The following is a 288,358-nucleotide window of genomic DNA, read 5'->3' as shown; positions in this document are numbered from 1 at the left end:
AGAGAAAATTCAAGTGTAAATAATCATAATCCGAAACTCATTTGTATGAGGCTGTGAAAGATCTTACAGGCTCTTTCTTTACATGTCAGCCTTTGCAATTATATTTTGCCTTTGTTGAAATGAAAAATGTTTTCATCTCCTGTACACATACGAAAACCCAATAGAAGAAAGTGGTTGGTAAAAGATACAGCTGAAATTGAAACACTCATCTGTTAGGTGGATAAATTCATAAGAGAAAATGGGAATTGACTGTACTTTTGAAGTACTAAATTTGAAGTCATCTTCCTCCAATTTAAATGTTCTTTTTTTTTTTTTGGATATGTTGGCTTTTAAAGAGTTAAAGAGAGAATCATATATGTCCAGCAGGGTAGATGGGTGAGGAGAAAAGTACATATTTAGGATTTTTCTCTAAAATATCTTTTTCAGGATTATGGAGTATTTTAATATTTCTGCAAACTATTCCAAATGAATGAATTTTATATAGGGCAGCACATACTGGCACCTGATTCTGGTTTATTCGAGTCCATATGTAGGATTTGTTGGGAAGAATTATATGATTGTCTTCTTTTTTTAGAGAAAGGAAATATTTTCCCTTTTTTCTTTTCCATATACGATTCTGAACAGCTTTGCAGATCTCCCTCAGTTCACAGCTTGTAAGTAGTTCATGGTATATAGACATAGCCTTGACTTACAACTGAAAAAAAAAAAATTATGTTACAGAAGTTTTTCTGTGGAACTGTCTTTAAAAACCAAAAATATGACAGATCTTGACATTCAAATGTTCGGTTTCCTGTTACCACATTCTGGATATCTACTTTGTTTGCAAATGAAAAGTATTACTGATGATTAGCAACTTGAGCCTGTTAATAGGAAATTGCAAAGCCTGAATAAACACACATTGCCTTAGCCTATCAGTAGAGTAGAGGACATATGTTAAGAAAATGTGTCTGCTTGTTGCTGTTGTTGGACAAAATTATATGTCTGTGTGTATGATTTTTTTTTCTATTTTCTTCAAAGATGTGAATTAAATGAAAGTGTGGGAACCAGTTAAATTATTTTATGTTGTGGGTGTTCTGGATCCTCTCACTCCATATACCATTTTCTTGTAGGGGCAGCATTTGTAGACTTGCTAATGGACTATAGAGCTGAGCTATATTAATTTTATACTTGACTCAGGGGATCAGCTCTGTGAATGCCATTGCACGAAGAAAGCAAATGTTTGCCTTGATTTTGAATGTATCTTTTTAATGTCTTCTTAAAACATATTTGTTTAATAATGTAGTTTTTTTTCTAGTATCATAGTAAATACTGCTTAGTGCTTCCCTCCCACCCCACTGGGTAGTTTATCTACTACCCTATAGGTCATGCCAAAAACAAATAAAAGTTTAAATGCCAAAATGTTTATGAAACTGCTGTCTAAATACTGATTGATTGCACAATTTAAATAAAAGTTTTCCTTAGTTAAAAAAGACACACCCATGTTTTCTTTGATTCTTTGGTTTTCTTTTGAGGGAATAGAGAATGAAAACTTTCCATTTATAGGAGGATGGCTTTCATATCATGGGTTGGGATGACTATAGAGTTCAGTCCAAGAAGAAGGAATAAAACCTATTTAAGGTGTCTGAGAATTGATTTCATCTGACATTTACTATTTAATAACAACAAGGAAATAAAAATGTTCCCATCCCAGTAGATGGTTGCTCACTTCAGGAATTAAATAGTAGGTAGCCCAAAAGTTATGGACTTGCCCAGATAGTCACAGTTCTACATCAGGATAAATTTTTTTTTAGTATTAAAATTTTAAAATGGTAAGAAAATCCTGAAAATCTTCCCACTGAAAGCATCTATAAATTACAGATAATATGGCCCAAAAAAGTGTCTTTTTCTTTGGGAGGCCAAGATGGGCAGATCATGAGGTCAGGAGATTGAGACCATCCTGGCCAACACAGTGAAACCCCGTCTCTACTAAAAATACAAAATATTCGCTGGGCGTGGTGGCAGGCGCCTGTAGTCCCAGCTTGTAGTCCCAGCTACTCGGGAGGCTGAGGCAGGACAATGGTGTAAACCCGGGAGGTGGAGCTTGTAGTGAGCTGAGATCTGGCCACTGCACTCCAGCCTGGGTGACAGAGTGAGACTCCGTCTCAAAAAAAAAAAAAAAGTTTCTTTTTAACATAGTTGAATTCTTATTTAAAATAAAAAAAAAATCTCTAGAATTGGGAATGAAATGGGGACTGAAAACAGAGCAGTAACATTTTGAAATGATACTCTGATTACTGTGGAGAGCATCAAAGAAGGAATTGAAATATGAGAAGGTAAAAACTACATAAAAAACAAGTTAGAAAAATAAATGAATGGAATTTCCAGAAATAAAAATAAATACAATTTTTGAATCTTTGAAACTCTGTTAAATAATTTATCAAACAGCAAAAGAATTTTCTAAAACTGGAAGATAGCTATAAGGAAATCAGCTAGAATGCAGCACACAGAGAGAAACGTGGAGAATATAAAACAGATAAAGATTTAAGACAGCTGTTTTAAAATGCAAGACTAAAGATAATGAAGAACAAGTCATATTCAAAGGGAAAATTACTACATGATGAAAACCATACATCCTCAAATTCAGGAAGCACAAACCTCAATGTAGAAATACAAAAGTAAGTCTATACTAAGCCACATTATAGTGAAACTGTAGAACAACAAAGACAAGGTAAGAACTTAAGGTAGCTAGAGGGAAAAAAAAGATTATATGGATTGCACTAAGAAAATTTCTTATTGGCAATAAAAGAAGCAAGAAAGTGGGATGGGCGCAGTGGCTCATGCCTGTAATCCCAGCACTTTGGGAGGCCAAGGTGGGCAGATCATGAGGTCAGGAGTTCAAGACCAACCTGGCCATCATGGTAAAACCCCGTCTCTACTGAAAATACAAAAATTAGCTGGGCATGGTGGTGTGCTCCTGCAGTCCCAGCTACTCGGGAGGCTGAGGCAGGAGAATTGCTTGAACCTGGGAGGCAGACGTTGCACTGAGCTGAGATCAAGCCACTGTACTCCAGCCTGGGCAACAGAGCAAGACTCTGTCTCAAAAAAAAAAAAAAAGAAAAAAGAAAATGGTGTGATAATATCTTCAAAACATCACAAGGGAAAAAAGCTACAATGTAGAATTGTATATCAAAATAAATCATTAAGTGTTAGTGTTAAAAAATAATTCTGGATAAAAATCAAGAGAATTTACCACTAATACATATTTGTAAATGAATGATAAAAGATGTACATTAGGAAGAAAGAAATAGAATTCACAAGGAAGATACGAGAAGGAAGAAGCAATGATAAGCCAAAAATATAAAACACAATGAGATAACTACTACACACCCAGTAGGATGGCTATATCAAAAAGTTAGGCCGGGGGCAGTGGCTCACACCTGTAATGCCAGCATTTTGGGAGGCTTAGGTGGGTGGATCACTTGAGGACAGGAGGTTTTTTTTGTTTTTTTTTTTGAGACGGAGTCTCGCTCTGTCGCCCAGGCTGGAGTGCAGTGGCACAATCTCAGCTCACTGCAAGCTCCGCCTCCCGGGTTCCCGCCATTCTCCTGCCTCAGCCTCCCGAGTAGCTGGGACTACAGGCGCCCACCACAGCGCCCGGCTAGTTTTTTGTATATTTTTAGTAGAGACAGGGTTTCACCGTGTTAGCCAGGATGGTCTCGATCTCCTGACCTCGTGATCCACCCTTCTCGGCCTCCCAAAGTGCTGGGATTACAGGCTTGAAGCCACTGCGCCCGGCGAGGACAGGAGTTTAAGACGAGCCTGGCAAACAGCAAAACTCTGTGTCTACTGAAAATACAAAAAATTAGCTGGGCATGGTAGTATATACCCGTAATCCCAGCTACTTGAGAGGCTGAGGCATAAGAATTACTTGAATTCGGGAGGCGGAGGCTGCAGTGAGCCGAGATTGCGCCACTGCACTCCAGGACTCCAGGTTGGGCAATAGAGCAAGACTCTTGTCTCAAAAAAAAAGAGAATTGCTGGTGAGAATGTGGAGAAATTACAACCCTCATACCTTGCTGGTAGGATGTGAAAATGGGGAAGACACTGGAAAGTAACAGTTTCTCAAAAACAAAGTTAACATTTGACCGAGCAATCCCACTCGTAGATATATACCTAAGCAAAATGAAAACATATATTCACACAAAACCTTATCCATAAGTTCATAGAAGCATTATGCATAGTATTGAAAAAATAGGAACAATCCAAATGCCTACTGACTGATAAATGGACAAATGATGTGTGGTATATCCACTCAATGAAATATTATTCAGCCATAAAAAGAAGTAAGGTACCGATGCTATGACATGGATGAATCTTGAAAACATTATGCTAAGTGAAAGGACTCAGTCAATAAAGACCACACATTGTATGATTTCATTTAAAAGAAATGCCCAAGCTGGGCGAAGTGGCTTACACCTGTAATCCCAGCACTTGGGAAGCTGAGGTGGGCAGAACACCTGAGGTCAGGAGTTTGAGACCAGCCTGGCCAACATGGCAAAACCCCATCTCTGCTAAAAAAAAAAAATACAGAAATTAGCAGGGTGTGGTGATGTGCACCTGTAGTCCCAGCTACTCAGGAGGCTGAGGCAGGAGAATCACTTGAACCCAGGAGGCGAAGGTTGCAGTGAGCCAAGATTGTGCTACTGCACTCCAGCCTAGGTGACAGAGCAGGACTCTGTATATTAAAAAAAAAAAAAGAGAAGGCAGGGACGGACATGGTGGCTCACGCCTGTAATCCCAGCACTTTGGGAGGCTGAGGCAGGTGCACCACTTGAGGTCAGGAGTTTGAGACCAGCCTGGCCAACATGGTGAAACCCTGTCTCTACTAAAAATACAAAAATTAGCCAGGCACAGTGGGGAGCACCTGTAATTCCAGCTACTCAGAAGGCTGAGGCAGGAAAATTGCTTGAACCTGAGAGGCGGAGGTTGCAGTGAGCTGAGATTGCACCATTGCACTCCAGCCTGGATGACAGAGTGAGACTCTGCCTCAAATAAAAGTGAAAAAAAAGAAAAGAAAAATAGAAGACAGGAAAGAAGTTAAAAAAGCAAAAATAATCCTGAGAAAAAAGGAAAAAGTAATACGGTAGGAAAAGTATAATTAATATCTGTAGTTACAAACAAAGCAAAATACTGCCACTTTAAAGGTTGGATAAAAAATCTTGCTATAGGTTGTTTACAATACATGCTCTTAAAATATAATGACCAGGAATCGAACAAAGTTGCAGGGAACAAGATCAACACACAAAACTCAGTCTCATTTCTATAAACTTGGAATGAACAATCTGAAAAGGAAATTAAGAAAGCAATCTCATTTACAATAGCATCTAAGAGAATTAAATACCTAAGCATAAATTTAAGCAAGGAGGTGACTTGGTTAAATTGTACACTATGGACTACAAAACATTGCTGGCAGAAATTAAAGACTTAAATAAATGGAAAGATATACTATGTTCATGTATAGGAAAACTTAAGAGTATTGAGATTTCATTGCCGGGCGTCATAGCTGACACCTGTAATCCCAGCACTTTGGGCAGCCGAGGCAGGCTGATCGTGAGGTCAGGAGATCAAGACCATCCTGGCTAACATGGTGAAACCCTGTCTCTACTAAAAATACAAAAAATTATTCAGGTGTGGTGGAGGGCGCTGTAGTCCCAGCTACTTGGGAGGCTGAGGCAGAAGAATGGTGTGAACCAGAAGGCAGAGCTTGCAGTGAGCCAAGATCGCGCCACTGCACTCCAGCCTGGGCAACAGAGCAAGACTCCATCTCAAAAATAAATAAATAAAAGATTTCACTGCAATCTGTATCAAAATTCCAACAGCTTTTTTTGCAGGGAAATAGAAAAGCCAGTCCTCAAATTGATATGGAATTGGAAGGGACCCCAAATAGCCTACACAATCTTGAAAAAGAACAAAGAGAATTCACGCTTCCCAATGTGAAAACTTACTACAGAGCTAAAGTGACCAAAAAATACTTACCACTTAAGTGATTAGTAATGGCATCAGGATAGACATATAGACCAATGGAATAGAATTGAGAGACCAGAAATGAACCCATCTATGACCGATTGATTTTTGTCCCAGCTACTCAGGAGGCTGAGGCAGGAGAATGGTGTGAACCCAGGAGGTGGAGCTTGCAGTGAACCGAGATTGTGTCACTGCACTCCAGACTGGGCGACAGAGCGAGACTCCGTCTCAAAAAAAAAAAAAAAAAAATTAAAACATACGTCAAATGATACCATCAAGAAAATAAGACAATCTACAAAATGGGAGAAATAGCAAATCATATAGGATAATGGTTTAATAAGTATATAAAGAACTTCTAAAACTCAACAACAAAAACACCAACAAGCCAACTGAAAAAAGGGCAAAGGAGTTGAATTAAAATTTTTTTCAAAGAAGATATACAAATGACCAATACACATGAAAAGATGCTCAACATGCTTAATTATTAGGGAAATACACATCAAAACTATAATGAAATACTATTTCATATTCATTAGGGGGACTATAATTATTAAAAAAGAAAAGAAAATTAAGTGTGTTGGTAAAAATGTGCCAACATACATTGCTTATGGAAATGTAAGATGGTGCACCACAGTGGAAAACAGTTTGGGTTCCTCAAAAATGTAAATAAATACTTACCATATGACCCCGCAATTCAACTCTTAGGTATATACACAAATAAGCAAAAGGTAGAAGAAACTCAGGTATTTATCAATCGATTAATGGATAAACAAAATATGGTATATCCATACAATGGAATATTATTCAGCCATAAAAAAGAAATGAAGTTCTGGCCAGGCCTAGTGGCTCACGCCTGTAATCCCAGCACTTTGGGAGGCCAAGGCAGGTGGATCACAAGATCAGGAGATCAAGACCATCCTATCCTGGCTAACAGGGTGAAACCCTATCTCTACTAAAAATACAAAAAATTAGCTGGGCGTGGTGGCGGGCGCCTGTAGTGCCAGCTACTTGGGAGGCTAAGGCAGGAGAATCGCGTGAACCCAGGAGGTGGAGCTTGCAGTGAGCTGAGATCGTGCCACTGCACTCCAGCCTGGGCAACAGAGCAAGACTCCGTTTCAAAAAAAATGAAGTTCTGATACATGCTGCAACATGTATGACCTGAAAAATATTATCCAAATTGAGGCCGGGTGTGGTGGCTCATGCCTGTCATCCCAACACTTTGGGAGGCTGACGCAGGTGGATCACAAAGTCAGGAGATCGAGACCAGCCTGGCCACGATGGTGAAACCCCGTCTCTAGTAAAAATAGAAAAAATTAGCTGTACATGATGGCGGGCACCTATAGTCCCAGCTACTCGGGAGGCTGAAGCAGGAGAATGGCATGAACCCGGGAGGCAGAGCTTGCAATGAGCTGAGATCTTGCCACTGCACTCCAGCCCAGGCGAAAAAGTGAGACTCTGTCTCAAAAAAAAAATAAAAAATAAAAAAAAGTTAATAGGTATTGGCTGTGGGTTTGTCATAAATAGCTCTTATTATTTTGGGATACGTTACATCAATATCTGGTTTTATTGAGAGTTTTTAACATGAAGTGATGTTGAATTTTATCGAAGGCCTTTTCTGCATCTATTGAGATAATCATGTGGTATCTGTTTATATGCTGGATTACGTCTATTGATTTGCATATGTTCAGCCAGCCTTGCATCCCAGGAATGAAGCTGACTTGATCATGGTGGATAAGCTTTTTGATGTGCTGCTGGATTTGGTTTGCCAGTATTTTATTGAGAATTTTCATCAATGTTCATCAGGGATATTGGCCTGAAGTTTTCTTTTCTTGTTGCGTCTCTGCCAGGTTTTGGCTTCAGGATGATACTTGGCTTCATAAAATGAGTTAGTGAGGAGTCCCTCCTTTTCAATAGTTTGGAATAGTTTCAGAAGGAATGGTACCAGCTCCTCTTTGTACCTCTGGTAGAATTCAGCTGTGAATCCACTTGGTCTTGGGCTTTTTTTGGTTGGTAGGCTATTTATTACTGCCTCAATTTCAGAACTTGTTATTGTTAAGGTCTTACTTTTTTTTTTTTTTTTTTTTTTTGAGACGGAGTCTCGCTCTGTCGCCCAGGCTGGAGTGCAGTGGCCAGATCTCAGCTCACTGCAAGCTCCGCCTCCCGGGTTCACGCCATTCTCTTGCCTCAGCCTCCCGAGTAGCTGGGACTACAGGCGCCCGCCACCTCGCCCGGCTAGTTTTTCGTATTTTTTAGTAGAGACGGGGTTTCACCGTCTTAGCCAGGATGGTCTCGATCTCCTGACCTCGTGATCCGCCCGTCTCGGCCTCCCAAAGTGCTGGGATTACAGGCTTGAGCCACCGCGCCCGGCCAAGGTCTTACTTTTTTTAAGAAGAGACTAGCCCAGGCTAGTCGTGAGCTCCTGGCCTCAAGCGATTCTCCCACCTCAGCCTCCCAAAGTGCTGGGATTATAAGCATGAGCCACAGCACGTAACCATTTAACAGCAATTTCTAACAAATCACAAATCTTCAAAACACAAATGTTCTCTATTTTATATAAACTGTTACAAAAAATAGAAAAAGAAAAACTAGACAAATTATTTTAAGATGGTACAGTTAATACCAACAATGGGCAAAGAACAGTAAAGATAAATTATACACTAATTTCACTTATGATCATAAATACAAAAGTCCTAAATATAATATTAGCATGTGGAAATAAAGTATTACCAAGTATTATTTATCCCAGGAAATGAGTGTTTTGACATCAGAAATTTCATTAATGTAATCCAATAAATAAAAACTATATGAATGTTTAAAAAGAAGTAGGGGTTGGGCATGGTGGCTCATGCCTGTAAACCCAGCACTTTGGGAGGCTGAGGGGGGTGGATCATTTGAGGTCAGGAGTTCGAGAGCAGCCTGATCAACATGGCAAAATGCCATCTCAACTTAAAATACAAAAAATTAGCCAGGCGTGGTGGCAGAAGCCTGTAATCCCAGCTACTTGGGAGGCTGAGGCAGAAGAATGGCTTGAACCTGGGAGACAGAGGTTGCAGTGAGCCCGGATTGTGCCATTGCACTCCAGCCTGGGTAACAGAGCAAGACTCTGTCTCAAATAAGTAAATAAATAAATAGAAGTAGGAAAGTATTTGATAGAATTGTACTAGTATCTATTGTTATTATTAGACAAGGTCTTGCTTTGTTGACCAGACTGGAGTGCAACAAGGTCTCGCTTTGTTGCCCAGACTGGAGTACAATGGCACAATGATGGCTCACTGCAACCTCTGCCTCCCAGGCTCAGGTGATCCTCCCACCTCAGCCTCCCAGGTAGTTGGGACTACAGGCATGCACCACCATGTCCAGCTAATTGTTAATTTTTTTTTTTGTAGAGATGGGGTCTCACTTTGTTGCCCAGTCTGGTCTCTGGGTTCAAGCCATCCTCCCACCTTGGGCTCCCAAAATACTGGGATTATAGTCTTGAATCACTGCACCTGGCCAGTATTCATTATTTTAAAAAACAAAAATCTCTGGGCAAACTAATCACATATTTTAACCTGATAAAATATCCATCAAATACCTATAGCAAACGTACTTAGGGTAGCGTCTAAGATGCTTGCTGTTGCATTCCTTTTCAACAATGTACTGGATAAGCCAGAGAGCATCATATGGGTCTGTGGGTAGAACTGCAAGGGAAGAAACAAAATTGCCATTACATGTATGTAGTGTGATTGTCTACATCACAAATCCAAGGAACAGATAAACTATCATTCCAAATAGAGGAGTTAAGAAAGATAGTTCGGTATAAGATCAAAATACAAAGTATAACAGAGTTACTATATATCAGCAACAAACAACCAAAAAGATGTAGTTTACCATACCAACAATAATTAAGAATTAAGAATATATCATACCAAATATGCAAGACTTTTATGGAGAAGAGTATAAATTTTATCAAAGAGTATATTTGAAGAACTATTTAAAGAGGAAGATAGCCCATGTTGACTGACATATCTATTCATACAGGTCAAGTATCCGCTATCCAAAATGCTTGGAACCAGAAGTGTTTCAGATTTGGGATTTTTTTTATGTTTAGAATGTTTGTATATACATAATGAGATATCTTAGAGATGGGACCTGAGTTTTTTGTTTTGTTTTGTTTTGAGATGGAGTCTTGCTCTGTCCCCCAGGCTGGAGTGCAGTGGCACAATCTCTGCTCACTGCAACCTCCACCTCCTGGGTTCAAGTGATTCTCCCGACTCAGTCTCCTGAGTAGCTGGGATTACAGGTGCGCACCACCATGCCCAGCTAATTTTTGTATTTTAGTAGAGATGAGGTTCCACCATGTTGGCCAGGATGGTCTGGCCAACATGATGAAAGTGATCCACCCGCCTTGGCCTCCCAAAGTGCTCGGATTACAGGCGTGAGCTACCGCACCCAGCCCTTATATACAATATTTTCAACACGTTATCTACAGAAATAAACTGTGTTATGTACCTGAATTTTGATTACAACCCATCGCATGAGTTGAGGTGTGAAATTTTCCACCTGTGGTGTCGGCACCCAACAAGTTTCAGATTTTTGAGCATTTTGGATTTCAGATTTTTGGATTAGGGATGTTCAACCTGTATTATGATCAATTTATGCATAGAAGAAAATTTATAACTACAAAAAGTTAACATTTGTACTAGTCAACCCTCCCTAACTTCCTTCAATCCTCACCTCTCTCTGTGTCAACCTTCTTCACCTTCAGTACCCTCCAGCTCAGTCTCACAAAGCTATCTACTAATTCCTTTCAGGTATTAACTGATTATTAAGCTGCTAAAGCTAGGTAATTGACATTTTAATAGATAACTCTTAAACACCAAAGCAATTTTACAATCCAAAAGAATGAAGCTACAATTGTGGAATGACATGGGATGAGGATGATATTTTTGTGTAAGGGGCCTAACTAGTCTATTCACAGAGTTGTGTAAGCATATTGATATTCTGATATTCTAAACATATCAGAATTCATTTAAATGAGTAACCATATACTCTCAAATTGTGCATGCATACACATGCTTATACTTTGCCTCTAATGTTAATATAATTTTGAAATTAGAAATGAGACATGTCCTTTCACATTTCGTTTATAACAAAAGCCATAATAAAAATGGGAACTCTGGGAAGCAGAGTTCTCCCTGTGGGAGAAGAAAGATAAAAACGTGGAAGGATGAAGGTGAGGAAGAACCATGTGAAACTGATTTGAAATTAGAGGCATCCATATATATTGAATAATAGGAATTCATTATATATGCATGTGAATACATGTAAATAAATAAACATATATACTTGAGCCATATGAAACTGTCATTTTTTTTTCCCAGAAGAAGCCTATAATTAGTGACACTGCAGTGGTAATGAGCACACTAAGCACCCAGAATCTGTGTTCTAAATACTAGTCCTCAGGACTCCTTAGGGGAAATTGCTAATTCCAGGGCTGGAGCAGAGAAATGTATTGGAACCTGGAACATTTTGTTGTGTCAGAAAGTAAGGAAGAGCTCAAGACACTGTGGTACATGTTCAAAAGATCACCAACGTCAGCTGAAGGGGCTCCTTCTAGCCAATTCTGGAACGAACTGATTATCAGAATGAATAACAAGTAATAAATTATAACCCACTGAATAAAATAATGAATGCATACGTCCATTCTGATAGAGAAAAAGAGAAAGTAGAATGCCAAATAAGAAATGTAAAAGGAATGCTAGAGTTAGAAATGACCATTTTGCAGCTATAATACTGATAACTAATTCAGGTAGGAATCATCAAAGGATGCAAAAAAAATAGTGGATAAAAGTTTAATGCAGAATGAGATATTTCATAGTTTCAAAGTCTTTTCCCAGAGGGCACTTATTAACTTTATAGTGATGATAACTTTACAGTAGAGAAACCTAGAGGACACCACATTAACCAACTGATCCAAGTTAACATCACCAATAATAAAACAAACGGATTTAATGTGCCTCCTGAGGTGGTGGGCTAGTGGGACAAAGCTTCGTTATTATGCGTTATTCCTGCCTAAAACACATCAACCTTCATCTAATTGTGAGAAAACATCAGAAAAACCCAAGCTGAGTGTCACCCTATAATAACGACAGGCCTGTATTCTAAAAATATCAGTGTCACCAATGACAAGAGAAGATTGAGGGACTATTCCAGATGAAAGAAAGAACATGATAGTTAAATACAATGTGGATATTTGATCGGGGGAGAAAAAACTGACATCCAAGGACATTACTGAAACTATTGATGAATTTAGATATGGTCAGCATGTGAGATAAAAGTATTTTAACTTGTGTTAAATTTCCTTAATTTTGTTATTGTTCTATGACTATGTAAGAGACTATTTCGTCTTTAGGAAATATACACTGAATTATTACAAGTAGAAAGGCATGGATGTTCAGAAAATTGTTCAGAAAATAATAACAATGGCAATAATAATAATGTGTGAGTATGCAGACAGAGAGGAAAACAGAGAAGGCAAACAAATAAGTAATTGAAGCAAAATGTTTACTTATTTATCCAAGTGAAGGATATACTTAAGTTCTTTTTATTTTTCCTGTACCTCTTCTGTGAGTTCGAAAATAAAATTTAAAAATTTAAGAAATTAATGTACTGGTATATCTATCCAACGGAATATTATTGACTCGTAAAAGAAATGAAGTACTAATATATATAGAACATGGAGGCTGGACGCGGTGCTCAAAGCCTGTAATCCCAGCACTTTGGGAGGCCGAGGTGGGCAGATCACGAGGTCAGGAGATCGAGACCATCCTGGCTAACCCGGTGAAACCCCATCTCTACTAAAAATACAAAAAATTAGCCGGACATGGTGGTGGGAGCCTGTAGTCCCAGCTACTTGGGAGGCTGAGGCAGGAGAATGGCGTGAACCCGGGAGGCGGAGCTTGCAGTGAGCCAAGATCGCACCACTGCACTCCATCCTCGGGGACAGAGTGAGACTCTGCCTCAAAAAAAAAAAAAAAAAAAAGAGAACATGGAGGAATCTTGAAAACATTATTCTAAGTGAAAGTAGCCAGTCGCAAAAGGCCATATGTGATTTCATTTATATTAAATGAAATATCCAGAATAGGCAAATTCATAAAGACAGAGAGTAGTAGCCGCCAGGGCCTAGGAAATGAAAAGAGAGGGAGGGACTGCTAACTAGTATAGGGTTTCTTTCTGGGGTGATGAAGATGGTCTGGAATTAGCTAGTGGTAATGCTTACACAACTCTGTGAATATACTAAAGTATACTAAAAAGTGAGAATACTAGATACAAAATGGTACACATTAAAATGGTGAATCTTGTGGTATGAAAATATCTTTATAAAATACACAAGTGTACAAAAAAATGAAAGACTTAAAGGAATATTACAGTACAAAGTTGTCATCATTTTGCCTTCCTGTTCCCACTCTTTCCCTCCAAACACACATACAAACCAAAAAGGCTTAAAATTGGTACATTTTCTGTCTCTTAAAAGAGATTTTATAGGCCGGGCAAGGTAGCTCACGCTTGTAATCCCAGCACTTTGGGAGGCTGAGGTGGACGCATCATCTGTGGTCAGAAGTTCGAGCCCAGCCTGACCAACATGGCGAAACCCCTCTCTACTAAAAGTATAAAGATTAGCCAGGTGTGGTGGTGGGTGCCTGTAATCCCAGCTACTCAGGAGGCTCAAGCAGGAGAATCACTTGAGCCCGGGAGGCGGAAGTTGCAGTGAGCCGAGATCGTGCCACTGCACTCCAGCCTAGGTGATAAGAGCGAGACTCTGTCTCAAAAAAAAAAAAAAAAAAAAAAAAAGATTTTATAAAATGCCAATTGTTTTATATTTACAGTTTGTTATTTTAACACCAAGCACCAAGACTTATCATATTTCTTAGGTAGTCCTGCCTTGCTGTGTTTCATTCACAAATATGCACACATCTTGCTCATTCTCACGTTCTTACAAAAATTTCTCAGGCAACCCACAGTGTTGCAGTCTGCCTACGTTGGCAGTATTCATGTCCTGAAAAAAATCTGCCTTTTTTTCCCATCGCTGTAAAAAACAGAGCAAAACAAGGCAAAAATCCCACATGACTTTGCCATATTGGCTTCATCAGCTATCACATAAGAAGTACATGACTCACTAAGCCTTTAGGATCAAAGATTACAGACAGATGTATCACTAGAGGTATGTCCCTTATAATATGATGTCACAACCATGAATTTTTTAAACCATGCTGTCCAGGAAAAAATACCAGTGACCTTCTTGTGATGGTAATATTAAACTCAAGTCTTTGGTTGTTGGTTGCAGAGAGTTATGTCAAGTCCATATCATATGACAAACAGTAATCAAGATGGAGAGCTACATTTGTCCCTTTCTTGACTTGTAAACATTCTCAGTTTTTATTTGATTTTTATTTATTTTATTTTATTTTATTGAGACAGGGTCTCTCACTCTGTTACCCAGGCTGGGAGTGCAAAGGCACAATCACAGCTCACTACAGACTCGACTTTCTGGGTCCAAGCGGTTCTCCCACCCCAAGCAGCTGGGATTAAAGATGCTCACCACCACGCGCGGCTAATTAAAAAAAAATTTTTTTGGCCAGGCTCAGCGGCTCATGCCTGTAATCCCAGCACTCTGGGAGGCCAAGTTGGGCAGATTGGCTGAGCTCAGGAGTTCGAGACCAGCCTGGGGAACATGGCAAAAGCCTGTATTTACTAAAACTACAAAAAATTAGCCAGGTGTGGTGGCGGGCACCTGTAGTCCCAGCTGCTGGGGGCACTGAGGCAGGAGAATCACTTGAACCTGGGAGGTGGAGATTGCAGTGAGGCGAGATGGCACCACTTCACTCCAGCCTGAGTGACAGAGTGAGACTCTGTCTCCAAAAATAAATAAATAAAACAATTTTTTTTTTCATAGTGACAGGATCTCGCCATGTTGCCCAGGTGAAACTTCCATAATATTTTTAAAGAATTACAAATATCCTATTAATTTTTTTGGGGGGGGAGTGCAGAGTCTCGCTCTGTCGCCCAGGCTGGAGTGCAGTGGTGTGATCTCGGCTCACTGCAAGCTCCGCCTCCTGGGTTCACGCCATTCTCCTGCCTCAGCCTCCCAAGTAGCTGGGACTACAGGCGCCCACCACCGCGCCCAGCTAATTTTTTGTATTTTCAGTAGACATGGGGTTTCACCGTGGTCTCGATCTGCCGACCTTGTGATCTGCCTGCCTCGGCCTCCCAAAGTACTGGGATTACAGGCGTAAGCCACCACGCCTGGCCCACATATTAATTTTTTAGTTTTTCAATATTTATCCAGTAGAACTATTTAGAAAGTCTTCGTTTGAAATAACATGTATTTCAGGATGCATTAATATAAATTTTGTGTGAATCTGAAATTTGTCTATAGTAATCTATTGCTCAGTAAACTACCTTGAACATGATTACTGGTTAATATACATTAAATGAATAATGGATACATAAAATTATAGAATATGAATGCTTTGGCACTGAAATCTTTGCCAGTGTACAATTCATTCATTCATTCACTCAAAAAATATTTTTGAGCATCTGCTACATGCCAGGCATTAACGAGCAAAAATTAACACAATTCTTGCTTACATGGATTTTAATCTGGAGATGAAGACAGGATTTAATCAGATATTCACAGAAATTACTATATAATTTCAAACTGAGAGACGAGATGAAAGAAAGATGAAAAAAGGAACCTGACTTAGACTAGAGAGTTTTCCCTGAGGAAATAATGCTTGAGTTAAGAATGAAAGGTATAGGCCGCGCGCGGTGGCTCAAGCCTATAATCCCAGCACTTTGTGAGGCCGAGACGGGCGGATCACGAGGTTAAGAGATCGAGACCATCCTGGCTAATATGGTGAAATCCTGTCTCTACTAAAAAATACAAAAAACTAGCCGGGCGAGGTGGCGGGCGCCTGTAGTCCCAGCTACGCGGGAGGCTGAGGCAGGAGAATGGTGTAAACCTGGGAGGCGGAGCTTGCAGTGAGCTGAGATCGGGCCACTGCACTCCAGCCTGGGTGACAGAGCGAGACTCCGTCTCAAAAAAACAAAAAAAAGAATGAAAGGTAGAGTTTAAGTTAATTAGACTAAGAACAGGGAGAAGAGCATCCCAGGAAAACCAAACAGCATTTGCAAAGCCACCGTGGCAGGAGACTAATGATGAATTGAGGACATGTTCAAAAGCCCAATGAGCATAAAGAGCAAGGGAAGTGGTACAGAATGAGGCTGGAGAAATCAGTGGAAATTATAGTAAAGTCTTGCAGTATATATTTTAAAAAATCAAACCTTGGCCAGGTGCGGTGGCTCACGCATGTAATCCCAACACTTTGGGAGGCTGAGGCGGGTGGATCACCTGAGGTCAGGAGTTCGAGATCAGCATGACCAACATGGAGAAGCCCTGTCTCTACTAAAAATACAAAAATACAAAATTAGCTGGGCATGGTGGCGCATGCCTGTAATCCCAGTTACTCGGGAGGCAGGAGAATCACTTGAACCCGGGAGGCAGGAGAATCACTTGAACCCAGAAGGCAGAGGTGGCAGTGAGCCGAGATTGTGCCATTATACTCTAGCCTGAGCAACAAGAGCAAAACTCTGTCCAAACAAATAAAATAAAATAAAAACAATAAAAATCAAGCCTTAATTATACCGCAGTGGAAAGGCATTGAAGAGTTTTATGTAAAATAATGACACAATGAGATTTGTGTATTTAAAAAAAGCACTCTTCACTCCACAAAATAGTTTGGAAGTATTGGACTTACCATATGACCCAGCAATTGTATTATTGGTCATTTATCCTAGAAAAAAGCAGACTTGGGCTGAGCGCAGTGGCTCATACCTGTAATCCCAACACTTTGGGAGGCCATGGCAGGAAGACTGGTTGAGCCCAGGAGTTCGAGACCAGCCTGGGCAACATGGCAAGACTCTGTCTCTACAATTTTTTTTGTTTTTAATCAGCAGGGCATGGTGGTGCACACATGTAGTCCCAGCTACTCAGGAAGCTAAAGTGAGAGGAGCCCTTGAGCCAAGGAGGTCAGGGCTGCAGTGAAACGTGTTCGCACCACTGCACTCCAGCCTGGATGCCACTGCACTCTAGCCTAAGCAACAAGGAGGCCCTGTCTCAAAAAAAAAAAAAAAAAAAAAGCAGACTTATTTTCACACAAGAACTTGCATGTGAATGTTTATAACAACTCTGTTTATAATAGCCAAAAAGTAGAAACTACCCAAGTGTTCTTCAAAGAGGGAAGTGTTAAATGGTGATACCTCCATACCTGGAATATTATGAAGTAGTAAAAAGGAACAAAATTTTGACACATACAACTTGGATGAAACTCAAGGAAATTGCATTGTGTGAAAGAAAAAAGTCAGTCTCAAAAATGCATATTCCTGATTTCACTTGTGTAACATTCATCAAATAAAATAATTATAAAAATGCAGAATTGATTAGGGGTTGCTAGGAATTAAGGATGGGGGAGGGGATGAGTGGCTATAAAGGGCTAACACCGTAGTCTTGTCATTAGAGTCTTGTAATGGTGATACAGTTAAGTATCTTGATTGTGTGCTACATAAACACACACAAGTGCATGTAAAACTGGTGAAATTTGAATAGGTTCTATGAATTGCACCAATGTGCATTTCTTGGTTTTGATACTGTGCTATAGTTTTGCATGATGTTAAAATCAAGTGACTGGGGGCGGTGGCTCACGCCTATAATCCTAGCACTTTGGGAGGCCAAGGTGGGTGGATTCCCTGAGCTCAGGAGTTTGAGACCAGGCAGGACAACATGGTGAAACCCCATATCTACTAAAATATGAAAAATTAGCCGGGCATGGCAGTGTGTGCCTGTAGTCGCAGCTTCTCAGGAGGCTGAGGCAGGAGAATTGCTGGAACCCAGCAGGTGGAGGTTGCAGTGAGCCAAGATCGTGCCACTGCACTCCAGCCTGTGCGACAGAGCAAGACTCCATCTCCAGAAAAAAAAAAAAAAAAAAGAAAAGAAAAAAAATTGGGATAAGCTGGGGGAAGGATGCACAGGACTTACCTGTACATTTCTTTATAACCTCCTTTGAAGCCATAATTATTTCAAAATAAAAAGTTAAAAAATAAAAACACAGCAGTCTGGTTACTAAGTGGAAAATGAATTGAATAGAGGACAAGAAATGTGGAGAAAACTTGGGTGATTATTGCATAAGTCCAGAAAATAAACAAATGATTTTAGGCTAGACTTGGATGGTGGTAGTGGGGATAGAGAAGAAAGGACACATCTGAGAATATATAGGTGGTAAAATTTGTGGAATCTGATGACGGATGGGATATAAAAGGCTAAAGAGGGCAAGGCGTGGTGGCTCAAGCCTGTAATCCCAGCAGGCCAAGGCAGTTGGATCACATGAGGTCAGGAATTCAAGACCAGCCTGGCCAATATGGTTAAATCCCATCTCTACTAAAAACACAAAAATTAGCTGGGTGTGGTGGCGGGCACCCGTAATCCCAGCTACTCGGGATGCTGAGGCAGGAGAATCACTTGAACCTGGGAAGCAGAGGTTGCAGTGAGCCAAGATAATGCCATTGCACTCCAGCCTGGGCAACAAGAGTGAAACTCTGTCTCAAAAAAAGAAAGGCTAAAGAGAATAAGATCAAAAGTAATTTGAAGTAAAACTTTGTCCCATATTTCATAATATAGGAAATAAACATGTATTTAGGGCATGACAGCAAATATTTGGGAGTCACCATTTTATGACGTAGTATATTCCAGAACCACAGGTGCTTATTGATATGAGGTCCCTCACAGAGTTTTGCTATGCTAAAGTACACACCATCATTGTGTCAATAATAAATTTATTGCCTCTCAACTCCAAATTTATCCTTCACTGCCTGCTCTGCAAAAATGGAGCTGGACTCTAAATATTAACATTTTGCCTTTACCAGCTGGCATGATGTTAAACTTTGTCAGTAGAGGGTGCTGGAGGGACATTGTAAGAGTATTATAAGACATTATAAGACATATAAGAGTAAGGGGCTTTTGCTTTCCTTCCTGTTTCAATTGTTCCTCTGAATGGGTTTCTGCAGCATGCATAGCCTCCTTCCAGGTCCTGCAGTGCTGGCAACATCAGTGCCGGCTCTGCAATGCTGGCAACACCCAGGGCGTCTTCCTTTGGCACTCCCCTCAGAAGGTAGCACCACAGCAGCTTCTCCGGCATCCAGTGAGCCGCAGCTGTGCACTCTCCAATAAGAGCTGTGCACTCTCTTGGCCTGGAGAGGAAGGGGACCTCTTCTTTAGGTGCTTTATCTTAGTTTTAAGGTTAGTGGCTGCTCCTTACATCTGTTTTTCTCAAATACTTTAGCATTCTCTTTACTTCCTACTATCCCTTACTTCACTTCATACTAATCCCTTACTATTTCAATCCCTTGCTATAGTTAATAATCCTTTATTAACTCCATTCAAACTGTGTGCCCCCTGTGTCCTGATTGAATCCCGATTCATACAAACCATCGTCCAAAGTTTGCTGTTGTTATTGCCCTCAACTTTGAGCTTTTGATAGCACTATATTTGTCAACAAAAGGCTCCTGGATATGATTGCCCGATGGCTAGAGGTTGCTAAACTGGCTGCAATTTCAATTATAACATGAAAGGATTCAAACCAATTTGCAAAACTTCCAAACATCTAGATTGGATTTGATTTTTATTTCTATTCAATGTAACACAAATCTGTGATTTCAAATATTTTAAAATAGAGCTTACAGAATTTTTTTTTTTGAAAAAAAGTGTACATGTCAATCGAACCAACTTAGATTAGAGGTTGAGTGCTTAAACACTCCACCATGAAACCATCCACAATAAAAACACGCAAAATTTGAGATGAAAAATATTAAAAGCAGACTATCAAATCAATACTTTAAAATATAAGAAAACCAAAAAGTTCAGTAGATGCCAGGCCAAGGATGACTGATGATAGAAATGAGTACTTCTTTCCATAGCATGTGACATGGTCGATCATTGCTTCCTTTTCTTGATTGCCCTAACACTTCTGTTTTCTTTTTCATTCTTTCATGATTTACTTTACAGGTTCCTCTATCTTTGTTAACTTTTTAAACTGTCATCATTTCCTTCCATCTGTTCTTGGCTCTTAGTTTTCTTTGGTCCTGGATGAGTTGATCCATTCTTAGATAATGTCTCCTTCATATGTGTCTGCAGCCTAGGCCTGTCATCTGACCTCCAGAGTCCTTTATCTAGTCTACGTTCTAGCCCAGGGGTCAGCAAACTATCACCTGTGGGCCAAATCCAGCTCATTGCCTTTATTTATTTTATTTTATTTTATTTATTTTATTATTTTATTTTTTTGAGACAAGAGTCTCACTCTGTCACTCAGGCTGGAGTTCAGTGGTGTGATCTCGGCTAACTGCAAACTCTGCCTCCTGGGTTCACGCCATTCTCCTGCCTCAGCCTCCCGAGCAGCTGGGACTACAGGCACCCGCCACCATGCCTGGCTAAATTTTTGTATTTTTAGTAGAGACATAGCAGACTCAGGTGTCCAAAACTAAGCTCGTCATTACCCTGCTTCACCAACTATTACTACCATCAAATGTCTCCATGTATTCTATGTCACCTAAAACAAGTCTGGGAGCAAATTCCTGATTTGTCTTTCACCTTCCACATCTAAACAAATACCATGTTGTCAGTTTTTACCACCATTCCTTATGCTTCCTCTCCACTACCCCACTTCAATGTATAAGGCCCTCATCCATCTCTTACCTCATTTTCTCTATAATTTCCTTTTTTATAAGTTCAGGGGTGCAGTTTTGTTATACAGGTAAACCTGTGTCATGGGAGTTTGTTGTACAGATTATTTTATCGCCCAGGCCTTAAGCCTAGTACCCAATAGTTATTATTTCTGATCCTCTCTCTCCTCTCACCCTCCAACCTCTTGGTAGGCCCCAGTGTCTCTTATTCCCATCTATGTGTCTATGTGTTCTCATCATTTAGCTCCCACCCATAAATAAGAACATGTGGTGTTTGTTTTTCTGTTCCTGCATTAGTTTGCTAAGGATAATGGCCTGTGCTCCATCTATGTCCCGGCAAAGGACATGATCTCATTCTTTTTATGGTTGCATACTATTCCATGGTATATATGTACCACATTTTCTTTATCTGGTCTGCCATTGATGGACATTTAGGTTGATTCCATGTCTTTGCTATTGTGAATAGTGCTGCAATGAACATATGTGTGCATGTGTCTGTATGATAGAATGATTTATATTCCTTTGGGTATATACCCAGTAAAGAGATTGCTGGGTCAAATGGTAGTTCTGGGGTTGCAGAGAAAAAGGAATGCTTATACACTGTTGGTGGGACTGTAAATTTGACTTTTTAATAATAGCTGTTCTGACTGGTATGAGATGGTATCTCATTGTGGTTTTGATTTTCATTTCTCTAATGATCAGTGATGTTGGGCTTTTTTTCATATGCTTGTTGGCTACGTTATAATTCCTACCTGGTATGATTTGAATGTGTCCACTCCAAAATTCAGGTGTCAACAATATGATAGTGTTAGGAGGTATTGCCTTTTTTTTTTTTTTTTTCCTTTTTGAGAGGGAGTCTTGCTCTGTCACCCAGGCTGGAGTGCAGCAGGCCAATCTTGGCTTACTGCAAGCTCTACCTCCCGGGTTCACGCCATTCTCCTGCCTCAGCCTCCCGAGTAGCTGGGACCACAGGTGCCCACTACCGCACCTGGCTAATTTTTGGTATTTTTTTTTAGTAGAGATGGGGTTTCACCATGTTAGCCAGGATGGTCTCAATCTCCTGACCTCGTGATCCACCCACCTCGGCCTCCTAAAGTACTGGGATTATAGGCATGAGACGCCCAGCTAATTTTTTTTATTTTTAGTAGAGATGGGGTTGCACCGTGTTAGCCAGGATGATCTTGATCTCCTGACCTCGTGATCTGCCCGCCTCGGCATCCCAAAGTTCTGGGATCACAGGCGTGAGCCAACGTGCCTGGCCAGGAGGCATTGCTTTTAAGAGGTGGTTAGACCATGCGGATTCCTCCCTCATGAACAGGATAGGTGCCCTTCTAAAAGGGCTTGATTACCTTTAATGTGCCCTTTTTTGCTCTTCTAGCTTCTGCCTTGTAAGGACAGTGTTCCTTCCTTCCGGAGGACATAGTGTTCAAAGCACCATCTTGGAAGTGGAGAGTAGCCCTCACCAAATGCCAGCATCTTAATCTTAAGAGTTCTTACCCTCCAGAACCATGAGGAATAAATTTCTGTTCTTTAAAAATTACCCAGTCTTGGCCGGGCGCGGTGGCTCAAGCCTGTAATCCCAGCACTTTGGGAGGCCCAGACGGGCGGATCACGAGGTCAGGAGATCGAGACCATCCTGGCTAACATGGTGAAACCCCGTCTCTACTAAAAAATACAAAAAACTAGCCGGGCGACGTGGCGGGCGCCTGTAGTCCCAGCTACTCGGGAGGCTGAGGCAGGAGAATGGCGTAAACCCGGGAGGCGGAGCTTGCAGTGAGCTGAGATCCGGCCACTGCACTCCAGCCTGGGCGACAGAGCAAGACTCCGTCTCAAAAAAAAAAAAAAAAAAAATTACCCAGTCTTTGATGTTCTGTTATAGCAGCACAAATAGACTAAGATACTAATGTTTTGTGCCTCTCTAATCCATCTTTCACCTAGTAGCCAGAATGATCTTTCTAAAATGCAGACCTAAACATGTCACTCACCTGCTTAAACTCTTCAATGTTTATCCATTGCTTTCAGGATAAAATCAAAAATTCTTGGTGTGGCATGCAATGCCCTTCAGAGGTCTGGCCTCTTGTCTACTTCCTCAGAATCAGCTCCTGCCACTTCTCAAAGGGTACCTTATGCTCCAACTACTTACAGTCTCCAAAAGATTCATATGTTTTCACCTTTCTTGTCCTTTGGAAACTCTGTTCCCTCTGATTACAAGACTCCATTTGCCCTTGCAATCTGTTTTATTTTCTACATGTTCTCACCTCAACCATTTTATGGTAAAATACATGTAACATAAAATTTACCATTTTAGCCACTAGGTACAATTTAGTGGCATTAATTACATTCACATTGTTGTGTAACTATTACCACTGTCCATCTCCAGAAAATGTTCAATATCCCAAACTGAAATACTGTACTCATTAAGCAATAACTCCTCATTACCTAACCTTTACCCTCAACCCCTGGAAACAACTCCTATATGTTTTTGTTTTGTTTTGTTTTGTTTTGAGACAGAGTCTCTCTCTGTTGTCTAGGCTGGAACGCAGTGGCACAATCTTGGCTCACTGCAACCTCTGCCTCCCGGGTTCAAGCAATTCTCTGCCTTAGCCTCCTGAGTAGCTAGGATTACAGGCACCTGCCACCATGCCTGGCTTTTTTGTGTGTTTTTAGTAGAGATGGGGTTTCACCATCTTGGCCAGGCTGGTCTTGACTCCTGACCTCGTGATCCACTCGCCTCGGCCTCCCAAAGTGCCGGGATTATAGGCGTGAGCCACCACACCCAGCCTCCTATATGTTCTTCTTAAGGCTCTCCTAAAAACATCATCAGCTTCCTGCCTCCCAAGCTGAGTTGAGGGTTTCTCTCCTCTGCTGACACGGTAGTCTATTGCAGTGCTTGGCATTTTGCATTGTTCATGTTACCTTAAACCTCTACTTCCTCCCCCAAACTGTGAAATTCTTAAGGACAGGAACCATTGTCTCAATCTCTGTATATCTTTGGGTGACAATGTTTTACACCAAATGGCTGATAAATGCAAGTCATCAAATCAGCTCATTGCTTTTGAATCATCTAGGGAGCCTTTAAAAACAGACGTCTAGAGATTCTGACTTGAGGAAATCTGGGGAGGGACTTAGGAATCTGAAATTTTGGAATGCTCTCCAGGTAATTCTGATTATGTGCAAGCAAGCCATCAAGATTTGGAAGTAAAGTCGATCTAAAAGACTATGCCCAAGTAAGAAGGTCTTTTTATTCTTGATGAATCATGAAAAAGAAGCCAATTCATTTCTCTTGATTTTCCTACTATTTCTGAGTCTCTAGTTTTAGGGAATTACAATAAAGAACTCAAAATCTCTTAGCAATGATTTTTCTGAGCCATTCTCCTTGCACTAAGAGTTATAAAATGAAAACATGTCATTTCCATATTTTTTTTGGAGCGGGGACAGGGTCTTGCTTGCTCTGTTACCCAGGATGAAGTGTAGTGGCGTCATCATGGCTCACTGCCACCTTTAACTCCTGGGCTTAAGGGAGCTTCCTGCCTCAGCTTCCTGAGTAGCTGGGACTACAGGCCCATGCCACCATGCCTGGCTAATTTTTAAAAATTATTTTGTAGAGAAGGGTCTAGCTTTGTTGCCTAGGCTCGTCTCAAATTCCTGGGCTAAAGTGATCCTTCTGCCTCAACCTCCCAAAGTGTTGGGATTTACAGGCCTGAGCCACCATGCCTGGCCTTCATTTCTTTGTTGACTTACCAAAGTGCTTTCAAATTTTCCTCCAACAACCCTATAAGGTAAACTATCAGATCCAATCTGCTTTTTTATGTTTATGTTTATTTACTTATTTTTTTGAGACGGAGTCTTGCTCTGTCTCCCAGGCTGGAGTGCAGTGGCGCCATCTCAGCTCACTGCAAGCTCCGCCTCCCGGGTTCACGCCATTCTCCTGCCCCAGCCCCCCAGTAGCTGGGACTATAGGCGCCCGCCACCACACCCGCCTAACTAAATTTTTGTCTTTTTAGCCATGTTAGCTAGGATGGTCTGGATCTCCTGACCTCGTGATCCGCCCCGCCTTTGCCTCTCAAAGTGCTGGGATTACAGGCGTGAGCCACCGCACCCGGCCCCCAATCTATTATATTACCATTTGCTTCGGCTTTATTACTCTTACCAAAGCCCTGCCATCCCAGTCGTTCCAGGGCCACTTGAAGTCTGTTTATTCATACATCAGTAAACATTTTCTCGAACACTTACTATGTGTTAGTCATTATTAGGTACCAGAGGATACAGCAGCGAAGCAGTCAAAATTCCTGCCTGCATGGAGGTTACATTCTAGTTAGCAGGAACCTTCTCCTCGGGGTGCTTCCTGTAAGAATATTTTCCCTAGCCTGTCCTAGTCTGACTCTTCTAATCAGGAATTCCATCATTCCAGACCACCCTGATTAGATAAAGGGTTACATTTGGCCCGGACCACACTATGTGGCGCTTGTCTGGTATGCAGCTGTTGAGGCTGTACGTTGGCTTCATGTTTACATCTGTTCTCTGGGACACTGTGCAGCTGAATGAGTTGGGTGTCTGTCTCTGGAAGGACGAGACTCCAGTCTGTAGCTATTTCTATGTCCTCCCACGCTTCATGAGTGCTTTTCGGTGATTCTTACATCAAAATAAGCCCAGTGGATAACTAGAAAACCTAGCAGCAACAACAACAACAACAACAACAACAACAAAAAACCAGGGAAAACAATTTCGTAGAACTACGTTAAACAATGTCAGAGCTAGAAGAAACCTTCGAGATGTAGCCCCACTGCCTTTTATAGACCAGAAAACTGAGACCCAGAGAGGTTACCCAAGTCGCCTCCGGTCACACAGCCCAACTGAAGAATGTGGACGGGTGATCACATCTAATTTACAATCACACCGGGGGTGTTCCTCCTAAAATTTAACGTCTAAATGAGATTCAGCCGCGTCACTGCTTCAACACCACCCCCCCACACACACACACCGTCCTGATATTCATTCTACGTCGCTTTTTCTTGAAGAGTCAAGTCGTTAAAATACCAAGTGGAGGCATTCCACAAACAGGTGTCCACACCACGGCCACGCGGACACGGAGTCGGGGAATCTGGATTCCCACATGCCCGCCGAGAACTCTCCAGCTCCGGCTTACAAAGTTTCCTCGCATGGTACGTTCATCTTTGCGATCCCTGGCTGCGAGGCCGAGATACCGGCTGCTGTGGCCTCCGACGAAGTTCGGAGATGCCCTTTCCTTGCGAAAGCTGGGCCCGGTCGCGTCAGCCGCAGGGTCTGGCGTCCTCGGGCCTGGCGGGCTGCGAGGGAGCGCCCGGCGCGGGGCGGGGCGGCCCCTAGGCGCGCGCTGCCCGTCCGGGCTGCAAGAGCCGCGGGCCCGCGAGCCCCGGCGCGGAGCGAGAGGCGCGCGCGGGCCGTGGGGGCTGGGCCGAGGCGGAGCGCGAGGCGGCGGCGGTGGCGGGAGGCGCAGCGGGACGAGGCAGCGGCCCCCGCCCCCCGAAGCCCGTCCCCGCGCGGGGCTGGGGAGCTCAGGGCGGGGAAGCCGCGGGGCCGCGCCACGTCCCTCGCCCGCCCCAGAGCGGGTTTTGCAGGCGGCTCCAGTCTGGGGGCTTTTGTGTCTGCGACTCGGGAGCGGCGAGAGAGCAGACCTCCTCCTCAGAGGGCGCTGTGAGTGTGCCGCCAGGGCCGGGCCGCCAGCCTCTTGCCTCCCCTGTCAGCGGCTCCTGAGGCGGCGGCGGCGGCGGCGGCGGCGAAGAAGAAGGAGTGGGAGGCGGCGGCGGCGGCGGCGGCGGCGGCGCACTCGCCCTCAGCACATGCCGGTCCCGGGTCGGGGGCCGCCCCCAGGCCGCGCTCCCGGCCACCGCCGCTGAGCCCCGCCGGTGCCCGCACGCCGCCCCGCCGCCCCGAGGCCTCGTCCTCCTCCCAAACTTTGCAAAGTCGGCCCGCGTCCCCACCGCCCTCGGCCGTGCCTCGGCTCCGAGGCTTGCCTCGCAGCCGCAGCGGCCCCGCGAGGAGGAGGAGCCGCCGCCGCAGCATCAAAGAGACCGAATTCCCGCGGCCTGGGGGGGAGTCATGCTTTGCGGTCTGTAATGTCAGCAGAACAGGAGAAGGATCCCATTTCGCTGAAGAGAGTTCGAGGTAACCGAGAAGGGTGCCGGATTGGGGGAACCGGGGTGAGTGAGGTGCGCGGGGCCCCGTGCCCGGCCGCCGGGAGGCCATGGGGCTCTGTCCGGGCCTAACTCCGCGCAGCCCGCGTCCCGCCCGCGCCCCGGGGCCGAGGCTGCGATCCGACCGCGCGGCCCGGGCGCCCGCTGGCCCCCGAGACACCCGCGCGGATCCCTCGCCTCCCGACTTTGTGTTCGGAGGCAGTTGGAGCCGCACGCAGCATCCCTTCTTACCCCCTCCTCGCCCACCTCTCCTCGTTCTCAAGACACAGCACAATAGGCACCTCAAAGGGTGAAAAACAGACACCCCCTGGCAGAGACCTCGAACGATGCCCACCCCCTCAAAAAAGTAAGTTGGAGTGCACAAGAGTTGACGCTCTTGAAGAAGGGCTCCTGGGCTTTCACGTCTCTCCTGGCCCCCTTCCAACGCCCCCCCCCACGCGGCAAAGGCAACAGATACTCAGTTTATGTTCCTTAGGTTTAAGAGGAGAAGCTACAAATTCAGAAGGCATTTTCTCTATTGGTTTATGGATAAGAAATTATCTAAAATCAGTGTTATGCATGATTGATTTTCATCTTTCTTGCACATATCTAAGAAAAATCAGAGGGAACCGTGTGTCAAACAAAAGATACTGCATATAAGTTCACGAAAGTCAAATGCCACCCGGAAATTGGGGGATGCCTTTTAGCTCTTAATGGGGTTAAGACTGAAAGTTCTAGAGTTGGAGTAATATTGTTCATTAAGCAAATATTTATTGAACATCTACTATGTGCTAGACCTGTTCTTGTTCCTGGGATACAGCAGTGAACAAAGCAGATAGACGATCTTCATCCAGAAGGAATTCACCCTCTTGTGGGGTAAACAAATGATAAACAGTAGATACAGAATGCCAAATCGTAGGTGATATGGTGGACTACAAAAGAGGAAAAGAGGAGAGGAAATATGTGTGGGGGTGGGAAGTATGGATTGTCCGTAAGGTGATCATGAAAGGGCACACCTGGAAGATGATGTTTGAGCAAAGACCTAAAGGAAATGATAGAGCAGGGCCATATGGATTCACGTGGGAAGAGCACTCTCAGGAAAGCTGCAGCAAATGCAAAGCCTGTGTCTGGAATATGCCCAGTATATGCAATCAACAGCAAAGAAGCTATTGTAACTGCAGCAAAGTGAGTAAGGAAAGAGTCCTGTGACAGGGGCTGAGGGGTAGGATCAAGAATTACTTGATTCTTGAAAAGTGAGCAAAGATGATAGATAACATTAAGAGTACATTTTGTCCATTTTTAAATTACAGCATTTTAATTGTAAAATTACAGTCGTTCAGTAGTCTTAATGCTGTGGGCTGTAGGATGATTGTGTATTACAGGGCCTGGTGTGCCATTTAAAAGACTGGCTTTTACTCTGAGAAAAGGTCTGCAGAGTTTTGAGCGTTAAGAGTGAGTAAGCTGACATTTTAAACAGGGCATCGTAAGCTGCTGTGCGGAGAACAGACTGTAGAGAAAAGGCTGAAGCAGGGGAGACTAGTAGAGAGGCGATTGCAGTAGTCATCCAAACAGGGTAAACAGGGTAAAGTGCTTTATAAATCAGTAAGTAATAAGGTAAATTTCCAGCTGACTTAAGTGATGTAGAGATGAAGGACCACAGTCGTTCATTTTTGTTTTTGTTCAATGTGACCAGAAATTAAACAAGTATAGAACTGGCTTGTGACACACAATCCAAAAGACATCCACTCGAGTATTTTGGTAGAAAATGATTTTCTTAGCCATTTAAGAGAAAACATAATTTAGAGAAGAGTATTGTTTTTAAAGGCTTAATATCAGCACAACCTTTAATTTGGTGAAATATTTTGTCTTTTCTATTTGTGGTTGTGAGTTGCCAAAGCCTTTAAGGAATAGACCTTCCTGAGATACAATTATTCCCCTGATATTTTTGCTGTATAATTTTGCCTACTATTATAAATTGTTTGGGGGTTAAAGGAAAAGAAAGAGGTATCAAGTTTATACCTTTGAACTGAATTATCAGTCCTAATCAAATGTAATTCTAAATAAAATGGATGAGTGTTTTATTGTGGGGCAAGAACACAGATATATCTTCATTTTGTTCAACTGCTGTTAAGTTCTACGGCTTAGCTATTGGGATTGGCTCTGGTGTTAGCTCAAGAATATTCTGAGAGTTAAGTACCAGAATAAAAGACAAAGCACTTTTTAAAATAAAAAGTCAATATTTTGATGTTATGGGGAGGATTTCCTTAATGTCATTTTGTAATCATTAGAACATTCATTTAAAAAATATTTTTGGGCCGGGCGCGGTGGCTCAAGCCTGTAATCCCAGCACTTTGGGAGGCCGAGACGGGCGGATCACGAGGTCAGGAGATCGAGACCATCCTGGCTAATATGGTGAAACCCCGTCTCTACTAAAAATACAAAAAACTAGCCGGGCGAGGTGGCAGGCGCCTGTAGTCCCAGCTACTCGGGAGGCTGAGGCAGGAGAATGGCGTAAACCCGGGAGGCGGAGCTTGCAGTGAGCTGAGATCTGGCCACTGCACTCCAGCCTGGGCGACAAAGTGAGACTCCGTCTCAAAAAAAAAAAAAATATTTTTGGATTATTTTATAATGAGCTCTTCCAAAGCACAATTCTGCTGAACTTCATTGCCCTGGAACTTTTTGTTATTTAATATAATTTATATCATCAGACTGCATGCAGGATGTGATGTTTGCAGGGCATGAACTCTGGAGCAGTGCTTTTCAAACTTTCCCATATGCTGATGTAATAGAGACAGACCTTTTTAATGGTTGTGTATTTATTTTACATGTATTAAAACAAAAAAGTCACCAAATACCTTGCTTAGGATAAGGCTAAGATACCTATGTGTATAAACACACACATACAGCAATTAAATGAATTATTAAGAAAGTAATATTATAGGTAGAACCCAGATATGGCAAAATTAAAACATGAATGACTGAGGACTTTACAGTAGCATGCTCTGCAGACCAAAAGCATCACTTGTGATGCTTATTAAAACATAGATTCGTGGATCTACAGAATCAGGACTTGTGGGATCCACAGAGTCAGGACTTCATCTTTAACAAGATCCCCAGGTGCTCCTTATGCATACTGAAGTTTGAGAACTGCTACTAATAGACCTAGATCACAAAGGTGTGAGTAGACCAGAAGCAGCTGGCTGTGGTCTTCCAAACTGTCCTTATATTTTAACATTAGATTTAGAATTACTCTTTAGTGACGTGGTATCTTACTTCTGTTTTCTACCAGTTCTTAACACTCCACCCCAAACCTTCAGCTTTTGATTATAAGACAGATCTGTGAGGACAGGTACGACGTCTTGATTGTCTTATTTGCCTTGCCCATAGTAAATGTCAGATGAATGAATGCGTGAATACATGAATTATGCTGCTTTCTGATAGTCCATTGCCCCTCATACTGCTTTTACTTGCCCTTTTCCCTTAGAATGTCAACTGTCATCGTTATTTTAACCAACACTCCCATTCTCCAGTATTCCTAGAACTCTTTTAGGCATTGATCTGATGGCAATATTCATTCATGTATTCGACAAATATTTATTGAGCAATCACAGTGCTATATAGTGGGAATACACTGATTAAGATATGACACCTGGCTGGGCGTGGTGGCTCACACTTGTAATCCCAGCACCTTGGAAGGCTGAGGCAGGTGGATTACTTGAGTTCAGAAGTTTAAGACCAGCCTGGGCAACAACCTGTCTCTACTAAAAATACAAAAAATTAGCTGGGCATGGTGGCATGTGCCTGTGGTCTTAGCTACTTGGGAGGCTGAGGTGGGAGAATCACCTGAGCCTAGGGAGGTTGGGGCTGCAGTGAGTTGAGATCGCACGACTGCACTCCTGCCTGGGCAATTGGGGTGAGACCTTATCTCAAAAAAAAAAAAAAAAAAAAAGATACGACACCTGTCTTCAAGAAATTGTTAAGTCTAGTACAGAACAGTGACAAATAAATAGCTACAAATAGCATGGTAAGGGCTGTGATTATTTATAGGAAATAAAAGAGCGCATCTTTTTGGGAATCGAGGAGGGAGAAGAGTTCAGTGAGTGTTCTTTTGTCTTAAGTGATGTGCAGAAAGCATCAGAGGAGATAAAAATGTGAGAAAGGGTCTAGGAGGTCTCTTGTAATTTTGAGAAGGCAGTTTTAGGAGGAAACCACATTTCAAAGTGTTGAACATTAACGTGGGGCCAGGTGTGGTGGCTCATGCCTGTAATCCCAACACTTTGGGAGGCTGAAGCATAGAGCATCGCTTCAGCCCAGGAGTTTGACACCAGCCTGGGCAACATACGGAGAACCCATCTCTACAAAACATTTAAAAATTAATGGTGGTGTGTACCTGTCGTCCCAGCTACTCAGGAGGCTGAGGTAGGAGGATCCCTTGAGCCCAGGAGGTCGAGGCTGCAGTGAGCCATGTTCACACCAATGCACTCCAGCCTAGGTAACAGCAAGACCCTGTCTCAAAACAAAAACAAAAAATGTGGTAAAAGATTAAACGATGAAGATGTGGCTTAAAACTTAAAAGAAGCTTGATGGTAGACGGAAAGACATAGCAAATATCTTAAAAAGAGAGTCAAGAGAAAATATTAGTCTTTTTTCTTCTTCATTGGAAAAAGACTTAAACATATTTGTAGATTTACAGAAGAACCCAAGGTAGAAGGAGAGGGGAAAAACTGGAAAGGCACCAGAGAGAGAGGATAATTCATTTGTAAATAAGGCATTCAATACACGTTTTAAAAATATAGACCATATGCTATACAGTCATTATTCCAGTAGCTGGATATGAGACAGACAAGTTTTCTATTCTCATAAATCAGGTCTTTGCAGCTAAGGGAACAGGATTAGCATCAAGTATACACATGGAAGTTTAGTCTTGGAGAAAAAGAGAATGGAGAAAAAAAAATTTAGAGATGAAGAAGGAAGTTGAGGGCATTTATTTCAGTGCTTTTAACCAGAGTTAGAAATAACATAGAAGGGATAAGGATGTATTTTAGAATGGAATAGTACAGAAATGTCATAAAAGTTACTAAAAATGGACTTTACAAGAAAATATAGACTGTCTCGATGGGATAAATATAGAGGATTTGGATTAAGATTGGAGAAGGAGCATAATTTATGCAGTCGCAAATTGGGGGTTGGGGAAGAGCCTGTGAGAGAAAGTCTGAAGGAAAGGTTTTTTGTTTTTGTTTTTAAAATTGGTCCATATAAGAGCTAGGCAGATTATCAGGAAAGTGAGTTTGGTTTTAGACACATTGAGTGAGTATCCTGGGATATTCCAGTATATACAATGGATATATGTGGTTTGGAACTGGGTTGAGTAGTCCGACCCAGAAGTAGAGATCTGGAAGTCATCAGTAAACAGGTGAATATTAATTAATGCCTTGGGAGTATATGAGCTCACACAAGAGAGAGTGAGCAGTAAAAAGAGAACAGCATTGAGAACATCAACTTTGGAAACACTAACATTTGGGAGACAAGGCAGGGAAAAAGACCCTGAAAAGCAGAATGTGAAGGAGTCAGAGAGGTAGGAGAAAAACCATGATAGAGTGGTGTTACAGATAATGAAGGAAGAATGGATTAATGAGGGGTAGATAAATGAATTTTGTTTTTAATGTGTGGAATAAAATGTTTCTATCCATGAGATGTCCATGATGCTTTTTCTCCCATATTCCCTCTCTTGGGGAACATGGCCATCTTTATCCATCCCCTACTCCCACGCAACACTGTCCCAAAGTCCTAGAATTTCTGTCTCCTTAATTTTTTTTTTTTTTTTTGAGATGGAGTCTTGCTCTGTAGCCCAGGCTGGAGTGCAATGGCATGATCTTGGCTCACTGCAACCTCTGCCTCCCAGGTTCAAGCGATTCTCCTGCCTCAGCCTCCTGAGTAGCTGGGATTATAGGCACATGATGCCACGATGCCCAGCTAATTTTTGTATTTTTAGTAGAGGGGGGAATTCACCATGTTGGCCAGGCTGGTCTCGAACTCCTGACCTCAGGTGATCTGCTCACCTTGGCCTCCCAAAGTGCTGGGATTACAGGTGTGAGCCACCGCGCCTGGCCTCTCCTTAATGTTTTGAACCCATTGGCTTATTGACCTTTCCACAGCTGCTTCTTTATTTTAGGTTTTGCTTTTCCCTTTATTTCAGTAACCCTCTCATTGGTTTCATGGCTTCCCCCTTAGTCCCTCTTAATCCATTTCCACATTGCCACTGATAGTGATGAATAGCTTACCAAATACTTAGTTCTGAGTGTTTTAAATGGATCTTCTTGCTTAATCCTCTCAGTAAATCTGTGAATTAGATGTTATTATTATTGTTGGTTTACAGTTGAGGAATTGACATTCAGAGAGGTTAAGTAGTATGTGCTTAAGTAACATATATAAGTTTATCCAGTGAATAAGCAGCAAAGCCACAACTCAAAATCTAGGGCCCAAGCTCTTAGCTACTATGCTGCATTGCCATAGTGGTCCCCAAACACAATTGAGCCACGTTACTCTCTTTTGTAGAATTATTCAGTGGTTTCCTATTACCTTTCAAGTAAAAATCAAACTTTCTTATGTTGGCTGTTTTTGATTTGGCCCAGGTCTACCACTTAGTCCTCTATTCTTCACACTCCATGAAGTGCTTTCCCTGTTTCTTATGCTCCAGTCCTACAGTATTCACACTTCCTCTCTAAATGTTGTCGTGGTCTCTCTTGCTTTTAAAACTTCCTTTGCATATTCTATCCCTCCTGCTAAACCTGTCCGCCTTTTCTACCACCTTTGGGCGATACTCATCCTCAAAGTTTCAGCTCAGTTGAAATCTCCCAGGATGTTTTCCTGAGCTCCCCACTCAGCCAAGATTCGGTGGGAGTTCCTTATGTTCCCTCAGTATCCTGTGCTCATCTCTATCACAGTGTTTATCACATTAAATTTAAGAGTTTCAAAAGAAAAAGGTTGTTTCCTATAGGTTATAAGATCCTTACAGGGAGAAATTATTACTTTTATTTATTTTATACTTCCACAAGTTCAACAAATGTTTCTGAAATCCAATTTGATGAGCATTAATGAATAGGTTTCAGTAACTTCAAGCCATTAGTCTTCCTGGTTTGCTTTTCCCAGGTGTGTAGAGAAGTTACCTCCTGGGAAGATTATACAGTTTTGTCTTCTGACATTCTTGTTTTAAGCAACCCGAGAGGTCTGAGTCATCTTTAACATCAAAATTAGCCTTAAAGTATGGTCAAGAATGATTTCAGATCTCCTTTTTTATTCCTAATCTCTATTGATGTGCCAACTGCAATAATGAGAAACAGTACAGCATTGTAACTGTGAGCCTGACTGCCAAGGTTTTTATCCCAGCTCTGCCATTTATTAGCTGTATGGTCCTTGGCAAGTTACTTAACATCCCTGCATCAGTTTCCTCAGCTGCAAAATCAGAATAATAATGGTACTTATCTCATGGAGTTGTTTGAAGGATTAAATTGGTTAATATATATAAACCACTTAGAACATTGTCTTCTGCATTCTAAGTGATCTGTTTGCTATTAACATCAGAAATAAGTCTAAAATACACATTCTGTTTAAGTAATGTGATCAACATTCACTTTTAGGTATATTTAATCAGTCAATCAATAAATGTAAATAACCTACAGCAGATTCTTATTTTGATTAGGAGTGGGTGTGAAGAGAACAGAAATGTTTTCTTCCTACAGAAAGAAAAAAAAAATTTTTTTTAAGCAGAAAACTCTTGAGGTTTCACCGTTTTGTTGGAAAAGACAAATAGAAACTGTTTATTGAATAATATTCATGAATATCTGCAGCTTTGTTCCCCATGATTTCTGAGTTTTTTTGGCTAAAAATTTGCCTGACTTTGTTCATGAAAGAAGTTCATTATCAGAGGTATTATTGTATCATTATCTTCACATGTGAATACCATCCACCTATTCTCCTAAGCTTTACCTTTCTAAGCAACCTTAAACCCCATGGATCTCAGTAACACAAAGAGGTAAGTGGGAGACCAGTGGGAATTTGAAGACCTGTTTTACAGAGGGAAATGTTAGATTCTTAAATATAAAATTATTACCATAAAACTCAATGTTCAAAAAAGAATTTTAGGTGGATTGCTTGAAAATGAAAAATTTATTTAAATGATTTCAAGCATCAGGAGTTTTGCTGTATATTAAGTATGAGCAATTATTTGATTCTTGAAAAGTGAGCAAAAATGATAGATACCGTTAAGAATACATTTTGTTCATTTTTAAATTACAGCATTTTAATTGTAAAATTACGGTTGTTCAGTAGTCTTAAGAATGCTGTGGGCTGGGCTGGGCGTGGTGGCTCACGCCTGTAATTGCAGCACTTTGGAGGCCGATGCGGGTCGGATCACGAGGTCAGCAGATCGAGACCATCCTGGCTAACACGGTGAAACCCCGTCTCTACTAAAAATACAAAAAATTAGCCGGGTATGGTGGTGGGCGCCTGTAGTCCCAGCTACTCGGGAGGCTGAGGCAGGAGAATGGCGTGAATCCGGGAGGCAGAGCTTGCAGTGAGCCAAGATTGCGCCACTGCACTCCAGCCTGGGCGATAGAGCAAGACTCCGTCTCAAAAAAAAAAAAAAGAATTACCTTTTTCTATTTATACTTTTGTTAAAATGAAACACTCATGACATGTTAGGGAAGATAGGACTTTGAAGTTTGGCACCTTTGTTTATTTATATAACCACTTTATTATTTGACTTCTAAGACCATTGCTAATTCTTTTTCCATGTCAGGCTCATCACCATCTCAAGGTATTCAGATTCAAGGATATCACATTTCTCTGTTCAATATGTGGGTATATGCTGTTATAGAAAAACTGCATGCAAATTATTAATCTGCAGTCATCAGTTCATTTTATATGGACTACTGAATAATTATAAATTGGTAATAGGTTTATTCAAACCATTAGATTTGAAAAAAAATGAACTTGAGGAGAACACTGGCTCTTACTGTCAATTCTTTATTTACCATATTCCCAGATGGTATTATGACATCAAATTAAAATTAAAATACAGAAGTTCTTTTAATTTGAACCAGAAGTTTCCATTTTTTCTTTCAAAGACTTAGTGTATGGATAAGATTTTAGGGAAGCAATAGTATCTTAGAGGTAGATAAGCCTGGTTTTACTCAATTAAGCAAAGAAGAAATAGATAAATTGGACTTCATCAAAATTTTAAAATTGTGAGTGTCAAGGGATACTGTCAGTAAAAAAAGACAACCCACATGATGGAAGAAAATGTTTGCAAATCTTGTAGCTAAGAGTTTAGTATCCAGAATATATAAATAATTTTTACAATTCAGCAACAAAATGCAACCTAAGAAATGAATGGCCAAAGGATTTGAATAGATATTTCTCCAAAGAAAAGATATAAAATGGTCCGTAAGTACATAAAAGATTGTTTGCATCATTAGTCATTATGGAAATGCAAATCAAAACCACAATGAGATATCACTTTATATTCATTCACTAGGAGGCTATATTAAAACAAAAACAGAAAAATGTTGGTGAGGATGTGGACTGTAACCCTCATACTTTGCAGATGAAAATATGAAATGGTGCAGCCGCTGTGGAAAACAGTTTGGCAGTTTCTCAGAGTTAAACATAAAATTGCTGTATGACCCAGTGATTCCACCTCTAGATAGATACTCAAGAGGATTGAAAACATGCTCACACAAAAACTTGTGGGGAAAAAAAAAAAAAAAAAAAAAACTTGTACAAGTATGTTTATAGAGGTATTATTCATAGTAGCCCCAAAAGTGGAAGTAACTGAAATGTCCATTAGCTAGTGAATGAATAAACAAAATGTGGTATATTTATATATTGGAATGTTAATCAGCCATAAAATGGAGTAAAACTGATACGTGCTACAACATGGATGAACCTTGAAAATGTTATACTAAATGAAAGAAGCCGTATACAAAAAGCTACATATTGTATGATTCCATTTATATGAAAAGTCCAGAATAGGCATATTCATAGATAGAAAGTAGATTAAGATTCAAGTAGGTGGATCACTTGAGGTCAGGTGTTTGAGACCAGCCTGGCCAACATGGTGGAACCCGGTCTCTACTACAGATACAAAAATTTGCCAGGTGTGGTGGCAGCCACCTGTAATCCCAGCTGCTCGGGAGGCTGAGGCAGGGAAATTGCTGAAACCTGAACCTGGGAGGCAGAGGAGTTTGCAGTGAGCCAAGATTGTGCCACAGCACTCCTGCATGGGTGATAGAGTGAGACTCTGTCTCCAAAAAAAAGCGGATTAGTAATTGTCAGGGGGTGGGGAATGAGGAGTGACTGTTGATGGGATAGGGTTTCTTTTGGGGATGATGATAATGTTCAGGAATTAGATGGTGATGATCATTGCATAACCAGGTAAATAAAAATCACCGACTGTACACTTAAAACAAAAATCTAGTTTTAGATTTCATTGCTTCTTTTGATCAATGGTGTGACTGCTTTACGTTTATTTTTCTTAACTTTTTAAAAATTGGGAATGACTTGCTTTGTGAGCTCAAAAGTATCTGAGACAAATCTCAATCAATTTAGAAAGTTTATTTTGCCAAGGTTAAGGACGCACCCATGACACAACCTCAGGGGTTCCTGAGCCCAAGGTGGTGGGGATATAGCTTGCTTTTATACATATTAGGTACACATGAGACATCAGCTAATATTGATACATTGGCTTGGTCCAAAAGAAGTGGCGGGATGAGGGGTGGGCAGGTGTCCAGGTCATAGGCAGATAAGAGACAAAAGTTTGCATTCTTTTGAGTCCTTGATCAGCCTTTCACTGAATACACAATTTAGTTTGACTCAGTGAATCTCCATTTTTTACATAAACAACAGGGCAGAGAAACCGATCAGATATGCATTTGTCTCAGGTAAGCAGAGGGATGAGTGTCTGTCCTGCACGTTTGAAGATAAGCCATCAGTTTACACTGGCAGGGTGAAATTCAACAGAACTCTTCCTTATGGGCAAATTGTGAGGGAGGTACGTAGTTTGTTTTGTTTTTGTTTTTTTTTTTTTAAACTTTTTTGCTGTCTTATTTAGGAATAGAATGGGAGGCAGGTTTGCCTAGCTACGTAGTTCTCAGCTTGACCTTTCCCTTGGCTTAGTGATTTTGGGGTCCCGAGATTTATTTTACTTTCACACCTACCTCATAAGTTTATGAAGATTAAGGAAAAGAACATGGATGTCATATCTAACAGGCTTCTAAGTTAAGATGATGAAACAAGGCTGCTTTACAGAATCTTTTCCTCACTTCTCTCTTTTTTTTGAGAAGGAGTCTTGCTCTGTCGCCCAGGCTGGAGTGCAGTGGCACAATCTCAGTGGATCACTGTAACCTCCTCCTCCTGGGTTCAAGTGATTCTTCTGTCTCAGCCTTCCAAGTAGCTGGGATTACAGGCACCCGCCACCACACTGGGCTAATTTTTGTATTTTTAGTAGAGACAGGGTTTCACCATGTTGGCCAGGCTGGTCTCAAACTCCTGACCTCAGGTGATCTGCCTGCCTCAGCCTCCCAAAGTGCTGGGATTACAGGAATGAGCCACCATGCCTGATGTTTTTCTTTTTTAAATTAACCTTAACAGCTTTATTGATGTTAATAGTAATGATAGTTTCTGGCTCATTGGACTTGAAATGTAAATCAACTAGGATTTGGTCAGGAAACAGAAACCACCCCAGTTATTTTTAACAAAGAATTTAATATAAAGTGTTGTTAACAGAGATTTAAGTAACAAAAATAAGATGCCAAAGTTTTCACAGAGATAACAACTGGGGGAACTAGCTGCCATTCCTAAGGCTGTGGAACAAAGGAATGAGGTGGAAATTATTAAATTGTACAAACTCAGAGGAGGGGCCCTGTGGAGTGCAAACTCAGATCTCTGAGAAAGGAATACTGTTTAAGCTGGTATTAATACCTCTGGACTTGGAAGAGCAGCCCTGTAGGCCTGGGACCCAGACACCTGGTGCACGTGTCTCTGAGGAGCACAGAAGTCTGTTTCTGCAAGTGTTGGAAATACTACAAACTAGATATACTGCAACTGCTATGACTGAAACAAACTGCCAGTGCAGGGAGGAGACGTCAGGCCAGGGGTGCCATGGAGAGGAACAGAAGGAGCATATTCATTTTTCTCCTCCAGCCTTCCAGTCTCCCTCTAGCACACCCTATTGGCATAGCCTGGTAGAGATGAAGCAGAGAGTATAGAATGATGTGAACAGGGTGATTGATTTTTTTTCTTTGTATTTGTATGCATTGCTTATATTTCTTTATAATGAGCATGTCTATTTCCTACAAAAAAAATAGTGATTTTTTAAAAAGTACTAACTACAGTATTTGTCATAAAGCTTAAAAAGCAAAGTAGTGTAGCCTAGGGGAGAGAATTGTACATTGCTACTCAGTGTATGGTTGATGGACCGCCAATATCTATATTACCTGAGGAGGATTGTTAGAAATCCAAGTTCATGGGCTTTGTCCCAGAATTACTCAAACAGAATCTTCAGGAGTGGGACTCAGGAATCTATATTTTAACCAACTTTTGGGGTAATCTTTATGCATACTGAAGTTTGAGAACCACTAATACATACTTTAAAACTTCATATATAGGCTTTTGAGTCAGAAAGACACAACTCTGTGACCTTGGGCAAGTTAGTTAAATCTGAGCCTCTGTTTTCTCATCTATAAAATGGGTATAGCCATAGAATTTTTTGAGGATCAGATGAAATAATGTATATAAAGTGCTTATCCCCGTATCTGACACAGTAAACATTCACTGAATTAATTTTTGTAACAATCTGGTATTGTGGAAATTGTCTTAGTTTTTGTCTTTTAATTGTTACATCAGTTAACTGTTGAAATATACTATAGCAAGTGAAGGAACAAACAAAAACAAAAACACTTGGACTCAATTTAATTCAACAAACATTTATTGCCTATGGATAAGGCCATATACTGTGGGTAGATAAAAAATAAATGACATTAGCTCTCCTTATAAAGATATCTTTATATATCATTTATCTTTAAAGATATCTTTATGTATCTTATGTACATATGCACACACATATACAGTATACCTTTGAACAACATGGGTTTGTACCTGAAATTTTTTGAAGAATTGAAACAAATAGAAAAAAAACTCACAGATGAACCCTGTAGCCTAGAAATACCAACAAATTAAGGAAAAGTTAAGTATGTCTTAAGTGCATAAAATATATGTAGATACTAGTCTGCTTTATCATTTACTACCACAAAACTTACACAAATCTATTATAAAAAGTTAAAATTTATCAGAACTTACATACACAAGCATTTACAGACCCTAAGTGGCACCATTTGCAGTTGAGGGAAATGTAAACAATGATGCAGTATTAAATCATAACTGCATAAAATTAACTGTACTTACTGTACTACTGTAATTTCATAGCCACCTCTTATTGCTATTGTGGTGAGGTCAAATGTTGCAAGTATCTGCTTAAAATACCACACGGTGTTAATCATCTCTATGAAAGCAGTTCATTTCTCCAGTAAATTGCATGTCACAGTAAAAAGCAGTACCTTTTGGTTCTCACATATTTTTCATCATCTTTAGTGCTGTACCGTAAACCTTAAATAACAGCATGGGACCCATACAGAGTGCCACTGGTGATGCTGGAAGTGCTCCCAAGAAACAGAAAAGCCATGACATTACCAGAAAAAGCTGAATTGCTTAATATGTACCGTAGATTGAGGTCTTCAACCTGGTTGCCCACCATTTCAGACAGATGATTCATCTTGTAAATAGACGATGAAAACATACAGTATGATAAATATACTACTATAAATGTATTTTCTTTTATGATTTCTTAATTATATCTTCTTTTCTCTAGCCTACTTTATTGTAAGAACACAGTATGTAATAAAACATATAACATACAATATATTTGTTAATCAAGTCTTTATGTTATCTGTTAAGGCTTCCAGTCAACAGTAGCCTATTTTAGTAGTTAAGTTTTAGGGTAATCAAAAGTTATACATGGACTTTTGACTGCACAGAGGATCAGAGTTTCTAACACTTGCATTATTCAAGAATCAACTATATCACAATGTATATAGTTCAAGGATCAACTATATCCCCATCCATTGTTGGCAGATGCTTATGTTGTTTCTATGTCTTGGCTCTTGTGTATAATGTTGCAACAAACATAGGAGTACACATAACCCTCTGAGATACTGATTTCATTTCCTTTGGATATATATCCAGAAGTTGGATTACTGGATCATAATGTATTTCTATTTTTAATTTCTTGAGGAGCTTCCAAACTTCTCTTTAATGACTGTACCAATTTACATTCCCACCAGCAGTGGATGAGGTTTCCCTTTCCTCCACATCCTCACCAACACTTACTATTTCTTGCCTTTTTTTTTTTCTTTTTTGAGATGGAGTCTTGCTCTGTTGCCCAGGCTGGAGTGCAGTGGCACAGTCTTGGCTCACTGCAACCTCTGCCTCCCAGGCTTGAGTGATTCTCTTGCATCAGCCTCCTGAGTAGCTGGGATTACAGGTGCCTGCCACCATGCCTGGCTAATTTTTTTGTATTTTTAGTAGAGATAGGGTTTCACCATGTTGACCAGGCTGATCTGGAACTGCTGACCTTGTGATACACCTGCTTCAGCCTCCCATAGTGCTGGGATTACAGACATGAGCCTCCGTGCCCAGCCTTTTATTATTATTATTATTATTTTTTATTTAAAGACAGGGTATCACTATGTTGACCTTGGCTGGTCTTGAACTCCTGACTTCAAGTGATCCTCCTACCTTGGCCTCCCAATGTGCTGGGATTACAGACATTAGCTACCACACCTGGCTTTTTTTTTTTTTTCTTTGTCTTTTTGATAATACATCCTAACAAATGTGAAGTTATTTCTCATTGTGGTTTTGATTTGATTTCCCTAATGAGTAGTGATGTTGAACACCTTTTCAGGTACCTGTTGGCCATTTTTATGTATTCTTTGGAAAAATGTATATTTAGATCCTTTCTCCATTGATTAAGCATTGTTTTTGCTTTTGGATGAGTACCTGTATATTTTTGGTATTAACTCCTTAAGAGGTATATGATTTGCAAATATTTTCTCCCATTTTTGTAGGCTGCCTTTTCATTTTGTTTTCTTTTCTGTGCAGAAGCTTTTTAGTTTGAGGTATTCCCACTTGTTTATTTCTGCTTTTGTTGCTTGTGCTTTTGGTCATATCCCAAAAATCATTGCCAAAACCAATGTCAGGGAAGTTTTTTCCTCTGTTTTCTTCCAGGAGTGTTACAATTTCAGGTCTTACATTTAAATCTTTAGTCCATTTCCAGTTAATTTTTGTGAGTAGTTATAAGATAGGCATCTAGTTTCATTCATCTGCATGTGGATGTTCAGTTTTTCCAGCACCATTTGTTGGAGGGACTAGACTATCCTTTCCCCATTTTGTACTCTTGGTACCCTTGCCACATATTAATAATGTATTTGTTGGTTTATTTCTGGACTCTTGATTGTGTTCCATGGTGAATGTGTGTGTTTTTATGCCGATATTACTGCAGCTTTGTAATATAGTATGAAATCAGGAAGTGATTTTTTGTTCACTTATTTTTCAAGATTGCTTAGGCTATTCAGAAACTTTTGTGATTCCATATGAATTTTAGGATTTTTTTTTTTCTTTTTTTGTGGAAAATGCCGTTGGAATTTTGATGGAGATTATATTGAATATATAGATAAAAACTCTTTAAAAACCCTATTGAGGGACACAGAGGAAGACTTCTAATAAATGGAATAGTATTCCCTGTTGTGGCTAGCCATCTGGAACAAAATAATACTGTTTTTTATCTCACGTTATCCCAAAATAAATTCCAAATGGAGTAAACATGTAACATAAAAGTATGGCCATAGTTTGAAAAAAATAGCTTGATGGTTCCTTAAAAAATTGAAAATATGATGTATTAGTCCAGTCACAGAAAGACAAATACTGGATGATTTCACACCGCTGATAAAGACATACCCAAGACTGGATGATTTATAAATAAAAAGAGGTTTAATGGACTTATAGTTCCACATGGCTAGAGAGGCCTCACAATCATGTGGAAAGCAAGGAGGAGCAAGTCACATCTTACGTGGATGGTGGCAAGCAAAGAGAGAGCGTCTGCAGGGAAACCCCGTTTTTAAAACCATCAGATCTCATGAGACTTATTCACTATCATAAAAACAGCATAGGAAAGACCTGCCCTCATGATTCAGTTACCTCTCACCAGATCCCTCCCACAACACATGGGAATTCAAGGTGAGATTTGGGTAGGGACACAGCCACACCATATCATAGGATAAACTATCCAACAATTTCACTTCTGTGTATATATCCGAAAGAGTTGAGAATAGAGTCTCAAAGAGGTATTATAACATGTATGTTATTAACATTAGTCACAGTAGCTAAAAGGTAGAAACAACTGAGGTATCCATCTACAGATAAACGGATAAACTGAATGTAGTATGTACATACTATACGTGGATTATTATTCAGCCACAAAAAGGAAGGAAATTCTGACACATGCTATAGTACCTTGAGGACATTATGCTTAATGATATAAGTTAGTCACAGAAAGACAAGTATTGGATGATTCTACTTGTGTAAAATATCTAGAGTAGTCAAATTCATAAAAGCTGAAAGTAGATGGGAATCCCAGGGCATGGGGAACTTGATGGGGATCATAGGGGTGTAGAAGGGGAAAATGGGGAGTTGTTGCTCGATGGATATAGTTTCAGTTTTACAAGATGAAGACATTCTGGAGGTTGGTTGTGCAGTAATGTGAATATACTTAATACCATTGAACTGTATACTTTAAGATGGTAAACTATATGTGTTTTACTGCAATTAAAAACTAAAAAAAATTAAGCCATAAAAATATTAGGAAAAAAATCTGAGAGAATTATTTTTTATTCTCTAAAAATGAGACATAAGCATAAGACAAAGCCCAGAATTAAAAAAATAAAATATTGATGCATTTTATTACATAAAATTATTTTTTAAAATTCTGGATAGCCTTATAGAGGAAACTGGGTACAGGGTATGTGCAAATTCTCTTTACTATCTTCACATTTTTATAAATGTGAAAATCTAACATTTTAAATATGTTTAAAATTTTATAACAAGAAATCAAAACATAATAACTTGACAAAAGTATTTGCAGTTTAAATATGTTCAGTATTTTTTTTTAGTATATGAAGAGCTTCTATAAATCACTAAGAAGAGGATCAAACACTCAGTAGAAAAATGGCAAGGAATATTAGCTCCCAAGTGATTCTAACATGCAGCGAAGATTGAAAATGGCTAGTTTAGATATTTTTGATAAATCAGAGTAAAATTTTAAAAAAATGTTTCTTAAAAACAAAAGCAGGCTCCTTTTTCCCCGAGATGGCAGATTAGAGGCTTCTGGCATGCCTCAGCCACCTGGAAATAGCAAGATAGTACATAAAGATCAACTCTGTGAGCTTTAATTCAGAAAGGAAAATGAGTATCCAATGGAATTGTGAAGGACACCCTCAATCCCAGAGAGGAGAACGCTGGCAAACAGCTCCCATGATGGCATCCAGTTGATAAAAGTGAGTGAGGCCTAAGTATGTGAGAGAGGTAGAGAGCCCACTTGCTGACTCACCTTTCCACTGGGGATCTGAGCAACCCAGGTGGAGGGAAAGCACTTTGTTTCTCCCAAGCCCTGGAGCTATCTTGGGGAAAATCTTGGAGACATTGTGAGGGAAAAACACTGGGAAGAGCTGCAGACATATTCCTAGACCCTGAGAGCAGCATGCCATTTTAAATCTGGGTGTGTACAAAATCAGGAATTCCTTGGTGACCTGGCAGTGTGGCTATATAGACATTTCAGTCCCAGGCTAGAGATTGGAGTGCCTGCTATGGAGTGGTAGGTATGTCTACAGGACCCCAATGGCAGGCACAGCCACCGTCCATCAACCACAGAATATACATTCTTCTCATCTGCACATGAACTTACTCTAAGATTGACCACATGCTTGGCTGTAAAGCAAGTCTCAGTAAATTCAAAAAAATCGAAATCATACCAGCCGTACTCTTGGACCACAGTGGAATAAATGTAGAAAGAATTACCAAGAAGATCTCTCAAAATCATACAATTGCATGGAAATTGAACAACTTGCTCTTGAATGACTTTTGGGTAGTGAAATGACATTTGGGTAATGAAATCAAGGCGGAAATTTAAAAAATTCTTTGAAATAAATGAAAACAGAGGCACAACATACCAAAATATCTGGGATGCAGTGACAACAGTATTAAAAGGAACGTATGTAGCTCTGAACACCACCTCAAGAGTTAGAAAGATCTCAAATTAATGATCTAACATCACACCTAGAAGAACTACAAAAACAAGAACAAACTAACCTGAAGGCTAGCAGGAGAAATGAAATAACTAAAATCAGTGCTGAATTGAACACATTGAGACACCAAAATCCATACAAAGTATCAATGAAACAAACATACACCCTGGGATCAGATGAATTTATTGCTGAATTCTACCAGAAATTCAAAAAGAGAAGAACTGGTACCAGTTATACTAGTATTCTAAAAAATTGAGGAGGAGGAACTCCTTCCTTACTCATTCTATGAAGCCGGCATCATTCCAGTACCAAAACCTGGCAAGGACACAAGGAAAAAAAGAAAACTACAGGCCAGTATCCCTGATGAACATAGATGTAAACATACTCAGCAAAATACTAGCAAACCAAATTCAATAGCACATCAAAAAGTTAATTCACCGTGATTAAGTAGGTTTCAGTCCTGAGGTGCAAGGTTGGTTCAACATAAATCAATAAGTGTGATTCACCACATAAACAGAATTAAACATAAAAATCATATAATCATCTTAATAAACATGAAAAAAGCTTTTGATAAAATTCAACATCCTATCATGATAAAAACTCTCAGCAAACTAGGCATCGAAGGAACATACCTCCAAATAATAAGAGCCCTCTATGACAAACCCACAGCCAACATCATACTGAATAGGCAGAAACTGGAACCATTCCCCTTGAGAACTGGAACAAGACAAGAATACCCACTCTCATGACTCCTATTCAACACAGTACTGGAAGTGTTAGAGCATTCAGGCAAGAGAAAGAATTAAAAGGCATCCAAATAGGAAAAGAAGCCAAACTATTTCTCTTTGCTGAAATATGATTCTATACTTACAACGTGCTAAGGACTCCACCAAAAGGCTATTAGAATTTATAAACAATTTTAGCAAGGTTTCAGGATACAAAGTCAATGTTCAAAAACCAGTACCATCTCGATATACCAGTAATATACAAGCTGAGAGCCACATCAAGAAAGCAATCCTGTTTACACACAGACATACACACACACACAACCTAGGAAATATGTCTGACCATTGAGGTGAAATATCTCTACAAGGAGAACTAAAAAACACTGATAAAATAAATCATAGATGACACAAACAAATGGAAAAACATTCCATGCTCGTGAATTGAAGGAATCAATATCATTAAAATAGCCACACTGCTCAAAGCAGTCTACACATTCAACACTATTTCTATCAAACTACAATGGAATTTTTCACAGAATTGGAAAAAACTGTGTTAAAATTCATATGGAACTGAAAAAGAGTCAAAATAGCCAAATCAATCCTAAGCAAAAAGAACAAAGTTGGAGGTATCACATTATTTCAAATATAAGGCTGCAGTATCAAAAACAGCATGGTACTTGTACGAAAACAGACATTTAGACCAGTAGAACAGAATAGAGAACCTAGAAATAAAGCCACATACTTGTAGCCATCTGATCTTTGACAAAATTGAGAAAAACGAGCAATGGTGAAAGGCCCAGTAAATGGTGCTGGGATAGCTGGCTAGCCATATGTAGAAGAATGAAAATGGACCCATACTTATCACCATGTACAAAAATTAAGATGGATTATAGATTTAAATCTAAGGCCTCAAACTATAACAATCCTAAAATACCTAGGAAACACCATTCTGGACATCAGTCTTGTGAAAGAATATATGACGAAGTCTTGAAAGCAATTGTAACAAAAACAAAAATTGAGAAGTAGGATCTAATTAAACTAGAGAGCTTCTGCATAGCAAAAGAAACAACAGAGCAAACAGACAACCTACGGAATGGGAGAATATATTCACAAGCTGTGCATCTGACAAAGGTCTAATATCCAGAATTTATAAGGAACTTAAACCATTGAACAAGCCAAAAACAACCCCATTAAAAATGGGCAAAAGGAGTTTGAGACCAGCTTGGGCAACAAAGACCCTGTCTCTATAAAAAATACAGAAATTAGCCTGGTATTGTGGCACATGCTTGTGGTCCCACATACGCAGGCAGCTGAGGTGGGAGAATCTCTTGAGCCCAGGAGTTTGAGGCTGCAGTTAGCTGTCGTCACACCCCTGCACCCAGCCTGGGTGACAGAGCCAGATCCTGTCTCAAAGAAAAAAGGTGGGCCGAAGACATGAACAGATATTTCTCAAAAGAAGCCATGTAAGTGGCCAAGAAACACAAAGCAATGTTCATCATCACTCATCATCAGAGAAATGCAAATCAAAACCACAATAAGATACCATCTCACATCAGTTAGAATGGCTATTTTTAAAAAGTCAAAGAATGGCCGGGCATGGGTGGCTCATGCCTGTGATCCCAGCACTTTGGGAGGCTGAGGTGGGTGGATTGCTTGAGCCCAGGAGTTCGAGATCAGTCTGGACAGCATGGCAAAAACCTGTGTCTACTCAAAATACAAAATATTAGCTGGACATGGCAGCCCACACCTGTAGTCTCAGTTACCTGGTAGGCTGAGGTGGGAGGATCACCTCACCCCAGGAGGGCAAGGCTGTAGCAAGCTGTGATCATGCCACTGCCCTCCATCCTGGGCAATAGAGTGAGACCTTGTCTCAAAAAACAAAACAAAACAAACATCAAAACCAGATGTTGATAAGGCCTGTGGATAAAAGGGAATGCACATAGACTGTTGGTGAGAATATAAATTAGTCACTGTGGAAAGCAGTTTGGAGATTTCTCAAATAAATTAAAACAGAACTACTGTTCAACCCAGCTATGCCATTACTGGATATATACCCCGAAGAAAACAAATTGTTCTACTAAAAAGACACATAATTGTATTTACATAGCACCACTTTTCACAGTCACAACGTGGAATCAACCTAGGTGCCCATCAGTGGTGGACTGGATAAAGACTATGTGGTATATATACACCATGGAATATAAACAACCATAAAAAAGGAATGAAATCATGGTTTTGGTTTTTTTTTTTTTTTTTTTTTTGGTAGCAATATGAATGCAGCTGGAGGCCGTTATCCTAAGCAAATTAACATAGGAAGAGATAATCGAATACTGCATGTTCTCGCTTGTAAGTGGGAGCTAAACATTGGTTACTCATGGACATAAGGATGGTAACAGTAGACCCTGGGGACTACTGAGGGGCAATGCAATTAGGGGCAGGGTTTGAAAAACTGCTCAGCACCTGGGTGATAGGATCATTTCATACCCCAAACCTCAGCATCATACAATATACCCAGGTAGCATACCTGCACAGGTATTCCCTGAATCTAAAATAAAAGTTGAAAATAAAAGCCAGACGTGGTGGCTTACATCTGTAATCCCAGCACTTTGGGAGGCCGAGGCAGGCGGATCACAAGGTCAGGAGTTCGAGACCAGCTTGGCCAACATGGTGGAACCCTGTCTCTACTAAAAATACAAAAATTAGCTGGGCGTGGTGGCACGTGCCTATAATCCTAGCTACTCGGGAGGCTAAAGCAGGAGAATCTCTTGAACCAAGGAGTTGGAGGTTGCAGTGAGCCAAGACATGCCACTGCACTCCAGCTTGGTGACAGAGCGAGACTCCATCTCAAGAAAAAAAAAATGGCAAGGGACATACATGGAAAAGGAAATAAATATGATTTTTTTTTTTTTTTTTTTGAAATGGAGTCTTGCTTTGTCACCCAGGCTGGGGCGCAATGGCGCAATCTCGGCTCACTGCAAGCACCGCCTCCCGGGTTCAAGCGATTCTCATGCCTCACCCTCCCAAGTAGCTGGGACTACAGGTGCCCGCCACCAGCCTGGCTAATTTTATTTTTAGTAGAGACGGGGTTTCAGCATATTGGTCCAGCTAGTCTCGAACTCCTGATCTGCCTGCCTCTGCCTCCCAAAGTGCTAGGATTGCAGGCATGAGCCACTGTGCCTGGCCAAAATACATATGATTTTTGAATATACATTATAGAGAAATGAAAGTTTATACATGGTAAGATGTAGGGAAAAGAGAGATCAGACTGTTACTGTGACTGTGTAGAAAAGGAAGACATAAGAAACTCCTGTATCCTGAACAATTGTTTTGCTCTGAGATGCTGTTAATCTGTAACTTTGCCCCAACCTTGAGCTCACAGAAACATGTATTGTATTGTATGGAAGCAAGGTTTAAGGGATCTAGGGCTGTGCAGGATGTGCCTTGTTAACAGTATGTTTACAGGCAGTATGCTGGGTAAAAGTCTTAGCCATTCTCCATTCTTGAGTAACCAGGGGCACAATGCACTGCGGAAAGCCCCAGGGACCTCTGCCCAGGAAAGCCGGATATTGTCCAAGGTTTCTTCCCACTGAGATATTCGGAGATATGGCCTCGTGGGATGGGAAAGAACTGACCGTCCTCCAGCCCGACACCCGTGAAGGGTCTGTTTTGGAGGACTAGTAAAAGAGGAAGGCCTCTGTCTCCTGCCTGCCCCTGGGAACTGAATGTCTCGGTATAAAACCCGATTGTACATTTGTTCTATTCTAGGATAGGAGAAAATCCGCCCTGTGGCGGGAGGCAAGATGTGTTGGCAGCAATGCTGCTCTGTTACTCTTTACTCCACTGAGATGTTTGGATAGAGAAAAGCATAAATCTGGCCTATGTGCACATCCAGGCATAATACCTTCCCTTGAACTTACTTGTGACACAGATTCCGTTGCTCACATGTTTTCTTCCTGACCTTCTTCCTACTATCACCCTGTTCTCCTGCTGCATTCCCCTTGTTGAGATAGTGAAAACAGTAATCAATAAATACTGAGGGAACTCAGAGACCGGTGCCTGTGTGGGTCTTCCGTATGCTGAGCGCTGGTCCCCTGGGCCCACTGTTCTTTCTCTATACTTTGGCTCTGTGTCTTATTTCTTTTCTCAATCTCTCGTCCCACCTGATGAGCAATACCCACAGATGTGGAGGGGCTGGCCCCCTTCAGTAAGGTAAATGAAAGTGAATGAAAATATGACCATTTTGCATCCTCTGGTGAATCAACGGACCTAGGCTTTGATTATCAGTGGTGGTTTATGTAGGGAAAGAATTCTAAGATGACCACCAAGATGTCCCATCCTGCTAGTGTACCTCCCTGTTTAATGCTCAGTACTGTGAATTTGATGGATTTTAATCCCTTGATTGGGCTATGTCATATGGCACAGTTCACCTTGAGATAGGGAGATTAACTGGGTGGACCTGATCTAATTACATGAACCTTCTAAGAGCAAAGGGTTCTCTACGGCTGGTTCAGGAAGAAGAAATCAGAGACTTGAAGCACAAGGATTTGATACACATTGAAAGCAGAAAGAGTCATGAATCAAGGAATGTGGGTGGTCTCTAGGAGATAAGAGCTGACAGCCAGCAAGGAAAGTAGAATGTTAATCCTACAACCACAGGAAACTGAATTTGGCTACGGACAAGAATGATGAACTTGTAAGCAGATTTCCCTCAGAGCCTCAAGACAAGAACTCACCCTACTGATACCTTGATACCCTGAGCAGAGAACCCAGCCCAATTTCTTATTTGTGAACTACAGACTGAGAGATTATAAATGGTTTTAAAATTTATTTTTAATTCAGATAAAATTCATATGATGTAAAATTCACCATTTAAACTATCTTAGAGTGGACATTTCAGTGGTTTTTAGTAAGGTGCTAAAAAGTCACTACTTTCTTTGTTTCTGTCTTTTGCGACACTTGTGCCTTGCATGGCCCCAGGACAGGCATGGCCACCAGAACCCCTGGGCTGCAGAGCTGCTCCACGTCTCTGTTCTGGCCGCTAGGAGCAGAGGAGCTCTGAGCAGTCAGAGCTTTAGAGGACTTTACCCACCACTTTCTAATTCTGTATTAGTTTCCATTGCCTCAGAAAGATACCATGTAACTCCCAATTCCCTCCTTTTCCTCTTGGGCTGGCAACTACTAATCTGTTTTTTGTCTCTAAAGATTTTCTGATTCTGGACATTTCCTATAAATGGAATCATGCAACATGTGGCTTTTTGTGTCTGGCTTCTTTTACTTAGCATAACATTTTCAAGGTTCATCCATGTTGTAGCATGTATCAATACTTCATTCCTTTTTATAGCTGAGGAATGTTTCATTGTATAGATATACCATTTTGTATATCCATTCACTCATTGATGGACATTTGGGTTGTTCCTACTTTTTTGGCTATTACAAATAATACTGCTAAAAATGTTGTACAAGTTTTTGTGCAAAGAAATTTTCAGTTGTCTTGGATATATACCTAGGCGAGGAATTGCTGGATCATATGGTAACTTTATGTTTTACATTTTTGAGGAACTGCCAAACTGTTTTCCATGGTGGCTGTACCATTTTACATTCCCGCGTGCAAAGTATGAGGGATCCAGTTTCTCCATATCTTTGCCAATGCTTGTTATTATTTGTCTTTTTGATGACAGCCATCCCAGTGTTATCTCATTGTGGTTTTAATTTGTATTTTTTATAATGACTATTGGTGCTGAGCATCTTTTCATGTGTTTCTTCGCCATTTGTATATATTTGGAGAAATGTCTGTTCAAAACCTTTGGCTGGGTGAGGGATAAAAGACTACATATCGGGTACGGTGTACACGGCTCGGGTGATAGGTACACCAAAATCTCAGAAATCTCCATAAAGAATTTATTCGTGGCTGGGCATGGTGGCTCACGTCTGTAATCCTAACACTTTGGGAGGCCAAGGCAGGCAGATCACAAGGTCAGGAGTTCGAGACCAGCCTGACTAATGTGGTGAAACCGCATCTCTACTAAAAATACAAAAATTAGCTGGGCGTGGTGGCACACACCTGTAATCCCAGCTACTCATGAGGCTAGGGCAGGAGAATCGCTTGAATCCGGGAGGCGGAGGTTGCAGTGAACTGAGATTGTGCCACTGCACTCCAGCTTGGGCGACAGAACGAGTCTCTGTCTCAAAAAAAAAAAAAAAAAAAAAAAAATTTATTCATGTAACCAACCAAACACCATCTCCTCCCTAAAAACATATTGAAATAAAAGATACATTTGGAAAAAGAAAAAAGAAAAGAACAAAACAAAAACAAAACCTTTGGCCGTTTTTCAGTTAGGTTGTTTTCTTTGAGTTGTAAGAATTATTTATATATTCTGGATACTAGACTCTTATCAGAGTCTTATTATTTTCTCCCACTGTGTGGGTTGTCTTTTCATTTTTGTGGTAGTGTTCTTTGATGAAAAACTTTCACCAAAAGTTTTTAATTTTGATGAAGTGCAATTTATGTTTTTTTCTTGTTTCTTGTGCTTTGGTGTTATAATTAAGAAACTTGAAGGCCGGGCGCGGTGGCTCAAGCCTGTAATCCCAGCACTTTGGGAGGCCGAGGCGGGCGGATCACAAGGTCAGGAGATCGAGACCACAGTGAAACCCCATCTCTACTAAAAATACAAAAAAAAAAAAAAATTAGCCGGGCGCGGTGGCGGGCGCCTGTAGTCCCAGCTACTCAGGAGGCTGAGGCAGGAGAATGGCGGGAACCCGGGAGGCGGAGCTTGCAGTGAGCCGAGATCAGGCCACTGCACTCCAGCCTGGGCAACAGCGTGAGACTCCGTCTCAAAAAAAAAAAAAAAAAAAGAAACTTGGCTAATCCAAGGTCATGATGCTCTCCCTCCGGCTCCCCCTCTGATAGGCCCCAGTGTGTGTTGTTCCCCGCAATGTATCCATGTGTTCTCATTGTTCAGCTCCCACTTGTAAATGAGAACATGCAGTGTTTTTTTTTGTTTGTTTGTTTTCTTTTTGCATTAGTTTGCTGAGGGTAACAGCTTACAGCTCCATCCATGTCTCCGCCAAGGACATGTTCTCATTCCTTTTATTGACTGTATAGTATTACATGGTGTGTATATACCACATTTTCTTTATCATTGATGAGCATTTGGATTGATTCTATGTCTTTGTTGTTGTGAATAGTGCTGCAGTGAACATAGGCGTGGATTTTTTTTTTTCTTTTGAGATGGAATCTTGCTCTGTCACTGAGGCTGGAGTGCAATGGCACAATCTCAGCTTACTGCAACTTCTGCCTCCCAGGTTCAAGTGATTCTTTCCCCTCAGCCTCCTGAGTAGCCAGGATTACAGGCATGCACCATCATGCCCAGTTAATTTTTGTATTTTTGTAAAGACAGGGTTTCACCATGTTAGCCAGGTTTGTCTTGAACTCCTGACCTCGGGTGATCCACCTGCCTCATCCTCCCAAAGTGCTGGAATTACAGGCATGAGCCACCACACTCAGCCAATGTGGATGTATTTTTATAGCAGAATGATTTATATTCCTTTGGGTCTATATCCAGGAAAGGGATTGCTGGGTCCAATGGTATTTCTGCCTCTAGATCTTTGAGGAATCACCACACTTTCTTCCACAGTGGTTGAACTAATTTATTCTCCCACCAACAGTGTAAAAGCGTTCCTTTTTCTCCGCAACCTCGCCAGCATCTGTTGTTTCTTGACTTTTATAATCGCCATTCTGACTGATGTGAGATGGTATCTCATTGTGGTTTTGATATGCATATCTCTAATGATCAGTGATGTTGAGGTTTTTTTCATGTTTGTTGGCTACATAAATGTAATTTTTTGAGAAGTGTCTGTTCATGTCCTTTGCCCACTTTTTAATGGGGTTGGTCGTTTGTTTCTTGTAAATTTGTTTAAGTTCCTTGTAGACTCTGGATATTAGACTTTTGTCAGAAGGCAAAAATTTTCTCTTATTCTGTAGGTTGTTCACTCTGATGATAGTTTCTTTTGCTGCGTAGAAGCTCTTTAGTTTAGATCCCATTTGTCAATTTTTGCAATTACTTTTGGAGTTTTCACCATGAAATCTTTGCCCTTGCCTATGTCCTGAATGATATTGCCTAGATTTTCTTTTAGGGTTTTTATCATTTTGGGTTTACATTTAAGTCTTAATCATCCTGAGTTAATTTTTGTACAAGGTGTGAGGAAGGTGATATGGTTTAGCTTTGTGTCCCTATGCAAATCTCATCTTGAACTGTAAACCCCAGGTATTAAGGGAGGAAGCTGGTGGGAAGCAATTGGATTATGGGGGTGGTTTCCCCCATGCTATTATTGTGATACAAGTGAGTTCTCAGGAGAGCTGATGGTTTTATAAGTGTTTGGCAAGTTCCTCCTTTGCTCACTCTTCTTTCTCCTGCCACTTTGTGAAGAAGGTGCCTGCTTCCCCTTCTGCCATAATTGTGTTTCCTGAGGCCTCCATGGCCATGTGGAAATGTGAGTCAATTAAACCTGTTTCCTTTATAAATTACCATCTCAAGGAAATTCTTTATAGCAATGTGAGAAGGGACTAATACAGAAGGGGTCCAGTTTCAGTTTTCTGCATATGGCTAGCCAGTTCTACCATCACCACTTATTAAATAATCTATTCCCTATTGCAAGTTTTTGTCAGGTTTGTCAAAGATCAGATGGTTGTAGGTGTGCGGTCTTATTTCTGAGTTCTCTCTTCTGTTCCATTGTTCTGTGTGTCTGTTTTTGTATCAGTACCATGCTGTTTTGGTTACTGTAGCCTAGTAGTATTGTTTGAAGCTAGGTAGTGTGATGCCTCCACCTTTGTTCTTTTGGCTTGGGATTGTCTTGGCTATTTGGGCTATTTTCTGGTTCCATATGAATTTTAAAGTAGTGGGGATTCTTTCTTTCTTTCTTTCTTTGTTTTTGAGATGGAGTCTTGCTCTGTCGCCCAGGCTGGAGTGCAGTGGCATGATCTCAGCTCACTGAAACACAGGTTCAAGCAATTTTCCTGCCTCAGCTTCCTAGGTAGCTGGGTCTGCAGGTGTGTGCCACCATGCCTGGCTAATTTTTGTATTTTTTAGTAGAGACAGGGTTTTACCATGTTGGCCAGGCTGGTCTTGAACTCCTGACCTCACAATCTGCCCAGCTTAGCCTCCCAAAGTGCTGGGATTATAGGTGTGAGCCACCATGCCCAGCTAGTAGTGTTTTCTAATTCTGTGAAGAATGTAAATGGTATTTTGATGGGAATAGCATCAAGTCTATAAATTACTTTGGGCAGTATGGCCATTTTCACAATATTGATTCTTCCTATCCATGAGGATGGAATGTTTTTCTATTTGTTTGTGTCCTCTCTTATTTCCTTGAGCAGTGGTTTGTAGTTCTCCTTGAAGAGGTCCTTTACGTCCCTTGTTAGCTGTATTCCTAGGTAGTTCATTCTCTTTGTAGCAATTGTGAATGGGAGTTCACTCATGATTTCATTCTTTGCTTGGTTGTTGGTGTATAGTAATGCTAGCAATTTTTGCACACTGATTTTATATCCTGAGACTTTGCTGAAGTTGCTTATCAGCTTAAGAAGCTTTTGAGCTGCGATGATGGGGTTTTCTAGATATAGGATCATGTCATCTACTAACAAAGATAATTTGACTTATTCTCATCCTATTTGAATACGCTTTCTTTGTTTCTCTTGCCTGATTGCCCTGACCAGAACTTTCAATACTGTGTTTAATAGGAGTGGTGAGAGAGAGCATCCTTGTCTTGTGCCAGTTTTCAAGCAGAATGCTTCCAGCTTTTGCCCATTCAGTATGATAATTGGCTATGGGTTTGTCATTTATGGTTATTATTATTTTGAGGTATATTTGTTAAATACCTAGTTTATTGAGTCTTCAACATGCAGTGGTGTTAAATTTTATTGAAGGCCTGTTCTGCATCTACTGAGATAATCATGTGCTTTTTGTCTTAGTGCTGTTTATGAATTATATTTATTGATTTGCATCTGTTGAATCAAGCTTGCATTCTCACCGATTAGGCCAAAATGATCGTGGTGGGTAAGCTTTTTGATGTGCTACTGGATTTGGTTTGCCAGTATTTTATTGAGGGTTTTTGCATCAATGTTCATCAGGAATATTGGCCTGAAGTTTTCTCTTTTTGCTGTGTCTCTGCTGGGTTTTGATATCAGGATGGTGCTAGCCTCCTAAAAATGAGTTAGGGAGGAGTCCCTCCTTTTCATTTCTTTGGAACAGTTTCAGTTGTACCTCTGGTAGAATTCAGCTGAAAATCTATCTGTTCCTGGGCTTCTTTGGGTTGGTAGGCTATTTATTACTGCCTTAATTTCAGAACTTGTTACTATTCTTCAATTCACTTTCTTCCTGGTTCAGTCTTGGGAGGGCATATGTGCCTAGGAATTTATTTATTCCAGTTTTTTTTTTTTTAGTATATGTACATAGAGGTGCTTATAATACTCTCTGGTGATTGTATTTCTGTATTGTATTTCTGTGAGGTCAGTGGTGGTATACCCCTTTTCATTTCTGATTGTATCTATTTGATTCTTTTTTCTTCTTTATTAGTCTAGCTAGCAGTCTATTTTATTTTTTCAAATTACCAACCTGGATTTATTTATTTTTTTAAGAGTTTTTTGTGTCTCTGTCTCCTTCAGTTCTGCTCTGATTTTGCTTATTTCTTTTCTTCTGCTAGCTTTGGGGTTTGTTTGCCCTTGGTTCTCTAGTTCTTTTAGTTGTGATATTAGCTTGTTAACTTGAGATATTTCTAGCTTTTTGATGTGGGCATTTAGTGCTATAAATGTCCCTCTTAACACTACTTTAGCTGCATCCCAGAGATTCTGGTACGTTCTCTCTTTGTTCTCATTAGTTTCAAAGAACTTCTTGATTTCTGTGTTAATTTCATTATTTACCCAGGAGTCATTCAGGAGCACATTGTTCAGTTTTCATGTAGTTGTGTGGTTTTCAGTGAATTTCTTTTTTTTTTTTTTTTTTTTTTTGAGACAGAGTCTCGCTCTGTTGCCCAGGCTGGAGTGCAGTGGTGGGATCTCAGCTCACTGCAAGCTCCACCTCCCGGGTTTACACCATTCTCCTGCCTCAGCCTCCCAAGTAGCTGGGACTACAGGCGCCTGCCACCTCGCCCGGCTAGTTTTTTTTGTATTTTTTAGTAGAGACGGGGTTTCACCGGGTTAGCCAGGATGGTCTCGATCTCCTGACCTCGTGATCCGCCCATCTCGGCCTCCCAAAGTGCTGGGATTACAGGCTTGAGCCACTGCGCCTGGCCTTCAGGTGAATTTCTTAGTTTTGAGTTCTAATTTGATTGCGCTGTGGTCTGAGAGACTGTTATGATTTCAGTTCTTTTGCATTTGCTAAGGAGTATTTTCCTTCCGATTGTGATCAATTTTAGAGTAAGTGCCATGTGGCGATGAAAAGAATGTAAATCTTGTTGTTTTTGGGTGGAAAATTCTGTATATATCTATCAGGTCCTCTTGACCCAGAGCTGAGTGCGGGTCCTGAATATCTTTGTTAATTTTCTGTCTTGATGATCTGTCTAATATTGTCAGTAAAATGTTAAAGTCTCCCAGTATTATTTTGTGGGAGTCTGAGTCTCTTTGTGGGTCTCTAAGAACTTGCTGTATGAATCCGGGTGCTCCTGTGTTGGGTGCAGATGTATTTAGGATAGTTAGCCATTCTTGTTGAATTGAACTTTTTACCATTATGTAAGGCCCTTTTTTGATCTCTGTTGGTTTAAAGTCTGTCTTGTCAGAAACTAGTATTGCAACCCCTGCTTTTTTCTGTTTTTCATTTGCTTGATAAATTTTCCTCCATCCTTTTATTTTGAGCCTATGTGTGTCTTTGCACATGAGATGCGTCTCTCAAAGACAGCATAACGATGGATCTTAACTCTTTATCCAGCTTGCCATTCTGTGTCTTAATTGGGGCATTTACTCCATTTATATTTAAGGTTAATATTGTTAATATGTGAATTTGATCCTGTCGTCATGATGTTAGCTGGTTAATTTGCAGGCTTGTTTATATGGTTGCTTCATAGTGTCATTGGTCATGTACCTCAGTGTTTTTGTACTGGCTGGTAACAGTTTTTCCTTTCCATATTTAGTGCTTCCTTCAAGAGCTCTTGCAAGGCACCACCACCCAGTGGTGACGAATTCCCTCAGCATTTGCTTATCTGAAAACGATCTTATTCCTCCTTTGCTTAAAAGCTTAGTTTGGTTGGATATGAAATTCTTGGTTGGGAATTTTTTCTTTAAGAATGTTGAACATTGGCCCCCAATCCCTTGTGGCTTGTAGGGTTTCTGCTGAGAGGTCTACTGTTTGTCTGACTGGTTTCCCTTTGTAGGTGACCTGGCCTTTCGCTCTGGTGGCCCATAACATTTTTTTTTTTCATTTTGACCTCGGAGAATCTGATGATTATGTGTCTTGGTGTTGATCTCTTGTGCAGTATTTTACAGGGGTTCTCTGGATTTCCTGACTTTGAATGTTGGCCTATCTTGCTAGGTTGAGGATGTTCTCCTGGATGATATCCAGAAGTATGTTTTCCAACTTGGTTCCATTCTCCCCATCTTTTTCAGGGACACCAATGAGTTGTAGATTTATTCTCTACGTAATTCCATATTCCTTGGAGGTTTAGTTCATTCCTTTTTCTCTATTCTTGTCTGCCTCTCTTATTTCAGAGTGATTATCTTTGAGCTCTGAGATTCTTTCCTTCACTTGGTCTATTCTGCTGTTGATACTTGTGATTGCATCATGAGGTTGTCATGTTGTGTTTTTCAGCTCCATCAGATCAGTTATATTCCTCTTTAAACTGGCTATTCTGGTTATCAGCACCTGTATTGTTTTATCATGATTCTTACCTTCTTTGCATTGGGTTACAGCATGCTTCTTTAGCTCAGTGAAATTCATTATTACTGACCTTCTGGCATCTACTTCTGTCAATTCAGCCAATCTCAGCCTCAGCCCAGTTCTTTTTTTTTTTTTTTTTTTTTTTTTGAGACGGAGTCTCGCTCTGTCGCCCAGGCTGGAGTGCAGTGGCCAGATCTCAGCTCACTGCAAGCGCCACCTCCTGGGTTCACGCCATTCTCCCGCCTCAGCCTCCCGAGTAACAGGGACTACAGGTGCCTGCCACCACCCCCAGATAATTTTTTTTGTATTTTTAGTAGAGACGGGGTTTCACTGTGTCAGCCAGGATGGACTCGATCTCCTGACCTCGTAATGTGCCCACCTTGGCCTCCCAAAGTGCTGGGATTACAGGCTTGAGCCACCACACCCGGCTGCCTCAGCCCTGTTCGGTGCCCTTGCTGGAGAAGTGTTGTGATCATTAGGAGGAGAAGAGGCAGTTTTTTTGAGTTTTCAGCATTTTTGTGTTGATTCTTTTTCATCTTTTTGGGCTTATCTACCTTTGATCTTTGAGATTGCTGACCTTGAATGGGATTTTTGTGGCGTCTTTTTGTTGATATTGTTGTTGTCATTGCTTCTGTTTGTTTGTTTTTCTTTTAACATTCAGGCCCCTCTTCTGTAGGACTGCTGCAGTTTGCTGGGGGTCTGCTCCTGACCCTAGTTGCCTCAATTTTTCCTGTACCTGGAGATATTACCAGTGAAGGCTGTGTAACAGCAAAGGTGGCAGCCTGCTCCTTCCTCTAGCAGCTCCATCTCAGGGCAGTCCTGACCTGTTGCTGGCTTGAGTGCTCCTGTAGGAGGTGTCTGGAGACTCCTGTTCAGAGGTTTCACCACTGTCTAGGGGCTGGGCACGGTAGCTCACACCTGTAATCCCAGTACTTTGGGAGGCCGAGGTGGGTGGATCACTTGAGGTCAGGAGTTTGAGACCAGCCTGGCCAACATGGCAAAGCCCCATCTGTACTAGAAAAAACAAAACAAAATTAGTGGTGGTGGCAAGTGGTGGTGGTGGCAAGTGCCTGTAATTCCAGCCAGTCAGGAGGCTGAGGGGGGAGGATTGCTTGATCCCAGGAGGCAGAGATTGCAGTGAGCCAAGGCCACGCCACTGCACTCCAGCCTGGGCAATGGAATAAGACTCCTTCTCAGAAAAAAAAAAAAAAAAAAAGAAAAAGAAAAGAAGCAGTCTGGCTGCTTTTTGATAGAGCAGGTGTGCTGCACTGGGGGAATCCTTCTTTGTCCAGAATGCCTAGACTCTTCAGAGCCAGCAGGTAGGAAACACTGAGTTGACTGAACTGCAGAGATAGCGGCTGCCCCTTTTCCCATAGGCTCCATCCTGGGGAGAGATCAGAGTTCTGCCTGTATAACCCTGCCTGGAAATTCTCACAGGGAGGCCCTGCTCTGTGAGAAGGGATGGATCAGGGTCCCACTTAAGGAAGCAGTCTGGCCATGATCTGGCACAGCAGCTGTGCTGCATTGCAGAGGACTCCCCTTTGTCCAGACTGCCTGGACTCCCCAGAGCCAGCAGGCTAGAACAGCTGAGTCAACTGAACTGCAGAGATGGCGGCCACCCCTTCCCCAGGAACTTGTTCTGTCTCAGCCAGTCTCCAGTCTGTTGCTGCTGGCTGGCTGGAATTCCAAGTCAATGGATCTTAACTTGGGAGTGCCATGGAAGTGCGGTCTGCAGAACAATGCTGCTTGGCTCCCTGGATTCAGCCCCCTTCCTAGGCAATGTATGGGTGGATCTCCTGCCTTGCAGGATTCTTTTTCATCTTTGCAAGGATTTCTGGGGCTGGAGTATGTAAAACTCCTGGGTCTGTGTGTGTGTGCCTGAGTGGCTGCTCTCCTGAGACTCTGCATGCGCAGCTCTGTTTATTGGACCCAAGGCCCTGGTGGCATGGGCTCACAAGGGGATCTCCTGATCCATGAGTTGCAAAGATCCGTGGGAGAAGCATTGTTTCCTGGATGGGGTCACACACTCACTGCTTCCCTTGACTGGAGGTGGGGCGTTTTTTCTTTGGCTCTGTGCCGCTCCTGGGTGGGCAGTTGCCCTACCACATTTTTCTTCATTCTCTGTGGGTCAAGTTATTCATTTGGTCAGTCCTAGTGTGAGAACCTGGATATTTCAGTTGAAGGTGCTTTATTCACTCACCATTTTCATTCTTCTCCCTGAGAGCCATGGACCACGTTTTTTTTTTTTTTTTTTTTTTTTAGACAGAGTCTTGCTCTGTTGCCCAGGCTGGAGTGCAGTGGCACGATCTCAGCCTACTGGAACCTCTGCGTTCCAGATTCAGGCAATTCTCCCCGCTTTAGCCTCCCAAGTAGCTGGGATTATAGGTGCCTGCCATTACAGCTGGCTAATTTTTGTATTTTTAGTGGAGACGGGGTTTTGCCGTGTTTGCCAGGCTGGTCTCGAACTCCTGACCTCAAGTGATCTGCCCGCCTCGGCCACCCAAAGTGTTGGGATTACCAGCATGATGAGCCACTGTGCCTGGCCTGCAGCTGCCTCTAATCAGCCGTGTTGGCCCCTTCTCAGTACTAGATTTTTGTCAAATGCTTTTCTGCATCTGTTGAAATGATCATGTGTATTTCTTTTCATTCTATTAATATGGCATATTAAATTGATTTAATATGCTAAATCAACCTTCCATTTCTGGGAAAAATCTCACTTTGTCGTGATGTATTATCCTTTGAATATTCTGCTGCATTTGTTTTGCTAGTATTTTGTTGAGAATTTTTGCATCTGTGTTCTTTTAGATGGGGTCTTGCTTTGTTGCCCAGGCTGGAGTGCACTGGCATGTTCACAGCTCACTGCAGCCTCCAACTCCTGAGCTCAAGAGATCCTCCCACCTCAGCCTCCTTAGTAGCTGGGACCACAGGCATGTGCCACCATACCTGGCTAATTTTTTTTTTTAAATTTTAATTTTAATGTAGAGATGGAATCTCACTGTGTTTTCCAGGCTGGTCTCAAACTCTTGGGCTCAAGCAATCCCCTGCCTCAGCCTCTTAAAGTGTTGGGATTATAGGCATGAGCCACCACACTCGGCCACATCTGTATTCTTAAGAGATGTCAGTTTGTAGTTTTTTTGGGTTTTTTTCCCTTGTAATGTTTTTGGCTTTGGTATCAAAGTAATATTGGCCCAATAGAATGAGTTAGGAAGTGTTCCCTCTGCTTCTGTTTAAGTGGACATTGTTTTAAGTGGCCAACCAAGTATGTGGTAATTTGTTATACAACATAAGAAAATTAATACAACTGCTAAAGAAAATCAACTAGAAATGAGGTGCCTTCTAATGGAAGAACAGACCATCACCTATGGAGCAGCCTTGCAAAAAATAGAAATCTGAATCTGATCAAGTCTAGACCAGGGATCCCCAACCCCTGGGCCATGGACTGGTGCTAGTCCATGCCCTGTTAGGAGCCAGGCCACACAGCAAGAGGTGAGTGACTGGTGAGCGAGCATTACTGCCTGAGCTCCGCCTCCTGACAGATCAGCAGCAGCAGTAGATTCTCATAGGAGGGTGAACCCTATTGTGAACTGTGCATGCGAGGGATCGAGATTGTGCGTTCCTTATGGGAATCTAATGCCTGATGATCTGAGGTGGAACAGTTTCATTCCACAACCATCCCCGCCTCCCATCCCCAACCACTGGTCCTTGGTGTCAAAAAGGTTGGGGATCACTGGTCTAGACCCAATATCAATTTGTAGGAAATAAGGAACATGTTAAACTATGTCAGTCAGCAAATATAATCAGCAAAATCCAGATATATCAAACATTCCAGGCTAGAAAACATAAATCACACCTGCAATTGAATGTAATATAGTTTGTAATATAATTTTATATAAGGAATTAAACAGGTGTTGAAAAACCAAAAAAGCAAAAAGTGAGGTAGCATGGACAGTAACTGCAGGAAGCAACTTCCACATCTGGGACTTAGTGAACAAAGAAAAGAAGTTGGGGTTATGAGAACCTAGAGGATTGGAAGAGAAACCCCTTAGAGCTTGGACTCAGACTTGGAGATTGAGGTGCTGCCCAGCTGGTATTAATACCTCTGAGAGAACATGTTGAAGCTGGTTTGGGGAGTGGGATGAACTACCAGTGCCAGAGAGAAAGCCTGTTGGGATGATAGAGATAAGAACACTAAGCAGACACGAGGAGCAGCAATTCCGTATCACCTCCCCTGGCCTTCAAGTATCCCTCTAGAGCTCCCGTTGGAAGACCCTAGCAAAAGAAAAATGTAGTTTGCAAAGTCCCAGTCCCAGTGTCACTAAGAGGGGTTGGAGCTAAAAGACAATAGCTTAATAATTGGAACAATAATCAATCTGGTTCTTTCACTTAATACATTGCAAGGAAAAAACAGTGATGGAAGGAAGTATATCAATTAAAAGACATGTCAAACCAGTTGTAATCTATTGACCATATTTGGATCCCAATCTAAACAAACCATATAGATATTATGAGATATTTGGATTGGGTATGAGATAATATGAAGGATTATTGTTAATTTCTATAGTGGCTAGAATGGCATTGTACTTTTTTTCAGTTCCTAGTTTTTAGAAATACTTTCTGAAATATTTACCGATAAAATGATGTCTGAAATTTTTTTCAAAGTAGTACTGGATGGAGCAAGGTGAAGGTGGTGTTGAAAACACAAGATTGAACATGAATTGATGGTTATTAGGGCTGGCTGATAGGCATATGGGGTTAATTTTATTCTTCTCTGTATGTTGTATATGTTCAGAATTCTCCATAATAAAATGTTTCTTAAAGCTGAAAAAATTCCTTTCATAAACTTTCTTTAACCTCTTAAATTGATAGTCAAGCTTTTGCTTTCCTTGATCATATACTGTTGAGAAAGCAATATTTGGAAACATTGTTGCATTTTTAACAATATCTTTAAGAATTAAAAGGCATTGCCGGGCGCGGTGGCTCACGCCTGTAATCCCAGCACTTTGGGAGGCCGAGGCGGGCGGATCACAAGGTCAGGAGATCGAGACCACGGTGAAACCCTGTCTCTACTAAAAAATACAAAAAATTAGCCGGGCGCGGTTGTGGGCGCCTGTAGTCCCAGCTACTCGGGAGGCTGAGGCAGGAGAATGGCGTGAACCCGGGAGGCGGAGCTTGCAGTGAGCCGAGATCACGCCACTGCACTCCAGCCTGGGCGACAGAGCGAGACTCTGTCTCAAAAAAAAAAAAAAAAAAGAATTAAAAGGCACATACCTTTGATGCCATAATTCTGGTTCTAGGAACTACTTGTAAATCTCTCTGAAGGCATTTATACATGGATTTTTGTTGGAAACAACTTAAACTCTCATCATTATGGGGGGGACTAGTTTAATGAATCATAGTGTAGTCACGCTGTAGAATACTACTCAGTTATTAGAGAATAAAGAAGTTCTAAATAGAGTGATATGGAATGATCTGCAAGTAAGAAAGCATTTGTGTTCTTTCTGCCAAAAAAGAATATTGTACTTGAATATATCTAGATTATCTTTGGAAAGGTAGACCAGAAACTAATAATAGTGGTGGCCTCTGAGACAGGGAACCAGATTACTAAAGGTTTTAGAGTGAGAGAGAGACTTTGCTTTTTCACTGAAAGAATGATAAATATGGGAGCAGGGATGAATGGCTATATCTGGCTGAAACTATGGGAAAGACTTTTTTTGAAAAATAAAGATAATGAAAGCTTAGTATTTCTCTTGTCTAACAAAAATAGAAAACATTAACAGGTAAATATAATAGATATTACTGTGAGATATAAAATAACTTTACTTACAAGTGGGAAATATTACCTGAATTTTTTTTTAGGTGGTGATAGTGGACTGGATGGGTTAGGAGGACCAGGTGTACAACTAGGAAGCCCAGATAAGAAAAAACGCAAGGCAAATACACAGGTAAACTGATATTTTCTTTAATAACAGTTTTTCTTTCTAGTATGATCAGGCTGATGAGGTAAATTTAAACTTGGTCATAAGTTTTGTTTTCTATTCAAGTGATTGTACTTTCAGTCATTCATTGTACTTTCAATCAATCATTCAAGTGATGGTACTTTCTTTTTTTTGAGGTAGATTCTTGCTCTGTTGCCAGGCTGGAGTGTAGTGGGGTGATCTCGGCTCACTGCAACCTCCGCCTCCCAGGTTGAAGCAATTCTCCTGACTCAGCCTCCCAAGTAGCTGGGATTACTAAAGGCAAGCGCCACCATGCCCAGCTAATTTTTGTATTTTTGGTAGAGACAGAGTCTCACCATGTTGGTCAGGATGGTCTCAATCTCTTCACCTTGTGATCCACCCGCCTCGGCCTCCCAAAGTGCTAGGATTACAAGCATAATTACAACCGTGCCCGGCTGTACTTTTTGTTTGTTTAAGTCTGTAACTAGTGGCTATTGTCGGACTATCGGCATAGAGTAGATATTGCACAAAGGAAGTGTGGGCAAATTAAAATGCTTGTTCTTAAAGAGGCTGGGCGTGGTGGCTCATGCCTATAATCCCAGCACTTTGGGAGGCCAAGGTGGGTGAATTACTTGAGGCCAGGAATTTGAGACCAGACTGGCCAACATGGGGAAAGCCCCTCTTTATTAAAAATATAAAATTAGTCAGGTGTGGTGGCACACTTCTGTAATCCCAGCTATTCGCGAGGCTGAGGCATGCCTTGGTGACAGCGTGAGACTCTGTCTCAAAAAAAATTAAAATTAAAATGCTTGTTCTTAAATCTAATGTAAAAGTTTTTCAAGGGCATGAATGCCTGTAGTTCTATTAAAAGATTTAAAAATATATAGTAACAATTTTAACCTGAAGTAATTGTTCAACTATAATAGTAATTTAGTATTATGTGCATATCACGAAGCAATCATGATGGAGGCCTTTGTTATAATTTTCGATTATAACAAGCAATTATACATACAGGCTCTCATGGTTTTATTCTTTATAAATTTGAATGATAAAGGCTCTTTTTATGATAAAGGCTACTAGTAAGTTTGTGTGTACAGATTACTGATCTTTTGATCATTTTGACCACCATCTGTTAAACTAGCAGTGTGACTAAAACTGGCAGTTTATTTTTTCAGTTTGAGGCCCAGAGCTTAATGTTTTGGGAATACTTTAATTGTATCTCCCTGAAGTTAAGCTAGGGGAAAAACTTAGATTCTGATTGTTGTTATTTAATTTTGTGACTATTTGGTGTATGAAAGGTGTTTTAGGTTAGACTGCTTTAGTATTTAAGTGAAAGATTCCAGAGTTATAGGTAAGCATATTAAATGAAAATTAGGATAATGAAGCTTCTTTTGAAAGTTAAATACTTTTGGGGTTTGAAGTTACAATGGATTTGAGCTCAGAAAATCATACTTTATTTTCTTTCGTAAATGAAATAAACCTAAAATTTTTATCAGCAAGTATAATTAAATGTAACCATTAGTCATAACTGAAAGGTCAAGTGAAGATAATAAATGTTTATAACAACACTGCAAGAGAAATTTGACTAATACTGGGTTCACAGGTATTAAGGTAACAGGACAATTTTAATAACATATTTGATCAAAAACATGTATTTTACTTTACATTTTCATTTCAGGGACCTTCTTTTCCTCCATTGTCTGAGTATGCTCCACCACCGAATCCAAACTCTGACCATCTAGTGGCTGCTAATCCATTTGATGACAACTATAATACTATTTCCTATAAACCACTACCTTCATCAAATCCATATCTTGGCCCTGGTTATCCTGGCTTTGGAGGCTATAGTACATTCAGAATGCCACCTCACGTTCCCCCAAGAATGTCTTCCCCATACTGTGGTCCTTACTCACTCAGGAACCAGCCACACCCATTTCCTCAGAATCCTCTGGGCATGGGTTTTAATCGACCTCATGCTTTTACATTTGGGCCACATGATAATTCAAGTTTCGGTAACCCATCTTATAATAATGCACTAAGTCAGAATGTCAACATGCCTAATCAACATTTTAGACAAAGTCCTGCTGAAAATTTCAGTCAGATTCCTCCACAGAACGCTAGCCAAGTTTCTAACCCTGATTTGGCATCCAATTTTGTTCCTGGAAATAATTCAAATTTTACATCTCCATTAGAATCTAATCATTCTTTTATTCCTCCCCCAAACACTTTTGGTCAAGCAAAAGCACCTCCCCCAAAACAAGACTTTCCTCAAGGAGCAACCAAAAACACTAATCAAAATTCCTCTGCTCATCCACCTCACTTGAATATGGATGACACAGTGAATCAGAGTAATATTGAATTAAAAAATGTTAATCGAAGCAATGCAGTAAATCAAGAGAACAGCCGTTCAAGTAGCACTGAAGCCACAAACAATAACCATGCAAATGGGACGCAGAATAAGCCACGACAACCAAGAGGTGCAGCAGATGCCTGCACCACTGAAAAAAGCAATAAATCTTCTCTTCACCCAAACCGTCATGGCCATTCATCTTCTGACCCAGTGTATCCTTGTGGAATTTGTACAAACGAGGTGAATGATGATCAGGATGCCATCTTATGTGAGGCCTCTTGTCAGAAATGGTTTCATCGGATCTGTACTGGAATGACTGAAACAGCTTATGGCCTCTTAACTGCAGAAGCATCTGCAGTATGGGGCTGTGATACCTGTATGGCTGACAAAGATGTCCAGTTAATGCGTACTAGAGAAACTTTCGGTCCATCTGCAGTGGGCAGTGATGCTTAATCACAGGCATTAACTAAAGTGGGTTTATTTTCCTGTGTATTGCGAAAGTTCATTGACACAGGATTTTAATGTTTTACATTATTTTTTTAAATGCATACACAAAAACATTATTTACTTAGTTTTTATTAATAATTCACTCATACTAGAGCAAATTTTTTATTGTCTTTGCTTGCTGTCTTAAATGAGAATAATGTATATGGGGGTGCTTTAGAAGCATTTATAAATAAATGTTAGTTGTTGTTATTTATCACAAACATAAAAGCCTCTTGAAACTTCAAAATAATATATAATAAATGTAGGCAAGTTTTAACTTTTAAAAGTTAGAATCATTGAAATACGTGTATTTCATTGCTGAACTTTGGTTGTACCATATTAAAGATTTAGTTCAAAAAGTTTATCAAGGATCCACTTAACACGTCTTCACAACATAATATATGTAACTGTAACATGGGGGAAAGCATACATTTTTATGGATTAAAAAAATAATACACCAGATTCCTCCTCCACTAGGGTCTTTGGAATTAATTAGTTTCATATTTTCAAGTGAGTTTTCAGGATATCTGTTTGTACAGATACAAGACAGATCTTAGCATATAGTAAATTCTCAGTAAGTATTGTTGATTAACTTGTGGATGGTACCACATGAAATTGCTAATATTAGATCAGTTGAAAATTGACTGCAATTAGTAAAGTTGGCGTAATGTATGTCCCAGTTGTGCTATTTAGAATTATGATAGTATTATGCTCCTACTTTTCTTTGATATTGAGTTGTTTTGTTATTGTTTATTGTTTTCCAGAGGAATACTATAGTATCCACAGAAGAATTGTGAATACTTTTTGTATAATTTTGAACTGGGACATATTGCAAATGAGGAAGGTAGAAACATCCATTTGGCCTTAGAGGGCTCTGCTAGTAAAAGAACTACTCAGTGGTGGTTTGAAAAATCTTGTTCTAGGGATCTGGATATCAAAAATGAACCTTAGGGGAGATCAAAATCCATTTTAAACAAAGATCAATTAAGAGCCAAAGTGAAATCTAACTCGCAAACAACAATTTGAAGCCTTGCAGAAGACTTAAGGAGCTCCCACTGTGACTGGGGGAAAGTATAAAAATGGACCTGAGAGTACCCTCTTGAGGGATGATCAAGAATGGAGACAGTTGGAGGTGTGCTCATTAAGATTCAAAACAGCAGAAATCCATTTTTGGAGCAGTTTCTAACCTGTGGCCAAAAAAAAAAAAAAAGTATACTGTTTGACAGCTAATGACAATTTATACAATCGTTGGAGGCTGGTAAATCTCCCTAATATGTTGCCACCATTATCATTGCAACCAAAAAAAATTCTGAAGATTGGTGATCTACGAAGGAGATAAATAATTACTATTATTTAAACCCAAGTGAAACAATGATGGCAGCAGCATATTGTCAAGAAATTTAAATTATGCATGAAAAATGTGATTTAAAAACAATGTCCTTTGGGTAACACACAAGAACCTACACTTTTAAGACAAGGACTCGACCTCACATGTCAGAAGCTACTAAAGCAAAAGTTAAGTGACTTGGGCTATGAAATTTTGTCATGTCCATTTTAGTCACTGGACCTTTATTCCATGGACTACTGTCTTTACCATTTGGAGCTTTTTCTAAGAAACAGTGCATTCCCCAATTGAGATGAAGTAACTGGAAGATGTGAACAATTTATACAGCCTAACAAATGATGAATTTTATAAAAGTTAAACCTTTAATATTCTGTTGGAAGAAAACTATTCATGCTCCTGATGCATATTTTGATTGAATAAAACTTATTTTTTTAAATACAGTGTTTTAATTTTGACCTACAAAAACAGCAATTTCATATGGTACAAGGTAATATAAGGTTTTCTCCATTTACCCTTGACTAGTTAGAGATGAGTACAAAATATTTTCAGTAGTTGTAAAATATTTATCTTTACAGTTTTGGGAAACAAAATGATACAAACTATACTTCTAGGTACTCCTTTGTGTGAAAACTTTACCAGTTGAAGCAGGTTAAAATGCAGTATTTTGGGCTGACAGACATTTGATGGTGTTCACTAGCATACTTGAAGATCTCATCTTACTTGGAATTTTTGTTATACATACTTCTCTAAATGTTTAAGAACCTGGTTATGTTGCTCCTGAAAGTTTAATGAGTGCTGATTTTTAATAAATGATGCACTGCATGCTATATGCCTAGTTGTAGCATCAGATCATGATTTGTTATTACCCTGAATAGAGCTAGATATTTTGAGTAGAACTTTCCAGTGTTCTCAGGAGTTAACACTTTACATGGTAGTACTTGAGTTGTGATCATTACTAAAATCGATTATGCAGTTTCTTAAACTCTTTATTTCTTTAAGTTTCAGTAGTTAACTGTTTTTGTGAAAATGAAATAACCTCTCCAAGCTAGTCTAACAGTATTTGTTATGCAATATAATTCATTTTCTATTTCCACATAGTTGTTTTTAAAAACCTACAAACAGGTGAATTTTTATTCAGGTGTTTAGGTCTTCAAAGCACCTTACTTAAATAAGAATCTGTAAATATTCAGAAGAAAAACTCATGGTTCATTCTGACAGTGAATCATAGCCAAGCTGTAATCATGCTGATGAATAGTGTTCATGTGTTTGAAATAATTTTCTTCCTAGTTCTACATTTGTCTCTAAGTAATGCTAAGTCAAAAGTTATATAGATGCTTTTGGATGGAAAAAGTGATGAAATATAAGAATAGCCAGATGATAGTTTGTCTGAAGAAGGCTGTTATACAAACTGAAATGGCTTCTTAGGACAAATGATAAGCTGCCTTCAACTTAAAAAATATGCAGTGATGGAAAAAAACACAAGTGGAATTGTACCTTTTTTATTTCTTTCCTTCACTGAAAGTCCTCATCTTACACACACACACACACACACACACACACACACACACACACACTGTCTCTCTCTCACACTCACACACTCTCTTTCTCTGACATCCTTGAGTTTTGCTGAAGTTCAACCTGGCTAACTATGAGCATCTAGGTTTACTCACCAAAGCCAGGTTATTGACAGAAAGGTGGTTTTTTTGTTTTGTTTTGTTTTGTTTTGTTTTGTTTTTGAGCCATCTTGCTCTGTTGCGCAGGCTGGAGTGCAGTGATGAGATGTCAGCTCACTGCAACATCTGCCTCCCTGGTTCAAGCTATTCTCCTGCCTCAGCCTCCTGAGTAGCTAGGATTACAGTTGCTCACCATCACACCCGGCTAATTTTTATATTTTTAGTAGAGACGGGGTTTACTATGTTGACCAGGCTGGTCTCAAACTCCTGACCTCAAGTGATCTGTCCTCCTCAGCCTCCCAAAGTGCTAGGATTACAGGCGTGAGCCACCACGTCCGGCCAAGACAGAAATATTTTTAAAGCATCAGTTCCTTTCTCAGAACTTGATTTGCTCATGCACTAGAGAATTTCTGGTCCACATGCTTCTAGGTGTTACTCGATTCACTAATACTGAAACAGCTTAGCTTGTGAAAGATAAATTGTTCTTCAGATAGAGTGCTTAGAATTAGATTTGTGATCAGTGTTTTCCTTTTGTGTGAAATACTTTAGAGTACTGCTATTATGATTCTTGTTATTCAAATTAGAAGGTTATATACATAAAACTGAAGATTTTCTAGTACTAGTACTTATTCTTCATAAACACAGTGTGCAGAAATCTAGTTTTTTGGTGGTTTGTTTTAGATTCCAAACTCTGCCTAGTGGCAGAAAAACCTCTTAATAGTATGGGTCATCATGAAATCTGCCAACTTTAATCCAAATAAGTATCAAGAGTCTTCATTCAATATTCTTTCAAACTTGTTTGTCTTGAACAAATTAGAGTTTTAGCACTTATTGTTCAATGTACTATAGTAATTGTATTTAATAGTAAGAAAATATATAAGCAATGATTTTTTAAAAGGGAATTCTCAAGAGTTTTGGATTTCTTTCTGCAGTGCATAGAGGTTTCATATGCATGAACATTCGTGCTGTTTTATATTTTTTTCAATTAAAAAAAATTTAAAAGCATCCAGGCTCCCAAAGTTCATTTGTAAATAGTGGCTTGGAACTCTGCGCAATAGGGAAGCTCCTAAAGGCTCATTTAGACCATAATCTAGTTAATAGTATCATGCTGAGCTCTCAGTTTTCTTTAGAAAACCAATCGATCAATGTAGGAGGGAGAAAGAAGCAGAGGTCTTGTCTTTTTCCTGATGTGATTAGGAGGTTAAGTCCTTTGGTGTGGGTTTCTTTGTATTTGCCCCCTTACCATGCTGAACTCTGGTGAAATGTATAAGCAGGCTTGGCTTTTCCTTTCCTGGATGCTCTGTGCTTCAACATTTTATATCTTTCCTCCCATCAGAAATCCTGTGTCTTTGTGTGACAGTAGTTGGCTAGACTTTAAGAGAAAAGCATTTTCTACTAAGGTATGAACGAAGATAGTGGGAAAAGTGTCATTAAATTTCTTTCTTAAAAAAGGATGTTTATTAAGAATGAATCTTTACTATCTAACATTTCAGACAATATGACCACATTTCAGATACCATGGAAGCAGTATGTTTAGTGAATTAGCTGGTACTGTCTGAAGGTACATCCAATTTCCTTTAGGTTGTTGTGACTTTGCACAGCTTCCTCTCCTCTAATTCTGAATTTAGAGATTTTCTTCTCATTTCTAATTTTTAGTAGCTTATTGTTCTATCCAGTAGAGCATTATAAAAGTCAAATCTGCATCTTCCAACTTGTGGTACAGTGATGGGAATTTGGAAGCACCCCTGGAGCAAAGAGGCTAGGGATAGCATTAGCATCTCCCAAGACAAGTGGTGTAGGGGAAATGAAGGAAAGACCGTGGCCATATATACGCCAGGCGTTAATATATCAGAGGCTGCCTGTATTTAATTTAAAACTTTTGATGAAACTCAATGGATAAGCATCTTTGTCTTATTTGTCAATAATACATTACTTGCAATTATATTAAAACTTATTCTAAATACCTGTACCTTTCTTGTTCTGTAGATGTGTAGATGATGTTGCTTGTTTGTCAAAATATTATCTTTTATAAAAGAAAGTCCTGCTTCTTATCATGATGTATGTGACTTAAATGATTGTTTCATATTAAAACTATTTCTTCCTTATGTACTGTTTACATATACCTCTTTTTGGGATATTAGTTCAGTACTTTTATACAAATCTGAGTGTGTTCCACATTGGTGACATGTATTTTTGCAGTAACTTTTTGTTTTGTTCTTAGAGCATGTCTAAAGTAACACATGCACTAGTGCTGTGGTCTGTGGCAAAATTACTGTAATTCAAATTGGAAAAAAAAATGTTTCCAGACTTTGTCCAACATTTATTCCTATGGCAAAGGAAATTACTATGTAATACTAATTATTTCTTATGCTGGTATGTTTTAAGCTACTCTATGAAGTATGTGAAACATCAATATTTACGGATTAATAGATGGCCTGATGTCTTTCAAATGGGAGAGGAGTAAATTTTAGTGTTACCAACTCATGACACTTGTAATACAATAACTCTTAAAATTTTTATTTTCCACTTACAGGTATAATTTACTAAGTAATTACCTTAAATGGTAGTGCATGTTAGGATTTTTTAGCCCATACTACTAAAATTATATAGTCACTTTGAAATTATGCTGATATTTCCCAGCCAAAAAAGACATCATTCACTCCCTCATAACCAAAATAAGTAGCACTGTAATGTTTATCTTCATTTATTAAGACATGATGAAGATACCATAAGACTCCTCTAATTTACCTGGAATTTTTAACCATTGATTCAAGGACTTGAGTGCTGTTTACTTTGTACTACCTGATGAAAGGATTTGGTAATAAAGGTTATAATCAAGATTTTAAAGAAAAATGTTCAATCTTGAAGGCAAAGTTTTAAGCTTTTTATTTTAGAGGTGTTTACTTAAGAATAGTAATTTAAAAGCATTCTTGTTTTGTCATTAAGACAAGTACCCAAAAGAATTGTAATAAGTAATACTTGGGCAATGCAAATTTGTATATTTGAAATTATACACTTGAAAGAAAAAAATGAATGCTTGTGAGTGCTTAAACTGGGTATCTTTTTAAAAATTCAAATTCTAGACATATCAGTTTAAATTATCCTGAATAAGGTTTTACTATATCAGTGATGTATATTACAAAATGTCTACCTGTGTTATGTTAATGATCTCTCTATGCTGCGTCATATTTGGCATGGTTATGGTATATTTTGTACTTTTGATTGTCGACTATTGATAGGATTGATATAGCAATAAATCTGATTCAGTCCTAATATTTTTTAAAATGCTAGGTACCATACTGTATCATAATCCTATTACATTTGACTTGAATGCCCCAAATTTTCATAGTTCTATATTTTATGTTAAAAATTTAGTATTACATGTTAGGGATTTATTTTTGTCTGCTATTTTCACATACATTCTTTTAGAACTGGATCTGTTTCTATTTAGATCATAGAAGTCTAAAGAAGTATTATTAATTCACGAACTGCTTTGTGGAAACATTTAAATAAAGTATGAAATGACTAGATTACCCCAAATTGTTTATTTTTTTATGTGGTTAATGACCAGGTTACAGTTTTCAGACAAATAAAATTGGCTTGATAACTGATGGAATATAGTAGATAATGGAAAGTTTGACTCTGTAAGGGCCTCCAAGTGTTAAACAAATACATTCTCAGTTCTGAATTACTTCATAGGAACTACTTAAATAACGGTAAGCCAGACTCCTTTTTCTTTTTGAGATACTTAACACAATTTGCCTCTTCTGATCCCAATCCCTTCTTCCCCCAAAACTATGCTAGAATTTAAAATTGGAGGAGTTTAATTTGTCATCTACATTTTAGTTTTTTTATTCTATAGATAAGTAATAAGACAAGTAGATGTTCTGCTGTCAAGACAGTCCATGTTATTGTTGGCCATTCTTTTCAGGGATAATGCTTCATGTCATTTGTGCATTGTATAAAGAATGTTGTTTATCAGTATATAGACCTACTATTAGTAGAAATGATGTATGGCAGGCTTTCTTGAATAATATGTATTGTAAGTTTGTTTCCTATAGTGTTATTATGCTTCCGATTCTTTTAAATAAAGCTAGTTTTTAAAGAGAAAAAGAACTTTTTTAAGCGTTTGACTTTCATCAGGACAAGTAGGTGTAAGAATCTTGGCTTTGGGTGGGAGATGTCCAATATCACATCAAGCAGGGAATAGCCTACAATTTATCAGTGTGATTTTATACTGAAGAGAGAACCAGTATTTTTAATCATATATATTTTTATTTTTGCTGTATATATATATTGCTGTATATATATTTTTTTCTGTGAAGTCTATTCAGAAAACGGAGTCCTGGATTTCCTTCAGAAATTATGAGCATGACATATCTACTTTGATTTTAACAATTTGGGACTTCAGTTCTGTTAGTAAAAATTATCTGGAGAAGAGTTTTACAACTTCAGCAGCTTAATGATCCCTGGGGCAGAGACATCATTGTAGCAAATATTAAGAACAGACTTGCAGCCAGGCGCAGTGGCTCATGCCTGTAATCCCAGCACTTTGGAAGGCCAAAGTGGGTATATCATCTGAGGTCAGGAGTTAGAGACCAGCCTGGCCAAGATGGTGAAACTCTGTCTCTACTAAAAATACAAAAATCAGCCAACCGTGGTGGTACACGCCTGTAATTCCAGCTACTCGGGAGGCTGAGGCACGAGAATCGCTTGAGTCCAGGAGGCAGAGGTTGCAGTGACAGTGAGCTGAGTTTGTGCCACAGCACTCCAGCCTGGGCAACAGAGCGAGACTCGTGAGACTCTGTCTCAAAAAAAAAAAAAAAAAAGCAACTTTCTTGAATGATAAGACCTCTAAAGTTTGCTTGAAACAATCATCAGTTGCCTTGAGTCTATTACACAAAAAGAGGCTGAACAAAATAATGTGTCAACTGATGAAAGCTCGGCATTATAGGTAAGAAGTGATGAGATGAAATTATCTCAAAATTTAAATGCATGACATTTCAAATTTAATAGGAAAAAATATGTGTATCTTGCTGAAGGAGAGAGAAGAAATATATAGAGAGAATTCTTATCAAATAACATTAATTGATGCTCTAAGTTACTCCCTCTATTTTAAACATATAGCAGTGATAAATATGAAAAGATAAAATTGAACTCAAAACCACGCTAAATCCAAGGACAGGTAATATTGTACAGAAAGAAAGTATGAGCCATGGTGAAGCAGCAGCCTGCCTGACTCTGAGTTCACAAGCAGAAACTTGCAGTCAGAAATTCTAATCTGACAAGGTAATGAGGTCTAAACATTTTAAAACATGAGATGCAATAACAGTGCTGAAAGGGAAATATATAGCTTTAGATTATTTTTAAGCTCAAAGTATAATGAGCTAAGTATTGATCTCAAGAGAATACGAAAACAACAATAAAAAACTTGAAAGTAGAAGGAAGGAAATAATAGGAAATGAAATAGGAAAACACTAGAAGGAATAATAAGACCATAAATAGGTTATTTAAAAAATAAAGAGGCCCGGAGCAGTGGCTGACACCTGTAATTCCACGCTTTGAGAGGCCGAGGTGGGAGGATCACTTGAGCCCGGGAGTTCAAGATCAACCTGGGCAACCTAGGGAGACTCTGTCTATACAAAAAAAATTTTTTTAATTGGCTAAGTGTGATAGTGCACACCTGTGGTCTCAGCTACTCAGGAGGCTGAGGTGGGAGTATTGCTTGAGCCCAGGAGTTGAGGCTGCAGTGGGCCTTGATCATGCCGCTGCACTTCAGTCTGGGCAACAGAACAAGACCTTGTCAAAAAAAAAAAAAAAAAATTTGAGCCTCTGACGAGACTGATTTTTTTGAAATGGAATCTTGCTCTGTCACCCAGGCGGGAGTGCAGTGGCACAATCTCGGCTCTCTACAACCTCCATCTCCCAGGGTCAAGCAATTCTCATGCCTCAACCTCCTGAGTAACTGGGATTACAGGCGCATGCCACCATACCTGGCTAATTTTTGTATTTTTAGTAAAGACGGGGTTTCACCATGTTGGCTAGCCTGGTCTCAAATTCCTGACTGCAAGTGATCTGCCCGCCTCAGCCTCCCAAAGTGCTGGCATTACAGGCATGAGCCACTGTGCCTGGCCAAAACTGATTTTTTTTTTTTTTTTTTAATGGTAGGCAGAAATATCAGGAATGAAAGTGGAGGCAAGCATAACACCGTTTGAAGCCAGGGGCTGATTTCTCTCCACTGCTGTACCACTTGTGAAAGGAAGCTAAAAACCGAAACCTACCTTCAACTGATACCCGGGGCTCTAATTTATAGGAAGATGCCAGGCTAAGTGGGTAGAAATACGCAGTTTTAAAACTTTACAGAGTTGGTAACTGGGTTACAATATGAAGAAAGAACTGAAGCAGTGAATTAGCATATAACACCTCGCTGAATTGGGGTCCCTAAGACACAAATTGAAGGCAACCCAAAATTGCTAGAAAGAAAAGGATGAACCCAGAGGAAAGAAAGATAAGAGAAGGGAACAAAAAAGACACTGCAAATCAAAATTTCTGAACACATGAGATCTGAAGACAGGAAAACCAGCTAATCAATACCTTTTGAAATTTCAGTCCACTCAAGATGAAAATAATGGAATAAACCGAAACTTTTTTTTTTTTTTTTTTTTTTGAGACGGAGTCTTGCTCTGTCGCCCAGGCTGGGGTGCAGTGGCCGGATCTCAGCTCACTGCAAGCTCCACCTCCCGGGTTTACGCCATTCTCCTGCCTCAGCCTCCTGAGTAGCTGGGACTACAGGCGCCCGCCACCTCGCCCGGCTAGTTTTTTGTATTTTTTAGTAGAGATGGGGTTTCACCGTGTTAGCCAGGATGGTCTCGATCTCCTGACCTCGTGATCCACCCGTCTCGGCCTCCCAAAGTGCTGGGATTACAGGCTTGAGCCACCGCGCCCGGCCTAAACCGAAACTTTAAATAAGTTTGCATAGGATTCGGAAAGGTAAGCTAAACAATAAGATAGAAATGATGAAACCCAAATAAGTTGACATTAATCCATTCAATATTTACTGTCTTCTATGTTCAGGCACTCTTCTAGATGCTAGAACTATAGCAGTAGATCAAACAGCCAAAAATCACTATTCATGAGGTTTTTATTCTAATGATACAGAGAGTAAAAGGGTAAGTGCGATTAAGAAATGAAAGGGCTGGGTGCAGTGGCTCACACCTGTAATAGGAAAAAAATGTACTAATCAAAGAAATATAGCAGGCTGGGTGCAGTGACTCACGCCTGTAATCCCAGCACTTTGGGAGGTCAATGTGGACGGATCATCTGAGGTCAAGAGTTGAAGACCAGCCTGACCAACATGATGAAACCCCTTCTCTACTAAAAATACAAAAATTAGCTGGGCGTGGTGGCAGGCGCCTGTAATCCCAGCTACTTGGGAGGCTAAGGCAGGAGAATCGCTTGAACCCCGGATGCCAAGTTTGCAGTGAGCCAAGATCTCACCACTGCACTCCAGCCTGGGCAACAGAGCAAGACTCTGTCTCAAAAAAAAAAATAAGTAAAGAGTTACGAAAAACTATACCAGAACAATACTAATCAAAGAAATATAGCAGGCCGGGCACCTTGTACACATGTGCCAGCAGCAGCAGCAGTAGTGGCATAGTGGCAGCATGGTGGGGACACACCCGTTGGCTGCAGCAGAGTGTAGAAGGTGCTGGGGTGCCTGCCTTTGTGCAGATATTCACCACAGTGACGGTGGCAGTACAGCTTCCAGGGGCCCCTGCTGGTGACTGTGTGTGTGGTTGGCTGGTGGTAGTGTTAGAATGGGGTGCGGGCAGGCGTAGTCTGTATGTGTTTTCTGCGCACCACAGGCAGGGGTGATCACTCAAGTCGGGGGAGGTTCTGCTGTTCTCTGTGCCTAGTTTCATTCCCATGGCAGTGTTGGTGCAAGGGCATGCCAGCAAAGCAATGTGGGGGGTTGCTGTGGGCCAGGCAAAGCAGCAGTGTGGGGAGGGAGTGGGTGGCTTGGTGTGTGGCTGTAGGGGCTGTCCTGCTGTAGTTCTCTGATGGTCAGGCATGGTCCACCAGCACAGGAACTATGATGTGGGCCCCCAGGACACCCAAGGCTGTCTGGCAAGCAGGCTCAATCAGGCCTGGGCCCCAGGAGGGGCCAGCAGACCAAGGGATGCTTATGTCAGACCTGCGTGTCTGATGGGCAAGACCACCTAGCAGAGTTCAGGTCCAAAAGTTCCTCTAGGGCTAAAGTCTCTTATGGGAGCAAGTTGAGCCTAGAGAGATGGGCTCTCCTGGCCATGCTTCACTATAGATGCTCCCGCACCAAACCTTCTGGGCTCCTCTTCAGCAGACGTGCTGCCCCTACCACTTCTCTGAGCAGCTATCCCTGCCAACTCAAGGGTCCTTGGTGGTCAGGGGGTCTCCTGCCAAGATTCCAGAGGCACACAGCAAGAGTGGGTTGCTCCTTACCAGTTCAACTTACCTGTTCCCTCAGAGTCTCTGAGGGCCAGGAATGAGTCCTGGTGCACAGTAGCCCCATGCAGGGCTCCCAGCTTCCTCCCCCTTCAGCCTAGCTTCTGTGTCTTCCTTTTGTTCATTCTGGTGCCTTCCCTCTGAAGATCTCTTAGGGGTATAACAGTCATCTCAGTCCCTCCGTGGCAGCTGTTCTATCTGGTTGCATCTAGTTAGCCATCTTGCCCCCATTTACACCCAACAGAACATTTTATAAACATTTTTAAAACCCCACCAAAATGATAAAATAATCGTGGACATGTATGATTGCAACAGAGCCTCAACATATATAAAGCGGGAGATACAATCACAGAGAATTATGGGGAGAAATAAGCAGCAACTGCTTAAGATTTTCAAACAAATTTATTTCAGAAAATGATAGTCCAAGCATCAAATTTTAAACAAATGATTTTTAACATATATTTTTGTCCACTTCGGCTGCTATAACAATACTATTGACTGGGTGGTATGCAGACTGTGTTGTCTGGCCAAAAGATAATGACAAAAAAACCATGTATGTTTAGAAAATGAAAGTAAACTCTTGACCTCGTGTTCCACCCACCTCGGATCAAGACCATCCTGGCAAACGTGGTGAAACCCCGTCTCTACTAAAAATACAAAAGTTAGCTGGGCGTGGTGGCGGGCGCCTGTAGTCCCAGCTACTCAGGAGGCTGAGCTAGGAGAATCACTTGAACCTGGGAGGCAGAGGTTGCAGTGAGCTGAGATCATGCCACTGCACTCCAGCCTGGTGTCAGAATGAGACTCCATCAAAAAAAAAAAAAAAAAGCAAACTCTTTGGTAATTAATTCATCAGAAGGAAAGTTATGTAACATTTATACCTTGAAGACTAAAGGGGTAGGTTTAGGATATAGAAAACTGCAAAGAACCTCATTTCCACTCTAACCATGAGAAAAAGCTGGATAATCTGCAAAACCATAACTTTTTCTAAAACCATCATAGAGCTAATTTCAAAGGCAATCAAGTAATCTGAATAGCAAAGAGAAACAAGATTCTCTAAGGAGAGAAAGCACATTAACTATTCCACATTTAGCAAAGTGGAAGAGAAAGGTGGCCATCATATCAATGGGAAAGAAGAAATCAACTAAATTTTTTTAAAGGCCATACATGGGTTAGTGTGTCAGCTTGTCATAGGTGGGGGCCTCAGACACAAAGTGAATTTGCACTCACTTGTAGGCCTTCACTGGATGTCAAGAAAATGATTGGGGGGAGGAGAGAAGACTGAAGAAATACTCCTCACCCACCACCCACAGCAGTGGTTCAAGTGTTCATGTGATTAGTAGATTCTTGGGGACAGGCATAAAGTGCAATTGTCTAACCACTTCTCTCCTACAAATCAAAAGCCTTAAAACATTGGGAAGGATCATCAAACTCTTTTGTCCCTGGACACAGGCAAAGAATTACTGTTTTTAGGGGAGGGCCAGAAGAAAAACTTGTTTGCTTCTTGGTAGCAGATAGGATACTATCCCAATACCAGAACAAAGGCAAAGATCCCTTAATGCTGGAGGAAGGGTAAAAGAAAAACTCTCTGCCACTGTAGGAAGAACAGGGAATTTCTTGGGCAAAGGATGCTTCATTGATGTCAAGCAGATCATGAGAGGAAGTCCTGGAAAGAAGTAGGAAACTGTGTCCCAAGACCAATCACAAAGATAAAGCAGAGTTTAGTGTCCATGAGGGGAAGGGAAAGAATAATGAGGAAGTCCCATTACCGAGACACAGGTCCTGTGCCTCTCCCCTAAGCACAAAACTTTAGTAGCACATCCGTAGAGGAATTTGAAGTTTGTGTTCCACTAAAGACAGCTCTACCAACAACAAAACCCAAACCCAGCTCAGCCAAGGCAAACAAAAGCTGAGAATTTGTTGCAGCAGACCTGTGCTACCAGAAAGATTAAAGGATGTTCTTCAGGTCGTATGTTCTCATAAGTGGGAGCTAAGCTATGAGGATGCGAAGGCATAATAATGACACATGGACTTTGGGGACTCGGGGAAAGGGTGGTAAGGGGGTGAGGGATAAAAGACTACAAATTTGGGTTCAGTGTATACTGCTCAGATGATGGGCACACCAGAATCTCACAAATCACCACTAAAGAAGTTACTCATGTAACCAAATACTACCTGTTCCCCAAAAACCTGTGGAAATAAAAAATACACACACACACACACACACACACACACAGACACAGGAAAAGAAATAATAAATAATTATTCTTTTGAGAAGTCTGAAAAAAAAGGATGTTCTTCAGGCAGAAGGATTATATTGCAGAGAAACTTGTATCCACACCAAAAAATGAATAGTGTTGGAAGTAGCAAAAATGAAGGTAAATATAAAAGATATTTCTTCTTGTTTGTAATTGCTTTGACCCATATATATATATACACATATATATGTCAATAGACTATGTAGACTATATATATGTCAGTAGATTATATATATGTCAGTAGACTATATATATGTCAATAGACTATATATATGTGTGTGTCAATAGACTATATATAGAGAGAGAGAGTCTATTGATTTCTGAAAACATTGCCAAGATATTTCAATGGAGAAAGGGTACTCTTTTTAAACACATGATATGAAACAATTGGACAACCATGTGTGAAAAAATGAGCCTGGACCTATACATGGTGTCATATAAAAATTTAACTGAAAATGAAACACATCTACATTTAAGACCTAAAACTATAACATTTCTAGAAGAAAATAGAAAAGCTTTGTGTGTTAGGTTAGAAAACTTTTTAGTTAAGACTCAAACAACTATTTTAAAAGTGGTTAAATTAAGCTTTATCACAATTAAAACTTCTGTTATTTAAAAGACATTGTGAAGGATGAAAAGACAAACCATACGATGAAATAAAATATTTGAAAAGCGTATCCAGAATACATAAAACACATTTAACAGATGTATCACTGAAGAGTGGAACAAATAAGCACATGAAAAGATGCTAATGTCACTAGTTACCAGACAAATGCAAATTAAATCTGTAGTGAGGTACAAATAGATAACTATTAGATTTGATAAAATGTTTTAAAGGCCCATAAAACTATTGATACCCAGTCCTGGTGAATATGCAGAGTAATGGAAACGTTTAAACATTGCTGGTAGAAATGTAAAATTTGTACTTTTGAAGTAGTTTAGGAGTTTCTTATAAAATTAGTAAACTTAAACCTATCATATGGCCCCATAATTATATTTTTAAGTATTTACTCCTGAATGTTTATAGCAGTTTTATTCATAATTACCAAAAACTGGAAACAACCAAAATGTCTACCAACTATAGAATAGACAAACAAGTCTGTACATGTATATTATATAATACTTAGCAACAAAAGAATGCATGAAACACAACAGCACAGATGGATCTCAAAAGCATTGTGCTACATAAGAAGAAAACAGAAGGTTCATACTACATGATTTCCTTATATAACATTCTGAAAAAAGACGAAAGAATAGGAAAAGAATTCAGTTCAGTGGTTGCCAGGGTTGGGGGCTGGGAGGATGTAGCTGAGTAGCTTAGGTTCAAAATGCATTTTGAGACTTTTTTTTTTCCTTCCTTTTAGCCTTGAAACATACCTTAATACTCTTTGTTCCCCTGTCTTCCCACCAGACACTCTTGTGCACTGGTAGTTTATCTAATTGTGTGTCTAGAAGTTGCAGGGGCTAATCTTGAGACAAACCAGGCATGGAAACCCAGGTGTGAAATTCCAGAGATTACCTCAGGGCAGTTAGTCAACAGCTAACTGTTGAGATGTTAGCTGTTGAGATGATGCGAGCCTGCACTCCAAGTGGACCATGACTCAGGATAACCAGTGGAACAAGATACACAGACCTCGCACCCAGCACCACTCCTGCATGCCTTCTATTCCAAGTTCCCCTCTTTAAACCCCTGTCCACAGCCTAAAGTTTGAAATAGTCTGTTAAGGGCGTGAGCCTGGACATTCCCCATCTGCTAACGTTTGAATAAAAGCCGTTTCCCTTTTGTCACACCTCATTTCTCATGCTTTGACTTCTAACGGTGAGCACTTGAACTTGAGTCAGTTACAGGAGGAGGAAATTGACTGCAAAGAAATACGAGAAAACTTTGGTGAGATGGAAATATTTAATATCTTGGTTGTGGTTGAGGTTACAGAGCTATATATATTGATCAAAACTCATAGAACAATATATCACAAATGAGTGAATTTTACTGCATGTAAATTATACCTCAGTAAACCTAACTTAAAAATTCTAGGATACAGCTCTCGCAGTATTTGGAAGGTCAGTTTATAGTCTTAAATGAACCTATGAAAAACAAGGAGCTTTTTAAAAAATGAATTCTGATTTAACTTAAGAGGTTGAAGAAAAACAAGTAGAAGAATGGAAACAAATGTAAGAGCAGAAGTTAATGAAATAGAAGAAAAATAGGAGAAGATCAACAAAAATAAAGGTTTTTTCTTCTCTTTCAAAAAACGAATAAACATGTAATAAGAGAGATGGGACAGAAAGAGATTATACAAACAAGCAATATTAGGAATAAAAACATGATTATCTTAGATAAAGTAGAAAATGCTCTAAGTAGCTTTATGTCAGTGGAGGCACTAGTTGCAGGAAGATGAAGGAATAGGATATTGATGTGATTGCAGATTATCTGCCTCCCACAAAACACGAATCCATTACAAAGAGGACAATTATGACTTTACAGTGAAGAAACTTGGCAGACACCAACATGACAGGTGATGACCAATGTTATCATCACCAGAGGTGGGAACAGTCAACGGCATATGCGCCGTACTATGGCTGATACTCTTAGAAGGGCATAGTTTCATTTCCATGATATTCCTGCCGTGAATGAATGACCTGAGTCTGATCATAAGGAAACATCCAGCTCAAGGACCATCCTACAAAAGGTAAGGCCTGTACTCTTCCAAAGATTAAAGAGCTTTTTGAGATTGGAGAAAACTGAAGAGACTTGATAACTATATTAGTCCATTTTCACGCTACTGATAAAGACATATCCACGACTGGGAAGAAAAAGAGGTTTAATTGGACTTACAGTTCCACATGTTTCACTCTGTGCACAAACCAGTCTTGGGTCCACTGAAAAGGATAACAGACAGGTGAGTGTGTGTCCTTTGATTGCTTAGGACCCGTTGCTAATTTGCTACGCTGAAGCTGCAAGAGCCTTGTGTTTTTGAGCATCTAGTGAGAAAAGTCTTTACCTCTGGCTGTGTGAGTTTGGGATATATTCCTACTTCGGGGCAGCGGGGGAACGGGGTGGGAGGGTATAAGTAAAATAAATTAGAATACTCTTTAAAGAGTACCATTATGATTGTTTTGGAGCAATATTACCACTCATCCCTCAGGAATGTTTGGCAATGTCTGGACACATTTTTGGCTGTTACAATTTGGGGGCGCTTTTGGCATCTAATGCGTAGAGGTTTGGTATGCTGCAAACATCTCACAATGCTTAGGATTGCCCTGCATGACAAAACAATTATCTGGCCTAAAATGACAATCCTTTTAGAGAAACTAAAAAGCACTTATAGAAATCTAATATTCTCAACATTTCCTCAATGTAAATTGAATGTCTAATGCTTTAAATGTGATAGCCTGCTTTAAAAAAAAAAAAAAAAAAAAAAAAGATCCTTCTCACAGAAGCTGCTAGCTCAAAAGCACTTAAAAAAGAAAGAAAGAAATCAAGTTCGTGCAATTCAACTAGACTTATTTGATAATTTGGGTTTAAAAAATAACTATATCAGGCTGTGTGCAGTGGCTCATGCCTGTAATCTCAGCACTTTGGGGGACTGAGGTGGGTGGGTCTCTTGAGGCCAGGAGTTCAAGACCAGCCTGGCAAGCATGGCGAAACCCCATCTCTACTAAAAAAAAAGAAAAAAAAACTAGCTGGGTGTGGTGGCACACACCTGTAATCCCAGCTACTACTTGGGAGGCTGAAGCACGAGAAATGCTTGAACCCGGGAGACAGAGGTTGCAGTGAGCCAAGATTGTGCCACTGCACTCCAGCCTGAGAGACAGAGTGAGACTGTCTCCCTCCCACAAAAAAAGTCATATATTTTTCTGATTATATCAGTGTGAAGAAAAAATACAAGTATACAAGTTTCATTCTTTTTAAAACTACGGATTTGTTTATTCATAAAGGTAATTTTTTAAAAACTTTTATTTCAGGTTCAGGAATATGTGCAGGCTTGCTATGAAGGTAAATTTTGTGTCATGGAGGTTTGATGTACTGATTATTTTATCACTCAGGTAATAAGCATAGCGCCAGATAGGTGGTTTGTTGATTCCCACCTTCCTCCCACCCTTCACTCTTAAGCAGGCCTTGGTGTCTGCTGTTTCCTTCATTGCGTCCATATGTACTCAATGCTTAGCTCCCACTTGTAAGTGAGAACATGCAGTATTTGGTTTTCTGTTCCTGTGGTAGTTCACTTAGAATAATGGCCTTCAGCTCCATCTATGTTGCTGCAAAAAACATGATCTCGTTCTTTTTTATGGCTGCATAGTAATCCATGGTATATATGTACTACATTGTCTTTATCCAGTTCACCATTCATGAGCGTCTAGGTTGGTTCTATGTCTTTGCTATTGTGAATATTGCTGTGATGAACGTATGTGTGCATGTGTCATTATGGTAGAATCATTTATATTCCTTTGGGTATATACACAATAATGGTATTGCTGGGTTGAATGGTAATTCTGCTTTGTGTTCTTTGAGAAATCACCAAACTGCTTTCCACAGTGGCTGAACTAAGTTACATTCCCACCAACAGTATATAAGTGATCCCTTTTCTCTGCAACCTTGCCAGCATCTATTATTTTTTGACTTTTTAATAATAGCCATTCTTACTGGGGTGAGATGTTATCTCATTGTGGGTTTGATTTGTATTTCGAAGAGAATTGCTACTTTGAATTTCTGACATTTCTTTCATAGATTTAATCTGATAAGCTAATATTATTCCTACATAATATTTAGGATAAGGAACAGTGAATACTGTGGCTCACACCTGTAGTCCCAGCTACTCGGGAGGCTGAAGCAGGAGAACGGCTTGAACCCGGGAGGCGGAGCTTGCAGTGAGCTGAGATCGCGCCACTGCACTCCAGCATGGGCGACAGAGTGAGACTCCATCACGAACAAACAAACAAACAAACAAACAAACAAAAAAGGCCTATAAACAGATTGCCTGGTGCTCTAGTAATTTCCTTACTGACAAGGTTCTTTTTGTGTGTGCCTTATAAAAAGGAGAGCAACAAGGGGATGGGATTCTTCTCCTATTATGCGAACCCACACCACGTATCCAGCAGAGTACCTCCCCCCAATCATTTTCTTGAGCATCCAGTGAAGGCCTACAAGTGAGTGCAAATTCACTTTGTGTCTGAGGCCCCCACCTATGACAAACTGACACACTAACCCATGTATGGCCTTTAAAAAAATTTAGTTGATTTCTTCTTTCCCATTGATATGATGGCCACCTTTCTCTTCCACTTTGCTAAATGTGGAATAGTGTATAGGAATGCTTGTGATTTATGCACATTGGTTTTGTATCCTGAGATTTTGCTGAAGTTGCTTATCAGCTTAAGGAGATTTGGGGCTGAGACGATGGGGTTTTCTAAATATACATTCATGTCATCTGCAAACAGAGACAATTTGACCCCCTCTTTTCCTATTTGAATACCCTGTATTGCTTTCTCTTGCCTGATTGCCCTGGCCAGAACTTCCAGTACTATGTTGAATAGGAGTGGTGAGAGAGGGCATCCTTGTGCCGGTTTTCAAAGGGAATGCTTCCAGTTTTTGCCCATTCAGTATGATATTGGCTGTGGGTTCGTCATAAATAGCTCATATTATTTTGAGATACATTCCAACAATACCTAGTTTATTGAGAGTTTTTAGCATGAAAGGCTGTTGAATTTTGTCAAAAGCCTTTTCCGCATCTATTGAGATAATTATGTGGTTTTTGTCGTGGGTTCTGTTTATGTGATGGATTACATTTTCTGATTTGCATATGTTGAACCAGCCTTGAATCCCAGGGATGAAGCCAACTTGATTGTGGTGGATAAGCTTTTTGATGTGCTGCTGGATTCGGTTTGCCAGTATTTTATTGAGGATTTCACAATGATGTTCATCGGGGATATTGGCCTAAAATTCTCTTTTTTTGTTGTGTCTCTGCCACGCTTTGGTATCAGGATGATGCTGGCCTCATAAAATGAGTTGGGGAGGATTCCTTCTTTTTCCATTGATTGGAATAGTTTCAGAAGGAATGGTACCAGCTCCTCTTTGTACCTCTGGTAGAACTGGGCTGTGAATCCATCTGGTCCTGGACTTTTTTTGGTTGGTAGGCTATTAATTATTGCCTCAATTTCAGAATGCGTTATTGGTCTATTCAGAGATTCAACTTCTTCCTGGTTTAGTCTTGGTGGGTGTATGTGTCCAGGAATTTATCCATTTCTTCTAGATTTTCTAGTTTATTTGCATAGAGGTGTTTATAGTATTTGCTGATGGTAGTTTGTATTTCTGTGGGATCGGTGGTGATATCCCCTTTATCATTTTTTATTGCATCTATTTGATTGTTCTCTCTTTTCTTTTTTATTAGTCTTGCTAGCGTCCTATCTATTTTGTTGATCGTTTTAAAAAAACAGCTCCTGGATTCATTGATTTTTGAAAGGTTTTTTGTGTCTCTATCTCCTTCAGTTCTGCTCCGATGTTAGTTATTTCTTGCCTTCTGCTAGCTTTTGAATGTGTTTGCTCTTGCTTCTCTAGTTCTTTTAATTGTGATGTTAGGATATCTATTTTAGATCTTTCCTGCTTTCTCTTGTGGGCATTTAGTGCTATAAATTTCCCTCTACACACTGCTTTAAATGTGTCCCAGAGATTCCGGTACGTTGTGTCTTTGTTCTCACTGGTTTCAAAGAACATCTTTATTTTTGCCTTCATTCAGGAGCAACAGCTACTTTTTTTCTTTTTTTCTTTTTTTTTCCAGTCATCATGTAGGGAAGAAAAAATATCATCTCCTTCTACCCTTCTAAGTTCTTGACTGGGGCCTCTGTAAGAAAAGACAGATTAACGAGATAAAAAGCATACAAATTTATTCAATATTAGTTTACATTACATGGGAACCTTCTTAAGGACATGAAGAATGGAAGAAATGATTAAACCTCAGCATTTTTATGCTAGGTTTGACAGAGAATGAAAAGTCATAGGAAATGTAATAATACAAAGGATATGAGCTAAGTGTAGTACAGTCGGGAGAACTTTGCACTCCTTGTTTGTTCAGATTTCTTATTTGGAGATAAGGATGCTTCTTTCATTTGAGTACAGGGAGAACACTTCTCACATGAGGGTCTTATCCTATGACCTGCTTCATGGGAGAAGGGCCAGGGAAGAGAGAGGTGTGATACTCCTTCTCCAATTCCTTCTGCTTAAAATATTTAAATTTTAAAAATTTAATTAAAGTGTCATAATTTGGGGTAGTATGTACTGAACTCCAATCAATAGAATTACCTTTGCTCTCTGAAACACCCAAACTATGGGGAACCAAACCTCATTCCCCTAAATTCTAACACTGTCTTACTGAGACACCTCATGATGTGTGTTCTCTCTTGCTTAGTAAGCAATGAATTTAACTTGTTCAACCACAAATGTCCCTGTGTCTCTGGCTGAAGGGAATATTTCAGAGATCTTAACAGTCTTTATTATGCCTTTTGATGAGGACCACCACTTCTCTTTTTTTTTTTTTTTTTTTTTTTTTTTTTTTGAGACAGAGTCTTGCTCTTGTTGCCCCAGGCTGGAGTGCAGTGGCACGATCTCGGCTCAGTGCAACCTCTGCCTCCCAGGTTCAAGGGATTCGCCTGCCTCAGCCTCCTAAGTAGCTGGGATTACAGGCACCATCACCTTTGGCTAATTTTTGTATTTTTAACAGAGATGGGGTTTCACCATGTTGGCCAGGCTGGTCTCAAACTCCTAACCTCAAGTAATCCACCTCCCTCGGCCTACCACAGCGCTGGGATTACAGGCGTGAACCACCGCGCCCTACCCATGGAGTGCTTATTTTCTTTCTTTTTTCTTTTTTCTTTTTTTTTTTTTTGAGATGGAGTATCGCTGTGTCGCCCAGGCTGGAGTGCAGTGGCCGGATCTCAGCTCACTGCAAGCTCTGCCTCCCAGGTTTTTACGCCATTCTCCTGCCTCAGCCTCCCGAGTAGCCGGGACTACAGGCGCCCGCCACCTCGCCCGGCTAGTTTTTTGTATTTTTTAGTAGAGACGGGGTTTCACCGTGTTAGCCAGGATGGTCTCGAACTCCTGACCTCGTGATCCGCCCGTCTCGGCCTCCCAAAGTGCTGGGATTACAGGCTTGAGCCACCGCGCCCGGCCTTTTTCTTTTTTCTTAATCAGAGGATATGGTCCTACTTCTTTGACCACTCGCTTAGACTGCAAGGTAACTAACAATCCGCAACACACTCCGGTCTGGGGGCCTAGATAGTCACGCATGGAGTCCGCCAGGTGGTGGCGGCGGAGCACGCTGGGAACGCAGGGCTTCCGTCGGCCTGGCCCGGAAGGGCTGGCGCTTGGTAACGCCAGCTTCCCTAGCAACCAAGCAGGCGAAAGCAGCAGCCAGCCGCGCTCCGTTCCGGTTGATCCCGGAATGCCCCTTCAGGTTAGCGATTACAGCTGGCAGCAGACGAAAACTGCGGTCTTTCTGTCTCTGCCCCTCAAAGGCGTGTGCGTCAGAGACACGGACGTGTTCTGCACGGAAAACTATCTGAAGGTGAGAATCCCAAGTCTTGCCTGCCGGTCCCCGGGGGTGTGGTCCGAAGCTTCTACAAGAAAGAGCGCAGCTGGGCACGAGCAACCGGCTCATCTTTACAGATAAACGTCCTAAATTTTTAATCCTGTTAAAAAAATGAATCCCATACAGGTGACACACCATCTATAGACAGATCATCAGATCAGAGACTACTTTTATCCAGGGCTTCCTCATATGCCTTGCTAATCTTTCACTACCTGGAATATAGTGGGCCTTTTAGAAAGTTATTTTACCTTTTTCACGTATTTCTTAATACGCGTGCTTAATTTGTGTAACTAACTTAGTTTCTGTTTTCACCCTTCTGCATAGGTCAACTTTCCTCCATTTTTATTTGAGGCATTTCTTTATGCTCCCATAGACGATGAGAGCAGCAAAGCAAAGATTGGGAATGACACCATTGTCTTCACCTTGTATAAAAAAGAAGCGGCCATGTGGGAGACCCTTTCTGTGACGGGTGGTAAGTTCCTTTATTTATTTTTTTTTTTCTTTGAGACGGAGTGTCGCTCTGTCGCCCAGGATGGAGTGCAATGGCTTGATCTCGGCTTACTGCTACCTCCGCCCCCTCGGGTTCAAGGGATTCTCCTACCTCAGCCTCCCAAGTAGCTGGGATTACAGGTGCCCGCCACCACGCCCGGCTAAGTTTTTTTGTATTTTTAGTGGAGCGTTTCGCCATGTTGGCCAGGCTAATCTCAAACTCCTGACTTAAGTGATCCACCCGCGTCAGCCTCCCAAAGTGCTGGGATTACCGGTGTGAGCCACCACACCCGGCCAGATAGACTTTCCTTTTTTTCTCCAAGGTTCAATAGCTGGGTCTATGAAATAAACTAACAACAGAAGGATTGACAGAAGAAAATGTATAGAAATTTATTAATTTTTAATATTAGTGCTTAGGGGCATCACAGGGAAAAAAGTGAATACCCCCCAAATCAGTGAGATTTGAGAGTTTAGGGACTCTCTTAATAGGGGAAGGGGGAGGGGATGTAGGCCACTTAGAACAGGAAATGATTTTTAGGAAAGATGAATGGATCCTTAGAAGAATAGATAGGAGATGTGATAGTTTTTAACAAAGTTTGTCAGAGCGTGGTGTTGACTTGTAGTTTCCTCTTCTGGGAGAATAGTCAATATTCCGTGGTTAATGAAACTCCAGGAGAAGGGATTTATGACCCTGAGTTCCTTTTGGAAAATCTGTTTTTAGGCAGATAAGAGTTCAGAGAAAACCTCTCCCTGCATTTGCTGCTTTTCAGGTGCCTTTAACTCAAAATGATTGCTATATCAAAGCAGCATAGTTTGGGGTGGCATATCGTGAACTCTTTCAATTGCTCTTTTAGAAAAAAAAAAAAAAGGCTTATGAGCCTAATTTAAGTGATACAGTGCTTCAGCAGCCTTTTAAATAAACCTAAAGGCCAAATTAGTTAAAGTTAGTGCACATTAAGCAGAAGATGTGGGCGCACATCTTAAGGGTAAGCCCTCCTGATGTATAGCCTTTGTGGAATACTTAACTTTGCATTAGGCGTTAACATACCTGTAATTCCCTGAAACAACCTGTCACTTAGGTATTATTACCCTTTTTTTACAGGGGAGGCTACTGACACATGGAAAGTTTGAGTAATTGGCAAAATCACACAGCTAGTGACTGGCAGCCTGGAACTGGAGCCTTAGCAGTTTCACTCTAGAGCAGATGTACCCAACCCTGGCTACATATTTGAATCAGCTATGAAATTTTAAAATAATACCCTAAACCAGTCAAATCAGTTTTTGGGAATAGGATTCAGGTGTTGGTAGTTTTTGACAAGCTTTCCAGGGATTATAATGAGCAGCCAAAGTTGAAATCTCCAGTTGTTGTTTGTTTTGTTTGTTTTGAGAGACGGAGTCTCGCTGTCGTCCAGGCTGGAGTGCAGTGGCGTGATCTCGGCTCACTGCAACCTCCACCTCCTAGGTTTAAGTGATTCTTCAGCCTCAGCCTCCCAAGTAGCTGGGACTCCAGGCACATGCCACCATGTCCAGCTAATTTTTGTATTTTTTAGTAGAGACAGGGTTTCACTATATGTTGGCCAGGCCGGTCTCGAACTCCTGACCTCAAGTGATCCGCCCGCCTCGGCCTCCCAAAGTGCTGGGATTACAGGCCTGAGCCACCGCAACTGGCCTGACATCCCCAGTTTTAAAGTTAGTTCTCTGTAATCTTACTAAATTAGTTGTCAGTACTTTGTACTGATACCAAGATCAGCTTCGATAGTCAGTACATGTCCTCTACTGCTTTAGCCCTGTGCTTCTTCCTTCTTTAGTTGTCATGTTTTCTAATACTTCATGTTTACTGCCTGGAATTTCTTTTTTTTAATTCTGGGTTTTTTAAGAGATAGAATCTCACTCTGTCACCAGTGCTGGAGTGTGATTGGTGTTATAGCTCTTTGTAACCTCAAACTCCTAGGTTCCAGCAATTCTCCTGCCTTGACCTCCTGAGTAGCTGGGACTACAGGTGTGCACCAAAACACCTAGTTAATTATTTTTATTTTTGTAGAGACAGGGTCTCACTATGTTGCCCATAGGTCTTGAACTCCTAGGCTCAAGTGATCCTCCCACTTTGACCTCCCAAATGCTGGGATTTCAGGCGTGAACCAGTACACCCAGCCTACTGCCTGGAATTTCTTTTAAGTCTTTGGCATTAAGCCTTGAATATGGACTCTTGAGGATAGAAAGAGTTGCAACCATTCTTTCTATCAAGGCTTTCTTGGTATCTTATAGTGGAATTTAATTTTTAATTTCCAAGACCAAGGTAGAATTTATTTTTCTAAGATCAGGTATTCAGCTCAGAAAATACTGGTTAAGGTAGGTTAACATAGCCAATTTACTTAAATTTTTTTTTTCTTTTTTTTTTTAGTGAGCCCCAGACTACCTAAAGAGTTTTAAATAATCAGATTCCTGGCCGGGCGCGGTGGCTCAAGCCTGTAATCCCAGCACTTTGGGAGGCCAAGACGGGCGGATCACGAGGTCAGGAGATCGAGACCATCCTGGCTAACACAATGAAACCCCATCTCTACTAAAAATACAAAAAAATTAGCTGGGCGAGGTGGCGGGCGCCTGTAGTCCCAGCTACTCGGGAGGCTGAGGCAGGAGAATGGCGTAAACCCGGGAGGCGGAGCTTGCAGTGAGCCGAGATAGCGCCACTGCACTCCAGCCTGGGCGACAGAGCGAGACTCCGTCTCAAAAAAAAAAAAAAAAAAAAAAAAATCAGATTCCTGTTTTTTGACCTCTGACTTCCTCTGTGACTCAGTAAGTCTATATTGGGGCCTGAGGATGTCGTAAAACACACCCAGGCTGTTTTGACTTCTTACCTAAAATTGAATGTACATTTATTTTGACTCTTATAAATTAACTTTTTCTGCAAAGGACCAGATAGTATTTTAGACTTCGCAGGCACTATGGCCTCTGTCACATCTATTCAACTCTGCCACTGTAGCACAAAAGTAGCCACAGATGATTCGTATTTATGGACATTGAAATTTGAATTTCATCTAATTTTTACATGCCACAAAATATTATTTTGATTTTTTTCATTCGTTTAAAAATGTGAAAATTATTCAAGGCTTGTGGGCTGAGGGGAAACAGGTGGCAGGTTGGATTTGGCCCGGGGTCATAGTTTGACAACCTCTGACTTAAACAAATCAAAACAGTCCTAAAACTAACTAAAGCTGAGCGCAGTGGCTCATGCTTGTAATCCCATCATTTTGGGAGGCCAAGGCAGGTGAATCGCCTGACATCAGGAGTTTGAAACCAGCCTGGCCAACATGGTGAAACCCTGTCTCTACTAGAAATACAAAAATTAGTCGGGTGTGGTAGTGGGTACCTGTAATCCCAGCTACTTGGGAGGCTGATGCAGGAGAATCGCTTGAACCCGGGTGGTGGAGGTTGCAGTGAGCTGAGATCTCATCATAACACTCCAGCCTGGTCAACAGAGCGAGACTCTATCTCAAAAATAAATAAATAAACCGTTAATTTATATCACAATTAACAAACATTGATTCTACTTCAGAAACCAGGTTTAAAATTCTTTGAGAAATCAAACTCAGTTTGCCAGGTGCGGCGGCTCACACCTGTAATCGCAGCACTTTGGGAGGCCGAGGCAGGCTGATCATCTGAGGTTGGGAGTTCGAGACCAGCCTGACCAACATGGAGAAACCCCATCTCTACTAAAAATACAAAATTAGCCAGGCGTGGTGGTGCATGCCTGTAATCCCAGCTACTCTTGAGGCTGAGGCAGGAGAATCACTTTAACCCAGGAAGCGGAGGTTGCAGTAAGCCGAGATTGTGCCACTGCACTCCAACCTGGGCAACAAGAGTGAAACTCGGTCTCAAAAAAAAAAAAAAAAAAAAAAAAAAGAAAGAAAGAAAACTCAGTTTTGCCAGGTACAGTGGCTCATGCCTAAAATAATCTCAGCACTTTAGGAGGCCAAGGTAGGACGATCATTTGAGCCCAAGAATTCAAGACCAGCCTGGGCAACATAGGGAGACTTCACCTCTATTAAAAAAAGAAAAAAATTAGCTGGGGATGGCGGCATGTGCCTTATAGTCCCAGCTACTTGGGAGGCTGAGGTGGGAGGATCACTTGAGCCCAAGAGTTGGAGGCTGCAGTGAGCCATGCTCATACTGCTGCACTCCAACCTGGGTGACAGTATGTGACCCTCTCTTAAAAAAAAGAAATCAAACTCAGATTTACTTGCAATTCGGTGGGATTATTTATTTAACCTTTTTTTCCACATAAAATATCGTGGAACTCCAGTTTATACACCAAGACCCTCTGCCTCATTATTCAAACTCTAATTTTTCTCATTTGTTCTGGAAATTCCTTCTTCATACCCTCTTTAATTTCTATTAGACATGGAGTATTTCATTTGGGAAGTTAATACTCTTCCAGTATGTCTGACCCTGAAGCTGACTCAACTGTCTACCTTCCTGTTTTTAAAAAGGAGGAGAGATGAGAAGAGGCTTCAGACCTAGTTTTAGTCGGATGAATAAAATTACACACTTTTACTTACCTCTAACTGAAATTTAACGTTCTCTTCAATTGTGAAGATAGGCAACAAACGATAGTAGTGTCTTAGTCTGTTTGGGTACTATAACGAAATACCATCAACTGAGAAGCTTATAAACAACAGAAATTTATTTCTCACAGTCCTGTAGGCTGGGAAGTCCAGATCAAGGTACTGGCAGGTTTGGTATGCAGTAAGGGCTCACTCCTATAGCTGGCACCTTACTGTGTCCTCGCATGGTGGAAGGGGCAAATCTGCCTTCTGGGGCCTTCTTTATAAGGATACTACCTCCCAAAAGGCCTCACCTCCAAATACCATCACTTTAAGGGTTTGGATTTTAACATATGAGTTTTAGGGAGACGTATAACATTCAGACCACAGCAAGCAGTATCAACAAAAACAAAAGTATGTTTATATCAGAGATACCTCTTTTATACTCATTACTACTTTGAAATTACAATATTAGACTTGTTGCTATATATTAATGCATTAATTAAAGAAGCACATAATCGTGTATCACAATTTGGCCGGCCACAGTGGCTCTTGCCTGTAATCCCAACACTTTGGGAGGCCGAGGCGGGCGGATCACGAGGTCAGGAGATCAAGACCATCGTGGCCAACACGGTGAAACCCCATCTGTACTAAAAATACAAAAATTAGGTGGGCGTGGTGATGCATGCCCGTAGTCCTAGCTGCTTGGGAGGCTGAGGCAGGAGAATTGCTAATTGCTTGAACCCAGGAGGCGGAGGTTGCAGTGAGCTGAGATCGGGCCACGGCACTCCAGCCTGGTGACAGAGCAAGACTCTGGCTCAAAAAAAAAAAAAAAAAAAAAAAAAGTAGTATATCACTAATGTTTTATGAGTGTTTTTAGTATAACAAAGTTATACATAATATATACAAAGTTTCTTTGTAGACCTGTATATTTTATTTCATACATTTTAAAACATTGTGAAAGGATCTATATTCACTACTCTGCCAAGGTGTCTGCTGCACAAAAAAGGTTAAGAACCCATGCTTGGGATATGATTCATCCCTCTACCCACCCCTTATCTACTCTCCCCAACTTTATCTTCCCCTCAAGTTTTCTCAGCTCCCCTTCTGTTTTTTTTTTCTGCTCAAAGGCTAGATCTTTTCCCTCAGGCACTGATCTTTCCTTCTATAAGATAATTTACCCACTAACGGATCACAGCCTGCATTTTGTGAAACATTGAGCCACACCAAATACAAAAATAACTGAGTTCTTGCGCGGTGGCTCACGCCTGTAATTCCAGCACTTTGGGAGGCCAAGGTAGGAGCACAGCTTGAACCCAGGAGTTCAAGACCAGCCTGGGCAATATAGTGAGACCTCGTCTCTACGTAAAATTTAAAAATTAGCTGGATGTGGTGGCACACACCTGTAGTCCCAGCTACTCAGGAAGCTGAGGTAGGAGGATTGCTTGAGCCTAGGAGGTTAAGGTTGTGGTAAGCTGTGATTGCTCAACTGCACTCCAGCCTGGGTGACAGAGGGAGATCTTGTCTCAGGAAACCAAACAAACAAACAAACAAACAAACCGTGAATGGTAAGGTTTTATATACATACGATATATATAAAATATAAAATATATAATATAAAAATATTTAATATATATCATATCATATACATATATGATATATATTACATATATAAAAAAATTTCATGCTACTTTATAATTTTTCCTAGGGCTGGCCTTGTACTCTCATTAGGTGTAAATTATTGCTTTATATTTTTGAAGGAGATTGATCATTTTAGATGATCTCAACTCATCTTTCCTAGGAGACCTTGGAGTGATGATTTATTGTGATCAGGTTTATATGCAAATAGCCCTAGTTTCCTAACAGAGAAGGAAGAGGATAAATGTGTCCTTGCACCTTCGTCCTCACCTTCTCCCTCTCATTACCTGCCTCTTGTGTCCCTCCCCCACCCCTTCTTCTTCCTCTCCACCCCCTTCATTCTGTGGTCATTCATTATGACTACAGTTAGTTGCTTACCTTTTAGTATTAGCTTCTTGGCCAGTTTAATATTGAAAAATGTTTTCCATGCTCCTTGTGAAGTTGGGTCCAAAGAAATCTCATCCTGGTTCAGCTTATTTAAGTAGTTTTCTCATAAGTAAAGCAAATTTATCATAATTCTAATTTAGCAATATTCTGTACATTTTAGTTGACAAAGAGATGATGCAAAGAATTAGAGAAAAATCTATCTTGCAAGCACAAGAGAGAGCAAAAGAAGCTACAGAAGCAAAAGCTGCAGCAAAGAGGGAAGATCAAAAATATGCACTAAGTGTCATGATGAAGGTAAGTTGCGATTGACAGGCAAGTCCTCTAAAGAGATAATAGTAGACTGTGTGAGGTTAGTGGGTTCCAGCTACTGGACTTCCTCAGCATTTTCTTCATACTTTTTTAATAGGAATTACTGTGTTATATAGGCTGTCTGCTATTTATATGTGTTTTTTATTTTTATTTTTACTTTTCTTGAGATGGAGTCTCATTCTGTCACCCAGGCTGGAGTGCATTGGCACGATCTCCGCTCACTGCAACCTCCATCTCCCAAGTTCAAGCGATTTTCTTGCCTCAGCCTCCTGAGTAGCTGGGATTACAGGCGCCCACCACCATGCCCAGCTAATTTTTTTTTTGTATTTTTAGGAGAGACAGGGTTTCACCATGTTAGCCAGGATGGTCTTGATCTCCTGACCTCGTGATCTGCCTGTCTCGGCCTCCCAAAGTGCTGGGATTACAGGCGTGATCCACCATGCCTGACCTATATATGTTCTTGAAAATCTGAATGAAAATCAAAGGTGTAAAAGTTGGACAATTGTTTCAGGGAGAGGGTTCTATTTCTAGGGGAGAAAAAATAAAGTTGCAGTGGTGCAAGTGTTTTGCTTCTTTATAAACCTTGGAGTAACGGACATGATTTTTAAAACAAGAAAAGCGTATTTAAAACACTATGTCAAATTTTTTTAACTGTTAAGAGTTTTAAGTGAAAGTTTTAATCAGCAATATATTTTTTGAGAAACAATTCACATTCCATATAATTTACCCATTTAAAGTGTACAATTTAATAGTTTTTAGTACATTCAGAGTTGTATAACCATTACTACAGTCAATTTTAGAACATTTTCATCACCCCCCAATAAACACCAATACCCATTAGCAGCCATCCCCCATTTACCGTAACATTTAGTCTTAGGCAAGTGCTTATCTACTTTCTGTCTCAATAGATTTACCTATTTTGACTAATTTTTACAAAAAACTTATTATCTCAGGCCGAGCACGGTGGCTCATGCCTGTAATCCTAGCACTTTGAAAGGTCGAGGTGGGCAGATGACGAGGTCAGGAGTTCAAGACCAGCCTGGACAACATAGTGAAACCCCGTTTCTACTAAAAATACAAAAATCATCCAGGCATGGTGGTGGGCACCTGTAATCCCAGCTACTCGGGAGGCTGAGGCAGGAAAATCGCTTGAACTTGGGAGGTGGAGGTTGCAGTGAGCGGAGATTGCACCACTGCACTCCAGCCTGGGTGACAGAGTGAGACTCTATCTCAAAAAAAAAAAATTTCTTATCTCAGGTTCCCATTTTGAAATCTTGATATGACTAAGGAATCTATGGTATGCATTATTTAAGATTTTTTGTGGACCCATGACTGTTCTTTGGATTTTCATAACTAGCATTGTTTTTTTATCATCAATAGTTCATGATTCCAAAGATTTCTCCACTTCTTTTATCACTTTCACTTAACTTTTATATATAGCGTATGGTTATATATTTTGTCTTTTTTTTTTTGAAATGGAGTCTGGCTCTGTTGCCCAGGCTGGAGCACAGTGGTACGATCTCGGCTCACTGCAACCTCCGCCTCTCAGGTTCAAGCAATTCTCATGCCTCAGTCTCCTGAGTAGCTGGGACTATAGATGTGCACCACCACGCCTGGCTAATTTTTTGTATTTTTAGTAAAGACGGGGTTTCACCATATTGGCCAGGCTGGTCTCGAACTCCTGACCTCAAATGATTCACCCGCCTTGGCCTCCCAAAGTGTTAGGATTACAGGCATGAGTCGCCACACTCAGCCATATAGTTTGTCTTTTACTTAGTAATTGAACTGGTCAGCTGGTCAAAGATTCCTGCCTTTAGTATACTTAATTCCATCTTCTCTTTATTGTATGATCACAGCTGTTGACCTTTTGATTTTATCATTTTCCTGAATTTAAAAAAATATATAAAATTTGTGACAATAGTTAAGTATTCACTGAAATAATAAAACAGTTAAATAATGGCACACATACTGCTATACTGGTATGTCAAAACAGAACAGTTGACCGGCAGGAAGCACCACTATGCTGTACCTTGAAGCTTTTAATCTGCTAATGTATGAAAGCTTGACTTTGGTATTTGGAAAGGTGATTTAGAGGAATTAATATATAAAATACGAAGATATGGGTTATATTAAGAGAACAGAGCCTACAAAAGCCAGTATTCTGTTCCACAAACTGTTTTCTCTCTTCCCTCAGTAGCGTTGAGGGACTATGTTTTGTTTCATCCTTATTATAGACATTATCAAGTAAAGTGGTGCTCAAACATTTGGATGAATTAATATGAATGCATTGCTGTAGTACTATATCCTGTAGCAAACATCTACTTTGGTGAATAGCTGAAGGTATTTTCACTCTGTGCAATCTTAGACACTTCTTAGAAAAGAACTTTGTTGAAGAGCAAATAGTAACAAAAGGCAACCTATTGTTAGCTTAAGTTAGCATAAATTAATTTAAAACTTGAAGGACATCTACCAAAAATTAGTGGTTTTCAAGTAGTAACCTTTTAAAAAATAATTAGCGGGGCTGTGTCAATTCGCTATGCTTTGTGTACAGGTATTATTCTGCTTTAGCTACCATAACAAAATGTTGTTTAACAGAAATTTATTTTCTCGTAGATCAAGGTCTGGTAGGGTCTCTTTCTGGTTAGACTCTCTGTTTTTGGGGACTTCTTGCTGTGTTCTCACATGGTGGAGAGAGAGCACACAAGGAAGCTATTCAGTGTTTCTTATAAGGACACCAATCCTATGAGATCAGGGCCCCACCCTAATAACTTCATTTAACCTTGATTACTTCTATAGAGCCCAGACTATGTACAAATGTAGTCACACTGAGGGTTAGAGCTTCAACAGAGGAATTTTGGAGGGAAACAAGTGTTTAATCTGTAACACTGTGTAACAAACCATCCAAAAGTTAGTGGCTTAAAACAACAAACACTTATTTCTCAAACTTTTTTGTGTTGGTTAGATGATTCTTGTACTCTGAGGCTGGCTCAGTTGTGACTGGACGTTCTAGGGTGGCTTCACTCACATGTCTAGAGCCTTGACTGAGAGAACTGAAGCGTCTCCCCATGTAGTATCTCATCCTTCAGGAGCCTAGCCCAGGTTTCTTTGCTTGGTAGTCTTAAGAATCCTAGCATCAAGAGAGGGAAAGCCCCACTGCACAAGTGCTTTTAAAGCTTCTACTGTGTCATATTTGCTAATGTACCATTAGCCACAGCAAGTCACATAGCCAAGCCCAGATTTAAGGATTGGAAAAATACACTGTACCTCTTCTTGGAAAGAAGGATTAAGTCACATTGCAAAGTAGTATGTATATAGGGATGGGAAGAATTCGTGGCCATTTTATAGTTTACTCTGTTTAAATTTAAAAGATTAGGATTTAATTATAAAGGGGATTTGACTCATCTAGCAAAAAAAGTTCAGAGATAGAACAATGATCAGATGTGGTTAAATCAACGTTTGGACCCCATCTCTCTGCAGCATCTCTAGCACTGCCTTTTCTTTGTGCCTGCTTCATTCTCGGGCTGATGATAGTGAGATGATCCACATCTGTACTTAATAGGGCCCGGAGGAAGATAAACCATCTGCTATTTTGACTCTCTTTGGCTCTCTTTTAAGCTCCATAAAACAATGGTTTCGGATATTGTGTGACAATATTAATAATGGTAATTTTTTTTCTTTGTTTGTTTGTTTGTTTGTTTTGAGACAGGGTCTCATTCTGTTGCCCAAGCTGGAGTACAGTGACTCGATCTTGGCTCACTGCAACCTCCACCTTTCAGGTTCAAGTGATTGTCCTGCCTCAGCCTCCCCAGTAGCTGGGACTACAGGCATGTGCCACCACGCCCGGCTAGTTTTTGCATTTTTTGGTAGAGATGGGGTTTCACTATGTTGGCCAGGCTGGTCTTAAACTTCTGTCCTCAAGTGATCTGCCTGCCTCAGCCTCCCAAAGTGCTGGGATTATAGGCATGAGCCACCGTGCCCAGCTGAGTTTTATGTATGTTTACATGCACCTTTATTTCAAGTCATTATTGTTTCTGATTTGGTTCACTACATCAGCTTCTCTGTATCTTTGTTGCAGATCTATCATTCATTAACTAACAAACATTATTGAACACCGTGAAAGGTGCTGAGACAGAGCTGAACAAGCCAGTCTTCACTTTCACTTTACTCATAGTCTAAAGAGGGTAACAGACAAGAAAAATCAAAGGTTGTACCAAATATTCATAAGTGATCATTGGAGGATAGAAAGAAAACACTGGTTTGCGACCAGCCTGGGCAACATGGCAAAACCCCATCTCTACTAAAAATACAAAAAAATTAGCCAGGCGTGGTGGTGTGCACCTGTAGTTCCAGCTACTTGGGAGGCTGAGGTAGGAGGATCACTTGAATCTGGGAGGTGAAAGTTGCATAAGCCAAGATCATTGCACTGCTGCATTCCAGCCTGGGTGAGAGTAAGACCCTGTCTCAAAGAAAAAAGAAGAAAAAGAAAAAAGAAAGAAAAAGAAAAAAAAACCCACTGGTACAAGATTGGTATTTCGGACGGGCGCGGTGGCTCACGCCTGTAATCCCAGCCCGAGGCGGGTGGATCATGAGGTCTGGAGAGCGAGACCATCCTGGCTAACACGGTGAGACCTCGTCTCTACTAAAAAAATACAAAAAATTAGCCAGGCGTGGTGGCGGGCGCCTGTAGTCCCAGCTACTCAAGAGGCTGAGGAGGAGAATGGCGTGAACCCAGGAGGCGGAGCTTGCAGCGAGCCGAGATCACGCCACTGCACTCCAGCCTGGGCGACAGAGTGAGATTCCGTCTAAAAAAAAAAAAAAAAAAAAAAGATTGGTATTTCCTTCTGAGAGTATGGTCAAGCTGAATCCTGGAGAATGAATCACAGTTAGGTTCCTGGTAGCAAGAGAGGGCAAACCCCATTGCAGAAGTGCTTTTAAAACCCCTGCTGTGTCATATTTCCTAATGTACCATTAGCCAAATCAAGTCTCATACCCAAGTTCAGATTTAAAGATTGGAAAAATAGATTATACTTCTTCTTGGAAAGCGAGGTATAATGGGAAAATGACATCACAGTTTGAATAAGTATATGAAAATAAGGAACACAAGGGAACATGTATTGGTCAGAAATAATATCCTTAGATTTTGAAAAAATTTCTCAAAGGTAATAGAGAACTCTCTTAAGGGATTTTCAACAAAAATGTAACATTAGTTGGGTTTGTCTTTTAGGAAGCTCGTTCTGGCTACTGAGTTTGAAGAGGTTGCAGGGAGGAGGCAGAGTTTTTGTAAAGATGGAGAAATTTTGAGCATACTTATATGTTGAAGAAGGAAGCTAGTAAAGAGGGGAAGGTTGATAATACAAGAGAGAAGATTGATGATGGAGCCATTTTCTGGTGATGTGGGGATATTTTATCTTTTTTGTTAATTAAAAAAAAAATTTTTTTTTGGAGACAGGACCTGTTGTCCAGGTTGGAGTGCAGTTACAACTCACTGCATTGACCTTCCAGGCTCAAGAGATCCTCCCATCTCAGCTTCCCAAGTAGCTGGGACTATAGGCATATGCCACCATGCCCTGCTAATTTTTTTGTAATTTTTTAGAGATGGGATCTCACTATGTTGCCCAGAAGGAACAAAGAATGGATATCTAAGGATCTGGAAAATTCTTAAGCACACAGATAATTAAAGGAATTTTTACTTTGCTTGGTAAAGAAGCAGGGTTGGCCGGGCAGGGTGGCTCATGCCTGTAATTCCAGCACTTTGGAGGGCCGAGGCGGGCAGATCACCTGAGGTCAGGAGTTCGATTTCAGCCTGGTCAATATGGTGAAACCCTGTCTCTACTAAAAATACACAAATTAGCCAGGTGTGGTGGCAGCTACCTGTCATCCCAGCTACTCTGGAGGCTGAGTCAGGAGAATTGCCTGAACCCAGGAAGTGGAGGTTGCAGTCAGCCGAGATCATGCCATTGCACTCCAGCCTGGGTGACAAAGAGTGAAATTTCATCTCAAAAAAAAAAAAACAAAAACAAAAAAACAACCAAACAAACAAAAACACGAGGCAGGGTCATCGGCAGAAAGGGAGAGATTGAGGTGGAGGTATAGGGATGTGAGGTGATTAGTGGAAGCTTGGAATACTGATGCCAGACTAATCTTCCAAAATGCTTTTTTTCCTTTTTGGTAATCTTGGCTGCTACTGCCTGCTTTCCTTCTTCACTATTTTGTTCTGTAGGTTACCAACTTCTATCTTGAATTTTTTTTTTTTTTTTAATCATTTCTTGTTTTTGTTTTGTTTTCCACTTCAGTGGAACTCTTTTTTCCGACTGATCTTTTAAACTGGATAGGTCAAATTTGAAGTGTGTTATTCTGCTGTGGTTTCTTAAAGTTGAAACCCAGAAACCTTAATCTTTGAAAGAACTTTGCCTGATCATGCAGATAAGGTATGAGTTGCTAGTTGTCTAGGTAATGCCATAGGACCTCAAAATGATCCTTATCAGTGAATGCACATGCCGTGTTTATCATGGGCATGTATAACTAATGTACAAAAAGACCGCAATGAACTGCTTTGCCATTTTATTCTATTTTATTTGTTATTTTATTTTATTTTTTATTTTTTTGAGACAGTCTCACTCTTGTCACCTAGGCTGGAGTGCAGTGGCGTGATCTCAGTTCACTGCAACCTCCACCTCCCAGATTCAAGCGATTCTCCTGCCTCAGCCTCCCGAGTAGCTGGAATTACAGGCGTCTGCCACCACGCCGGGCTAATTTTTGTATTTTTGTAGAGACGGGGTTTCACCATGTTGACCAGGCTGGTCTCGAACTCCTGACCTCAGGTGATCCACTCGCCTCAGCCTCCCAAAGTGCTAGGATTACATACATAATACATACATATTTACATATATTTTTAAATATTTTTAAAATTTCTTTTTCTTTTTTTTTATTGTTATACTTTAAGTTCTAGGGTACGTGTGCACAACGTGCAGCTTTGTTACATATGTATACATGTGCCATGTTGGTGTGCTGCACCCATTAACTCGTCATTTACATGAGGTATATCTCCTAATGTTATCCCTTCCCCCTCGCCTCACCCCACAACAGGCCCCAGTGTGTGATGTTCCCTATCCTGTGTCCGAGTGTTCTCATTGTTCAATTCCCACCTGTGAGTGAGAACATGTGGTGTTTGGTTTTATGTCCTTGCGATAGTTTGCTGAGAATGATGGTTTCCAGCTTCATCCATGTCCCTACAAAGGACATGAACTCATCGTTTTTTATGGCTGCATAGTATTCCATGGTGTATATGTGCTACATTTCTTTTTCTTTTTTTTTTTTTTTGAGACGGAGGCTCGCTCTGTCGCCCAGGCTGGAGTGCAATGGCCGGATCTCAGCTCACTGCAAGCTCCGCCTCCCGGGTTCACGCCATTCTCCTGCCCCTCAGTCTCCCAAGTAGCTGGAACTACAGGCGCCCGCCACCTCGCCCGGCTAGTTTTTTGTATTTTTTGGTAGAGACGGGGTTTCACCGTGTTAGCCAGGATGGTCTCGATCTCCTGACCTCGTGATCCACCCGTCTCGGCCTCCCAAAGTGCTGGGATTACAGGCTTGAGCCACCGCGCCCTGCCCACATTTCTTAATCCAATCTATCATTGATGGGCATTTGGGTTGGTTCCAAGTCTTTGCTATTGTGTATAGTACTGCAATAAACATATGTGTGCATGTAAAGATAGCAGCATGATTTATAATCTTTTGGGTATACACCCAGTAATGGGATGGCTGGGTCAAATGGTGTTTCTGGTTCTAGAGCCTTGAGGAATCACCATACTGTCTTCTACAATGGTTGAACTAGTTTACAGTCCCACCAACAGTGTAAAAGCGTTCCTATTTCTCCACATCCTCTCCAGCACCTGTTGTTTCCTGACTTTTTAATGATCGCTATTCTAACTGGTGTGAGATGGTGTCTCATTGTGGTTTTGACTTGCATTTCTCTGATGGCCAGTGATGATGAGCATTTTTTCATGTGTCTGTTGGCTGCATAAATGTCTTCTTTTGAGAAATGTCTGTTCATATCCTTTGCCCACTTTTTGATGGGGTTGTTTGATTTTTTCTTGTAAATTTGTTTAAGTTCTTTGTAGATTTGTAGATTCTGGATATTAGCCCTTTGTCAGATGGGTAGATTGTAAAAATTTTCTCCCATTCTGTAGGTTGCCTGTTCACTCTGATGGTAGTTTCTTTTGCTGTGCAGAAGCTCTTTAGTTTAATTAGATCCCGTTTTTCTATTTTGACTTTTGTTGCTTTTAGTGTTTTAGTCATAAAGTCCTAGCCCATTCCTATGTCATGAATGGTATTGCCTAGGTTTTCTTCTAGGGTTTTTATGGTTTTAGGTCTAACATTTAAGTCTTTAATCCATCTTGAATTAATTTTTGTATAAGGTGTAAGGAAGGGATCCAGTTTCAGCTTTCTACATATGGTTAGCCAGTTTTCCCAGCACCATTTATTAAATAGGGAATCCTTTCCCCTTTTCTTGTTTTTCTCAGGTTTGTCAAAGATCAGATGGCTGTAGATGTGTGGTATTAGTTCTGAGGTCTCTGTTCTGTTCCATTGGTCTATATCTCTGTTTTGGTACCAGTAACATGCTGTTTTGGTTGCTGAAGCCTTGTAGTATAGTTTGAAGTCAGGTAGCGTGATGCCTCCAGCTTTGTTCTTTTTGTTTAGGATTGTCTTGCAATGTGGGCTCCTTTTTGGTTCCATATGAGCTTTAAAGTAGTTTTTTCCAATTCTGTGGAGAAAGTCATTGGCAGCTTGATGGGGATGGCATTGAATCTGTAAATTACCTTGGGCAATATGGCCATTTTCACGATATTGATTCTTCCTATCCATGAGCATGGAATGTTTTTCCATTTGTTTGTGTCCTCTTTTATTTCATTGAGCAGTGGTTTGTAGTTCTCCTTGAAGAGGTCCTTCACATCCCTTGTAAGTTAGATTCCTAGGTATTTTACTCTCTTTGAAGCAATTGTGAATGGGAGTTCACTCATGATTTGGCTCTCTGTCTGTTCTTGATGTATAGAAATGCTTGTGATTTTTGCACATTGATTTTGTATCCTGAGACTTCGCTGAAGTTGCTTATCAACTTAAGGAGATTTTGGGCTGAGACATTGGGTTTTCTAAATATACAATCATGTCATCTGCAAACAGGGACAATTTGACTTCCTCTTTTCCTAATTGAATACCCTTTATTTCTTTCTCCTGCCTGATTGCCCTGGCCAGAACTTCCAACACTATGTTGAGTAGGAGTGGTGAGAGAGGGCATCCCTGTGTTGTGCCAGTTTTCAAAGGGAATGCTTCTAGTTTTTGCCAATTCAGTATGATATCGTCTGTGGATTTGTCATAAATAGCTCTTAGTATTTTGAGATATGTCCCATGAATACCTAGTTTATTGAGAGTTTTTAGCATGAAGGGCTGTTGAATTTTGTTGAATACCTTTTCTGCATCTATTGAGATAATCATGTGGTTTTTGTCTTTGGTTCTGTTTATGTGATGGATTACGTTTTTTGATTTGCGTATGTTGAATCAGCCTTGCATCCCAGGGATGAAGCCAACTTGATTGTGGTGGATAGGCTTTTTGATGTGCTGCTGGATTCAGTTTGCCAGTATTTTATTGAGGAATTTTGCATCGATGTTCATCAGGGATATTGGTCTAAAATTCTCTTTTTTTGTTGTGTCTCTGCCAGGCTTTGGTATCAGGGTGATGCTGACCTCATAAAATGAGTTAGGGAGGATTCCCTCTTTTTCTGTTGATTGGAGTAGTCTCAGAAGGAATGATACCAGCTCTTCTTTGTACCTCTGGCAGAATTTGACTGTGAATCCGTCTGGTCCTGGACTTTTTTTGGTTGGTAGGCTTTTAATTATTGCCTTAATTTCAGAGCCTGCCATTGGTCTATTCAGGGATTCAACTTCTTCCTGGTTTAGTCTTGGCAGGGTGTATTTGTCCAGAAATTTATCCATTTCTTCTAGATTTTCTAGTTTATTTGCATAGAGGTGTTTATAGTATTCTCTGATGGTAGTTTGTATTTCTGTGGGATCAGTGGTGATATCGCCTTTATCATTTTTTGTTGCATCTATTTGATTGTTCTCTCTTTTCTTCTTTATTAGTCTTGCTAGTGGTCTATCAATTTTGTTGATCTTTTCAAAACACCAGCTCCTGGATTCATTGATTTTTTTTTGAAGAGTTTTTTGTGTCTCTATCTCCTTCAGTTTTGCTCTGATCTTAGTTATCTCTTGCCTTCTGCTAGCTTTTGAATGTGTTTGCTCTTGCTTCTCTAGTTCTTTTAATTGTGATCTTAGGGTGTCGATTTTAGATCTTTCCTGCTTTCTCTTGTGGGCATTTAGTGCTATAAATTTCCCTCTACACATTGCTTTAAATGTGTCCCAGAGATTCTAATATGTTGTGTCTTTGTTCTCATTGGTTACAAAGTACATCTTTATTTCTGCGTTCATTTAGTTATGTGCCCAGTAGTCATTGAGGAGCAGGTTGTTCAGTTTCCCTGTAATTGAGCAGTTTTGAGTGAGTTTCTTAATGCTGAGTTCTAGTTTGATTGCACTGTGGTCTGAGAGACAGTTTGTGATAATTTCTGTTGTTTTACATTTGCTGAGGAGTGCTTTACTTCCAACTATGTGGTCAATTTTGGAATAAGTGCAATGTGGTGCTGAAAAGAATGTATTTCTGTTGATTTGTGGTGGAGAGTTCTGTAGATGTCTATTAGGTCCTCTTAGTGCAGAGCCGAGTTCAGTTCCTGGATATCCTTTTAACTTTCTGTCTCGTTGATCTGTCTGATGTTGACAGTGGGGTGTTAAAGTCTCCCATTATTATTGTGTGGGAGTCTAAGTCTCTTTGTAGGTCTCTAAGGACTTGCTTTATGAATCTGGGTGCTCCTGTATTGGGTGAATACATATTTAGGATAGTTAGCTCTTCTTGTTGAATTGATCCCTTTACCATTATGTAATGGCCTTCTTTGTCTCTTTTGATCTTTGTTGGTTTAAAGTCTGTTTTATCAGAGACTAGGATTGCAACCCCTGCTTTTTTTTTGTTTTCCATTTGCATGGTAGATCTTCCTCCATCCCTTTATTTGGAGCTTGTATGTGTCTCTGCACGTGAGATAGGTCTCCTAAATACAGCACACTGATGGGTCTTGAGTCTTTATCCAATGCGCCAGTCTGTGTCTTTTCATTGGAGCATTTAGTCCTTTTACATTTAAGGTTAATATTGTTATTTGTGAATTTGATCCTGTCATTATGATGTTAGCTGGTTATTTTGCACGTTAGTTGATGCAGTTTCTTCTTAGCGTCGATGGTCTTTACATTTTGTAATGTTTTTGCAGTGGCTGGTACCGGTTGTTCTTTTCCATGTTTAGTGCTTCCTTCAGGAGCTCTTGTAAGGCAGGCCTGGTGGTGACAGAATCTCTCAGCATTTGCTTGTCTGTAAGGGGTTTTATTTCTCCTTCACTTATGAAGCTTAGTTTGGCTGGATGTGAAATTCTGGGTTGAAAGTTCTTTTTTTTTTTTTTTTTTTTTTTTTTTTTTTGAGACGGAGTCTTGCTCTGTCACCCAGGCTGGAGTGCAGTGGCCGGATCTCAGCTCACTGCAAGCTCCGCCTCCCGGGTTTACGCCGTTCTCCTGCCTCAGCCTCCCGAGTAGCTGGGACTACAGGCACCCGCCACCTCGCCCGGCTAGTTTTTTTGTATTTTTTTAGTAGAGACGGGGTTTCACCGTGTTAGCCGGGATCGTCTCTCGATCTCCTGGCCTCGTGATCCGCCCGTCTCGGCTTCCCAAAGTGCTGGGATTACAGGCTTGAGCCACCGCGCCCGGCCGAAAGTTCTTTTCTTTAAGAATGTTGAATATTGGCCCCTACTCTCTTCTGGCTTGTAGAATTTCTGCCAAGAGATCTGCTGTTAGTCTGATGGGCTTCCCTTTGTGGGTAACCTGACCTTTCTCTCTGAATGCCCTTAATACTTTTCCTTCATTTCAACTTTGGTGAATCTGACAATTACCTGTCTTGGAGTTGCTCTTCTCGAGGAGTATCTTTGTGGCGTTCTCTGTATTTCCTGAATTTGAATGTTGACCTGCCTTACTAGGTTGGGGAAGTTCTCCTGGATAATATCCTGAAGAGTGTTTTCCACCTTGGTTCCATTCTCCCCGTCACTTTCAGGTACACCAATCAGACGTAGATTTGGTCTTTTCACATAGTCCCATATTTCTTGGAGGCTTTGTTTCTTTTTATTCTTTTCTCTCTAAACTTCTCTTTTCGCTTCATTTCATTAATTTGATCTTCAGTCACTGATACCCTTTCTTCCACTTGATCGAATCGGCTACTGAAGCTTGTGCATGCATCATGTAGTTCTCATGTGGTGGTTTTCAGGTCCATCAGGTTATTTAAGGTCTTTTCTACCCCTTGCTGCCGCCCTGAAGTTCGATCTCAGACTGCTGTGCTAGCAGTGAGCGAGGCTTCATGGGCATGGGACCCTCCGGGCCAGACACGAGATATAATCTCCTGGTGTGCCACTTGTTAAGACCGTTGGAAAAGTGCAATATTAGAGTGGGAGTGTCTCGATTTTCCAGGTACTGTCTGTCACAGCTTCCCTTGGCTAGGAAAGGGAATTTCCCTAACTCCTTGTGCTTCCCGGGTGAGGTGATGCCCCGCCGTGCTTTGGTGCACACTCTGTGGGCTGCACCCACTGTCTGACAAGCCCCAGTGAGATGAGCCTGGTACCTCAGTTGGAAATGCAGAAATCACCCGTCTTCTGCGTTGCTCACGCTGGGAGCTGTAGACTGGAGTTTTTCCTATTCGGCCATCTTGGAACCTCCTAAAATTTATTTTTCAGTTGTTGTCCTATGTTCCTTTAACTGATCACAATCTACTTCAGGTTAATACTGACTCAGTTCCAGTAAAATATAGCAACTTGCTCTAATATAACTCCATTTTCTACTCCTACCTTTGTGCTATTAGTGCCATTCAGGTATATGTATATGCATATATACTTGTAATCCCAACAATATGTGTTATGATTTTACATTAAAAATCATTGTTTCTCAAAAAATCTTAGGTTTTTAAATAAATGAAGAGCAGAAAGCAAAAATATATATATATTGTATTTTTAAAAAGTTTATTTTCTAATTGTGGTAAAATATACCTAACATAAAATTTACTATCTTTAAGTATATAGTTCAGTGGCATTAAGTATGTTGGCAACCATCACTACTGCCATCTCCAGAACTCTTTTCTTTTCTTTTCTTTTGAGTTGGAGTCTCACTGTGTCGCCCAGGCTGGAGTGCAGTGGCACGATCTCAGCTTACTGTAACCTCCGCCTCCCAGGTTCAAGTAATTCTCCTGCCTCAGCCTCCCGAGTAGCTGGGATTACAGGCATGTGCCACTATGCACGGCTAATTTTTTGTATTTTTAGTAGAGAAGGGGTTTCACCAAGTTGGCCAGGTTGGTCTGTTAACTCCTGACCTCAGGTGATCCACCCCCCTCAGCCTCCCAAAGTGCTGGGATTACAGGCGTGAGCCACTGTGCCCAGCCCTCCAGAACTCTTTTCATCTTGCACAATTAAAACTCTGTACCCGTTAAACAATAATTCTCTATTCCCCATCCTCCCAGCCCTTGACAGCCACCATTCTACTTTTTGTTTCTATGAATTTGACTATTTTAGGTACTTCATGTAAGTGGAATTACACAGTGTTTGTCCTTTTGTGACCATTTTATATTTTTTAGCATACTTTGTCTTCAAGGTTCATCCTTATTTTAGCTTGTGTCAAAATTTCCTTCCTTTTTAAGGCTGAATCATGTTCTATTAATATGTATAGACCACATTAAAAAAATCTGTTTGTATTGTCTTTTATGCTTACCCACATATTCACCATTTCCCATACTCTTCATTCTTTGCTGTAGATATGAATTAGTTAATATCTGGTATCATTTTCCTTTTAGCCTGAAGATCTCTTTTTAGTGTACCTTTGTTTTCTTTTCTCTTTTAAGAGATAAGGTCTCACTCTGCTGTCCAGGTTAGAGTGCAGTGGTACAGTCATAGCTCACTGTAGCTTCAAACTTCTGGTCTCAAGCAGTTTTCCTGCCTCAGTCTCCTGAGTAGCTGAGACTACATGCACATGTCACCATGCCTGTGTAGTAAAGATGGAGATCCTCGGCTGGGCGCGGTGGCTCAAGCCTGTAATCCCAGCACTTTGGGAGGCCCAGACGGGCGGATCACGAGGTCAGGAGATCGAGACCATCCTGGCCAACTTGGTGAAACCCTGTCTCTACTAAAAAATACAAAAAAAAAAAAAAAAAAAAAAAAACTAGCTGGGCGAGGTGGCAGGCGCCTGTAGTCCCAGCTACTAGGGAGGCTGAGGAAGGAGAATGGCGTAAACCCGGGAGGCGGAGCTTGCAGTGAGCTGAGATCCGGCCACTGCACCCCAGCCTGGGCTACAGAGCAAGACTCTGTCTCGAAAAAAAAAAAGATGGGGATACTCTGTGTTACCCAGGCGGGTCTTGAACTCCTGGCCTCAAGAGATCCTCCTGCCTTGGCATCCCAAATCACACCTGGGATTGCAGGTGTGAGCCACCTCCCCATGCCTGGCCCTTTTTTAAAAAAGTGTATCTTACAGAGCAGGTCTATTAGCAACATATTCCCTCAGTTTTCATTTGTCTTGGCATGTATTTTGCTTTCACTTGTGAATAATAGTTTTGGTAAATATAAATTTTGTGGTTTATAGTTTTGTTTTTTTCTGTCTGTACTTTGAACATGTCATCTCACTGTCTTCTATCCACTGTTTCATAAGAGAGCCTTAAAAGGTTGTGATAAACTCACCATGCATCCGTAGCTGTCTCATTTACATGATCTTTCCACTAAATTTCTGACTACCTAGGCACTTATCCTAACCAGGACCTCAACCTCAGATCAACTGCACATTTTTCCTCTTTATTCCCAACCAAGCCCACCACTTTTATCCACCAACACTACAGGTTTTCACTGCCCTACCCAGAAATGAGCCCACCCTTTGTAGCAAGAAGCTGCTAGGTTCTTTTTGGTAGTTTCATGTTGGTATGGGTTGAGCATTTATAATAAAAAAATACAGAATCTGAAATGCCCCAAAATCTGTAACTTCTGAGCACCAACACAATGCTCAAAGGAAGCGCTCACTGGAGCATTTTGGGTTTCAGATTTTCGGAGTAAGGATGCTCAACCAGTATGTATTCTGCAATATTCCAAAATCTGAAAAAAATCCAAAATCTGAAACACTTCTAGTTCCAAGCATTTTGGACGAGGGATACTCAGTCTGTAAAATTGCCAGGCTCATCATCCTAGCTGGGAGCGGGTGTTAGGAGCAACCTCAGGCCGAAGGGCACAGCTTCTTACGGTTCATACTTAGAACTTTAGCAGTTTTCTAGACTAAAGACTTCTTTGGAATCTTCTTTTGGTTAATTTCCAGTCCCCCGAAATGGTTGTTTTTGATCATTTTATCCAGTTTTATCCTTAATATTTGTGGAGGAGAATTGCCAGCCTCTTCATGTTGCCACAAAATCTGCACCTTGTCTTTGCAGATGAATTTTATATTTACTTATCCAGTTTCCTAAGAAGTCCTCTTGGTATGTTGATTGAATTTACATTGACTTTGTAAATTTGCAGAGCATCAACATATTTATAATATTGAGATTTCCCTCCAGGAACATGGCATTTATCTCCATTTATTTGGATTTACTTTACATCTCTCAGCAAAATTATTTAATACCCATTTGTGACTTGCTTTTATATTTTTTGTTTGTTTATTTTGTGTTTAAGACAAAGTTTCTCTCTGTAGCCCAGGCTGGAGTGCAGTGGCGCGATCTTGGCCCACTCACTGCAACGTCCACCTCCTGGGTTCAAGCAATTCTCCTTCCTCAGCCTCCAGAGTAGCTGGGATTACAGGCGCGTGCCACTGCACCTGGCTAATTTTTTGTACTTTTGATAGAGACGGGGTTTCACCATGTTGGCCAGGCTGGTCTTAAACTCCCAACTTCAGGTAATCCACCCACCTCAGCCTCCTAAAATGCTAGGATTACAGACGTGAACCACCACGCCTGGCCTTATGACTTGCTTATATTTTGCTAAACTTATTCATTTATGTTTTTCTGGTAATTGCTGATGAAATTAATGTTTCCATTGTAGTTTCTAATTATTTATTGCCAGTTTGTAGGAAAGTAAGTTTGTTTTTGTAAGTTTGTATAAGTTGATCTTTTTTTTTTCTTTTGAGATGGAGCCTCATGCTGTCCCCCAGGCTGGAGTGCAGTGGCGTAATCTTGGCTCACTGCAACCTCCACCTCCTGGGTTCAAGCGATTCTTCTGCCTCAGCCTCCTGAGTTGCTGGGACTACAGGCATGCCCCACCACGGCTACCTAATTTTTATATTTTTAGTAGAGACAGGGTTTCACCATGTTGGCCAGGCCGGTTTCGAACTCCTGACCTTGTGATCCGCCCACCTCGGCCTCCCAAAGCATTGGGATTACAGGCATGAGCCACTGCGCCCGGCTAGTTGATCTTATATGTGACTGCTGTGCTGAATTTTCTTTGGTTTGTCACTTTATTATTTTGGTTATTTTAAGTAGTGTACTATTTGCAAATGGTGGCAATTCTATCTCCTTGTAATCTATATTTGTATTTCTTATTTTTAAAATTTTATCATTTAGGTTCTGACCTCTAGGAAAATAGTAAAACATTAGGTATACTTGCCTTAGTGATTTTGCTGGAAATATTTCTAATATTTCTTTTATTTTTTATTTTTATTTTTTTGAGACAGAGTCTTGCCCTGTCACCCAGGCTGGAGTGCAGTGGCATGATCTCAGCTTACTGCAGCCTCCACCGCCCAGGTTCAAGAGATTCTCCTGCCTGAGCTTCCCGAGTAGCTGGGACTACAGTTGTGTGCCACCATGCCCAGCTAATTTTTGTATTTTTAGTAGAGATGGGAGTTTTGCCATTTTGGCCAGGCTGGTCTCGAACTCCTGACCTCAGGTGATTCGCCTAACTCGGCTTCCCAAAGTGTTGGGATTACAGGCGTGAGCCTCCGCACTGGGCTGAGTTTGCTAATATTTTATTTATAATTTTTGCATGTAATTCACAAGTGGGATTGGCTTAAAAAGAACAATGCCTTATTGACCATTCATTCATTCTAGATTAAAAGAATTATACGTTTCCTGTTTTTCAAAAATTTGGTTTAGGAATTATTCATTATTCTCCTATTAGTTGTATTTGCTGTCTGTATTAAACTAATAGCCTGTAGTAAATGGCATCCTTTTTTGAACAGTACAAACACCTAAAACCCAATTTCTTTATTTTATTTTATTATTATTATTATTTTTCTTTTTGAGAAAGAGTCTCACTGTGTCGCCCAGGCTAGAGTGCAGGGGGCGATCGTGGCTCACTGCAATCTCTGCCTCCGAGGTTCATGTGATTCTCCTGCCTCAGCCTCCCAAGTAGCTGGGATTACAGGTGTGTGCTATCATGCCCGCCTAATTTTTGTATTATTAGTATAGACGGGGTTTCACCATGTTGGCTAGGCTGTTCTTGAACTCCTGACCTCAAGTGATCAACCTGCCTGGGCCTCCCAAAGTGCTGGGATTTCATGCGTGAGCCACTGCCCCCCACCATCCAGTTCCTTTATGTACAATGATTATTATTTTAGCCTTCTGAATTTTTCTGTTACTGCAGTTTCCTCCGTTGTATCTTCCCTGTATTAGATGATTTTTCTTTTTTTTTTGAGACGGAGTCTTGCTCTGTCGCCCAGGCTGGAGTGCAGTGGCGCTATCTCGGCTCACTGCAAGCTCCGCCTCCCAGGTTCACGCCATTCTCCTGCCTCAGCCTCCTTAGTAGCTGGGACTATAGGTGCCCACCACCTCCCCGGCTAATTTTTTGTATTTTTAGTAGAGATGGGGTTTCACCGTGTTAGCCAGGATGGTCTCGATCTCCTGACCTCATGATCTGCCCATCTCGGCCTCCCAAAGTGCTGGGATTACAGGCTTGAGCCACTGTGCCGGACTGTTTTTCTTTAAAAGACCTTCAAGGATTGTTTAATATTTGTCAGTGTCTATGTTAAATTGTGTCTTTCCTATATTAGATGATTTTTATTTTAAATATCTTTAAGGGCTGGGTGCGGTGGCTCACACCTGTAATCCTAGCACTTTGGGAGGTTGAGGCGGGTGGATCATTTGAAGTCAGGAGTTCGACACCAGCCTGGCCAACATGGTGAAACCCCAGCTCTACTAAAAATATAAAAATTAGACGGGTGTGGTGGTACATGCCTGTAATCTCAGCTACTCAGGAGGCTGAGGCAGGAGAATTGTTTGAACCCGAGAGGCAGAGGTTGCAGTGAGTGAAGATCGTGCTACTGCACTCCAACCTGGGTGACAGAGCCAGACTCCATCTCAAAATAAATAAGTAAATAAATAAATAATAAAATATCTTTAAGAATTGTTTGGGCCGGGTGCGGTGGCTCAGACCTGTAATCCCAGCACTTTGGGAGGCCAAGGTGGGCGGATCATGAGGTCAGGAGATTGAGACCATCCTGGCTAACACAGTGAAACCCCAGCTGTACTAAAAATACAAAAATTAGCCAGGCGTGGTGGTGGGCACCTGTAGTCCCAACTGCTCAGGAGGCTGAGGCAGGAGAATGATGTGAACCTGGAAGGCGGAGCGTGCAGTGAGCAGAGATCACGCCATTGCACTCCACTCTGGGCGACAGAGTGAGACTCCGTCTCAAAAAAAAAAAAAAAAAAAAAGAAAGAAACATGGGAGACCTGGATTTATGATTGGCACCTATATGGGGACTGTCTTGTGGAATTGAGCCTGTAACCTGTGGGATCTAATGCTAACTCCAGGTAGATAATGTCAGAACTGAATTAGCTGGTGTTAGAGAATTGGTAAGCATAGGAAAAACCCACAAATTTGGTGACTGCAAGTGAACTATGGAGTGTTGTGAGGGTATATAAGAGGCGTAAACAGTTTTTTTTTCTCTGTACACTCTTGTTTTTCTTTTTCTTTCTTTCTTTTTTTTTTTTTTTTTGAGAGAAGTCTCGCTCTTTTCTCCCCAGGTTTGAGTGCAGTGACTTTATCTCGGCTCACTGCAACCTCCACCTCCCGGGTTCAAACGATTCTTCTGCCTCTGCCCCCCAAGTAGCTGGGATTAAGGCACCTGCCACCATGCCTGGCTAATTTCTGTATTTTTTAGTAGAACAGGGTTTCACAGTGTTGGCCAGGCTGGTCTCGAACTCCTGACCTCAGATGATCTGCCTGCTTCGGCCTCCCAAAGTGCTGGGATTACAGGCATGAGCCACCGTGCCTGGTCATTGTACTCTCTGTTTTTCTTTGGTGCATGTAGTCTCTCTTTTCTGTTTTTCATAAGCTTTGTGTTACTTTCTTCTTCGTGTTTTTCTCTTCATTGTAGTTCCTTTACTTACTCTGTGAAGCCTTTCTTGGTTTCTCCTCTTCATCACTTCTTTCTGAAGAGCTGGACTATTTCTGTCTCTAATATAGCTTATTATAAATTAACATTATGCATATAGTTCCCTTAACTACATCTTGGCTATAATACCAGAACTTTCCTGTTATTTTTCATTGTAAGAACAGTCTCATTTTTGGTAATTAAGACTTAGTCTTATGCATTTTAAAAACTTCATGTAAAATTCATTCTTCTTGCAGAGATTATGATGGGTGAGGGTGTCTGACTCTTCACATATTCTTTCTTTTTCATGTCTTGGGGCAGAGAGTGAAAAAAGGCAGACATGTAATTAGGCTGGGTGAAGTCGTCTTCTTTTAGGTTGTGGCTTCCTCTCTAACACGGAGTGTTCATCATGCCTTATTGTGAGTCATTTAAATTTTGTTTCATTGCCATGTGTAGATTCTTCCTGGTTCAGTCTGTTGGCAGCTCACTGGCAACTCTCTGAACTTAATATGTAGTAATAATTAGCATATTTTGTGCTTAATTTTAAGCCTGAGGTAAAATTGGGACTACAGGAAATTTTCATTCAATGTCCTGTGAAATTTATTTTAAAGTCAGCATCTCACAGGAAAATAATCAGTCTTCTAGAAGAGAGTATTATGTCATGTAGATATTATAGAGCACCTTTGAGTGCACAGGTTTCATACTTGTAATGTTAAATCTCTATTTTAAAGTAATACAACCTTTAGGGACCTTCATCCTAGCATATCCATATTCTAGAACCACTTCAGATGTCCTATTTAAATGTAAATTAATTTAAATGTACATTAATGAAACTTAAATAAAATTTAAAATTCAGTTCCTGAGTCTCAGTAGCCACATTTGAAGTAGTTAATTAACCACCTGTGGCTAGTGGCTACTATATTGGATAGCACAGGCATTTTGATCATTGAAGTAAGTGCTTCTCTCGTGGATAGAGTTAAGAAATCTTTCTTACCATAGGGAAGTCAGATACATGGAGTCACTCATGTACACCAACTAGGTACTCTATTTCACAGGGGTTTTTTTTCTTGCCCATGTGAGGGAAGTTTGTGAAAGGGAGAAAAGTTGCTACACACCTGTACAAGATACTGCTTTCAAATTCACCTGGTATTTAGCTCTTCGAAAGTGTCAGACAACTGTGCAAACATAGGTTTTGCAGCAGGATTAAGACTTCAAATATTTCCACCCACCAGAGACAGACCATCTTGTTCATCCTTCCTATTTCCTTTTCTACTATTCCCTCTTCAGTTGACACAACTTCAGTTGACAGGGTAAGACTTGGGATAAGTTGAAAAGCAAATGTTTGAGTATATGTGTTGGTGTGTGTGTATAGATTTTGAGAGAAGTGGCTTAACTCCTAGAATAATAAATTTATATTATTTTTTCCACCAAGCCCTTAGATACCATCTAATTGAATGCCTGCCCACATTTTACATATAAGTAAACTGAGGTTGGAGAAAGTGATTGCCTAAGATCATATAGCTAATGGTAGATCTGGGACTAAAACCTTTGTTCCATGATGCCAACACCAATGGTTTCTCTCCTGAATCATTTACCTTTCCCATTTTAATTCAAAATTCACTACTATCTGTTGTTACACATACAATGGCAAGAGTTTAGAGGTATGAATAATTAATTATTGTAATGAATTTCTCATTTAAAGAAATGTTGCTTTTATGTATTTTAAAGAATTTGGTAATTGCAATTTTTATAGATTGAAGAAGAAGAGAGGAAAAAAATAGAAGATATGAAAGAAAATGAACGGATAAAAGCCACTAAAGAATTGGAAGCCTGGAAAGAATGTCAAAGAAAAGCTGAAGAGCAAAAAAAAATTCAGAAAGAAGAGAAATTATGTCAAAAAGAAAAGCAAATTAAAGAAGAAAGAAAAAAATTAAAATATAAGACTAGTACTAGAAATTCGGCATCAAGAAATCTTGCTCCAAAAGGTAAAATGATTAAGACTTTCTTGAGTAGTGAGTCCTGTTGGTGACGTATATATGACACTTTTCTTTTTTTGTAAATATATTCACAGCATTAGGTTACTATTTTGGCATATTGAGAATAAGCAATTCAGTACAAAGACTAAAGTAAAAGACATTTCTTCTTTCGGGGGTAATGAAGTTTTCTTTCTGTTTTGTTTTGTTTTGTTTTGTTTTTTGAGATGGAGTCTTGCTCTGCTGCCCAGGCTGGAGTGCAGTGGCACGATCTCGGCTCACTGCAAGCTCCATCTCCCGGGTTCACGCCATTCTCCTGCCTCAGCCTCCTGAGTAGCTGGGACTACAGGCGCCCGCCAACACACCCAGCTAATTTTTTGTATTTTTAGTAGAGACAGGGTTTCACTGTGTTCGCCAGGATGGTCTCTATCTCCTGACCTCGTGATCTGCCCACCTCGGCCTCCCAAAGTGCTGGGATTACAGGCGTGAGCCACCACGCCCGGCCGGTAATGAAGTTTTCTAATAAATGAACAAGGAGGCACCTGTAGTCCCAGCTACTCGGGAGGCTGAGGCAGGAGAATGGCGTGAATCTGGGAGGCGGAGGTTGCAGTGAGATCGTGCCACTGCACTCCAGCCTGGGCAACAGAGTGAGACTCCTCCGTTTAAAAAAAAAAAAAATGAGCAAGGATTCATTCAAGGATTCAAAAAGAAGAGTGTCTTCTTTGCTTGTGTGCTTTCTTTTGAAATTTACAGAGATGTTGTTAAATAAGTGCTTAACTCAGGCTCAGGCCCAAAAAGACTTGGAGTGGACTAGCAGTGTCAGAAGCATTCATTTATTCCATTAGAGATAAGAAACTAGGAATTTCATTAAAAGACCTTTTCCTCACATCACTTAGGAAAATGAGTACTATAAGAAAACTTACTCTACAGCAAATAAAGGTTGCTTCTAGCTTTTAATCTTGATGTGTTCAAAACTAGATAAATTAATGTAATTTTTTTTTCTTTTTTCTTTTTTTTTTTTTGAGAGAAGGTCTGGCTCTGTCGCCCAGGCTGGAATGCAGTGGTGCGATCTCAGCTCACTGTAACCTCTGCCTCCCCAGCTCAAGCCATCCTCCCTTAGCTGGGACTACAGGCCATGTGCCTCAACGTCCAGCTAATGTATTTTGTACTTTTTGTAGAGACGAGGTTTTGTCATGTTGCCCAGGCTGGTCTTGAACTCGTGAGCTCAAGCAATCTGCCTGCCTTGGCCTCCCAAAGTGCTGGGATTGTAGGCATGAGCCACCATGTATGGCTGATACAAATATATTTCTGTTTTTGTGTGTGTATGTGTGTGTGTTTTTAAAATTATTATTTCAGTAGTTTTGGGGGAACAGGTGGTGTTTGGTTACATGTGTGGTGATTTCTGAGATTTTGGTAGACCCATCAACCAAGCAGTGTACACTGCACTCAATGTGTAGTCTTTTTTTTTTTTTTTTTTTTTTTTTTTTTTTTTTTTGAGACGGCGTCTCGCTCTGTAGCCCAGGCTGGAGTGCAGTGGCCGGATCTCAGGTCACTGCAAGCTCCGCCTCCCGGGTTCACGCCATTCTCCGGCCTCAGCCTCCCGAGTAGCTGTGACTACAGGCGCTGCCACCTCGCCCGGTTATTTTTTGTATTTCTTAGTAGAGACGGGGTTTCACCGTGTTAGCCAGGATGGTCTCGATCTCCTGACCTCGTGATCCGCCCATCTCGGCCTCCCAAAGTGCTGGGATTACAGGCTTGAGCCACCGCGCCCGGCCAATGTGTAGTCTTTTATCCCTCACCCCCGCATCCTTCACCCCAAGTCCCCAGGCCCATATCATTCTTATGCCTTGGCATCCTCATAGCTTAGCTCCCATTTATGAGTGAGAACATGGGCCGGGAGCAGTGGCTCACACCTATAATTCCAGCACTTTGGGAGGCCAAGGCGGGCAGATCACCTGAGGTTGGAAGTTTGAGACCAGTCTGACTAATATGGAGAAACCCCATCTTTACTAAAATTACAAAATTAACTGGGTGTAGTGGCACATACCTGTAATCCCAGCTACTCAAGAGGCTGAGGCAGGAGAATTGCTTGAACCTGGAAGGCGGAGGTTGTGGTGAGCTGAGATTGTGCCATTGCACTCCAGCCTGGGCAACAAAAGCAAAACAACGTCTCAAAAAAAAAAAAAAAAAAAAAAGGCGAGAACATATGGTATTTGCGTTTCCATTCCTGAGTTACTTCATATAAAATAATCGTCTCCAACTCCATCCAGGTTGCCAAGAATGCCATTATTTTATTTTATTCCTTTTTATGGCTGAGTAGTATTCCATGATTTTATATATATATACACACACCATATTTTCTTTACTCATTAGTTGATGGGCATTTAGGCTAGTTATATATTTTTGCAATTGCAATTGTGCTGCTATAAACATGAGTGTGCAAGTGTCTAATGAATTCTTTTTCTTTAGGTAGATACCCAGTAGGGGGACTGCTGGATCAAACGGCAGTTTTACTTTTAGTTCTTTAAGGAATCTCCACACTGTCTTTAATAGTAGTTGTGCTAGTTTACATTCCTACCAGCAGTGTAAAAGTGTCCCTTTTCACCATATCTACACCAACCTCTGTTATTTTTTCATTTTTAAATTATGGTCATTCTTAACAGTATCGCATTGTGGTTTTGATTTGCATTTCCCTAATAATTAGCGATGTTGAGCATTTTTTCTTATGTTTGTTGGACATTTGTTTCTTTGTTTATTTATTTATTTTGAGACAGAATTTCGCTCTTGTTGCCCAGGCTGGAGTGCAATGGCACGATCTTGGCTCACCGCAATCTCTGCCTCCCAGATTCAAGCAATTCTCCTGCTTTAACCTCCCAAGTAGCTAGGATTACAGGCACGTACCACCATGCCTGGCTAATTTAGAGATGGGGTTTCTCCATGTTGGTCAGGCTGGTCTCGAACTCCCGACCTCAGGTGATCTGCCTGCTTCAGCCTCCCAAAGTGATGGGATTACAGGCGTGAGCCACTGCACCTGGCTGGACATTTGTATATCTTCTTTTGAGAATTGTCTATTCATGTCCTTAGCCCACTTTTTGATGGGATTGTTTGTTTTGTTCTTACTGATTTGTTTGAGTTCCCTGCAGACTGTGGATATTAGTCCTTTGTCAGATGCATAGTTTGCGAAGATTTTCTTCCACGCTGTGGGTTGTCTATTTACTGTGCTGATTATTTCTTTTGCTGTGCAGAAGCTTTTTAGTTTAATTAAGTCCCATCTATTTATCTTTGTTTTTGTTGCATTTGCTTTTGGATTTTTGGCCATCAAATCTTTGCCTAAGCCAGTGTTAGAAGGGTTTTTCCAGTGTTATCTTCTAGAATTTTTATTGTTTCAGGTCTTAGGCTTAAGTCTTTGATCCATCTTGAGTTAATTTTTGTGTTAGGGGAGAGATGAGGATTCCGTTTCATACCCCTACATGTGGTTTGCCAATTATCCCAGCACTATTTGTTGAATAGGTTGTCCTTTCCCCACTTTATTGTTTGCTTTGTCAAAGATTGGCTGGCTGTATTTGGCTTTACGTCTGGGTTCTCTATTCTGTTCCACTGGCCTATGTGCCTGTTTTTATACCAGTACTATACTGTTTTGGTAATTATGGCCTTGTAGTATAGTTTGGAGTCAGGTAATGTGATCCCTTCAGATTTGTTATTTTTGCTTAGTCTTGCTTTGGCTATATGGGCTCTTTTTTTGTTCTACGTGAATTTTAGGATTGTTTTTTCTAGTTCTGTGAAGAATGATCATGATATTTTGATGGGAATTGCGTTGAATTTGTAGATTGCTTTTGGCAGTATGGTCATTTTCACAATATTGATTCTACCCATCTATGAGCATGGGATGTGCTTCCATTTGTTTGTGTCATCCACGATTTCTTTCAGCAGCGTTTTGTAGTTTTCCTTGTGAGATCTTTCACCTCTTTAGTTAGGTATATTCCTAAGTTTTTTGTTTTTTTGTTTTGTTTTGTTTTTGGGTTTTTCTTGCAGCTACTGTAAAAGGGGTCAAGTTCTTGATGTGATTCTCAGCCTGGCCCTTGTTGGTGTATAGTAGTGCTACTGATTTGTTTACATTGATTTTGTATCCTGAAACTTTGCTTGAATTCATATATCAGATCTAGGAGCTTTTTGGATGAGTCTTTAGGGTTTTCTAGGTATGCGATCATATCATTGGCGAACAGTGACAACTTGACTTCCTCCTTACTGATTTAGATTCTCTTGATTTCTTTCTCTTGTCTGATCGCTCTGGCTAGGGCTTCCAGTAATATGTTAAATAGAGTTAGTGAAAGTGGACATCCTTGTCTTGTTTCAGTTCTCAGGGGAAACGCTTTCAACTTTTCACTGTTCATTATAATATTGGCTGTGGGTTTGTCAAAGATGGCTTTTATTACCTTAAGGTATATCCCTTCTATGCCCATTTTGCTGAGGGTTTTAGTCATAAAGGGATGCTGGATTTTGTCAAATGCTTTTTGTGTGTGTGAGACACAGTCTCACTCTGTTCCTTAGGCTGGAGTGCAGTGGTATGATCTCGGCTCACTGCAACCTCTGCCTCCCAAATTCAAACGATTCTCCTGCCTCAACCTCCCCGATATCTGGGATTACCGGTGTGCACCACCACACCTAGCTAATTTTTTTTATTTTTTAGTAGAGACAGGGTTTTGCCATGTTGGCCAAGCTGGCCTCAAACTCCTGACCTCAAATGATTTGCCTGCCTCGGCTTCCCAAAATGCTGGGATTACAGGTGTGAGCCACCACGCCCAGCCTCAAATGCTTTTTCTGCATTTATTGAGATTATCATAAGATTTTTGTTTTGACTTCTGCTTATGTGGTATATTATATTTATTGATTTGTGTATGTTAAACCAGCTCTGCATTCCTGGTATGAAACCCACTTAACCATGGTGTATTACCTTTTTGATATGCTTTTGCATTTGGTTAGCTAGTATTTGGTTGAGTAGTGTTACATCTGTGTTCATCAGGGATATTTGGTCTGTAGTTTTCTTTTTTTGTTATGTCCTTTCCTGGTTTTGGTATTAGGGTAGTACGGGTTTTATGGAATGATTTAGGGAGGATTTCCTCCTTATCTTTTGGAATAGTTTTAGTAGGATTGGTGTCAGTTCTCTTTGAATGTCTGTTAGAATTCAGCTGTTGGGCCGGGAGCGTGGCTCATACCTGTAATTCCAGCACTTTGGGAGGCCAAGGCAGGCGATCACCTGAGGTCAGGAGTTCGAGACCAGCCTGCCCAACATGGTGAAGCCTCATCTAACTAAAAATACAAAAATTAGCAGTGTATGGTGGCACATGCCTATGACCCCATCTACTCGGGAAGCTGAGGCAGGAGAATCGCTTGAACCTGGAGGTGGAGGTTGCAGTGAGCTGAGATCTCACCACTGCATTCCAGCCTGGGGGCAACAGAGCAAGACCCTGTTTTTAAAAAAAAAAAAAAATTTCAGCTATGAATCCATCTGGTCCTGGACTTTTTTTAGTTGGCAATTTTTAAATTACTGTTTCAATCTCCCTACTTGTTATTGGTCTATTCAGAATTTCTATTTCTTCCTGGCTTAATCTGGGAGGATTAATTCCTTTTAGGTTTAGCAATTTATCCATCTCCTCTAGGTTTTCTAGTTTGTGTGCATAAAGGTATTCATAATAGCTTTGAATGATTTTTTGTATCTCTGTGGTATTGGTTGTAATTTCTCTCATTTCATTTCTAATCGAGCTTATTTGGATATTCTTCTTTTCTGGGTTAATCTTACTAATGGTCTATCAATTTTGTTTGTCTTTTCAAAGAACCAGCTTTTTGTTTAATTTTTCTTTTGTATTTTTTTTCTTTCAGTTTCATTTAGTTCTGCTCTGATCTTTGTTATTTCTTTTCTTGTGCTGGGTTTGGGTTTGATGTGTTCTTGTTTTTCTAGTTTCTTGAGGTGTGAACCTAGATTGTCTGTTTATGCTCTTTCGGACTTTTTGATGTAGGCATTTAGTGCTATGAACTTTCCTCTTAGCACTGCTTTTGCTGTATCCCAGAGGTTTTGATTGGTTGTATCACTCTTATCATTCAGTTCAAAGAATTTTTAAATTTCCATCTTGATTTCATTGTTGACCCAAAGATCATTCAGAGGAAGGTTACGTAATTTTCATATATTTGTATAGTTTTGAGCGTTCGTTTTGAAGTCAATATCCAGTTTTATTCCACTGTGGTCTTAGAGAATACTTGATGTAATTTTGATTTTCTTAAATTTATTGAGATGGGTCAGGCACGGTGGCTCACGCCTGTAATCCCAGCACTTTGGGAGGCCTAGGCGGGCAGATCACGAGGTCAGGAGATCGAGACCATCCTGGCTAACATGGTGAAACCCCATCTCTACTAAAAATACAAAAAATTAGCCAGGCGTGGTGGCGGGCACCTGTAGTCCCAGCTACTCGGGAGGCTGAGGCAGGAGAATGGCGTGAACCCGGGAGGCGGAGCTTGCAGTGAGCTGAGATTGTGCCACTGCACTCCAGCCTGGGCAACAGTGCAAGACTCCGTCTCAAAAAAAAAAAAAAACAAAATTTATTGAGATGGCTGGGCACAGTGGCTCACGCCTGTAATCCCAGCACTTTGGGAGGCCGAGGCGGGTGGATCACCTGAGGTCAGGAGTTTGAGACCAGCCTGGCCAACATGGTGAAACCTCATCTTTACTAAAAATACAAAAATTAGGCTGGTGTGGTGGTGGGGGCCTGTAATCCCAGCTACTTGGGAGGGTGAGGCAGGAGAATCACTTGAACCCAAGAGGTGGAGTTTGCTGTGAGTCGAGATCACGCCACTGCATCCCAGCCTGGGCGACACAGTGAGGCTCTGTATCAAAAACAAAAACAAAAACTTATTGAGACTTGTTTTGTGGTCTATCATTTGGTTGGTTTTGGAGAATGTTCCATGTGCTGATGAAAAGAATGCATATTCTGCAGTTGTTGGGTAGAATGTTCTGTAAATGTCTGTTAAGTCCATTTGTTCTAGGATATAGTTTAAATCCATTATTTCTTCACTGACTTTCTGTCTTGATGACCTGTCTTGTGCTGTCGGTGGAGTACTGAAGTCTCCCACTATTATTGTGGTGCTATCTCATTTCTTAGGTCTAATAGTAATTGTTTTATAAATTTGAGAATTCTGGCTGGGCGCAGTGGCTCACGCATGTAATCCCAGCACTTTGGGAGGCCAAGGCAGGTGGATCACAAGGTGAGGAGTTTGAGACAAGCCTGACCAACATGGTGAAACCCCGTCTATACTAAAAATACAAAAATTAGCCAGGTGTGGTGGCACATGCCTGTAATCCCAGCTACCCAGGAGGCTGAGGCAGGAGAATTGCTTGAATCTGGAGGTGGAGGTTGCAGTGAGCCAAGATTGTGCCACGGCACTCCAGCCTGGGTGACAGAGCGAGACTCTGTCTCAAAAAAAAAAAAACAAAAAAGGAAATAAATAAATTTGAGAGTTCCAGTATTAGGTGCATAAACATTTAGGATTGTGATATTTTCCTGTTGGACTAATCTTTTTATCATTATATAATGTCCTTTTTAATCTTTTTAAACTGTCGTTGCTTTAAAGTCTGCTTTGTTTTGTATAAGAATAGCTACTCTTGGTCAGGCGCATTGGCTCATGCCTATAATCCCAGCACTTTGGGAGGCTGAGGTGGGCGGATTACGAGGTCAGGAGTTGGAGACCAGCCGGGCCAACATGGTGAAACTCTGTCTCAACTAAAAATACAAAAATTAGCCGGGTGTGGTGGTGCGCACCTGTAGTCTCAGCTACTCGGAAGGCTAAGGCAGGATAATCACTTGGACCCAGGAGGCAGAGGTTGCAGTGAGTCAAGACTGTGCCACTGTACTCCAGCCTGGGCAATAGAAAGAGGCTCTGTCTCAAAAAAAAGGGGGGGCGGGGGAAGAATAGCTACTCCTGCTCACTTTGGTATCCATTTGCATGGAATATCTTTTTCCTCCCTGTTACCTTAAGTTTATGAGTCTGTATATGTTAGGCAAGTCTGTTAAAAGACTTACTTGGTTGGTTGACTTTTATCCATTTTGACATTCTGTATCTTTTAAGTGGAGCATTTAGGCCCTTTACATTCAACGTCAGTATTGAGATGTGAGGTACTGTTCCATACATCATGCTAGTTGTTGCCTTATACCATATTTTTTTTCATTGTGCTGTTGTTTTATAGGTCCTGTGAGATTTATGCTTTAAGGAGGTTCTATTTTGGTATATTCTAAGCTTTTGTTTCAATATTTAGAACTCCTTTTAGCATTTCTTGTAGTGCTGGCATGGTGGTGGCACATTCAGCATTTGTTTGTTTGAAAAAGACTTTATCTCGCCTCTGGTTATGAAGCTGAGTTTCACTGGATACAGAATTCTTGGCTGATGATTATTTTGTTTAAGGAGGCTAAAGATAGGACCGCCATCCCTTCTGGCTTGCAGGGTTTCTGCTAGGAAGTCTGCTGTTAATCTGATAGGTTCTTCTTTATAGATTACCTGATGCTTTGGCCTCACAGCTCCTTTTTTTTTTTTTTTTTTTTTTTTAGACAGAGTCTTGCTCTGTCACCCAGGTTAGAGTGCAGTGTCACCACGATCTCAGCTCGCTGCAACCTACAACTCCCGGGTTCAAGCAATTCTCCTGCCTCAGACTCCTGAGTAGCTGGGATTATAGGCACCCGCCACCACGCCTGGCAAATTTTTGTATTTTTAGTAGAGACGGGGTTTCACCGTCTTGGCCAGGCTGGTCTCGAACTCCTGACCTCGTGATCCAGCCTCCTTGGCCTCCCAAAGTGCTGAGATTACAGGTGTGAGCCACCATGCCCGGCCTTGCCTCACAGCTCTTAAGATTCTTTCTTTCATCTTTACTTTAGACAATGTGATGACTATGTGCCTAGGCAGTGATCTTTTTGCAATTAATTCCCTGGGTGTTCTTTGAGCTTCTTGTATTTGGATGTCTCGATCTCTAGCAAGACCAAGGAAGTTTTTCTCGATTATTCCCTCAAGTATGTTTTCCAAACTTTTAGATTTCCCTTCTTCCTCAGGAGCACCAGTTATTCTTATGTTTGCTCGTTTATATAATCCCAGATTTCTTGGAGGCTTTGTTCATTTTTTAAAATTCTTTTTTTCTTTGTCTTTGTTGGATTGGGTTCATTTGAAAGCCTTGTCTTTGAGGTCAGAAGTTATTTCTTCTACTTGTTCCGTTCTATTGTTAAAACTTTCCAGTATATTTTGCATTTCTTTAAGTGTGTCTTTCATTTCCAGAAATTTTGATTATCTTTTCTTTATAATATCTATTTCTCTGGAGACTTTTTCATTCATATCCTCCTGTATTTTTTTTTTTAATTTCTTTAAGTTGACTTTCACCTTTCTCTAGTGCCTCCTTAAGGAGCTTAATAATCAACCTTCTGAATTATTTCTCTGGCAATTCACAGATTTCTTCTTGGTTTGGATCCATTGCTGGAGAGCTAGTGTATTCTTTTGGGGGTGTTACAGAACCTTGTATTGTCATATTACCAGAATTACTTTTCTGGTTCCTTCTTATTAGAGTAGACTGTTTCAGTGGTAAGATCTGGAACTCAAAGGCTACTGTTAGGATTCTTTTGTCCCATGGGCGTTCCCTTGATGTGGTGCCCTCCCCCTGCCACTAGGGATGGGGCTTCCTGAGAGCCATACTGCAGTGATTGTTATTGCCCTTCTGGTTCTAGCCACCCAGTTGGGCCCCAGGCTGGTGCTGGGGAATATCTGCAAAGAGCCTGTGATGGCCGGGCGCGGTGGCTCAAGCCTGTAATCCCAGCACTTTGGGAGGCCGAGACAGGCGGATCACGAGGTCAGGAGATCGAAACCATCCTGGCTAACACGGTGAAACCCCGTCTCTATTAAGAAATACAAAAAACTAGCCGGGCGAGGTGGCAGGCGCCTGTAGTCCCAGCTACTCGGGAGGCTGAGGCCGGAGAATGGCGTGAACCCGGGAGGCGGAGCTTGCAGTGAGCTGAGATCTGGCCACTGCACTCCAGCCTGGGCGACAGAGCGAGACTCCGTCTCAAAGAAAAAAAAAAAAAAAGAGCCTGTGATGTGATCCGCAGGTCTCCCAGCCATGGATACCAGCACCTGTTCTGGTGGTGGCAGGTGAGTGAAGTGGATGCTGTTGGAGTCTTTTGTTGTAATTTCATTTAGTGCACTTCAAGTACTGGTTATGCTAGCAGTGAAGTTGTCACGTGGACAGACTCAGGACCTTTGGCTAGACAGGGTATTGCAGGAAGTGGAATTAGCTGTTGTTTTCTCCTTTGGAGCAGGGTTGTTCTGTTCTGAGTTGCTATAGTGGCTTGAGTTGGTTGGGCTCCAGCCAGGAGGTGGCACTTCCAAGAGGGCACCAGCTGCAGTATAGAAGAGAGATATAATCTTGATGTTGGTCAGGACAAGTACTTGGGTTTCTCAGGTGACGGGCAGAGCCATAGAGCAGGTAGAGAAAAACCATCAGGTGGGGGCAAGGTTAGTTGGGTCTGGGCTCAGACTCACCTTGGGTGGAGCTTGCTGTGGCCACAGTGCGGGTGGAGGGGTGAATCTCAGGCCAATGGAATTATGTTCCCAGGGGCATTATGGCTGCCTCTGCTGTGCCATGCAGGTCACCAGGGAGGTAGGGGAAAGCCGGCAGTGACAGGCCTCACCCAACTCCCAGGCAGCCCACCAAGGCCAGTCTCACTCCGGCCATGACACCCCAACCACACTGAGTTTATATCCAGGCAGTCGGTGAGCAGGGCTGAGATCTTGCCCCAGACTATAAGCCTTGCCACTGAGAAAGCAAGAGGGCTCTTAGGCCTCACCAGTCCCTGCCTGCCCACACTATTGGCTGTGGCTTCCGCACTCGCGTCTGTACTTCCCGTTTGCACCCCCCACCACCAATTTCTGCTTAGGAAAATTCCTGCTCAGTCAAAATTATTGCAAAGTTCAGCTGCAAGCTTCCTTCACCCTGCGGTCCCGCCTCATTTCCACTGGCTGCCTTCCCTTCTCCAAGGACCTCTGTGAGATCAGGCCAGGAATGGCTGCTTTGGACTCCAGCTGGGGATGGAAGTGCCTACAGGGCTCTTCCTATTGCTTCTTCTACTTCTATATTTTGCTCAGCTCCCTAAATCTATTTTGGCTCAGGGTAAAGTTAAATCCTTCCCCTGTGATCTGGATTTTCAGGTTCCCCAGTGGGGATGTATGTTCAGAGACTGACCTTTTCCTCCCTCACACTTTGGGAACTCAGTTTTTCAGCTGTCTTGTGGCATTGGCAGCAGCAAGCCACTTCTTTCAAAGGGTCTGTGAATTCTTTCAGTTTTCCTGCAGTGTTTCTTGCGGTGTTCCTGAAGTGATTCTTAGAGTAAAAGTTCACAATGTGAGTCTCCATATACTGTTCTGCCCATCCAAGTGACAGCTGCATGTTAATCCTGTCTCCTATCTGCCATTTTCCCTCCTATCTCCCAATGAATATAATTCTATAGTGAAAGCTACAAGTTTGGTTTTATCTAATTTTAGAATATTAAACTTTGTTTTGGATGCATTTTCCACCGGGCGCAGTGGCTCGTGCCTGTAATCCCAGAACTTCGGAGGCTGAGGCGGGCAGATCACCTGAAGTCGGGTGTTCAAGACCAGCCTGACCAACATGGAGAAACCCTGTCTCTACTAAAAATACAAAACTAGCCAGGCATGGTGGTGGACGCCTGTAATCCCAGCTACTTGGGAGGTGCTGAGGCAGGAGAATCGCTTGAACCCAGGAGGTGGAGGTTGCAGTGAGGCGAGATCGTGCCATTGCACTCCAGCCTGGGCAACAAGAGTGAAACTCCATCTCAAAAAGAGATAAAAAGAAATATTTAGTATTTTCCTTACATAAGTCATTATTGAATTCCTATAACATTTTAGTATAAAATCACATATATAATAATAATAATTAACATTTATTAAGTGACTACTATGTGCCAGGGGATTTTATTGCTTGGGTCACTCAGTCTTCACAACACTTCAGTCTAAGTGCTCCTGTTCTTATTTTAGAGGAAATAGATGTTCAGGAAAAAAAGATAACTATGAATAAGTAAACTTGCAGAATTTGAACCCAGATCTGTTCTGCATCTGAAACCTGTGCTAATTCCACCAGGTTATATGTCTTTACTACTTTAACAGTGAGGCTTGGCATGTTGAAAAGTCTTTTAGAGGCTGGGCATGGTGGCTCACTCCTGTATTCCCAGCACTTTGGGAGGCGGAGGTGGGTGGATCACCTGAGGTCAGGAGTTCCAGACCACCCTGGGCAACATGGCAAAACCCTGTCTCTACTAAAAATACAAAACTTAGCCAGGCGTGGTGGCGGGCGCCTGTAGTCCCAACTACTCAGGAGGCTGAGGCAGGAGAATCGCTTGAACCCAGGAGACAGAGGCTGCAGTGAGCCAAGATCACGCCACTGCACTCCAGTGTGGGCAACAGAGTGAGACCTTGTCTCAAAAAAACAAAGAAAAGGCCGGGCGCGGTGGCTCAAGCCTGTAATCCCAGCGCTTTGGGAGGCCGAGGCGGGCGGATCACGAGGTCAGGAGATCGAGACCATCCCGGCTAACACAATGAAACCCCGTCTCCACTAAAAATACAAAAAAATTAGCCGGGCGTGGTGGCGGCGCCTGTAGTCCCAGCTACTCGGGAGGCTGAGGCAGGAGAATGGCGTGAACCCGGGAGGCGGAGCTTGCAGTGAGCCGAGATCAGGCCACTGCACTCCAGCCTGGGCGACAGAGCGAGACTCCGCCTCAAAAAAAAAAAAAATAAAAATAAAAAAAAATAAAAAAATAAAAAAAAAAAAACAAAGAAAAAGTCATTTAGATTGAAAAAAAAAAAAATATATATATATATATGCTTTTTAAAAAATTTGCTAATATTTTATAAGCAATTGTCACATTTATCTTCATATTGAGATTTAGTTATGTTTTTCATTCCTCATACTGTTCTTGTCTAGATTTTATACAAAATTATACCAGACCCATATACTATAGAGCATTTTTCTTTTTCTACTATTTGAAACAATATAGTTAGATAAGAGAAATATCTGTTGTTTTAAAGTTTAGTAAAACTTCCCCTACAACTGTCTAGGTCTGGTGTTTTGTTTGTTTGTTTTTAATAGATTTAGTTTCTATAATAGTTATTGATTATTGAAATTTTCCAAAGTCAATTTTGGTAATTTGTCTTCTAAATTGTGCGTTTTATCTTTTCAAATTCATTTCCATAAAGTTTTCATTTGCTTATCCCTACTTTATCTATAGTTATATAATTTACTAATTTCTAATATTGTTCTTTTTTTTGAGACAGGATCTTACCCTGTCACCCAGGATGGAGTGCAGTTGATCTAGCTTGATTCTTAATAAAGTAATCTATCCTTTGTTTCTGGTTGTTTTAAAATTCTTCCCCTTGGTATATTATGGGTTCATTAGTATAAGTTCAATTTTATATTTATTTATTTGTCTCATAATATCATAACTTGGAGCATACTGTCACTCAAAGAACTTTGTCATTCATCAATTCTGGGAATTTCAAAACTATTGTCTTCAAATATTACCTTCTTGGCTGGTAATTTACCTTCTTGGTTCACTCCTGTAATCTCAAGCACTTTGGGAGGCTGAGGTGGGCAAATTACTTGAGGCCAGGAGTTCGAGACCAGCCTGGCCAACATGGTGAAATCCCATCTCTACTAAAAATACAAAAATTAGCTGGCTGTGGTGGCACACAGCTGTAATCCCAGCTACTTGGGAGACTGAGGCATGAGAATTGCTTGAACCCAGGAGGCAGAGGCTGCAGTGAGCCGAGATCGCGCCACTGCACTCTAGCCTGGGTGATAGAGTGAGACTCTGTCTCAAAAACAAAAACAAAAACAAACAAATATTACATTATTGTATTTTCTTGTTTTCAGTATATATTTTTAAATTATACAGATGTTTTTCTTTTTTTTGAGATGGAATCTTGCTCTGTCATCCAGGCTGGTACAATCTCAGCTCACTGTAACCTCTGCCTCCTGGGTTCAAGCAATTCTCCTGCCTCAGCCTCCTTAGTAGCTGGGACTACAGATGTGCACCACCACACCAGGCTAATTTTTGTATTTTTAGTAAACACAGGGTTTCACCATTTTGGCCATGCTGATCTTGAACTCCTGACCTCAAGCGATCCACCTGTCTTAGCCTCCCAAAATGCTGGGATTACAGGCGTGAGTCACCTCACCTGGCCAACTTTCTTGTATTCTCTTTATCTTCCTCAGCTATGTTCTGTCTAATATCCTCAGATCTATCTTCTAGTTTATAAATTTTCTTTAACCATGACTAATTTTATTTTAAACTTGTCCAAGATGTTTTTAATTTCAGTGACAATATTTTTCATTTTGAAAGTTCTGTCTTTTTTCACACCTCTCTGTTCTTTGTCACTAGCTTCTTAGTTTTCATTATTGATGCTAGCCTGTCTTTACTGTCTTTAAGTAGGTATGTTTAAAATGATTCATCTCTTTCAGATTGTTGTGCTATTTCAAAATCTTAGGGAGCCAGTCGTCTGATTTGTTGTGTCTGCTGACTGTTCCTCATACTGGATTGTTTCCTCTTGCGAATTGTGCTTTTTTACCTGACCACTAATCTTCTGCAAAAACTTCTTTGTGTGTATGTTTGAGGAAATATCATATATTCTTTTTTACAAAAGACTTGTTGATGAGGAATACCTGGAGCTTCAATTTCTTACAAGAGACTTTTTTCCAAGCTTTACTTTCTAAGACTAGTGAGCAGAGATCGTATAAGCATCCTTTTCACTAAGAGTGACGCCCACTGGGCACGGTGGCTCACGCCTATAAACCCAGCACTTTGGGAGGCCAAGGTGGGTGGATCATGAGGTCAGGAGTTCGAGACCAGCCTGGCCAACATGGTGAAACCCGTGTCTACTAAAAATACAAAAAAACTAGCCGGGCATGGTGGTGCACATCTGTAATCCCAGCTACTCGAGAGGCTGAGGCAGGAAAATCGCTTGAAGCCGGGAGGTGCCACCCTTCTATGATTCTAGTTTCATTTACACCTTCCTACCTCTGTACCTATATCAGCATTAAATTTCCATTCTCCAGCCATTGATATTAATCTATTTGCATCTAAAATCTTTCCAAACAGGTTTGTGTTCACTTTTGAGATGACCCTGGCTTTAAATTCGGTGATGAGGCCTTTCCTTTACTTACTTTTGAAACTGAACTATATATTGAACCTTTTATTTATTTTTTATTAAGAATTTGTATGTGTTCAGAACAGTTTACCTTTTCATAAAATTGCATGTAAAACTTTGTAGTAAAAGTTTTAACCTGTGTTGCTACAAACAGCAAATTTCTTTTTTGTGTTTTGCAATTTGCAAATAGCAAATAGAAAAGTTTGTAAATTAGATACACGAGTTTGGAAATTATATTTCTTATTTTTACTGTAACTAGTGGTCACTTTAATATTTTTTATAAACGCATAAAGATTTGTTTTTCTGTAGCAAAATAGTTTTTTTAGTTCTTCTCATGGGATAATAGTGATGATTTCCTGCATGTTCTATATCGTATTAATCATTAGTATTATTAGTAATCTGAAGTAAAATGAAGTATACTTCGTTTTCACTTTCTATTCTATTTTTCTTCTTTTTTTTCTTTTCTTTTATCTTTTCCTTTTTTTTTTTTTTTTTTTTTTTTTTTTGGTGAGACTTGCTCTGTTGTCCAGGCTGGAGTGCAGTGGCATAATCTTGGCTCACTGCAGCCTCTGCCTCCCAGGTTCAAGTGATTCTCCTGCCTCAGCTTCCCAAGTAGCTGGGATTACAGGTACCCGTCACTACGCCTGACTAACTTTTTGTATTTTTAGTACAGATGAGGTTTCACCATATTGGCCAAGCTGGTCTCCAACTCCTGACCTCAAGTGATCCACCTGCCTCAGCCTCCCAAAGTGCTAGGATTACAGGTGTGAGCCGCGGCACCAAGACCTATTTTCCTTCTTTTGTATTACTATTTAAAACTATTATTTACAGGCTGGGTGTGGTAGCTCACACCTGTAATCTCAGCACTTTGAGAGGCCAAAATGGGAGGACTGCTTGAGCCCAGGAGTTCAAGACCAGCCTGGGCAACAAAACAAGACCCCATCTCTACAAAAAAGCATACAAACAAAAAATTAGCCATGCATGGTGGTGTACACCTGTAGTCCCAGCTCTTGAGAGGCTGAGATGGGAGGATTGCTTGAGCCAAGGGGTTCAAGGCTGCAGTGTGCTGTGATTGCATCACTGCACTCCAGCCTACGTGAGAGTAATAACCCTGTCTCTTAAAAAAAAAAAAAAAGGATACTATTTACGACATTTTTGGTGTGTTCTCCACTGCTTTAGAAAACCCATTCTTTTTCATTTTGCTCTCAAGTTCCCCACTCCTGGGTTCTTAATGTTATTTCTCTGTGTTCTGGAACATTTCTTTGAGTAATGTATTCAGAAAAGATGACTAGGTAGTGTTGGCTGAGTTCTTACATACCTAGAAATGTCTTTTGCCTTTATGAGTGAGCAGCAGTTAACTTGGATATAAAATTATTGGGACCTTGTATTAGGTAGGTTCAAGCCAAGCATTGTAAAATAAAGCCCCAAATGTGCAGATCAAATAAAGATAAAAATTTAGTTCTCTTTAATGTAATACTTTGTTATGCAACAGTACTCAACAACTGTGTTCCACAAGGCCATCCTGGCAGATGGGATCACCTCTATTACCACATTATTTGGCTTTCATGTTTGAGTCTAAGAGGGCTTTTTCCCTCCTTGCCCCAGTCCTTTGAAATGTCTAGTCAAGACCCTTTCCAAGTTTTTGTTGCTTGTTTGTTGGAGATGGAGTCTCCAACACGCGATCTCGGCTAACTGCAACCTCTGCCTGCTAGGTTCAAGCAAATCTCTTGCCTCAGCCTCCCAGGTAGCTGGGATTACAGGTGCACGCCACAGGCCTGGTTAATTTTTATATTTTTAGTAGAGACAGGGTTTCACTGTGTTGGCCAGGCTGGTCTTGAACTCCTGACCTCAGGTGATTGGCCCGCCTTGGCCTCCCAGAGTGCTGGGATTACAGACATGAGCCGCTGTGCCCATCCTTGCCACCAATTCTCATTCGTTTTCTTTGATGGCTAAAACTTCTTACACTTTTGTAAGAAAGCATATAGGAGATAATGTATATAGGAGATATTGCTATGGAGTGTAAGGAGATAGAGGTGGTATTGGCAGTGGTGGTTTTGCCTATGTGCCCTTCTCTAGAGTTGATGTTGACTTACCTAAAGTATCTTCCCTTAGAGTTGATGTGAATTAAACACTGGTTTTACAAAGAGAACCCCAGAAAAGTAGCTGAGGCCATTGATAAAGAGCAGGTAGGTCATTGGCTGCCGTATTATCAGTGCTAAACTTTGCATTTTTTTCTTGCAGAAAATATATTTGATTTATTTGTTTAGGACTTGGGGGTTAGCTTTGATGTGTAATTAAAAGTCAGTTGATGGTTAACTAGAAAATGAGAAATAAGTGACTTGCTTGCTACCATTGTTTTTGAAGGGAGAAATTCAGAAAATATATTTACTGAGAAGTTAAAGGAAGACAGTATTCCTGCTCCTCGCTCTGTTGGCAGTATTAAAATCAACTTTACCCCTCGAGTATTCCCAACAGCTCTTCGTGAATCACAAGTAGCAGAAGAGGAGGAGGTAGATATACTTACTGTAGTTACCACAAATGAAAATACTTTATTTTTATTTCATCTACTGAAATTAGTACTGGTTCTGCGTTTCTTAAGTATTTATTACACTAAATAAATAATGTCATTAATATATTTTAGAATTTCCTTAAGAGAAAATATATTTTGCAGATTTTTTTTGGCTCCAGAATAGTGATAAGAGAACACTGATTTAATATATGTACAGTAGGCCGGGCACAGTGGCTCACACCTGTAATCCCAGCACTTTGGGAGGCCAAGATGGGTGGATCACTTGAGGTCAGGAGTTCGAGACCAACCTGACTAACATGGGGAAACCCCATCTGTACTAAAAATACAAAAAATTAGCCAGACGTGGTGGTGGTGCATACCTGTAATTCCAGCCACTTGGGAGGCTGAGGCAGAAGAATTGCTTGAACCGGGGAGTCAGGGGTTGCCCTGAACTGAGATCTTGCCACTGCACCCCAGCTTGGGTGATAGAGTGAGACTTCATAACAAAACAATGAAAAACTTACATATATATATAGTACAGTATTATTTATTCCAAGAGATACACTACTGTACTTGCCATTTATTTTATCAAATACATCATTTTCTATAATGTTAATAGACATATAAACTCTGGATCAGTATGTGTTTGGAAAGAAGATACTTGGAAATTATTAATATATCATTACAACTAATTATTTCTAATAACAGGTATTTGTAATGTGACATTTTGGAATTAATATCTTCCATCCATGTATAAATTCCTAAGCCCTGGATTTCAAATGTTGTATATTTAGTTATATTAGCACTAAGAACTACATTGTTTTGGCTGGATGCGGTGGCTCATGCCTGTAATCCCAGCACTTGAGCCACCGCATCCGGCCAAGAATTGCATTTTTTAACTGAAAGTCTGAATTGACACATCTTTCAATTGAAAAATTGTAGATATAAGAAGATCCTTAAGACATAATGACAAGCCGGGCACGGTGGCTCACGCCTGTAATCCTAGCACTTTGGGAGGCCGAGGTGGGTGGATCACCTGAGGTCAGGAGTTTGAGACCAGCCTGGCCAACATGGTGAAACCCCATCGCTACTAAAAATACAAAAATTAGCCTGGTGTGGTGGCAGGCATCTGCCAGCTACTCGGGAGGCTGAGGCAGTAGAATCACTTGAACCCAGGGGGTGGAAGTTGCAATGAGCCAAGATTGCACCATTTCACTCCAGCCTGGGTGACAGAGCGAAACTCCGTCTCAAAAAAAAAAAAAGTCAATGACAATATAAATATTAATTTTTTTGTATTATTAAACAATGTATTTTCTGTATTTATAACATTTCTATAAGTATACAGTTAGAATTATTTTTAAATTGTGTTTATACACATATACACACACACCCCTTTTTATTTTTTTAGAGTTGGGGTCTTGCTCTGCTGCCCAGACTAGAGTACAGTGGGGCAATCATGGCTCACTGTAGCCTTGAACTCTTGGGCTCAAGTGACCTTCTGTATATTTTTCAGTATAGAAGAATGAAAATACTATAACGAAGAAAGGCAAAATAATAATCACATGGGCTGGGCATGGTGGCTCACGCCTGTAATACCAGCACTTTGGGAGGCCGAGGTGGGCAGATCACAAGGGCAAGAGTTCGAGACCAGCCTGGCCAATATGGTGAAACCCCATCTTTACTAAAAATACAAAAATTAGCCAGGCGTGCTGGCACATGCCTGTAATCCTAGCTATTCAGTAGACTGAGACAGGAGAATTGCTTGAATCCAGGAGGCGGAGGTTACGGTGAGCTGAGATCATGCCACTGCACTCCAGCCCTGGAGGACAGAGTGTGACTCCATCTCAGGAAAAATAATAATAATAATAATAATATCACATGAACTCCCAGAAAACAAGAAATTTGGCTAGAAACTTCTATCTATTATATTTCAACCAGCTAATGAGGTTTAAAAAAAGTTTAAGGCCGGTCATGGTGGCTCAAGCCTGTAAGCCCAGCACTTTGGGAGGCCAAGGCGGGTGGATCACAAGGTCAGGAGTTCAAGACCAGCCTGGCCAATATGGTGAAACCCCGTCTCTACTAAAAATACAAAAAATTAGCTGGGCGTGGTGGTGCATGCCTGTAGTCCCAGCTACTCAGGAGGCTGAGGCAGAAGAATCGCTTGCACCCGGGAGGTGGAGGGTACAGTGAACCGAGATCGTGCCACTGTACTCCAGCCTGGGCAACTGAGTGAGACTATGTCTCAAAAAAAAAAAAAAAAAAGTTTAACAATGTATAAATATTGCAAGATTAACATCACCATCGTCGGCCAGGTGGGGTGGCTTATGCCTGTAATCCCAGCACTTTGGGAGGCCGAGGTGGGTGGTCATGAGGTCACGTGTTCAATGCCAGCCTGGCCAAAATAGTGAAATCTCGTCTCTACTAGAAATACAAACATTAGCTGGTCATGGTGGCACACGCCTGTAATCCCAGCTACTTGGGAGGCTAAGGCAGGAGAATCACTTGAACCTGGGAGGTGGAGGTTGCAGTGAGCCAAGATTGTGCCACTTGCACTCCAGCCTGGGTGACAGAGCAAGACAAAAAAAAAAAAAAAAAAGTTACCATTATCAAATAGTATGTTAATCTGCTCTGGCTGCTATAAATAAAATACCATAGACTGGGTGGCTTAAACAATGAAGAGTCATTTCTCATAGTTCTGGAGGCTGGGAAATCTAAGATCAGGGTGCCAGCATGGTTCTTGGTAGGAGCCCTCATCAGAACCTGTAGACAACCACTTTCTCACTGTGTCCTCACAGTGGGTGAGGGAGCTCTGATCTCTTTCTTCTTATAAGGAAAGTAAACTCATTCTGGAGGCTCTCCTCTCATGACCTAAACCTAATTACCTCTCAGAGGCCCCACTTCCAAATACTGATTCACATTGATGGTTAAGGCTTCAGTATATCAATTTGGAGGAGAAGTGGGGAAGACACAAACATTCAGTGCATAACAAATAATATTTCCATCCACTGGAGGAAGATGGAAAATCTAAAAGGAAATGTTAATTTTTAAAAAAGACCTTTTTCTTCTTCATAGGACTTCTTTCTCATTCTAGTGGCTACACAAACAAGCTGAGGCACGAAGAGCAATGAATACTGACATTCCTGAACTTTGCGATTTAAAAGAAGAAGAAAAGAACCCCGAATGGTTGAAAGATAAAGGAAAGTAAGTTGTTTGAACTCTGATCATGAGCTTTATCATGTATGAAGACATTAGTAGTTATCACAGGACGAGTATGGTAGCTCATGCCTATAATCCCAGCCCTTTGGGAGGCCGAGGTGGGATGATCACTTGAAGCCAGAAGTTCGAGACCAGCCTGGGCAACAAAGTGAGATTTTGTCTCTACAAAAAAACAAACAAAATAAAACATTAGCCTGGCGTTATGGTGAGCACCTGTAGTCCCAGCTACTCGGAAGGCTGAGGCGGGAGGATCCCTTAAGCTCAGGAGTTCATGGCGGTAGTGAGCTATGATTGGCCAGTGCACTCCAGTCTGGGCAACAGAGTGAGACCCTGTCTTTGAACAAAAAAAGTAGTTATCACATTCTCTAGATATTTTGTCTGTTTGTGTGTTGTTGCAGAAAGATAATCCAAATAAGCAAATAAGGTAGACAGGGCCTCCATATTTAAAAAGTCAGATAACAAGGCAATGAGGCTCTAATTTTATTTTTTTATTTAAATGTCATAAAAATGAAAAAAAAATTACATCTTTTGGAATGCTTATTAAAATTCCTTTTAAATGCCTTTTACATTTGACATAAGTCCTTCCTGATGTCTCCCATAAAAACAGACTTTTTGCAAAGCTAGAGCTGTTTTGATTATTCTTATCCATTTATTTTATTTATTTATTTATTTTTTTTAGATAGAGTCTCATTCTGTCACCCAAGCTGGAGTGTAGTGGTGCAATCTCAGCTCACTGCAACCTCTACCCCCCAGATTCAAGCAGTTCTTCTGCCTCAGCCTCCCAAGTCTATGGTTTTACTCTTGGATTACAGGCATCCACCACTACACCCAGCTAATATTTTTTGTATTTTTAGTAGAGACGGGATTTCACCATGTTGGTCAAGCTGGTCTCGAACTCCTGACCTCTAGTGATTCGTCCACCTCGATCTCCCAAAGTGCTGGGATTACAGGCATGAGCCCCGGTGTGGGACCTATTGAAATCCATTTTTAAAAGAGGACCATTTTACTGCCTTTCAGGTCACTGGCTCAAACACAAAGAAGATTACCATATTATCCCAGAAATTATCTTATATCTGGGCAGTCATTTTATTCATTCATTTGTATATGGATTTTTTTTTTTTTTTTTTTTTTTGAGACCAAGTCTCGCTCTTGTCCCCCAGGCTGGAGTGTGATGGCATAATCTTGGCTCAATGCAACCTCCACCTCCCAGGTTCAAGCGATTCTCCTGCCTCAGCCTCCTGAGTAGCTGGGATTACAGGCGCCTGCCACCACGCCCAACTAATTTTTGTAGTTTTAGTAGAGACGGGGTTTCACCATGTTGGCCAGGCAGGTCTCAAACTCCTGACCTCAGGTGATCCGCCTACCTCAGCCTCCCAAAGTGCTGGGATTACAGGCGTGAGCCACTGCACCCGGCCATGAATATTTTAACATACTGATCAAAAACAGTGAATTCTGGTATATTCTGAGTGGCAGTTTGTGTTCATATTTTGAGGCAGCTATAGATATTATTTATTATATTTCATCATATATGATTCTGTGTTTATTTTCCTATTGCTTCTATAACAAACTACCACAAAGTTTGTGGCTTAAAACAACACAAATTTATTATCTATAGTTCTGTAGTTCAGAAGTCCAAATGAGTTTTACTGGGCTAAAATTAGGTATCAGTTGCATTCCTTTTGAAGGCTCTAGGAGAAAAGCTATTTTCTTAAATTTCCAGCTTCTAAGCTATTTGCATTCCTTGGATTGTGGCTCCCCAGCCACTGATTGCATTCTTCTGAGCTCTGCTTCCATAGTCTCTTCTCCTTTTCTGACTCTCCCGCCTCCTTCTTTCTTTTATAAGGCCTCTTGTGTTTATATAAATCCCACCTACATCATCCAGGGTACTCTCTCCATCGAGCTCTTTAACTTAATCACATCTGCAAGGTCCTTTTTGCCACGTTAGGTAACATTCGTAGGTTCTGGGATTAGAATATGGACATCTTTTTTGGGGGGCGGGGGGCATTATCTGTCTACCACAATATCTGTATTTTTCTTTTCTTTTTCCTTTTTCTTGGTCTTTTCTCTTGTCTGTTACAACACCAGGAATTGTTTTGTGGCGTTTAGCTAGAGTTGGCAATTTTTCTGAAGGTTAGAAGCCTGGAACTGACAGGTTGGCTCTTCTAACTCCCAAGAGTAATACCATATATAATCTTTCCTCCTCTTTCTCTTCTTCCTTTCTTCCTTCCTATTCATTTATTCAGCCATTAAATAAGCAATTATTGATTGCTTGCTATTTGCCAGACTATAGGCACTGAACAACAGAAATCAGGAGGAGAGAGACATACACAAATACTTAAAACACTGTGTGGGAAGTACAATAACATGGATAAGAACAAGGTAATAGGGCCGGGCGTGGTGGCTCACGCCTGTAATCCCAGCACTTTGGGAGGCTAAGGCAGGTGGATCACCTGAGGTCAGGAGTTCGAGACCAGACTGAACGACAAGTAGAAACCCCGTCTCTACTGAAAGTACAAAATTAGCTGGGTGTGGTGGCGCATGCCTGTAATCCCAGCTACTTGGGAGGCTGAGGCAGGATAATTGATTGAACCTGGCAGGTTGAGGTTGCAGTGAGCTGAAATTGTACCACTGCACTCCAGCCTGGGCAACACAGTGAGACTCCATCTGAAAATAAAAAGAAAATTTCTGGCCAGGCACGGTGGCTCATGCCTGTAATCCCAGCACTTTGAGAGGCCAAGGTGGGCGGATTACTTGAGGTCAGGATTTTGAGACCAGCGTGGCCAACATGGTGAAACCCCATCTCTACTAAAAATATAACAATTGGCCGGTCACAGTGGCTCACTCCTATGTAATCCCAGCACTTTGGGAGCCCAAGGTGGGTGAATCACCTGAGGTCAGGATTTTGAGACCAGCCTGGCCAACATGGCGCAACCACATCTCTACCAAAACTATAAAAATTAGCGGGGCGTGGTGGCAGGTGCCTGTAATCCCAGCTAATCAGGAGGCTGAGGCAGGAGAATTGCCTCAACCCAGGTGGCAGAGGTTGCGGTGAGCTGAGATCGTGCCATTGCACTCCAGCCTGGGCAACAAGAGCGAAACTCCGTCTCAAAAAAAAAAAAAAATTAGCTGGGTGTGGTGGTGGGCGCCCGTAATCCCACCTACTCAGAGGCGGAGGCAGGAGAATCGCTTGAACCCAGGAGGCGGAGGTTGCAGTGAGCCGAGATTGAGCCACTGCACTCCAGCCTGGGCGACAGAGCAAGACTCCATCAAAAAAAAAAAAAAAAGAGTAAGGAAAAGAATTGGGCCCTTTCCTAACACCATGTACAAAAAGAACTCAAAATCAAAAGACCTAAATGTAAGGACTAAACTATAAAACTCTTAGAAGAGAACACAGGGTGCTTCCTTACATTGGATTTGGTAACGTTTCCTGGATATGACACCAAAACCATAGGCAACAAAAGAAAAAATGGTTAAGTTGGACCACATCAAAATTAAAAACTTTTGTGCATTGAAGACACTATAAATAGAGTAAAAAGGCAACCCACAGAATAGAGAAAATATTTGCAGATCCAGAATATATATGAACTACTACTCAACAACAAAACAAATAACCTAATTTAAAAATGGGCAAAGAGGCCAGGTGAAGTGGCTCACGCCTGTAATCCCAGCTTTTTGGCAGGCCAAGGTAGGTGGATCACCTGAGGCCAGGAGTTCGAGACCAGGTTGGCCATCATGGTGAAACCCTGTCTCTACTAAAAATACAAAAACTAGTCGGCCGTGGTGGCTCACACCTGTAATCCCAGCTAATCTGAGTCTCAGAGGCGTGAGAATCACTTAAACCTGGGAGGTAGAGGTTGCAATGAGCTGAGATGGCACCACTGAATTCCATCCTGGGCAACGGAGAGAGACTCTGCTCAAAAAAAAAAAATTAATTTTTAAAAATAATAATAATGGGCAAAGAACTTAAACAGGTTTTTCTCCAAAGAAGAGAGACAAATGGCTAGTAAATATGAAAAGATGTTTAACATCACTAACCATTTGGGAAAGGTCTATCAAAACCACTATGAAATGCCACTTCACACCCATTAGGATGGCTACTCAGAAAAAAAAAAAAACAAAACAGAAAATAACAAGTGTTAGTGAGGATGCGGAGAAATTAGAATCCTGTGCACTGTTGGTAGAGGTATAGAATGATTCAGCTGCTATGGGAAACAGTATTGTGGTACCTCAAAAAAATAAAAATAGGGCCGGGCGCAATGGCTTACGCCTGTAATCCCAGCACTTTTGGGAGGCCGAGGCATGCGCATTGCCTGAGGTCAGGAGTTCAAGACCAGCCTGACCAACATGAAGAAACCCTGTCTCTACTAAAAATACAAAATTAGCCAGGCATGGTGGTGCATGCCTGTAATCCCAGCTACTTGGGAGGCTGAGGCAGGAGAATCGCTTGAACCCGGGAGGCGGAGGTTGCTGTGAGCCAAGGTCGTGCCATTATATTCTAGCCTGGGCAACAAGAGCTAAATTCCGTCTAAATAAATAAATAAATAATAATAAAAATAGATATATTTTTTTTCCTTTTTCTGAGATAAGGTCTGGCTCTATAGCCCAGGCTGGAATGTAGTGGTGTGAACTTGGCTCACTGCAACCTCTACCCTTCAGGTTCAAGCCATCCTCCCACCTAAGCCTCCCAAGTAGCTGGGACCACAGGCACAAGCCACTGTGCCCAGCTAATTTTTATATTTCTTGTAGAGCCAGGGTTTTGCCATGTTGCCTAGGAGGGTCTCAAACTCATAAGCCCAAGCCATCTGCTCACCTTGGCCTCACAAAGTTCTGGGATTATAAGCGTGAGCCACCATGCCTGGCCTAAAATAGAATTAGTATATGATCCAGTAATTCCACTTCTTGGTGTATACCCAAAAGAATTAAAAGCAGGAACACAAACAGATATTTATACAACCATGTTCATAACAATAACATTCACAATATCAAAACATATAAGCAACCCAAGTGTCCATTGAGGGATAAATGGATAAATAAAATGTGTTATATCCATAACAATGCAGTGTTATTTCAGCTTTAAAAAGAGAGGAAGTCCTGTCACATGCTACAACATGGATGAACCTTGAAGACATTATGCTAAGTGAAATAGGCCAGTCACAAAAGGACAAACATATGATTTCACTTTTGTGAGATACTTAGAGTGGTCAAACTCATAGAGACAGAAAGTCAAATGGTGGTTGTGAATGACTAGAGAGGATGGGGAATGGAGGGTTATTCCCTAACTCCTGGGTATGGAGTCTCAATTTGAAAAGATGAAAAAGTTCTGAATATGGATGGTGATGATGGTTGCACAATGTAAATGTAGTTAATGCCACTGAATTTTACATTTAAGAATGGTTAAAATGGTGAATTTCGTTATATATATTTTACCACAGTTTAAAAAATAAGGTTCGGTGTAGACACTGTAGATTACCTAGCCAACATTTATTCTTTCCCTTCATCCTTATTAGATGAGCTCGTATTTTGTTGAGGTGTGCAGCCCTTGCCCATGTGATTTAGGACAGTGACCCTATTCCAAGCCCAGGGATAAATTCTCATTGACTTCAACAGATTATTATTGCTTTAGTTGCATTCCTGCTTTTAAAAAGAAAAAAGATATAGATACAAAAATACTTATTATAATGTTCTTTATAAAAGCAAAAGTATTGGAAAAGAAGACCCCCTAAATGTACCTAAGTAGGAGGAAATTGGTTTCAGAAATCCTAGCACTTATGAGAGAATACTGTAAGAATAATCCATGTATTATGTATACTCTGTAAAAATGTATTTATCTATTTTTTAACATGGAAAGATGGACATGTTTTTGAATTTTTAAAATCATTCTAAACACCAGTATATAGTAGTGAGGAGTCAAATTGGGGAGGTAGGGGTAGGAGGAGAGAGAGAGAGAGAGATGGCGGCAGGGCAGGGGGCAGGCAGGGAGGGAGGCAAGGATAAAGGAAAAGAGAGTTTGAGGGAGAGAAAGACTGGTTTTTATTTGTGTTTTTGTTTTAAGGGTATGTACTTTTGGTCAATGAGAGGTGAAAGAAAGTAAACTGGGAGTTTTCTGGAAAAGATTTTCTTTCTCTTAGGGAACATATATCAGAAAATACTGTTACCTTTTCTTCCAATGAGTATTATGCCTGTATGTGGCACCTTGGGCTATTATGTCCATGAGGAAAATCAGCCTGATTGTGGTTCCTGCTGAGTGCAGTAGAATGGACAGATGGAAGGAGCCTGCGGCCTTGATAACACCTTTGAGCTGCTGATTGGGCTTGGAGCTTCTTTCCTCTGGACTTTTTATTTTTGTTTTTTTAATCTTTATAAGGGCCTTAATCCCATGGACTTCAAAAATGTGAGATAATTTATTTCCTTACTTGTTTAAGCCCACTTGAGTTGTGGTTCTGTTACTTGCAATCAGAAACGTCGCTGATATGAGGCATTTCAGAAATGTAAACTACCCATAGAATTAGCTCTTCTAGTTTGTACAAGTTATTTTCAGCTTGAGTTTAGCTCAAGTTAGATGTGACAATGGTGTAATCTTTTTTTTTTTTTTTTTTTTTTTTTTTTTTTTTTTGAGACGGAGTCTCACGCTGTTGCCCAGGCTGGAGTGCAGTGGCGCGATCTCGGCTCACTCCAAGCTCCGCCTCCTGGGTTCACGCCATTCTCCTGCCTCAGCCTCCTGAGTAGCTAGGACTACAGGCGCCCGCCACCGCGCCCGGCTAATTTTTTGTATTTTTAGTAGAGACGGGGTTTCACTGTGGTCTCGATCTCCTGACCTTGTGATCCGCCCGCCTCGGCCTCCCAAAGTGCTGGGATTACAGGCTTGAGCCACCGCGCCCGGCCGACAATGGTGTAATCTTACCTTTTATTCAGTTTACTGACTGCTTTTGTAGGTTTACTTTTGACATGTTTAATATTCTAGAGCAGCAAAGTATGCAGTATAACGGAATGAACATGAATACAAAGTTATATTTATATGACATTTTTATTTTCAGCAAAATATTTTCCATTTTCCTGTTGATGTACTTTTTCAAATTTTTGTAAGTGGAAATTATACATAAAAAAGAGGCCGGGTGCGGCGGCTCACGCCTGTAATCCCAGCACTTTGGGAGGCCGAGGCGGGCAGATCACCTGAGGTCAGGAGTTCAAGACCAGTCTGACCAAGATGGAGAAACCCTATCTCTACTAAAAATACAAAATTAGCCAGGTGTGGCGGTGCATACCTGTAATCCCAGCTACTCAGGAGACTGAGGCAAGAGAATCGTTTGAACCCGGGAGGTGGAGATTGCAGCGAGCCAAGATTGTACCATTGCACTCCAGCCTGGGCAACAAGAGTGAAACTCTGTCTCAAAAAACGAACAAACAAACAAAGAAACTTTGCATTTTGAAGAGATCCTTTAATCGTGTACATCCCTTTATTTGAAGAAAATTTTGGAACATTTGAACTGAAAGAGTATATCCATTGCAAGTAACCAAAAAACCCAATTCAAATTGGCTTTATATTGAAAGGAATTTATTGTGTTATATAACTAAACAGCTAAAGGTGTTTTCTATTTCAAGTAAAGGTTGATCCAGCAGCTTAACTGTATCATGAAGGGCTGTTTCTTTCTGCCTTTTTATTCCTTTCATATTTCCATAGTATCAGCTTTATTCTAATGCCAGCTCATCCCATGGTGTTAAAAATGGTCAGCAACAATGTGGGCTATGTGACTTCTTCATTTATATCCAGCAGGGGGAGAAGTATGCCCAACTTTTCATTCTCCAACTCTGAAACCATCCCACAGGCTTCAGTCTAAATAGAACAATATAGGTCACACAAGCCTATCCCTGAGTCAATTACTGTAGCAAAAATAATGAAAATATGCCTACTGGCTTAAATTACTAATGTCTACCCTTGGAAGTGGGAGTGCGGTCCATTCCATTCAAATGACAGGCTGGTATATGTGAAAAGAGATGGATTCAGTGCAGCCAACAATGTCTACCCTAAAGAGAATGCAAAAAGAGGTAAGCCATCCTCTTTGTCAAATACAATTAGATATTATTTCTGTGTTTCTCTTTCAATGTTAAATTGTTTTTCTTCTCTGTTTTTGTCTCATTAGCAAATTGTTTGCAACAGAAAACTATTTGGCAGCTATCAATGCATATAATTTAGCCATAAGACTAAATAATAAAATGCCACTCTTGTATTTGAACCGGGCTGCTTGCCACCTAAAACTAAAAAACTTACACAAGGCTATTGAAGATTCTTCTAAGGTATGGATATCTATTTATGATATATGGTGCTTTAAATATATCCTTCTATTAATTGGTTTAAATGATTATTTTTTTCTGTTCAATTGAAATAATTGAAATGCAAAGATTTTAAAAATTGTCTTTCTTATTGAATATTTATTTTTTTAACTGATTTTTTACTAATGGACAAGGATCTGGTGTTTTTGTGTGACTTCTATGAATAGTTAGTTAGATTAAAAATCAGCTGTTACTGGCCAGGCCTGGTGGCTCACACCTATAATCCCAGCACTTTGGGAGGCCAAGGTGGGTGGATCATGAGGTCAGGAGATTGAGACCATCCTGGCCAACATGGTGAAACCCCATCTCTACTAAAATACAAAAAATTAGCTGGGTGTGGTGGTGTGTGCCTGTCGTCCCAGCTACTCGGGAGGCTGAGGCAGGGGAGTCGCTTGAACCCGGGAGGTGGAGATTGCAGTGAGCCGAGATTGTGCCACTGCGCTCTAGCCTGGAGAGAGAGACTCCATCAAAAAAAACAAAAAACAAACAAACAAAAAACCTCCAGGGTTACTGTATTGCCCTTCAAGTTCCCAAGGAAATTAGTAAATGTGTTTTTTGTTTTTTAGACCGGGTCTTGCTCTGTCACCCAGGCTGGAGTGCAGTAGTAAGATGACAACTCACTGCTGCAGCCTTGACCTCCTAATCTCAAGCGATCCTCCCACCTCAGCTTCCCAGGTAGCTGGGATTATAGGCATACAACCACCACACCCAGCTAAGTTTTGTATTTTTTTTTTTTTTTTAGAGAGACGAGGTCTCCCTATGTTGCTCAGGTTGGTCTTGAACTCCTGGGTTCAAGGGCTGCTACAACCTTGGCCTCCCAAAGTGCTGGAATTACAGGTGTGAGCCATTGTACCCAGCCAGAAATTAGTAAATGGTGGTCAGTTGTGTTTACCCCTTTCCTTTCCCCTTTCCTTCTCCTTCCTTCCTTCCTTCCTTCCTTTCTTCCTTCCTTCCTTTTTTCCTTCCTTCCTTCCTCCTTCCTCCCTCCCTCCCTCCTTCCTTCCTCCCTTCCTCCCTCCGTGCCTTTCTTTCCTTTTTGTTTCTTTCTTCATCTCTCCTTCCTTCCTTCCTCCCTTCCTTCCCTCCCTCCCTCTCTCCCTCTCTCCTTCCCTCTCTTTTCTTTCTTCCTCCTCTTTTTTTTTTTTTTTTTTTGAGATAGAATCTGGCTCTGTCACCCAGGCTGGAGTACAGAGGTGTGATCACAGATCACTGCAGTCTCGACCTCCCAATCTCAAGTGATCCTCCCACCACAGCCTCCCAAGTAGCTGGGACTACAGGCATACATCACCACACATAGCTAATTTTTGTATTTTTTGTAGAGCTGGGGTTTGGCCATGTTGCCCAGGCTGTTCTCCAACTCCTGGGCTCAAGCAGTCCTCCTGCGTCACCTTTGCAAGGTGCTAGGATTAAAGGTGTGAGCCACCTCACCTGGCCCACCCTTTTTCTTATAAAAGTTTTGCAGACTCGGCCGGGCACGGTGGTTTACGCCTGTAATCTCAGCACTTTGGGAGACCGAGGCAAGCAGATCACCAGAGGTCAAGACCAGCCTGCCCAACATGGTGAAACCCCGTCTCTACTAAAACCACAAAATTTAGCCAGGTGTGGTGATGGGTCTGTAGTCCCAGGCTATAGGAGAGGTTGAGGCAGGAGAATCACTTCAACCCAGGAGGCAGAGGTTGCAGTGAGCTGAGATCATGCCATTGCACTCCAGCCTAGGTGACAGAGTGAGACTCCATCTCAAAAAAAAAAAATTTTTTTTTGCAGACTCAGTGCATGGTAGAAGGAAGAACACTTGGTTTTCCCTTGTTATTTCTACCACGTGTGCAGTAAAAGGATATCCTTTTGTTAAAAAAATTTTAAGGTTTTTTTTTTGAGACGATGTCGCTCTCTGTCGCCCAGGCTGTAGTACATTGGTGTGACATCTGCTCACTGCAACCTCTTCCTCCCAGGTTCAAGAGATTCTCCTGCCTCAGCCTCCCAAGTAGGTAGGATTATAGCTGCACACCACCATACCTGGCTAATTTTTGTATTTTGTTTTGTTTCTGTTTTTTTTTTTTTTTTTTGAGACGGAGTTTTTCTCTTGTTGCCCAAGCTGTAGTGCAATCGTGCTCTCAGCTCACAACAACCTCTGCCTCCTGGGTTCAAGCAATTCTCCTGCCTCAGCCTCTTGAGTAGCTGGGATTACAGGCATGTGTCTCCATGCCGGGCTAATACTGTATTTTTAGTAGAGATGGATTTCTCCATGTTGGTGAGGCTGGTCTCAAACTCCCGACCTCAGGTGATCTGCCCGCCTCGGCCTCCCAAAGTGCTGGGATTACAGGCTTGAGCCACCCATGCCCGGCCTAATTTTTGTATTTTTAGTAGAGACAGGGTTTCACCATGCTGGCTAGGCTGGTCTCAAACTCCTGACTTCAGGTAATCCACTCACTTCAGCCTCCCAAAGTGCTGGGATTACAGGCATGAGCCACCACACCCAGCAAAATTTTTTTAAGTTTTTAATTTTTTAAGAGATAGCGTGTTGCCCAGGCGAGAGTGCAGTGGCTCACTGCAACCTCAGGTTCCTGGGCTCAAGTAATCATTCTGCCTTGGCTTCCCAAAGTGCTGGGATTACAGGTGTGAGTCACCATGCCCAGCCCAGATATCATTACAGTCATTTTCTCATTTACAGGGTAACTTAGTATATTCTACTTTCCATTACTAGTATTTCATGTGAATGTCTCGAACTTCTACAGCTTTTTCTTTTTTCCATGTCAAGATAACTTGTTTTAAGGGAATATCATGTGCAAAATCTCTTAGGTAGCTTCTTGAGATTGAGGATATGGAGGACACAACCAATATCCTCACACTTTGATATCATACTACTTTTATGATCCAGTTTTTCTTTGACTCTCAAAATGCAAACAAATATTTATTGAATGAATGAATAAGCTGAGTACAATCCGAATACAAAAGCCCATAAATCCTTTTTAATAATTCCTCCTAGTAAAAATAAAGCTGTGGAGATGTGAAATGATAAGCCTGACAATAACCTTGGAGGGGTATGAATCCCATACAGGAGCAACTGAAAAATTCCTTAAGTAGTTCAACATATCTCTTCTGGAAGACCTGATAATAATTATTTGTTTTATATATATATATATTTGTGTGTGTGTGTGTGTGTGTGTATATATATATAGGTTTTATATATATATATATTTGGTGTGTGTGTGTGTGTGTGTGTGTGTGTGTGTGTGTGTATATATATATATATATATATTTGGTAAATTCCTGTAGCAGCTAAGCTAAAAATTTAGGTGAGGACTGGAGGCCTTTTTTTTTTTTTTTGAGATGGAGTCTTACTTTTGTTGCCCGGGCTGGAGTGCAGTGGCCACGATCTCAGCTCACTGAAACCTCCACCTCCTGGGTTCAAGCAATTCTCCCGCCTCAACCTCCCAAGTAGCTAGGACTACAGGTGCGCACCACCACGCCCAGATAATTTTTGTATTTTTTTTTAAGTGGAGACAGAGTTTGGCCATGTTGGCCAGGCTGGTCTCAAAATCCTGACCTCAGGTGATCCACCCACCTCGGCCTCACAAAGTGTTGGGATTACAGGTGTGAGCCACCATGTCCAGCCTTTTGCTTGTTTAAATTAAGAAATTATAACTTTCATGTAATAATTATATATATTTTGTAAGGCACTGGAATTACTGATGCCACCTGTTACAGACAATGCTAATGCAAGAATGAAGGCACATGTACGACGTGGAACAGCATTCTGTCAACTAGAATTGTATGTAGAAGGTAAGGAATTGATAGAAATGGTGTAAGTCCAAAATTATACTCGGAAAAAAATGTCATTGGAATTATTTAAGATCATGACTTTGAAGGACTCCATTTTTAAATATTTTTAGCATTTGATTCTTAGTAATGTCTGCAGCATACCTGACAATACATTATTTCTGAATTATATTTAAAAAATTCATTGTAGAAGGGAATTAAAATAAGTGTGAACAACAAGTTTCAGTCTAGAAAAATGCTATATTGACTGGGTGCAGTGGCTCACGCCTGTAATCCCATCACTTTGGGAGGCAGAGGCGAGCGGATTACCTGACGTCAGGAGTTTGAGACCAGCCTTACCAACATGGAGAAACCCTCTGGGCCGGGCGCGGTGGCTCACGCCTGTAATCCCAGCACTTTGGGAGGCCGAGGCGGGCGGATCACAAGGTCAGGAGATCGAGACCACGGTGAAACCCCGTCTCTACTAAAAATACAAAAAATTAGCCGGGCGCGGTTGTGGGCGCCTGTAGTCCCAGCTACTCGGGAGGCTGAGGCAGGAGAATGGCGTGAACCCGGGAGGCGGAGCTTGCAGTGAGCCGAGATCGCGCCACTGCACTCCAGCCTGGGCTGGGCGACAGAGCGAGACTCCGTCTCAAAAAAAAAAAAAAAAAAAGAAACCCTCTACTAAAAATACAAAATTAGCTGGGCGTAGTGGCTCATGCCTATAATCCCAGCTACTTGGGAGGCTGAGGCAGGAGAATCGCTTGAACCCGGGAGGCGGAGGTTGTGGTGAGCTGAAATTGCGCCATTGCCCTCCAGCCTGGGCAATAACAGTGAAACTCCTTCTCAAAAAAAAAAAAAAAAGGCTGCCGGGCGCGGTGGCTCAAGCCTGTAATCCCAGCACTTTGGGAGGCCGAGACAGGCGGATCACGAGGTCAGGAGATCAAGACCATCCTGGCTAACACGGTGAAACCCCGTCTCTACTGAAAATACAAAAAAATTAGCCGGGCGAGGTGGCGGGCGTCATAGTCCCAGCTACTTGGGAGGCTGAGGCAGGAGAATGGCGTAAACCCGGGAGGCGGAGCTTGCAGTGAGCTGAGATCCGGTCACTGCACTCCAGCCTGGGCAAGACTCCATCTCAAAAAAAAATAAAAAATAAAATAAAAAGGCTATGTTACCAGACAACTCTTCATAGAAACATATGTGATAAATGTTGGGTGTGGTGCTTCACCCCTGTAATGAAGGGTGGCTTGAGGCCAGGAGTTTGAGACCAGCCTGGGCTAATATAGTGAGACCTTGTCTCTTACAAAAAAAAAAAAAAAAAAATACATGATAGGCCAGGCGCGGTGGCTTATGCCTGTGATCTCAGCACTTTGGGAGGCTGAAGCAGGTGAATCACAAGGTCAGGAGATCGAGACCATCCTGGCTAACATGGTGAAACCCCGTCTCTACTAAAAATAAAAAAACAAAATTAGCCGGGCATGGTGGCAGGTGCCTGTAGTCCCAGCTACTCAGGAGGCTGAGGCGGGAGAATGGAGTAAACCCGGGAGGCAGAGCTTGCAGTGAGGCAAGATCGTGCCACTGCACTCCAGCCTGGGTGACAGAGCAAGACTCTGTCTCAAAACCAACCAACCAACCAACCAAACAAACAAACAAAAAACATGATAAAATATATAAATGATTTGAGATATCATGGATATTTATCTCAAAGAGCTTCCTTGGTCATACCCTGTATGTATGTATTTGTGTGTCTGTATGTATGTATACACACACACCTAAGCTTGGAAATAACGATCTACCATAGTGCATGCGTATTGCTTATATTTGTTAGATTGTATTAAGGTCTATAATTTAGCTCCATGTACACAGAAAACATACCATTTATTTTATCTTATTTCAAATAGATTTAGGTGGCCAGGTGCGGTAGCTCACACCTGTAATCCCAGAATTTTGGGAGACTAACATAGTGAAACCCCATCTCTACCAAAAATACAAAATTAGCTGGGTGTGGTGGCACATGCCTGTAATCCCAGCTACTTGGGAGGCTGAGGCAGGGGAATCACCTGAACCTGGGAGGCAGAGGTTGCAGTGAGCCGAGATTGTGCCATTGCATTCCAGCCTGGGCAACAGGAGCGAAACTCCGTCTCAAAAGCAAAAAAAAAACAACAAAAAACCCCCGAAAACTATATATATATAGTTGCAGTTATTTGCAGTTACTCATGGTGTACCAAAGGCAAAATTTTGTAGTAGCCAAAGTTTATCTTCAAGGCTTCTCCTCCCATACCTCCCTAAGGAGAAGCCTGTTCAGCTTCCATTCACTCAAGGCCTAAAGGCCACCTCTTGATGATGTCTTGCCAGGGCTCCAGGCTATACATTTTTATTATTTCTGTTTTCATTTTTAAAGTTGGTTCTGCCATTTGTAGGAGATTTTTTTCTAACCAAGGCATCCACATTGGGTTTATATGCCCCAACCTTTTTTAAATGTCTTATTCAATTTCAGGAGGATAAAGATGACCAAGACAGGAATGAAAAGTTCTTCAGAAATTATGGTATCGTTGGCCGGGCGCTGTGGCTTAAGCCTGTAATCCCAGCTCTTTGGGAGGCCGAGACGGGCGGATCACAAGGTCAGGAGATCGAGACCATCCTGGCTAACCCGGTGAAACCCCGTCTCTACTAAAAAATACAAAAAACTAGCCGGGCGAGATGGCGGGCGCCTGTAGTCCCAGCTACTCGGGAGGCTGAAGCAGGAGAATGGCGTGAGCCCGGGAGGCGGAGCTTGCAGTGAGCTGAGGTCCGGCCACTGTACTCCAGCCTGGGCGACAGAGCGAGACTCCGTCTCAAAAAAAAAAAAAAAAGAAAAGAAAAAAAAGAAATTATGGTATCGTAGATTGTTTTGAGCTACAAAGACCCCTTCTTTTAAAGATGAGAAAGTTGAGGCTTGGAGAAGTTCAGTGAATTGCCTGAGCTGGCAAAACAAATCAATAGCATTTTAGGAACTAGAACTCAAGTTTCCTTACTCTGAAATAAATATTTTTTTCCATTGCGTTTTTGGGTGAAGATTGAGATCCAGTTACATATTTTTAACAAGCAGTAGACAATGCTTTCATTTTTAACCATTTTTTCTCAAAGGAATTCTGTATATGTAGTAGCTACAGAAAGAAGCTTATACTACCGGCCAGGCGCAGTGGCTCACACCTGTAATCCTAGCACTTTGGGAGGCTGAAGCGGGCGGATTGCCTGAGTTCAGGAGTTTGAGAACAGCCTGGGCAACAGCCGTCTCCACTAAAATACAAAAAACTAGCCGGGCGAGGTGGCGGGCGCCTGTAGTCCCAGCTACTCGGGAGGCTGAGGCAGGAGAATGGCATAAACCCGGGAGGCGGAGCTTGCAGTGAGCCAAGATCGTGGCACTGCACTCCAGCCTGGGAGACAGAGCGAGACAGTCTCCAAACAAAAAAAAAAAAAAAAGAAAAGAAAAGACAGCTTATACTATGTTCTAGTCAGTGAATAAAGTATGATTTCAGTCTACAAAAAATATTTTATTTATTTATTTATTTATTTTGAGATGGAGTCTCGTTCTGTAGCCCAGGCTGGAGTACAGTATCGCCATCTTGGCTCACGGCAACCTCCACCTCCTGGGTTCAAGCAATTCTTCTGCCTCGGCCTCTCATTTATGTCATAATGAGTCTAAGTTGTTAGTTTATTTGTGCATGAATTTAAAATAACTGTTGCTTACAGAACATTGAATAAAATAATAATTCCCTAAATCAATGAAAAATTTCTGCAATCTTACAGAGATACTACTATGTGTGTAAAGATGGGAATCCAATTTAAAACTTGGTACTTGTCCTGAACCATGCTACTAGTGGTTATTTTTACTTTAAACAACTATCGTCTAGATAAAAGAAGTACTAATAAAATATTTATTGTATTAATCATCATTGCTATATAAACACAGGCCTACAGGATTATGAAGCAGCACTTAAGATTGATCCATCCAACAAAATTGTACAAATTGATGCTGAGAAGATTCGGAATGTAATTCAAGGAACAGAACTAAAATCTTAATGACTCTTAGAAGTAACTAAGTATTGTTATAAGTTTTTTAAAAAGACCTGGAGGCGTTAGAAATCTTTGTACATATTATGGCCAATTGTACAGAATTGCTTTCTGTTTAGTACTCTAGTTCTGTAGAGGGCAAAATATTATAAATCTATAGAAAATAAAGCGACTTGAACCATTTTTGAATAAATCTAAATAAGAACCTATTTTGATTCCTTATTTCTTCATATTAATACATACGTATACATTTTTGTGTTACTGAATTAAGCTTGCCCTTGTAACAAAATATATTTTGGTATAGTTACCAGGACACTTACTGATTAATTTTTAAGAAGGTAGAATTTTAAAATAAAAGATTGTTTATAAATAACTTTTGTTTGTATTAATATACGATTTAATTGACTGAATGGTTGACTTTGGTATAATAAATGTTGACAGGTTTTCTGTTAGTTTCCAAATGCACAGAACCTTATTTTTTGTTTAATACTTCTCTAATGCTTGTTGTTCAAGATTAGACTAGTTCAGCCTAGTATAAAATAACTGTTTAGAAAACTTATCTTCAACTTCAGTTATAGGCTGTGCACCTGAAAACCGATCATATTTCGTAACACTATCTGGTGAAGATAAATTTTTTGAGTGAAATCGTTCTCTAGTACCTCCAAGTAGACAAGGGGGGGAAAAAAGACAGCAAACTGTAAGATATTAACCTGGAATATTATGGTATTGGCATTGGATTGCACCACCATTTGTGTTGTATCACTGGGATTATGCAGGTGTTAAGCACAATAGCACAGCTTCCCTTTTGTATGTAGTTATTGTAATTCTCTAATTAAATTTTAAAGGTTTGTTTTGTTTTGTTTTGTTTTGTTTTTGAGATGGAGCCTCCCTCCGTTGCCCAGGCTGGAGTGCAATGGCACAATCTCGGCTCACTGCAACCTCCTCCTCCCAAATTCAAGTGATTTTCCTGCCTCAGTCTCCCTAGTAGCTGAGATTACAGGTGCCCGCAACCACACCCAACTACTTTTTTTTTTCTTTTTTTTTGAGGCAGAGTATCGCTCTGTAGCCCAGGCTGGAGTGCAGTGGCATGATCTCGGTTCACTGCAAGCTCCACCTCCCGGGTTCAGGCGATTCTCCTGCCTCAGCCTCCCGTGTAGCTGGGACTACAGGCGCCCGCCACCACGCCCGGCTAAGTTTTTTGGATTTTCAGTAGAGACGGGGTTTCACCATGTTAGCCAGTATGGTCTCAATCTTCTGACTTCATGATCCGCCCGCCTCGGCCTCCCAAAGTGCTGGGATTACAGGTGTGTGAGCTACCACTGCACCCGGCCTTTTTTTTTTTTTTTTTGAGATGGTGTTTCACTCTTGTTGCCCAGGCTGGAGTGCAGTGGCCCAATCTCAGCTTACTGCAACCTCTGCCTCCCGGGTTCAAGTGATTCTCCTGCCTCAGGCCTCCCAAGTAACTGGGATTACAGGAGCCACCACGCCTGATTAATTTTTTGTATTTTTAGTAGAGACAGGGTCTCATCATGTTGGCCAGGTTGATCTCCAACTCCTGACCTCAGGTGATCCACCCGCCTCGGCCTCCCAAAGTGCAGTGATTACAGGCATGAGCCACTGCACCCGGCCTTATTTATTTATTTTTGAGATGGAGTCTGGCTCTGTAACCCAGGTTTTAGTGCAGTGCAATCTTGGCTCACTGCAACCTCTGTCTCCTGGGTTCAAGCAATTCTCCTGCCTCAGCCTTCCAAGTAGCTGGGATTACAGGTGCGTGCTACCACATCCAGCTAATTTTGTATTTTTAGTAGAGACTGGGTTTTACCATGTTGGCCAGGCTGGTTTCAAACTCCTGACCTCAAGTGATCTGCCCTCCTCGGCCTCCCAAAGTGCTGGAATTACAGGCATGAGTCCCCGTGCTGGCCTAACAAATTTAGTTTAAAGATCTAATTGGCCTTTATCAGTGACTCATGAATCAAGCAGCATCTTATCTAAAGATTTAGAAGAGACATTACTAGAAGTAGCAGAATAAAATGACCTTTGCAAAATTATGATTAAGACAGTGAAAGAGATTTAACTTAACTGAATTTATCTTGCTTTTAACCTCCAAGCTGTCCTTGTTCATTCCTGGGTGTAGGACTAACTTTAAAAAACTTAGTTTATAGTTTAAACAAAGTCAGTGATAGCCCTTTGGGGACTAAATTGCCTTTGTAGGACTAACATTAGCCACAAGGTTAAAAATTAGCACTTTGGGACGCTGAGGCAGGTGGGTCACCTGAGTTCAGGAGTTAGAGAGCAGCCAGGCCAACATGGTGAAACCCCGTCTCTACTAAAAATACAAAAATTAGCCGGGCGTGGTGGCAGGTGCTTGTAATTCACAGCTACTTGGGAGGCTGAGGCAGGAGAATCACTTAAACCTGGGAGGTGAAGGCTGCAGTAAGCGGAGATTGGGCAATTGCTCTCCGGCCTGGGCAACAAGAGTGAAACTCCATCTCCAAAAAAATTATGGTTTAGAAGTCATACTGCTGGAGGCCGGGCACGGTGGCTCACGCCTGTAATCCCAGCACTGGGAGGCCGAGTCGGGTGGATCACCTGAGGTTGGGAGTTCGAGACCAGCCTGACCCCAACATGGAGAAACCCCGTCTCTACTAAAAATACAAAATTAGCTGGGCGTGGTGGTGCTTGCCTGTAATCCCCTACTTGGGAGCCTGAGGCAGGAGAATCGCTTGAACCCGGGAGGCGGAAGTTGCAGTGAGCTGAGATCACGCCATTGCACTCCAGCCTGGACAACAAGAGCGAAACTCCATCTCAAAAAAAAAAAAAAAATGTCATACTGCTGGAGGCTACAAAATTCTGACCCTTCCTAAACTGCTCCTAAGATCAGTGCTTGAGATATTTTGCAGACCCTGCACTTAATGAATCAGCTGGCACCACCCAAATCAATAAGCTGACTCATCTAATCTTGTGGCGCCCACCTAACTTAATTCAGCACAAGAAAACAGCTCCGACTCTCTATAATTTCATCTCTAACCAATGAGCACTTCTGGCTCACTGGCTTCCCCTCACCCACCAAGTTGTCTTTAAAAACTCTGCTCCCTGGCTGGGCGCGGTGGCTGACGCCTCTAATCCCAGCACTTTGGGAGGCTGAGGCAAGTGGATCACGAGCTCAGGAGTTCAAGTCCAGCCTGGCCAAGATGGTGAAACCCCATCTCTACTGAAAAAACAAAAAAAATTAGCCGGGTGTGGCGGCGGGAGGCTGAGGCAGAGAATTGCTTGAACCCAGGAGGCAGAGGTTGCAGTGAGCTGAGATCGGGTCACTACACTCCAGCCTGGGCGACAGAGCGAGACTGTCTCAAAAAAACAAAAAACGAAAACAAAACTCTGGTCTCCCGCACAGCTGGTTCTGTATGAATTACTCTTTCTCTGTTTTAATTTTCGTGCCTTAATAAATTGGCTCTGTCTAGGCAGCACCCCTTTAGGGGTAACAAAAACAATTGGTATTTATAAGGTAGCTCAAGCAGGAACAAGAAACAGCATAATACGAAAAGTGGGTTGGTTGATATCTGGTAACTTCAGATCACTTTCCTTGCAAGAGTTAAAACAGTGGGGACTTGCCTATCCTGCTAGCTAAAAGGGGCCTGTTGGGAGATTTGGCTATCATCTCTCTCATGATTTATCAGGAGATCAGATAAATAACCAAATTTTGGGCCAGGCTCGGTGGCTCACACCTGTAATCCCAGCACTTTGGGAGGCTGAGACGGGCAGATCACCTGAGGTCAGGAGTTCGAGAGCAGCCTGGCCAATCCCATCTCTTCTAAAAATACAAAAATTAGCTGGACATGGTGGCAATCACCTGTAACCCCAGCTACTCGGGAGGCTGAGGCAGGACAATGACTGAGACAGTGAAAGAGAGCTAACCTAACAAACTCCATCTTAGTTCTAACCTTTAAGCTGTCCTTGTTCCTTCCTGTGCATAGGCTGAACTAACTTTGGGGGGAACTTCGTTTATAGATTATAGTTTAAAACAAAGATGGTAACAACTTTTTCCCAAAACCTTTTCCTTCCTGCCTGGGGATTAGACTGCCTTTGTAGGACTAAGAAATTAGCCACAAGATTAGAAATTATGGTTTAGGAGTCATGCCGTTGGAATTACAAGATTCTGACCCTCACTAAACTGCTCCTAAGATCAGTGCTTGAGATATTTTGCAGACCCTGCACTTGCTGGATCAGCTGGCACCACCCAGATCAATAAACTGGCTCATCTGATCTTGTGACCCCCACCCAGGAACTGACTCAGTGTAAGAGGACAGCTTCAATTCCTTTTGATTTCATCTCCTACTTAACCAATCAGCACTCCTGGCTCACTGGCTTCCCCTCCCCCACCAAGTTGTCCTTTAAAACTCTTGATTCTCAAATGCTTGGGCAGTCTGATTTGATTAATAATAAAATGCTGGTCTCCTGCACAGCTGGCTCTGTGTGAATTACTCTGTCTCTATTGCAGTTCCCCTGTCTTGATAAATTGGCTCTGTCTAGGCAGCAGGCAAGGTGAACCCATTTGGGAGTTACACTAGTGCAAGAGGTTCAGTCCAAATCAGTGGCCTTCCATATATTTTATTTAACACATCCCAGAAAGAGGTTATGAATTATATCAAGCAAAAGGTTCTGTCCTAGACCAGGTTTGGGATGATCTTTCTTTTCCACATGTTAGCTCTTTGCTGACAGAGGTCAAAATATTAGTCCTAATATAGAGATATTGTCTAATAGTTTAGTGTTATATAAACCTATTCTGTCTTGGTTCCCTAGTGTAGACGAAAATCAGAGTTGAACAGTAGTTAAACTGAAAAAACAATGCTTTTACTCAGTAACTGTTATAATAAGGAAAAAGAGACCTCAGCATGGAACGAGGCTGAGTTCTTTTCATTTCTGTGAGGTCTGAGAATAAAAAATGAAAAAGAACTAGGCTCAGTTCCAAATATGACATGGACAATTAGGGATTTATAGCCAAGGAGTAGGTTGGGTAATGAAGGTGGTCAGTGGATGAAAAATTACTAAGAGAAAACATTAGGGATAGAGGAATTTTGGTTAAATTGACCTAATAGGATTCTTGCTGAAGACAGGCCAGGTTGATCAGGTATTACCGGCGGCGGGTGGGGGCGGTTATAGGGAATGAGGAATCTGGTCAAATATCAAGGGTGATCAGATATTGATGGTGGGGATTCTGGCTAAAGGAACTTGGCAGGACTCTTGCCATGACTGGGCTCTTAGGAGCAAGGTACGTGGCTGGGCATGATGGCTCACGCCTGTAATCCCAGCACTTTGGGAGGCCGAGGTGGGTGGATCACCTGAGGTCGGGAGTTCAAGATCAGCCTGACCAACATGGAGAAACCCCATCTCTACTAACAATACAAAATTAGCCAGTTGTGGTGGCACATGCCTGTAATCCCAGCTACTCAGGAGGCTGAGCCTGGAGAATTGCTTGAACCCGGGAGGTGAAGGTTGTGGTGAGCCAAGAATGCGCCACTGCACTCCAGCCTGGGCAACAAGAACAAAACTCCATCTCAAAAAAAAAAAAAAAGCAAGGTACAGCCGGGCACAGTGTCTCACGCCTGTAATCCCAGCAGTTTGGGAGGCTAAGGCAGGTGGATCATGAAGTCAGGAGTTGGAGACCAGCCTGACCAACATGGTGAAACCCTGTCTCTACTGAAAATATAAAACAGTCTGGCATGGTGTCACGTGCCTATAATCCCAGCTACTCAGGAGGGTGAGGCAGGAGAACCCTTGAACCCGGGAGACAGAGGTTGCAGTGAGCTGAGATCATGCCACTGTACTCCAGCCTGGACAAAGAGCGAGGTGCCAGGATGGGGCCTAGTCAAAAAAGTGGTTCACAGGAGCCTATCTAGAGTTTGGTCAAGGAGAGACCTCTTAATCACTAGCAAGCCAGGTGCTTTCCAACAAATTTCATCCATGTGGGAAGTAAGGGCAAAGGATTTTGCACATACCATCTAGGGAAAAAGTAGGTGCCTTACTTCATTTTCCACTGCTGTATCAGAATACCACAGACTAGGTAATTTATAACGGACAGAGATTTATTTGGTTCATGGTTCTAGAGGCTGGGAGGTCAAGATCGAGGGACTACATGCATCTGGTGAAGCCCTTCTTGCTACATGATAACGTGGCAGAAGGTATCACATAGTAAGAGAGCATGCAAGAAAGAGAGGAAAGGAAAAGGGGGCTGAACTCCTGTCTTTTATAACTAACCCAGTCCTGCAATAACTAACTCACTTCTGTATTAACAGCTTTAATCTATTCAAGAGGGTGGTGTCCCCATGAACTAATAGTCTCTTTTTTGTGTGTGTGATGGAGTCTTGCTTTGTCACTCAGACTAGAGTGCAGTGGCATGATCTAGGCTTACTGCAACCTCTGCCTCCTGGGTTCAAGTGATTCTCCTGCCTCAGCCTCCCGAGTAGCTGAGATTACAGGCATGCGCCACCAAGCCTGGCTAATTTTGGTATTTTTAGTAGAGACAGCTTTTCACCATGTTGGCCAGGCTGGTCTCAAAACTCCTGACCTCAGGCGATTTGCCTGCCTTGGCCTCCCAAAGTGCTGGTATTACAGGCATGAGACACCGTGCCTGGTCTATTTTTGTATTTTTTAATAGAGACAGTGTTTCACTACTTGGCCAGGCTGGTTTCACACTCCTGATCTTAAGTGATCCACCTGCCTTGGCCTCCCAAAGTGCTGACATTGCAGGTATGAGCCACCGCCCTGGCTTTGCTTTAGCTTTTTAGTGCATATTAAGGACTAACATTACTCTCTAGTTATCTTCAGCTATCTACATCTATCTTCAGCTATCTACATCTGATTGCTGTAGGTCAGCAGTTCTCAAAATGTGTTCTCATCAGAATACAAATACTCTGGTCAGCACGGTGGCTTACACCCATAATCCCAACACTTCGGGAGGCGGTGGGTCACGCCTATAATCCCAGCACTTGGGAGGAGGTGGGAGGATAATTTGAGCCCAGGAGTCCAAGACTAACCTAAGCAACATAGTGAGACCCCCATCTCTACAAAAAATAGAAAAAAAGTTAGCCAGGCATGGTGGTGCATGACTGCAGTCCTAGCTACTTGGGAGGCTGAGGTTGGAAAATCGCTTGAGCTGGGGAAGTCAAGGTTGAGGTTGAGGTTACAGTGAGCTGTGATTGTGTCATTGCACTCCAGCCTGGGTGACAGAGGGAGACGCTGACTCAAAAAGAGTAGAAAATATGCTATATTATATCCTATCTTTAAAAAAACGACAAGAAACCTTTGGCTCAACATCTAGCTATTGCCCCATTTATCTGTTCAGTGTGCAGCAAAATTACTTAAAATTAGTTTTGAGTTCTTCGGCTCTTTCTTATTCCAATAAAGTTTTCCTCTCTACCGCTTCTTGTTGTAGAGAGGAATACTTATTTATTTATTTATTTTTGAGGCAGAGTTTCGCTCGTCACCCTGGCTGGAGTGCAATGTCGTGATTTGGCTTACTGCAAACTCTGCCTCCTAGGTTCAAGCGATTCTCCTGCCTCAGCCTCCTGAGTAGCTGGAATTACAGGTGTCCGCCGTCACGCCCAGCTAATTTTTGTATTTTTAGTAGAGACAGGTTTTCACCATGTTGGCCAGGTTGGTCTCAAACGCCTGACCTCAGGCCACCTGCCCACCTCAGCCTTCCAAAGTGCTGGGATTACAGGTGTGAGCCTTCGCGCCTGGCCTTGTTGAAATACTTTTGTTTGAAGTCATCCATGACCTCTGCTTTGCCTCATCAAAGGTCAGTTCTCAATTCATATGCTATTTCCCAAGATAATTTCACACTGCTGGGCCAGTTCCTCTCCTTGAAACAAGCTTGGCTTCCAGGCCTCACAGTCTTCTAATTTCCTTTCTTCACTAGTCACTCCTTCTTGGTCTCATTTGTTTCTTCTTGTTCTTTGCCTTGACCTCTAAATGGTGGTTTTCCCTAAAGCATAGTCCTCAGGTCTGTTTACCTACACTTTGTAGTCTTGTCTGATTTAATCGTTTTAAATAACATGTTGTTCAAATTGATTATCTTCAACTTGGACTTCTCTCTTGAATTCAACTTGTATATTCAATTGCCCTACATCAACTTGACTTTCCTCAGATATTCTCTTCACCTCCTTCAGAGGGTGTGGTCAGACCTCACCTTATCAGAAGCCTTCCCTTTCCAACCTACCTAAAGTAATTCCTTGCTGAAGTACTCGCTTTCCTCCTAACTCTATTTTATGTTTTTTCCCATAATACTTACCACTAGGTATAGAACATAGGTAACTATGTAAATATATATTCATATATGTTATTTATGTATATATTAATGTGTATTTTTATTTATAAATATATAAAAATATATATTTATACATGCTTTTTGGTCTGTTTCCTCCTGCTGGGATTCATTAGAATCTAAGCTCCATTAGGACTAGCTTCTAGTGCCTAGTATAGTCCTGGGACCTTATTATTATTATTATTTTTTTTTGAGGCGGAATTTGCCTCTTGTTGCCCAGGCTGTAGTGCAATGGCATGATATCGGCTCACTGCAACCTCCGCCTCCCGGGTTCAAGAGATTCTCCTGCCTCAGCCTCCCGAAGAGCTTGGATTACAGGCATGCATCACCACGCCCAGCTAATTTTTTTGGTATTTTTAGTAGAGACGGGGTTTCTCCATGTTGGTTCAGGCTGGTCTTGAACTCCTGACCTCAGGTGATCCGCCTGCCTCAGCCTCCCAAAGTATTGGGATTACAGGCATGAGCCACCATGCCCAGCCAGTCCTGGGACTTTAATAGGCACTGAATGACTATGTATATAATGAAATTCCAGATGACATGCTTGATTTTCAGCTATTTATCCTGATCATTTTATTATTATTTTAGATGAAGTCTCCCTCTGTCACCCAGGTTGGAGTGCAGTGGCGTGATCTCAGCTCACTGCAACCTCCACTTCCCAGGTTGAAGAGATTCTCTTGCCTTGGGCTCTGGTGTAGCTGGGATTACAGGCATGCACCACCATGCCTGGCTAAGTTTTTGTATTTTTAGTAGAGATGTGGTCTCACCATGTTGCCCAGGTTTGTCTCGAACTCCTGGCTTCCTGTAATCCGCCCACCTTGGCCTCCCAAAAGTGCTGGGATTTTAAGTATGAGCCACTGTGCCTGGAGTATCCTGAGAATTTTTTTTTTTTTTTTTTTTTTTTTTTTTTTTTGAGACGGAGTCTCGCTCTGTAGCTCAGGCTGGAGTGCAGTGGCCGGATCTCAGCTCACTGCAAGCTCCGCCTCCCGGGTTCACGCCATTCTCCGGCCTCAGCCTCCCGAGTAGCTGGGACTACAGGCGCCCGCCACCTCGCCCGGCTAGTTTTTTGTATTTCTTAGTAGAGACGGGGTTTCACCGTGTTATCCAGGATGGTCTCGATCTCCTGACCTCGTGATCCACCCGTCTCGGCCTCCCAAAGTGCTGGGATTACAGGCTTGAGCCACCGCGCCCGGCCTTTTTTTTTTTTGAGACAGAATCTCACTCTGTTGCCCAGGCTGCAGTGCAGTGGTATGATCTTGGCTCACTGCAACCTCTGCCTCCTGGGTTCAAGTGATTCTCCTGCCACAGCCTCCCAAGTAGCTGGGACTATAGGTACACGCCACCATACCTGGCTAATTTTTTGTATTTTTAGTAGAGACTGGGTTTCGTCATGTTGGCTAGGCTGGTCTCGACCTCCTGACCTCAAGTGATCCACCTGCCCAAAATGCTGGGATTACAGACCGTGAGCCACAGCGCCCAGCCAATCCTGAGAATTTTAGCAACAACAAAAATGACCCAACGGTGCACCACTGCCATAGGTAGGAATTTTAGGTTAGTTTCTAGATTCTACATATAAAAAGGTAAATTCACTTGCCATGAATTGGGCACCTACAGTGAAGGGGGAAAATTGTTTGTATGGTTTATACTGCAAAAACAGGCTAATAAACTAAAACGTTATTGCGTAATTCACTTGGACATCTTGTGCAGTGCCTCACTATTTGATGTTTTGAGGAAGTGAAAAAAATTAATATTTCTTGATTGTGCCATTACCAAATTATCAGTTTTGGGGGTAATTGGAAGAAATTGATGAGTCTGCAGAGTTTGAGCTGTTTCCTTACATCAAGCAACTTCTATGATTAGAAGATTCAACTTTTATAATCCCCTAATGACTCACAAATTTATTCTTTCTAATTGATGGTAATATCCTGAAATAAAACCAACAGGGGAAAATAACAATGATTTTTTTTTCCAAAAAGATATTCAGACCCAATTATCAACATACGGTTTAAACAGATGGGAGCTGAAATAAATCTGTGTGTGCAGTAGAATCAGAGATTTTAAAGAATTGTATAGCCTGTCACCTACCACTGCTCACACTATGTTAAAGATATATAAAATTAATTGCATTTATAAAAATATACCACATTGTCTCATATCTTTGTACTTTTATCCATAGTTTCTTCTCCCTAGAATAACCTTCCTTTGATTTAGCTTTATCTTCTCTAGGTCACTTCTCCTGATCTCTCTGGTCTCAATTTGAGCAATTCTGTCTATGTCTGAAAGGCCTGTGCATACTGCCTACTTTACATTACAAAAATTATTACATATTAATTTGCTAATCTCATTCTCCCAAATATTTTTTTTTTTTTGAGACAGAGTTTCGCTCTTGTTGCCCAGGCTGGAGTCCAATGGCGTGATCTCGGCTCACTGCAACCTCTACCTCCCGGGTTCAAGCGATTCTCCTGCCTCAGCCTCCCAAAGTAGCTGGGATTACAGGCACCCACCACCATGCCCAGCTGATTTTTTTGTATCTTAGTTGAGATGGGGTTTCACCATGTTCGCCAGGCTGGTCTTGAACTCCTGACCTCAGGTGATCCACCTGCCCCGGCCTCCCAATGTGCTGGGATTTCAGGTGTGAGCCACCACACCTGGCCAATATTGTTAATTAAAACAATAAAAATCACTGTCTTTTATTTCTGTACCTCTATTTGCATAGTACAGTCTGTCATCAGTCAGGGTTCAAAAAATATTTGCTGAATGAATCAATAAATTACAAGTTATCTCTTCCACCAGCCTAGCAGTGGGAACTAACATTATGTTAAAAGTGGGAAATTGGCTGGGCAGCATGGCTCACTCCTGTAATCCCAACACTTCAGGAGGCCAAGGCAGGATGACAGCTTAAGGACAGGAGTTTGAGGTCAGCCTGGGCAACACAGCGAAACTCCATCTACACACACACACACACACCCCCTATAAATTAGCCGGGGGCATGTTGTTCCTGCCTGTAGTCCCAGCTAGTAGAGGCTGAGGTGGGGGATGGTTTGAGCCCAGGAGTCCAAGGTTGCAATGAACCATGATCATGCCACTGCATACCAGCTTGGGTGACAAGGTGAAACCCTGTCTCCAAAAATAAAAAATAAAAGTGTGTTGGCCGGGCACAGTGGCTCACGCCTGTAATCTCAGCACTTTGGGAGGCCGAGGCGGGCAGATCACCAGGTCAGGAGATTGAGACCATCCTAGCTAACAGGGTGAAACCCCATCTCTACTAAAAATACAAAAAATTAGCTGGGCATGGTGGCGAGTGCCTGTAATCCCAGCTACTCGGGAGGCTGAGGCAGAAGAATCGCTTGAACCTGGGAGGCGGAGGTTGCAGTGAGCCGAGATCGCGCCATTGCACTCCACCTTGGGCAATAGAGTGAGACTCCATCTCAAAAAAAAAAAAAAAAAAAAAACAAAAACCAAAGTGTGAAATTGTTGGTCAGAATCTTCCTTAAATCATTTTTTTTCTTACAGCTCCTGTGTTCCTCTGTCTTGATAAGTAGACTCAATAGATAAGTAAATAAAATATGAAAGGCTTTTGAAGCTTTTGGATTACATGGACTAACACTTTCTACCTTTTATTTTGCTATTTTGAACATATTTTCATTTAAAAAGTCATTGTCATTCAGTTATCAGTTGAAATACTTTATTTAACTTATTTTAAAAATTGATTATAAACTTTTTATCTCAATTAGGAATTCTACCCTTAGATTTAACACTCATTTTTCCCGAGTATATTTTCTTTTCAATATACAAAGAAATGTATTTTCATAGAGTGTGTTGAATATTAGGAAAATCAAGAGTTCTGGTTCTGTCAGGTGCAGTATTTAGAGTGTTATTTTGATAAAATCCAGTTGCTCTGATATGGCTTGAAAATACTTGCTCCTTTGGAGTATATTTGCAGGGGAAAAACTGTGGCATAGGTAGAAATTCACCATAATGACTTGAATTGGTTTTATACATAATCATCTGAGGTTTTGATAGTGAGGTGGATGTCTGGAGTGTCTTCGGATCCAACATACATGAAAACACAGGATTGCCAGGGTTCACACAAGGAGGCAGTTGTTCAGATTTCATTTCTGTGTCTGAATTTGAAAGTGAAGTACTTTTCTTGTCCTAAAAAACAAACACATAAAATCATTCTCCATTTTAAAGTTCTGAAAAAAATAAAATAAAATTCAGTCCCACCCACTTCCCTTTTTTAGAAATTCTGTTCTCTTGAGGGGATTGAATGTCAGGCCTCTGATTTCAAGCTAAGCCATCATATCCCCTGTGACCTGCACGTATACATCCACATGGCCTGAAGCAAGTGAAGAACCACAAAAGAAGTGAAAATGGCCTGAAGCAAGTGAAGAATCACAAAAGAAGTGAAAATGGCCGGTTCCTGCCTTAACTGATGACATTACCTTGTGACATTCACTCTCCTGGCTCAGAACCTCCCCCACTGAGCACCTTGTGACCCCCACCCCTGCCCGCCAGAGAATAACCCCCTTTGACTGTAATTTTCCATTACCAACCCAAATCCTATAAAACGGTCCCACCCCTATCTCCCATCGCGGACTCAGCCCGCCTGCACCCAGGTGATTAAAAAGCTTTATTGCTCACACAAAGCCTGTTTGGTGGTCTCTTCTCTTGACATTGAAGACTACCCTTAAAATCACATACACCTGTACACAGAGTGAACTTGTCAAAAATATGCATAAGGTAGCTTTTTAAACATTCTGTACTACAACTATGAGAATTTATTGAAAAGTCTGTAAATCATAGGGAAAATCTGAAAAGTCATAGTTAGAAGAGGAAGTACAGCTTTATTTTAGAGTGAAAAAGGAACAAGATAAACATCCAGGGTTAGCCTGGGTATGTGGGCAGCCATTAAGCAACTAATTACACAGCTAACTGAATAATTACAATTGTGATAACTGCTATGAAGAAAAAAAAATACAACATATTAATGAAGACACAATGGGGGTTCTAACCTAGTGCTGGGGGTTAGGGAAAGCCATGCCACTGAAGTACCATTCAATCTAAGATTGACTATAAAGCAAGGAAGTAAAAGATAGAGGTGGGGACAAAGTATGGCAAGTCAAATAAATTAGGGTGAAAATGTCATGAGATCAGAATAGAGAGCCAGGGGTCAGATCTCTCAGGGTTTTGTTGACTGTGTTTAAAATCTGAACCTTTATTGTAAAAGCAATGGAAAGCTATTGAAGGGTTTTAAGGAGAGGTGTGACATGATGTAATATAATTCTAGTAAAATTACTTTGGCTGTTGTTAGGGCCTGTGTGAATGTGGTGAGGAGCTGCAATAGTCCATGTGAGTAATGATGACAATATATAGTAGGTGGTAGCATGGAGATGGAGCAGATTTGTTTGTTTTGTTTTGTGTGTTTCTTTTTTGAGACGGAGTCTCGCTCTGTCATCCAGGCTGGACTGCAATGGTGCAATCTTGGCTCACTGCAACCTCCGCCTCCTGGGTTCAAGCAAATCTCCTGCATCAGCCTCCCAAGTAGCTGGGATTACAGGCATGTACCACCACGCCCAGCTAATTTTGTATTTTTAGTAGAGATGGGGTTTTTCCATGTTAGTCAGGCTGGTCTTGAACTCCCAACCTCAGGTGATCCGCCCGCCTCAGCCTCCCAAAGTGCTGGAATTACAAGTGTGAACTACCTCCCAGCCTAATTTTTGTATTTTTAGTAGAGATGGGGTTTCACCATGATGGCCAGGCTGGTCTTGGACTCCTGACCAAGTGATCCACCTGCCTCGGCTTCCCAAAATGTTGGGATTACAGGTGTGAGCCACCGCGCCTGGCCAAATGAAATCAATTTTTATCACTATTTTATTTAATTTTTTGAGATGGAGTTTTGCTCTGTCGTCTAGGCTGGAGTGCAGTGGTGTAGTCTCAGCTCATTGTAACCTCTGTGTCCCAGGTTCAAGTGATTCCCCTGCCTCAGCCTCCAGAGTAGCTGGGACTACAGGTGCCTGCTAACACACCTGGCTAATTTTTGTGTTTTTAGTAGAAATGGGGTTTCACCATGTTGGTCAGGCTGTTCTTGAACTCCTGACCTCAGATGATCTGCCTGCCTCGGCTTTCCAAAGTGCTGGGACTACAGTCATGAGCCACCAGGCCTCACCAGATTTTATTATTTTCTTTTTTGCAGGTTTACCTCAATATATGATCTTCCAGAATCAGTTCTGAAATTTACAGGTTAATAACACCTTATATTAGCAAATATGGTTTGCTAATATTCACTTAATACTCATAAGTTTGTAGTTGGCAAAGCTGGAAATAGAACTCAGGTTCACTAAGTGTCATCAATGTTATTCTCATCAGATCTTGCTGTTTATTCTTTTTGATACTGCTTATTAATTTGTTTTAAATATTAACAACACAGATACTGGATAATAGTAAATCATAAGAATCATAAAATTTTGATGGTATCTCAACTGATCAGCTTTTCTCCAATTTTCTACGTTTCCTCAGCACAGGGGAAAGCTTTATAGGTAGAAGGTGGCGGCCCTGTGACTTGTGGGGAAAAGTACCACTGTAATTTACTTTTATGGGCACCTAAGCAGGTTGCCCAGGGCAACTTGTAGATTTGTTGTTGTTATTAATACTATCTCCTTCAGTCACTGAGAACTCTTTTTTTTTTTTGAGATGGAGTTTCACTCTTGTTGCCTAGGCTGGAGTGCAATGGCATGATCTTGGCTCACTGCAACCTCCACCTCCCCGGTTCAAGCGATTCTCTTGCCTCAGCCTCCCAGGTAGCTGGGATTATAGGCATGCATCACCACACCCAGCTAATTTTGTATGTTTAGTAGAGATGGGGTTTCTGCATGTTGGTCAGGCTGGTCTCGAACTCCTGACCTCAGGTGATTCACCTGCATCGGCCTCCCAAAATACTGGGTCCTAAATGCTGGGATTATAGGCGTGAGCCACAGCGCCCAGCTGAGAACTCTTTTTGTCATCAAATGACCTTCCTTAACTACTGGTTCTAGAATTCCGATCAGCTTTGGCTCAAAACATAATGCAGAAAATGAAATCTAGTCAAAACAGAAGACAAATTAGCTGATAAACTTTGTTGGCATAATTAGTACCGCAAAATCTGGAAAAGTTAAATCCTAAATTAAAATTTTTTTAGATTTCCAGGATAATTCACAAATGTTTATAGATTCTGAAACAAAAGGCCCATTGCTTTATACTTTACATCATAGACAACCACTGCAGTTTTCTTATTTGGGTTTCACCTTCTTCAAACCTGATATTCTTAAAATGTGGAGTTCAAACTGACTACAATTAAGAACGAAACAAACAGCCAATACAAAGAATAATAAAAGGATGAGTTTAAATTATCTGCCACATATGTCAACAACTTTTATTAAATGATAAAAAGGTTAAAATTGTAAATAATTTTACAGAAGAAATTACATCTTAAAATTGGCCTGTGAAAGTGGCTTGAAAGGTATAAAAATCTACCAGTAGCTGGTATTAGCTTTCTTAGTAATTTAATTTTCAGTTAAAGTTAGAGAAAGCCAGACCACCTTGACTTTTTGAAGTCCTTCGGTACAGATAAATATATACTTAAAAAGATAAATGAAAACAAGTCATTAGTTAATAATGCCCATCGCAGAAGCTGTAACTATAAAATTAAGATTTTTTTGATGTCACTGTTGATGTTAAATATAGTTAATAGAAAAGCAAAAATAAAAAAGGTCTAATTTTGAGGCACTCTTTTGTCTCTGCTCAGGCCCACCATCTTCCTTGCTAATGTTTACGTTTATTATTTATTTTTTCATTTATTGATTTACTTTTACCACAATTAGGGGACAGAGAATGAAACCTAAACTTTTCATTGCTTCTGTAAAGAGTGAATATAAATGTAAGATATCTTTCGCTCTTGTTGCCCTGGCTGCAGTTCAGTGGCGCAGTCTCGTCTCACTGCAACCTCTGCCTCCCAGGTTCAAGCGATTCTCCTGCCTCAGCCTCCCAAGTAGCTAGGATTATAGACGCGCGCCATCTCTCCCGGCTAATTTTTTGTATTTAGTAGAGACGGAGTTTCATCATGTAGGTCCGGCTGGTCTCGAACTCCTGACCTCAGGTGATCCACCCGCCTCGGCCTCCCAAATTACTGGGATTGCAGGCGTGAGCCCCGCGCCCGGTCACCATATCCTTTTTTAAAACAACTCCCTTCTTTGACAAAGTACAATTTAAGTATACAATTAACAAAGTACGTTTTTCTTGTTCAAAACCATCACTAACAGTTTGCAGTAGGGTATGAGTGCATACAATCCCGATGGTCTTTACACCTTTAGAGGCTATTCGGATTAAGGAAACGTACATTTACATGTGTAAATGTAAAAGCTCAGTAGCTGCCTTGTAAAGTGTTTTTCGGGGTTGTGGGGTTGGGATTGGTAGGAGTAGGTGGTGCCTCAAATTATACCAACGAATACCAACATTCCCAAACATCTATCCCTCTGCCTAAACTCACCCAGTCGCGGTCTGTCATTTTCGCTATTTTCTTTGTTAATTTTTTCGGCAAAGTCAGTTTGCATGCAGTAGATGGCAAGAAAGCCGGTGAACGCCTAGGGACGTGGCGTTTTAACCGCACCCAGTTAAAGCAGCAAATAGAAGATAAATAGCTGGGTGGATCAGTATGTGTAAACCTATCCGTTTAATCCGGGGAGTTGTTTTCCCGGTGAAACCACGAATCCTTTCTGGAGGTTGCAACTCGTATCCATAGCAACTGGAAGTGGTCGCCGGCTCCCGGATGTTGTGGGGATCTGCGGCCGCCCGGCCCAGCTTCCTGCAGCCGCCCGGCGGCGCCCTGCGCTCCTCTTCGGGAGTGGTAGTTCTTCTCTTCACCGGTGCCTGGCAGGAGGCGCAAGCGGGACTACGCGTCACGGCATGCACTGCGGCGCCCAGCCGGTCACCGCCTGCGGGCTGCAGACGCCTGCGAGCAGGTTGTTGTTTTTATAAGAGGCGTCATTGGCGCCCGAGCTGTGACCGCCGCCACTGGGGCAGCCAGCACAATTGGGCGGAGGTGGCGTTGCCCCTTCAGGTACTGTACTAGGCGGGCTTAGACCCCGGGAGGGGGTTTGTGCCGACTGTCTGAGTCCCTGGCCGACACCCTCGGCTCAGTAGAGGAGCAGTGGCGTGGTCCGCCTCCTAGGCTGGGGCTGCTCGGGCGGGGACTTGACGCCTGGCGTCAGCGGCCGCACGGGCGACCTCCTCGGGCCGTGCGCGAGTCCACAGTCCCGGAGGCCCGAGCTGGCCCCTGGGGCATCCGGTCCGGTGGTCTTGCAGCCTCCAAACCCCGTGTGCTATACTGAGCTGCGCGCCAACAGTGGGAGAGCGGACGGCCTGGGGCACCCTCCTTCCTTCACTGGGCAGGCTCTGAGGTGCTGGTTGGTCTGGACTGATGAAAATCCATATGGTAAGATGTTATGTGCGTCACCCTGCCGGGTTTAATGCCAGCCTGTCTTTTGATGACGTTTGAGCCCCCGTGATGTCAGGAATAGAAAGATTAAATATTAAATAATGCCCGGCTACTTCCGCTGGCACGCCAGCCTGATGATGATCAAATACCTCTCCATACCCTTCTCCAACTCACTGGCCTCCTTTAGCTTTGGTCTTCCTAACCGATTTGTCCTCATTAGCAGCTGCCTCATGCAGTGCCTTGTACGCGTTATGTTTAGCACTATTGGGAGCGCCAAGTAAGGTATTTTGTTGAGTGATGAGATGTGTACTGTTCTGCTCTACTTTTATTGAAAAACACAGTGGGGCATTTTTGTAGCTAGAATAGCTAACTATAGTACTATGAATTTTAGATTTGTCTCCTCCAGTCTACAGGATAGTGCTTGAAATGTCGCTATTAACGCATCGTATCTTTTAGGATTAGAATCTTATTGGGCCCCACACGTCTCGGGGTATTTATCACACACACCCAATGTGAATGGTTTACTATTGTTTTCTGAGCTCAGGTCATATAGCGGAAGATGGAGATGGTGAGGGTATTATTTTTATTCATAATTTTTTTTTTTTTTTGAGACGGGGTTTCGCTCTTGTTGCCCAGGCTGGAGTGCAGTGGCGCGATCTCGGCTCACTGCAACCTCTGCCTTCCGGTTTCAAGCGATTCTCCTGCCTCAGCCTCCCGAGTATCTGGGATTACAGGTGCCCGCCACCACGCCTGGCTAATTTTTCTATTTTTAGTAGAGACGGGGGGGGGGGGGTTCTCACCATGTTGGCCAGGCTGGTCTCGAACTCCTGACCTCGTGATCCGTCGGCTTCGGCCTCCCAAAGTGCTGGGATTACAGGCGTGAACCCCCGCGCCCAGCCTTAATTCATAATTTTTAACCTTTTACGCTAAGGACGGAATTTCAATCAAAAAAGGTATTAAAAATCAGCCCAAATACAATTTAAAGGTGTGGGAAATACTTGTTCTTATATGAAAACCATTTAGAAAATAGTGTAATTGCAATTTTGTAAACCATGGAACAAAAAGTGAACATAATTCTTTTAGAAATGACTTAAAGGGCCCAGAACGGTGGCTCATGCCTGTAATCCCAGCACTTTGGGAGGCCCATACAGGTGGATCACCTGAGGTCAGGAGTTCGAGACCAGCCTGGACAACAAGGTGAAAACCTGTCTCTACTAAAAATACAAGAATTAGCTGGGCGTGGTGGCATGCGCCTGTAATCCCAGCTACTTGGGAGGCTGAGGCAGGAGAATTACTTGAACCCGGAGGTGGAGGTTGCAGTGAGCCAAGATCTGGCCACTGCACTCCAATCTGGGTGACACAGCGAGACTATCTCAAAAAAAAAAAAAAACAAACCAAAAACCAAAAAAAAAAAAACACAGAAAAGAAATAAAGGATATTCACACTTATGAAAGTGTAGATAGTGAAACTAGAAATGATTTTTCTTGTACTTTCCTGTACTTTTCAAGTTTTCTGTAGAAAAAACTTTTAAAAAAGGATGCAAGTATTAACAGCACTTTGAGAGTTTGTATATCATTTTTTTCACTTTCTAGTGGAAAGCACCCCCCTTATGCAAAAAAAAAAAAAAAAAAAAAAAAGGCAGCAATTCCAGTTATGGACTCTGTGAACATTACTTTAAAAAGAAAATAAGGGCCTAGTGTGGTGGTTTATGCCTATAATCCCAGGACTTTGGGAAGCCAAGGCAGGCAGATCACTTGAGGTCAGGACTTCAAGACCAGCCTGGCCAACATGGCAAAACCCCGTCTTGACTAAAAATACAAAAATTAGCCAGGCGTGGTGGCGGGTGCCTGTAATCCCAGCTATTTGGGAGGCTGAGGCAGGAGAATCGCTTGAACCTGGGAGGCAGAAGTTGCAGTGAGCCGAGATCATGCCACTGCACTCTAGCCTGGGTGACAGAATGAGACTATCTCAAAAAATCCAAATAAGCAGTAACAGTAAAAAACACAGGCAAAGTCCCTGTTGTTACATCTGCAGACTATATTAATTTAAGCGTAAATTATTTGGAGAGTAGGGACAATAAATGAATTAGTTGGACTGGAAGAAAATAACAGATCTGACAATTAGTAGCATTTGTAGATCTCATTTTATTTTTTGGAGAAGATGTCTTGCTCTGTCACCTAGTCTGGAGTGCAGTGGCCTGGACACGACTTACTGCAGTCTTCTGGGCTCAAGTGATCCTCCCAACCCAGCCTCCCAAATAGCTGGGGCCACAGGCACATGTCACCAGGCCTAGGTCTGTTTAATATATATTTTTTTGAGACAGAATCCTGCTCTATTATATGGTAGCTCAGCCTTGGCTCACTGCAACCTCTGCCTCCTAGTAGCTGGGATTACAGTGTGATTCAAGCTGGGTTCAAGCATGATTCTTGTGCCGTAGCCTCCGAGTAGCTGGGATTACAGACATGTGACACCATGCCCCTCTAATTTTTTTTTTTTTTTGAGATGGAGTTTCGCTCTTGTTGCCTAGGCTGGAGTGCTATGGCAAGATCTTAGCTCACCGCAACCTCCACCCCCTGGGTTCAAGCGATTCTCCCGTCTCAGCTTCCTGAGTAGCTGGGATTACAGGCATGCGCCACCACGCCCGGCTAATTTTGTATTTTTTAGTAGAGACAGAGTTTTTCCATGTTGGTCAGGCTGGTCTCGAACTCCCGACCTCAGGTGATCCACCCGCCTCGGCCTCCCAAAGTGCTGGGATTACAGGTGTGAACCACCGCCCCGACCTAATTTTTGTATTTTTAGTAGAGACTGGATTTTGCCATGTTGCCCAGGCTGGTTGTGAAGTCCTGGCCTCAAGTGATCTGTCCGCCTTGGCCTCCCAAAGTGCTGGGATTACAGGTGTGAGCCACTGTACCCAGCCTAATTTTTTAAGTTTTTTCTTTTTTTTTCTTTGAGATGGAGTCTCGCTCTGTCGCCCAGGTGGGAGCACAGTGGCGTGATCTCAGCTCACTGTAACCTCCACCTCCCAGGTTCAAGCAATTCTCTTGGCGTCAGCGTCCCGAGTAGCTGAGATTACAGGCACACACCACCATGCCTGGCTAATTTTTGTATTTTTAGTAGAGGTTGGATTTCACCATGATGGCCAGGATGGTCTCAATCTCCTGAACTCGTGATCCACTTGCCTGGGCCTCCCAAAGTGCTGGGATTACAGGTGTGAGCCACCGCGCCCGGCCCTAATTTTAAAATGTTATATAGAAGCAGGGTCTTGCTATGTTGCCCAGGCTGGTCTCTGAACTCCTGGGTTCAAGCGATTTTCCTGCCTTAGCCTCCCAGGGTTGGATACAGGCATGAGAACTCCATGTCTGGCCTATGCATCCCATCTTTTGATCTGGTTTCTTTTCACCTTGTACAGTGAAATCAGAGGCAAAAGTGCTTAGCTTTTCTTCACTTAAGGCTGGACAATCTTAACTTGTTAACATTGAATCACTTTGAGTACCATGTTTTATATGTTTGATATTTTGGCTTATGTCTGTTTTTGTTTTATTTTTTGTTATGGTTATATTGGATATGGACTGGTAAATAGTGTAATCAATCATTAGTCCACATTTTGTTTTCTGTTGTAAAGGGCTACATTGTTCTTCCATATTAATATACAGTACATTTTTTTTGCTACTATCTGTCTCTTAAAAATTAAGGGGGTTTACCTTAACGCCAAGTGTCAGTTGACACTTGATTAAAAAAAAATCTATTCAAGTGTTTTAGAAAAAACACTTTTAACACTGTTGTTTTTCAGGTTACGGTGTTCATACTTTATTTTCTTAGGTTGCCTTCTTTGGAGCTTGTCTATTGCAAATGTCAATTTCTTTTCAATATTTTTTTATCTTATAATTTTGTATATTCTGTGTACTGAGTTGGCTCAATATGTTATTAGGCTTTGGGTCTATTCACAGGGCATAAGAAAAATTCAAAATTGATTAATGTGTCTGATTTACTAACTCCTTCCACAGTGGTGTTGTATGGGTTGTATAATTATATTCTTATTCAAGATAAAGAAAGACTTTAAAAAATTAGGTGTATATGAACTGCTAAAATCATGGAAGTAGTCATTTTTGAACATGTTAAGAACATGAACACAGCAGCAAGGCCTGTTAAGCCCAAGGTACTTTAAACAAAAAATGCAGACTCATCTAACAATGCAGAACTGCTGGAGGCTGAATTATGTTTGTTTCTTTGTGGTGAAGATGAGGAAGTTGCAGTATTGTCAGTGATAAAGGATTACATTTTCACACATTTCCTTCCTGACAGTTCCATAATTTTAACTAGGCTAAAACACTTGGTTTCAAAGGTCATTTGCAATGTATTGTACCAGATAAACTTGGCTGTATTTTCTCTCAATTTGAGTTCTAAGATTAAATTCAGCCCTATAATATGGGAATGATTACAATTAAGTGGTGAATAAAGGGATTTTTTTCCCCAAAGGGCATTTAATGTGTGGAAAGCTCTTTAATTACCTGAGGAAGTATTAGAAAATAAGAAGTGTGAGTTAAGTTTTTTTTTTCTGTCATCACAGGAAGCCTGAAATCTTTTTTTTTTTTTTTTTTTCAGTACTTATCTAAATCACTATTCTTTTAAAATCTTACAAAATCTTACTTCTAGTTCATATTGCCAGCATGTTGAAATGTAAAAAGAGCATTGGGTTGGAAATCAGAGACTTTTTTTTTTTTTTTTTTTTTTTTTTTTGAGACAGAGTCTCGCTTAGTCGCCCAGGCTGGAGTGCAGTGGCGCGATCTCGGCTCACTGCAAGCTCCGCCTCCCGGGTTCACGCCATTCTCCTGCCTCAGCCTCCCGAGTAGCTGGGACTACAGGCGCCCGTCGCCTCGCCCGGCTAATTTTTTGCATTTTTAGTAGATACGGGGTTTCACAGTGTTAGCCAGGATGGTCTCGATCTCCTGACCTTGTGATCCGCCCGCCTCGGCCTCCCAAAGTGCTGGGATTACAGGCGTGAGCCACCGCGCCCGGCCAATCAGAGACTTTTTAATGATGTTGAACAAGTGATTATTTATAATTTTCTGTTCATTTTCATTTGGAATTTGTAAATAATAGCAAGCTGCCTTTATGGGGGTATTTGTGATGATGAAATCAGATATGAAAATGAAATTACTTTGTAAGTCGCTGAGTTACCTACTCAGGTGAAGTATTATTGTACTGCATAAGTGCATTTACATGAAGCACTTATATATTTGAAGTGTGATGATGGGATAAATACTTTTTGACTGGGAAGTTTGATGAAAAAAAAAGTCAAGTGGGGTATTCATTTGGTTTCTTGGTAGAACTTGGTGGCTTTTTCCAGACTGAAGGAAACCCGGCTCCTCTCCTGACTGTGACTTTGCACTCTGTTGCATTGAATGTCCCGCAACTGGAGTGTACTTCTGTGATTGAGCTTTTAATTTTGGTTTTGATTTGTTTTAATCTCACTTCTGTAAGTGTAAGAAAGGTCATCAGTCTAGTTTGACAATAGGAAGTAGCTATTGTTTTTAATACTCTCAAATGGATCTTTTTTTTTCTTTTTTTTTCTTTTTGAGACGGAGTCTTGCTCTGTCGCCCAGGCTGGAGTGCAGGGGCGTGATCTAGGCTCACTGCAAGCTCCGCCTCCCGGGTTCACGCCATTCTCCTGCCTCAGCCTCCCGAGTATCTGGGATTACAGGCATGCACCACCACACCTGGATAATTTTTGTATTTTTCGTAGAGACAGAGTTTCGCCATGTTGGCCAGGCTAGTCTTGAACTCCTGACCTCAGGTGATTCGCCTGCCTCGGCCTCCCAAAGTGCTGGGATTACAGGCATAAGCCACTGCACCCGGCAGTAGTTTGTTTTTAGGGAGGGACAGGGAAGGTTGAAAAATGGCACTATAGAAAGCTGTTGCATACCACAGGAATTAAAACAGCGTTGTAGTGGTTCAGGAATAGAAAATAGATCAGTAGAACAGAATGGAGAACACAGAAATGGATTAATAAATGTGTGGGACTTTATATGACAAAAGGTGGCATTTCAAATTATAGAAAAAGTATGGAATATTCAATATTTGGTTTAATTTTCACTTCACACCAAAAGAAAAAAAAATCTAAATGCATGAATTAAACAGCTAAATGTAAAAGCCAAAAACTCTGGAAGTATTAGTAGAAAATATAGGAGAATAATTTTATAATCTTGGGAGCAGGAAAAGCTTTCTAAAACAAGATACAAAATCTAGATACTATAAAGGACACCCTGTTTTCCAGCCTCTACATTGACTGTATAAAATTTGAAACATAGTAGAAGATACTTTAAAAATGTTTGAAGCATGCTAGAACATTAATTCGTGACCCAACTTGAAAAGAACTACAAATCAGTAATGATAATCCGATAGGAAAGTGAACACATGAATATAGATGCTTCACAGAGAAGAAGATGAGGATAGCCAGTCAACACAAGATGCACAGCCCCACTGAAGTCTTCTGGGAAGTGCAGATTAAGGAATTCATTGTTTTGCTCATGAGATGAGCAGAAATTAAAGATGGTTGTTACTCTGTTGGTGGGATTGTGGAGAAATAGGTACTTTCATATGTTGTTGACAGCAACTTTGTACTACCTTTGGGAGAGCAATTTAGCAATATCTATAGTTGCTTTAGTTGTTTTTTGAGATGGAGTTTCACTGGAGTGCGCCTGGCCTTATTTATTTATTTTTGAGATGGAATCTGGCTCTGTAACCCAGAACTTAGTGCAGTGGTGTGATCTCGGCTTACTGCAACCCCTGCCTCCCAGCCTCAAGTGATTCTCCTGCCTCAGCCTCCCAAGTAGCTGGGATTACAGGCACGTACTACCACACCTGGCTAACTTTTGTATTTTAGTAGAGATGGGGTTTCACCATGTTGGTCAGGCTGATCTTGAACTCCTGACCTCATGATCCACCCACTTCAGCTGGGATTATAGGTGTGACTCAACGCCCGGCATTTTTGTTTGTTTTGAGACAGAGTCTTGCTTTGTTGTCCAGGCTGGAGTGCGGTGGTGTTACCTCGGCTCACTGCAACCTCCGCTTTCTGGGTTCAAGCAGTTCTCGTGCCTCAGCCTCCCAAGTAGCTGGGATTACAGGCTCCTGCCACCATGCCTAGCTAATTTTTTTGTATTTTTAGTAGAGACGCCAGGCTGGTCTCAAGTGATCCTCCCAAAGTGCTGGGATTACAGGTGTGAGCTACCATGCCTGGCTCATTTGTTGTATTTTTAATAGAGATGGGGCTTCACCATGTTTCCCAGGCTGGTCTCAAACTTGTGAGTTCAAGCAATTTGCCCAGCTCTGCCTCCCAAAGTATTGGAATTACAGGCATAAGCCACCGGGCCCGACCTGTGGCTTTTCATGGAGTTCTTAGAACGTCAGTTGTCTGTGCTGTTGGGCTTTCTACTTTCTCTACCTTTTGGAATGTCTTCACTTTCCAGTCCCTTTTACCTAGATAATTTGAATTACTCTCTGAAGGCTCCACCTATTTCTCATGAGTTACAGACATCTGCTTCTTAAGGATCTGTTTTATCAGTTTCATTTTGATTTTTTAGATATTAATTCAGTTTGATTGACGGAGTCTTGCTGTGTCACCCAGGCTGGAGTGCAGTGGCACAATCTTGGCTCACTGGGTTCAAGCGCTTCTTCTGCCTCAGCCTCCTGAGTAGTTGGGACTATAGGTGCCCACCACCAGGCCCAGCTAATTTTTTTTTTTTTTTTTTTGTATTTGTAGTAGAGACGGGGTTTCACCATGTTGTCCAGGCTGGTCTCGAGCTCCTGACCTCAGGTGATCCACCTGCCTCGGCCTCCCAAAATGCTGGGATTACAGGCATGTGCCACTATGCTCAGCCTTTTTTTTTCTTTTCTTTTCTTTTTTTTTTTTTTTTTTTGGGGACAGAGTTTCTTGCTCTTGTTGCATAGGCTGGAGTACAATGGCTCAATCTTGGTTCACTGAAACCTCCACCTCCCGGGTTCAGGTGATTCTCCTGCCTCAGCCACCCAAGTAGCTGGGATTACACATGCGTGCCACCACTCCCGAGTGATTTTTTGTATTTAGTAGAGACAGGGTTTCACGATGTTGGTCAAGCTGGTCTCGAACTCCTGACCTCAGGTGATCCACCTGCCTCGGCCTCCCAAAGTGCTGGGATTAGAGGCATGAGCTACTATGCCCGGCCTAACAGTTGGTCTTTTTAATATTTAGCTTATCTCTAGGTGTTTCATTCCATATAACTAAATCTCAGTTGTATTCAGGCACAAAAAAGATGGAAAACTACTCATTCATTCTTCACAACTGTTTTCAGCACCTCAAGGAGGCCTTCCCTAACCATCCTATTTAACATTCCAGTTCTTGCACCATCCCCACCCCTACTGTGCCCTCACTTTTTTCTCCATGGCACTGGGCACCAGCTGGCTAACTCTGTCTTTAAAAAGTACTTTTCTTCACGGAAGGTTTTTCTTTTGTTTTTGTTTTCTTTCTTTCAGTCCTGTATCTTCAGGACTTAGAAGAGTTCATGGCACATAGTAGGTACTCAGTAATCATATGTTGAATGAATAAATGCAGTTTCATGTTCCAGATGAGGAGAGGCTCATTTGAAATATTTCCATAGGTTTATTAGACAAAAAGTAGACTTTCAGAAAGTTTTCATGCCTGGCACAGTGGTTCACACCTGTAATCCCAGCACTTTGGGAGGCTGAGGCAGGCAGATCACGAGGTCAAGAGATCGAGACCATCCTGGCCAACATGGTGAAACCCATCTCTACTAAAAGTACAAAAATTAACTGGGCATGGTGGTGCGTGCCTGTAATCCCAGCTACTTGGGAGGCTGAGGCAGGATAATCTCTTGAACCTGGGAAGTAGAGGTTGCAGTGAGCCGAGATCACGCCACTGCACTGTAGCCTGAAGACAGAGTGAGACTCCGTCTCAAAAAAAAAAAAGTTTTCATTAGTTGGGATCTTGTATCCTCTTCCCTTTCTCAAGTGATGTGTTTTAAAGCAGACATTTTCATATCCTTTGGCGGAGGTGAAAGACCCAGACCTTTTGAAAAGCATTTTAGAAATAAGTTCTTAAAAGCACTCCAAACTGACTCTCTTATCTTTGGTCACGTGACAGTACAGCTGCACTTTGGGGCCTTTGCCTATATCCTGTTGGTTGCCTCACTTCGGAATTGTAGACGTGTGGGAGAATAATGCTCCCATTCTTCTCTATCTTGTCTAGTTCTAGAAGATATGGTGATGGAAACCTTACCTTTTTCATAGTAAAATGTAGCTACTCAGGAATGATGAGGGGCACCGTCACATCAGGTAATACTCATTCCAGTTATATTTTATGAGGTAAAATTGATATTGTTGTTTGGTTATTCTTACAGATTTTGACAGCCTCCACCAAAGTGTTTTAAAATGACTTATTTAGTCTATAACTCTTCCCTGAATTCAGTCTCCGGACACCTACTTGATGTTTCCTCTTGGATGTGATAATAACAATCTCAGATTTAAAATGCTCTAAATCAATTTACTGATTTTCTTTTCTTCCTTTTTCTTTTTTTCCAAGATGAGAGTCTTGTTCTGTCTCCTAGGCTAGAGTGCAGTGGCATGGTCGCAGCTCACTGCAACCTCCGCCTCCTGGGTTCAGGCAATTCTCCTGCCTCAGCCTCCCGAGTAGCTGGGACTACAGGCACCCACCATACCACCTGGCCAATTTTTGTATTTTTAGTAGAGACAGGGTTTCACCACGTTGGCCAGGCTGGTCGTGAACTCCTAACCTCAAGTGATCCGCCCACCTCAGCCTCCTAAAGTGCTGGAATTGGATTATCACAGTAGCTACGCAAATGAACTTCTTGCTTCTGCCTTTGCTCCCCCACAATTCTGTCCCAATAGGTAGCCAGAGTGATCTTTTATTCCTTTTCTCAAAACCCGTCTGTGACTTTTAGTTTTCACTCAGAGTAAAAAGCTAAAATGCTTTTTAAAAGGAATCTTAGGATCTGTAAGCCCTACTCAATCTGTCCCCTTGCCCACCCTATTATCTTGTGTTTAATCTTGTCTTCCTCTCACCTGCTAGGTGATCCACACAGGCCTCCTTGCTATTTCTCAAAGGTAGAGCTTTGATCTCAACTTTATACCTACTATTCATTTGGTCTTAAATGCTCTTCCTCCAGTTAACTGTATATAATGGCGCCTCACTCATTCAAATCTTTGCTCACATATACTTTAGCAATGAAGCTTCCGCTGACCACCCTTTTTAGAATTAAACTTCTCTATTCCAGCATAAATCTATCCTAGAACAAATCTCTTCAAATATTTTACAGGGTTTGACTCTTTTTGTCGACATAAATCTAAGGTTTTTGACCTGAATGTGTGGTGACTCTTGCTTATAATGGCCATATTGTTTTTGGCTACTGCCATTCTGTGAGTTAGCAGAAATAGGAGGAGCAGCAAGAAGATGATTTCAGTATTGTAGCTGTTGTGTGTTAAACACTTTGAGAGACCTGCAAGTGGACATCAAAAGCAATTGGAAATATATGACTGGAGATCGAGTTAAAATAAACTACTCTGAGGAATAAAAGGAAGCCTTAGCCTAAACAGAACTTCAAGTTTATTGTCTTCACAAAATATTCTTTGTTTTATAATTGTATGATTTCTTAGCCTTTGTAGCTGTGCTATATTCTGCTTATGTCTAAATTTTTAGTAAAGCTCTTAAAATGAGGGGAGGGTTTATACATTTACCAATGGTCAGAATAATGGGAGAGGCTCATGGACTTCTCCAGAATTTTGAGTTCTTTTTTTTTTGGAGGTGTAGTCTCACTCTGTTGCCCAGGCTGGAGTGCAGTGGCATGATCTTGGCTCACTGCAGCCTCCTCCTCCTGGTTTCAAGCGATTCTTCTGATTCAGGCTCCCTACTAGCTGAGACTACAGGCGCGCATCAGCATGCCCGACTAATTTTTGTGTTTTTAGGAGATATGGTGTTTCACTATATGGCCAGGTTAGTCTCGAACTCCTGACCTCGTGATCTGCCCGCCTCTGCCTCCCAAAGTGCTGGGATTACAGGCGTGAGCTGCTGCGCCCAGCCTAATTTTGAGTTCTGTAAAGAACAATTAACTGCACTGTCCCCCAGACGTGGTTACCTTTCTTGTTTATTGATTGCTTAATATGTATTTAGCATTCACTCAGTATGTGTTGGGAATACATTATAGGCTGGTAAACAAGCAATTACAGCACAATGTTCTGTATTAAGTGCTAGATGCAGAAAATAATAGAGTCTTAGGGATGGGGTCAAGGGATGGCTCTCAAAGGAAGTGAACCATTAGCTGAGATAAGCACAGGAGTTTGGATGCTGGTAAAGGGATGGGCGACTGATCAGAATATATAAAGCCCTGGAGTAAAGACAAAGCCAAGCATTTTGAGGGGAACTGAGAAGGTTGGGCAAAGAGGGAATGAATTAAAAGAGATGAAAGCTAGAGATAAAAGACTTGATATTCAAGGCTTGGGGCATTATCTTGAAGAAAATCTTAACATTTTAAAGGAATGACATAATGAGATTAACATTTTAAGATCTCTAGCTATAATGGGGAGGTTCAAACTGCCAGGGGGCTTTCATATTCATTGTGTCTAGGATAGGGCTTAAAAAATTATTATTTTTTTTCTTGCTTTGATTGTAGTATGCGCCCAACATTTTGAGAACAGCTGAATTAATAGGGTTCTTTAGGAAGCCTGTTAATTTTATCTAAATTGTCATGGTGGTGTTAGGGCCAGCGGGAAATCTTTTTTTCTCATTTGGGCTGGTTGGTGTTACCAAAATATCAGGGGTTTGGTCTAGGTCCTGCTGCTTGCCGCTCAGGAAGCCAATCACAGAGATGAGTATTGCCAGAGAAGAAGGCTTTAATTGGGTGCTGCAGCCAAGGAGATGGGAGATCAGTCTCAAATCCATCTCTGACTGACTGAAATTAGAGGTTTATATAGCAGAGAAGAAATGTAACCATGTGTGGGCAAACAGGAATTAGAGAGGGGTGAGAAAGAGAAGTTGGTCAACAGGCAACAACAGGTGGTCAGTTAAGCAATCATGCAGGGTCTGGCTTCTCATTGTCATCTGTTAAGTAAGCTTCAGCTTCTTGATCCTATCTAGGAGGCCTTATGGTTTGTTTCCTAAGAAAGGAGCTTAGATAACACAAATAGAGCTTTCTCAAGTTTTAAGACTGAGAGGATCAATTTCTGTATTTGTTCAAAGAAACCATAAAAGTTCTGTGGGATAACTGGCTGGTTTCAATGTTATCTTTCCCTCAAGGAAGTAAACAAACCATTAAACTGGGGCTTGATTGAAGTGGGCTTTTTGATTTGAGAAATTCAACTATGGTAAGTTCTCCCAAGTCAGTAATATATTTTCCTTTTTTTTGAAATCTGTTTGTTAGAAGATGGGATCAGGCAAAGGGAAGGAGAGAAGCTTTCACACAGTTGAGAAAGAATGCTTTTTAGGCTTCAGGCAGTTTTCTTTCTTTCTTTCTTTCTTTCTTTTTTTTTTTGAGACGGTGTCTCGCTCTGTTGCCCAGGCTGGAGTGCAGTGGCACGATCTCGGCTCACTGCAAGCTCTGCCTCCCAGGTTCACGCCATTCTCCTCCCTCAGCCTCCCCAGTAGCTGGGACTACAGGCACCTACCACCACGCCTGGGTAATTTTTTGTATTTTTAGTAGAGATGGGGTTTCACTGTGTTAGCCAGGATGGTCTCCATCTCCTGACCTCGTGATCCGCCCGCCTCGGCCTCCCAAAGTGCTGGGATTAGAGGCATGAGCCACCGCTCCCAGTGGCTTCAGCCAGTTTTCTTATCACAAAGCCCTCACCTACTTCTGATTTCATATAGAATTTTTCCAGTTACCCAGTCACTTAAACCCGAAACCTGGGAGCTATCCTACACTTTCGCCCTTCTACAGTTGGTTATTCAGTCCTTTAATAAAATAATCTTTAGGCTGGGTGCAGTGGCTCACGCCTGTAATCCCAGCACTTTGTGAAGCTGAGATGGGTGGATCACTTGATCCCAGGAGTTCGAGACCAGCCTACCAACCTAGCAAGTCCCCGACTCTTAAAAGGAAATTAGCTGGGCAGGGTGGCACATATCTGCATAGTCCTAGCTACTTGGGAGACTGAGGTGGGAGCATCTACTTGAGCCTGGGAGTTCAAGGCTGTGTTACTGGTGGAGGGTGTCCAGGTTCTTGGCATCTTGAACAAAGAACTGGACAAAACACACAGACAAAGCAAGGAAAGAATGAAGTCAGATGAAAGTACGCTCCACAGTGTGGTGGCGGGCCCTAGCGTAGGGGCTCAAGGGCGCTGTTATAGAATTTGCGGGGGCTTAAATACCCTCTAGAGGTTTCCACTGGTTACTTGGTGTACACCCTATGTAAATGGAGAGGTGAAGTAAAGTTACAAAGTCATTTCCTTGGTGTATGCCCTATGGAGAGGATATTTCCTGTCATAGCTGAAGTGTGAATCGGCCTGATGTACCCTGCCTCCAGACCCTATTTTCCTTTCTCAGCAGCTTTGAGCTGTGTTCATACTACTGTACGCCAGCCTGAGTGACAGAGTGAGACCTTGCATCCAAATCATGATAAAAATAATAATCTTTCATGTCTTCTCAGAGCTCTTCTAAACCTTTCCCGCTATCTTCTAAACCCTTTCCCTCATCAACACTGATTAAGTTTAGATGCTCAGCTTTTTCATGGAATATTATGTTGCTTCCTTGCATCCCACAGGTCTAGGGTTGTTTAGTTGCTTCCCTATGTTTAAGGGCTTGAGTCCAGGTTGTTGCCAGTGACCAGATGTTTCTAACCAACCTCTGGTGTCTTCCCCACCACCGCCCCAACTTTAATCCAACTGAAGTATTGCTGACACAGTTATTTTCATAAAAACAGTTTGATTGCCGGGCAGGGTGGCTCATGCCTGTAATCCCAGCGCTTTGGGAGGCCGAGGCGGGCAGATCATGAGGTCAGCAGTTTGAGATCAGCCTGGCCAACATAGTGAAACCCCATTTCTGCTAAAAATACAAAAATTATCTGGGCATGGTGGTGCGCGCTGTAGTCCCAGCTACTCGGGAGGCTGAGGCAGGAGAATTGCTTGAATCCGGGAGGCGGAGGTTGCAGCGAGCCAAGATCGCGCCACTGCACTCCAGCCCAGGCGACAGTGCGAGACTCAGTCTCAAAACAGTTTGATCATGTTTCTTCTCTGTTTGAAAAATGTAAATTGCTTCATGTTGCCAACATACAGACTTCCTTTTTCTTGGCATAGGAGCTTTTCAGTTTCCCTCTGCTTCTCAGTTTCTGCAGTCATGTTTTTCACACCTTACTGTTCATTGAAAATAGAGTCCTTCACTGTTGCTGCCTGCTCCCCATTCACAATTCTCCTTTTCTTTTACCTCTGGCCAAATGCTACATTTTCTTTTAGTCATAACTTTCTTTTTCATTCCAACAGTATGACTGTCTAGACGGTTCTAGTCTAGGAGGGTCTCCTTGTCTTAGAAGTTTCCTTATATCTGTTCATATAGGTATGCAGTCCTGTCATGTTCTGTATGGTAAATTTATGGGTGGCTTGTCTCTGTTTCACCTGGAAGACAGTAAACCACTTTTCAAACTTAGTGTCACATATAGTGCTTCCTATAGAATTTTAAAAAATGTGTCCCATAAGTCAATATGTTTTTGTATTTGTAGACCTGAAAGATGTCTGAAAATTCCAGTGACAGTGATTCATCTTGTGGTTGGACTGTCATCAGTCATGAGGTATGATATTTAATACTTTCTTCTAAGGTAATTTGTAATATTAATATTACCAGTGATGTAAATGGTGTTCTTTGAAGATCAGTCTTTTTCTACATTTAAGCAAAAAGTTCCAATGGACATTTTCCCTCTCGTATTAAACTTCACTGCTGAGAACTCTTCATGAGCCAGCATCTTCTACATTATTGTACATAGCTTGGAGACATTAGGCAAATACTTACTGAGGGTTTATTATTGGTCAGGCCTTGTGCTTTACTTTCATTTTCATATAATTTTTTCTTTTTTTTTTTTAGATGGAGTCTCACTCCATTGCTCCGGCTGGAGTGCAGTGGCGCCATCTCGGCTCACTGCAAGCTCCGCCTCCTGGGTTGGAGCTATTCTCCTGCCTCAGCCTCCTGAGTAGCGGGGACTACAGGTGTGAGCCACTGCGCTGGCTAATTTTTTTGTATTTTTAGTAGAGATGGGATTTCACCATGTTAGCCAGGATGGTCTGGATCTCCTGACCTCGTGATCCACCGCCTCGGCTTCCCAAAGTGATGGGATTACACGCGTGAGCCACCGCGCCCGCCACAAAATGAATTTTATAATAGAAGATTGATCTATGTACAACAAGTATACATAACTTGTACATTTTATTTTCTCATGCCAGTAATGTATGTTCACTATAGAAAAATGACAGTAAGGCCGGGCGCGGTGGCTCAAGCCTGTAATCCCAGCACTTTGGGAGGCCGAGACAGGCGGATCATGAGGTCAGGAGATCGAGACCATCCTGGCTAACACAGTGAAACCCTGTCTCTACTAAAAATACAAAAAATTAGCCGGTCGAGGTGGCAGGTGCCTGTAATCCCAGCTACTCGGCAGGCTGAGGCAGGAGAATGGCATGAACCAGGGAGGCGGAGCTTGCAGTGAGCTGAGATCCGGCCACTGCACTCCAGCCCGGGCGACAGAGCGAGACTCCGTCTCAAAAAAAAAAAAAAAAAAAAAAAAAAAGAAAAATGACAGTATACTGGCCAGGCGCGGTGACTCACGCCTGTAATCCCAGCACTTTGGGAGGCCGAGGTGGGCGGATTACGAGGTCAGGAGATCGAGACCATCCTGGCTAACACTATGAAGCCCCGTCTCTACTAAAAATACAAAATATTGGCCAGGTGCGGTGGCTCACGCCTGTAATCCCAGCACTTTTGGGAGGCCGAGGCGGGTGGATCACGAGGTCAGGAAATTGAGACCATCCTGGCTAACACCGTGAAACCCCGTCTCTACTAACAATACAAAAAATAAGCCGGGCCTGGTGGCCGGCGCCTGTAGTCCCAGCTACTCCGGAGGCTGAGGCAGGAGAATCGCTTGAACCTGGGAGGCGGAAGTTGCGGTGAGCCAAGACTGCGGCAGTGCACTCCAGCCTGGGTGACAGAGTGAGACTCCGTCTCATTAAAAAAGAAAAACAAACAAACAAAAAAACACCAAAATATTAGCCGGGCGTGGTGGTGGGCGTAGTGGCGGGCACCTGTAGTCCCAGCTACTCAGGAGGCTGAGGCAGGAGAATGGCGTGAACAGGAGGCGGAGCTTGCAGTGAGCCGAGATTGCGCCACTGCACGCCAGCCTGGACGACAGAGCCAGACTCTCTCTCAAAAAAAAAAGGAAAAGAAAAATGACAGTATACTGATAAACAGAAATATACTTACTCTAGGTTTTAATGGACTTATCTATAATTTTCCCATTTGTTTTTAGGGTATTGTAAGCCTCACTTGTTTTCTTAATAAAAGTTTTAGGCCGGGTGTGGTGGCTCACGCTTGTAATCCCAGCACTTTGGGAGGCCAAGGAGAAGGCGAATCACCCCAGGTCGGGAGTTCGAGACCAGCCTGACCAACATAGACTCCCGTCTCTACTAAAAATATCAAATTAGCCGGGCTTGGTGGCACATGCCTGTAATCCCAGCTACTCAGGAGGCTGAGGCAGGAGAATTGCTTGAACCCGGGAGGCGGAGGTTGTGGTGAACAGAGATCGTGCCATTGCACTCCAGCCTGGGCAACAAGAGCAAAACTCTGGCTCAAAAAAAAAACATTTTTAAAAAAAATTTGAGACGGAATTAAAATTTTTTATTAAAAATTAAATAAAAAATTTAATTAAAAATTAATTTTAAAAAAATTGTTTTTTTTACTCTCAGTTAAGGTTCAGGTAGTTATGTTTAGAAAACATTAACAGAAAAAACAAGTTTGCCTTTTCTGCGTTAAAGTTTCAAAATTTAAAAACATCTGTATCATTTGAGATTGAGATGATTTTTCTTTTTAAAATCTTCAGTGACTTTTCTATTTTTAACTTGTTTTCTTCAAAGGATTAGATCAACTCCCATAGCAACTTCTCCTTCAAGGATAATTAACAATACAGGAGCAAGGCAGCTATGGTAGTCTTACCTGTGAGTCTGCAGGGTGGAGTATCACAGCAGACCTCTCTGGCACTTAGTCAAGTATGTCATTGGGGTGTTCTGTACTGGACATTATGTCCCAGAGTAAATCACATTTGTACTTTTATCTCTCTTCTATATCTGCTTTCCAGGATCTACTCGTTCTTGCTAATGTCTCTTACATGTGTTCCTTTTCCTTTCCCATTACCACCGTTCTGATTTGGGCCAGAATTGGTTTCCCCAGCAGTTACTAATCCAACTCTAACTTTGCTTTAGCCTCTACCATTCTCCTGCCACTATAGACAACCTCAGAGTGTTGCATCCAGAATTCTCTTTAGGGCTCATCTTAAATGCTGCTTTGTCATGAATTCTTTTGATTTTTGCTGTCTTGAGTTATGTACATCAAGAGAATGCAGACCTTTCAATCGTGTGTGTCAGCAGACTATAGTGGGGACATAGGGAAAGAATCACCTTGGTCGTTAACTTTGTTTTGCTAATTAAGACACAAAGAAAAATTGTATGATCCACTATTATTAATGAAGAGACAGTCTGACATCAAAGTAGGAAAGATAACCTCAGAATAAAAAGATAGTCTAAAATTGTATAAGGAGAGTATTCATTAGCCCTATAGGTTTATTTAATCCATGTCATTAAAGCTTTAAACAGTTTTAGTTTATATTGCCATAATAAGTACTTATTTGCATATGGCTGTTTCTCTGAATACGTTGTAAGTTTGAATTTTTGATTTTTTTTTTTTTTTTTTTTTTTTTGAGATGGAGTTTTGCTCTTGTTGCCCAGGCTGGAGTGCAATGATACAATCTTGGCTCACTGCAACCTCTGCCTCCTGGGTTCAAGCGATTCTCTTGCCTCACCCTCCTGAGTAGCTGGGATTACAGGCGCCTGCCACCTTGCCCAGCTGTGAATTTGAATTTTTTATACCCTACAACACCTAACAAAGTGCCTTGTCTAGAGTAGTTCCATAAATGTTAAGCCAAAACAAATTACTACAGAAATAACTAAATTTAGACCCTTATTCTCTGGGATTCAAATTTATTGCTTGAGTTCATAAAATAGAGCATTCCACTTTTGGGCTGACCTGACTTAGAATTTAAACCTGAGACTCCATTCTGCCATTTTCCTGCCATGGGCCTTTGTGGGTTAAATTGAACAAAAGCTTGTCTGATTAGATATTGTTCCCTTGGAGTATGGCAGCATCTGAGACTTTTAATAATGGAAGAAGCATTTACATGTAGTCAAATCTAGCTTTGAGGAGCTAATAGGCAAATAACTGAAAGATTATCACTTTTCCCTAGGGGTCAGATATAGAACTGTTAAATTCTGTGACAGCCGCTGACAGCTGTGAGCCCACCCCAGAATGTTCATCTTTAGAGCAAGAGGAACTTCAAGCATTGCAGATAGAGCAGGGAGGTAAGTTGTTCACAAATTCTGATTTTTTTTTTTTTTTTTAGTAGAGTATATGAATGATATTATGAGTCTCACCTTCTTTCCAGGTGGGTGGCCTTTCTGGCTAATCTAAGTGGTCATTGGAGGATTAGAACTTACAGTATAGGCCGGGCACAGTGGCTCACACCTGTAATCCCAGCACTTTGGGAGGCTGAGGTGGACAGATCATTTGAGGTCAGGAGTTCAAGACCAGCCTGGCCAACATGGTGAAACCCTGTCTGTACTGAAAATACAAAAAATTAGCCGGGTGTGGTGGCGGGCACCTGTAATCATAGCTACTCCGAAGGCTGAGGCAGGAGAATCGCTTGAACCTGGGAGGCGAGGTTGCAGTGAGCCGAGATTGCGCTACTGCACTGCAGCGTGGGCGACAGAGCTAGACTCCATCTCAAAAAAAAAAAAAAAAAAACTTCAGTGTGGATTTAATGAAGGCCCACAGAACCCAGAGCCAACAGCCTGCCCCACGGGTTTATTTGCAGCTGTAGTATGTTTTTGAGCTTTCAGATACACTTTGTTGCTACGGAGGTAACCGGTGACCAAAAAAAAGTGTTTCATGGTTTAACGTGAATTTGTTTGGTAGTTTCTATTACTTATCATTTGCTTGGTAGTTTGTATTTACTTGTCATTATTAAAGTTAAGAAAAAAATTATTCATTTATCACAAGAGATTTACTAATCTCTTTTCCAGTTATGTTATGGAGTTACAGACATACCTCTCATTTTATTCTGCTTTGCTTTATTGTACTTCGCAGATACTGCATTTTTTACAGATTGAAGTTTGTGGCAACCCTGTGTTGAGCAAGTCTGTTAATGCCATTTTTCCAATAGCATATGCTCACTTCATGTCTGTCACATTTTTATAATTATAATATTTCATTTATTTTTATTTTATTGAATTGAATTGAATTGAATTGACGGAGTTTCACTCTTGTTTCCCATGCTGGAGTGCAATGGTATGATCTCGGCTCACTGCAACCTCCACCTCTTGGGTTCAAGTGATCCTCCTGCCTCAGCCTCTCAGCTGGAATTGCAGGCATGTGCCACTGTGCACAGCTAATTTTGTGTTTTTAATAGAGACGGGGTTTCATCGTGTTGGTTAGCCTGGTCTTGAACTCCTGACCTCAGGTGATCCACCCATGTCAACTTCCCAAAGTGCTGAGATTACAGGCGTGAGCAACTGTGCCTGGCCTGTAATTGTCATATTTCAAACATTTTCATTATTATTATATCTGTTAACGGTGATCTGTGATCAGTGATCTTTGATGTTACTATTATAATTCCTTTGGGACACCATGAACCGTGCCTATGAAAGGCAGTGAACTTAATAAATGTGTGTGTTCTGACTGCTCTACTGACTTGCTGTTCCCCCATCTCTCTTCCTCTCCTTGAGCCTCCCTGTTCCTGGAGACACAACAATATTGAAATCAGGCCAATTAATAACCTACAGTGGCCTCCAGGTGTTCAGGTGAAAGGAAGAGTTGAGTGTCTCTCACTTCAAATCAAAAGCTAGAAATGATTAGGCTTATTTGAGGAAGGCGGAAGGCATGTTGAAAGCTAAGTTGAAAGCTAAGTCTCTTGGACTAGATAGTTAGCCAAGTTGTGATTGCAAAGGAAAAGCTCTTGAAGGAAATTAAAAGTCCTTAGTGAACACATGAATGATAGGGAAACCATATAACCTTATTGTTGACATGGAGAAAGTTTTAGTGGTCTTGGTAGAAGATTGAACCAGCCACAAAATTCCCTTAAGTCACAACTTAATCCAGAACTAGGTCCTTCCTAACTCTCTCAAGTCTGTGAAGGCTGAGAATGGTTAAGAAGCTTTAGGAAGAAAGGCTGAAGCTAGCTGATGTTGATTCATGAGGTTTAAGGAAAGAAGCTATGTCCATAACATAAAAGTGCAAGGTGAAGTAGCAAGTGCTGATGTAGAAGGCGCATCAAGTTATCCAAGAGATCTAACTGACATAATGGATGAAGGTGGCTACCCCAACCAGCAGATTTTCAGTGTAGATGAAACAGCCTTCTATTGGAAGAAGATGCCATCTAGGACTTTCCTAACTAGAGAGAAGTCGGTATCTGTTTCTAGGCTTTAATGAACAAGCTCACTTTCTTGTTAGAGACAAATGTAGCTGGTGACTTTAAGTTGAAGCTAGTGTTCACTTACCATGCCTTGAGAAATCCTAGGGCCTTTAAAAAATATGCTGCATCTACTCTGCCTGTGCTCTGTAAATGGAACAACAAAGCCTAGGTGACAGCCATGTGTTTACAACATGGTTTACTGAAGATTTTAAGCTGAGTGTTGAGACCTGCTGCTCAGAACAAAAATATTCCTTTCAAAATACTAGACGTTGTATAGTAATACGTGGTCAGTCACCCAAGGGCTCTGATGGAGATGTACAAGGAGATTCATCTTGCTTTGTTTCCTGCTAACACAACATCCAATCTGTAGTCCATGGATCAAAGACTAATTTTGACTTTTAGCTTGTATTATTTAATAAATGAATTTTGTAAGGCTGTAGCTGCTGTAGATAGTGATTGCTCTGATGGATCAGGGCAATGTGTGTAAATTGAAAATCTTCAGGAAAGAATTCACCATTCTAGATGCCATTAAGAACAATTGTGATTTGTGGGAAAAGGTCAAAATATCAACATTCACAGGAGTTTGGAAGAAGTTGATTTTAACCGTCATGACTTTGAGTGGTTCAAGACTTTAATGGAAGAAGGAACTGCAGATGTGGTAGAAGTAGCAAGAGAATTGGAATTAGAAGTGGATCCTGGCTGGGTGTGGTGGCTCGTGCCTGTAATCCCAGCACTTTGGGAGGCCGAGGTGGGCAGATCATGAGGTCAAGAGATGGAGACCATCCTGGCTAACTGGATGAAATCCCATCTCTACTAAAAATACAATTAACCGGGCATGGTGGCAGGCGCCTGTAGTCCCAGCTACTCGTGAGGCTGAGGCAGTAGAGTGACGTGAACCCGGGAGGCGGAGCTTGCAGGGAGCCGAGATCACGCCACTGCACTGTAGCCTGGGCAACAGAGGGAGACTTCGGCTCAAAAAAAAAAAAAAAAGTGGATCCTGAAAATGTGATCCAATTGCTGTAATCTCATGATAAACTTGAACAGGTGAGGAGTTGCTTCTTATGGATGAGCAAAGAAAGTCGTTTCTTGAGATGCAATCTGCTCTTGGTGAAGATGCTGTGAATATTGTTGAAATGACAACAAAGGATGTAGAATATTACACAAACTTAGTTAATAAAGCAGTGGCAGGGTTTGAGAAGATTCACTCCAAGTTTGAAAGTTGTTCTACTGTGGACAGAGTGCTATCAAACAGCATTGCATGCTACAGAGAAATCTTTCATGAGAGAAGAGTCAATCCATGTGGGAAACTTCAGTGTTGTTATACTTTAAGAAATTGCAGTCGAGACTATCCTGGCTAACACGGTGAAACCCCGTCTCTACTAAAAATACAAAAACAAAATTAGCCGGGCGTGGTGGCGGGCACCTGTCGTCCCAGCTGCTCGGGAGGTTGAGGCAGGAGAATGGTGTGAACCCGGGAGGCAGAGCTTGCAGTGAGTGGAGATCACGCCACTGCACGCCAGCCTGGGCGACAGAGCGAGACTCTGTCTCAAAAAAAAAAAAAAAAAGAAATTGCCCTAGCTACTCTAGCCTTCAGCAGCTACCACAGTGGTCAGTCAGTAGCCATCACCTTTGAAGTAAGAGCCTCCACTAGCAACAGTATTAAGATTCACTGAAGGCTCAGATGATCACTAGCACTTTTTAGCAATAATGTATTTTTAAGTGAAGGTATGTACAGTTTTTTAGACATGATGTGTTTGCACACTTAATAGACTACAGTATAGTGTAAACCTAACTTTTACATGGACAGGGAAACCAAAAAATTCATGTGACTTGCTTTATTGCATTGGTTTGAAACTGAACTTGCAGTATATCTGAGATATGCCTGTACTCTGGTTCCAATTTGATAAAATGGAATTTGACTACTGTATTGCATCTGTATTATGTATACTTCCTGTGGGATTTGATGCACAGATTATTTATATAGAGAAATAGGACTCCTGAACAATTGCTGCATACACTTATGTTCATATTTAAATTACCTCATTAACTTTTTAGTATTACAGTAAAATGCATACAGAACATTTCCCCTCAGGAGAAAAAAGTGGATGTGTCAAGTCCAGAAATAGAAGAGATTATACCTGTTAACTTTTTTAAGCCTACATGTTGATTACTACTCTCATTTGAAAAGTGATTCTCAGCTTTTGTGTGTCAGAGATCCTTTTGAGAATCTGAAAGCTATGGACAGTTTCTTCCAAGAAATGCATTTATTTGAATATGTTAAAGAAAAGTAGGCCGGGCGCGGTGGCTCAAGCCTGTAATCCCAGCACTTTGGGAGGCCGAGGCGGGCGGATCACAAGGTCAGGAGATCGAGACCACAGTGAAACCCCGTCTCTACTAAAAATACAAAAAATTAGCCGGGCGTGGTGGCGGGCGCCTGTAGTCCCAGCTACTCAGGAGGCTGAGGCAGGAGAATGGCGGGAACCCGGGAGGCGGAGCTTGCAGTGAGCCGAGATCGCGCCACTGCACTCCAGCCTGGGCAACAGCGTGAGACTCCGTCTCAAAAAAAAAAAAAAAAAAAAAAAAAAAAGAAAAGTTTCTTTTTTGTTTGAGACAGAGCCTCGCACTATCACCCAGGCTGGAGTGCAGTGGCGCGATGATCTCAGCTCACTGCAACCTCTGCCTCCCAGGTTCAAGCCTCAGAGTCCCGAGTAGCTTGGATTACGGGTGCCCGCCATCACGCCCAGTTAGGGTTTTTTTTTTTTTTTTTGTATTTTTAGTAGAGATGGGGTTTCACCATGTTGGCCAGTTTGGTTTCGAACTCCTGACCTCCTGATCAGTCTGCCTCAGCCTCCCAAAGTGCTGGGATTACAGGCATGAGCCACTGTGCCTGGCCTAATTTTTTTGTATTTTTAACAGAGATGGAGTTTCACTATGTTGGTCAGGCTGCTCTTGAACTCCTGACCTTGTGGTCTGCCCGCCTCAGCCTCCCAAAGTGCTGGGATTACAGGCATGAGTCACTGCGCCCGATCCCAGTACCCCAGCCCAGTACTGTGGCAGAATCGTACCTCCAAATTAATACATTTTCTTTTGGGGCTATATAATGCTGAAAAATAATTCCCCCCCCCTCCCGTTCTTTACAGGACTTAAATTACAGAAGAAATGCATGTTCATGATAGGGAAAAAATAATAGTAAGCAAAAGAAATTTAAAATGGCCTATAATTCTTTTATCTTGAAGTAATTACTGTTGATATTTGGTATACTTTGCTCATAAATTGATATATTATTTTTAAGTTTTCTTAATATTTTATGCTCTTTTTTTTTTGAGACAGAGTTTCACTCTTGTTGCCCAAGCTGCAGTGCAATGGCGTGATCTCGGCTCACTGCAACCTCCACCTCCTGGGTTCAAGTGATTCTCCTGCCTTAGCCTCTTGAGTAGCTGGGATTACAGGCGTGCACCACTACAGCCGGCTAATTTTTTGTATTTTTAGTAGAAATGGGGTTTCACCATGTTAGCCAGGCTGGTCTCGAACTCCTGACCTCAGGCGATCCACCTGCATTGGCCTCCCAAAGTCCTGGGATTACAGGTGTGAGCCACTGTGCCCGACCTTTATGCTCTTTTTCATTAAAAATATATTGTGAGGTCATCATTCTGTTTGTACATATTTTCTTTGAGGAGATTCTTATAAAATACTTCTTCTGTAGTGACATTTCGTTTTTCTGTGTTTTGAGTTCTTTCTTTTTTAAAAAAATTGCTGGTAGAAATGGTCTCACTATATTGCCCAGGCTGGTTTTGAACTCCTGGCTTTAAGTAATTCTCCCATGTGGGCCTACCAAAGTGCTTTGATTACATCATGAGCCACTGCCTGGACTCCCCTCTCTCCAACTTTTTTTTGAGACGTGGTCACACTCTGTTGCCCAGGCTGGAGTACAGTGGCATGATCATGGCTCAGTGCAGCCTCAACTCCTAGGCTCAAGTAATCCTCCTGCCTCAGCCTTCTGAGTAGCTAGGACTATAGGCACATACCCCCATGCCCAAATAATTTTTTAATTTTTATTTTTGTAGAGACAGGGTCTTGCTGTGTTGCCCAGACTGGTCTTGAACTTGTAGGCTCAAGCAGTCCTCCAGCCTTGGCCTCCCAAAAGTGCTAGGGTTACAGGTATGAGTCACTGCACCCAGCCTGAGTCCTTTTTATAGTTTATGTTTTCTTGTAAAGCATTTAGACACACACACACGCACACACACGTATATATACTTTTATAAATAATAGTTTGAAGCCATGGTTTTTATTCTTACGGTAGCAGGCATTGACAGCCATTTGAATGGTCTTTAGGAACTTTGAATAAACTTCTAAGAATGCAGGAAATGTATCACTAGGTATCTAATAATAGATTTTTTCATATTAGGTATTAAGAAACACACTGGATCAAGTAATTTGGCAATGTAAGGTAGAGGTTTTATTTACTTAGTCAAGGTAGTTTTGATTTGAGTTCTTAATAAGTCTTGTGGCTGGGCATGGTGTCTCATGCCTGTAATCCCAGCACTTTGGGAGACCAAGGTGGGCAGATAGCTTGAGGTCTGGAGTTCGAGACCAGCCTGGGCAACATGGCGAAACCCCATCTCTACTAAAAATACAAAATTTAGCCGTGGCATATGCCTGTAATCCCAGCTGCTGAGGAGGCTGAGGCAGGAGAATCACTTGAACCCAGGAGGCAGAGTTTGCAGTGAGCCAAGATAATGCTACTGCGCTCCAGCGTGGGCAACAGAGTTCCCAGACTCTGTCTCAAAAAAAGAAAAAAAAAAATAGCTTAAATAATTGCATTTTCTTATCTAAATTATCACCCGATAATTTCAAATAAAATTTATTAGCAACAGTGGAGTGACTTCTGTAATTGTATGTGACATTTCATTAAATCTACTCTAACATATTAGGAAGAAATTTTTTTTTTTTTTGAAGGCAGAGTCTCGCTCTGTCACCCAGGCTGGAGTGCAGTGGTGCGATCTCGGCTCACTGCGAGCTCCGCCTCCCGGGTTCATGCCATTCTCCTGCCTCAGCCTCCTGAGTAGCTGGGACTACAGGCACCCGCCACCACGCCTGGCTAATTTTTTGTGTCTTTAGTAGAGACGGGGTTTCACTGTGTTAGCCAGGATGGTCTTGATCTCCTGACCTCGTGATCCGCCCGTCTTGGCCTCCCAAAGAGCTGGGATTACAGGCATGAGCAACTGCGCCCGGCAGGAAGATATTTTTATCTACCCAGATTATATGTTGGCTGCAGAAAGTCTATAGAGAGTTTTAAATTAAGAAATAATCATATTGATCTTTGCTTTGTATCAGAAAGCAGCGAAAATGGCACAGTGCTTATGGAAGAAACTGCTTATCCAGCTTTGGAGGAAACCAGCTCAACAATTGAGGTAAACTTGTATTTTACTCTATGGATATATGTTAAATAGTATCCTTAGAGTACTAATTAAAGCCTCTAACTCTATTTATGCATTCTATTCCTATTTTGAATTATAAGCAATTTTGACTTCTAAGTTAGATGTCTTAGAAGACATCTAAGCAAAGTAATTTCTTGGTATTGTGTTAAAGATCTATCTTTTCACCTCTAATATAATTCTCTTTGGAAGTAGATTGCATTCTTGAATTATATTGAACAATTAAGCTGTTAGGTTTCACGTCTAAAACGATGGTTCGTTTTAAAATTTGGTAACAACCTAAGACTTGTCCTTTGGGGTTTTACCTGACTTCTATATAAAACTAGATAGCTAGATGATCATTTTACATGGTGTTTTAGTCTGTTTGTACTGATCTAACAAAATACCTGAGACTGGATGATTTATAAAGAACAGAAATTTATTTCTCACAGTTACAGAGGCTGGGAAGTTTAAGATCAAAGCGTGGACAACCTCAGTGTCTGCTGATGGCATGCTGTCTTGTTTCCAAATGGCGTCTTGTTGCTACATCTCTAAGAGGAGATGAGCGAAAAAAGGCTGGATGCTGCATGAAGCCTGTTTTATAAAGACCTTGATCATATTCCCAGGGGAGATCCCTTATAACTCAGTCACCTCCTAAACGTCCCACTTCTTAGTACTATCACACTGGCGATTACATTCCAGCCTAGGAATTTTTGGGGACACCTTCAGACACATTCAGTACAAGATACAGCTGTTGAAGTTTATTACATACATAACCCAGAAAGTTTAGTTGAGTCTTTTTTGGGCTCCCACGCTACAGAGTTGTGCTCGAATAGACCCATGGAACTCGTGAGAGAAATAAACTCTTTTTTCTGTGGTTATTGAGGAGCAAAGGTGGGCTTCTCAGCTTCTGCAGCCCACTAGGAGAACGCAGTGGTCTGATCTAATTCTGAGAGTTGTCAAGGGATCTGACAGTGTTCTCAAGCTATATGATGAGCCTACTATTGCGTAATTCTTTACTAATGGGAGGAATCGTATCTTTTATTTTAACTCAGATTACTATAATACTTAGCACTGTTGTATTCTACGAGAATATAAGGCCCTTAAATCATTGTTGATTTACCATCTCTAAAATTATGGTTCTTCAGGCAGAGGAAGAAAAGATACCTGAAGACGGTATCTATATTGGAACTGCCAGTGATGATTCTGATATTGTTACCCTTGAGCCACCTAAGTTAGAAGAAATTGGAAATCAAGAAGTTGTCATTGTTGAAGAAGCACAGAGTTCAGAAGACTTTAACATGGGCTCTTCCTCTAGCAGCCAGTATACTTTCTGTCAGCCAGAAACTGGTAAGAATACACTGATAAGAGACATAAAGACATGTACGACCACATTTTATATAAGGGCTTTTTTTCTACCCCTAATAATTTAGTCTCTAGTTTTGAATATGTTTGGGTAAAACTCAAGACTATTTTGTGTGTGAAATCTATTAATACCTAGTGTTTTCCTGGACTGTTCTGGAGCATAGCAATCTTTTGCTATAACAGTAACCATCTTTTGCCATTAAATAGAAGGCAAAATTGCTTCAGTGAGATTTTTTAAAAATCACAAATGCTCCAAAATTCATTTGGTGCTTTTTAGATTGGGAGATTGGGGATGTTAATATTTTTGCTTGCAGTAGTATACATTTTGTATTATAGAAATAGTGAAAGAAAAATTCTTATTAAAGTCTCTTCAAATATATTCAATTATTAATCATGCAACAAACATTTATTGAGTACCTACCATATGCCAGACAGTGTTCAAGGTGCTGTCAATACAGCTAGTCTTCCAGAGCTCCTGACCTTCAGAGCTTTTGTTTTAGATTCTGTGATGAAAATGTCACTAGTGTTAAGTCACATTTTTAGTGCAATCAATACCCGTTGTACAGACAGACTCATTCAGAGATTAAAGTGTGAGTTGCTTGATTTCTTTCCACTATGCTTCAGCTCAGTTTTAGCAGTGTGTATAACATCTTTTAATGTGATATAAGTATGTAAATATAAAGTTCCTGGAAATATCAGTTATTAACCCACAATTATAACTAAGGGTGAGTGATGGCAGGGACAACTTGAAACACTGCTAGTGATTGTAAAAATTTCCTAGTTTGACAGAAAAACAGGAAACGTGTAGTATCTATTTTAGGTAATTTTTTTAGATTTTACCATTCTTTAATATTTACATTTGCCAACCAGAATCAGACAATATAATTTCTGTCATTCCAGTTTAGCTAATAAAATGTCAAGTAGAGATTCTTGGCTGGGCATAGTGGCTCACACCAATAATTCCAGCACTTTGCGAGGCCGAGACAGGTGGATTACCTGAGCCCAGGAGTTTGAGACCAGCCTGGGCAGCATTGCGAGACCTCATCTCTACAAATAATAAAAAGCCAGGCATGATGGCATGCGCCTGTGTTCCCAGCCACTTGGGAGGCTGAGATGTGAGGATTGCTTGAGCCTGGGAGGTTGAGGCTGCAGTGAGCTGAGATTGCGCCACTGCGCTCCAACCTGGGTGACAGAGCAGGACCCTGTCTCAAAAAAAAAAAAAAAAAAATAGAGATTCTTGGCTATCTCATTTAATGAGAAGTTATTTTCAGCTAGTATATCAGTGGTTTGCCTATAAACATGAACTTGAAAACACTTTATCCAGCTATTTGAATATTCAGGTGACATTCTTGGTGGTCAGAGGAAAATTCAGCCTTTGTTAGAATAGCATTCATAGTATATTTATTTAGGGAGGGATATCGTAATTGATTTTAGAATCCTTGTTGGTCATCAAATTTTATTATTTTTTTAAACTCTGGAATTTATGTTGTATTCAGGTAGTTTTTTTTTTTTTTTTTTTTTTTTGCCCCCTTCCTTTCTTGCCTCTGGTTTAATTCCATAATGTTCATGGCCCAGAAAAGTCAAATTGAAGCTGGAGTATTACAGAATGGTCAGATATATAAGAAACTGACATAGACATAAAAGAAATTACATACTGTTGCCGGGCATGGTGGCTCATGCCTGTAATCCCAGCACCATCTCAAAAAAAGAAAGAAATTACATATTGTTAACTTTTTTCAGGAAGTTGCATACTTCTAAGCTCATTCTTCTTTTGTCTTCTTTCTGAATTCTGACTTCTGGAATTTATGTTGTATTCAGGTAGTTTTTTTTTTTTTTTTTTTTTTTTTTTGCCCCCTTCCTTTCTTGCCTCTGGTTTAATTCCATAGTGTTCATGGCCCAGAAAAGTCAAATTGAAGCTGGAGTATTACAGAATGGTCAGATATATAAGAAACTGACATAGACATAAAAGAAATTACATACTGTTGCCGGGCATGGTGGCTCATGCCTGTAATCCCAGCACCATCTCAAAAAAAGAAAGAAATTACATATTGTTAACTTTTTTCAGGAAGTTGCATACTTCTAAGCTCATTCTTCTTTTGTCTTCTTTCTGAATTCTGACTTCTTGAGATTTTTGTAGACTGAGTTAAGAGGAATATTTGATTAATTATCTTTTTACCCATTGTTATTCCTCCTAAAGATATTGTTTCAATAAACCAAATGTTTAAAGACGAAATTTTGGACTATACTGAAAACACTACATATAAACCAGTTGCCAAGAGTTTTTGTTTTGGGGCTGTGCACGTTGGCTCATGCCTGTAATCCCTGCACTTTGGGAGGCTGAGGCAGGCAGATCACCTGAGGTCAGGAGTTTGAGACCAGCCTGACCAACATGGTGAAAACCCTTCTCTACTAAAAATACAAAAATTAGCCAGGTGCCTATAATTCCAGCTACTTGGGACTAACTGCCTGTGGTAGCGCGGGCCTGTAATCCCAACTACTCTGGAGGCTGAGGCAGGAGAATCTCTTGAACCCAGGAGGCGGAGGTTGCAGTGAGCCAAGATTGCGCCATTGCACTCTAGCCTGGGCAATAGAGGGAGACTCTGTCTCAAAAAAAAAAAGAGTTTTTGTTTTTCCCTTTTGGTTTGTTAATTTTGTGCTATAGCCATTGCTTAATTGTGTTTTTTCCTTTCCCTTTCTTCATCCTTAAAGATTTCAACTTCAGTTTTTTCTTCTCCTGACTTACATTCTTGTGGCAGTGTAGGTTTTGTTGGGTTAAGAACACTACGTGCTTCCTCTATATGAACTCTCTTTCCTGACAAAAAGCAAAGTTGGTAGTGTAGAGTTTGTATTGTGTATGTTTTTAAGAAGGCATGATTATTATATTTTAATTTAGTACTATAGCAATGTTGTGATAATTAAGTATTTTTAATTCTTTTTTTCTTTTTAGTCTTTATAATATAGCTTTATGCATCTTTTTTTCCTGTTTATTCACAAAAGAAAGGTGGTGGGAGAAGCTGTGGAAGATTCCTGAGTGCATATGGGGATGGGATGATCAGCTGAAACACCATGTTCCTAGCCAACTCACTTTCCAAGGTGGTGTGACTAACTCTGACCAGCTTCTCTAGAGCTGAGTGTGCCTAGTCACATTTACTATTTACCGAGTGCTTTAAAGATACCTGTTGTCATCTGTGATACTCTAAACAGGTGTTCAGAATCTCTTGTAAAGGCACTGGCCAAGCTTATTGCATGCCTTTGCATTGCTTGCATCTATGGGCCAAATTAAGCTTTTTTAAAAGAAGTTAAAAATCAAAATATTTTAGCTATTATATGTATGGGTTAAAAAAGTTGGAAGCATTAGATAAGGACATGAATATATTAATATGGGTTAAGCTGTTTTGTTAGAATATGTAATGAAGGCAATGTTAATGTAGAATTGAACATTTGTTTAAAGAAGTTTTACAGATGGTTTGTTTCTACATTTACCTATCTTAATTTTATGTCAGAAAACCTGACTTAAATACTCTAACCATGATCATGAATGCCTTTGTATTATGTAATGCTTTGTTTAAGTCTTCCTTTCTTTCTCTTTGTCCAAGAAATATAACCTCACACCTGAGGCGACGGCATCTTTGAAAAACTAGTGATCAAGAATAACCAGATATACATGATGGGCATAAGGGTCATGACCAAAAAGATCTCTCAGTGGCATCTGTATCACTAAATATTAGGAATATTCATTCATTTCAGTAGTGCCTTCTGTCTTTGTGTTTATTGTTGTAAGTGTGAAAGTGAACTGAATCCTCCATGATCCATCTCTGAAAAATATTGCCTAACCTAAATCACCAGCTTTCCTGTGGCATGGATATCCTGTCTTCTGAAGAACTGTTTTTGCTTTTCTGGAGCATGAATGTTTGTTGTTTTAGAGCTCTTTGTATTCAAGTTCATATTTTATCCTTCCTTTTAGTGCTTTTCCTCTAAGTAGCTTGTGGAAATTTTTCTGAGTAATCGAAGCTTCTGTGTCAACATACAGTTTGTTGATATATGGAACCGTGTTAAGAAATTAATGCATTCGGAAAAAACTGAAGGTGATTTTTCCAGGGAATTTGTTTCCTGGACTTAGGATTTCTTGTGCAGATTTTTCCCACCAGTTTGCTTTTCTCTACTATTATTTTCATATAGGACCAGCACCAGAATAGTCCTTAATATCGGAGATAGCTGTTGTGTCACTTCCTCATGCTGACATATTTACTAGAGGGTAAAATTAATAACCTTCTAGTAAGAGTGGCAGTCGAAGGGAAGGACTCATCTGACTTCTGGAAACCTATGTTAAAATAGAATGCTTTGAACCTTGATCGTGGGCTAATCAGGTTAGAAATGAAACTAGAGACCAGATACACCCAAGGAAACTTGGTAGTTATTTTACTTTATAAGTCACAGGAAATGCTTGTGTACTTTCCTGTGTTCCTTAAACAGTTGCACTTCAATTACCTCTTTGAAACTGAATGAAGAGACAGAGAGTATTGTTTTCTCTTTCCAGAAATAATACTTGTTTATACCTGTAATAGCAATGAAATTTTGTTTCTTTTGAGACAGAGTTATGCTGTGTCTCCCAGTCTGGAGTACAGTGGCAGGATCTCGGCTCACTGCAACCTCCACCTCCTGGGTTCAAGTGATTCTCCTGCCTCAGCCTCCCAAGTAGCTGGGACTATAGGTGCACTACCACACCCGGTTAATTTTTGTATTTTTAGTAGATAAGGGGTTTCGCCATGTTGGCCAGACTGATCTTGAACTCCTGACAGGTGATCTGCCCGCCTCGGCCTCCCAAAGTGCTGGGATTACAGGCGTGAGCCACCGCTCCTGGCCAACCGTGAAACTTGAGGCTATGAGAATGAAGGATTATTCTAATAGTGTAAACTATAAGGCGAGGAGGGTTAAAAAAAACCAGAGATAGGCTCTCAACGCACAAATGAATATGATTAACAGATTCTTGTGTATCACATTTGAAATGCTTTATGTTTTGGCTTTATGTAGATGAGTTGAAAACCTGTGTTTTTGTTTATGTTGTTTGGTTTTTGTTTTTGGCTATCTCGTGTAAAAAGGCATGTAAGGGATGGCATTGATTATTCTAAATAATTTTTACTGGGAAAGCATTTCCAAGATTTTGAATAGCTAAATGTCAACTTTTTTCTTAATAGTATTTTCATCTCAGCCTAGTGACGATGAATCAAGTAGTGATGAAACCAGTAACCAGCCCAGCCCTGCCTTTAGACGACGCCGTGCTAGGAAGAAGACTGTTTCTACTTCAGAATCTGAAGACCGGCTAGTTGCTGAACAAGAAACCGAACCTTCTAAGGAGTTGAGTAAACGTCAGTTCAGTAGTGGTCTAAATAAGTGTGTTATACTTGCTTTGGTGATTGCAATCAGCATGGGATTTGGACATTTCTATGGTAAGTATTCAAAAATGTGTAACCTGATGGGATAGTGTAGAGGCACTTAAGAGTGAGGAATCCTGGGATGTGTTTTCAGTGCCATTTATTAAATAGATGGCCTTGAAAACTTGAAGCCTGTTTGAGCCTCAGTTTTCTCATTCGGGAAGTGGGTGCTGCCTATCTCACAAAGGTTTTTATTTAAATAAGGTAGTAGTTATTAATAAATGTAAAGATAATAACCACATATATTTGTGACTCTTTTAAAGTTAAAAGATGGAAGATTAAAAATCTGAAATGCTCACCATGAGGGAAATCATTTACATTTAGAATCATAGTTAAACTAAGTTGAAGTGTGAGTTTATTAGGAAGATTATTTAAATCGCAGTTGAAATAGTTACATTTGAAATGTAGAAATAGTAAGTGTTCATTATTTCTACTTTGAGGTTTCATGTAAGTATCATACTTTGTAACTTTCATTGTTGTTTCTGTGATTCACATGAATTGAGAGGTTTTCATCTTTATTCTTATACTTTGCTCTTTATTATGATTGATACTATTTATATATGTTGATCATCTTATCAATTCAAAGCCTTTAAATGCCTTTTGGGTGAGAAGAGGAAGGTATTCCATTGGTGTTACTTTACTTTCTCATTTAGGAGCCTCACCCATTGAACCTCTCTCTTTTTTTTTTTTGGAGACGGAGTCCCACTCTGTCGCCCAGGCTGGAGTGCAGTGGCACCATCTTGGCTCACTGCAAATTCTACCCCTAGGGTTCTAGCAATTCTCCTACCTCAGCCTCCCGAGTAGCTGGGTAACAGGCGCCTGCCACCATGCCTGGCTAATTATTTTGTATTTGTAGTAGAGATGGGGTTTTGCCATGTTGGCCAGGCTGGTCTGAAACTTTTTTTTTTTGTTTTTTTGAGACAGAGTCTCACTCTGTCGCCCAGGCTGGAGTCCAGTGGTGCAACCTCGGCTCACTGTGGCCTCCATCTCTGGGTTCGAGCAATTCTCCTGCCTCAACCTCCTGAGTAGCTGGGTTTACAGGTGCCCGCCACCATGCCTGGCTAATTGTTTTGTGTTTTTAGTAGAGACGGGGCTTTACCATCTTGGCCAGGCTGGTCTTGATCTCCTGACCTTGTGATGCACCTGCCTTGGCCTCCCAAAGTGTTGGGATTACAGGCGTGAGCCACTGTGCCCGGCCAATCTTGAACTCTTGACCTAAGGTGCTCCACCTGCCTCAGCCTCCCAAAGTGCTGAGATTACAGGCATGAGCCACCACACCTGGCCTGAATCTCTTATTTAAGGTATGTATTTGTACAATGACTGGAGTATTTGAAACCTGAACTTTGACTCTCTTTGCTGTATTGGAATTTGGGGTAGAGACACTTTAAAAGGAAATGTCTTAGATCTTGTCAAATTCTCGAATTTTAGCTTCCTTTATATTAACTACTTTTAGATTTTTTTGCCTGCATAATCCACAGTCTAACTTTCATTTTGCTAGTTCCTTCGAAAAATGTATTTCTTATGCAAAGATTGAAGAATTACATGTATCCTATGTGGATTTGTGGAAAAGGTTTATTATTCAACATAGCGTAATGTTAGAATAGACTTAATGAAGACAATACCTGTTTAAAGTCAGAGCTTGCAAGATGTGTTTCTTGTATTTATATTAATAAAAATATGTATTTAGATTTCTGATGGATGCCTGTTTGAATTTAATACTGAGATACTGTTATTTGTATCCTTTCTTGAAATTTGTTGTAATAAGATTTGATTGGAAATATATATTTACCTTTATAGACTAGCTGAAACAAATTAATTGATATGTATTTGAGTATGATTTTCCCTCCACAGGTAAGCATGAGAGTAACAAAGGAGAAGATCTTATCTTAATCTTTTTTTCTTCAAAAAAAATTGGATAGTGATTTAAAGTGTTAATCAAAATTGCGTTAAAACTTCACTATTTACATGACCTTTGAATATTTTGTAGAAAGGTCATTTTACAGGAGTGCTTTCAAAATGAGAAGTTACTTCTCTGTTATGTAGGATTTTGGTTATTAGTAAAATTTACCTTAATAGTTAATTAATAAAACATTGTCCTTTACTTCATATTAGCCTTTTCAGAATATGAAAAGCCTGGATAATATATTATGAAGTAGGCCTTATAGTCATGAGATTAGTTTAATTAACATATAAGACCTAACCTAGATGACTTTTCCAAATCACTACTTAAAAGACATCACTTTTTTTTTTGAGACAGAGTTTTGCTCTTGTGGCCCAGGCTGGAGTGCTGTGCATGATCTCGGCTCACTGCAACCTTCGCTTCCTGGGTTCAAGTGATTCTCCTGCCTCAGCCTCCGGAGTATCTGGGATTACAGACATGTGCCACCATGCCCAGCTAATTTTGTATTTTTAGTAGAGATGGGGTTTCTCCACATTGGTCAGGCTGGTCTTGACCTCCCGGCCTCAGGTGATCTGCCCACCTTGGCCTCCCAAAGGGCTGGGATTACAGGTGTGAGCCACCGCACCTGGCAAGACATCACATTTTTTAATTTTAGCACTGATCTCAACATTCTTTGGAGTTGATTTCAGAGCCATTTTGAATTTCCCATTCACCGTGAAGTTGGTCATTGCATCCCATAGTCATTCATTCACTTTATAATTTTGTTTTTTTTTTGAGACAGAGTCTTGCTCTGTTGCCCAGGCTGGAATGCAGTGGTGCAATCTTGGCTCACTGCAACCTCTGTCTCCCAGGTTCAAGCGATTCTCCTGTCTCAGCCTCCCGAGTAGCTGTGATTATAGGCGCCCACCAGCACGCCTGGCTAATAATTTTTTGTATTTTTTGTAGAGATGAGGTTTTGCCCTGTTGGCCAGGTTGATCTTGAACTCCTGACCTCAAGTGATCTGCCTGCCTCAGCCTCCCAAAGTGCTGGGATTATAGGCATGAGCCACTGTGCCTGGCCCGCTTTATAATAATTTAACAATACCATACTACTAATTGAATCATTCTGCATTTGTCAGCCTTGGTGCCATACAAATTTGAATTGGCAGATTTACACTGCAGGGAAGAGAAAGCTAGCACGACTAAGGATAGTGAAGCAGTATACTCCAGTGTACTCCATCTGAAAATGCTTTCAGAAGTTTTATTAAAAAGTTTCATGAATGAAGCAGTCTTTCTTCTTACATTTACTTGTGACTATCAGCATTCCAAATCATCAATGGAGTTCAATTGATTTAGTTTTCTCCTTGAGTTGCTTGAAGTATTGATAGACTACCTGGCTCTTCGGCAGACTATTATATAACAAGATATCTAGATGCTAATTTATAGAGCACAGAATGAATTACAGCTCAAAGCATACACTTACTGAATTATCCCAGAGGTGGTAAGATTTTTCTTTTTTTTTAAATAGTTCAATTCATTTATTTCAACCGACGTTTATTGGCTGGTGATACAATTGCTCCTCAAGGAGAAATGATTTGAACAGGAGAAGATTTTTTAAAATTTTTTTTTTTTTTTTTTTGAGACGGAGTCTTGCTCTGTTGCCCAGGCTGGACTGCAGTGGCCGGATCTCAGCTCACTGCAAGCTCCGCCTCCCGGGTTTACGCCATTCTCCTGCCTCAGCCTCCTGAGCAGCTGGGACTACAGGCGCCCGCCACCTCGCCCGGCTAGATTTTTGTATTTTTTAGTAGAGACGGGGTTTCACCGTGTTAGCCAGGATGGTCTCGATCTCCTGACCTCGTGATCCGCCCGTCTCGGCCTCCCAAAGTGCTGGGATTACAGGCTTGAGCCACCGCGCCCGGCCCTAAAATATTTTTTTAAATAGGAGATTTGTACTCCAAGATTCTTCTGTGCTGTAGTCAAAAGTGATGTGCCCTTGAATGGACTCTGAATGTCCTTCAACACAATAGACATGGCCAAGGAAAAGAAACCCAAAGAAAAGAAACCCCGGCAAGACTGTAGGTCTAAGAGGCATGGCCAAGGTGTTGAGTGTAAGTGTATGTAACAGACAAACTTCTGCATTTGGGGCTATTCTCGGAGTCACCTTGTTTTTTTGTTTTTTGTTTTTGTTTTTTTCACTTAACATTAAATTCATTCAGCAAATATTCGTTGAGCTCCTACTGCATATCAGGGACTGGTGAAGAAATAGAGGTGGTAAGATTTAAATTGTGTCTAATCATAGTAAGTTTATGATAGACTCAAGGAAGGTAGAACATTCCAGCAATAGAGAATCTGATAACCTGAGGAAGAAGTAATCTTGGGTTTGGGAGCAGTGAAAAGACTGCCCGGACTATAGCAGAGTAGGTATTTAGAAATAATGGAGTGGGTGGGGTGCTGTTATAGTCATCCCTTGATGTCCATGAGGGATGGGTTCCAGGAGGCACCCATACCAAAATCCATACAAACTAAAATCCCTTGACGGCGGACCTCACATACACGAAAAGTCACCTCTCCATATACGTGGAGTTTGCATCCTGCCATTGGATTTTGCATCCTGCCATGTAGTTCAAACTCACGTTGCTCAAGGGTCAACTGTATATTGTAAAACATCTTGGAATCGATAGGAAAGTTTGATTTATTGAGTAACCTGCTATCAGGTTAGAGAAAAAGAGTGCCGGAACGTTTTGCTGGTGTGGAAAAAGTGGTATGGGAAAATGTAGAATAGTTGTTAGGAGTTCTATAATCTGGATATTTGGTGAGGAGGACCTTGACGATTGGAATAACAGTGGGAATGGAATAAGGGATATTGAAGGAATAATGGAAAATAATGGCAGTTTATTAAATTGTAGGAAATGTGCTAGCTGCTTCACTTTTGGAGTTGGGGTTACTGGGGAAGTTTTGCCAGATGATAAATAGATGGTAAGCACAGTTTGGTTTGGTTTGGGGCAGGTGTTGAGGTTTGATTTTTTTTTTTTCCCCCCACCCTACAAAGAGGCCCCCTACGCAGCTGGATGTGTTGATTAGAAGCTCTGATGAGAAGTTAAGACTAGATCTGTAGATTGGAATTCTTAATAGGAGTGATAGCAAAATCTGACAGTGGTGCAACATGGTACAATAGGCAGCATTTGTAGACATGACTAGGCCAAAGATTGTATCTTGAGGATAACACTTTAGGCAGCCGAAGGTGCAGGAAAAACCCCCAAGTGATTAGTCAGTAATACTGTAAAAGGCCACATTAAGACAGTAATCAAGCATATGCTATATTATACTATCTTGAATTCAGACCTCAACACAGTTTTAGATTATTTTCCAGTGGGCAAAGGAATGAATCTTCTTAGCAGTTTGAAATAGAAATTGCAGAAGTTTTCTGTTACTCTGGGAACTATAGATAAATTTCCTTCAACATTTGAAAAAATCTGGGATTCTTCTGAGTAGTTTTGAAACAAGCTTGCCATGCTTCTATAAATTGGGAAATCTAAAGAGAGGAAATGAATTCTAACACAGAATACCATAGCTAGAATATGTAACCGTTATCTGTAAATTGGCAAAAGTTGTTTTTAGTGTTTTTCAAGATGTATTGAAGACATTTAAAATAATTTTTATAGCAGTAAGGGAAGAAATAGTGATCATTGCATCCTTTCTTTGTAAAATTCTATAGTATCTATACTTAGTAGATGTAATGTTAAGGTAGCTAACTGCATTTTGCCTTATTTTTGATTTCGTGGTTTTTTCCCCCCATACATGAAGCATGTGAACAGCATGTCTGAGTAAAGTAACATTTTGATTTTTAGGGTGAAAATATGAAGAATCCTAGTTGGTTTAAGATTCTTTTTTTGAGACAGAGTTTTGCTCTTGTTGCCCAGGCTGGAGTGCAGTGGCATGATCTCAGCTCACCGCAACCTCTGCCTCCCGGGTTCAAGCGATTCTCCTGCCTCAGCCTCCCGAGTGGCTGGGATTACAGGCATGTGCCACCATGCCCTGGCTAATTTTGTATTTTTAGTAGAGACAGGGTTTCTCCATGTTGGTCAGGCTGGTCTTGAACTCCTGACCTCAGGTGATCCATCTGCTTTGGCCTCCCAAAGTGCTGGGATTACAGGCGTGAGCTACCACGTGTGTCCGATTCTTTTATCACTGTTGGTAGAAGGACAGTGCTACTCCAGTACAGATTTAACCATTGCAGAATTCTTAACAAATTTGGCTTTGAGAATGGTGCACAGTCACCATTAGCCAATTATTTTCTGTGCTGTACTTTTTGGGCTTTGTTGTATCCTTTAGGCAAAATATTAAAAAAAAAAAAAAAAAAGGTTTTCATTTTTCCTTATTGACTTCATGACCTGTGAAAAAACACCAGGGTTTGTTCATTTCTCTGTATAAAGGAGGCTGAAACACTTTTTGTACTTAAAGATAACCCCCAAAACAACAAAGCTGAGTGCCTTCAATATAGTAAGATAAGAACATTACATAAATTGTTCTCTTGGTTAGAGCCATATGGGCGGGCCTGTGTGTTTTAATACAAAAGATAGTGAACTGCTTAAATGTTCCTGGGTATATGTAAATAAATGTTTATAAAAACTGGCCTACTTGGCCTTACTTATATTACGTAAATGTTCACCATCATCTGATGAATGATCATGGGCTTTCACTTACTTATCTTAAAAAATTTTTTTTTAATTTTTAGTAGAGACGGGGTTTCACCATGTTGGCCAGGCTTGTCTTGAACTCCTGACCTCAAATGATCCACCTGCCTTGGCTCCCAAAGTGCTGGGATTACAGGCGTGAGCCACCGTGCCCAGCCTTAGTTACTTATTCTTTATGTAATCAGAATTTTTAAAGAATGGTGAAATGCTGATGATACTCTGAATAAAATGATTGTTAAGATCACATAGGTTATGGCCAGGCACAGTGGCTCACACATGTAATCCCAGCACTTTGAGAAGCCAAGGTGGGTGGATCACTTGAGGCCAGGAGTTTGAGACCAGCCTGGCCAACATGGCAAAACCCTGTCTCTACAAAAAATTAGCTGGGCATGGTGGCGCTTGCCTGTAGTCCCAGCTACTCAAGAAGCTGAGGCACGAGAATTGCTTGAACCCCAGGAGGCAGAGGTTGCAGTGAGCTGAGACCATACCAGCCTGGGCGACGGAGCGAGACTCTGTCTCAAAAAAAAAAAAAAAAAAAAAAGATTACATAGCTTATATGCAGATTACCAATGTTTAAAAATAAATAAAACATTGAATGATAATAATTATGTTATATACCCTTAATAAAAATATTTATTTTAGGCACAATTCAGATTCAGAAGCGTCAACAGTTAGTCAGAAAGATACATGAAGATGAATTGAATGATATGAAGGATTATCTTTCCCAGTGTCAACAGGAACAAGAATCTTTCATTGATTATAAGGTATGTACCACTAACAAATATTTAAAATAATTGTTAGTAATTATTGTGCTTATTACTTAGAGCTTATTGTGCTTAGTAGTGCAGATTAGTAAATCAGAAATAATGCAAATCATTGTTGAATTGAATACGGGTACTTACAGTGTCCTAGTCAGTCATGAGTGCACCATATAGAGTATTTCTCTTATTCTCAAAACATGGGAATTAAGCAATTATTAACTTTCATAGGTGGGAAAGAGGTTTAGAAAGGTTAAGGGACTTTCCCAAGGTAGCAACTGGCAGAGCTAATTTGTTTTTGTTTGTTTATTTATTTATTTATTTGAGATGGAGTCTTGCTCTGTTGCCCAGGCTAGAGTGCAGTGGTGCAGCCTCAGGTCACTGCAACTTCCACCTCTTGGGTTCAAGTGATTCTTGTGCCTCGGCCTCCCAAGTAGCTGGGATTACAGGTGTGCGCCACTACGCCTGGCTAGTTTTATTGTATTTTTAGTAGAGATGGGGTTTCGCTATGTTAGCCAGGCTGGTCTCGAACTCGTGACCTCAGTCTACCCACCTCAGCCTCCTAAAGTGCTGGGATTACAGGTGTGAGCCATTGTGCCCGGCCACGGCCTTTTTTTGTTTTGTTTTGTTTTGGAGAGCTAATTTGATTCCAGGGATTTGACTTAAGAACTCTTATCCCTAGCTGCTATTTTATAGTTAACATCTTTTAAAAGTGACATTTTATATGTGTATATAGATATTTTTATTAGCATTATTTTCAGAGTGAAGCAGACATTTTCAGTTGGCAGAAGGGAAAGAGGAGAGTTGTGGTTTTATAGCCTCTCTAAGATCTTCTCTTGATCAGGGGACATAGCCATTCCTTTTCATTGTTTTTTTTTTTTTTTATTCTGATGGAAGGGAGAGCATCTTATGTTTTTCTGCCTATAACTCATCTAGATCTTGTCTCACAAGACTGTACTGTCCGTTGTGTCATTCCCCAACACCCCTGGAGGTTTATGAGGATCAGCAAAATGGCTGGTTTCCTATCTAGTTTTCCCTAGGAAGGATATAGAGAGAAACTCAGGGTAGAAAAGTAAGCTGTGTCTGGGCGTGGTGACAACCTCCCAAATTCCCAAAGTTGGTGACTTTGGGAGGCCGAGGTGGGTGGATTGTTTGAGCCCAGGAGTTCAAGACCATCCTGGCCAACATGGTGAAACTTTGTCTCTACTAAAAATACAGAAATTAGCCGGTTGTGGTGGCACATACCTGTAATCCCAGATTTTTGGAGGCTTAGTTAGGCACAAGAATTGTTTGAACCTGGGAGGCAGAGGTTACAGTGAGCTGAGATCACGCTCTTGCACTCTAGCCTGGGCCATAGAGGAAGACCATGTCTCAAAAAAAAAAAAAAAGGAAAAGGAAGAAAAGTAAGTTTTTCCTCCATTTTTCCACCCCCAATTCTCACACTTAATTTATGTATGCTTCCCTTACAGGTTATATTTCTTGAAAAGACAAAAATACTACTTTGTAACTAAATTGTATCTTTCAGGGAGGTACTTCTCCCATCCAAGTACTAACCAGGCCAGACCCTGCCTAGCTTCTGCCATCAGAGGAGATTGGGCGCATTCGGGGTGGTATGGCTGTAGACACAGGGAGGTACTTATGAAGTTAATTATAAATAGTTCACTTTTTCCTACCTGTATTAGAAGATGCCATTTTCTTCACCACAATGTTTTCTGGTTCCATAGGATAACATTGGCTTTTGGAAAACTCACCACGCATAAATCTCTAGAGAGAATTTGTAGTTGGTTTGGGTTTGGATTTGTTTGTTTGTTTGAGATGGAGCCTCGCTGTGTGGCCCAGGCTGGAATGCAGTGGGGTGATCTCAGCTCACTGGAACTTCTGCTTCCTGGGTTCAAGTGATTCTCCTGCCTCAGTCTCCCAAGTAGCTGGGATTACAGGCTTCCTCCACTATGCCTGGCTCATTTTTTGCATTTTCAGTAGAGATGGGGTTTCATCATGTTGGCCAGGCTGGTTTTGAACTCCTGACCTCAGGTAATCTGCCTGCCTCAGCCTCCCAATGTGCTGGGATTACAGGCATGAGCCACTGCACTTAGCCTGTTTTTTTTTTTTTGTTTGTTTTTTGTTTGTTTGTTTGTTTTAAGAGGCAGAGTCTCATTCTTGTTGCCCAAGCTGGAGGGCAGTGGTGCGATCATGGCTTACTGCTACCTCAACTTCCTGGGCACAAGCAATCCTCCTGGCTTAGCCTCTCAAGTAGCTGGGACCACAAGCACATGCCACCATGTCCAACTTTCTTATTAAATTTTTCATAGAGATGGAGTCTCACTATGTTGCCCAGGCTATTCTGGAACTTCTGGGTTCAAGTGATCCTCCCGCCTTGGCCTCAAAATGCTGGGATTAAAGGATTGAGCCACTGTGCCTACCTAGTGAGTCAGTTTTTGCAGATCTCTTGTTTCTAGCTGTTAAGTGTGGATCAGGTAGATGTTGAAGCTCTTTGGAAGACCTGGTCAGGATCTGCTTATCAATCACTTATATCAACATCATATTTACTGCATGAGGAATGCTGTACCCTTCTTTTATCCTGTGGCTTCCTGTGCTTGTGCATTTCAAGAGTATGCCACACCAGTGTATCGGTCTCTTCTACTCCACAGTCCACTGCTTTTGGGTAGAAGAAACTTCTTTTCTCTCATACAGGTAGAGCAGATGAAATGACTGTGATTAAATTTTAAATCTTTTTTTGTTCTCTGAAGATTAATGAGCCAGAAAGTGAAGCAGTCATTTCAGATAGTTATTTTTCAAGTATAAAATAGTGTCATTCTCTTAAAGGACTGTTTTTTTTTTTTTTTGTTTGTTTTTTTTTTTTGCTTGTTTCTGAACCCAGGTAATTGACTGGTCTAACCATAACGTTTGTGATAAATTAAGCCAAATTTAAGTATCATTTTGCAGATTTATACATAAGATATTTTTAACTGGATGGATAATGCTGTAAGAACTTGTTGAACCACGTTGTTTAAGTTTTGACTGTTTTGGGTTAAATTTTGTTACTAATGCATATGTTTGAAAGAAAATTCAAATCAGTCAAGGATACCCTTATCGAAGCAGTAAAATTCTATAAGCCGAATTGACCATGATTTCTACCACAGGTGCTGACTTTCAGTTATAGTAATCTATAGATTAATCTTCAGAGTTATATTAATTATACAGATTACAGAACTGCTGTAATCTGGGTGACAGTCACTTCAAAAGTTTACATAAAATTGGATAAGTTAGTTATAAATGTTCAAGATTCAGTCTGTCCTCTAACATGCTTATAGAATTTATGGCTTATCTGTACTTACTTAGAAATGTTAATTGCATAGGACCAAAATGTTTCAAATAGGACTAAGATTATTAGAATTTCATTCTTTGAAGTGTACACTGCGTACAAACAATTTTTGAAGCCATAAGTCAGCTCTTGATGTAATTTTACTTTTATTTTTTATTTTATTTTATTATTTTTTTGAGATGGAGTCTCGCTCTGTCACCAGGCTGGGGTGCAGTGGTGCGATCTTGGCTCACTGGCAACATTTGCCTCCCAGGTTCAGGCGATTCCCCTGCCTCAGCCTCCCGAGTGTCTGGGACTACAGGCGCATGCCACCATGCCCAGCTAATTTTTGTGTTTTTAGTAGAGATGGGGTTTCACCATGTTGGCCAGGATGGTCTCGATCTCTTGATCTAATGATCTGTCCACCTCAGCCTCCCAAAGTGCTGGGATTACAGGTGTGAGCCACTGCGCCCGGCCAATAATTTTACCTTTTGTAAAAGGTAATCTCTCTTCCCAATTCAGAAAAACCTTTAGTCCTGCAAGCTGTAGCTAACTTTCTGTCTTTTAAGTTCTTCCAGACATGCGCGGTGGCTTATGCCTATAATGCCAGCACTTTGGGAGGCCGGAGAGTCGCTGCTTGAACTCAAGAGGCAGAGGTTGCAGTGAGCCGAGATTGCACCACTGCACGCTAGCCTGGGCGACAGAGCGAGACTCCGTCTCAAAAAAAAGAAAATTCTTCCACCATGTTGTAGTTCTCAGTTTGATGTAGCTCTCTGCTCTGTGCTTTCTTGCATATGAACGTTGTATTTCCCAGTGTTTATACTATTGAAAATACTACCTGGGGCGGGGTGGTCTCTGTAGAAGTAAAGACACAAAAGCTTATGCGTTGTTATATCTTAGAAGATTTAAATTCAGCTTTTAAAGCTCTTGACATTTTATTTCTTCTCTTTCAAAAAAACATAGTCATTGAAAGAAAATCTTGCAAGGTGTTGGACACTTACTGAAGCAGAGAAGATGTCCTTTGAAACTCAGAAAACGAACCTTGCTACAGAAAATCAGTATTTAAGAATATCTCTGGAGAAGGAAGAAAAGGCCTTATCCTCATTACAGGAAGAGTTAAACAAACTAAGAGAACAGATTAGAATATTGGAAGATAAAGGGACAAGTACTGAATTAGTTAGAGAAAATCAGAAACTTAAGCAGCATTTGGAAGAGGAAAAGCAGAAAAAACACAGCTTTCTTAGTCAAAGAGAGACTCTGTTGGCAGAAGCAAAGATGCTAAAGAGGGAACTGGAGAGAGAACGACTAGTAACTACGGCTTTAAGGGGGGAACTCCAGCAGTTAAGTGGTAGTCAGTTACATGGCAAGTCAGATTCTCCCAATGTATACACTGAAAAAAAGGAAATAGCAGTCTTACGGGAAAGACTCTCTGAGCTGGAACGGAAGTTAACCTTCGAACAGCAGCGTTCTGATTTGTGGGAAAGATTGTATGTTGAGGCGAAAGATCAAAGTGGAAAACAAGAAACGGATGGAAAAAAGAAAGGGGGCAGAGGAAACCACAGGGCTAAAAATAAGTCAAAGGAAACATTTTTGGGTTCAGTTAAGGAAACATTTGATGCCATGAAGAATTCTACCAAGGAGTTTGTGAGGCATCACAAAGAGAAAATTAAGCAGGCTAAAGAAGCTGTGAAGGAAAATCTGAAAAAATTCTCAGACTCAGTTAAATCCACTTTCAGACATTTTAAAGATACCACCAAGAATATCTTTGATGAAAAGGGTAATAAAAGATTTGGTGCTACAAAAGAAGCAGCTGAAAAAGCAAGAACAGTTTTTAGTGACTATTTACATCCACAGTATAAGGCACCTACAGAAAACCATCATAATAGAGGCCCTACTATGCAAAATGATGGAAGGAAAGAAAAGCCAGTTCACTTTAAAGAATTCAGGAAAAATACAAATTCAAAGAAATGCAGTCCTGGGCATGATTGTAGAGACAATTCTTATTCTTTCAGAAAGGCTTGTTCTGGTGTATTTGATTGTGCTCAACAAGAGTCCATGAGCCTTTTTAACACAGTGGTGAATCCTATAAGGATGGACGAATTTAGACAGATAATTCAAAGGTACATGTTAAAAGAACTGGATACTTTCTGTCACTGGAACGAACTTGATCAGTTCATCAATAAGTTTTTCCTAAATGGTGTCTTTATACATGATCGGAAGCTCTTCACTGACTTTGTTAATGATGTTAAAGATTATCTTAGAAACATGAAGGAATATCAAGTAGATAATGATGGAGTATTTGAGAAGTTGGATGAATATATATATAGACACTTCTTTGGTCACACTTTTTCCCCTCCATATGGACCCAGGTCGGTTTACATAAAACCATGTCATTACAGTAGTTTGTAACATTTGTAGATTGGATAGCATTTTTATGATTTGATGAGTTTCTTGGAAGGTTACTGTTTCTAAGAGTTGTGCTTTATTGCCACTGAGAGAATTCAGAATAAATTGAAAGGTGGAGTCTAAAAATTATTAGCTGTTACAAATGGAACATTTCATTATAATGTAATCACTTTGATTTGAGCAAATGGTTTAATTTTTATCCTAAAAATCAGTTAAGAATATATAAAATCCTATTTTGGCCAACTTTGTTTCTTTTCAGTATAGTTTATAATGAAAAGATCACCTTAAGTGAAATTATTTTCCTTTAATCTTTTATGTATTTATTCACTTTCGGAAGCTAGGAGTGAGCAACACAAATTTTACTCTGAAGTCAGAAGAGCTCATATATAATAATTTGAATGCCCCACCTATTTTCACTTGTCCATTCCACATAGCAGCTTAGTTATGATACTTAATACTTAATCACATAATTATCTTTGATAAAGGTAGAGGCACAATCAAAGAGGCAACTGAGCAAGTCAAATTCTAATGTGTGTACCTCATAATAATTTTTTATCCATTTTCATCTTTATATTCTGTAACATGAAACTTACCTAATCTTAAAATGTTAGCTTCACTTTTTACCTATGAAATACTTACCTTTCTGAATAAATAATAATGTGTCTATAAAATAATGAGACTGATTCTGGTGTCTTTAGTCATTAAGCAGGTATCTAGTCCTATAATGAACAAAGGTGAGGCTTCCTTGAGGAGACAAGTGAAAAATTTTTGCTTCAAAGGAGCTCACAAGCTAAGTAAATAAATGAAATTAAGGTATGGGGGCATGGTGGCCTCAGGCTGTCTGGAGATGTTTGGAAAGGCTTCTTGAGTGAGGTGGCCTTTTAACTGAACTTAGTTTTTAAAGTAGCTTTTGGAGGAGAAATGAGAATTTGCTATGCAGACAGGGAAGGGAATTTCACTTAAAAGGAAGGTTCTTTGGATGTGAAGATACACTACTTTAAGGAAGCAAGGTAGTGCTGGAGGATAAGAGATGCAGACCACGAAGGGACCCATTTTATGCTAAAGGTTTTGTCCTGTAGGACATGAAGAACCTCTGAAGAATTTTCAAGGTGGTGGGATAAGATTATATTGTATTTTAGATTACAGTAGTCCCCCCTTATCTTCAGGATATATGTTCCAAGACCCCCACTGGATGCTTGAAACCAAGGATAGAACATAATTCTATATATAATATGCATGAATTTCTTTTTCCTTCTTTACAGTCTCATACATAGGTTTGTTCTTACCATAGATCTTACCAATCTCAGCATACTTTTGTTTCTCTTGAGAACCTTCACCCTTTCACTTAAAGGAAGTGCTTTATAGCTTCTCTTTGGCATATCCAAATGCAAGCATCACTATTGTATTTTGGGGTCATTATTAAGTTACTTAATCATCCTTAATAATCCTTATCTTAGGGATACTTGAACACAAGCACTGTGGTACGATAACAGTGTATCTGATTAACAGACTGCTACTAGGTGATTAATGGGTGGGTAGCGTAGATACATGACAAAAGGATGATTCCCACCCCATGTGGGATGGAGCAGAACTGCATTATTTCATCACATTACTCAGAACAGGCATATAATTGAAAACTTATGAATTATTTCTTTTTTTAATTATTTGAGGTGGAGTCTCGCATTGTCAGCTAGGCTGGAGTGCAGTGACACGATCTCAGCTCACTGCAGCCTCTGTCTCCTGGGTTCACGTGATTCTCCTGCCTTAGCCTCCCGAGTAGCTGGGACTACAGGCGTGTGCCACCACACCTGGCTAATTTTCATATTTTTAGTAGAGACGGGGTTTCACCATGTTGGCCAGGCTGTTCTTGAACTCCTGACCTCAAGTGATCTGCACATCTCCGCCTCCCAAAGTGCTGGGATTACAGTCGTGAGCCACTGTGCCCTGCCTAAAACTTACGAATTATTTCTGAAATTTTCTATTTAACATTTTCAGACCACAGTTGACCACAGGTAACCAAAACCTCAATCACAGAAAGTAAGCCGTGGATAAGGCGGGACTAGTGTATAGGCAGCAGCCTAGAAGATTGATGGGAAAGGTGTGATGCTAGAAGGTGGTCAGCACAATACAGACATGAGCTGATGAGCATCTAAACTGGGACAGTAGTAGTAGGAGAGGAAAGGAGAAAACATTTGGAAAACAGTAACATTGACATTTCTTGTGAAGGAGGAGAAAGTAACTGTGACTTCTAGATTTCTGGGTTGGGTCATCTGTTGGATAGTAGTACCATTGAGATAGGGAATTCAAGGTTTGGGGCAAGGGTAATTGGAGATGAGAATTGTGTTTGGAGGTAACTACTAACATTCAAGTGGAGAGGGTTAGTTGGCAGTTCTATGGTCATCTCTTGCCGAGACTGTATATCAGACTCCTGGGAGAAGACCAACATCTACGGGGTTGTAGGGAAGGCTAAGGACAAGAGTGGGGAGTGGTATCATGAAAATCCAAAGGCCATCTCAAGTAAAAGGAATAAATGTGTCATGCTTTTTAAAAAGTTGATGTGTGGAAAATGTTTTCCTGGCTTGGAAACTGGGCGGCCAGGGGATGGCAGTATGGACTTCCAGTGAAGTAGTGACGGAAGCCTGATCATAGACATTGAGGAAAGCGGTGTAGGTGTTGTGAGCTTTTGCTGTAAGAGAAAAAGTTGAGACTTTTGTTTTGCTTGGTTTGTGAGAGATGTGTATGTATTTCTGCTGAGTGATAAAGCCAACGGGGAGGGATTGATTTTTATAGGAAAGGAGGAAAAATAATGGAAACACATCTCATTATTTTATTGTCACATTTCTTTTCTTTGTTATCTTTTGAGTGTTTCCCCTTTTTGCCAGTAGAGTTATTGTCTATTTTTTCTTTCTAGAGGACAAAAAAACTAATACAGACTCCTTTATTTTTATATGGATATACTAGGATTATAATTCAAATATTTAATATCTTTTTTCAGAGTGTTCAGATAATAGATTAATGGAGAAAACATTTAAAATTGTTTAAAATTTAAATACATTGAACTCTAACATAGATGAAAAATGTGTTTACTGCTTTCAGTCGACCTGATAAAAAGCAACGTATGGTAAATATTGAAAACTCCAGGCATCGAAAACAAGAACAGAAGCACCTTCAGCCACAGCCTTATAAAAGGGAAGGTAAATGGCATAAATATGGTCGCACTAATGGAAGACAAATGGCAAATCTTGAAATAGAATTGGGGCAATTACCTTTTGATCCTAAATACTGATTCACAATTGAGTTAAATTAGACAACTGTAAGAGAAACATATGCTTTGTACAATGTTTGGTATTGAAACTAATGAAATTATCAAGATGACAATGTCTTTTTTTGTTTCTAAGTATCAGTTTGATAACTTTGTATTATTACTCAGAAGCATTAGTTAAAAGCCTACTAACCTGCATTTTCCTGTAGTTTAGCTTCGCTGAATTTTTTTTGACACTGGAAATGTTCAACCGTAGTTTTATTAAGGAAGCCAGGCATGCAACAGATTTTGTGCATGAAAAGAGACTTCCTTTCAGTGTAAGAGCTTAAAGCAAGCTCAATCATACATGACAAAGTGTAATTAACACTGATGTTTGTGTTAAATTTGCAGCAGAGCTTGAGAAAAGTACATTGTGCTGGAATTTCATCATTAACATTTTATAATCTTACACTCACTTCTTGTCTTTTTGTGGGTTCAAGAGCCTGCTGACTTGTGAAGAATTTGCTGCCCTCTTAAGAGCTTGCTGACTTGTTTTCTTGTGAAATTTTTTGCACATCCGAATATTGTCGAAGAAACAATAAAACTACACCATGAGGAAAACTAAAGGTCTTTATTTAAAATCTGGCATTGTATTAACATGTGATTTTATACTATGTGGTATTTTATACATTTCCTCAGTAGTGATATTTGGTAAAGCAGTTCATATAGTTTTTTTCTAAGTTCCATGAATCTTACCCAGTGTTTACTGAAGTATTTAAGCAGCATCTGAATATTTCCACCCAGCAATGTTAGTTTATCTCAGAAAGTTCAGAATTCATCTTTGTGTTGAATTTCCCTTTTAACTTCCGTTCATAGACATATACGTGACTTCCAATTCGACCCTCCGGCAAGTGAGTGTGGAAGAAAACAGCAGTTTTGTTATAATTGCTTGAAATTAGGAAAGCACTTATTTCCTAGAAGCAAATAAATGTTTAAGTAAATAAAGGCTACGTTTTGCTGAGTACTGTTTCAGTCAATTTTAGAATTGCCTATTCTAATTGTTCTCTACAACTTTTTGCTTAATAACAGAATTAACTTATAGGAAGTAAAATACCTTGATAGTTACAGAACTGGGGCTTATTTTGACTAGAGAAAAGACTAATTATGAAATGTGGGTTGCAACAGACCATAAAAAAAGGTTGTATTATCTGTTTACCTGAGGGTTTCCTAAACCTGGGATACAATTAAAATACTGAGATTTCCTCTTTTTCATGTTTACTTACCTCTTCCAAAATGCTGAAGGTGATCAAGTGAGTAGGCAGTGATGCATCGTCATGAAACTCTCTATGTAACCAGTTTAAGGGATTTAGGTAAAATACATCTGCTTCATCAAGATACTGACTTTTTCCAGTCAGGTCTGGGGGGCACTGGAGAAATCTCATGGGTAGTGGGCAGTGAACATGGCTATGAAAAGAAAAGTTACCATAAATAAATACAAGTAAAACATGAAAGTTTTCATTAATCTTAAGATAAGTCATTTATATACTTAGCAAAATGTGAAATCTGAATCCATAAACTGTTGCAGTTAAGAAGCAAGCCTTTAACTCATTTTCTCAAAAATAAAAAACATGATTCTCATACCATGTACCTATGCATCAGCAGCAGTATAATCTGCAAGCCCAAACTAGCTCATAGAACTCCATTTCAAGGAGAGAAGTAGGTCAGTAGGGGGACTCAACATTCTGTAGCATTGGTATTCTGTTCCAGAAGCGTAAATGGTCTTCAGGACCAGGTAAGTTTACTTGTTAATAGTAAAGTAATTCTCCATAGGCGTATTTGATAAAGTAGGAAACTGGATTCTTTCTCTCTTCCCTTTCTGCTCTGATAGGGGATGGATCACATGCTTACATGGCAAGTTTTGTTTTTTTTGGAGACAGAGTTTCGCTCTCGTCACCCAGGCTAGAGTGCAATGGCGCAATCTCGGCTCACTGCAACCTCCACCTCCCAGGTTCAAGCAATTCTCCTGTGTCAGCCTCCTGAGTAGCTGGGATTACAGGTGCCCGCCAGCACGCCTGGCTGAGTTTTTGTATTTTTTAGGAGAGATGGGGTTTCACCATGTTGGCCAGGCTGGTCCTGAACTCCTGACCCTCAAGTGATCTACCGCCTCGGCCTCCCAAAGTGCTGGGATTACAGGTGTGAGCCACCGCACCCAGCCACATGGCAAGTTTGAAGTGTGTGTGTGTGTGTTTCTTATATATTTATATAAGATTTAGAAGTAGAGAGCAACATATGTCCATTGATTAACATCCAAATAAGTAATGGTTTTATCGTGGCATAGAAAGACTAGAGTAGGTCGGGCTCAGTGGCTCATGCCTGTAACCCCAGAACTTTGGGAGGCCAAGGTAGGTGGATCACTGGAGGTCAGAAGTTCAAGACCAGCCTGGCCAACATGGTGAAACCCTGTGTCTACTCAAAGTACAAAAATTAGCTGGGCATGGTGGCATGTGCCTGTAGTTCCAGCTACTCAGGAGGCTGAGGCAGGACAATACTTGAACCCAGAAGACGGAGGTTGCAGTGAGCTGAGATCACACGTCACTGCACTCCAGTGGGCGACAGAGCAAGACTCTGTCTCAAAAAAAAAAAAAAAAGTATAAAAAAGATGGATTCATTTCTAATACCAGTTATGACAATTTAAGCCAGTTACTTAGGTCCTGAAAAAAGCCATGTTTATAACTGCCTTAGGAAAAATTAAACCTCACTGATAACAAACATTTAAAATTTCCAGTTAGAAATGAAGTTAATAATTATGCAGGAGGTTTATTTTATTTATGAAATGCATACAAATTAAATGTACACAAGACCTAATAGTGATTTATTTATTGGAAATGAAGGTCTTGTTTCGAAGGGAAGCAGAAATTCCTCAGAAAAAGCTGCCTGCCTTATATAAAAGCTGCCGGCCTACTGTAGTCTTTCTTTGCCACAATAAAACCATTACTTGTTTGGATGTTAATCAATGGACATACGTTGCTCTCTACTTCTAAGTCTGATGCAAAATAGGCATCAGACTTTTTCCTCTGTTGTGTGCTTTGAAAAGGTGTGGAGAACTTGGTGAACTGTACAAAGCCTAAGACATCAGCTGACTACAAGTATGTATAAAGAACATCTTGGTACCTTTAGGATTCCTGTTCTCTGCAGTATTACCCCTAATGTGAGCACAGAGAATGAATGTCCCTGTTTTAGCCACGTACACATATAGTAGGGAATCCTTACGTTGAAAGGATACCTGATGTCTTTCATTTAGCCTGTGGTTTTTGCTAGGATCTCAATTTCTAAACTGTATATTAATGACTGGCATTAATGATTAGTTAAGTAGGAGTATTCCAAGTGTTAAATTCTCCTAAAATGATAACCACAGTGATTAAATTAATTGAACGTGCATATGAGACATTAACTCCAGATTGTTTAAAGCCAGACTGAGTTACAGATTTTATTTATTTATTTATTTATTTATTTATTTATTTATTTTTTAGGCATAGTCTCGCTTTGTCGCCCAGGCTGGAGTGCAGTGGTACAACCTCAGCTCACTGCAACCTCCGCCTCCCTGATTCAAGCGATTCTCCTGCCTCAGTCTCCCGAGTAGCTAGGACTACAGGCATGCACGACAACACCTGGCTAATTTCTTTTGTATTTTAGTAGAGTCAGGGGTTCACCATGTAGCCCAGGCTAGTCTCAAACTCCTGAGCTCAGGCAATCTGCCCGCCTCAGCCTCACAAAGTGCTAGGATTACAGGCGTGAGCCACCACGCCCAGCCTGGTATATAATTTTCCATAGGAAATCTGGCTCCTTTGCCCCTGTACCATTATTGGGTAATTGGTAACTAATACAGCTTCCTGAAATACAAGGACAGGACAAAACGGATGTCCTTCTAAAGGCCATATATAGTTGAGGCAATTTTAGTTTATTTCCCAGAAACACTTAATTCAAGCATTAGAATATCATCTAGTTGCTTTCCCTAATTTTTATAGGTGAGACAACTGATGTCCAAAGAGATTAAAAATCTAGTTTAAAGCTGGGCATGGTGGCTCACGCCTGTAATCCCAGCACTTTTGGGAGGCTGAGGTGGGCGGATCACCCAAGGTCAGGAGTTCGAGATCAGCTTGACCAACATGGAGAAACCCCGTCTCTACTAAAAATACAAAATTAGCCGGGCATGGTGGCACATGCCTGTAATCCCAGCTACTCAGGAGGCTGAGGCAGGAGAATCACTTGAACCCAGGAGGCAGAGGTTGCAGTGAGCCAAGATTGTGCCATTGCACTCCAGCCTGGGCAACAAGAGTGAAACTCTGTCTAAAAAAAAAAAAAAATTCTAGTTTAAGATGAGGGCAATAGTCCAGTAGTAGATCTGGACTAAAATCTTATGTTTTAAGTTTAATTCAGATTATGTAAAGATGTATCACAGAGATCTGTAGTAAGGTAAGTAATACATAAGTTTCTTTACTAAGAAGACTATCAAATACCTACAAATTGTTTTATACTGACTTAAATCAGAATTAAGTGTAAGTAAATTGTTTTTAAAGAATAATAAAGTTTATTTAAAAGGTCTTCTTTGACACAGTTCAAGTGGTTTTTAAAATCCATCAGTGAATAAATATGAGTGGGAGTTTAAAATTTATCATTTGATCAATGACCAATTAATTCAAATCCAGGAATCTGAAAGGGAATTTTAAAGTAGTCAGTTTCAGTTTCTTAACAGCATATAGTGGAACATCTGTTATTACCTGTAATAAGGAGTAGAGTGGCAAGGCATCATTATAAATATTGAAGCTGAAGATTTATTGGGATTGTTGTAACAAACTTTTTGAATATGACTCATAACATCAAGAGTACCTCGTTGATGAACTAAACCAGTATAAAGGGCGAGGAACAAATTTGATAAAAACAGGAAACTCAGAGCTGGTTTCTTCCATGTTTTCAGGTGGGTTAGTGAGTATCCTATATGAAGATAGACATATTGAACCTTAACACTGACAATCTTTCATTATGTTAACTGCAAATACATCTGTAATTTTTAATGGAAATAACATAAACTGTAATACTGTTACGACAAATAAGACATAAGCAGTAAGTCACATCTCTGACCATTCACTACTATTGTCATCTAGGTCTTGACTTTTTCTAGTAAAAGGTATTGAGGTATAGTAGGAAGATTATGGTCATGGAGTCTAGGAGGTCCAGATTTGAATTCCAGTTCTAGCACAAGTTGTTTTACTTTGCTGATCATTTCGATAATAGTACCTTTTTCAAGTGTTAGAAAAAAATGTCCAGTGCCTGCCCTGGTACATAGTAGTTGCTAAATAAATAGGACTTTAAATTATTCCATTTACCTACCTCTTTAATCTCCCAAGCACTAATAATTGGTATTTTAGTGTGTAATATGAGTTTCAATAATGTGTTCTCTTAGGAAAATAAGCCATTGGGCACCTGGGAGATTTTCCATAAGTATCTGAGTGCTATGTCTTACTTTTTTTTCCCACTACAGTCAGGCAACTTGAAGATGCCGAACAATTTTTCTTTTTTGATTTATGAAAGTGATTATTCTGTGGGGCAAAACAACAAAAAACCAAAGCAAAAACCAAGTTGAATGAATAGAAGGGTATAAAAGGATAAGTAAAAGTCTCTCTCCCCTCTGATAGTCCTTTTCTTCAGCAACAGCCACTGTTAATGGACATATTAGGATCTACTGAGAATACCAAGAACAAGCCTTTCCACTGGAAAAGATTAAGCTTATTAGTAAGCATGACATTTTGTTCATAATTTACATAGATTCTTTTTATAGAACTAGATAATAGTTCTTTTTGAACTTGGGTATTCTTCATCCAAACGGTTTGCCCAAAATGTTAGTACAATACTCAGTGGGGCCAAGGCAGTGTATTTTATTTTGTTCCTCCTATAAATATGTTAATGACATACACGGTTCATAACTCATGAGTTGGAATATCACATATCCATGTCACCTAGTACTTTTTAATCTACTTGAAATAGTTCTGATTAAGTAATAATCTGAAAAGTTGTGTGGTGAAAAATGTAGCAAGAGTAAGAAAACTAAGCCTATCACTTAAATCTACATTTATAAGATGTTTGAAATGATAAAATGAGGAACCTACTAAAAGGAATGATAATTGGAATTAGCTTTATTTGAAATAAAATAGCTGAGATGAGAGGATTGCTTGAGGCCAGGAGTTCAAGACCAGCCTAGGCAACATAGTGAGACTCCATCTCTATAAAAATAAAAAAATTAGCCAGGCGTGATAGTGCGCACCTGTAGTTCCAGCTACTGGGAAGGCTGAGGCAGGAGGTTCATCTGTGCTCATGAGTTTGAGGGGACAGTGAGCTATGACCACGCCACTGCACTCCAGCTTGGGTGACACCCTGACTATGAAAATAAAAATGAATAAAATAGGGCCAGGTGCAGTAGCTCACACCTGTAATCCCAGTACTTTGGGAGGCCAAGGCAGGCAGATCACTTGAGGTCAGGAGTTCAAGACTAACCTGGCCAACATGGTGAAACCCCATCTCATATAAAAATTAGCCGGGCATGGGGTCAGAGATTGCAATGAGTTGAGATCGTGCCACTGCACTCCAGCCTGGGCAACAGAGCGAAACTCTGTCTCAAAATAAATAAAATAGGATTCTAAAAGTTCAACCATCTGTAATAACCCCAGTCAGATCCAGCAGATCCCCAAATATAAGCTGAAGCACTTGACTTGGGTGGTAGGCTAAAACACCACCTACTTTAGTAGGCTCAAATACAAAAAGCTACATTAAAGCCTTGTCTTTGTCTGTCTGTACTGCTATAATGGAATACCTGAGGCTGGCCAATTTATAAAGAAAAGATGTTTACTTGGCTCATGGTCCTGCAGGTTGTACAAGCATGGCACCAGCATCTACTGGTGAGGGCTTCAGGCTGCTTCCACTCATGGCAGAAGGTGCAGGGGAGTCCGTGTGTGCAGAGATCACATGGTGAGAGAGCAGACGCAAGAAAGTGGAAGGTGCCAGGCTCTTTTTTAACAGCCAGCACTCAGGGGAATTCTCAGGAAACCTAATAAGGAGAACTCACGTATTACCCCAGGATGGTGCCAAGCCATTCGCGAAGGCTCCAACCCCATGATTGAAGCACCTCCCGTTAGCCCCACCTTCAACAATGGGGATCAAATTTCAACACAAGGTTTAGGAGACAAACATCCAAACTACAGCAAGCCCATCCTACAGCAAGGCCCTAGAAGATACGGTTTGTTCTCAGTTATTTGAAGATACTTATAAGGTGAGCATGTGTAAAGTGATTCACTTAATAATTTGTTCATTCAAGGCCGGGCGCGGTGGCTCACGCCTATAATCCCGGCACTTTGGGTAAAACTCTCTCTTTTTACTAAAAATGCAGAAAAAAGTTAGCTGGGCGTGGTGGCGGGCACCTGTAGTCCCAGCTACTCGAGAGGCTGGGCAGGAGAGGCGGAGCTTGCAGTGAGCTGATATTGCGCCACTGCACTCCAGCCTGGGCGACAGAGCGAGACTCTGTCTCAGAATAATAATAATTTGTTCATTCATTAAATGTTGAAAATTTTTATTAGAAACTGTGGCACTGGGTCAGGCGCAGTGGCTCATGCCTGTAATCTCAGCACTTTGGGAGGCCAAGGCGGGCAGATCACGAGGTGAAGAGATCGAGACCATTCTGGCCAACATGGTAAAACCCCATCTCTACTAAAAATACAAAATTTAGCTGGGTGTGGAGGCACATGCCTGTCATCCCAGCTGAGGCAGGAGGCAGGCTGAGGTATGCACCTGTAGTCCCAACTGAGGCAGGCTGAAGCAGGAGAATCACTTGAACCCGGGAGGCGTACGTTGCAGTGAGCTGAGATCACGCCACTGCACTCCAGCCTGGTGACAGAGCAAGATGCCATCTCAAAAAAAAAGAAGAAAAAAAAGAAACTATGGCACTAGGAATACAATAATACAGGTGGGTGATACAAAATGAGAATACTTGGTGATCAAGACTATGAAAATAGCACTCTGGGTAGAATGCTGGAAGATAACATGCTTGTGTTTCTAGCATCTTCAGCACTGGTGAGACAGGGCGTCTCTTAGGTAATGCTTGCCTTACATGATGGTGGCTTTAACTCTCTGAGCTTAGCTCATTTTAGGATGGATCATTTTAGTGAGAACTGAATCTCCGTATTACTTAGAGAAGTAATATAAAGAAAATGCTGGGAAGAGAAGGAGCAGCTGAACACTGCCAGGGAGAGTCAGCTGATAGCTTAGTTTTCTTGGGGACAGTGGATACTGAAACAGTTGCCATTCAAAATTGTCTTCAACAGTATTATGGATCAGAGGAGCTTTTGTGGAATATTCTGGGAGCCTTACTACATGTCACAGTATTATTTCTAAGAAAAAAATATTTCAGGTTCCAACTTAAAAATGAGGTTTGGAGATAAAGCCTTATTTAAAATAGAACTATCTTTATATTATTATTATTTTTTGAGACAGAGTCTCGCTCTGTCACCCAGGCGGGAGTGTAGTGCCAAACTCGCTCATTGCAACCTCCATCTCCTGGGTTCAAGTGATTATCCTGCCTTAGCCTCCCGGGTAGCTGGGATTACAGGTGTCTGCCGCCATGACCGGCTAATTTCTGTATTTTTAGTAGAGATGGGGTTTCACCATGTTGGCCAGGCTGGTCTCAAATTCAGGTGATTTGCCCGCCCCAGACTCCCAAAGTTCTGGGATTACAGGTGTGAGCCACAGCACCCAGCCAGAACTGCCTTTATTTACATGTTTAGCATCCTATAAGCATTACTAAGCATTTGACATATAAAGAAAATATCTTTGTAATTTCAGTTCTCATCAAATGACTTGTGCACATGTTAGAAAAGAACCTAACTTTAGAGTTATATTAAGAGTCCTGAATTTAAGGCCTCTGAGGGGTTTTTAAACCTTGTGGCACTGAAAGCTTCCAAAGGGGATTTCAGAAATGAGTTGCTAAAGGAAGGGTTGGAAAGATTTTCCAGTTCCAATGCTAGACTGAGTGAACCACAAGAGAAGCCTAAGGTCCACCATTTTCTTATAGACAAGTACTTCTGTTTCATCAATATTTAAAATAAATGAACAAGATTCCAGTAGGTGACGTCCAGTAAGTCTAATTAATGGCACGCACAAATTTGGAGATGCAGTTCTCACTGAAATAATCCACCCTCAAATGACCTAGCTTCAGAAAGTGATCATCCCCACCACGTAAATGATGTGAATCCGAATCGCTGAAGATTTAAGACTTCGTATGTACCCCAGTGACTGAAGTACAGGTCCCTTACTTTCACATAGTAACAACCCATTGCTAACTGGGTGCTAAACATCATCCCTAAATACTTAATTTGCTCCTATTATCTGGACCTACAAAAAGATAACCGAAAGTGGGTATACAGAACATTTCTGGAAGAACTTCTTAAGAAAGTGATAACAATAGTTACCTCTGGGGAATGGGGCTAGATGACTTGAGGATGGCACACTAATTGTTTTTGTACCATCAGCATTTATTTTCATAAAAAAAAAAACACTGGGCTCCTATCAGATCATGTTCAACAGATTACTGTTACAGAAATGTTTACAATCCATTACGTCTCAGTTGACTACTCTTCAGGATAAAATCTAAAAACCTGAGCATATAAGAAGATACTTCATGAGATGGTTCCTTTATAAAGCCATATCTCTTAATCATCACATATTATTTAGCGTGATATACACACTTTCTAAAATTTTGGATATCCAGCGTGGCACTCCGTAATTTCCAGCAATGACTAAGTTCCTTCTTACCAAGGTAAGGTTCATGGTAATAGAGAGGATGGGAGTATCTGAGACTGTAGATTACTGTTTCCATCCTGGTTTTGACAAGAATTATCAGGAAACCTAATGTTAAGAAAAAAAAATCCCTATCACATTTTACCAATTAGAGATCTGAGTTATTGTTTCTATTTTTAAATAATCTCTGAGAAAGCTTAGTTTCACTGTTTAGATGAGAACAACAAAAGGTGGTTCAATTCTGGAGTGGGACATACAGTAGAATGAGGCTGGGAAAGAGAGACTTTGAACTATTAACCATAATGAGGGTACTGGGCACAGATGAAGGTATCAAGAATTTTTTTTTTTTTTTTTCAGACAGTCTCGCTCTGTCACCCAGGCGGGAGTGCAGTGGTGCCGATCTTGGCTCAATGCAACCTTCACCTCCAGGGTTCAAGTGATTCTCCTGTCTCAGCCTCCCGAGTAGCTGGGATTACAGGTGCGTGCCACCACACCCGCCTAATTTTTGTATTTTTAGTAGAGACAGGGTTTCACCCTGTTGGCCAGGCTGGTCTCAAACTCCTGACCTCAGGTGATCCACCCACCTCAGCCTCCCAAAGTGTTAGGATTACAGGCGTGAGCCACCGGCAGCTGGCCAGGAAGAATTTTATGTTGCTACCTTGTTAAGGAAGTAAAGCCATCTTTTCATCTTAGATAGAATTCAATAGTTAATGCCTAAAACAAAGACCTTTAAGTGGCATTATAAGTGTTATAGAGATATTGAGGTAGATACCAAAATAACCAGCTGAAAGAATGTGTAAGTGATTGTTTTTGGGGAGAGGAAATAGAAGGGAGAGCAGGGGAACACTTTTTTTTTTTTTTTAATTTTTGTGGAAGGTCTTCTGAAATAATGTACATATGCAATTTTGATAAAAAGATTGGAATATGGGGCCAGGTGTGGTGGCTCACGCCTGTAATCCCAGCACTTTGGGAGGCCAAGGCAGGTGAATCACCTGAGGTCAGGAGTTTGACACCAGCCTGGTCAACATGGTCAAGCCCCATCTCTGCTAAAAATACAAAAATTAGCTGGCTGTGGTGGCGTGGGCCTGTAATTCCAGCTACTCTGGAGGCTGAGGCAGGAGAATCTCTTGAACCCAGGAGGCAGAGGTTGCAGTGAGCCGAGATTGTGCCACTGTACTCCAGCATGGGCGACAGAGCGAGACTCTGTCTCAAAAAAAAAAATAAATAAATAAAATAAAGATAAGAATATGGAAAAACAAAGTGGCCCAGTAAGAGAGAAGTCTATATTGGCCACCACTGTGGTAAAAACAGATAAGCAGACACTCAACTCAGAATCAGTAGTGGGTGCTGAACTCTATCAGCACAAGTGAGAGATTCAATCTAAGAACCGAATTAGTGTTGCTAAAATATCACCTTTCTTTTACAAATAAGGAAACTGAGGCACATTGTTAAACAATTCACTAAAGATGAGAGCCAGTCACAAACTACATTTTCTAGAGTTGAGTCCTATTTTATAGGACTAAGAGAAATTCAAATTAGGCAAGAGAGGTTACTGTAGATTGAAAAAAACAGCTGCAATTATTTTTCTTCCTGTGTCCCATCCCACTATGAGGCTGGCATTTATTTCCCCACCTCTTGAGTCTGACCTGGCCCAGTGACTTGCTTTGATTAAAAGAATGTGGTGGAAGTGACAGTGTGCAAATTCCAAGCGCTTGTCTCAAAGGGTCTTGCATATTTGCTCCCTCTCTTGGAACCCGGCCTACGCCAAGTGAACAAGCCCTAGCTAGCCTATTGGAGGAAGAGAAAACTCAGAAGAGCTGAGAAGACTTGGCCTACAGTTAGTTGAACCCCAGACATGAGAGCCCAGCCTAGGTCAACAGAGGTATCTACCCAAACTGCAGCTGATGACGTTTGTTTAAGTGAGCTCAGTGGAGATGAGAACTGCCCAGTTGAAATATAGACCTGTAAATAATAATAAATGGAGTTTTAAGCCACTACAGTTTTGAGGAGGCCTTTTACACAGCAATGGCTGATAGAGTTGTCATGTTTATATAAAAATAGGTTAAAACAAGTCACACAAAAGCAGCATATGGCTGAAATGTGTGGTATAACTCAAGATTTCAAGTAGTTAGGAAAGATTCAAACTAGGTCTCTAAAACATCAAGAGCTCCAAAGAGAACTGTTCTAAATGTCCGAAGATTCTGTCTAGGTGAGATCACTAGACAGAATTGATCCTACTGTTGGAACCTCTTGGCATTAAAGAGCTCTGACCGTTAGGGGAAGTGCAAATCTCCTAGGAATCAGTTTTTTGACCCACTCTAGAACCTTAGGTAGGGGGTGGAGCATCCTGTGAGGAGATCAAGGGGTTTTCTAGGTCGCTGTCTTTTAGGAATCCGTCTAAGTAGACAGAGGATGGAAGAAGGGGTGATTCTCACCTATTAAAAGGGGATCTCTTTATCCCTCATCATCATTTTATCTCAATAAACTGGGAATAGGCCCTGGTTACAGGGATCTTGCCACTTAAAGATTCAATCTTTCAGACTGGGAATGAGGATTCAGACAACTCAATCTTCAGGTAAATACTTGGTAAAGAAACAAGACACAGAGGAGGAATGCTGGAAAAATCTGGTTTATGAAAACAGAAATCAAACCAAGTTACTAACCAACCTCCCCATCCCCTTCAGGCACACAAAAACATTTGCCTCTGTACTCTGGCAATGCTTAATTATAACACACACTCAAGTGGCTATAAAAAAACCCAACAAAACAGAAACCATTTTAACATCTGAATAGTGATTTATGAACAGATTTCCTCTGGCAAATGGGGCCAGCTATTCTTAAGGCTTGCCAAATAGCTGTTAGATGTCTATATTTCTGTATGTGCCTGCATTTGTATATGGTTAGAGTGTAAAGTAATGACAGACTAAGGCTTTGGTTTCAGAACTTCAGATGTATCAAAAATACAGATTTTTATGTTTGATTTTATATTTGTATGTTTATCTCCTTAAATCGAAGAGATTATACATCTCAGATCTGTAGGAGTTGATGTATACTTGGTCAAACACTGCTTGACTCAATGTTTTTCTTTTTTTTTTTAAGTAAAAAGTTTGAAAACTAACTCCCTAGGTTTTTTCCAGCCTCCAGTTCAATTGGCTAGTCATTTCTTCTCTCCCAACGTAGTGATTTTTTTTTAAGGTCTTAATATTTGAAGGAAGCCAACAGTCATTTATTCCGAATTAAACTTGAAGTTAATAAAGTTTCAATTCATAATTTTTCCAAACCAACCAATGTAAAAACCCAGATTTTCCTGAATTGAGTCATGTAAGAATTTTTGTAAGTGACAAAAAAAATACATGTTAAGACTGTGGAAAAATGGAGAAAAGGCTTGAAATAAAATCAGGAGTTAATTACTTAAAAAATTGCATATGCCAGGCTGGGCGCAGTCGCTCACGCCTATAATCCCAGCACTTTTGGGAGGCTGAGGCGGGTGGATCACCTGAGGTCAGGAGTTCAAGACCAGCCTGGCTAACATGGTGAAACCCCGTCTCTACTTAAAATACAAAAATTAGCTGGGCATGGTGTTGCATGCCTGTAATCCCAGCTACTAGGGATGCTGAGGCAGGAGAATTGCTTGAGCCCAGGAAGTGGAGGTTGCAGTCAGCTGAGATCGTGCCACTGCACTCCAGCATGGGCGACAGAGTGAGACTCCGTCTAAAATAATAATAATAATAATTGTATATGCCTTAGAGTTTTAAAGGTGTAAATGTTTTGTGTGTAAAAGCATTAAAAACTAGTTTCAACAGCAATAAATACATTTTTCCTTTGTGAAAATGAAGACCCTTACAGTTTAACCATAAACTTAAAATAGCTAATCTAAAACAGACATTAACTTTACGTTTTAGTGAGAAACAATACCACCAAATAGAAACACCACCACCAAAAACTGCTTTGGGTATTGGATATTTATGTGGGTGTTTTGTTTGTTTGTTTTTTGAGAGACGGACTTGCCATACTACCCAGGCTGATCTCAAACTCCTGGACTCAGGCGAACCTCCTGCCTCAGGCTTCTGAGTAGCTGGGACTATACGTGCACACCACTGCACTGGGCTAGGATCTTTATGTTTTTATCTCACTTTAGAGGATATAGGAAAAAAGGTATTTGGACTACAAAAAGGGAATATTGCAGTAAGATAATCTGTAATTAAGTAATTCCTTATTAACCTAGTTGAAAATAAAAATAGTTTAATGAGGATGTGTTGTCTTTGGACTATTTCTATATAATTTATTTTCTATAACAAACAAAAGCACTTACCACAGAACACCATACAGAATGGTAAAACTGGATAAATAAACCTGAATTCTTTGTGGCTCAACATGCTATAATAAAAAGAAATATTAAAAATATTAATTATCATGTTATATGATACATTGAGAAAGTAATGTATTTAATATAAAATATATTTAACTTGATCTATTTATTTTCGAAGTACTCAGACTGAATTTCTTGCTTCAGGAATTAGTCTCATTTTTTAGTTATAAGGTGATTATGAGATGGTAAAACTAATCATAAAATATGATGTCAATTTGAAATTACAGAGTACAGTTACATTCTAAAAACGGGATTTCTATTTCTATCCAAGTAAGTAAAATTAGTCAAATTTGGAACAAGGATACATCATTTTTATTTTAGAATGTATTTCTGTGGTCCTTCAATTTAAAATTTTGGTGGTATTGACTGATTGATTGATGATTGATTGACTGAGACTGGATCTTGTTTTGTCACCTAGACCGAAATGCAGTAGCACAATCATAGCTCACTGCAACCTTAAATTCCTGGGCTCAAGCAGTCCTTCTGCCTCAGCTTCCCAAATAGCTAGGACTACAGGCACATGCCATCATGCCCTGGTAATTTTACATTTTTTTCAGAGAGAGGGTCTTGCTATGTTGCTCAGGCTGGTCATGAACTCCTTGCTTCAAGCAATCCTCCCACCTTGACCTTCCAAAGTATTGAAATTACAGGCATGAGTAACTGTGCCTTTTTTTTAAAAAACAAAAAAATTAGTCCAAGTTCTTAAAAATTGAGTGTAATCCTTATTAAGCAAACTACATATCTAAAGTATTCACTCTAGTGCCTCCATAATTACTACTACTTGTATCTTCTAAGATAATTCCCACTAACAAAAGTTAATGGCACCTCCAAAAAATAAAGTTTACTTTTTGAAGAATTTGATTTGATTTCTTGGTAACATAAAACATTTTAGCCTTTTGAACAAATAAAATCTTACCTATAAACAAGCAGTGTCCATAGCACAGTCACCAAAAGTATCCGGTGTCTCTTTGGTGCTAGATAGCAGCCATGAATAAAGAAGGGTAAGTGAGTACCCAAGATAACTGGAAATCCTTGACTGAAGTACCAGTGCCATGGATGAGAACCATAAAATGTTCCCAAGTTCTGCAGCACGTTAAATTTCAAAAAATTAAATTGAACCAGAGTCCACTGGCACAGTTGAAGGAAAAATAAATAGAAATGTGTTAGTGCCAAGTAGTAATGTTTGGCATTAGGGAACTGACACAATTTTGACATTAAATCAGAACAAGTCTTAAAACCAGGCAATAGTTTACATTAATTATTTTTTTTTTTTCGTGCAGTGGCACGATCTCGGCTCACTGCAAGCTCTGCCTGCCAGGTTCACACCATTCTGCTGCCTCAGCCTCCCGAGTAGCTGGGATTACAGGCACCCGCCACCATGCCCGGGTAATTTTTTGTATTTTTAGTAGAGATGGGGTTTCACTGTGTTAGCCAGTATGGTCTCGATCTCCTGACCTTGTGATCTGCCCGCCTTGGCCTCCCAAAGTGCTGCAATTACAGGCGTGAGCCACCGTGCCCGACCTAATAATTTTGACTAATGACTATATGAAATCCTTCTTGTTATTTTTTCTTCTTTACGTATTAATGTGTTCTTTGTTAATTTGTAAAACTAGGTTTTTGAGATTCAAAGTGAGATTCAAACTTACATTTTAGCAATCTAAGTTTTTTTTTTATTTCAATAGTTTTTGGGGCACAGATGGCTTCTGGTTACACGAATAAGTTCTTCAGAGGTGATTTCTAGGATTTTGGTCCACTCATCAGCGAAGCAATGTACACTGTACCCAATATGTACTCTCTATTTTTCACCCCTCTCCCACCCTTCCCCACCCCGCATCCCCAGAGTCCATTCTATCATTCTTATGTCTCTGCATCCTCATAGCTTAGCTCCCACTTGTAAGTAAGAACATATGATATTTGGTTTTCCATTCCTGAGTTATTTCACTTAGAATAATGGCCTCTAGTTCCATCCAAGTTTTATATCTAGTTAGAGATAAGGAGGATACTAGAAAAATTTTTTGGACTGTGTGTGGTACTTTACAGTATCACATTACCTGTTAAGATAAAGCTTTGAAAACATTACAATTTGAATTACAGCACAAAGCTGACAATAATGACAAACAGCAACAACAGGTAACATTCAGTGCTCACTTAATAATTCCCTGCCTTAAAATGTACTCTCCTGAATATTAACTAGGAATACTAATTCTTTTATGTAGAAAGCACAACAAATTGAACCAAAGGCTTATTAGGATATGCCTAGAAGTCTTTTGTAGTGTATCCCATAGCATTTAAAAAATTGTTTGCCTCTGTTCTAAAGTATTAATGGATTAAAAATAAAAATAGCTGTTAGCTTAATATACTTTTACTTACTTGGCCAAAAAAAATACGATCAATCATCAGAGACAAACTCAAAGTAGCAAGGCTGAAAAACAAAAATAGAATAGTGATTCACATTTGCAGCTTGCTGAAAATCCACTATTAGCATATGGCTTTGTATGTGCCTTGCATCAAAAGCCACTATAAAAATGCTTTACAGTTTCACCAACTGAATATGGATTTACACATTTTGAAAGGTATCTGTTGATAAAGATCAGTAAATAAGATTATATAATTAATCAATTAATATCATAAAAATATATTAATATAAAGATTATTGAAAGACTACTGCAGTGTAACAAATTACCCCAAAACTTGTTAACTTAAACTATGAATATTTACCATTTCATAGTTCCTGGGGATCAATAACCTAGGTGTTGCTTAGCTGTGTGCCTCTGGCTCGAGGTCTCTCATGAATTGTAGTCAAGCTCTTAGCAGGGGCTACAGTTTCATGTGAAGGTTCAATTGTGGGTGGAGAGATCAGCTTCCAGACTTGCTCACATGGTTGCTGATGGGGCTAAGTTCCTCAACATATGTCCACCTCCTTAAGGCTGCTTCATGACATAATAATTGGCTTAACCCAGGGTAAGTCGGCCAAGAGTGAGTGAGACAGGCACCCAAGATGGAAGCCATAGTCTTTTTTATTTATTTATTCTTTTCTTTTTTTTTAGAGACAGGGTCTTGCTCTGTCACCCAGGCTGGAGTGCAGTAGTGTGTGATTATGGCTCACTGCAGCCTTGACCTCCCGGGCTCAAGTGATCCTCCCACCTCAGCCTCCCAAGTAACTAGGACTACAGGTGTGTGCCGCCGTGACTGGATAAGTTTTGGATTTGCTGTAGAGATGGGAGTCTCACTGTATTACCCAACTGGTCTCAAACTCTGAGGCTCAAGCAATACTTCCACCTTGGCCTCCCAAAATGCTGGGATTACAGATGTAAGCCACTGTGCCCGGCCACCATATCTTTTCATAACCCAGTCTTATAAATGATATCCAATCCCTTCTGCTGTATTCTACGCATTAGAATTGAGTCAACAAATCTAGCCCATGTTCAAGGGGAGGGGATTATAAAAGACATAAACAGCAGAAGGATGCGATCATTGGAGGCCATCTCAGAGACTGCCTACTACAAACACATATACAGAAAAATACGCTATGAGGATAAAGCTCTATGAATCATCACTATATGAACACAACTGTGTAACTGCCATACACAGCGGGATAAAGAGTATTAGCAGCACCCCCTTATCCCTCCAGTCAGTCCCTACCCCCTCCCCAAAAGTAGCCCAAAGGTAGCCCTTCTGCTTCCCAAAGATAACCACTATCCTAATTTCTGACAGAACAGATGAGTTTTATCTTTTTTTGAATTTTATAAGAATAGAATCATACCATATGTACTCATGTCCAAATTCCTTTAGTCATTATGCTTGTGAGATTGAACCAAGTTTTTTTGCATGCTGTAGTTCATTCATTTACAATGCTGTGTATTGTAACTATGTATACCACACTGTATGTATTCCTGCTGTTGATGGACACTGTGCTTCCATTTTCAGCTATTGTGAATAGTGCTGCAATGAACATTCTTTTACACATCTTTTGGTATCCATATATATGCATTTCTGTTAGACATATACCTAGGACTGGAATTGGTGGGCCCTAAGGTAGTGCTCCCTAACCTTTTTGGCACCAGGGTCTGGTTTCTTGAAAGATAGTTTTTCCATGAACAGGTTGTGGGGTGGGAGTGGGGCATGGTTTCTGGATGAAACTGTTCCACCTGAGATCACTGGACATTAGATGCTCATACAGAGCACAATCTAGATCCCTTGCATGTGCAGTTCACAATAGGGTTTACACTTCTATAAGAATGTGACAGGAGGTGGAGCTCAGGCAGTAATGCTTGCTTGCTTACCTCCTGCTGTGCAGTCCAGTTCCTAAGAGGTCATGGACTGGTGCCAGTCCACAGCCTTGGGACTGGGGACCCCTGTCCTAAGTTATAAGTGCAACTATGTATTTATTTAGCTTTTGTAAATACTTAAAAGTTTTCCAAAGTAGTTATTAGTTTGCATTCCCACAGGAATATATAAGTTCCACATCATACTAGCCATTTGGGTGGATGTATAGTATAGTAGTATTTCATGGTGGTTTTACTTTGTATTTCCTAATAACAAATGAGATGAGTCTCTTTATACTTATTGACCATTTTAATATTTTTTGAAGTACCTGATGAAATCTTTTCAATCATTTTTCTATGAGTTATCTTTTTCTTATAGATTTTTACAAGTTTTATATATAATCTGGATGTAAGGGTTTAGTTGGTGACATGTATAACAGCATCTTCTTCTGATCTGTAGCTTGCTTTTTCACTCTTTTTTTTTTTTTTTTTTGAGACGGAGTCTCACTGTGTTGCCCAGACTGGAGTACAGTGGCACAGTGGCATGATCTCAGCTCACTGCAGGCTCTGCCTCACAGGTTCAAGCAATTCCCCTGCCTTAGCGTCCTGAGTAGCTGGGATTACAGGTGCCTGCCACCACATCCGGCTAATTTTTTATATTTTTAGTAGAGACAGGGTCTCACCATATTAGCTAGGATGGTCTCGATCTCCTGACCTCATGATCCACCCGCCTTGGCCTCCTAGTGTTGGGATTACAGGTGTGAGCCACCACGCTGGCCATGCTTTTTCACTCTTAATGGTGAATCTGATGAACAAAAGTCTTTAATTTTAATATATTCAAATGTATTTATCTTTTTCTTTATAGTTAGTACTTATCGTCTATTTAGGAAAGTTTTGCCTGCCTCAAGATCATGAGGATATTCTGTCATATCTTGCACAACCACCACTGTTTTACCTTTACATCAAGATCTATAATTCCCTTAGAGTTTTTTGCTTTTTTGTTTTTCATTTTTGCTTACGCTGGGAAGGTAGGAGTCAAGATTTTTTTTTTTTTCCATATGGATAGCCAACTATGTATTTATTGAAAAGACTATCCAGGCCAGGCTCGGTGGCTCATGCCTGTAATCCCAGCACTTTGGGAGGCTGAGGCGAGTGGATCACGAGGTTGGAGTTCAAGACCAGCCTTGCCAACATGGTGAAACCCCGTGTCTACTAAAAAAAAAATACAAAAATTAGCCAGGTGTGATGGCAGGTGCCTGTAATCCCAGCTACTTGGGAGGATGAGGCAGGAGAATCGCTTGAACCCAGATAGCGGAGGTTGCAGTGAGCCGAGATTGCGCCACTGCACTCCAGCCTGAGCAACAGAGCAAGACTCTGTCTCAAAAACAAAACAAAAAAACAAAACAAAAACAAATCAGAAAAGAAAAAAGACTATCCCTTCCTTACTGTACTACAGTATCACTTTCCTCATAAAGTGACTACATATGTTTGTATGCTACTGGACCATATTCTGTTCCACTGATCTATTTGTTTTACCTGGCACTAATTCTAATTCTAAGTTGTCTTAACTACGATAGCTTTGTAATAAGTCCTTTTTTTTTTTTCTGAGACAGGGTCTCACTCTGTCGCCCAGGCTGGAGTGCAGTGGCATGATGTCGGCTCACTGGAGCCTCCGCCTCTTGGGTTCAAGCGATTCTTCTGTCTCAGCCTCCCGAGTAGCTGGGACTATAGGCACCCACCACCATGCCCAGCTAGTTTTTGTATTTTTAGTAGAGATGGGGTTTTGCCATGTTGGCCAGGCTGGTCTCGAACTCTTGACCTCAGGTGATCCGCCCACCTTGGCTTCTCAAAGTGCTAGGATTACAGGCGTAAGCCACTGCGCCCGGCCTACACTACTAGATGTTAAGACTTATTACAGGGCGGGTGTGGTGGCTCCCTGGCCTACACTACTAGATATTACGACTTATTACAGGCCAGGCGTGGTCATAATGTACCTCAATTTGGGTTTATCTGATGTTTTCTCAGGATTAGATTCAGGTTATGCATTTTGGCAGTTAACACCACCAAAGTGAAGGGATGTTTTTCTCAGTGCCTCAGATCAAGCATCTCACAATACTGATTTGTCCTATTACTAGCAATGTTAACTTCAGTCACCTAGTTAAGGTATGTCTCCCAAGTTTCTCTGCTATAAAATTATCATTTGTAATTAATAGGTCTCTTGTGGAAGATACTTTGGAACTGTGTAACTATTCTTCAAACTTTTACCCACTGGTTTAATATTCAAGTGCAATTAATATTTGTATATGGACCCTGTATCTAGTGAGCATGCTTCATTTGTTTACCTATCTAATAGTTTATCTTTAGATTCTTTCGAATTTTCTACATATACAATCATGATACAAAGTCACAGTTTTATTTCCTCCCTTCTACCATTAACTCGCTTTTCTTGTCCTATTGCACTAGGTAGGATGGATACTGTTGAACAGGAGTGGAGATAATAACCATCGTTGTATCTTTCCCAATCTGGAGGGAAAGGGTTTCAATATGTTCACACTAAGCACGATTTTTCTGTAAAGTTTTTATACAAACTGTCGTATGAATCAGTCCCTTTCCACAGTTTGTTTTCTAAGGGTTGTCTTCCCCCTCCCTGACAATCATGACTAGGCCTTTAGTTTCATCATATGCTTTCTGTGTGTCTATTAAGAAAGCCATATTATTTTTCTCCTTTATTCTCTTGATGTCATGAATCATACTGACTGATTTTCAAATATCAAATATTATATTCTTGGAACAAACCCAATCTTGGATGTCATGTATTCTTTTAAATATTGTATGGATTCAGTTTACTAATATTTCTTCAGGATTTTTGCATTCACAGTCATGAGAAATACTGGTTTATAATTGACCTTTCTTGTAATGTCCTCGTTAGATTTTGGTATCGAGAATATGCTATTGTCATGAAAAGAACTGGGAAATGTTTTTCTTTTTCCGTTCTGTGGAATAGTTCATGTGAACTGATGTTTCTTCTTTCTTAAATGTATGGAATAATTTGCCAATGAAGCCATTTGAACCTGATGCATCTTTCTTTGAAGATCTTAATTACAAATTAAATTTCTTTAATTCATATAGTACTGTTCAGATTTTCTACTTCTCCTGTCAGTTTTGGTAAGCTGCATTTTTCTAGAAATGTGTTCATTTTTCAAGTTTATTAGCAAAAAGTTGTTTATAATATTGTCTTCTTCATTTTGGGAATGGCTGTAAGACCTATAGTCATTCCTGTCTTGTCAATTATTGGTGAGATAGTGTGGCAGCTGGAAGGCAATTGAAGTATTTTGGATTTTACAAAATGACAAAATGATATCCCAAATTCTCAAGGCCATATAAAAAGTAAACAAAAATTGGTTCACATATATTATAATTTTTCCTAAGACGAATTCAATATTTTTCTCTATATTTAGAGACACTATTACTGTTTGGAGATGCAACTGACTATTTTTAAAGAGTGCTAAATATGTAAAAGGTTGTTATATCATTCAAGTCTGAAGCCAACTCTATGCATCAAAGGACTTGAATATAAGACTAATTAGGACTGTGATTGACATTTGTTCTATACTGCACAACTTCAGAATATTTTCACGTGCATTATCTCATTTGTTCTCTTCTATATTTCGCTTCAAAATAAACAAAGCAAGCATCTGATCTATGTGAAAAGGTTCCTTTAGGCTTTTTCAGCTTTAAGCGAGCTCATTCTCCATGCATGCCAAATTCATATTCACCCTGATGTTACTTGAAACACCACCCACTTTATAAGGCTTCTACTAATATTCCCTCTGCAAGCAAAATTAGATTACTTTCTGTTCTTCTGCAGAATTTTGTTATGTCTAACTTAGAATACTTCATTTTTAATTTTTATTTCTATTTTGAGATGGAGCCTCGCTCTGTTGCACAGGCTGGAGTGCAGTGGTGCGTTCTCGGCTCATTGCAACCTCTACCTCTGGGGTTCAAGCGTTCTCCTGCCTCAGCCTCCCAAGTAGCTGGGATTACAGGCACGCCCCACAATGCCCAGCTAATTTTTTTGCATTTTTAGTAGAGACGGGGTTTCGTCATATTGGCCAGGCTGGTCTTGAACTCCTGACCTCAGGTGATGTGCCTGCTTCAGTCTCCCAAAGTGCTGGGATTACAGGCGTGAGCCACCGTATCCGACCACTAGACCCCTTTAAATCACTGGGTAAGAATTATAATCCCTAACTGATGATGATTCAACCTACGATTTTTCAACTTTAAAATGGTACCCACACAGCCATTCTGTTTTTCACTTTCAGTATAGTATTCAATGAATTACATGAGATATTCAAATATTTTATTATGAAATAGGGTTTGTGTTAGATGATTTTGCCCAACTGTAGGCTAAGGTAAATGTTCTGAGCATGCTAAGCTGTGATATTCAGTATGTTAGATGTGTTAAGTGCATTTTTAATGTAGAATATTTTCTTTTTTATTTATTTTGTTTAGAGACAGGTTATCACTGTTTTCCCCAGGCTGGAGTACAGTGGAATGATCATAGCTCACTGCAACCTTGAACTCCTGGGTTGAAGGGATCCTCCTGCCTCAGCCTCCCAAGTAGCTAGGACCACAGGCGTGCCTACTGCCACCTATACTTCGCCAATTTTTTAATTTTTTTTTGTTGAGACGGGGTCTCGTTATGTTGCTCAGGCTGTTCTTGAACTCCTGGCCTCCCAAGGCACTGAGATTGCAGGTGTGAGCCACTGTGCCTTGCCTGACTTATATTTTCAACCTGCAATGAGTTTATCAGGATGTAATCCCGAGTCAAGGAGCATCTGTATTGTTTTATCTTTTTCCCCCACAGACTTTGACTTTGAGAGCAGACACTGTATCTTACTCACCTCTGAATTATCAAATGCTGGATACAAAGTAGGTTAAATGCTTATTAAATGAGTAAGTTATTATCATGCTGCTGATGAGATTAAAAAGGCTTTCTATCTCCCTCAGTGTCAAATCCGGAATGAACTGAGCCCCTGCTATCTCTCTGACCTCATTATTCCATTCTCCCAAGCTCACTCTCTTTTAGCCACATCCGTCTCCTTGCTGTTCCCTGAACATGCCCAACATACTTAGTACTTGGCTGGTCCCTTTGCCTGGAATATTCTCTCATCAAGTAACTACATGGTTCACTCTCTCAACTCCTTTAAGTTTTGGCTCCAGTGTCACCTTACATGGTGGTCTTTCCCAACCACCCTGTTTAAAAATAACAGCTCCCCTGTCACCCCAAGCACTGGCATTCCATCCTCCTTATGCCACAATTATTTTTCCCTGTATTGCCATCACTTGACAAATATATATTTATTCTTATCTTTTTAGCTGTCTGTCTCTCCCTACTAGAATGTAAACTTCATGAAGGCAGGTACTTTTTTTGGTTAAACTGATGCATCTCCTACATCTGGAACACTGCCTGGCACATAGTAGGATTAAATACTTCCTGAATGAATGAATACATTTAATGCAATATTATTAATACACCTGAGAAACGACAACAGTGGCAACTGAGACGCAAGACAATTTAGTCCTTTCAGATTGCTACCCGAAAAATACTTGTGACTAGTGAACACTAGTACAGTCATGCATTACTTAACAATGGGGATATATTGTGAGAACTGCATCATTAGGCAATTTCATCATTGTGCAAACATCATAGAGTGCACTTACACAAGCCTAGATGGTACAGCTTACAGACATCTAGGCTATATGGTATAGCCTATGGCTCCTAGGCTGCAAACCTATACAGCATGGTACTATACTGAATATTGTAAGCAATCGTAACATAATGCTATGTATCTATGTATCTAACTATAGCTAAACAGGTTGGGCATGGTGGCCCATGCCTGTATTTCCAGCACTTTGGGAGGCCAAGGTGGGAGGATCACCTGAGGTCAGGAGTTTGAGAGTAGCTGGCCAACATGGTGAAACCCCAACTCTACTAAAAATAAAAAAATTAGCTGGGCGTGGTGGCAGGCGCCTGTAATTCCAGCTGTTTGGGAGGCTGAGGCAGGAGAATCACTTGAACCTGGGAGGCAGTTGAAGTGAGATTGCGCCATTGCACTCCAGCCTGGGTGACAGATCGAGACTCGGTCTCAAATAAATAAATAAATATAAAATATATATAGCCAAACAGAGAAACTAAAGTACAGTAAAATACGGTAATTTAATCTTATGGGACCACTGTCATAAATGCAGTCCAGTGCTAACCAAAATGTCGTTATGCAGTGCATGATTGTATATTAAAAAGATCACTGTTGTAAGAGTCAGAATGCAGTCATCCCTTCAATAAATAATTATTTGGGGTAGTCTACTAGATACTTGGGATATGTCTGATCCTAGGAGCTCATAGTATAGTTAGAAGACCTGGGTTTCAATATCAGTATAGCAACCAAGCCAATGACTTTGACTAACACATTTTTAATTTCTCCCAGCCTCCTGTTTTCTCTACTACCAAATAAAAACATATATTGCCTAGATAGAAGTATTATGAAAATTATGAGGTAATATGTGAAAACACATTATGAATTATAAAGCCTTATACAAATGTAAAAGAATCAAGTATCTCTAAAATATATTTGAGAAATATTTAGTAAATAAAGCATCAGAAAGCGCTAAGTTAGAAGTAATTACAAAAGCACTCAGTTAAGCAAATTAAAATAGTTATAATCAGGATCATAAATATAAGAATATAATATATAAGTTTTGCAATATTCTATTTCCTTGGACTAAGAGTGCTCATTGACATTAGAAGATAAAATAATTAACTGAAAGATGTAAAATCTTGTTCATAATCTGTGACTTATAGGCTACTAAAATTAATGGATGGATTATTGCCACACTTACCCTACAGGTAAAAAATGATGTAGAATAAGATCAAGCTTTCTTGGTTCTTGACAGAAATGTCTGAAGAGCAAAGGTGTCCAGGGAATGACAGCTGTGGGACGAATTATGAAGGCAAGTGCCACCAAGGATGAGTACTTGACACTGTAAGAGGAAAATGTGTGATAAGACAAGTGGGAAATTAACTTGAAGTTATCTATTATTTACACTGTGATTTGACATTTTCCTTTTGGTATGAATAGCTATATGAACTTTTTTTTTCTTTTTTTGAGACAGAGTCTTACTCTGTCACCCAGGCTGGAGTGCAGTAGCTCACTGCAACTTCTGCCTCCTGGGTGCAAGCGATTCTCCTGCCTCAGCACCCCAAGTAGCTGGGATTACAGGTGTGTGCCACCATGCCTGGCTAATTTTTTGTATTTTTAGTAGAGACGGGGTTTCACCATGTTGGCCAGGCTGGCCTCCAACTCCTGACCTCAGGTGATCCACCCGCCTCAGTCTCCTAAAGTGCTGGGATTACAGGCTAATCCCCATGCCCGGCTAATTTTTTGTATTTTTAGTAGAGATGGGGTTTTACCATGTTGGCCAGGCTGGTCTCAAACTCCTGACCTCAAGTGATCCACCTGTCTTGGCCTCCCAAAGTGTGGAGATTACAGGCGTGAGCCACCGTGCCCAGCCAATACTTGCATTTCTTAAAGGAGTGTGCAAAATGTCATTTTATTGTGAGGTCTGGAATAGTATCTGTTGTGCTTATACAAGGAAAAATGCTTATATAGCAGTCCTTTTGTATCACATGACCCTTGCACTTCCTAACTGAATTAGGGAACGGCACCTGGGCCCAAGTAGCCAATCTAAGGCTGGCCAGTGTGAAATAAAGTTATCTCCAGATAGAGACAATGACATTTAATGGACCTAATTAGATTCTCTCAAATTGAATATGAGATACAGAGAAATTTGGGTAATTGCTAGCAAGAATAGAAGTGGACAGAGACTAGCTAAGTCCCTAAATGATGGAAGACTAAGGCAGGATTCATAGGCTATTTGGTATATAAAGGCACAACAAAACAGCCCATTCCCCAAAACTGCCTTGGATTCTGCATAACATTTCAATTCATTTGTGTGGCTGAGATATTCTACAGTTTTCTTCCAGTCCTGGCCACAAGGCTTGAGATGCCCATTTTCCCTTTTAGTCTTATAATAAAGTCCTCATCATATACATAACTTGAGTGAATGCTTTTTCTTGTAGTTAAGAGAGTCTAAGACGAAATGATCTTATTTGATTTGATCCTCCTAACCTTTAACTTCCTATTCCTTTTGTGTAGGAAGAATGGATACTAGAATTTTAACTAGATCTCAAATTCTGTCTTTTTTCCTTTCAGTATATCCTAAATACTGTTACTACAAAAGTTTTTCAAAATCAGATTTGATTATGTCATGCTGCTCAGACGCCTCAAATGGCTCCCTATTACCTACAGAATAAAATCCAAATTCAAAGTCCCATTCCAGCCTCATCTCTTATTCTTCTCCTCTTACAGGCATCCTACCGCACTCTACAACTACTCTGGATAATCTGCCCTGAATATACTGTAACTGTAACTGTAAATGAAGCCCACTGACAGTTATGTGCCTTCACTCACGTTCCCATTGCTTGGTATTTGTTTCCCCAGTTTAAAGGAAGCCAAATAAAGTCCAAGTATTTCCTATTTGCCCTTCCAAATCTCTTCTCCTCCAGCCTTTATCTAGTCTGCATGCAGGAAAGCTGACCTGAATGGACAGCATCAGTGGCTATCTTGCTTTCTGGTTTCTGACTGTTTTTGGCTGAGAGGCAGAAGAGTTGGGTCAGGATTATTTATTCCCCTGGCTGTCTCCTCATTATTGCTAAAGACTGGTTGTGCCTGTCCCCTGCTGGGGCCCTCTCTTATAATTATAGCTCTTTACAAATTCCAGTAACCATTTCTTCTCCTTGCTCTTTGGGGCCTAGAGATACTACAGACTTCCTGCTATAACTAGGCTGGCGGTACGATGGTGTTTCCTTATTGGCTTTCCTAAATATTGTCTACACCTTCGCAAATATTCCTATTGTTAAACTCTCCTTAATTATTCCGTTTGAGTATTATCTGTTCTCTGCTATAATGTATCAACTGAATATATTATTGTGGTTCTCATGACTCATGAAAATTAGGGGGTCTACTAGACATTACAATATGTTGATATTTAAGATTTTTCAAAAGTAGAGTTTTGTACATAATTATTAACAATAATTTTTCTTACCTGTTCATAGACTTTGAACCTTCCAAAGGATAGTAGAAAAGAGCAATTATAGTGAGAACAGTTTCCATGGTGTTTGTAAGGGTTCTGGTACAGCAATACCATGTGAACCAGGAGCACAACTGGCAAAAAAACTAAGAAAAAGTATAGAGCAAACATGTATGAAGTTGGAAATGGAAAACCTTAGTACATATTATCTTCTAAATAGCAAGCAAGTCTAAATATTGTGAAAAGGACATGAAAAGGTAGATGATATTAAAAGTAAGTAGGCATGCCCAAACATTGTTTTTAGAAACTTGTATCAAACACAGGTTTAAAATAATAGCAGATCTGTATTTGTTCATGTTAAGAAGTTTATACTTTCAGGTGCATTTTTATGGCACTCCATTTGATTTAAAATCAATCCCACTTTCCATTAATGAAACACATAAAAAACAGATTCTTTTCTGGTAGAGTTTAAGAAGATTGAAATTCATAACTAGATTCTTCCAATCAATATTTCTCAAACTGTCTTATAGTACTGACACAAGTATTGTGACTTTTTAAATTGACCTTGTTTGGAATGTTGCACTTGTTTGGAATGTTTTCCCTGTTTTGGAATGAAAAATTAAGACAAAACAGGAAACAGGGGAAAAAAATCAGGAGACATTATTAAATTTTAATTTGGAAATTGACTAAATTAATGAATCAGTTTTTGGAAGAACATGCACACAGAGCACCATTAAGTCTACAAAACAAATGTGTTAAAAGAAACTTATTGAGGCAATTGTTAAGCATGTGGCACTAGCTTCCCATCTGGCCAAACATAGCCTTTAAAAAATGTTCCTAATTTTCATGAAAGTAAAAGTTTTTCCTAAACTAGAAGAACCTAGTGCTTTATCTTTTTCTTTCTTTTTTTTTTTTCCCACGACGGAATCTTGCTCTGTCACCCAGGCTAGAGTGCAGTGGCATGATATCAGCTCACTGCAACCTCTGCCTCCCGGGTTCAAGCAATTCTGCCTCAGCCTCCCGAGCAGCTGGGATTACAGGTGTCCACCACCACCCCTGGGTAATTTTTGTATTTTTAGTAGAGACGGGGTTTCACTATGTTGGCCAGGCTGGTCTCGAACTCCTGACCTTGTGATCTGCCCACCTCGGCCTCCCAAAGTGCTGGGATTATAGGTGTCAGCCACCACGCCCGGCCCTAGTGCTGTATCTTTGGGGGAAGGACTTCAAAGCCATCATGACTTTTGCCTACCATTTTATGTTGAGTCTTCAGCAATGCACATAAAATATAAGCACAAAATAATGAGGCTAACCATATCGCTGAATCAATTAGCTAGGACTTAGTTGCTAAACCAATCTTTCTTTTTAATGCAAAAGAATAGAATACCTGCAGAAATGTTCCCTTTCTAATTTATTAGTAAATTATATTTCAGAGATATGTTGCTAAATTGGTTACTTGGAATTTAGAATGTATTTTCCAATAGAAACAATATAAAAAAGGTAGTAAGACTTTCAAACAGGTTCATATAAGCTTATTAACTTTACAAAGAGCCAAGTGAATTAACAATAGTACTACAGAATCCAATCCCTCATCAGGATATTGTTTAAATGGGAAAAATCCATTCAAGATCTGAGTGGGAGATGTCAGGAATCTATCTCTCCACCTTGAAATAAGTTAAATGACAAAAGATAGTCTTCTATACCATACTGTCTTCCTTACATGAGTCCAGTAATTGCACCAACCTAATATTGTTGTGGCACAAACTACAATTACTTTTGCACCAACCTAATACTTCCAACATCTCATTCGGAAGTGAAAGAGTTTCAGTGCAAAAAGATTTCTTGGGCTGCACCTCAGACAGAGGCTGGCTAGAGGAACAGAACAAGGGTTGTAAATAGTTAAGATGCTTTGTGAAGTAGTTGGTAATTTAGAACTATCCTTACTCAATTCTATGGAAAGAGAGGCAAGGATAGTTTTGAGGAGTGAAGGGGCTTCCAAAGGCTGTCTCCCAGGGTTTAGACTCTAAAAGGGTTTGAGGGCATCCCTGTCCAGGGCTTAATCCGAAGAAAAGCTATGGCAGGTGCCCCACTTGCATGTTACTGTTCTTAATTATGGACGTACCTCTATAAAGTTGTATGAATTACCTTCTAAAATTGTTCTGGGAATCAGTGTTTCCATGTGCTTTATACCTATAGGAATGAAATAACTGGCATACAGCTTCTAAAGTATTTAGGACTTACCACCCATCTTGCCACTTCCTGATTTTCTAGTTGCTTCATTAATGAGTAAAGTCTCACGTCTGCTACAGCAGACAGAAGTGCTTGGGCAAGTCTAGGAATCCAAATCTTCATCAGTTAAAAAGAAGAACAGGATGTTAAAAACATCTGTTGGTTCACACTGAATTATGATAAAAGTCAACAAGCTGATCCAACTATCTATGGGAAGACATTATTAGTACAAAAATAGACAATATATTTTTCTATTCTTTTGCAAAACTACATCCCTTTTTCTATAAAAATTATATTCTCATTAAAATAATCAATGTAGTTTTAAGTTTTACCAGTCTCATTCTCTGTATGTGTGTGTCTATATGACATATATACACATATATAGACACACATATATTATATATAAATATAAAATATATTATAAATATAACTATATATTATATATAAATATAAAATATAAAATATTTCCGTCTCATTCTCTGTGTGTGTGTATATATGACATATATACACACACATATATTATATATAAATATAAAATATATTATAAATATAACTATATTGTATATAAATATAAAATATAAAATATTTACCAGTCTCATTCTCTGTATGTGTGTATATATGACATATATACACATATATAGACAAACATATTATATATAAATATAAAATATATTATAAATATAACTATATATTATATATAAATATAAAATATAAAATATTTACCAGTCTCATTCTCTGTATGTGTATATATGACATATATAGACAAACATATTATATATAAATATAAAATATATTATAAATATAACTATATATAATATATATAAATATAAAATATAAAATATTTACCAGTCTCATTCTCTGTGTGTGTATATATGACATATATACACATATATATACACATATATATTATATATATATTTTAAAATTATTTTTTATTACATTGATTGATTGATTGACAGGGTCTCACTCTGTCACCCAGGCTGCAGCCTTGAATCCTGGGGTGAAGCGATTTTCCTGCCTCAGTCTACTGAGCATCTAGGACTTCAGACATGCACTGCCACACTCAGCTAATCTTGCCTCAAGTGATACTCCCACCTTGGCCTCCCAAAGTGTTGGGATTACAAGCGTGAGCCACTGTGCCTGGCCCTAATTTTAATGTAAATATTAATAGTTAGCCAATCATTTCACTGTGTTGTTTCTATTTTAAAAATATATTTATATTCATTAGCAACAACAGGTTTTTAAAAATTCAAGTATTTGCAGCACTGTGTACTATGTATCATGCTAAGTACTTTATATGTACCAACTCATTTAGTCCTAACAATCTTCTGAGTAAAGGACTGTTTTATAGATGAGGAAACTGAGGCACAGAGAGGTTAAGTAATTTTCACAAGGCTGCACAGCTAGTTAGTATGAAATCCAGCATTTTAAACCCAGGTTGGCCTGACTTTAATTACTAAGTTACACGGCTTCTCTATCCTGCAATATAGATAATAACAAATTACATTTTTTTCTGTCGCCCAGGGTGGAATGCAGTGGTGTGATCTCCATTCACTGCAAGCTCCATCTCCCACCTCCTCCTGCCTCTGCCTCCAGCGTAGCTGGGACTATAGGCACACGCCCAGCTAATTTTTTGTATTTTAATAGAGACAAGGTTTCACCACGTTGCACAGGCTGGTCTCCTGACCTTGTGATCTGCCCGCCTCAGCCTCCCAAAGTGCTAGGATTACAGGCATGAGCCATTGCACCCAACCAACAAATTACCTTTTAAAAAAGCACAAATATTCTGCAATTATATGAACATGGTATTCAGATGACATTAAAGAGTAAATTTAAGTGTAAAATTGAAATAAAGAATAAATGTATTACAACTATAGTTAGAAATGCTAATGCTATGCACTAGCATCTCTCAGAGTTCCAAAAAAAAAAGGTGTCATAGTTAACACTAACAAAATAACACGATGGTAGAGCACAATTTAATCTTGGTTTGTTCAAAAGATGTGTTTCTAAAAATTTGTATGTGAATTTGTATTTGTGTGTATGTGTGTGTGTGTGTGTGTGTGTGTGTGTGTGTGTGTGAGACAGAGTCTCACTCTGTCACCCAGGCTGGAGTGCAATGGTGCAATCTTGGCTTATGGCAACCTCTACCTCCCGAGTTCAAGTGATTCTCTTGCCTCAGCCTCCCAAGTAGCTGGGATTACACGTGCCCGCCACCACGCCTGGATAATTTTTGTATTTTTAGTAGAGATGGGGTTTCACCATGTTGGCCAGCTAGTCTTGAACTCCTGACCTCAGGTGATCCACCCACCTCACCCTCCCAAAGTGCTGGAATTACAGGTGTGATCCACTGCGCCGGCTGTTAATTCATATTTTTGTTGAATCAAACTTCATTAACTCCACATTATAGGAGCTGCTTTACTTTGAGTTGTCAGTGGCTTTTAGTACTTTAGCTTTATGTTCTTTTTGTCCACAGTGTGTAAATAAATGCTAAAATTGGAAAGTTAAAGGTACACGGTACTTAGTTCCACATAAACTGTGCCCTGTAAAATACAAGAAAAGGCACTCATGTACATACCTTCTGTTTACTCTGCATAGGGAGCTATAAGCTTCATCCTTACTTCCCAGGCCCCCTGAAAGCAGTTCATATGAAAAGTCAATTTGGCTACAAACTTAATATGAGCCAACAGTGTGAGGTAGCTATTAAACAGCTAAAAGAATTCCTGCGCTCTGAGAAATGTAAGTTAATGAACCCACCATATTCTGAACTAGTTACTCTGCCTTCAGTATTGTGTCAGTTTGGAGATCCACATTTTAAGATGAATATTAATAAATTACAAAGTATCTACAGGATACTATCTATGATTATGAGGTTAAGAGCTAGAGACTTTTACCCTGAATAAAGAGAAGTTTTTCTAGGGTGGTTAAGTAGAAGTAGAAATCTTGAATTTAAAACAAAGTAGACTTTAGCATAAAAATAAGCAGAGTTCTGAACTCCCAGTCATTAGCAGTCTCTCCAGATTTTGATACCATAATTTTCCATGTTACAGTAAGGACCTGCTAAAGAGTAAAATAAAGCAGTGGAGTGAGGTAAAGAGAAGAAACATGCCAGGCGTAACTTGAACACTAGGCCTATGTTGGCAGCTCCTCATTCCATACTTCTGTTCTCGAAGCTCGTGACTCCTCCCCTAAGCTACAGGAGCCAAATACCCTTGTGTTGTCTTCTGACTATTCAAAGACCTTACTGTTGGCCAAGCTTGATGGCTCATGCCTGTAATTCCAACACTTTGGAAGGCAGAGGCAGGCGGATCATTTGAGTCCAGCCTGGCCACAGTGAAACCCCACCTCTACTAAAAATACAAAAATTAACCAGGTGTGGTGGCAGGCACCTGTAATCCCAGCTACTCGGGAGGCTGAGGCAGGAGAATCACTTGAAGCCAGGAGGTGGCGGTTACAGTGAGCCAAGATCGTGCCACTGCACTCCAGCCTGGGCGACAGTGTGAGACTCCATCTCAAAAAAACCAAAAACCAACGAACCTTACTGTGGTTCCCCATTCAGGTTCCCCCTCCTCTTCCTCTTTCCTTTCACATGTTCTAAGCCATCACAGGCCAAAAGACATATAACATGAGCCACATGTGTAATTTTAAATTCTATAGCTGGCAAATTAAAAAGCAAAAACAGAAATGACCCCAAAACCCAAAACAGGTAAAATTAATTTCATCTTGTCTAACCCAGTGTATCTAAGGCATTATCATTTGAACATTTAATCAATTAAAAAATTATAAAAATATTATTATTTTTTGTACTAGGCCTTTGACATTCAGTACATATTTTACATTTCTAGCACTTCTCAAATTGGACTAGCCACATTTGAAGTCTTCAACAGCCACATAAAATTACTGGCTACCGTGGTGGACAGTGCAGCTCTAAGCCATGTCTCCTTTAAAAATTTTTTTTTGTAGAAACAGAGTTTTGCTATGTTGCCCAGGCTGGTCTCAAACTCCTGGCCTCAAGCAATCCTCCCACCTCAGCCTCCCAAAGTGCTGAGATTACGAGTGTGAGCCACCATGCCCAGCTGTGCATAAGCCTTATGCAGTCTGTAGAGGAGCTATCTGGGAAAAGCACTGGGCTGTGAGTAATAGACCTAGGATTTAGCTCTACTTCTGCTTTTAACATGCTGTGACCTTGGTCTATTTACTTTACTTCTCTGACCTCTTCCAGCTTCAAAATTATGTATATAATTTGCTTAAAATAATAATGACTGATCATATCCTAACCAATCTCTTTGCATGGTCAAGTTCTAGATATGACAATGAGTTCCTTTTAGGGGGGCTGGAGCGGGACAGGGGAGGCTTCCTTTACACCACAAAATGACCTGGTGAGTCAGCCACAGATGGAGTGCAGTAGATAGGTCTTGGAGGAGCAGGGAATTTTTCTATCTTGAAGACTTCATTCGTAATCTGACCTACTTCCTGGGATATAAAATGTCATTGATGAGATTATGTATATTTTCTTGTGATTCCAGACTTTATGGATACCTTGCATAATCTATAAACTAGTAGATAACTGTAAGAGGAGAAAAGTCAGGCTGCAGCTCCTAAATTCTACCTGTGTTAATGGAAGAAACTCTGCTACCACTCTGAATTCTTCTTCCCTATCATCTTCCCATTTGAAGCATCAGTTTCAGTGGTTTAATTTCCCTAATTTCTCAATAATGGGGAAGCAAGTATTGCAACTGGGAGAGTACAACCCTACCTTAAAACAAATACCCCAGAACCTGTGTCTTTCTAAGCTACACAAAACACCTCAGGATTTGGACTGCCTTTGGAATGCTGAGCCATTAACCCCCACTGACAGAAATCGGGGAGACCCCAAACTCGGAGTCTCATCTGATGATAGCTTAAAAGATCATGGGAGTGAGGCTACAGAAACTTTCGCACCATTAGTCCTGCCCTTGTACCATCTCCTGGCAACTGACCCCAGCAATTGATAACTTAGGAATTACAATCCTACTTACTGTTGATCCTAGTTACTATATAGCACAATGATTATGCATATCACTAAATTTTTGTCAAATTAAATTTTTTAAAGTTTTAATTTCAACACTAAATCCTGAGTGGGTTTGTATGTATACAGACTTCATAAAATCATATAACGTGGTCTTCTACTTACAAGGTAAAAAACACAAAATACAATGCTGCTCTCCAGTGATATTTTTTTGGGGAGGGGGGTAGGGTGGGGATGGAGTTTCGCTCTTGTTGCCCAGGCTGGAGTGCAATGGTGCAATCTCGGCTCACCGCAACCTCTGCCTCCCAGGTTCAAGCGATTCTCCTGCCTCAGCCTCAGGAGTAGCTGGGATTACAGGCATGTGTGCCACCATGCCCAGTTCATTTTGTATTTTTAGTAGAGAAGGGGTTTCTGTGTGTTGGTCAGGCTGGTCTCCAACTCCCAACCTCAGGTGATCTGCCCACGTTGGCCTCCTAAAGTGCTGGGATTACAGGCGTGAGCCACCACACGGGCAGATCACACCATTGCACTCCAGCCTGGGCAACAAGAACGAAACTCCATCCCCCCTCAAAAAAAGAAAGAAGTATACTTCTAATGTCCAAATAATACATAACATAGTCATTTCGAAAATCTGCACATCATAACAGGATTCCTCGCATCAGGACATTTTCATGCTCAGTCTTGTATTGCAGCACAAACTAAAGAGTTACACATCACAGTATGTCTGTAGTATCATGGGCTTCCCAGATATGGCTGGACTTTAGCAACAGTAGCCTTTTAAAAACAAATTCCATGGCCCCAATATCATTTAGTTAATATATATTAAGCTTTGAAAAAGGTAGAATAAATCTACTTTTAATAAGTATTTTGGTTACTTTTATTTGAACTTACCAGTAACTGAACACTATCTTTCCCTAAAAGATGAAGAATCTTGTAAATGCTTGCAAAGATTAAGGGATAAGTGTAACTCCTCAATCTCTCTGTCCATTCCCAAGTCAAATAACCATAATTAGTAACATTAAGGAGTAAATGTCAAATAATATTGAAACCTGTTTCCTTTTTTTTTTTTTTTTTAAGATGGGGTCTCACTGTCTTGCCCAGGCTGATCTCAAACTTGGGCTCAAGTGGTCCTCCTGCCTCTACGTGCACCCCACTTCACTTGGCAAATCTATTTTCATTTCCATTTGTAAACCAATATTTTATTTTGTGGCAGTCTTAAAACAGCATTTTATACTGGATATTTGCATTAAAAATTCAATTGGCCAACTAAACTCTTAACTTCTTCAAGGCAGTAATGTGTTTTTTACTTTCTCGGTATCCTCCAAGTGCTAAGAACTATGGGAATGTATGCTAACGGCTGTGTCAAGTATATTAACATAAAGGAAAGATACAGGAGAAATATTAGTATAAAATAATGGCGTACTTTGATGAGTTAAAATTACTTGGGGAAAATACAGAAAACTGAAAATATGTATAGTAGTCCCCCCTTATCTGTGGTTTCACTTTCCATGGTTTCAGTTGCCCATAGTCAACCACTGTCAGAAAATATGAAGATATTTTGAGAGAGAGACCATGTTCACATAACTTTTATTATAGTATTGTGTTAAACTTATTATATTTTAATACTGTTAATCTCTTACTGTACCTAATTTATATAAACTTTATAAATGTGTGTATTTTTTTTACATACATAAAAACAATATATACAGAGTTTGGTACTGTCTATAGTTTCAGGCATCCACTAGGGATCTTGGAAACTATCTCCTGAAGACAAGAGAGCAGGGGGGACTACTCTAAACGAAACTGAACACAATTTCCAAGATGAATACACAAGAAACCACAAAGGATATTTGAAAACCATGTGATGTGCAACTTCAAGAGACTGCCAGTATTCATCTGGAACAAAGCTTGTTTGTACCAAAAAGCAGTTTAATATTCGTAAAGCTATGGTGAACAAGACCAGATGAATATTCTCTCCAAGAAGATCTGAAAAACAGAACAAAACAGGTAATAGTGGCACAAAAGTTAGGCAGTTACACTTGCAGAACGTAAAATCTGCTGCTCTGGTTGGCCCCTTGTAAGGCACAGTAGCGACCTCTGGCCCCTCCACATCATTCTCAAAGCCAACCTAGGGAAGGTTATGCAAGGACCACAGCCTCATCACTGGGTGACTGTCCCTCTTTTAGCTTACCCAACTTTTCTTGCAACTTACTGTATAAAGATAATAATATTAAAATAATATAAATATTTAAAATAATAAATATTAAAAATTAAATATAATATTAAATATTAAAATATTAATTAAAATATTAAAGAGTGGGTTAACTAAGGCCTTAGGCTAATTAATTAGGCCATACTACGTGTGTATCTAATGAAAAAAACAGCTAATAAATTACTAATTTGGGAAGCAACCCTTTGTATATGTGCAATATAAAATGGTCCTCTGTACATTTTAAAATACATTGATGCTTATTATTATATATGCCAGGCACTGTGTTAATTTCTTTTTTTTTTTTTTTTGAGATGGAGTCTTACTCTGTCGCCCAGGTTGGAGTGCAGTGGCCAGATCTCAGCTCACTGCAAGCTCCGCCTCCCGGGTTCAGGCGATTCTCCTGCCTCAGCCTCCCGAGTAGCTGGGACTACAGGCGCCTGCCACCTCGCCCGGCTAATTTTTTTGTATTTTTTTAGTAGAGACGGGGTTTCACCTTGTTAGCCAGGATGGTCTCGATCTCCTGACCTCGTGATCCGCCCGTCTCGGCCTCCCAAAGTGCTGGGATTACAGGCTTGAGCCACCGCGCCCGGCCACACTGTGTTAATTTCTTTACATGCATCTCACTTAATCCTCCACACAGTGCTATGGGATAGGTATTATTAGCCCCATTTTACAGACGAGCAAATTGAGGTCCAGAAATTAAACTGCCTTGTCCAAATAAAGCTGTAAATGACTTATCAGGATTCAAACCCGGATCTGTCTGCTGTCTCCAAAGTCCTGCTCTTGACCACAAATGGACAGTCTGTCGGCCAAATACAGAGTATTCTTTTAAAATTTGAATTTAGTTGCCAACATTTAGAAATCAGAATTTATATTAAAATCTGTGTTTCCAGCATTTCAAAACTCGTTAAGATCTGGCAACACAGAGCTCAACGGGCAACTGGCTGGTAGTGAAATATACGGGGGCTCCTTTCAGATGGGGCAGGAGCTCTCCAGACAGCACCCCCTCACTCACCGCCGCGGCGCCTGACGTTCTTTTCCTGGGTGCTGAAGTACAAGGTAGACTTTCTCTTTCGCAGCTTTATCTTCTCGTGGGAGCGGTTCTGGAGACCACGCAAAGTGAGGCTGGCATCTTCGCGTCCCCGCTCCATTCCGCACTTGCTTAGAAGGCCTCCTCATCCCCGGCCGCCACCTTCCTGAAGCGGAAGAAAGCTGCAGGAGCGTGCTGCTCGTCCATCCACTAAGTTTGGCTTTTGCGAGCAGCCGTCGCTCGCAAGCCCGGAAGTAACCGGGAACTGGCAACTTTGTCTCTACCACCCCAAGAGGTGGCTCGTTGGCGGTTTTCTTTCGCTGTTTCCGAACCGAGGTATGTTACTATTCGCCTTTGGCTTGGCGGTCTCTGTGCTCGGGGGTCCGAAAACTGCCAGAAGGAGCCCGGTCTCATCTCTGGAGGGGAGCAGGCGGTAGCGAGTTTAGCGACGTGGAGCAGGCGCAGAACAGTCGGAGGTGCCTGAGTGGTTATTAAAAATGGTAATGATAGGCCGGGCGCGGTGGCTCACGCCTGTAATCCCAGCACTTTGGGAGGCCGAGGCGGGCGGATCACGGGGTCAGCAGATCGAGACCATCCTGGCTGGGAAAAAAAAAAAAAGTAATGATAATCGTAAACGTCAGTGTTGGTGTAACATTTTAAGTTCGTTGCTCTCAGAAAAAATGTCCGTTGAACGAGGTGGACAGGGTCGGGATGATTTAGCTTCTTGTATAAATGTGGAAACATGCTCAGTGGTTCCTGTGTTTTTGTTTTTGTTGTTGTTGTTACTTTCTTTTTGTTTTTTGTCCTCTAGTTAAAAGTAAAACCAGGCCGGGTGCGGTGGCTCTCGCCTGTATTCCCAGCACTTTGGGAGGCCAAGGTGGTAGGATCACGAGGTCAGGAGATGGAGACCATCCTGGCTAACACAGTGAAACCCCGTCTCTACTAAAAATACAAAAAATTGGCCGGGCGTGGTGGCGGGCGTCTGTAGTCCCAGCTACTTGGGAGGCTGAGGCAGGAGAATGGGGTGAACCCAGGAGGCGGAGCTTGCAGTGAGCTGAGATCGTGCCACTGCACTGCAGCCTGGGCAAGAGAGCAAGACTCCTAAAACACACACACACACACACACACACACACACACACACACACACACACACACACGAGAACAAAGGGCAGTCACTGTCAATTTTTTTGGCCCTTTCTTTTATTGCCATTTTAAAAATGATGCATTTAGGCCGGGCGCAGTGGCTCATGCCTATAATCCCAACACTTTGGGAGGCCAAGGGGAGTGGATCAGGAGGTCAGGAGATTGAGACCATCCTGGCTAACACGGTGAAGCCCCCTCTCTACTAAAAATTAGCAGGGTGTGACCTTGACCTCGTTTATATATATATATATATATATATAAACGCATATATATATATATGCGTTTAAAACCATTGAGAACATTATGTAATAGAAGAGGTTTTGGCTTTGTCTTATACCCTTCACTAATTCATTTCCTGTACTCCTTATGTATTTATATTCTTGTTTCAATTAGTAACATAAAAATATTGTTCACTCCAGTGCAAAGTAGTGACGTAAAATCTTTTAAAAGGACATTGTGCTAAGTGATGGCTTTGCTTTCCATTTTTGTACACAGATTTGAAGAGATTTCCTGGATGTGGAGTGTGGCTTCCGAAACCACCTTTTCCTTGTGCTGTATTTGTTGCAACAATGTTTAGGAGATTGACACTTTCACACCTGCTTTTTACCACTATCCTTGGAATTGCTGGAGGAGTATATATTTTTCAACCAGTATTTGAACAGTATGCCAAAGATCAGAAGGAATTAAAGGTGCAGTTGGTACAAGAATCAGAAGAGAAGAAAAGTTAATACTACATTGAGTTAGGCCAGGCGCGGTGGCTCACTCCTGTAATCCCAGCACTTTGGGAGGCCGAGGCGGGTGGATCACGAGGTCGGGAGTTCGAGACCTGCCTGACCAACATGGTGAAACCCTGTCTCTACTAAAAATATGAAAATCAGCCGGGCTTGGTGGTGTGCACATGTAATCCCAGCTCTTCGGGCGGCTGAGGCAGGAGAATTACTTGAACCTGGGAGACGGAGGTGGCACTGAGTTGAGATCACGCTGCTGCACTCCAGCCTGGGCGACCGAGCGAGACTCCATCTCAACAAAAAGAAAACAAATACTTCATGAAGTTGAACCGTAATAATTGCTTAAAGTTCCATTGTAATTATTTTAACTTTAATCTAGCAAAAACATAGATGTATTTAAAAATAAATCATGGATAATGATTTTTTAACCTAACACTTAACGTTTACTGTATTTTTGTCATTTTATGTCTTTTTACCAGGACAGAAAAGTAATTTCCTTTTAAACAAAAGTGAATGTTTTAGAAATATTTTCTACTTGAGGTTTGTTTTTCTAGGAATTTAGCATATGTAATATCATGGGGTGCCAGCCTCAGTGTGTATAAAATAATTGGGGAGAGTGTTTACAATAGTATTTGTAGATATGTGAACCAAGTTAAACTACCTCAGACAGAAAGCCCTGCAGTTACCCTGCAATTAGATTGGTTTGATATATTTCGGCAGTCATTGAATCCCAGCCATTTTTCATCTCAGGCAGTGTGGAGGAGTAGTTGAGAATTGGGATGGCTCAGATCAAATTGGGGTTTTAGAGAAGATAGATGCTGTTTGAGAGGATGGCAGGTGTGATACAGATGTTTGTTTAATCCACTAAGCAAATTTGCATTAATAATGGTGTTAAGGGAATAGTTTGTTATGAAGCTATTATTCATATAGTTAAAAAGTTTTTTGAAGTTGCTAAGAATTGGTATTACTTTTTACCCTAATCTTAAGTTTGTATTTTCTTTTTTTTTTTTTTTAATTTAAGTTCTGGGATACATGTGCTGAACGTACAGGTTTGTTACATAGATATACATGTGCCATGGTGGTTTGCTGCACCTGTCAACCCGTCATCTAGGTTTTAAGCCCCACATGCATTAGGTATTTGTTCTAATGCTCTCCCTCCTCTTGTCCCCCACCCCCAGACAGGCCCCAGTGTGTGATGTTCCCCTCCCTGTGTCCATGTGTTCTTGTTGTTCAACTTCTACTTATGAGTGAGAACATGTGATGTTTGGTTTTCTGTTCCTATGTTAGTTTGATGAGAATGATGGCTTTCAGCTTCATCCATGTCCCTACAAAGCACATAAACTAATTTTTTTTTTTTTTTTTTTTTTTTTTGGAGATGGAGTCTGACTCTGTTGCCCAGGCTGGAGTGCAATGGTGCGATCTTGGCTCACTGCAACCTCCACCTCCCAGGCTCAAGCAATTCTACTGCCTCAGCCTCCTGAGTAGCTGAAGCTATGGGAGTGCACCACCACGCCCAGCTAATTTTTGTATTTTTAGTAGAAACAGGGTTTCGCCATTTTGGCCAGGATGGTTTCGATCTCTTGACCTCGTGATCTGCCCGCCTCAGCCTTCTAAAGTGCTGGAATTACAGGCATGAGCCACTGCACCCAGCCGAACTCATTTTTTATGACTGCATAGTATTCCGTGGTATATATGTCTCATATTTTCTTTATCCAGTCTATCACTGATGTACATTTGGGTTGGTTCCAAGTCTTTGCTATTTTGAACAGTGCTGCAATAAACATACGTGTGCATGTGTCTTTTTTTTTTTTTTAGACGGAGTCTTGCTCTGTTGCCCAGGCTGGAGTACAGTGGCACAGTCTCCGCTCACTGCAAGGCCCGCCTCCCAGGTGCACACCATTATCCTGCCTCAGCCTCCTGAGTAGCTGGGACTACAGGTGCCTGCCACCATGCCTGGCTAATTTTTTTTTTTTTTTTGTAGTTTTAGTAGAGATGGGGTTTCACCGTGTTAGCCAGGATGGTCTCGATCTCCTGACCTCGTGATCCACCCCCCTCAGCCTCCCAAAGTGCTGGGATTACAGGTGTGAGTCACTGTGCCCGGCCGTGCATGTGTCTTTATAGTAGAATGATTTATAATCCTTTGGGTATATACCTAGTAATGGGATTGCTGGGTCAAATGGCATTTCTGGTTCTAGATCCTTGAGGAATCGCCACACTGTCTTCCATAATGGTTGAACTAATTTACACTCCCACCAACAGTATAAAAGCGTTCCTGTTTCTCCACAGCGTTGCCAGGATCTGTTGTTTCCTGACTTTTTAATGAGCACCATTCTAATTGGCATGAGATAGTATCTCATTGTAGTTTTGATTTGCATTTCTCTAATGACAGGTGATGATGAGCATTTTTTCATATGTTTGTTGGCTGCATAAATGTCTTCTTTTGAGAAGAGTCTGTTCATATCCTTCACCCACTTTTTGATGGGGTTGTTTTTTTCTTGTAAATTTGTTTAAGTTCCTTATAGATTCCGGAGATTAGCCCTTTGTCAGATGGACAGATTGCAAAAATTTTCTCCCATTTTGCACGTTGCCTGTTCACTCTGATGATAGTTTCTTTTGCTGTGCAGAAGCTCTTTAATTAGATCCCATTTGTTGATTTTGGCTTTTGTTAGAATTGCTTTTTGGTGACCTAGTCATGAAGTCTTTGCCCGTGCCTATGTCCTGAATGGTATTGCCTAGGTTTTCTTCTAGAGATTTTATGGTTTTGTAGCAGGACGAGCCGCAGACAAAACCCCTCACACACCGAGATAGTGAAGGGAGTGGTTTTTATCAGCTGGAAACGTTGGCAGACTAGCATCTTAAAATCTGAGCTTGTCAGGTGCCCAACTTCTATCCCTTTTAAGGGCTCACAACTGTAAGGGGGTCCGCATGAGAGGGTCGTGATCGATTGAACAAGCCAGGGGGTATGTGACAGGGGCTGCAAGAACTGGTGGGCAGGGTGAAACAGAACAATATCCTTCCATCCAATGTCTGGAATATATAGATAACATCAGTTGCTAGGTCAGGGGTGGAATTTTAACTACCAGGCTTAGGTCAGGCAGGCCCAGGCCTGGTTTCAGGTCTGGTTCCTAGGCCCCGGGCTACCTGCCTTTTGTTTCGCCTTTTTTTTTCACTTTTCTGAGTATAAAATAATATGAGAGGGTCTGTCTCTCTTCTCCCAGTTTTAGGTTTTCAATTGAAGTCATTAGTCCATCTTGAGTTAATTTTTATATAAGGTGTAAGGAAGGGGTCCAGTTTCTGTTTTCTCAATATGGCTAGCCAGCACCATTTATTAAATAGGGTATCCTTTCCCCGTTGCTTGTTTTTGTCAGGTTTGTCAAAGATCAGATGGTTGTAGATGTGTGGTATTATTTCTGAGGTCTCTGTTCTGTTCCATTGGTCTATATCTCTGTTTTGGTACCAGTACCATGGCGTTTTGGTTACCGTAGCATTTTTGTATAGTTTGAAGTCAGGTAGCTTGATGCCTGCAGCTTTGTTCTTTTTCCTTAGGATTGTCTTGGCTATATGGGTTCTTTTTTGGTTCCATACGAAATTTAAAGTAGTTTTTCTAATTCTGTGAAGAAAGTCAATGGTAGCTTGATGGTAATAGCAATGAGTCTATAAATTACTTTGGGCAGTATGGCCATTTTCATGATATTGATTCTTCCTATCCATGAGCATGGAATGTTTTTCCATTTGTTTGTGTCCTCTCTTGTTTCCTTGAGCAGTGGTTTGCAGTTCTCCTTGAAGAGGTCCTTCACGTCCTTTGTAAGTTGTATTCCTAGGTATTTTATTTTCTTTGTAGCAATTGTGAATGGGAGTTCCCTCATGATTTGGCTCTCTGTTTGTCTATTATTGGTGTAGCAATTGTGAATGGGAGTTCCCTCATGATTTGGCTCTCTGTTTGTCTATTATTGGTGTATAGGAATGCTTGTTTTGCACATTGATTTTGTATCCTGAGACTTTGCTGAAGTTGCTTATCAGCTTAAGGAGTTTTTGGGCTGAGATGATGGGGTTTTCTAAATACACAATCATGTCATCTCCAAACAGGACAATTTGACTTCCTCTCTTCCTATTTGAATACCCTTTATTTCTTTCTCCTGTCTGATTGCCCTGGCGAGTACTTCCTGTTACTATGTTGAATATGAGTGGTGAGAGAGGGCAAACTTGTGCTAGTTTTCAAAGAGAATGCTTCTATTAAGCTTGTATTTTCAATGAGATCTATAAATGTAATCATGTATGTACGAAGTTCTTTATCTAAATGAACATGTTTTTATTATTATTGATGTTCTTTTTCTTAAGATGTGTAAGAATTTACTTTTAATCTTAAGATTTAAGAATTTCTAAAATTCATTATAAGTTAATCTCAGCTATGTTAAGTGGAGACCAGCATAGGTAATTTTTTTTTTTTTTTTTTTTGAGATGGAGTCTTGCTGTGATGCCCAGGCTGGAGTGCAATGGCGTGATCTTGGCTCACTGCAACCTCCCCCACCCAGGTTTAAGCGATTCTCCTGCCTCAGCTTCCCGAGCAGCTGGGATTATAGGCACCCGCCACCACACCCAGCTAATTTTTGTATTTTTAGTAGAGATTGGGTTTCACCCTGTTGTCCAGGCTGGTCTTGAACTCCTGACCCGAAATGATCCACCCGCCTTGGCCTCCCAAAGTGCTGAGATTACAAGCATGAGCCACTGTGCCTGGCCTAGCATAGGTAATTTTTAAAAAAAGAAAGCGGGCCGGGCGCGGTGGCTCACGCCTGTAATCCCAGCACTTTGGGAGGCCGAGGCGGGCAGATCACAAGGTCAGGAGATCGAGACCACGGTGAAACCCCGTTTCTACTAAAAATACAAAAAATTAGCCGGGCGCGGTGGCGGGCGCCTGTAGTCCCAGCTACTCGGGAGGCTGAGGCAGGAGAATGGCGTGAACCCGGGAGGCGGAGCTTGCAGTGAGCCAAGATTGCGCCACTGCACTCCAGCCTGGGCGACAGAGCAAGACTCTGTCTCAAAAAAAAAAAAAAAAAAAAAGGCCGGGCGCGGTGGCTCAAGCCTGTAATCCCAGCACTTTGGGAGGCCGAGACGGGTGGATCACGAGGTCAGGAGATCGAGACCATCCTGGATAACACGGTGAAACCCCGTCTCTACTAAAAAATACAAAAAACTAGCCGGGCGAGGTGGCGGGCGCCTGTAGTCCCAGCTACTCGGGAGGCTGAGGCCGGAGAATGGCGTGAACCCGGGAGGCGGAGCTTGCAGTGAGCTGAGATCCGGCCACTGCACTCCAGCCTGGGCTACAGAGCGAGACTCCGTCTCAAAAAAAAAAAAAAAAAAAAAAGAAAGCGAAGAAATTACAAAAGTAGTATATGTTCCTTAAAGCATTCTAATAATACAAAATTAACAAAGTGAAAAGTGAAAATTATTGATGTATAAATTGATTTATTCACTACCTTAACAATTTAGGGTGAACTTTTGAGGTTTTCTTTTTGTTTTTTGTTTTTAAAGAGATACACCAGGCTTGAGTGTAGTATCATCATTGCTCACTATAACCTTGAACTCCGGGGCTCAAGTGATTCCTCCCGTCTCATCTTCTACAGTAGCTAGGACTACAGTTGTGCACAACTACATCTGGCCCACTTAAAACAAATCTTTGTAGAAATGGGGTCTCACTCTGTTGCCTAGTCCGGTCTCAATCTCCTGGACTCAAGCAATCTTCTTGCCTTGGCCTCCCAAAGCACTAGGATTCTAGGTGCCAGTCACTGCGCTTGGCAAGATTTTTTCCTATGCACTTAAAAGTAGTTATAAAAATTTTAATTTAAATACCAAGTGTCTGCTGGGTAACAGGTTTGGCTTTGCTTGGCTCTAGACTGGAATTCTGTTCTTTGTGTCTTCTCATTATGGGACCGAGGCTCAAGGAGCAGCCTCTGTCAGGGCTATGACAGGGTGTAGGAGAGAAAGAGATTGAGAGTAGATGTAAGTTTCTGCTCAATTGTGGCAAATTATCACATCTTCTCATATTTTGGCTAACAGCATGTCGCACGCTCAAGCCTAAAATCAACAAGGCAAGGGACGTGGACTCTTCCCATAGGCTGCAAAGTCAGGTCACGTGACAGGAATATATAATGTTATTACATTCAAGGAATAATCCTAACACATCAAGTTAAACTAAACTGCTTTTGATCCTCCTTTTGAAAAGGATGCCAGTTTAGTTGTTATATACCAAGTGCCAGAGGCTGAGTTTTTTTTTCGTCCGGTGAAGATACTGCGTTCATTGAAATCAAAACCACACTGACCGTTTCATGTTCACTGGGATGACTGCAGTCAAAAAGATGAAAAATGACAAGTGCTGGTGAGGATGTGGAACAATTGGAACCTTCATACACTACTGGTGGGAAAGTAAAAAGGTGTAGTCACTTTGGGAAAGTTTGGCAGTTCTTCAGATGGTTAAATGTAGAGTTACTATATGGCCTAGCAATTCCCCTTACAGGCATATGCCCAAGATAATTGAAAATATATATTCAGGGCTACCCACTTTGGGTCCCCTCCCTTTGTATGGGAGCTCTGTTTTCACTCTGTTACATCTTGGAACTGAATTCTTCTGGTCCATGTTTGTTACGGCTGGAGCTGAGCTTTGGCTCGCCGTCCACCCCTGTTGTTTACTGCCGTCGCAGACCTGCCGCTGACTTCCATCCCTTCGGATCCGGCAGGGTGTCCGCTGTGCTCCTGATCCAGTGAGGCGCCGATTGCCACTCCCGATCAGGCTAAAGGCTTGCCATTATTCCTACACGGCTAAGTGCCTGGGTTCGTCCTAATTGAGCTGAACACTAGTCACTGGGTTCCACGGTTCTCTTCCGGATTCCATGGCTTCTAATAGAGCTATAACACTCACTGCATGGCCCAAGATTCCATTCCTTGGAATCCTTGAAGCCAAGAACCCCAGGTCAGAGAACATGAGGCTTGCCACCATCTTAGAAGCGGCCGGCCACCATCTTGGGAGCTCTGGGAGTAAGGACCCCGGGTAACATTCGGCGACCACGAAGGGACCTCCAAAGTGATGGGAAACGTTCCCCCAAAAGGAAAAATGCCCCTAAGATGTATTCTGGAGAGTTGGGACCAGTTTGACTCTCAGACACTTAAGAAAGAAACGACTTACATTCTTCTGCAGTACCGCCTGGCCACAATATCCTCTTCAAGGGGGAGAAACCTGGCCTCCTGAGGGAAGTATACATTATGACACCATCTTACAGCTAGACCTCTTTTGTAGAAAAGAAGGCAAATGGAGTGAAGTGCCATATGTACAAACTTTATTTTCATTAAGAGACAACTGGCAATTATGTAAAACGTGTGATTTATGCCCTACAGGAAGCCCTCAGAATCTATCTCCCTGCCCCAGCGTCCCCCGACTCCTTCCCCAACTAATAAGGACCCCCCTTCAACCCAAACTGTCCAAAAGGAGATAGACAAAGGGATAAACAATGAACCAGAGAGTGCCAGTATTCCCCGATTATGCCCCCTCCAAGCAGTGGGAGGAGGAGAAATCGGCCCATCCAGAGTGCATGTACCTTTTTCTCTCTCAGACTTAAAGCAAATTAAAATAGACCCAGGTAAATTCTCAGATAACCCTGATGGCTATATTGATGTTTTACAAGGGTTAGGACAATCCTTTCATCTGACATGGAGAGATATAATGTTACTGCTAAATCAGACACTAACCCCAAATGAGAGAAGTGCCGCCATAACTGCTGTCTGAGAGTTTGGCGATCTCTGGTATCTCAGTTAGGTCAATGACAGGATGACAACAAAGGAAAGAGAATGATTCCCCACGGGCCAGCAGGCAGTTCCCAGTGTAGACCCTCCTCACTGGGACACAGCATCAGAACATGGAGATTGGTGCTGCAGACATTTGCTAGCTTGCGTGCTAGGACTCAGGAAAACTAGGAAGAAGCCTATGAATTATTCAGTGACGTCCACTATAACACAGGGGAAGGAAGAAAATCCTACCGCCTTTCTGGGGAGACTAAGGGAGGCATTGAGGAAGCATACCTCTCTGTCACCTGATTCTATTGGAGGCCAACTAATCTTAGAGGATAAGTTCATCACTCAGTCAGCTGCAGACATTAGAAAAAAACTTCAAAAGTCACCTTAGGCCCAGAGCAAAACTTAGAAAACCTATTGAAATTGGCAACCTCAGTTTTTTATAATGGAGATCAGGAGGAGCAGGTGGAGTGGGACAAATGGGATTAAAAAAGAGGGCCACCGCTTTAGTCATGGCCCTCAGGCAAGCGGACTTTGGAGGCTCTGGAAAAGGGAAAAGCTGGGCAAATCGAATGCCTAATAGGGCTTGCTTCCAGTGTGGTCTGCAAGGACACTGAAAAAAAGATTGTCCAAGTAGAAATAAGCCGCCCCCTCGTCCATACCCCTTATGTCAAGGGAATCACTGGAAGGCCTGCTGCCCCAGGGGATGAAGGTCCTCTGAGTCAGAAGCCACTAACCAGATGATCCAGCAGCAGGACTGAGGGTGCCCGGAGCAAGTGCCAGCCCATGCCATCACCCTCACAGAGCCCCAGGTATGCTTGACCATTGAGGGCCAGGAGGTTAACTGTCTCCTGGACACTGGCGCAGCCTTCTCAGTCTTACTGTCCTGTCCCGGACAACTATCCTCCAGATCTGTCACTATCCGAGGGGTCCTAGGACAGCCAGTCACTAGACACTTCTCCCAGGCACTAAGTTGTGACTGGGGAACTTTACTCTTTTCACCTGCTTTTCTAATTATGCCTGAAAGTCCCACTCCCTTGTTAGGGAGAGACATTCTAGCAAAAGCAGTGGCCATTACACACTTTAACATAGGAGAAGGAACACCCGTTTGTTGTCCTGTGCTTGAAGTCTGGGCAACAGAAGGACAATATGGACGAGCAAAGAATGCCTGTCCTGTTCAAGTTAAACTAAAGGATTCCACCTCCTTTTCCTACCAAAGGAAGTAACCCCTTAGACCCAAGGCCCAACAAGGACTCCAAAACATTGTTAAGGACCTAAAAGCCCAAGTCCTAGTAAAACCATGCAATAACCCCTGCAGTACTCCAATTTTAGGAGTACAGAAACCCAACAGACAGTGGAGGTTAGTGCAAGATCTCAGGATTATCAATGAGGCCATCGTCCCTCTATACCCAGCTATACCTAACCCTTATACTCTGCTTTCCCAAATACCAGACGAAGCAGAGTGGTTTCCAGTCCTGGACCTTAGGGATGCCTTTTTCTGCATCCCTTTACATCTGACTCTCAATTCTTGTTTGCCTTTGAAGATCCTTTGAACCCAACGTCTCAACTCACCTGGACTGTTTTACGCCAAGGGTTCAGGGTTAGCCCCCATCTATTTGGCCAGACATTAGCCCAAGACTTGAGCCAGTTCTCATACCTGGACACTCTTGTCCTTTGGTACATGGATGATTTACTTTTAGCCACCCGTTCAGAAACCTTGTGCCATCAAGCCGCCCAAGGGCTCTTAAATTTCCTCGCCACCTGTGGCTACAAGGTTTCCAAACCAAAGGCTCGGCTCTGCTCACAGCATGTTAAATACTTAGGGCTAAAATTATCCAAAGGCACTAGGGTCCTCAGTGAGGAACGTATCCAGCCTGTGCTGGCTTATCTTCATCCCAAAACCCTAAAGCAACTAAGAGGGTTCCTTGGCATAACAGGCTTCTGCTGAATATGGATTCCCAGGTATGGCAAAATAGCCAGACCATTATATACACTAAGGAAACTCAGAAAGCCAATACCCATTTAGTAAGATGGACACCTGAAGCAGAAGCGGCTTTCCAGGTCCTAAAGAAGGCCCTAACCCAAGCCCCAGTGTTAAGCTTGCCAATGGGGCAACACTTTTCTTTATATGTCACAGAAAAAACAGGAATAGCTCTAGGAGTCCTTACACAGGTCCGAGGGATGAGCTTGCAACCCGTGGCATACCTGAATAAGGAAACTCATGTAGTGGCAAAGGGTTGACCTCATTGTTTACAGGTAGTGGCGGCAGTGGCAGTCTTAGTATCTGAAGCAGTTAAAATGATACAGGGAAGAGATCTTACTGTGTGGACATCTCATGATGTGACCGGCATACTCACTGCTAAAGGAGACTTGTGGCTGTCAGACAGCCGTTTACGTAAATATCAGGCTCTATTACTTGAAGGGCCAGTGCTGCGACACAACCCAGCCACATTTCTTCCAGACAATGAAGAAAAGATACAACATAATTGTTAACAAGTAATTGCTCAAACCTACGCCACTTGAGGGGGACCTTTTAGAGGTTCCCTTGACCAATCCCGTCCTCAATTTGTATATTGATGTAAGTTCCTTTGTAGAAAAAGGACTTTGAAAAGTGGGGTGTGCAGTGGTCAGTGATAATGGAATACTTGAAAGTAATCCCCTCACTCCAAGAACTAGTGCTCAGCTGGCAGAACTAATAGCCCTCGCTGGGGCAGTAGAATTAGGAGAAAGAAAAAGGGTAAATAGATATACAGACTATGTAAGCATACTTATGTATGCTTACCTAGTCCCCCATGCCCATGAGGCAATATGGAGAGAAAGGGAATTCCTAACTTCCGAGGGAACACCTATCAAACATCAGGAAGCCATTAGGAGATTATTATTGGCTGTCCAGAAACCTAAAGAGGTGGCAGCCTTACACTGCTGGGGTCATCAAAAAAGAAAGGAAAGGGAAATAGAAGGGAACTGCCAAGCAGATACTGAAGCCAAAAGAGCCGCAAGGCAGGACCCTCCATTAGAAATGCTTATAGAAGGACCATTAGAAATACTTATAGAAGGACCCCTAGTACGGGGTAATCCTCTCTGGGAAACCAAGCCCCAGTACTCAGTAGAAGAAATAGAATGGGGAAGCTCGCGAGGACATAGTTTCCTCCCCTCAGGATGGCTAGCCACCAAAGAAGGAAAAATACTTTTGCCTGCAGCTAAGCAATGGAAATTACTTAAAACTCTTCACCAAACCTTTCACTTAGGCATCGATAGCACCCATCAGATGGCCAAATCATTATTTACTGGACCAGGCCTTTTCAAAACTATTAAGCAGATAGTCAGGGCCGGTGAAGTGTGCCAAAGAAATAATCCCCTGCCTTATCGCCAAGCTCCTTCAGGAGAACAACGAATAGGTCATTACCCAGGAGAAGACTGGCAGCTAGATTTTACCCACATGCCCAAATCTCAGGGATCTCAGTGTCTACTAGTCTGGGTAGATACTTTCACTGGTTGGGCAGAGGCCTTCCCCTGTAGGACAGAAAAGGCCCAAGAGGTAATAAAGGCACTAGTTCATGAAATAATTCCCAGATTTGGACTTCCCCGAGGCTTACGGAGTGGCAATGGTTCCACTTTCAAAGCTATAGAACCCAGGGAGTATCCCAGGCATTAGGTATACAATATCACTTACACCACGCCTGGAGGTCACAATCCTCAGGGAAGGTTGAGAAGATAAACGAAACACTCAAATGACATCTGAAAAAGCTAACCCAGGAAATCCACCTTGCATGGCCTGCTCTGTTGCTTATAGCCTTACTAGGAATCCGAAACTCTCCCCAAAAAGCAGGACTTAGCCCATACGAAATGCTGTATGGACGGCCCTTCCTAACCAATGACTTTGTGCTTGACCGAGAGACGGCCAACTTAGTTGCAGACATCACCTCCTTAGCCAAATATCAAGTTCTTAAAACATTACAAGGAGCCTGTCCCCAAGAAGAGGGAAAAGAATTATTCCACCCTGGTGACATGGTATTAGTCAAGTCCCCTCCCTCTAATTCCCGATCCCTAGATACATCCTGGGAAGGACCGTACCCAGTCATTTTATCTACCCCAACTGCGGTTAAACTGGTTGGAGTGGAGTCTTGGATACATCACACTTGAGTCAAACCCTGGATACTGCCAAAGGAACCTGAAAATCCAGGAGACAACACTAGCTATTCCTGTGAACCTCTAGAGGATCTGCGCCTGCTCTTCAAGCAACAAGCATGAGGAAAGTAACTAAAATCGCAAATCCCCATGGCCCTCCCTTATATTTTTCTCTTTACTGTTCTCTTACCCCCTTTCACTCTCACTGCACCCCCTCCATGCTGCTGTACGACCAGTAGCTCCCCTCACCAAGAGTTTCTATGGAGAATGTGGTTTCCCAGAAATATTGATGCCCCATCATATAGGAGTTTATCTAAGGGAAACCCCACTTTCACCACCCACAGCCATATGCCCTGCAACTGCTGTAACTCTGCCACTCTTTGCATGCATGCAAATACTCATTATTGGACAGGGAAAATGATTAATCCTAGTTGTCCTGGAGGACTTGGAGCCACTGTCTGTTGGACTTACTTCACCCATACCGGTATGTCTGATGGGGGTGAAGTTCAAGATCAGGCAAGAAAGAACACACGTAAAGGAAGTAATCTCCCAACTGACCTGGGTACATAGCACGCCTAGCCCCTACAAAGGACTAGATCTCTCAAAACTACATGAAACCCTCCGTACCCATACTCGCCTGATAAGCCTATTTAATACCACCCTCACTGGGCTTCATGAGGTCTCAGCCCAAAACCCTACTAACTGTTGGATGTGCCTCCCCCTGCACTTCAGGCCATACATTTCAATCCCTGTACCTGAACAATGGAACAACTTCAGCACAGAAATAAACTCCACTTCCGTTTTAGTAGGACCTCTTGTTTCCAATCTGGAAATAACCCATACCTCAAACCTCACCTGTGTAAAATTTAGCAATACTATAGACACAACCAACTCCCAATGCATCACGTGGGTAACTCCTCCCACACGAATAGTCTGCCTACCCTCAGGAATATTTTTTGTCTGTGGTACCTCAGCCTATCATTGTTTGAATGGCTCTTCAGAATTTATGTGCTTCCTCTCATTCTTAGTGCCCCCATGACTATCTACACTGAACAAGATTTATACAATTATGTCGTACCTGAGCCCTGCAACAAAAGAGTACCCATTCTTCCTTTTGTTATCAGAGCAGGAGTGCTAGGCGGACTAGGTACTGGCATTGGCGGTATCACAACCTCTGCTCAGTTCTACTACAAACTATCTCAAGAACTAAATGGTGACATGGAACGGGTCGCCAACTCCCTGGTCACCTTGCAAGATCAACTTGACTCCCTTGCAGCAGTAGTCCTTCAAAATCGAAGAGCTTTAGACTTTACTAACTGCCGAAAGAGTGGGAACCTGTTTGTTTTTAGGGGAAGAATGCTGTTATTACGTTAATCAATCCAGAATTGTCACCAAGAAAGTTAAAGAGATTCAAGACTGAATACAACGTAGAGCAGAGGAGCTTTAAAACACCAGACCCTGGGGCCTCCTCAGCCAATGGATACCCTGGATTCTCCCCTTCTTAGGACCTCTAGCGGCTATAATATTGTTTCTCCTCTTTGGACCCTGTATCTTTAACCTTCTTGTTCAGTTCTTCTCTTCCAGAATCGAAGCTGTAAAGCTACAAATGGTTCTTCAAATGGATACCCAGATGCAGTCCATGACTAAGGTCTACTGCGGACCCCTGGACCGGCCTGCTAGCCCATGCTCCGATGTTAATGACGTCAGAGTCACCCCTACTGAGGAAATCTCAACTGCACAACCCCTACTATGCTCCAATTCGGCAGGAAGCAGTTAGAGCGGTCGTCAGCCAACCTCCCCAGCAGCACTTGGGTTTTCCTGTTGAGAGGGGAACTGAGAGACAGGACTAGCTGGATTTCCTAGGCCGACTAAGAATCCCTAAGCCTAGCTGGGAAGGTGACCACATCTACCTTTAAGCATGGGGCTTGCAACTTAGCTCACACCAGACCAATCAGGTAGTAAAAAGAGCTCACTAAAATGCTAATTAGGCAAAAACAGGAGGAAAACAAATAGCCAATCATCTATCGCCTGAGAGCACAGTGGGAGGGACAATGATCAGGATATAAACCCAGGCATTCGAGCTGGCAACGGCTATCCTCTTTGGGTCCCTTCCCTTTGTATGGGAGCTCTGTTTTCACTCTATTAAATCTTGCAACTGCAAAAACAAACAAAAAACCAGGCAAAACAGAAAATATATGTTCACACTAAAGCTAGTAAATGAGTGTTCATTGCATTATTCATAATAGCCAAAAAATGGAAACAACCCAAGCGTCCATTAACTGATGAATGGATAAATAAGTGGTATATCCGTATAAAGGAATATTATTCAGCCAAAATGAGAAAAAGTATGTGTTATAACATAGAAAAAATTAGAATACATTATGAAATAAGCCATGCACAAGATGGCACCTATTGGTATGTTTTCATTTGTATGACATGTCTAGAATAGGTAAATGTCTAGAGACAGAAAGTAAATTAGTGGCTGATAGGGGTTGATTGAAGGGGGGATGGAGAATCATTACTAGTGGAGATGATTTTTTTTTTTTTTTTTTTTTTTTTGAGACAGAGTCTGGCTCTGTCACCCAGGCTGGAGTGCAGTGGTGTGATCTCGATTCACTGCAAACTTTGCCTCCCAGGTTCAAGCGATTCTCCTGCCTTAGCCAACTGGGATCACAGGCACAAACTACCACACTCAGCTAATTTTTGTATTTTTGGTAGAGACAGGGGTTCACCATATTGGCTAGGCCACTGTGCCCGGCTGTGGAGATTATTTTTAGGGTGATGAACTGGGCATGGTGGCTCATGTCTGTAATCCCAGCACTTTGGGAGGCCGAGGTGGGCAGATCACATGAGGTCAGGAGTTTGAGACCAGCCTGGCCAACACGGTGAAACCCTGTCTCTACTAAAAATACAAAAATTAGCCAGGTGTGTTGGCACACGCCTGTAGTCCCAGCTACTAAAGAGTTTGAGGAAGGAGAATTGCTTGAACCCAGGGGGCTGGAGGATGCAGTGAGCCGAGATCGTGCCGCTGCACTCCAGCCTGGGAAACAGTGAGACTCCATCTCAAAAGAAAAAGATTTTTAGGGTGATGGAAACGTTCTGAAAGTAGATAGTGGTGATCAATGTATAACTTTGTGAATATATTAAAAACCACCAAATCGTACACTTTTAAAGGGTGAACTTTATTGTGTGTGCATTATATCTCAAAGCTGTCATGAAGATACTGCGTGCAAACCGCTGAATTGTACACTTTTAAGGGGTGAACTTTATTGTGTGTGAGTTATATCTCAAAGCTGTCATTAAAATAAGATACTGCATTCAAACTAGCAACTGCAGTTAAGGCAGTTCAGTGTTTTTTGCTCTTGTGGTACTCTACAATCCATCTATTTTTTAAATTGTCATAACATATACTTAAAATTTACTGTTTTAAAGTATACGGTTCAGTAACATTAAGTACTTTCACACTGTTGTGCAATTATCACCACCATCCATCTCCAGACTTTTTCTATCTGGTTTTTACAGGGAGCGGAGGGAATTGAATGGGGATATAGAGTCCCCTATCTCTAGATCTTCAAATCTTTGAAGGTTACATTAATGTCTACAATCCTTCCCTTCCCTCCGCTCACCTCCCCTTCTCTCTCTCTCCTTTTCTTTCTTTCTTTCTCTCTTCCTCTCTTTTTTTCTTTCTCTCTTTATTTTCCTTTCTTTCTCTGTTCCCCAGGCTGGAGTGCAGTGGCACAATCACAGCTCATTGCAGATTTGACCTCAGACTCAATTGATCCACCACTCTCAACCTCCCAAGTAACTGGGATTATAAGCATGTGCCACCACATCCAGCTAGTTTTTAAAACTTTTTTATAGAGATGGGGTCTCACTATGTTGCCCAGGCTGGTTTGAAACTCCGGGGCTCAAGCTATCCTCCAGCCTCAGTCTCCCAAAGTGCTGGAATTACAGGTGTGAGCCACCACGCCTGGCCTATGAATTGCTTCTAATTTACTGTCTTAGCCAGGTAAGGCAGATTCGGGGGCTTTCAGTTGGCACTTTCTACCATAAAGGCTTTTACAACAAGGTCGGTGTGAGGTCTCTCACATGCCAACTACTGAGTTTATATCTGTCCCACTTAAAGACTGGGAGAAAAAAATCCTGCAAAGTGGGTCCTATTAGATTAGTTTGGTCCAAAGCTGCATTCATCCTTTAACCTTCTTGAACACCCACTCTTAACTGAAAGGTCATGGTGGCATTTTCTAGTCTGCTTGTACCAGTGTCAACTTAAGGCCTGTATCCAGTGGCCATCAAAGTCTGAGTATTTTTCTTTCCCCAGTGCACATTTGTCTGGTTAATGGCTTTGGGTGTCTTGAGAAAAGGAGCAAGAGAATGATCATTGCATATTTTTGTGGCATTGAAGAGTCCTTTCCCAGGGGTGGATACGGCTATTTAAATCATTGGGCTCTAAGTCTACGAAGTCTATGAAATGACTTAGATCAGTAAACTGGTGAGGGACCATGATTTGCATTGTAGAGACTGACATCAGCCTTCTATCCAGTAGTTCTTGATTCCCTACCCATCTTGCCCTTGCCCTCTGTCTTTTTGAAAAATATATGTAAGTCAAGAAACACCACCCCATTTTTTTTTTTTGGAAACAGAGTTTCTCTCTTGTTGCCCAGACTGGAGTGCAATGGCACATTCTCGGCTCACCACAACCTCCACCTCCCGGGTTCAAGTGATTCTCCTGCCTCAGCCTCCTGAGTAGCTGGGATTACAGGCATGCACCACCATGCCTGGATAATTTTCTATTTTTAGTAGAGACGGGGTTTCTCTATGTTGGTCAGGCTGGTCTCGAACTCCTGACCTCGGGTGATCCGCCCACCTCGGCCTCCCAAAGTGCTGGAATTACAGGTGTGAAACACTGGGCCCAGCCAAGAAACACCCCTTTTATCTTTCCTTTCAGAATACCATATCTCTTAGCTATCACCACAGATCTCTCTGGGTCCAGACACCCTGGTTGTACTCCCGACTTGCTTCCCATGACAGTGTATATGTACTTATATATACACACACGCAAGTATATTATAATTTTCCTGAATCCTTTGAGAGTAAGTCATATGCAGGATGCCCTTTTATTCCTGAATATTTCATTCCTAAATGCAAAGATGCTCTCTTTCATAATCACAATATAATGATCAAGAAATTAGGATTGAAATAACATTATTATCTAACTTCATATATCATCCAAATTCTCCCAAGTTCCATTAATGTCTTAGAACAAGACAAACTTGTTTTTTTCTGGTCCCAGAACTAATCCAGAATCATATTTGAATTTAGTTGTCATGTCTCTTGTTTCCTTTATTCTGGAGCCAGTTTCTCAGTCACTCCCTTTCACGACTGACTTTTTTTTTTTTTTTTTTTTTTTTTAAGAGAGAGAGTCTCACTCTGTCACTCAGGCTGGAGTGCAGTGGTGTGATCTTGGCTCACTGCAACCTCTGCCTCCTAGGTTGGAGCAATTCTCCTGCCTCAGCCTTCCGAGTAGCTGGGATTACAGGTGTGAGCCACCATGCCCCGATAATTTTTGTATTTTTAGTAGAGATGGGGTTTTGCCATGTTGGTCAGGCTGGTCTTGAACTGCTGACCTCAGGTGATCCACCCACCTTGGCCTCCCAGAGTGTTGGGATTACAGGCATGAGCCACTGTGGCTGGTCCACAACTGACATTTTTTTTTTTTTTTGAGATGGAGTCTTGCTCTGTCGCCCAGGCTGGAGTGCAATGGTGCAATCTCGGCTCACGGCAAGCTCCACCTCCCAGGTTCATGCCATTCTCCTGCCTCAGCCTTCCAAGTAGCTGGGACTATAGGCATCCGCCACCATGCCCGGCTAATTTTTTGTATTTTTTTAAGTAGAGGCGGGGTTTCACCCTGTTAGCCAGGGTGGTCTCAATCTCCTGACCTCATGATCTGCCCGCCTCAGCCTCCCAAAGTGCTGGGATTACAGGCGTCAGCCACCACGCCTGGTCACAAGTAACATTTTTTAAGCATACTGGCCTGCTGTTTTGTAGAATGTCCCTTAAATTGGGTTTGTTGATGGTTTTTTTATTATTTGATAGATTCAATTTGATAGAAACATACAGAAATGATGTAGTAGCATGATTCATGGATTCCTATTTCGTGGGTTACAATTCATTACTACTATCAGGGCTGGCTGCGTAATTTGTGAGGCTCAGCACAAATGAAAATGCAGGGCCCTGGGTGCGGACAAGGAAGCCAATTTCCTCTTCTCATAAACTGCTGTTCCAGTCGATGCAAATGGACAATGCCCAGGGAACTGTATCCTCCACGCTGGTTTGTTCTCGATTGTTGGATGGCACTGGTAAGAGGCCCTAGCTCAATGGCCTGCAGAATGTGCTGTGTTACTGTCAGATTAGGGAGGGGACAACTGCCTTCTTGATCACCCCATGGTGCTATGAAAGTTGCAGATACAGGATAAAGTCCACTCTACTCAGACCCAGACAAATTGGAGATAGGAGAGCACAAAGGAGAGAGCTCATGCTTGCATGTCTAAAGCTAAAAGCTGTTTCCAGGCAATAACCCACAAGAAATTCTCTCATGCCCTTCATGCATCTTATGCTTTCTTGCATGTTTCACACACATGCACATATTTCTTTGACATGATTTCTCACTAGACATTTTTTAGGACTGCATCTATTCAGATAAGATAATCTCAAAAGAAGACTTGCCTGATAATGGCTTCTCTACCAGTGAAGCCATTCACTGCTACCGACTCTGGCTTTGAACCTCTGGTATCAACAAACTGTTTCTAAGCAGCTTACATGAACGTCTCTGTGTTACTGATAAAGGCTTCTCTTTACCCTCCCCTCTTTGGATGCGTTTGTGGCTTGCTGTAACTGTGCATCCCAGGTTATAATCCTTTTTGCTTACTCCCAGATAAAATAATTATATTATGAAGTTTTTTTTTCCTGATGTCCTTTTTTTAGGTTGACAGTGCCCTGGGATATGGGCCCAACCCTGAAACCTCCTGTTCCTATCCATGCCTAGGCTTCTGCCAGGGTGAAAGGTGATGACAAAACACGGGCCTCCCCCAGCCAAGGTGACCCAGTCACTGCTCTGAAGCAAGGCAGGGAATGCAAAGCTGGGCAGGGACCACAGGACTGGGGGTAGGGAGTGGGCAGCAGCAGGCCTCAGACCCATGTGTCATCAGAGGCTCCAGGTTCTCAGAATGCTCCATTGTGCCATCAGACTTCACTTAGAAACCACAAATTCAAAGGTAAAATGATAAAGGGTTTTAAGGCAATGACTGTACATTATTAAAATTCTACGTGCCAAGCCTTGTGTGATTCTACAGGCCCACAAAGCCAGCCCTGACAAACACTATTAATTTTGATGTTCAAATTGACCCAGATTTGGCTAGTGGGAACCCCTTCAAGCTGGTTCCTGTGTCCCTTTTTTTTTTTCTTTTTAAATAAATGTTTCAAGTATAGAAATTAATTTTTAAACATTATCCAAAAGTTGTGCTCCATTTAACAAATGTAAAGCAGGACTTTTGGGAAAAAAAGTTTACAATTAGGTATAAAATACTTAATAATATACTTTGACATTCACAGTAGCTGTTTTCGAAAAACAAATTTTGCTAATGTAGCTTAAAAGGAAAATTACAGTCTCATTAAAAATAAATAAGCCTTTAACTGAGGAATAGTCCTCCCTCAGGATGGATCCTGTGTCCTTTGCATGTCACTGTCATTTTCTGAGCACTCTTTCACTTTCTGACTCATCTTTTTCCTTCCCAGACCAAGTTTTGTTTTTCTTTGTTTCTTTGTTTTTGAGATGGAGTTTCGCTCTATCACCCAAGCTGGAGTACAGTGGCACGATCTAGGCATCTAGGCTCACTGGAGCCTCTGCCTCTCAGGTTCAAGTGATTCTCAGGCCTTAGCCTCCTGAGTAGCTGGGACCACAGGCGTGTGCCACCACGCCCAGCTAATTTTTGTATTTTTAGTAGAGACGGGTTTTCACCCTGTTGGCCAGGCTGGTCTGGAACTCCTGACTGCCCGCCTCGGCCTCCCAAAGTGCTGGGTCTACAGGTGTGAGCCACCACGTCAGGCCCCAGACCAAGTTTTGAATCAAGAAGTACTGGGACCAGGCGCAGTGGCTCACACCTGTAATTTCAGCACTTTGGGAGGCTAAGGCGGGCGGATCATAAGGCCAGGAGTTTGAGACCAACCTGGCCAACGTGGTGAATCTCCGTCTCTACTAAAAATACAAAAATCAACCGGGCATGGTGGCGGGGGCCTGTAGTCCCAGCTACTTGGGAGGCTGAGGCAGGAGAATTGCTTGAAACCGGAAGGCGGAGGTTGCAGTGAGCTGAGATCACACCACTGCACTCTAGCCTGGGTGAAAGAGCGAAACTCTGTCTCAAAAAAAAAAAAAAAAAAAGTATTGGTTCTTTAAAAAAAAAAAAAATTGAAGCAAAATCTGCATCACAAAACATTAATCTTGGTCATTTTAAAATGTACAATTCTGTGACATTTTGTACATCTATCTAGTTCCAAGACATTTTCATCACCCCAGAAGGAAACCTCGTGTGCAATTAACAGTGAACACCTCAGTTCTCCCTCTCCCCAGCCTCTGGAAACCACTTGTCTGCTTTCCATCTTTACGGATTTACCTGCTCTGGATGTTTCATGTAAGTAGAATTATACAATATGTGGCCTTCTGTATTTGACTTCTTTCACTTAGTGTAATGTTTTTGAAGTTCATCCATGTTGTAACATGTATCAATACTTTATTCCTCTTTACGGCTGAATACAATTCCATTATATGGATGTGCCACATTCTGTTTATTCATTCTTTGATGCCATTTGTCTCCAGTTCTGGGCTGTTGTAAATAATGCTGCTATGAACACTTATGTACAAGTATTAAATATGTGTTTGGATGCCTGTTTTCAGTTTTTTTAGGCATAGTTCTAGGAATAGGCTTGCTAGGTCATCTGTTTAACTTTTTGAAGACTCATCAAACTGTTTTCCAAAGTGACTGTACTATTTTACATTCCCAGTTTCTCCATGTCCTTGTCAAATCACCCTTCTTTCCTCCCTCCCTTTCCTTCTCCTTCTTTCTCTTTCTCTTGCTCTTTCTTTCTTTCCAACCTAGTGAGTTTGAAGTGGCAGCTCATTGTGGTTTTGATTCACATTTTCTTAACGACTAATGACATTAAACATCTTTCCATTTGATGTTGGCCATTTTTATGTCTTCTTTGGAGAAATGTATATCCAATTATATTCATATGCCCATTTTTTAATTGGGTTATGTCTTTTTGTTGTCGAGTAGTTACAGCTGTTTATATATTCTGATACTATAATTTTATCAGATATATATGATTTGCAAATATTTTCTCTCATCCTGTAGGTTGTGTTTTCACTCTGTTGATAGCGTGTTTTATGCACCATTTACAAAAAATTTGGTGAAGTCTAATTAATCTACTCTTTTCTTCTGTTGCTTGTGTTTTTGGTGTCAAACCTAAAAAATATCATTGCTAAATCCAGGGTCATAAAGATTTGTGCCTATGTTTTCCTCTAAAAGTTTCAGAGTTTTAGTTCTTATATTCAGCTATTTGATTCATTTTGAGTTAATTTTTGTATATCATGTAATTTTGTATGTGATATTGGTAAGAGTCCAATTTCTTATTGTTCTTCTTTTTTTTTCTTTTTCTTTTTTTTCCAGAGACAGGGTCTTGCTCTGTCACCCAGGCTGGTGTGTTGTGGAGGGATCTCGGCTCACTGCAACCTCCTGGGCTCAAGCGATCCTCCCACCTCAGCTTCCCGAGTAGCTGGGACTACAGGCGCAAGCCACCATGTCTGGCTAATTTTTCTATTTTTAGTAGAGACAGGGTTTTACCATGTTGCCCAGTTGGGTCTGGAATTTCTGAGCTCAAGTGATCTACCCACGATGGCCTCCCAAAGTGTTGAAATTACAGACGTGAGCTACCATGCCAGGCCTCAGTTTCATTCTTTTGCATGTAGATATCTAGTTCTCCCAGTACCACTTGCTGGGGCCACTTCTTTCTCCATTGAATGATCTTGACTATAGATGCATACTTTTATTTCTAGACTCTCAAGTCTATTCCCCTCCTCTATATGTCTTTACATCAATACCATAAGTTTTTTTTTTTTTTTTAATTACTGTACCTTTGTAGTAAGTTTTGAAATCAGGAAGCATGAGCTTTTTAAATTTTTGGGTCCTTTGTAATTTCATATGCATTTTAGCGTATACTTTTCCATTTCTTCAAAAATGTTGCTGAATCTGTAGCTCTATCTGGGGGAATATAGCCATCTTCACAATACTATGTGTTTGAATCCGTGAACATTAAATGTATTTTCTTTTTTTTTTTTTTTTTAATTTGAGAAGGAGTTTCACTCATCACCCAAGCTGGAATGCAGTGGTGCGATCTGGGCTCACTGCAACTTCCACCTCCCGGCTTCAAGCAATTCTCCTGCCTCAGTCTCCTGAGTAGCTGGGATTACAGGTGCCCACCACAACGCCCAGCTAATTTTTGTATTTTTAGTAGAGACGGGGTTTTGTCAAGTTGGCCAGGCTGGTCTCAAACTCCTGACCTCAGGTAATCCACCTGCCTCAGCCTCCCAAAGTGCTGGGATTACAGGCGTGAGCCACTGCGCCCAGCCATGTCTTTTCATTTATTTAGATTTTCTTTAATTTTTTTCAGTAGTGGTTTGTGGTTTTCAATGTATAAATCCTCCACCTTCTTGGTTAAATTTATGCCTAAGTGTTTTATTCTTTTTAATATTATTGTAAATGGAACTTTTAAAGTTTCCTTTTCAATTGTTCATTTCTAATGTGTTGAAATGCAACTAATTTTTATGTGTTGATCTAGTCTTTTGCATCTTTGCTTATTTCATTTATTAGCTCTAATAGTTTTTTTATTATTTAGGATTTTCTATATATAATATCATGTAATTGGTTCCTTTTGTTGGAAAGGGATATTAAGAAATCAAGATCCCAAGCCTGTAATCCCAGCACTTTGGGAGGCCGAGATGGGTGGATCACGAGGTCAGGAGATCGAGACCATCCTGGCTAACACGGTAAAACCCCGTCTCTACTAAAAAGTACAAAAAACTAGCCGGGCGAAGTGGTGTGCGCCTGTAGTCCCAGCTACCCGGGAGGCTGAGGCAGGAGAATGGCAGAAACCCGGGAGGCGGAGCTTGCAGTGAGCTGAGATCCGGCCACTGCACTCCAGCCTGGGTGGCAGAGCGAGACTCCATCTCAAAAAAAAAAAAAAAAAGAAAAAAGAAATCAAGATCCAAGTGCTAAGTGTACTCATAGCTACTTTGATATAATTGCTTCTAGGACCTCTTAGCAGACAGAACTAGATAATACATACATACACACACATATATATATATATATATTTATATAATAAAATCCGTGAATTCTTACTGATTCCACCAACTTTAATTCTATTAGGAAAACTGGAGGTGAAACTCTCCATGTTGCAAGTAGCAGTGTCCAAAAAGCCCCAGGGTGGGAAGCAAGAGGTATACTGTGATCGATTCTGTGGCTGGAGTAAGAAGTGGCGTAGAGATGACTTTGAACTGGCACACAAGATGTGTTCAGTATACTTAGTTTCCGTAATAACAGTCTCCTTGTTTTCTTTCTACCTCTCTGGATACTGTTTTTTTGGATTCCTTTTTGAACTTCTGTTGCTCATGCCTTAAAAGCTGGGTGTTCATCTGGGTTCTGTAACAAGCCTATTGTCCTCTCAGCTCACTTTCTAGATTAGCTCATTGATTCTAATGCCTTCCAGTACCTTTTGGGTAATAGCTACAGCGCACGTTTTCAGTGCTTCAGATAGGCCTATTTGACTACATACTAAATATCCAGGCTTCACTTGGATATTCTGTTGTTGCTAGTGTGTCGAAATGGAAATGTCCTAAACTCATCACTGTGGCCTATTTCACCCTTCCTCCCGGTTGCAACTAGGTTTTCTTCCTATTGCTCAATGGTTTCTTGTTGCCCAAACCAGAAACTGGGCATCCCCATGGACTCCTGCCTCGCTTTCACACCCCCACATCCAAGTCCTCTTGATTCATTCTCCTAAATATGTCAAATATGTCCATTCATCTCCATCCTTATGGCCACTGCCTTAATCAGATCACTATTATCCCTCACTTGGATTACAGAGTGCTAATTGACCTCTCAAACCCATTCTTAGTCTTAGAACCATTACAAACTTCAGTTCTAAGTTTTAGTCCTGGCTGTGCCACTTATTAGCTATATGATCTTGGTCAGATTGCTTAATCGCTTTAGGACTCAGTTTCCTCATCTGTAATACAGAGGCAAGAATAGAACCTACTTCATAAAGTAGTTGTAAGACACATAAGAGGTGATGTAGTCAAAACTATTAGCGTATTGGCTGACTCAGAGTAAATGATCAAGAAATGTTAGTTATTATCATGATCATCATTGCATGGTTATTCACCACACGGCCTCTGTTATTTCTCCAAATTCTTTTCTGATTGTTTCAGTCTTTCAGCTTTTCTGAACCTCTTCCTGTTGCTCCAGGGTCGAATCCTATCTTTTGCTTCCAGGCCTTCCCTCTGCTCCCTTTTCCTGGAATTCTCTTCTCCCTTGCCCCTTGCCCTCATTCATTCTAAGTTTATCCATCATTTTCTCTTGATTTGGTGTCATTTATCTGTGTTCCAATAACACTCTTTAACTTCCTTTACTGAGGCTCTTATCTCACTACTGGAGTTGCCTACTTATTCGCTGGTCTCTCAAGTAAGTCCTGAGGTCAGGGACCAGTTTACCTTGTTTACTAATACAGGGCCTGACTTGATGAATGAGTGAATGAATGGGTGATGAATGGGCCATAGCGCCATCCTGGGTTTTCTGATCTCCTGTCTGGTATACTCCTGGTGAGAGCCATGCCTGGCCGCAGGAGTGGGGAAAGCTGACGGTGGGCTTTCCCTGTACCATACCAGCCATTAGCAATTACTGCATTATTGGCTTCCCAGATTTTAGCTGACCAGTGATTGCCAGGACTATTCCTCTAGACATGAACATGGGGCTACCTTTTCCCCCCCTTTTTTTTTTCCAGACAGAGTCTCTCTCTGTCGCCCAGGCTGGAGTGCAGTAGCGCCATCTCAGCTCACTGCAACCTCCACCTCCCGGGTTCAAGCGATTCTCCTGCCTCAGCCTCCTACGTAGCTGGGACTACAGGCGCGTGCCACCACACCTGGATAATTTTTTGGTATTTTTAGTAGTGACGGGGTTTCACTGTGTTAGCCAGCATGGTGTCAATCTCCTGACCTTGTGATCCGCCCGCTTCGGGCGCCCAAAGTGCTGGGATTACAGGCGTGAGCCGCCGCACCCGGCCTTTTTCTCTTAACCTCACCAACAGTCTGACGGCCCTTCTCTCACACGGGAACAGCTCTTGAACTTATCAACCTGTTATGACATCTGTTATCTCTAAACCCGAGTTTACTGTGTTATGGTTGCCTGGAAATGTTATATCAAATGTGTGAAATTGCCGACTATTGGTAATTTCATAAGGTTCATCCTATA

The 288,358-nt window shown here is 41.1% G+C and overlaps 7 protein-coding genes and 1 pseudogene across 43 annotated transcripts; 6 read left to right on the top strand and 2 right to left on the bottom strand.

Moving 5' to 3' along the window:
• Positions 1-25,769: 25,769 nt before the first annotated feature.
• On the top strand, positions 25,770-69,475 carry PYGO1 (pygopus family PHD finger 1). 2 transcript variants are annotated; one of them, XM_015452866.4, is made up of 3 exons: positions 25,770-25,937; positions 64,779-64,864; positions 66,537-69,475. In XM_015452866.4, exons 1-3 carry the CDS (start codon positions 25,889-25,891, stop codon positions 67,659-67,661), a joined length of 1,260 nt encoding a protein of 419 aa, XP_015308352.2. In that variant the 5' UTR covers positions 25,770-25,888; the 3' UTR covers positions 67,662-69,475. The 2 variants fall into 2 exon arrangements, with proteins under 2 accessions (XP_015308352.2, XP_015308351.2); XM_015452865.4 differs by lacking the exon at positions 25,770-25,937 and adding an exon at positions 26,207-26,919.
• A 20,339-nt stretch (positions 69,476-89,814) lies between these two features.
• On the top strand, positions 89,815-168,694 carry DNAAF4 (dynein axonemal assembly factor 4). Of its 8 annotated transcripts, none has more exons than XM_045395493.3 (9): positions 89,815-90,003; positions 90,401-90,499; positions 97,243-97,376; positions 118,588-118,819; positions 136,409-136,554; positions 139,645-139,754; positions 147,908-148,061; positions 151,772-151,877; positions 155,809-156,111. In XM_045395493.3, the coding sequence occupies exons 2-9, from the start codon at positions 90,472-90,474 to the stop codon at positions 155,916-155,918; spliced, it is 1,020 nt and encodes a 339-aa protein (XP_045251428.2). In that variant the 5' UTR covers positions 89,815-90,003; positions 90,401-90,471; the 3' UTR covers positions 155,919-156,111. The 8 variants fall into 8 exon arrangements, with proteins under 8 accessions (XP_045251428.2, XP_045251426.2, XP_073851955.1 ...); XM_045395491.3 differs by having other exon boundaries at positions 90,352-90,499; XM_073995854.1 differs by lacking the exons at positions 151,772-151,877; positions 155,809-156,111 and adding an exon at positions 168,474-168,694 and having other exon boundaries at positions 90,352-90,499.
• On the bottom strand, positions 167,814-173,705 carry PIERCE2 (piercer of microtubule wall 2). The gene is made up of 2 exons (XM_005559618.5): positions 172,754-173,705; positions 167,814-168,384 (listed from the first exon to the last, which is right to left on the bottom strand). The coding sequence occupies exons 1-2, from the start codon at positions 172,769-172,771 to the stop codon at positions 168,037-168,039; spliced, it is 366 nt and encodes a 121-aa protein (XP_005559675.2). The 5' UTR covers positions 172,772-173,705; the 3' UTR covers positions 167,814-168,036.
• Positions 173,197-223,923, top strand: CCPG1 (cell cycle progression 1). 21 transcript variants are annotated; one of them, XM_045395489.2, is made up of 11 exons: positions 173,197-173,323; positions 188,413-188,481; positions 192,190-192,304; positions 199,747-199,823; positions 200,975-201,176; positions 204,189-204,284; positions 206,387-206,638; positions 213,839-213,960; positions 218,219-219,624; positions 222,758-222,855; positions 223,403-223,923. In XM_045395489.2, exons 2-11 carry the CDS (start codon positions 188,422-188,424, stop codon positions 223,417-223,419), a joined length of 2,445 nt encoding a protein of 814 aa, XP_045251424.2. In that variant the 5' UTR covers positions 173,197-173,323; positions 188,413-188,421; the 3' UTR covers positions 223,420-223,923. The 21 variants fall into 21 exon arrangements, with proteins under 21 accessions (XP_045251424.2, XP_073851932.1, XP_073851939.1 ...); XM_073995831.1 differs by having other exon boundaries at positions 173,197-173,698; XM_073995838.1 differs by lacking the exon at positions 204,189-204,284.
• On the bottom strand, positions 223,515-261,172 carry PIGB (phosphatidylinositol glycan anchor biosynthesis class B). 7 transcript variants are annotated; one of them, XM_065547948.1, is made up of 12 exons: positions 260,985-261,172; positions 259,610-259,743; positions 258,649-258,768; positions 252,765-252,869; positions 250,542-250,672; positions 248,277-248,417; positions 239,482-239,533; positions 238,028-238,239; positions 237,055-237,119; positions 227,681-227,894; positions 224,186-224,366; positions 223,515-223,876 (listed from the first exon to the last, which is right to left on the bottom strand). In XM_065547948.1, the coding sequence occupies exons 1-12, from the start codon at positions 261,118-261,120 to the stop codon at positions 223,712-223,714; spliced, it is 1,656 nt and encodes a 551-aa protein (XP_065404020.1). In that variant the 5' UTR covers positions 261,121-261,172; the 3' UTR covers positions 223,515-223,711. The 7 variants fall into 7 exon arrangements, 4 of the variants coding, with proteins under 4 accessions (XP_065404020.1, XP_073851947.1, XP_073851948.1 ...); XR_012414984.1 differs by lacking the exon at positions 227,681-227,894; XR_012414985.1 differs by lacking the exon at positions 238,028-238,239.
• A 65-nt stretch (positions 261,173-261,237) lies between these two features.
• On the top strand, positions 261,238-263,304 carry PIGBOS1 (PIGB opposite strand 1). 3 transcript variants are annotated; one of them, XM_015452863.3, is made up of 2 exons: positions 261,238-261,335; positions 262,639-263,304. In XM_015452863.3, the coding sequence occupies exon 2, from the start codon at positions 262,713-262,715 to the stop codon at positions 262,869-262,871; it is 159 nt and encodes a 52-aa protein (XP_015308349.1). In that variant the 5' UTR covers positions 261,238-261,335; positions 262,639-262,712; the 3' UTR covers positions 262,872-263,304. The 3 variants fall into 3 exon arrangements, with proteins under 3 accessions (XP_015308349.1, XP_015308350.1, XP_045251429.1); XM_015452864.3 differs by having other exon boundaries at positions 261,238-261,475; XM_045395494.2 differs by having other exon boundaries at positions 261,276-261,499.
• Positions 263,305-269,823: 6,519 nt separating this feature from the next.
• On the top strand, positions 269,824-271,183 carry LOC141407201 (uncharacterized; annotated as a pseudogene).
• A 3,623-nt stretch (positions 271,184-274,806) lies between these two features.
• On the top strand, positions 274,807-276,678 carry LOC123574432 (syncytin-1-like). The gene is given in 4 exon segments (XM_073995848.1): positions 274,807-275,306; positions 275,308-275,812; positions 275,815-276,086; positions 276,088-276,678. Coding segments are annotated over 4 exon segments (1,623 nt in total). The 5' UTR covers positions 274,807-274,928; the 3' UTR covers positions 276,556-276,678.
• Positions 276,679-288,358: the final 11,680 nt, after the last annotated feature.

This window comes from Macaca fascicularis, chromosome 7 (assembly GCF_037993035.2).
Source record: "Macaca fascicularis isolate 582-1 chromosome 7, T2T-MFA8v1.1".
Classification (NCBI taxonomy): domain Eukaryota; kingdom Metazoa; phylum Chordata; class Mammalia; order Primates; family Cercopithecidae; genus Macaca; species Macaca fascicularis.
Note: the sequence above shows the minus strand (reverse complement) of the source record. Positions and strands in the feature narration are given on the sequence as shown.

Bases quoted from the DNA above. Each gene is read 5' to 3' on its own strand.
- PYGO1 (XM_015452866.4), top strand. From the start codon at position 25,889: ATGCCCGCCGAGAACTCTCCAGCTCCGGCTTACAAAGTTTCCTCGCAT. The intron at 25,938-64,778 runs GTACGTTCATCT...ATTTTTTTTTAG, and splicing joins TTACAAAGTTTCCTCGCATG to GTGGTGATAGTGGACTGGAT. The intron at 64,865-66,536 runs GTAAACTGATAT...TTTTCATTTCAG, and splicing joins AACGCAAGGCAAATACACAG to GGACCTTCTTTTCCTCCATT.
- PIGBOS1 (XM_015452863.3), top strand. From the start codon at position 262,713: ATGTTTAGGAGATTGACACTTTCACACCTGCTTTTTACCACTATCCTT.
- PIGB (XM_065547948.1), bottom strand. From the start codon at position 261,120: ATGGAGCGGGGACGCGAAGATGCCAGCCTCACTTTGCGTGGTCTCCAG. The intron at 250,673-252,764 runs GTAAGTCCTAAA...ACTTTTTCTTAG, and splicing joins AGGAAGTGGCAAGATGGGTG to TTTTTTTGCCAGTTGTGCTC. The intron at 223,877-224,185 runs GTAAGTAAACAT...ATTTGCTTCTAG, and splicing joins CCTTCAGCATTTTGGAAGAG to GAAATAAGTGCTTTCCTAAT.
- DNAAF4 (XM_045395491.3), top strand. From the start codon at position 89,881: ATGCCCCTTCAGGTTAGCGATTACAGCTGGCAGCAGACGAAAACTGCG. The intron at 97,377-118,587 runs GTAAGTTGCGAT...CAATTTTTATAG, and splicing joins CACTAAGTGTCATGATGAAG to ATTGAAGAAGAAGAGAGGAA. The intron at 118,820-136,408 runs GTAAAATGATTA...TTGTTTTTGAAG, and splicing joins AAGAAATCTTGCTCCAAAAG to GGAGAAATTCAGAAAATATA.
- CCPG1 (XM_045395487.2), top strand. From the start codon at position 188,422: ATGTCTGAAAATTCCAGTGACAGTGATTCATCTTGTGGTTGGACTGTC. The intron at 201,177-204,188 runs GTAAGAATACAC...TATTCACAAAAG, and splicing joins TTTCTGTCAGCCAGAAACTG to AAAGGTGGTGGGAGAAGCTG. The intron at 219,625-222,757 runs GTCGGTTTACAT...TACTGCTTTCAG, and splicing joins TCCCCTCCATATGGACCCAG to TCGACCTGATAAAAAGCAAC.